This window comes from Colletes latitarsis, chromosome 1, assembly GCF_051014445.1.
Source record: "Colletes latitarsis isolate SP2378_abdomen chromosome 1, iyColLati1, whole genome shotgun sequence".
NCBI lineage: Eukaryota > Metazoa > Arthropoda > Insecta > Hymenoptera > Colletidae > Colletes > Colletes latitarsis.
This window is the reverse complement of record NC_135134.1, coordinates 48,569,327-48,780,134: the sequence shown is the minus strand read 5'-3', so window position 1 is coordinate 48,780,134 and position 210,808 is coordinate 48,569,327. Positions and strand designations below refer to the sequence as shown.

The window sequence follows — 210,808 nt, the reverse complement described above, 5'->3', positions numbered from 1 at the left end:
CAACGAACTTTTCCAGCATACAATTTTTTCGAATTTGTCGTTACTTAATCGTTAATTCGGGTCCAAACAACCATCGATACAGTGTTTATACGATAACCGTTCACCAAAAAGTATAATACGAATGAGAACGAGATAGCGTTCGAAACGTTTATTGAATGTATAATTTAGCGTCGCGTGTCGCTTGGCATCAATAATACGCGATAAAAAAATTCGCTAAGCGGAACTCTGTTGACAACGGAAGTCACAGTAATATTGTAAATTTTAATCGTAATATGTACAATTACGTTAGGAATATACAGGGTGTTCGGCCATCCCTGGATTCTAGAGGCCAAAATAAAACGAAAATCAAGAATACCAATTTGTTGATGAAGACTTCGTTAAAAAGTTATTAACAATTAAATTCAAAAATTTCAAATCATTCTGGAAAAATTATTTTCGGTTGCGGGGGACAATTACAATCATTTTTGGTGAATACATATACCCCCGAAATCCTACCCACTTTCGAGAAAAAAATTCGAGAAGATGTGAAATTTTTCGAGAAAATTAAAAAATTTCAAATCGTTCTGAAAAAATTATTTTCGGTTGCGGGGGTCAATTGCAATCATTTTTGGTGAATACGTATACCCCCGAAATCCTACCCACTTTCGAGAAAAAAATTCGAGAAGATGTGAAATTTTTCGAGAAAATTAAAAAATTTCAAATCGTTCTGAAAAAATTATTTTTGGTTGCGGGGGTCAATTGCAATCATTTTCGGTGAATAGATATACCCCCGAAATCTTGCGCATTTTCGAGAAAAAAATTCAGTACGGTCGGAACTTTAAACGTTAATAACTGTTTAACGAAGCCTTCATCAACAAATTGGTATTCTTGATTTTCGTCTTATTTTGGCCTCTAGAATCTCCCATTAAAATTTTTCCCAGGGGTGGCCGAACATCCTGTATATTCTACCAAAACAAATTTTTATTTCTCACATACTCTTCTTTTCCACTGCAGAAACCGTTTAATAACGAGCAGCAGTCGATTACCGGGAAAGAAGTAAAAACAGTGGCCTTATAACCTCTCGCAACTATTAAATAACAATAATATAAATCGATTGATATCGATTAATAGTTACGGCAGTATTTGTGCACGCGATTAATTTCGCCCTTTGTCCACTTGCATTATTCAAAGCGTAATGTTGCAACCCCGTTTCTATGCAGAATAATCGATACCACCGATTAGAGTTGTGGAACAATTTCAGTTAGGTTAAAAAACACTCGAGATTCCAAGGAGAACCGGGCATTTATCTCGTGGTTGAAACACAAAGAAATCGATTCATCGCGAAATTCGACGGAAATATTTTTTTACCATTTTTTATCATTCTTATGGCATTGTTCGCAGACTAAAGTCGTGATTTTTTAAATTATTGTGGCTCCTTTAATTAAGATTTCTAGAAGAAAATCTTTCTAAGCGAAGCTTATTTTCTAATAACCAAGCATTGAACAAAGTTAATATTTATAATCTATTATCTTTTCTGTTACAAAATAGAGCGTATTTACTGGAACTTTTATTCAACAAATTTTTATACAACCGAAGAACTATTATTTTTTCAAGGCAGAATAAAAATTCCAGTGAAACAGGAAGAAGCAAAAACTGATGGAGGTCAGAGGTCAAACCTATCACCGGAAAGAAAATCGAACACTTCTTATATCGGAATGATGTCACCGAGCATATTTATAGTTGATATAGTCGTATGTCACGTATCAGTATAATATTGAAACGAACATCGATAAAAAGTAATCTGCAAAGATTCCAGAAAAAAGATACTCGTTGCATTAAAATATTTTAATAAAACAGGAAATAAGACGGTGCTATTCGAGGCATGTTTATCGATATCTCTTCATCTGATATACTTCGCCATACGTGCAAGTAGTACGCACAAACATTTACATGCTCGAAACGATCAAAGGTTCTGTTTCTTTGGCGAAGTTTCTTAAATAATCTAAGCTTGCTGCACGGTGCATGCATTGCGAGATACGATCGAACACCTACGTCAAAAGCACCACAATTAACGAAACACATATTTATTAACGATAGAAATCTCGAATTTTATCAAACGATAAATATCATACGTGTCGTTAGTTTCGTATAACATTCGAAATCGAACAGTCGAGGTCGTCTTAAGAGACACTTTGCGCGAGTAACGACAAAAGTTTTACAGCGATCCCTGCAATTATTTCGAGTGGTACAATTTTTTATAAAACGACAGGATAAATAAATCATCGGACACCTGCGGAATATAATCTTACGAAAGCTGAAAGAGTTCGATGTAGGACGGTTGGGGTCCTCTTCTCGCGTGACGCTCCACGCGAGTAATAACGAAAGTTCCATAGCGATCCAGCAATTAGTTTGAGTGGTACATTTTTTATAAAATGACACGATGCTTGGCAGGGCTATTACTCAGCCGGCGAACGCTAAATTTCTAAACATAATTTCGGATTCTACGCTTTTATTTCCCCAGCGAGTGAGTCAACAACGTGGCCGCGTCATACATCGAGCGATCCACAAATCACGTGGCACGCGAGCTTTCCCAAGAAGTCACGGATTTATATTTGCAAAAATGTCGAGGCTGGTCGGCGTAAGTTATGCGCATACGTAATATCGAAGTTATATCTGCACGATTCTTTATTCCCGCGCGCGACCTGCCGGTTTACCTGTTTTACATGTCGCCCTGTTTAATCCTCACGCACGCGAATACATTACGCACACGCCCTCGTACGTACGTGTGTTTACGCGTCGTTCGCCGTCTGTAAACACGTTTGCATTTGTACACATTTATACGTAATACGTTGTACGTACGACGGGAAACACGTTAGGACGATGGAATTTCGCGACAAGCCGTAGATGAGACGAAACGGAATCGATACCGCGTTCGCGTTGCGAGGGACAAGCAAGTTAAGATGAATTGCAGACATTTTTGTCGAGTAAATTTTCCCTAGAAATCGATACGGGAAGCTCGCAACGCGCGACGCATTATTTTTCACCGTAAAAGAAAAATATACCGGAAATTTTAACGCGAGAACTTTCGCTTTTCGCGTTAATCGAATTCGAATGTAAGTGGAATACGTGGAAAACTTGACTGACAAACTAGATGGTGGCGACTCGTTAATTCATTAATGATATAGAAAAATCGAGGACACGCGATGTATATTGTCTATAAAGTCTTTCAAAGTGTATACTGATCGCTTTCAATGTTTAAACAGCCATTCGTTATCCCAATAAAACGACACGTAATCAGATAACACCGTGCACATTGTTTCTAAATGTAATGAAGTACACAATGCTTCGAGCAACGTTTCTGCACGAATAAATCGAAATTTATGAAGCAACTTTGTAAGCTTCCAAACCCGTTTAAATCAGGAAGTTTAACGATGCTCCATCATGGAACATGACTAACAAACATTATGCGCGGGGCATGCATAACGCGGTCGCAGCATACTGATCGTAAAATTTAGTATACACTAAATTTGGAACGATGTTTAGCATGAATTCTCTAATGTGCTAAAATTAAAGCGAAAATTCTCGATTCATCGTTTATAGCGAAGTCATTCGACCAGCGTCGAAAATTATGCAATCTACGAGTTTCCGTAAGTGATTGGTAATACAAATTTTAGTAACATTTTATATTCGTTGCTCGAAACCACGGGAATAAAAATTTTTACGAGGTCGAGGAGGTATAGGAGTTTCTAGTTAGTACCTTTGTGCAGTAAAACTTTTCATTTTTAAAAGAACTTGTAAACGAGGGTATATTCATTATTACAGTGTTTTAGTTCTCTACTGATGATCCTTTCATGCATAAACAACCTACAATTTATAATGAATAAGTACCGGGAAAAAAAGATTAGAACACAATTTATAAAAATGTAATACACCTAACTACCTCTCGATCCAAATTTAACTTTTACTTTCCAAAGTATTCGCAATCGAATTAAATAATGCAGTATCTCATTCACATCTATTGTATATATTTCATCGTTAATTTATACGGTCCAAACCGGACTGAATAACCGAGCTCCGAAACCTTGCTGTTTGTAATTTGACCCATTTTACCTCAGGTAGCCATAAAAAGACACTCCAAAATATTTTGATATTTTTATCCCAATAAAAGAGACATGAAAACGAGAATATCATTTTATTCGTCTTGACCGAAAAATGTATAAAAACAATGGTTCCGGTTCTCTTTTTCTCTTGGAGCAGAACGATCTTTGTTTGAAATATTTTTTCATAAAATTTAGTAAATCGTGCACGAAGGGAACTCGACCGAGGAGAGCTATAACGTTGTGCAATAAAGAATATTTACATACGTTGAGAAATTTTACTCGTCAAAGATATCAATGGAGAAAAACCTGATCCCTTCTTGATCCTTGAAAAAAAAAAATCTTTTTCACGACCTGATATAAATGTCGTTGAAGTCACCGAATAAATTTTGAATTCCGACTGCGTCTTCCTTTTTCGGCGTAGCTTGATTGCTAACTCGATTTCCGTTCCTCCTTTCGAAAATCGCGAACAGGAGCTTATTATTTGTTCGCGTTGGCAGAACTGTCACTGGATGACGTGCAACGATCGAAATAACGTTGTATCCGATTAAAATTTACGCACGGGCGTGCCCATTCAATATTCACACGGCTCCGTTCATTTGGACCTGACGACCTGTATTATATTTATCCTATTAGTTAGTCTCAATTTGCCGTTGAATGCGAAATAGCACAATAAAAGCGCATCCAGACGATTAAATTTGAAACGTCAGCGTGCGATTTCTCCGCTTCGGTCAAATCCCTAGAAATAATTTAATGAGAATCTGACAGTCGGGTTCAGAAAATCAGCGCAACGAACGTTTCAATTACTTCCGTTTATTCGAAACTGTTCTGAAATTTTTCGAAATGGCAAACCAGTCATCGACCGTTTATAATTATTTCCATTCTTGTAAAATTTCGTTGGATAAATAGGAGAAAATTATATATTGATACGAGTCAATGAAAGTTAATAATTTAAAGAATTTTAGTAGGCGCAGAAAGGAACAGGAAATGATCTTAATTAAATTTAGCTGGTAGAGTCGTGATTCGATCGGTTATTTCTACCAGCCATGGTGAGATTACAATATTATATCAATAAGATGTCGTAAAGTGTAATTTTCATCCCTTTGTTCGACGTTTGATTGGATCTACCAGTGTGAATTGATTCTGGTCGAACGGGAATCATTCGTTTCTATTTGGTTTTCAGCGCGTCAACGTAAATTTTGATGGGAGTAAACCGACGAGTAATTTCAACCCCAAAAAGAGAAAAGAACACAGAAAATAAATTTTAAACTCGGTTCTCAATTATATTTCTTTTTTAAGTTTCGACAAACGTTTGCGCGTTCGCAAATTGTCACGAATACGATTGTTCGTACTCGACGAAATTACGGTCGACAAACAATGACATAAATGAAATTGTTTCGAAGCTAAACAAAAAGATTGTTCCTTTATTAGCAGATAGAAAAATCGTAATCTAAATTCTGACTAAATTCCATTTTAATATTCTAATTTCCTCACGTGAATAATTACTAATTAAAAAATTACCTCACAAAGTCTACAATGTAATAATAAAAAATCTTTCGATACAAAGGTCTGGCCTCCCACGGTTCCACGTAAACAATTATTTCACTACGTTGGCGTTAAAGGATTAAGTAAAAAATGAATTTGTTTTCAACGTTAACACGTGTAACGCGACGTTCAAACAAATTTTAATTCCGGTAAATAAATTTTATCCGATCGCCCTATAAAGAGGACACTGGTACGTACCGGAATAATATTATATCGGTGATAATATTCAATGTACGAAGGTAGTTCGAAAACGGGACTTTTTTTTTGAAAATTTATTCAACGAATATTTTCCTACACAATGCCCATTAATTTACGCCTTTGATAATAAATCGGAGGTTCTTTAATTGTACAAGTTTAAAGGACTACCATTCAAAGTTTCTCAAACATTTTGACAAGTATTTTTAACCCCGTATTCCAACAGTCATCGCTCCAGAAAACGAAGCGAAAGGGTGGAAGGGCTCCGGTGAAAGATAGAACTAGTATTTGGTTCCCGAGATTTCTCGTAGATTTTCCAGGAAATTTTGTGACATTTAAAAATGTAAAATTCCGAGAATTCAGCATATTTCCCAAGATCCATCTACGTTTCAGTCGACTGAAAAACTCGAATTGAAAATTTGTATCATTCATGGACATTGATATTAACATATATAAAATTGTATGAAAGTTTCAGATTCATTCCGATTGCATTTGGCTTTTAATTTGGTAACGGGTTTGTTGAGTCGATAAAATTTTTATTCCTGAGTAAAATTAGCCCCACGCTGCCCTGTACTAAAACCTGTGGGAGTAATCGAACGAACAGGGGTATAGAACCCGGTAGCAAAGGACGAAACGACGAAGAGTATCTCTCTCGCGTTAACCAATATGGTCCTTCAGGATATTTTCTAAGGTCTAATCGAACATGCCACGATCTCCTGTGGTTTATCTCCCAGGACAAAGGCACGCAGCTTTCGCATCCAGTCATTCCTATCTCGCTCTCGTTTCTCACACGATCCGTTCTCGCCCAATTGCCAACCTTTCCTCCGAATCATCGGACGGTTTCTTATCTTCGCGGCACCGTAAGTTTGTGCCCTCTGCGAAATGCACCCGTTGTCCTAGTTCCGGCGTCAATCCGAGCAACCTACAATGCACACGAGAAACACCGAGATGGTGGTATACGGTCTCTCAAAGGGCTGGTCTGCCCTCGGGGAACGGGGCACACACACACGAACACACCCCCTAAGCGATTGGCGTCCGTTCTTTAATCGACTCGCAGACGCGTTGCATCCCCCAAACGTGGACGTTTCCGCGTCGCGACGCGCCGATTGATAAGCGTTAATGGGGCCAGAGGGTTGCTAGCTGGGAGTTCTTTTCCACAACGAAAGGGTAATTGGAAAACAGATCAAGCGATCCCCACCCCCACCCACTTCTTACCGGAACTGTAAAAATTAACGACGAAATTTTTGTACGAATTCTAGGGTTCTCCGAGCAACCAAAAATAAGGGAAACGTACTTTTGTTAGCTAAGGGTCCTCCAAAACGCGACATTTAAAAAACGTTACTGAATTCACGATTATTTTCTAGATACTGTCAGAGAGTAGTTTCAACCCTTAAAATACGCAGATGCGTGTCTTTTATTTTTAACCGCTCTATAAACCTGCAAAGTTCCTCGTAAAAAAGATCTATAAACTGTTAGCCATGAAATTGTCCAAGGATTCCGGGATTAATGGGTAGTTTTATTTTGTAGAATTAAAAGAATGTCGAGGCCGGGAAAATAACGAAACCGTTTTTCCGAAAGAATATGATTTGCATACGTTTGAATATCTTGAATAACAACGAGCGGGAAGATTGATCGGACTATCTGACGCCTTCGCGATCCTAGTTTTCGCAATTAATGTAGTTCAAGGCTCACGAATGTAAATTACGACGTTTCGCAAGATGCATTACCTCGACGAAAGATACTGGCGAAACCGTTGGAAATGATTTTCCAAAGGGCGCGCGTCCGATAGCCGCGAATAATAATGAGTGCGAAAGTTTCAACGCGAACGAAGTTCCCGATATCTACGCGGCCCGAGTTCTGGTAATTAATACTGTTCGAGGCTTTCGAACGTGGATCGTGACCTTTCAGAGGATGCATTATTTGGAAACTTCATTACTTTGGAAAAAGTGGATGGAAGCTGCGATGCTCGCGGAACGTAGCAATCACTTTCTAGCGGAACACAGCTCTTAGACCTAACTCGAGGATCTCGAACAATACGAATGCACGGAAACGCGAAAGCTCTAACGCAAATGAGCGTACCGTGCCCGCGAAAATTTGAAATTTTCCAATTATTCGATCGATACATTTTCTTTCGGAATAATACGATTTTAACCCGTTTTCTAACCTTACCGATCTCAGGGTGACTTAATAATAGTGTACGAACAATTCACAGACGAGCGTTCCGTTTCTCGAATGCGACTACTCTCAGTTATAACAAGCGTTACTTGGCACGATCGAAGGCGGAACGAATGCCAAGAAACCGTATCAACAAGCTCGCTCGACCTTCCGTCAAACTCTTTGGGGAGTCTCGATTACTACAAAATAATATAATAATTTATTCTGAGGTTTATTCTGATTTTTATCTGAACTCTGAATCAGTGAAAACGCGTATAAATGTTCAAGCATCGTTGCTAGATCACCCATATTACATAAGATGAAAGGTTCCACGTCGAAGACGCGTTTTACCGACATTTTTCGCAAGCCTGTGAAACTTATGCATCAACCCAAAGATACTGTTCGAAGCTTCCGCGTGTGAGCTGTATCATGCTGAGAAATGAATGACACAGCTTGCATCTAAAAGTCTCGAACAGTATCAGGCGCAGAATCTGCGACGCGTTTGGCCTTTCACAGTAAATATAGCACAGAGTGCCACGGTTTTGTTAACGCGTTCGTAACGCGCGTGAGCTACAAAACTGTCGCGATTTTTTATAAAAAAAAAAGACTGTTAGATATTCACGCAAGAAAACTTAATTCCCGAATCTCATAAAACTTTCTCGGTAAACTTTGCGGATACTGTTGTCGCAGAGTTTCGAATTAATCGCATTATGCAATGGAGAATTAAGAGGCTACGACGGTCCGACGGGATGGAAAAATAGGATGGTAATCGAAAATTTCGTTCGAAGACGAAACGATGCGGAAATTTTGAAAACGATCGAACGAAATTAGGAATTAAATGTTGAACTTCGACGAGCGTGGAACACCGGATGCAGAACGAGGGTACATCTCGGATTCTGAAACTATCGATCGGTCCATCCTCGAATTACCCTTTAATGCCTTTCATCTCGAAGCGACCGGATAAGCGATTACACCAGCAGAAGCGTAGCAATGGCTTACTTGTCGAGGGATAAATAAAAGAGAGGGAAGGAAGCGTCTGCGACCTGAGATAAAAATCGATCTCGCGGTAACGCAAAATGGAAATGCCATGGAGAATAAATCAAACTGGAAATCTATCCCGTTCGCGGTTACGCGGATCCGAAGGGGGGAGGGGGGGGGGGCTGAAAATTTAAACGGAATCGAGAGCCGTGCGAATTCGTTCCGATTATAACCGAAAAGTGTCTGATTTTCGTCGTATTTTTTTTTTTTCATTTTTTGCTCGCGAAATCTTCGAGATCGTATCCCGTTTTACGATTGAATCGAATCATCGCGTCATCGCCGATCAATATGCAAACGTTCCAGTAATCTCGCGCGATAACGAAAGAGAGATGAGAAACGTAGATACCATCGAACGAACTATTACAGTATTGGATCGTTCGGGAAATTCGTGCGGCTTTTTAAAGCAAGAAACTCCATATTCGATACGTATCATTTTACTCCGCAATTATTCGTTTCTAAAATAATTAAAAAATTTCTCCGAAAGGTGTCTAGCATACCAGTCGAAACGAGTGGATTTCCATGATTTTTCTCTGGCCGTTCGATCATTTAAACCAGTCTTTTGTACAACACGATCTATCACACGATTTCATTGGAATATTCTCGTGTTGCAGCGCGTAACACTCTTGCGCTACTTATTGGATTTCGCTGATATTAAAATATCTTCTCTTTCGATTATCATCTATCGTTAAACAGGAAACTTATGTTTGGAATAGTTTGTTTAATGTATTTTTCTCTTTTCGATAGTTTGCGTGTTTGAAGGAACAACGTAGAAAAATTTACTGATAGTAACGAATCTATTTTACAAAGACACGATAGCCTCTCAAAATATATGCTACCATCGCAAGTTTTCATTGGCATTCATTTGTTTCGACGTTTTTAAATAACTATTGGAATTCGGCACGAACTCCCCGAGCAAGCCAATACTTCGTTGCCAGGATAAAGAAATCTATGTTGTTTATTGGAATCGTTGCAAATCGAGCACACCTGATAGATTCTCAAGACTGTACTCTATAGAAAGAATCGATTATTATTAACAGATATTGGACCAAAAATTTCTATTACCAAGCATACTCATCAGTTGGTAAATTTATTATATTCTTAATTCGTGAAAAGACTTACATTTTCGCGGATGAAAATTTGGTGAAAAGCTCATTTCGCGTATATTCGTCAGGCGATTTTCGAAGTCGATTTAAGAACGTGTGCCCCCTTCCTCGAGGCACTTAAAACAGTGGAAAAAGCATCAACGGAACATACAAATTCTGTATACGATCTTGCAAGGGACGTGGGGAAATACAAAATACACATACTCTACAAAGATACACGTGAAATTCTACTCGATCCTAAAGAAACATGGTGAACCCTTCGCTTCTGATTCAGAGAATTCACCCATAAGGGGGTGTTCTACTTCCAAAATTATTTATTCACACTTTTCATATGAGTAGTGCATTTAATTTTAGTCAATCTAGTAAAAACAATGGACAATCTATATATAGTATATAAAGTCTACAATTTTTCTTGTTAATATTTCCCAGATAACGAATATTCTTTTTCAAGATTATCTTTCAGTGCTCAGAAACGAAGAGGGATTCGTTTGAATTGGCATCGTTAAATAGCAATTAAATAATTAGCAATTTTTCTATCGCTCGGAACACAACCCGTTAAAAACGTTTTCGTATGATAAATCGAACACGAGGACTTTTAAGCTGGCGAACGCGTGGCTCGTGTACATTGTACGGATGCGTTAATAAAATCGCGTCGTTGTGTATGCATCTGAGAATCAGGTCGCGCGTACGCGTGTAGCGCAATATTTCATCCCGGAAATTGACTTGGATTCATGTGTATGCAATAAAATCCGCTACCAATCTCCGCGTCGAAAAAGCCCCTGAAAAAGGAGTTTCATTAACCGATAACGGGCGACGCGGGATTTCGAGGATCCCAGAATACCGTGTTTTCCACGGGACTGCTTTTCGACCCTTGAATATTCATTTGAATTAACACGCACACCCGGAGACAACCGTCTTCTCTCCTATTCGACAAACACGTGTGAAATAAAACGATACAACGAACGGGATGAAATTTTTGTTCGCTTCGATTAACCCGTTCGCGCCAAAAATTGGAACAGTAGTGTCCGGATATATGGCAATCAATTTGTCCGCTTATACGGTCCATGAATCGATACCGGTATGTTTAAAATTTTGGAAATCCACGAATTCATTTCCATAAACCTAACGAAATACAATTACTGATATTACTCGTAACGAAAAGAATTATTTAATTACAAACGAATTTATAACTTATTCGGAAACGGTGAACAGAAAAATATTGGAACACAATATATGATAAAAAATTCGTACAATAGCGCGCGAAACACGCAGAATTTCTTTCGCTCGACAGTTTGTTTACGCTCTGGAATTACCCAATAATCCTGTTCCTTTAATCGTCGACGAGCAATACGTGTGCCATAAATACGAAACGCGGGAATTATCAAACAACGGGCGAACGTTCGTTAAAACATGCCGCGTCGGTGTATTTTGTTTCGATTAATTGCTAATTAAACACCGTGAAGCGTCGCAATTAAGATATTACCGCACGAATGGAACAAGTCACAAAAACACCGGTGCTCCGACCTCTGACCTTTCGAGGCGGGCCGGTGTATCCGCTGAAAAGAGTCGTTTTAATTCCATTATAAATGGAGGTCAAGGAAGACTCGTTTTGGCGAGAAAACGATGGGGGGGGGGGGAGAAAAAAAAGAATACGTATGTACGTACGTATACGGCGGCATTCTAATGGAATTTAATCCCGCGAGAAAGTCAAATGGAGGCACCGCGAAAGTCAAACACGAGGACAGACATCTGTCCGCGGGTTACAGGGAAACCCTCTTTCCTCTTCGTTTCCTTCAGTCAAGTTTCCACTTTCCGAGAAAATAATCCTCTAATGAGTGTACTGTTTGCGACGGAACCGCTGCGTTTCGATCCGTCATCTTCCTCCCTTTAACTCGAATTAATCGCTCCGAAATCGTTCCTCGCACGATTTCCCGTCGTTTTTAACTCGGAGGAACCCCGTTACGGATGACGTCGCGGATTTGTACGCAGTGGGCGTCCTCGTTATGGCTTTCAAACCCTTCGCGTTCCCGGATGAGATACCTCGCGACCCGCCATCGTTCGTTGAACACTCGAGAGGGGACCACACGTCATGCCACGCACTGATTTTAGAGAAATATTTAACTATCCGCAGCGAGGAACAAAACTGAACGCACGACATTTCAACAAAATTCACTTTAAATAATCGTTTAGCTTCTCGAAACAAATTTAACGTTCGTGATATCGTTATTATCTAGCTACGTACAATTTTAACTTGCTGAATTCGTTTTCAAATATGCCCGGGGCATCGAGTCGCTGTAAAATGTTGATTAAATTCGTGCAATAAGCGGGGTAACCGAATCAATGAGTAACACATCCCCGCCGCTACCCCCAATTTTACTTGTTGCTTCGCGACCATCCCCTCCACTTATCGATACCATGCAATAAACGAGACTCTAATGGAACGATCGGGATTAAAATAATCGTGAGATCAAACATATTTGTATACATTTCTTAAACTACAATCTAGGAACGAGAGTATTTACTAAAAGATATACTTCTACGGTCACTAAACTTCGATCGCGTTAATAGAAAGAGTTGGACCGTTTGGTATCCTCCGAGAGGGGTTGCGACCCCCGTTTTAAAAAACACTGGGTGGTCTGACATTTAACATCTGCGCGTTCTAAAGGCAAATTCGCCGTGAAAACGCGCAGGATTTAAGGGTGTAATTAAGTTTAAATTGAGAGCTCTCTTAAATTGAGACTGTAAATGATTCGAAATAGAAGCCGATCGAGGTAATAGAACCTCCCCTCACCAGATCCTCGCCCCTGAGAGGCGGATCTCAATGGGAGTAATTCGAAACGAAGGGTGAACTCGAATGAAAGAACGAAGAAGAAAGCATCTTCCGTTTGACTCTCATTGTAAAGGTCCGGCTAAGGAATCATTTTCACCCCCGGAGGGATCACAATGAAGAAGCGTGAAAGAAGGCTGAAAGATGAGTAAACCGAGCTGCTCCCGTCGACTGAAAGCTCGATCGAAAAGCTGCGACCCATTTAGGGATTCGTTGCCGCGCTTTTGTGCCGAGTCTCGCCGTTATTTCTGTACATTTGCCGAACTTCGTCTGGCACCTTCTTAGTTGCACAAAGTCGTCATGAAAAAAAGCTTCTGGCAAGGAACGAGCCCTTTCGAATGATCGAATATTTACTCTGTGTCGCGAGCCTTGGATGGAATTTCTGACAATGACAGAGATTCGAAGAAGCATATAAATTTCTGTTTGGCCGGCGTAACTTACGCCTGGGAAATGTTTAACAGTTGATTTACGCAATACGCGGGCAAAATGATTTATCGCGTTATTAGCAGCACTCTGCGCGTAGAATCCACAATTTACGTCGTTTAATACTGCAGAGTGCTTGTTAATTACATTCTACGATCCTCTTGTTATCGAACGGAGTTCGATGGTTCCCTAAATGTACATTTTACGGCCACGGAAACTTCGATTTTTGCAGTTCAAAAGTCCCGAAAACAGTTAATTAAAAACATCTCTCTCGTATTTATTTTATGGAAATATCATCGCGGGGCAAATTAAATATTGTCGTTAATAATTAACCTGACGATAAAGGGAATTGTTAAATACCACGCTCCAATGGTCAACAAAGGGCGACAGAATTTTATTGTTAATATCAGGAACAAATACGCATGGAGCGCTTCAAAGCGAATTCTTATTCCCGAATCGTACCTCGAAGTGGTCTCGACCGAGCCATAACCATTATCCAAAGTGTTCCTAATCGGAAAAAGCGAGTTAACATTGATGTGGGCCAGAATATTGGTGGAAAAAAGATATGCTCCCGTTGGGAGCATTTTCAAGGGATCCGAGCCAAGCGTTGCACGCTATCTTCGACGAACTCTGTACGTAAATAGAAGCCCGAAAAATATTACCGAATTATTAAGACGTCTATTTCTTCTTGAGTATCGTAGAAAGAAAAAACAAATAAAAATGAGTCTCATAATACTGGGAAATATTTGCTGGTTGAACTCGTCGGTTTATTTAACCGATGCTTTGACCCTCGGACTTTGGGTCTATTTTGAAAAGTACCATTGATCAACACGACACGCGTGCAATACAATACTGTTTGAAAATCAGATTCTTCAGAATCAAAGACTCTTTAGCGTACAAGTACGTCCCAACCCGTTCCAAATAATGGTTTCATCCCAGCTCTTTGACGTGTTACACAATCTCTACGTCATCCGAGCCCCAGTCTACTTCACTCAAATCATTCATCGAAGTATTTCCAAAACCTACCCTTGCCCAACGATCCTCGTTCCTACCTAAATGGAAATCTATTCGTGGTAAATTCAGCAAATACTAAAATTAAATACTATTCAGCAAATCCTGACATCCAGAAGAAGACACAAATTTCATTGTATTTTTATTTTATTTAAATTTCAAGTGGAACCGATCCGTAACCTTAACTACTATCTTCACCGATAGAAACTCGTGATATCAATACCAAACAATCGGTGGCTCCTCCGTGAAACGAGAAGAAGAATACAATAGGGGTATAGGAAATCGATCATTATCGGACACTCAGTGCTGAATTCACACTATCCGTTAGGCAATCGTCCGTCGACTGTCCGACGAAACATTCTACAGTAAATTTTGCATGGAACTATTCACAATGTTCGTCGCCGTTCCGGCACGGCGAACCCTTTGATGAATGTTTTGTGAACGGTCGACGGACGATTGCCCGACACATAGTGTGAATCAGCTTTAATTCCCGACGAAAGTGTTTCGAAAAACACGCGAAAAACATCCATGGAATAAATTCACGATCGGTCGTGAAATGGAATCCATCGGAAGCAAGAGAATAACAGTTGCATCCAGTCGAACCAATTTTACCACGTGACTGTCTTCAAAAAATCGACAGTTTTGGATAATTCTATGGAATTGAAATATCGTAAAACCATATGCTTGTATTATTAAAATGTCCTCATTTCTATTACAAGTTGACAAATAAATTAAGAACCTTTTCTTAATATTTTTATAAACGCTTATATGATACACATAAGTTTATATCTGATGATAAATAAGGGTAGATATCGCATTATCTATATGCGTGTATCTTCGCTCTTTTTTATGCGAAATTTTGACTCTTTTCGCTTGAAAAGTTGCCTCGAACGTCAGGTTTGAATAATACATACCCACTTAATGAAATTAAAATCGTGGCTCGTTTGTTTCGTTGCCTCGATCAAAAGTATAATAGTACCGCTTCGTCTAATACCTATTCAAAGACCACGAATATATTAAAACGTACAACGTTAGTTCCAGCGAAAACGATTCCACGAAATTTCATCAAATTATTGGAGGTGCTTTTAAAAATTACTTTACGCTCTTTTAATACGTCCGGGGACTAATTGCTCGTTACGTTAAGAAATTAATGCCTAACAGAAGGTAAATCCGCTTTAAAAACAGAAAATGGATCGTGCCTTCGACTAGCAGACACGTTTTTAGCGAGTCGTAATGGACTCTAGGAAATGAAGAAACGTGTTCAGAGTGAATTTTAAAACGCTTTGGATTCCGAGAATTTGCTAATACATTAGAAAAACTCGTACAACTCGTTTATACAGACGTAAATACGTGTTTCTCTGTGAAATCCTACTGCAAATGAGCACGATGTTTGTTGTTTAGAGTACGAGGAAAATTTTTGTGATGAACGATAGATAAATACTCGACACGATACTTATAAATCGTAGAGTTCCTTTTAGAAACTCTCGGCTCAAAATTAATCGTGTACTACACGAAACGAGTAAAATTGTTAACACGTTTTCGCGCAAGACTCGACACATTTGGTAATATTCAAATGGAACTGCCACCGATACGCTTTGTAAACTGACTCACGACGATTCATGTAAATTTATTCGAGTTTGCTCGCAGCATCTATACTTGCATCACACTCGTGGTAGTGTAAATTTTCGAGCTTTGAGAAATTGTACTGGTCGTGTAAAATACACCTGCCTGTTCAATATTCGCTAGTAAATCATTTGAGTCAATATCCGCGAAACTAAAACTCCGTTTCGTCAAATCAGATTCTACGTAACAAACGAAACAACAGTTGACATTTTTTTCCAACGTCGCAGAATTTCGTGAACATTAATTAACATATTAATTTGAGGATTAATTTTTCGTCTACGAAGCAAGCACGATAAACGAATCAAGATATTATTAATAAAACAAACTAAAAGTACTCCAATTGAATTTTGTCTAAAGTCTTAAAATAAGACTATTCTAAGGAACAACGATCTTATAAAATATGAAATAATTAAAATAAATTATGCATTTAAAATTTGAATGTGAATCTTTAGTTCGACTATAAATTGCACGAGTTCTATCGTTATCGTTAATGAGGTTCATGCAAAGACTCACTTGAAGCTCAATCCATAAACTTTTGAGGTTTCCGGAGAAGATGCATCACATGTGAGACAATTGAGCCACCTCATGCATTCGATGAACATTTTCGTAGAAAATCCAACCACTATCGGACGATACGATACGCGACTGCGATGATTGCAGATGCACTTTCCTTTTTCGATCTCCTTACTAGCTGCAGTTTCAACAACAGTTGTGCCGTCATTAAACACGTTCTTACTAAGGTATTATGTCATCGTGGCACTGTAAACTATACTTTTAAATTCTTCACGTTCGACTAAGCGCAAAGTCACGAGTTCTCTTGTGAATTTTTTTCACTGGATGTTCCACCGCACCGAACGAGAAACAATATTTGTATACTCGGTCAATACACTGTGGTAAAAGACACTTTTAAAATACAGTTTGTTAATTATTAGGGCTCATTTAGGTCGTTGGTGACTGAAATTTGCGTCAAATCGACTGAAAAGAAAATGTTGAAATTGTAATTTGAACACTTGATGGTAATTGCAAAGTAACGACGAATACGTACGTAAATTTGCAGGCAACGATAACGCGAGAGATAAGGTCAAATAATGTAAACTTTTATTTTTCCGACCGAGAACGAAAGTAGAAAAAGTCACGTGTTCCACGATGCTCGAAAGTCGACAATCGTGTGAATACTTTTTTTTGAACTGAACGTGTCAACAAATGTTCGATTGTCTTCCATTTATTTACCAATAACATTTAACTTTCAATAATTCCAGTGTATTAACCGTTTCGATTAATAGGTAATTGAATCAAATTATTGAACACCATTATTAATAGGCAATATTATATCTTATCGTGTAGTATTGTTTTACGTAAACAAAACTGGACGAACAACGAATTATTAAGTACTATTTGTATAATAATTGCAGCGACACACGTTCCATAAAAAAGTAATAATAATAAAGCCAGCGTAAAACACGAATGTGCCCTATAATATTTATGAATCCTAAACTGAAATTATAAACCGAGCTACCTAAATAACGTGAATTCAAACTGTATGAAACATTCACGAACACTTTTGCTACGCATGAATTAATACGTTGCGTAAACCACATCCCGGAATAACGCGAACAACAGTCTGCAATTATGCATTACAACACTTAACAACCTTATGGTGTCGTGCAGTTTCTAAACATCGATAACCGATAGTTTCAAACTATATAGAGTACTAATTTGTTCTTTCACAAGCACGGTTCGAGTATTTTTACAATTAACTTTATCCACGTGACACTTTCTTTTACAGTTTACTGTGTCTCAAGTTTGAAAGCAATTAGTTTGTTTTAAAAACGATAAAAGTATATATATCTAACAAACCGTTTGAAATTTAATTGTTTCAACGTGACTGGAGGATACAAAGCCAAATATAGGCAGCATTCAGAGTGAAAATAGACACTGGAATTGCAACAAATTGCGAGATTGAAAGGATCGAATTCAAACAATCTAGTGAAACGATAAAAACGTTCGACTATTTTACACGCCCCCGTTTGGACAACGAGCACAATGTACGTGTTAAAACGTCAATTTGGTCAACGTATATATACGTTCTTTATAAGCAAACAAAAATCTACAGTTCAATAATTGTTGTAATTTGATGGAAAAATAGTTAACAATGCACGTTCGACGATATCGCTAGGTGGAAGGTTCATTAAAATTTTTGAGAACGTATTTACGGTACAAACATCTGTTGTCACGCTAATTAAAATTCAATTACAATGCAGACCTGCGCATTATTCTCTTCAAACCGGTAGCCCCTTTTTGCGCAAAGAGCGCTTTTTGCACATCGCGGATATGGAAATGTCAGGCAACTTTTAAAACTATTTAAAAGCTTTGAAGCTAGTAAAAAAAATCAGCATACACGATCCAATAGGAAATTAGATAAATAAAATACCGAAAAAGTTCGAACGTTGGATCCATTCTCGCTTCCAAGTATTTTATTCACGATTCATTTCATGAAAAGGCTTTTTCGACAAGTATCGATTTTCGGTTTCTGTTGACTCTGCTTGGAAGTAATTTGAACAGAAGGGATTGTCGGATTAGGCTCATTTGACCCTTTGACCCAGTTGCGTCGTTTGCATGCAAAAATATGCACGTTTGTTGTTAAATTTAATTCGTTCGTTTTTAAAAATGATCCCAAACCCACGGACCTCTTCTGCGATGCGTATCGAACCTTTTTCAGAACCACGGGTGTTTCGATATTATTCCAAAACGTCAGAATAACACTCGGAAGATCAATATTTAATTAACGAACGTTAAATATTCGGTCGAAAGGAGTTTCGAGGACGAAGAACATGGTCTGCTCTGTAAGAGCCAATTTAATTTTACGCATACACTCCAGTATTACTCTCACTCGCGAACGATCGATAGATCACCACTGTACGTCTACAAAATGTTTTTCACTCGCAAAGGGTTTCGATCATCCACGAATCGGTACCGCGAAGCGTACTGCGTTTGAAGCCTTCAGGACGAACACTATAATGGTTTTCGTCTTTCTTTCTCATATGTTGTCTCTCACCGGTTCCCCTTCTCCTTCGCTGGGCGATACCGGTATGCGATCGAACGATTCGTTATGATCGCACGATTTCTGCGGTCGCCCGTGTGGAACTACAGTTCCACACTCGATCTAACAGGGTTAACTCGATTAATTCGCAAAATCGAAAGTGCTACTATCGACGAGTGGGTCCGCCAAAACATCGAAAATACAAATATGTTTCTACGCAAAGTAGAATTTATGAACTAGAACTATTGACAAAGATCTCAAACTCTCTCTTTTCTTCACAGAGATGTGTCGTTCCATGGACAACTTTATTTCGACATAAAATTCACACCTGCTCGAAGGTTAACAGGTGCGTCAAGTATTCTAATAACGCGGTTACGAATGATCGAGATCGATTGCCATAGATAGTCGTGACCACGTAATCTCTAGTTGCGACCTCGACGGTTCTAATACAAGACTCTTGTGTTTTTTTAAACATAATCATAGCAGTCGCGTGAGAATACGACAGATATACAACTAGAAGCTGAGAAATACCGAGATGGAGAAACAACGATGGTACTTGCTAATTGCTCGAGACATTTCATAATGCGCGTGGAATAACCGTTTTTAGAAATTCGAAGTAGATTTCAACGCGAGAAGAGGAATCTTTTTCGAAACGAAGCGTAGATAGAAGAGATTACCTTTAAAATGGAGCAGCGTTCTTAAGAATTTGTGCCTTCATCAAGGATAATCGATTCGCCGGGACCAGATCTCGCGCATAAACTAGATGAAGTCGCCTCCGAATACTTAGCGAGACTATTAAACAGAAAACGTTTCCTGAAAGTAAGTGTTGGCGAAGTATACATCGATAATCTTCGCTGATTGCCTTACGGGTGTCGTTCGAGGTTGTTTCGCGTAAAATACGAGAGATCTCGAGGTGGCACGAAAAAAAAAACGCGAAGAAATTACAGAAACGTCGATATTTTGTTGGATGTTCTATAAATTCAGAGGGAAACGCTTTTCCATTAATCGACTATTAGACTTTGATGGGAATGGAAATTTTTCTGAAAAATCACGCGGAAGATCGATCGCAAAAAACTGATCGCATTCGACTTTCGATTCGCGTGATTGCTCGTCAACGTATATAATTTTACACGCCAGGGACAAGAAAACGAATAAAAAACAACGAATAAAAACATTTCAAGCGTTAGTAAATTATTATCATTCGATTATCTCATCGAACGTTGGGTTTGCTATCGTCGATAATACATTTATTCCAAGGTAGCTCGTCGAGAGAAATTACCAGGATTATACGTTTTGTTAAACTGAACCATCGATCGCGATCGTTAATTAACTTGTAGGTCAATTGACTTTCAGTTGCAAATCAGATCATCCCGCCTTTTTTTTCCTAATTTCCTTAATTAACAGTCTGTATTCAACGACGTCACTATAAAATCAGCATTTTAAACAAGCGAGCCTCCCAAACTCCATTTAATTTCGGTCGAACGTATGAATATGCATACGCCTTAATACGCGATTCCTGCTCATCCGGTGTTTACCGTATTTGTTTGCAATTTTCCCATGTAATAACAAAAAAATCACGGTACGTAAACGCCGTCGTGAACAAACATTCCAACGCGAGCGCGGCTAGTTATGAAAATAAAACCGAGCGATTGCAGCCCTCTGTTAAATTAACGTGCTTTCGAGCGTACGGTAGATAACGGATCCGATGCCGTAAATTACGAACGAAGTAAGGCGAACGAGCGTTTTCCATACGGATCAACCAAAGTGCATTTTAAAACGTTGAATAATGAACGTCGCGATACTCCATCGTATTGGAACGCTTTTAATCAGACCGATCGTGTTATTTATTAACCGTGCAAGGGTGATCAACAGTCAAACCGATGCAACCGATGTAATCCGTCTAAAACGTTTTCACCGCGAACCGTAAATGCACAAACGGTATTTTTAACAGCGAACTCGACGATTTTTCGAATAATTTACGGATTAAATCTTTATCGAAATATAAAAGGACCATCTGAATTACGAATAACGCGATTATTATTAGAACGATCACGAAGCTTGAACGTAAATTCACGACGCGATCGTGGGCGGCGGAAAAACTAAATTTTTACGTACACCCCCGCATTTCGCTAGGCTCGGTGGCAACGCTTTGCATTTTACAACGTCAGCTCCAAGGACTTGCTGATACCACGTGGAGAAAGCAAGCAAATGGCGAGCTACCTATCTACGATCGAGAAACGAAACTGTGTTGTAAATGTGTAATGTGAACGCCTCAAAGGACTCGTAACGCCGTTTTCCAACCGAGCAGCGGCAATTTCGAGGATTATCGCGAGTGGAACCAAGGTACCGCTTCGACAAATTCGCGCGTTACGCTTTAAACGTTTCCACCGTGACCAAGAATTCGATATTTACCCGCACGACACGGAATTTTTAACATTTTACCAGAATTCAGTTCGTTCGAGGGCAAAACGATACCTGAAATTCGAGCATTAAAATGGACAAAATAAAATAAAATTTAATTTACGTAATACCACGAACAATTTCTGAAGCATCGATAAATATATGCGAATTATAATATAGAATCGTTATAAATATGTATCATCATACACTGTACAGTTAATTATTAGAACACTCGTGGATTATCGACGTACATTCTTGTTTATTTATAATACTGTTTCATTCTTCGTGTCCTGATCTACAGACTGAACCTAAATGGGAGTCGCAAAATTTACAGGTGTTTTCTGCTCGTTACACCTAAGGAAAAAGCCCTAATAAACATGACTACACGAACCATTTGTTTTTTTAGATACAACCACTTTAAGTTACAACATGAATTGCACGCTCGTGGCTGGTAATGGAGGCCACTTTGAATATTTACTGCAAAACGTGCTATAGTGCTTTCGCTATAGTCTTTTTTGCATTAAAATTTAACGAGCAATATTCTTCAAGGTAGTCCAGTAATTCAAGGCAAAGTAAAGTGTATGATCTTACAATATAAAAACTCGTTTCGCCGACGCATTTCCAAAATTATTCTCTTAAATTTACCTTCGCCAAATTAATACACATTATTACTATTACTGTAACATTTTTATACATTTTATTTTATATAGGCGACGCATAACTGAATTATGCTATTAAACTCAACCTCGAATCGTGCCAATCGTGTAAAGATAAAACGATACATCAATTTACAAGAGAGGGACTCGTCAATCTTTTGAACAAAGATTCAAGAAATAGGATGACATTTTTTATACCTGCGCGATGCATCGTTTTACTCTTTCACGTGTATGGGTGAACAATTCTTCATTCTGGTGTAGAGTAATAATTGAAAAGTAGGTTGATACAGTTTTCGAACGGTGCGCTTCTCAAAAGAATTAGAGGATCGCTGGAAAGCTCAGGACAACGAGTCGAATTTAAAGGACAAAGGGAATAAAGCAATACTCAAATTGAAAAAATCTATCTTACACAGCACGTTGGAGCTTTCAAAGCGTTGTAACATCATTTAGGTGGCTGATCCTCTAATTACTTCGAGCAAGTACATGTTCTGTGGCAATTTTATTTCGCGGCAAGCACTTTTTTCTCCGAAGAAAGTTTCTGCAACTTCAGCTTTTTGTCTTTGATTTAAACGACTCCCTTGCGTGCAGAATGGGTGAAAAAAGCTATCTTCTCCAGCAAGGAACTAAATTATAAATACGTAATACCATCGGAACGCCTAAGGAGCTTTGTGTTCGAGTTCGTTTAAACGCTCGTGAAAGGGTCGCGTTTTAATTCGGTTGGAGGAAGAACTTCGTTTGAAAAAAAAAAAAATGAAACAGAGAAGAAAATATAACAGGAGGAGGGGAGGGAATAAAAGAACCGAAAGAAACGCGGATAAATGAAAGAAGCGGCGAGAAAATAACCCTCGAAGCGAGGCCGAGAATACCTCGTTGGAATTGGAATCGAAATCGGAGCGAACCAGATCTGGGCGAAAACAAGTCGAATAAAATAACACGGTTTAACGCGCAAAACGGTAAAATGTCACTGGAAACTTTGTTTTGCATTCGTTATTTGGGCACAGATTCAGGTGCACGGAGTGAAATTTAATTGGCGATTCCGGTCCATCGGACTCCGAGAGTTTTCGCGTCTAACAATAAACATCGGTTACTACCGCAACGTTGGTACTTAACGTTCAGGCAAGCAACGGAAGAAAACTCCGTCGAATAAACAACGTTCTTTACCGAGAAACGAGAGGAAAGCAAAGATAAGAACATTCGTTGTGTGATTTTATGAAACGTTACAAACAATCGCTACCCAGGCTTGGAAATACAGTAGAACCTCTATCATTCGAAATACCAGAGACGTAACGGTTTGTGTTGGAAAACGTTCGAATAATAAAACGTACAATTTCTTCAAATTATCTTACGTTTCACAGAACGCAACGTTGTACGAAGAAACATTATTATTTGTTTCTAGGAGAACGTAACAGAATTCAAAAAATAATATATGGAAAGAACGCGAATAATAAAAACGATTTTACACGAAATCGAATTTCATTCGTATCACGTGTGCGCGCGATCTCTTCCGCACTATGACAATTGTCATTCGTACTCGACACACGAAAAGTTCGTTTACACCCATCGTTCGATGAAGTTGATTCGCCTTTGCGTTTCAATACGCGATTCGCAGAGCATAAATACGAGTATAAAATTGTTATTAGATTAAAGTTAGACCGCTGAAAGGATCCTGGAGAATAATGGAGGTTCTACTGTGCTTTTATTTTCCAGTTGATGATTTACATGGACCAGCGTAAACCGTGCAAAGAACGTATATCCAGAGATGTGGGAGTTCGAGAAGGATTTGAAGTACCGTCGGGCGGAAGGCTAACTCATCGCGGAGAAAGGTATTCTCGTGCTAATTTCACGCAACGAATTCCCTCCGAAAAAAACAGAAAAAAAAAATGAAAGAAAAATAGAAAAAGAAAAAGCTACACACGATCGACCAGGAAAGAAATATTCGTTCTCACCCTTCGTTATCCTCCTCTCGCTCCGTTTCTTCTTTATTTTCCTCGTCCGCCATACTTTCCCGATAGTTTCTTGTCTACCGATTGCGAAGAAAGGGCTACTCGCCCGAGGGGAGCATTACCATCCCAGGTAAACGACTATCCGTTCGTTTGCGATGGTTTTAACCGACTGTGAGCCACCGCCGATACAACAAATGAAGATGAATGCGCGATCGAGCGTTCTTTCCGGACTGGACTCACCATCAAATTTTGCTCGACTGGCTCGCACGAAGTAGCCCAAGGCATCGTTAACTGTTACGGCTTCTGAAATCCCGCAAGCACCCAATTCTATTTTGTATAATGCCATAATGCCATTAGAGGCATTCTATATCGCGGTGTTTTCCGCATGCGGTATGTTACAAACGGAAAAGCGTCGAAACGACGAGAAACGGTTGCAGGGGAAACGATCGTCCTCTCCCGAAAAGAGAAAAACGACGAGAGAAGAGGATCGGAAAAATAAAACGCAATATTTTTTGTATTTCTACTAAATAGATTATTACCTTTAACGGTAATTAATTGCTCTTTAACCGATTTGTACTTTATCGCAACGAGCAACGGACTTTTTTGATCCTCCGATCTTTGCAGTTGGGCTCTTTATTATTCGCAAAATGAAAAATCGTGGCTGTAAATGATTACTAGAACCGAAAATAAAGAATAGGATTCGTGACCCGCGAATAATGTGAACACACTGGAATGTAAATATACCGATAATGCGATTATACCGCGCTAAATACACTGAATACCTTCGAGTCGTGGCTGATGCAATGTTAAAGTAGGTACATAAGCACTCTTGCTTGCATATTTTTACGGAAGGAAAGAAATGATTACGTTTACCGCGACCGTTGAATACATTTCCCGAAATCGGCAAAGACGACGATTCGCGTACGAGTGTTATTAACGTTGATTTAAAGACGGGAAGTGAAATTGATAAAACGAAGAGGATTTCGTCGGAAGACGGGCTTCCTTTGAAACGGACTGACATTTTAATCCTGTACGTATAGGAACGCTAAAGGGATGCCTGGCGACATTTCAATATATGTCGTTCGTTATAGAATTATTGCACGGTAGAAGATTAAATTTCACGTTCGTCAAACTGTAAAAGAACTTCGTACTCGGTTATGTAACGTTCAGACACTGTAACTTAAACTGTAAAACACACCCAACGCGTTTGAATCTTTGTTTTTCTATTCAGCTATGTATTATTAGAATTTGTTGCTTGCAGATATAACAAATATATCGTTCTATGCTTCCTTTAAAAATGCTATGATACATATCCGCTAGTTGTTTCCGTAATGTTGCATCACAAGTTATTTTATAATCTATACTGCCTATGTCCCATCATTGATGCAGTTTAAATTTTTGCTTCTACCTTGTCTCGCCCTTTTCGTTTCATTTTTAGAAACAAAGCAACTAAAAATGCTACTTAATACTAACTAACGAGACGTCGATCCTGTAGTCCGATAATTTTTGATACAGAAAAAATTTTAATTAAGAAAATGACGGGATGATTAGACCGACTCTGTTACTAGAGGTAATTTCGTAGATGTAAGACGGTAATAACCACGTAATCTCGCTTTCATTTCCGTCCGGCATTAACCGTAAAGATTGTGTATTCCTGCATGATTACATCCAACTGCAAACCTAGCACGTACACGGCCGACTATGAAGAGAAGCGTACGAATAGTTCGTATTCCTCTCGTGGACGCATCGTGTTGTACATCAGGAATACTAAAAACCTTTATCATACAATTTACGATACAAAAAGTATTAATTCGAGCTAAATACAAGCAAAATAAATTAGGAAGTGGGTAGAACTACTTTTTGTGTTCCATTTCTCAAGCTTCGGGCCTCTTCGGGATGAAATTATTTCATTTGAAATAAACAGAAATTCAAACTGATATTGCCCGTGGGACTTATGAATCTCGCGGCGATGATGGTACACGCTGTATCATTGGAAAATTTAATTACGAATATGTATTCGCAATTTTACTCCCGTATTACAGTAATCCACATTTCACAATATTTAAAATGACGTAAGAATTAAACGCGCATACGTGAACCAATACGATCGAAGAAGTTAATTGAAAATTTAATAATAAATTCATATCATTATACGACTCGAACGGCGGGGCGATTATAATCCTGAAAGGATTAATGGACTGAAATTTCGAAAAGTTGAGCGAAATTTAATCGAAGCAGGATCATCATAAATCGTTGTGAACAGGTAACGATTAATTTAATCATCGATCCATGCTAATCATGATTAGTTAAGTCGATCGATACTCGCGTACGCGTGTGAAGACAACTGCTGCGATTTTAACATACAAATAAATAGACTTTGATTACGATTCCAGCGTATTCCAGCAAATGTTTTGGTTCCAATTTAATGGTCGGGCTATATAAAATTGGGGCAAAGAAATATTGACTGCGATAACATGCATTCTTCAGTGTCAGAGCCCGTCACGAGCATGCCAAACGCATTGTTCAAAATAAACGTGTTATGTCATGTGACGAGCAATAATTTAAATGTGCACCGATATATGCTATTTCATATCTCTATGTAGGCAAAATAATTCGATCAGTGTCGTGTCACTGTAATCTGCGCACTGAAGATTCTTATGTTACCACTTGAATCGCGCATGCTCCCATATGGGTTAATGGATGTTCGATCAGATCAATATGATTCATGGGGCTGTTAGCGCGAATTATGCAAGATCTGGTATTAGAGGATTGATTTCCAATGACTGAGTAAATCAATAGAGCTTTGACAAAGTTTACGAACGTTGTATTGGATTTCTGTAGAACTGAGCGAATTGCATTCGCGAACTATAACAAGTAGATCAACGGGTTACCGTCTCTGTTCAATTATACTGTTTCGTAAAACAAACACCCAAAGCTACACTGTCGTATAATTTCAGTAGAAGTGTTTTACAAAGGTACTGTTAATTGATACTATACGACCTAAGATTTTTGCACAGTATTGTGTAAACGTCAAAGAGAAAGGTATCTCGATATGCATGCATAAGAGCAGTATTCATTTCCCTATTTGCAGCATGCGTGACACTCTTACCTATGCGAATGCACTTCGCTGACTTCGGCTTTGTACATTCCCCTGGCACAGCCTGAATGGTGCCTATTGTGAAAACGTAACGAAGCATCGCCTAAGCGACTTCTGATGTTCCATAGACAACTGATCCATTCTTGTTTAATTTCCTGCGTGGAGAACAATACCGATGGCGTTGCGAGTCTAACTTTCAACTACCAATAATGTGAAAAGGCTGGCGTTAACGTAGGAAATATGTTTCTTATTCGAATAATAATTGTTCGGTGGGACTGCTACTTATCGAGATTTTATCTAAATATTGGTTCAAATAATGTACTCGTTGCTCATTAACGAATTAAATATGTTATAAAATTACTCCAAGATGACACTCGAGTTTCAAAAATAGAACTGAAAATAAAACTTGGAATATTTAAAAAAATTCTTTGCCAATGGTAATTGCTCTCCTTTGCAATATGTGAAAGAAATACTTGAAATAATCGTTCGTTGATTCCCAGCTTGAAATATAATAAAGGAAAATTCTCAGACAAAATATAACGTTGTAGTGACAGTATCGGAACGTCGAGATCTGATACTACAGCGAAAAATTTCATTATCGATTACCGTTTTATGTTTAATATAAATACTGCTGCGTAATCAAGTCGCGAATATCAACTTACTCGCTTTGTTAACTCGCAAACGCACAATAACAGGAAATACGTATTCGCGGCTGTTATGTATTATTACGCAACTATCTGCAACCTATATGGGCCATACTATGGACAATCTCGTTTCAATTGCACGATAGTACAACGCACCGTTAACGTTTAATCCGTCGCAAACAGACGAACGTATTTTATGATTGACCGATGGAGATTTTAAAGGGATGAGTCATGGAAAAAATAATGAGATTTAATTACGCGACTCCGTATGCTGAGAAACACTAATGGAGGCGAATCACATCGTGTCACTTTTCCGAGGTGACTTCATATTAGCCCCTCCATTTTACGCTTACATGCGTGTTGAACGTACAGTATAATTATACGCAAAATTTCAGGCTAATCGATTCTACTTATACGGATGTTGAATAATCAATTGCGCCTTAAAATTGTTATTTTACTAAAAATAGAAAACACGATGCAGTAAAACGCAGCATAATTTTCCAGTACGTTCTACGCATTTATTTCCAGGCAAGAAATTATTTTCGAAAACCATTGATTCGATCGGGAACTATGAAGTGTTTAATCTATTATCGTGTTAAAGTATCGTTTAAATATATTAAGTTGTACTCTTTACGAAATTAAAAATTCTGTGAATGAAACAGTATTGAATAACGAGGAATTGAAAGAAGAAGAGTATGAAACTTGAAAATGTAAGAGCATCCTAGGAAATAATCTATGATAAAAGCTTCCATCTGAACTTCAACTGAAATGCAGGGTAACTCGAGCGTCGATACAAATTCATATACTCTTTCTACATAGAAAGAGAATATGCTTTCATCTCAAATAAGAAAGGAGTATGATACGAGAACGATGAGAATGAAAAGAATGCTCAAAAGGGTACACAACCAAATTCGTGAAGAATGCAGCAAAGTGTATATGTATACGTTTAAAAATATACTTGAATCGGATATAAGAGTGCAATTGAAAATTTATGAACGTAATAACCCATTCCTTCAGAAAATGTTTATTCAAGATTCTATGTTAATAACGCGACGGTTACTTATGGTTGCACGAGGAAGACAACAAAGCCCGTAATAAATCAGCCTATGCAAGTGACTTTGCAGTCGCAATAATAGCTTGAAATGGAAACGTGGCCTTCTCGTTATTGCAGAGTAAATTCTCTGAATCATCTACTAAATACAATTACGACTGGACCTTCTGGAGATAATTACATACGATTAAAGTATTATCTGTGGTATGCAGAGCGTCAAGGAATAATTGCTGTTTTATAGTTAATGCAGTTATGCTGTAATAACTCCAATTTGAGAATAAACAATCCTTCCAGTCGACGAGTTTGGACGCATCTGTCGAATTTATAGAAATTAAATGGATGAATATTGTAGAAAGAAAATTCTGGAGTATCTTACCTATTTAATACTCTCAACAGTCCTGAAAATTCTACTAAAACTTGAGACTTTGATCTTATACATCGTTGTTTAAAAGTTATTTATAATACAGCTGTATATTAAAATACATAGTTTGCTACAACATATAAAGAGCTGTAAAATAAGAGTGTACAAAGTAAGTACTCCAATACGTCTGGCCTTGATTCAAATCCGAAAGGTGAACGTACAGACAGTGGCAAGGACACCGACGGTGAGCCTCGATTCAACTTTCAAGAAACCCAAAGGCATCGTATTTACACCAAATTTCGATTACCAAATTGAAACAAATAATTTTTAAGAACTCGAGATCCATAAGAATGATAAAAAGTCTTCGCTACTGAAAAATTCATACAAGAAAAACCGTAAAAAGAATCCCGCGTCTGTCCTTACGCTCCTGCTATCAATTACTCTCGCGTTTCTTTACGAGTGATTTCGTAATCGGTCTTATCGCGTGTTCCCCCCGTTATCAAGAAATCGCGAAGTAACACGAGCCATCGCGAAGTCGACTTCGGTCGTTCGTCGACAGAAATCGTCAATTTCCGTTGTGTTCCGTGTCGCGCGAGACGTCGGTCGCAGAATCCGCGTAAACGGATCCTCAAACGTACGTCAAACGTCGCGCGGACAATGCGGGGGCGTAAGAATCGCGTCGATCGTCGGTCGAACGACTCGTTTCGCGAATTATTCTAAACGTACCTCATCGAGCGTGGTTTCCTCGCGTTAAATCCGCCTCTCAGTCAGCTCCTCATTCTTCCTCTCTTTCTCTCCTTGGTAGTAGCCAGCATCGTAGCCATGCGTGCGCGAACGTGGCCGTTCCAAGCGACGATCACCGCCATGACACAGGGATCCCCGTTCCCGCGGCGATCTGCACCGAAACGATCATTTCACTAGCTCCGCCGACACGCGCGCGACATCCAGCGGGATCTTTTTCGGCGGCCGGCAACAGGTCGCGGCAGTCGTTGTGTCGCGACACGCGACGTCGTGTTATTGTTTATTGTTCGGCCACGGCTGCACAGACGTTCCACGGCGTCGCGACGCGTCGATAGCGTCGCTCTCCCGCGTTCTATTTCGGTCCCCTCAGGTAGGAGAGAAGGGACAGCACAGTCTGGCTCGGACGAACGCTTGGCGACACTATTAACGAATCTTCAGAACGACCACTCTGCGGACCGAAACAGAGACGGACGATCAGAAACGGAGTAAGAGTGAACGCGAAAGAGAGAAGAAATACGAGACTGAAGCCAGCGGCTACCCATTATAAATAGTTACGACCGACAGCGATGGGAGTGACACCCTCGCGTCTTCCGAGTAGCAGGTATCGATAGTTCGATTACTTTCGATAGAGAGTCGATTTTAATTTTAAAGTTAAATCAATACGAGCGATACATAGGATCAACTGAGTTCGAAGATCGATTTGAAACATTAGTACAGAGACGTGTACGCGAATTGTTTTGGTGCACGACGCGCGTAGTCGACGCTGTCACTAGCGGCTGTCAGTTAGAGAGAGTTGAGTTGGAAAGAGGGAGACAGAGAACGTCGGCGGAAGTATGCACGCGAGAAGGAGAAAGACAGTAATGGAAAATCGCCTCGCGTTCGCTCTAACTTTATGCTCGCGTCATTGTTCCGTCACTGAAGCCTGCCTTGAATTTTAACGGACTGCGGTCCTACGCGTAAATTTGCATGATTCCCTTTCGACGGACGGCAGTCGCCAATTTTACAGTTTCGTTGCACCCGACGAGTCGAAACAATGGAAATGTTCACCGATAAAATGGAATCGTGTGATACGATTAAAAACCATAGTGACAATCGATGCGCACGAAAACCAAAACCGTCGACGGATATTTATTTATAAACCCCAGTCCGTCGATCGTTCAATGAATTTAACGAAATGTCTCGCAGCGTGAATATTTGTTATCGAGAAACGTAAGAGAAGATAATTTACCTTAGAATAAATATCCACGACGGTCCATTCTCAGGATATTTGTGTAACTGTCCGGCGTCTAATAGTTTCAATCGATATAAAAAACAGTCTACGTAAACTGACACAAACACGATAAAAATTATATAATTTTTGAGCGTTATTTCTTCGACGAAAGCGACTAGTTGCTCGTTCCCTTATTTACATTTTCCAGTGGCGGAATATTTCTGTCGTGTACGAAATCTCCTAAGATACTAAAATTCGCGCGACAGCTATCATTAACCACCAAAATCCGATGCCGTGCTGCTTGTTTTAAAGAGGAACGTTCTTTGGCAACACTCGGACGTCTTGTACCTGTTTATAAGTTTTGGCGCGAATTCGAGGCGTCGTAGAAGGATCATAAATCGATCGATATATCGCGGTTTCCGCGTTCAGTCAATTCGTGCAGCGATGTTTCTTTACTTAGTAAAACGAAACGTTCGGGGAATCGTTAACAAAACTGACGTGATTCATCGGCAATGTACGTGCAACATAAATCATTTTCGTGCAGCACGTTGCACTCGTAACCGAAGAACGCCAAAAGGTTAAACAAACGTGTTAAAAATAGACCGAGAGGAAGGAAAAGTGCTAACAGAGTGTTTTTCACAAATACGTGTCACGTTTCGTGGGCAGTCTTCTAACGTAACCAAGGTCAAGATCGCCTTCAAAAGTTATTTGACCCCTGACAAAGCGGTAAATCGGAAAAGAAACTTTCTTTCGCTCTATAAAACTGAACGTCGTTCAGAGTTTCTCTAATCGATTGCTAATAAAATTGAAACAAATAAATAAAAACACGATTGAAATCTAATTCCACGATAGAACATTCTTATGCGGACATTCCCCTGCGGCGAGAAAAGTACTTCAAGGAATTTTTTATACGATAAACCGTTTTATTTTAATAATGTGTGTGCGTGTATTTTGTACAATATAATAATAATAATTATAGTAGCAATAGAAGTAGTAGAATAATAGTAGTAGAAGTAGTAGTAGTAGTAGTAGAACAGCTGAGAAGTAGTAACAGCCTGTTTTATCTCGCCGGAATCCTCGCCGTTATAGGCTAGGCTCTGTGGCGAAGCGACAGAGCGTCGTCCTCTCGGAACTATTCCGATGTCGCATAAGACTCGAAACGAAAAGCCACCTATAACGACGAGATTCTGGGACAATGGCGCGCCATTGTTGTCTCTACTGCCGCCACGACTATATTCGATGGTTCGAAGGATGTTTCGAGATTGTTTGATGATCGATCGATTGAATTTGCAATTTTCTGGAAGAGGCTTCTATTCCTCCTCTTCCTCCTCCTCCTCTTCCTCCTCTTCCTCCTCTTCTTCCTCCTCCTCTTCCTCCTCCTCCTCCTCTTCACCCTCACCCTCGCCCTCCTTTCCGTCGCCACCTTCTTCCTCCTCTTCCTCCTCCTCCTCCTCCTCTTCCTCTTCTTCCTCGAACTGTGGTTCCTCTAATTCCTCGTCCTCAGCCGCAGCCTTCACGTCTTCTTCGCCCTCTGGAGATTCGGGGTCTCCTGGTTTCTTGCCCGGCCTCTCGCCGAACCACTTCGGCAACTTCGCTGTTATATCGCAAAAAAAGATATCGCGTCATCGATGGTACTCTACTCGTAGCAAGGATCGTTTTCTTCGTGGGGCCAGCGAACGATGACAGCGAGAATTTCTTCGTAATTTTTGCTCAAGACCGTTAAGAACACCGGAATCAATTTATCTTTTACGGATGAAAACGAAGCGTGAAAGCGAGACTCCGGAACGTTGATCTCTCGATAGAAAAATAGAACCAAGGATTAAAGGTATCGACAGACGCCTCCGATTTCGCGGAATGGTTCTCTACTCCCTCGCTTTTCATCGAACGGGCCCCTTGAACGCTGACGAAATATACTTCTCTGCGGCCGTTGTAGTTTGACCCAGTTTCCAGAAAATACTCTGACCGGTCAGGCTTCAAGACTCGCGACTCGAGCAAACGCACACGCTGATACGCGAAATAATAAACGCGCGAGATACAGTGGAACGCTTTTTACGTCGACATACTTTAGTATCCTCGTCCTACAGCGATAAACAACTGTACTACTTTTTGAATGGCGCTCTAACCAATACGTTTTTAACCGTACGAACACAAATTATCCCGCGATATCAAACTTTTGCAAACTCTGAGTTCGCGAATAAATCGTCGAGGAATCACGATATCGCGAATACCAAACGCTCGTGCTTATGCGTTTGCTCGAAAATGATTCAAGAATACATACTCTTCTGGCGACCGAGGAATTGTTCCTTCTGTTGAGTCCATTGCTTCTCCAGGGTTTCCTTGAGCTGTTCGGTTAGACCCTGAAACACCAATGGACAAAATGGCATGCTAGGATACATCGTCACACGGGGCGCACTCATCTGGACCCATTCCACGGTTAACGAGATATCGCCGAGTCGACGTCTAACGGAACATTAATGGATCCTATTATACGTATTCCGTTGACGCCCACCTTGTGACTCGGCCTTTTCAGTTAACAAACCACTTTGGACGACGAGGGGACAACGTAGTCAAACACCCGTTGGCTTATCGCACGATTGTTAATGACCAACTCTTGGGGCACAAATCATTTTACTCTTTCCTTGCATAGACTTAACGTTAGTCACGTGACGAAAGTGTCGGAGTGTGACAAGTCTGAAACGAAAGTAAGTATCTTATCATGGTTTGAGAGTGTGTTGTGGTTCCTTTTTAGACGTAATTAAAATGTAACCGGTGCGTACGATTCCTTAAAAAAACTTTACGAATGAGTGTTCGTCGGGTCTAAGAACTTCCTCGTAGAGTATCTTGCACCTGCTAGTGGAATTGTAAATGTTTGCATGTGTTCAAGGGTTTGCAGTAAATTTTGTGTGGGTAATCGTGAGCGCTTGCATCATGGAGTGATTTAGATTTGGACTTTTAAAGAATTGGTAGTATATACACATACTCGGGATCGTAAATGTTCATCGGTTTCGGTGTCTTCGTGGATGTTTGTATCTGTTGTACAGAGGCTTGCAATAAATTTTGGTGATGCTATCCATGAGGACTGTATTCGCGTTCGTGTCGGTAATAAATTACGATAAATATCAGGGTAAGCGCAAGTGCTATACTGTGCGAATGAAATAGCACGAACATAGCAACACCTCCGACGGTCTTTGTGCTCCAGATCAACTACTTACTAAATGGATATCCAACACGAATTAGAAACACGATCGTCGGGACGATCTAGTGGGGCATAAGGGGGGACAAGGGGTTTTCAACGAGCAATGCAAGCAAAAAGGTGATACATTAACAGAGAGCTCGATAGGACTCACTTTTGTTGCGCTTCATGAACTGTTCTGTTTTCTGTTTCCACAGTTTCTCGTTGTACTCCGCTAAAAGCGTGTCATAGCCCTGCGATTCAATTGACATTGTTCACTAATCACTCTTTTTCTACAAGTACTACTTCCTAACGAGCTGTGTCGCTTATTCTTTGTGCTCTACGATCGTCTCACTTTCTACTTTTCATCCAATTATTTTTTTTTTTACTTCAGTCTTCGAATTAACTACCATTCGAACACGTTTTGTTTGAAAAATTGCAATAAACCGTTGCTAGGACGATACCGTGTCGCGACGTTTCGTTACTGGAGGAGCAAACGTATGAATTTTGAATCCATCTTTGGGCATTATTTTTAATCGTTCGGGTCAGATTCAGGGGCGTCGAATTGGCCAAATTGTTTCCGAGACGGACACATCCGAGTCAGCTGAATATTCGAAGAATCAGCGACTGATTTAATTGGTACAAAAGTATACTTACACCCTCGAACAGTTTCTTTTTATCGTCATAGGACCTGGTATCCACGCGACGTTCGTATTTGGAGGCGACTTGGATCTTGGGCTACGGGAAGAGAAACAGGACTTAATCGCACTGAAAGCGCCCGTTTCATTTCGATTGATTTTCTCGTTTGCTTACAGGGTACTTGCCGGTAAGGGCTTCGGGATCAAGACCTTTCTTCAAGGCTTTGTGCCTCAACTGCTGCTTCTGACGTTCCTTTAATTCTTTAAGCTGGAAAGGAACGCAAACGTTTTTTAAAATATTACAAGTACTATACATATAAATGTTACTGGTTGAAATTGCAAGCTGATCGTGGTACTCACGTCATAGTCCTGGCGTTTCTGTCGTTCTTCAAGATCGTATTTCTCGGTTTCGAGCTTAACTATGGTATCCCAGAGTTCGTTGGCCTTAGACCGGAGCTTCTCAATGGACAAACCATCCATTTCCAAAGGTTTGATACGGATGCTCAGCGAGATTTTCTTCTCCTCTTCGAGCTGTTCTTTCGTTTTGTTGCGCTCCAGTTGCGCCGACGTAAGGTTACCCTATATCGAACGGAACAACACATCGGTAACTGCATAGAACGGATCCGTTACGCGGCGTAACACGGTGCATCTATTTTGCGTATCGATACGAACTGCCAGATCTTTCCTGGTGATGGTGAAGTTGGGTCCCTTCTTGCTCTGATCCTTCATCGCTTGCATCATGGCTTGGCGTTTCTTTTCTGATTCCTCGAGACGCCTGGATAAATGACATTTAAAATTAATGCACGGTCTTTACGCGTCTATCAGAAATAGTCGGGGTAAACAGAAGGGAGCGTACTTTCTCTTTTCCTCCATATCACGTTGTTTCTTCTCCTCTGGAAATTTGAATAAGCGTCAAGAAATCTCCGGATAAAGGAACAAAATCGAATACACTTTGTGCAGAGCATCGAAACGAAAAGGAAATAAAATAAACGTACCAATTTCACGTTGGCGACGTTCTTCCTCCTCCTTCTTTTTCTGAGCCAATCTCTTCTCCTCGTCCGCGCGAGTGATCTTGCGCTTGGCTTGTTTCTCCTGCGTTCGACAAACAAAACGACGATGAAAAATACATGGGGAACACAACGGGGGCGCGGAATCTATGCATAAGAAGCATAACAGAGGTACGTGGAACGGACGTAAGCCGAGCTCGCTGATACGTACCTTCAATCTCTTCAGTTCCTCCTCCTCCTTGGCCCTTTGCTTTCGCCATTCTGCAATGTATTCCTTGAGTTGTTCGTCTAGGTCGCTTCTCTTCTGTTCCTGCCTCTGTGTGTTCCCGGAAACGACATGAATGTAAATACGTGTTGAGGCTAAATCTCTCCGATATCGCGTCTACGAGATCACGGGGATCTCTCCTCACCTTCATAAACTCGGGATTCTCCCCAGAGTCCCTGATGTAGGCCGGAGCGAAAACAAAAGTAACTCTCTTTAGTTCCTGCCGCTCGTCCTCTGAGAGATCTCGCAAGATCTTCCAGAACTCCGTACGCCACTCTTACGTTCCACTTTTTCCATTATTTATTACACTTCATCCATTCTCTCTCGTGGCGAACAATTCTTTCTGTATTCTGTTACTTTTTCTTTTGCTTTTAATATGTGTATATTGTTGTTTTTTTTTTTTTTACTTTTCGTCGCAGCCGCGCGTAACAACACGCGTACAGCCACAGACAAACAGACAGACGGCCACACAAACGGACGGACGCACGGACAGACAGAAAGTGTGTAAAGCGCTCGGAGAGAAGAAAATTAGGTGCGCAGTGTAAGAAAGAGAAAAATAAAATATACTTCGGAAAATGAAGGTAGAGCAGGAGGAGACATTAATGAGTTTACAGGAGCTTGGGAAACCGATGAGTTTGCGGCGAGGAGGAATCTATTAGGCTCTCGCGGACGGGATATTGGAAAATTGATGGAGGGTTTTACCGAGAATTACGCGGTCACTTGAATTTAAATTTTGTTTCGACTTTAGGGGTCTGCAGCATTGAAATATTAAAGTTCCTCGGCGTTCTTTGCTGATGCATTTCTGAGATTCTTAAATTTATCGAAACTGAATATCGCGAACGATGTATTTCAATTATAAAAGTTGTTCGAGGAAATATCGTAATATTTAATGGACAAAAACTTTGAATTGACACAATTAATTGCGAATGATCATATTAATTTGAAGCGATCGTCGAAAAGACAAAAAACGGTATTTGGACAGAAATTTGGAAACGCTTCAAAAGTGCATAGACTCTCGAACACGTGAGCGCGGTACCACAGATCAAATTACGTTACATGGATCGAATCCAGGATGGCTTAAAAATAAGGGAAGGATCTCTAATTTTAAAGATGATTTCGTGGTGACAAGAAATAGATTAAATGCTCGATTTTCTGGATCTCAGGGATTAGAGATACGGGACGTCGGACGTTCGTTTAGTGTTTAGCTGAGAAAAATAAAAAAAAAAAAAAAAGTAATACGAAGCCGCTCGAGAACAAGCGATTAAGCATTTTTTACAGAAGCAATTCAGCAGGTTCGAAGAGAAAACTTGAGAAATCTAAACAGCGCACAACGAGAACAAGAATAATCGTGTCTGAAACAGTATGTGGACAACGCTCGTCTAAAAACGTAACAGCGTATCGATAAACTTCGTATAGAAACGATAAGAGACAAACGAAACAAAAATACTCGATTTATTCGAGTAAAACGTACTTTTACGTAACAACATAGACGATGATAAAGGATAAACGGGATAGAAATGGAGCACAGAGATCTCTAGCACTCACTCTTCTTCTCGTCAGACATTTTCTGCTTCTTTCCCAACTCAAATGCAAGCAACACACAGTCGCCGCCGTTATCAGCGTCGTCGCTGTCGTCATTCTTATTGTCAATTATTATCCACAACGTAAAAATCCGTAAAAAGCCACAGTCGAAAGCCAAGGAGGCTGGCCAGTTTACATAAAAAATGAGGTATCGACAATCGTGTCATCGCGGAGGGTCACAGAATTCTCATGCGATTGTCAGCGATTCTGCTTCGACGCCTACGATGATCACAGACTCTGAGGAAAAATTAGAATTGTTTCATCTGCGGTCGCTTAAATTATCGAACGAAATTCGAAATCGCGAGACTGGACCAAATGGGACCGTCTCCAAATTCTTGTCTCGGTCGATTTAATCCGCAACGCGCCGATGAAATCATAAACAGCGTTTAACACCGTTGGCAACGCGACGCGCCATTATGTAACCGCATTATGAAACAATCCGTCGAAATACGCGTTAAAGGAGAGCTCGAAAAACTGACCTCACGATTCCACGAAACATTCAGTGACCCTCCCTAAACGCTTTTAGCCGATCTTTCTGCGACAAAGATACCGAGAACGAGAGGAGGTTTGGCGTGGTAATTATTGGCTGCGGATCGATTGATTATGGCGCAAGATCAACATAATAATTAACAGACGGAGACAAAGGGGGGCGAGGGTACGAAGTTGGCAGTAACAAAAAAAGAAAAACAACTCCTCGAAACGTAGAATACAAAAGAAAATGAAAAAAATAAAAAACGAAACACGACATCAAATCGTTGGCTTGAACGAGATCAACGAAAAACTGGTGGACTCGTCGATACGTGTGTGTACGCAACGTGTACGCGTACAGGGACACGAAGGATCTATGTACAAGAGCCTTTAGTTAATTCGTAATTAATCGGATGTAGAGAGACAAAAAGAAAAAAAACACGAGACGGGGTGAGAAGAGACAGAGAGAAACATCAGCTTGGGGGGCGTGGGGAGGGGAGTGTTGCTTCGAGCACTGATCACGAATTATTAGATTTCGCATTTTGGCAGGATCGAGACTTCGATTGTACCTTCTGTACGGGTAACGGTATTTACGGAACGTCGGACAAACGTAACACGAAAACTAATTTACGCATAACACGAGGAAATGTTTAGTATACACGGTTACGGTATTTACGGAACGTCGGACAAATGGTCGTAACTCAAACTGATTTACACGTAACGGGGGGGAATGTTTAGAATCCACGAACACTGTGAAAGAAAAGGGAATTTCGAGGTTCGAGATTTACAAAAAGAAGGTGGCGAACTATTCGATGGCGGTGAAAGCAAAGAATTTTTACTGGTCTGCCTAAGTTCGTCTCGCGTCTTGGCATCGAGACTTGGCATTAACTAAACAATGCGCCTGACAATGGTTGCGTTTTTCCACCGAACGGTTTATTCGCTAATTATATTGCACGCGGCGCGCTTCAACGGACACCACAGCTTCAGTATAAGAATAAACCGCATTACGTTATCGTACACATATTTATGAAACGTTTGGCAATCGTCCAGCCGACGCAAGTTATATTAGTTGCGTACACCCCTTATGCAACTGCCGCCGTATAATACGGTCAAAAGCCTTAAAACTTTTCGACTAAACAGCCTTGTTGTTTCGCAGAGCTTCGAATCGTCTGTAACGTTACACGGTCAAGAACCTCGAGTAAAAAGTGCAGTCGAATGGAATCAGAGTTTAAGAGAAGACGTTCCCACTTATCCATACGTTTATTTCGAACGAATTTGTCACCACGATGCTCAAACTGCTCAAAAATGCGAACCTGTTTTCGAACCGTGAACGCAGAGAAACGAGAAAATCGCTATCGATGAATAGATTACCGTTTCTGAACGATCGTTTCAGCGCTAGACAAATCGGAATTGCTATCCTCGATCACCGGGAGAGTCTCGTTCCCGCCAAAAATTCGAACAAAAGCGCGGACTTGTGGGGAGGGTTGTGAGAGCGGCCGAAGAACAAAGAAAGTATTATTGACGTGTAAACACCTCGATATTCAACTTACTTTTGGGACGCCCTACCCCTACAAAAAAAGAAAGGAAAGGTACATTAATAACAATGACAATTGTTTCGTCTTTTACGTGAGGACTGCACAAAGCCGCGAAAAAGTGCGTTTCGTTCGCCTTTTCGCTTTTATTCGTTCCGGTTCGAATTAAAATCCTGCCACGATCGGACAAAGAAAGCATCGTTAGAATCGACGACAGCCTGCCGCGTTCCATCCTGCTTTTATCCACTTCCGTTCCCCACCGTTTCTTTACTGCAGAGTCGTAGAAAAGTTTCGCGTTCGACGAAACGGGAACGGGTGCACTCGTACGCGCGCACGTTTTACGAGATTTTGATTGGCTTTTTATAGACGACGTAAAAGAGGAGAACAGGCAGCCTACCGTCTCTTTCATTTCGAGGACCTTGTCACACCTACACGTTATACACAAGGTGTATCCTAACACGTGGTACCCACTTCATTGGTGAATTTGGGACGCAAAAAATGATGAAAAAAGTTCAAACGTATACTCCTACGATTTTCATAGTGAACAGTATAATTAACTTTACCAAACTACGAGCAAACAATGTTCGGTAACCCATTGTTTTCCTTAATGGGAGATTAACAAGCCAATATTACGTCAATTTCTCGGCTAATTGATTGCATGAATTATTGGCAGAAATTCCATTACATGTACGATGCGTATGATTTATGCATGACGGTCCTATTTTAGCCAAACCGCCAGACAATTCTTCAAGGAACGATTTTGCAACAGATAATTAGTCCTGCACGACCCATTTTCTAATCTGATTTATGAAACGAAATGTAAAACTCTGTGACGTCTATGGACTTTTAAAAATAAAAATAACTCGAGAAGATCGAATGATACGTGTTCGCACGAATTTTCTTCGCTGTTTTTGTGCCTCGATCCACCATTGAAGTGAGCCCCATATATTAGCATGCACCATGCATATAGCTTTTCACAAAAACCTTTCCAATTGGACAGCTCAAAATGCGAGAACAGAACGATCATTATGCGACAGAAATAATGCGCAAAGAGACAAAGAAAGTTAGGTGTGGTGGGGTGTATTCGGTGGCTTTGCCTCGGGTCGATTGAAAAGTGAAACTGATTCGACAACGATCAAAAAGTAGAACCAAAAAAGAAAACAATTTCCTAAAAGCTAGTTTCCTAATGATTTACTCGTTATCGATGAACTCTCCAATAAACATACTCGTGGATGGAAAAAAAATATATTTTCGTTACTATGCAGGCTGTTTCGTAACTTCGACAACTTTGTTGGAGAGGTCAGGTTGAGGAAAAAATATCATACGAACGGAAGCCCTATTTTAAGTACTCGCGTGACTATAATAGATTACTATCACAATAGAACTGCAAGCTCGTAATCGATTTTTGCTACAATTATTTGTTACTTATTACATTTTACAAGCTAGAAGCTATTTATGATTTTTTATCACAAGCTTGAGCTCGAATGCACGCGAAACATTAAATTGCTATTGCAATGTTTAGTACAACGTTATTCCAACATTGGATAATCAATAACAAAGTGGGTACTTTGTATTAATCTTGTGATTTTATTATAACAGTAATCGAACTATGGTCAGTTACCGAGTACTTAAAATCAGATCTATGTCCCTACAATATTATTTCCTCAAAATTATCCAAGTCTCTTATACTCGCGATGAAACGTCCTGTGCATCGACATTACTTAATCGAGTGGGATTTAAGAAGTCTATTACCAACAAAAAGAAACAGAGTACTCGGTTTAAAAAATCAATTGCAACACGCATTTAGAATTCCCTGTCACTTTTCAATCGCGTGTATCTTGTTCAGAAACGTGTGAGTGTATGTAGATGGGTGTCTGTTCCATTCGTAACGACCAATGATGTGTACGTGGACGTGTATCAGACGGGACAAGGTGGCAGCGATAGACATATTTATTTAACCATCGACACAACAACAGCGACACAGCATCAAAAACAGAACGATGAAGACAGCGGACGGACCAAACAGAAAAATGACGGTCAAAGATGCAAAGAATCGCGTTGTACGAAATCAGCCATCGTTGCTTTCCCTGGTCTTTCGGCTGAGAAAACCTCACCGCGATTCGGTACAAAAAAAAAAACCACAATGACGACAGTACCAATAGCAGTAAACAAAAAAGAAAACTGAAGGGCGAAAACGATTCTTAAATAGGAAAAAAATATTTTGTAGAGCGAGAGGCCCTCACGGAAGTCTGAAAAATACAGCTCGCGATACGCGTACTCGGTGCTACGATTTACGAATGATTTTAAGTGCAACGAAAAAAAGGATGGGCGACACCAACGCGACTCGTTTCTCTACCAACGTCGAAACGGAAGAAGTGATTTTTCATCGTCACGGTGGACAAGATCGCTCCAACGCTTGGTTCAAAAATTCCGTTTTCTCGCGCATGTAAACGTCACGCGTACGAATCTTTCACAAAATTAAAAAAGCTCAGGGACACAACGCGACGTAAAAAAGTGACTGGTTGAACAATTTGCCATTTTACTTCGCGTTCTGTTCGCGAGACAAACAAAAAATAAGCAATAACGTAATGAATACAGCGTCGTAACAAAGGGTTAAAATTACTGCCTTAATATTTCGCGTATTCCCTTTAGAACTTTAAAAGAAATTGAAATAAACGTTGTCGGAGCATGTGTGACGCATAAACGAAGAAAATACGCAAAAGGGCCGTAGTTTCCCTATCCCTGAGAGAGCCTCTCACGCTCGCTTCGAAAACCCAGCGTTATCGTGTTAATAAACGGTCTTACTGCGCGTTAAACGCGACACGGCAATGGAAATCGCCCTTTTCTCGCGACTTATCAGAAACTAACGTTGCAAAAAAAGAAAAAACGGACACGTTGCTTCCAAAGAATAACCGTGGTACGCAAAGGTTCGCCGGTAATGGTGTCGACAAGGCGGAGAGACTCGACCGATTGCGCGATTTACGAGAAAAGATGTCTCGTTAGAGAAGAGAACGTGTATCGATAAGGCGAAAAGAGACGTGAATAGTAAAGGTGAGCAGAGAGAAAGAGAGAAACAGAACGAACGTCTCGCAATAAAAAGAGTCTCATACAAGAAAAACGAAAAAACGTAAAAAAGAAGAGAGAGAGAGAGAGAGAGAAAAAAAAAAGGAAAAACAAAATACAACATTGCGCGTACAGCGACCAAATGAGAGACAGAAACAGAAACGTAAGAGCCAAGTAGCAAACGAACAGATACTGTACCGGATACAAGACAATACAACGGTTAGACGATTAATAAAGAGAAAGTGATAGAGAAAGAAATAGAGAAACAAAGAAATGAACATAGCTGCCCGAACAAGATGGGCGATTTTTACAGCTTACGACGGGAAAAAAAACTTACTCGATCTTCCTCTCCGGGTGCCTTTGATTTTTCGATTTTTTCGATTCGCGCCGCGCGTTGGTCGTTTGGTCGATGGTGATTTTGATTGATTGGTTGGTTTTTTTTTTGTGTATTGTATGTGGAGATTCGGGCGAGGGGAGAGATGGAGAGATAGATAGAAAAAAAAAACAGAGAAACGTAGATCATAAACCAAAGTCAGAGATAATGGCTAACGGATCGTTGACGGAATCGATCGCGGTAATTATTGTTTCTCGATCCCGATCGTGCTCTCCGTTCGTCGCGTGGAATCGCCGTGAAATATCGCGCGTACGAACGAGATTCCAAAGATCATCGTCGTGCCGCGGAAATATTTCTCCGGAGGTTCGATATCTTTCTTCGACGTTCGCTAAATTGTTTCGCGGAACAATGTTTCAGAAAACTGACTGCGTAGGGGGAAATCGTGTTGAATCGTGGCCTGTATTCGTGCAAACGAATGACGGAGCTTGGACAAAATTTTACTCCATCCGAATGGCTGCGCGACGTCGTTGAATTAATAAGTAACCAGACGTTCCGAGACACAGACGCCATTCGTTTGCTCTATTTTCGCGAGAGAAGCACGACTGTTCTAACTTTAACGACTGTTCGAGAGAGATCGCTCTGGACCGACCACTAATCTAATATTTCGGAACTGCTCGCGTCGAAAATTATTCTACAATGTCGCGAGGTTAAATTCCGTATGTATTAATAGTACTGTATCTCTTTTAATATAATTCAACGATTTGCTAAACACGTAATCCAATATGTCTATCTGGTATTCGGACGCATTGATATCGCGACGAAATGTGTGTGTCAACAGCTGCCCGAAGGATCAGAAATATTGTTTTTCCTCTTTTAAAGTCGCGTAAACCGGGTGTCCAAGGCGACGCGAAGACAGCGCCAAGAGCACGTCCTATTTCTGTAAAAACGAGCATGTCCGTTCTAATTCTAACCGGGCTCGTACTTGGTGAACGAGTGCAGTGTTTGATGTCTCGGTGGCTGTGTGCCTATGATCACAAAGTTGCACAAGTTTGTAACACGACAGACAATTATTCGAGTCAATGACGCCGAGCGTATATCGATTGACGAATGTTGGACAAGAACGAATTGCTGTAATAGACGCGGTGTACCATTAGCCCCTGCGATTATATCATATTAATAACGAACGATGAATTCTTTGATCGTTGGAAACGTCTACGATCTAAATACTTCCCAAGACCGAACCGTTGGAAAAGTGCTAGTTGCGACTGGTTTATGTTTCGCTCGTAATAGTTAGAATTAATGGTACGCCGAATCTGTTAGCCCAATTTAATTTTACGCGTGTGTATTATTGTATGAATATGCAAATTGTCTGGCGTAACTGTGCCAGGCTGTATCTTTGAAACCGTTAGAGGCAGAGAAAACGGTGATGAGATTGAATCAAGTGGGTTTAAATGCTCCATATAATCAATATTTACTCCTATCGACGCCATTATGGCTAGATTTTATATCTTTTAAAATACTACTAAACACTCTCTTGCGAAATATGAATCGTCGTATCGATTGGCATAATAAAAGGAATAAGCTCCCATTAGACAAAAAGTGGACAGCACTTTGCGACTACACGCATGCACATAAATGTATAATAGTACTACAGAAATATGGGACATCTAAAACGATCTAATTCAGCCTTATCGTTCTTTTCTTGTATCTCCGACTGCTTCAAACGCTCGGTTTGGCCTAGTTTCGTGAAACGTGTATACTTTGAATTAGGGTAAAAACGTTTGAAAATTATTTAGAATTGCTTCTATTACTATCTCCGTTCGGTAGTAAATTTTCCAATGCGCAGGGATTTGCTAGAATCTCCTAAACTAAGATGTAGATTCATCCAAGAGAAAGAGCGATCTCTCTGGAAGTTCGGGAAAATACAGTCGAGATCCTGATTCGTAGAAGGGGTGCACCGATTGTTAAAGAGAGATCGAGCGATCGTTGCAATAAACGACTCGAGGAACGCTAACTTCGATCGCTAAACAAACTTTCACGCTGCTCGAAAGGAGCCTAAACGTCTAAGAGATCAGAACACGATCTGGATTCCGCGGTGACTCTGCGCAGTAGTAGCAGACATCTAAACGCAGACAAGCCTCTGGAACTTACTTCCTGGAATGAGAAAACGAGAGAACGTGGACGTTAGATATATTTCGGGAAATGTTCAACGAAGGATTCGGGAATTACAAGACACTTACGTTTCCTCGACCACCTCCTCCTCGCTGCTGCAAAAGAGAAAACGGGAAACGAAATTTGTTAGTGAACGGTTACAGGCAAACGTACGGGGCTATTAATCAAAGAAAAAAAAGAATCGAAAACAAGAATCAAGGGGTGGTTTTCGGGCAGCGGTGGGGGGGGGGCGGGCAAAAGGGCTCTTCTACTTGGTTGCACGTTAAAAACGTCCGTCTTGCAACAGTATCTGTAAAATTCATATTTTATCGCGATTAAGGAACGTTTCATTTGTCACGACATTTTTGGACCCGTCTGTTCACACCACTGAATATAGATCCAAGCCGATCCGACCGAATGATTCATCGTCTGATACATACAGTGTCCGCGTCCATCTGTTTGAATTCTCTGGTTACCAAAATAGACAGACGTTTTGCCTGTACCTGTCAGAATTCTTTTCACTGAAACGTACCGATTTTACAGAACAAAACGACGTTTTTAGCGAGCAATTCAATCGGAGTATCGTGCATTAACAACAATTCTTTCAAGACAAAAACACGTGGTCACGACAGGGTTGGGGGTGGGGGCGGGGGAGTATACTTTCACAGCAAAATTAAACGGGGTAAGGGTGTTTGAACGTTTCACCGATAACGACGTATAGAACAACGGGAGGTAATTTGTGGGGGGAGAAATATATACGATCGGGACCCAAAATACGGAGATATGTTTCATCTTACGTGGACGCAATCGATTATGTCGGATATTGTTCATAGTGTGAGAACGATCGACACAGGGATCTTGGTTATCCTCGACTTATGTAGCAATCTGATAGTGTCGCATCAAGAATGTAACTAGAAATCTGCAAATCACCGCTAACAATAAGAAAGACTGAACGTGATCTATCGACGACATATTTTTTTTACGACGCTTCGTTGGGCTACCGTACTATCTTTTGCTTAAAGTTACGCTTCTGTTGAAATGCCCCCGACATTCTCTGGCGCTCGAACGCTTTGTGAAACTCGATTTCATGGATATTTCAAACGACGGGTCTGATCATTTTTCAGGTACTGTCCGATGCACGTGCGCCCGTGTTACGTAACGGCTTGCGTTCGCTTCATCGGATTGTTCTTTTTACCAAAATCGTCTTTGAATAGTCTGGTTTTAACGAAACACGTTCGACGTAAAAACTAAAAAGACAATGTATCGATAGAATAGAATAAACGATAATTTAAGCGTCGGAGAATGTCGAGAATCGCGTCGATTACGTTTCGTAACGTCTCGTGGCGCCGGTTTCGATACTTACGAGTATTGGTCCTCGTCGTCAGACATGTTTGCGGGTGGTTAAGGTGCTGCAACACGTAAACAGACCACTGATTAACACAACCTGTTCACGATCGAATGTCTTCTAAATCGCTTCACACCGCATTGGATTTTTTTTACTTCTCGATTCACGGTATCGCATCAACGGAATGGACGACCGGAATCATCCGCTCTCGAGCCGGCTCTAACTCGTTCCTTTTCTTATACGAAATGGAAAAACGCCCTGTTGGCGAGCTCTCGATTCGTCGTCGTGCCGCCGTGACGACAAAATACGCGTCGCGTCCCCGCGAGAGAAAAATGTCGGCGCACTCGCGGCGATGAAATTTCGAAAAACCGATAAATCCGATCGTCCCCGTTCGCTCGTACGCGCAGGCGCCCGGGACGCGGTGGTGTACTTCTCGCGAAAAATGTTAAATAAACAAGTGGCCAAAAGAGTAGTTGGGAGAGAGAGAAAGAGAGAGAGACAGAGAGAGAGTGTGTCTGTGTATGTTAGAGAGAGAGAAATCGTGCGTGTGTGCACGCGATTACGGAGTCATAAATCGAACCTGGCGGGCGCGAGAAAGAAGAAGCTAGAAAAGAAAGGAAGTCGAAGGGGACGAGACGATGCACTGGTGCAAAGGTAATCCGATATTCTGAGACGAGAAAGAGAGTGCCAGTTTGCTAACCCTGGCCGCAAGCTCGACGTCGCAAGCTCTATAAGGAGCCATCCCCCTTCTCTTCCTCGTCGCTCTAATTTTAGAAAACCGACTCTCTACTCTTCTCTCTCTCCCTTTTTTCCTTTCGCCTCCCTCGCTCTCTATGGCAGTTCCTCCACCTCTTCGTTGATCTCGTCTTCGTTGCCGTTGTCGTCATCGAGCTTTCCGAGCATTTTCTGCCCTCAGCCGGCGAAATCAAACTTCGACTTCGGCATTTTACTTCGCCCGATACGATAATTTCCTTTGGAAAAGCACGGAACGTACTATCGTTTATTTCCAACGTAGCCGAACGACTATACAACTTGTCCACGGATCCTAGAGTCGATTGTCTCTAACGTCAATTTATGGGAAATCCAAAATTTCTTTTGGGGGCATCGTTGCCCTTTAAACGCAATTTATACGAATTACTTCGCGCATGCACTTACATGCAATTGTGTACCAAGGGGTGATCACCCTTTAAATAAATAAGATCACGAAATCGTTGACGCGGATCGATAACACCACGTTCTTTTAAAGTTATAGAATATAAGTCTAACCATGTTTTGTTGCTCTACTGAATACCGTTGATAGAGTGTTGAACATAATCTTTATTGCAACTTGAATGTTATTTTTCTGTGTTCATATAATGTCTAGGTACCACGATTGTCCAAAAATAATCATATACAACCAAATTGATAAAATGAAAAATTATGTCTGGTTTTATAAATTCGGATTTATTCCTTGTCTATCTTAATAAATATGATTATCACTGGATCAGTATTGTACCAAGACTTAAGAACCATCTTCTGGTCTAACCTGTAACATTAAAATGTCTTGAAGAGATTCCTAAATCGTAACGTCGAAAATAACATTCAAAGTGTAAAGATTACGTTCTGAATAGCTCGACAGATTCCACTCGTTTAAAATTACTCTGTAGCGAGGAGAAAGGCTGTCGTAGATCGAGTTCATCGAGGCACGAAAACGAAAGGAATTTCAGACATTCCGGGCGCTAATTTTGCGACTCGCTTCTTATTATGCCGTACAATATGACACGCGTTATGGAAGTAAAGAACAATATTACATAATTACGTACGTCAGACTTGAATGTCTTGAAATGGGATATCCGACGTGCGTTTATAGTTCTCACGGCGCCAACGCGATTCGTTTCTATATCGGTACCGCGAGACCCGCCATATTTAGAAAATGGAAGCAATTTCGTTCTGTGTAGCTCGACCGTCCAGCTCCGAGCGAATATTTCCATGCGAAAGGCAATATTTGAGCACGAAATTCGCGCTGTTATTTAAAAAACTCGATGCACGATATTATTACGGAAGAAAAGTGCATACGGGCACGAATACAACAAAATCACGACAATTTTAATTTATTTCGCATCGAAATCAAAGTGGAGTCTGTAAAGCAGACATTCGTAAAATAACTTGAATCGAGATTGCGTTTATTATTAATTACTACTACTCGTGTGCATGGTTTTAAAATTCTAGGCAAATAAATTGTGTTTAATATTTCTTTTTATCAAGTTATCGAGAATTTTAAAAAATAGGAGACACATTTAGGTCATCACTGATATAGGTAACTCGTTACAACCGAGTTCGACAGTACCACGAGAGTAATTTTCACCGGGAAATATTTAACTTGGTCGCTAGCCGGCTAAAACTTATGCAAACACTCGTTAAATTCTCACCGTCCTTCCGCGATACCATTAAAACGGGAACCGTTCGCGGTACAACAGAATCGTCGTCAACTTTCGGACCGTAAATTTCCGGAACGATTAACGCATCACGTGTCTTGGCGAGCGTAAGCTCGTCCTAAAAGGCGGTCGTAGACGAAACCGAGCTCCTTCAGAGTCTCGGAAAGTTCTCCGTGGATTGTTTAAGCATGTCCTGAAAACTTATCCGATCCCTCGCACGAACTTTCCCTCCCGAACCTCCGAAGTTTCACCTGGAGGGCTAGGCAACGTCGGGTCCGATCTCCAACAGTTTCAGTAGATAAAGTCGTGGCGTGATCAGGCGTCGGTTGCGCGAGACTTTTGATCGCGAACGCCCCGTCGATCCTAGTCGATTTTCACGACGTCTCCCGTGTACAGCTTCGATCTTTCGCCTCCTGGGTCCTCTCTTGGTCCCTCGATCCAAGCTAATCGGATTTTTCACTTTTCACACTTTCGTTGCTCTTCGGTCGCGATACCATCGGCAACGAAGACGAGGAGTTTGGTGATCCGTGAACGCACAAACCAAAAAAAAAAATCGCTCACTGGATCGAACCCATGGAAAAACGTGTATACGTGAACGGTACACCACCGAATAGTCACTGATCGACCGATTACGGTAATGCAAAACGAAATGAGCACAATGGAAAAATAGTTTAGGAACTTACACTCGAACGGTGTCAATGTGTGGCAATGTGTGTGGACGTGTGGGTGGGTGGGAGAGTGTGTATGTGGTGGTATGAGGGTTCGCCTCGGGGCACCAGCCGAGCAACAGATGCTTCCAACAGGCACGCACGAAGAGCTTTTGCTGGTGGAATGTGGAGTCCGCGACAGCTCGAGCGGCTCTGAAGTCCTGCGGGCAGAGTCTGGACAGCACCAAGACTCGGAACGATGCCTACACGGTTCGAACGACTCGATCGCTCCCTTTCGTTTCGCTATTAATAGATAGCAGATCCACGTCCGTGGGGCGCGAGCGTGATACGATCCTGGCACGCTACTATTTTCGTCCCTTCTACGATCCCGTGTGGATCGCTCGTTTTCCCGCGGACCCCTTTTCGCTCTGTTCCGCCCCCGCAACGCTGCTGTCCGCCGCGAATCATCGATGAGACCGACAGATTGGAAGGGATAGACGAATTTTGAATACCTTGATTAGGAGTTTACAACGCGCCGCTAAGACCTTCCCTGTCATTTATCCGAATCGGTTGCACTCCCGTCGGTCTCGGTGAGCGGTAAGAAATTCTTTTAAAGCGTTTTATTTCTCGATCGCGGGTTTTATCGATCGCCAGCATTCGAATTAACGTCGTCGCGCGAATTAATAAGCTTCGAACCGATCGCTATAGAATCTCGAGTGCGTTAACAGACGCATTCTTGACATTTCCAAGTGCCACATAACGAGCATCGTAGCCGACACACTTATATATATTTCTACTAAAATTAACTGGCGTTGCTCGGAATAAGCAAACTACAATCTGTATTCATACGAGACAACTTATTCATACGAATGTATTCGGACAAATTTTATTGTGTAATTTCGGTACGAGGTACAGTACGCGTTATATTAAACGTAAATAATGGGTATGTAATTTCGAGTAAAATGCAGGAAGAATATTCGTGCCACCGATAGTAATCAGAAATTTGAACAGCGTTCTTTAATTAACTCTAAACGAATACGAATACGACATAAATATAGCGGTATTCTCTAACGTCGAATACTGGGACGTCGCTGTTTTTCTACGTTTCACTGAATTCATCTTAATACCTGCATTGTTTAGCCGAGCAAAAGCCAAGCCTCGTTAAAATTTAATAAATGACGCGTCAACTCAACCGAGAATACGAAAACTGCGACGTAATCCTAAACCACAGCTTAACTGCAAAGTTCGGATTCGGGCGAAATGTGCCGCTAATTGGAACTTTTACCCATTTAAATAAACAAACAAAAGGTAGTCTCGAGTTTTACGATTTTAAATAAAAAATATACTACAATTATACAATCTTCCGTTGAACGTAACAGTTGTTTACGACACTTTAGTGATGTACCAAAGTAAAACCTCACAGTGCTTAAAATGTAAGAATTTAAAGTCATACTAAAACGTTAAAAAGTCCAGCGCGTTTCTGCAACTAATACACCGATCCGACGAAAGTTCTTACAATTTCAATATATTTTTATTCCAGAGTCTTAAAACAGACACATTCTAAAAAAACAATAACCAATTAGTATATTTCATTCCGAGTTTGCTAGTGGACTCTTCGGTAAGGATTTTCTGGCAGATCCTGCCTTACAATAGACGCGACTAAACGTTTGAACAGTCTCCTATTTGTGGAGTATTCAGGTCAAACTTAGCATCGAGAAGAATTTGTTCTCTGCACCAAAGCGATTGCTTCTTGTGTACTAATCTCTAAAATTAAGAACAGCGAGTAAACTAAAATTTTCATTAATTTTATTTAGTAAATATTAGACACATAAATATATAAATATCTATTCGTACAGCAAAATGTACCAGGTGATCTTTGCGTTCAAAAAGACTATGCGCGAAATTCGACTTAAGAGATTTTGTAACATACTACTATTTCGACAATTTATGTAAATGATCTAGTGTCGTAACTTGTTTACTTCTCGTGTAAGTGCCATTAATATGAAGTATACGTTCCTATAATGCCAACTGCATATCAAGATACTATGATTGACGATAAGCAGATGTTTCTTGCATTACTATCATATATTATCAATATGATAGTTTGCTTTTAACGTAAAGTTACTTTTCGCGAAGTAATTCTCAAAGCAATGTAGCATAACAGAGGGATGCTGAGGGATCATTCATGTTTTGAGTACTATTGTTAACTATTTTATGACATCGAAGAACCCACACGAACCTTTCGTCGCCTTTTAGATTACTGCTTATAAAGTTATTCTGAATCTTATACGTGTAGCAGTATGAAGGAGTACGTAGAAGTTCATGAATCTTTAGTAACTTCTTTGACACTTCAATTAGTTTCAGCAACTTTCGTTAGTGGGTGTTAATTGATCTACTTAAACTATATTGTCTAATTGAATCACTTTGGATCTCCCTCGAGATTATTAAATCTTGTGTAACACTGTGTTCGTGCTAGGATTGCGTCAAAGTTGATGCGTTGACATTTGAAAAGCACCGTTGCTAAAATGATTTTACACGTGACGCAAGGGTATCTACGCGAATTTTTAAACCTTTATTTACTTAAAATAAATTTTATATAAAAATATAAAATATAAAACGACTCCATTATTTTACCAACGAAAAATAAGTTCAGAATTGTATGCTTATAACCGGTTGAAGCTATAAATTCCCATACTAGATGATAAGAGCTTTAATTCGTGTAATTTAAAGTACGAGCGTAATTTTAGCTACTTAAAAATAGCAGTTTATTCGAAAGTGTGCCAGCCACTCGCAAACCTTTTCACATTTCCTTTTTACTTCCCTTCCGGCGTGCGTTCGCTACCGCCAAGGAATGGAGAAAATGGAAGTGTATTTTTAATGGTCGGACGGAAAATCTCGAGACTCGTAACTATGGCCACATTGAGAAACGAGAGCCGGAAATTGCAGCGAATTAAAAACCGTTTCACGAATGTCATTCGACGAATGGCTATTTATCGTGAAAGTCTAAAGCACTAAATTCCACCCTTCCCGGACGTCTTGCCTTTCATTTTCGGAAATACCCTCTCTCGTCCCTCTTAAGAGGGTGCAGTATGCTCTGGAAAAAGCTTCGCGAAATATCCCTCGGTCTTATCTGCGATAAGAGCTTGGATCTCTCGAGCAGACCGTAAAAATGAAATCCCCGTCATGTCGTACGTTTGCAATAAAGCTTTACAATAAAAAACAAACTTACCATCGCAATAAACTATTGTATTTTAGCTAATTTAATCCTGCCTGTGCTTGTATTTATTTTATTATTGTTCTTTCCAAATTATTACATTGATTGCTTTATTGTATTTCTTGTATCACTCCCTTTGCCCTTTCATTTTGTCATATTTACCATTTTCACTGTACTCAATATTACAGATGTAGGTTAATGCAATACCAGCCAAATGGAGTTTTATACCACCATTCACATCATTATAATTTGTTCGTGGTATAATTAAAACGGACATTACAAAGAATTGTAACTTAAAACATGTGTTGATTCTGATTACAAACACACAATTTTTAAATCTTATTCGTTGCATACTCGAGCCACGTTAATAACGTGCATCATAAATGTAACGATTAATATATTTATGAAAATATTGTTACTATTTATTCGTAAACAAATGCTGAGTAACATTTTTTTTTCTGTTTCTTTTCACGCTTAGAAATCGATATGCAGAAACGAAAGCAACAGCCGATGGAAAATTTTTCCATGGAGTAAGTTATTTTTGATGCTGATATAGTTACATTATATCTGTCTCGTAGCTATTCCGTATTTAAGACCGGCATAAAGCATTCTGCCCACCCGACTACGTGGACAGGGCACTAAATATATTTATCCTCCGACGATGACAACACGAGTTCCATCGATAGTGATTCCTTCAAACGCAGTCGCTCAAAACAGTCCGTCATACTCGATATAACTATTTCTCATACACATATTCTGTTTCATTGACCAAGAGAACAGAAATTAAATCATAAAATCGATTTATTTTGCGTACTCTTAAAAGTTTACTGCTTTAAGATAATAAGTTAGAATATTTCAAACGTTTATAACGAACGAACTCCAATACTTGTAAACTATCAAAAAATAAAAACAATACTAATCCCATTGAAAACGGGAAAATCGAATCGGAAAGGTTAAGTATTAAAGGCTAGGAACCTGAAACCCGTCGAATCGATCTAGTGTTAAAAAGGTGAGATTGGTTGAATTGTTATTCTAATTGTCTGAAGAGAAACGAGGTTGAGAATGTCCCTATAGAGGGAAATCCCTGTGCAATTGCGCCAAGTGGTCCCCGAGTAGCTTGGTACACGGCAGCAGCTGTGTCCGTGAATAAAAAAAGCACGACGGGCAGCGTTGTGTTTTGAAAACGGGAACACCGGCCGAGCCGACGAAATAGGAGCCGCGATAAACGAATGTGGGTTGGCCCTCTGAGAGACCTTGGCTAACGCGAGGGGGCAGAGAGACGTCGAGGAAGGAGGCTACCTTATCAGAGGTAACCTGGAAGCTCAAACTTCGTCCGCGTGGTCGACGTCGAACCACGAGGCGGCTCCTTATATGGAGGGGGCCACGCTAGGGAGAGGGCGCCGCGACGCTCGGGTATAAAGTTCCACGACGCTGACGACGTCGCTCACATCGCGCCAGAAAGCTCGCCTCCTTGGCTTACTTGCTCTCGCGTGATCGCAGATTAATTGCTCTTCTTGGGTTGCGTTGAGGACGTCATGTTTTTACATCCACATGCACCTGACCCTCTTTTTACATGAAATTAAAGTACTTTTTTTATAGTTCGCATCTTGTAAAACAAATATTACACGTTTCTGTTAATCAGTATTTGCACAACCGTTTCTACACGGTACAGTTTCACCGTGTAAAAAGAGGATTAAGTGTAATTCAAGCCCCCTTAAAAGTTTATTGGACAATTCTAATAATCCTGTATGAATTAATTGGCTCGAAATCGAAGTTGGATGATACTAGCACAGACGAGGTATACGAGTAAACCTTCCACCCAATGTATTTTTTCGGTCCATTTTTCTGGGGCTCTAGAGCCCCATTACCATTTTTATGTCACTCGCAACGTTACCAACAGATTTAGATTTAGAAATTACAGAAATTTTGGTATTTTTTAACGGAATGAGTGCTGTACGGTTCAGAATTGAGCATCAATCGATTAATTTCCTTGGAGTAACCAATCGATTAAGATTATTTAAAGATTTCATGGTTATTAAAAAATGTCTATTCGTATACCTCGTGTGTGTGTGTGTGTATTGAAAAGTTTTACATAAAAAAATAGTTTTGATAGTACGAAAACGAATACTATAAAATAATTCTATCAAACTTATATAATCTAATAAAGTCATAAATATAAAAACTTATAAATACTTATATTAAATTGGAAAAATATTTTCTGACATTACAATCATTTCATGGAAGAAACATTCGCTAATTGCTTTATTTCATCATGCCTATTACCGAAATTATTCCTAATGTCTGTAGGTGACAGACAAGAAATATGGATCTTACATGTTTATATTGGATCAAAGTCAAAATTAAAACATCCTACAGGTTATATTTTGACTAGACACAGATGCAACATAATAACATTGTCAGAAATTTCGAAATGTCTCATATTTCTTTCATTGTAAAATACCGAAAACATGCGGTTCCGTTCCCGGTAATAAATAGAGTAAGCGTAAAAAAGTACAAGAGATATAAAAATAAATTTTGCGAATAGAGAGTGAGGAATAATTTAAGGGAGAAGTGGCATGAGAGAAGAATAGACTTCCACCTAGTGAAGGAAAATACAAGTACAGAACAATAGAAGCCTAAGATCATAGGGAAAGATTGGTGGAAGCTGGGACTATGACAGGAAAGAATGAGCAAATAGATACAGCATCAAGAAGACACATCCCAACTTAAAAATTAAAATTTTTGTAAATATAAAATTATGTTAATTATGATGTCTTATAATATTAGGTACAATTGGTTTTTTGAAAGGTCTATCACTTCCACCAAATCTTAACTGGCCTGATTCTTTTTTTCCACCAAAACCACCCCCTGAAAAATTAAAACTTACAAATACTCTATATGCACAGAGTATAAGTAGTTGATATAGAGTTAATTAATCTTACCAAGTCTCCTTGGTTTCCAGCCTTTCATGGTACGACCACATTCCTGATCCACAAAAATTTTGTAACCTTTCAGTGTTGTGTCACTATAACGTCTAATTGCCCTCCTAGCTTCATCTTCATTTCTCATTTCTACAAATCCATATCCCTGGGATAGTCCAGTCACAACATCGACAATTACTTTTGCTGATACAACATCTCCATACCTAGAAAAGAACTAAATATATTAACATTTAAAATATATATAATTGTAGTGATGTTATGAAGACTATGAAATATACCTCTTTTAAATCGTATTTCGTAATTTTTGGACCAAATCTAGTTACAAATAATGTTCTCTCTGGTTTCGATTTTAATCCGTGAGGTGGTTCATAATGTGCTTGTATGGCACGACTAACAGCTTTATCGTGTGGCTCCGTATCTGTGCCATCAATACTGCCAGATTTTAGGGGATCATACTGTCTGGCATACGGACTCCAATTCTGTAGTATATCCACCTAAAATCCAAACATATGCCAGACTTAATCTTAGTTTATTTTTACACAACTTTCGGAATAATTTCGAAAACATAACCTTTAAAATTAAAAACTGTAATCAAATGATAGATCAAAAGAAAATGGTAACTTATTTATATATTTAAAAATGTTCTTAAATGAACGAAACATTACTTTTGTTTTCATTGGAAGACGTTGTTTAACGTCCATTCTCACGAAAACAACAGCTTCAAAACAACACTAGTAACACAGACGACATATACGAATAGACTTTCCACCTTATGGACTTTCGTGGCCCAATCTGACTGCCATACCGACCTGAAAATTCGAGGTGATTTTAACGTCCTCTTCTCATAGATGGCTGTCAGTTGAGAAGGCAACCCAGTATCATCAGACGGCAAACCAGGGACAGATATTTTCGGCGAAAAAAATTATTTTCAGTTGCAAGGGTCAATTACAATAATGTTTGGTCAATAGACATACTCCCGAAATCCTATTCATGTTCAAGAAAAAAATTCTGATGTAAAGTCACAGACGAGGTATACGAGTAGACCTTTCACCCAATGTATTTTTTCGTCCCATTTTTCTGAGGCTCTAGAGCCCCATTACCACTTTCGTGTCACTCGCAATGTTACCAACAGATTTAGAAATAAACGCAAGTGCAAGTGAGACAGAAATTGAAATTACAGAGATTTTAGTATTTTTTAACGAAATGAAAGCTGTACAGTCCAGAATTGAGCACCAATCGATTAATTTTATTGGAGTAACCAATCGATTAAGATCATTTAAAGATATCAAGATTATTAAAATACGTATGAATGTACTTCATTGATAAATACGCCGCAAATCCTCTATTTTTTTATTTTGAATTGTAATGTATCGTTTATTTAAAAAATAACTCGGTAAAAATGTATTTGCGACTCGAAATCGGTGTTATCAGACCGCAAACCGGGGCGAAGAAGGTATGTGAAACTATAAGATGAACGCAGCCATTAGCTCATATTATTTGCTATGTAATTAATAATTATATTAATTCATTTCTAAATCTGTTGGTAACGTTGCGAGTGACACGAAAATGGTAATGGGGTTTCGAGACCCCATAAAAATGAGCCGAAAAAATACATCGGGTGAAAGGTCTACTCGTATACATCGTTTGTGATAACAGTATCTTGACTTTAGAACCTTTAGAATACTATCATACAATGCGTAGATAATTTTTGATCGAAACTTTTGTCGATATTGTATCAGAAGCAAAATTCGTGAACTTGTCAACGTTACCGACGATCGGGTTAAATGTAATTCTCAGAATCATTGTTCTTAAACACAGAGTGTGCTATAATACTATTTACTTTTTACGGGATCAGTATTTCGATTAGTTAGGACGCAACCTCGTGTTCAATCGGCGGCGTGAACACCTAATTAGTCATTAAACTATTGTTTATAAGAGCTATATTAATTCGAAAACGTGTAATTTAGATTCAGTCAGTGCTACCAATTCCGAAGTGTCGACAGATTCGCGATATTCCAACGTCACAATCGATTATCGTTACAACGAATAAATTTCAATACATCACGTATCATATTACTTTCTGACAATTATTAAATAATCAGTTACCGAATTAAGCTTGCCTTGACTATCTTCGTGTGTATCCAGAAAGTAGAGAAATAAAATTTATTCGTTTTGTTAGAAAAATAGAAAGAAATTCGTCGATCGATAATCGAATAGGAACATTCGTCGTTTCACGTACGCACCCTATGGCTAAAAAGTGCAACTTTGTGCATCGTGATTTCGTGTAATCGCCGAAGTGAATAATGCGAATTTTTCGTCCATCAGTATTCTACAGTCAAGGTATTTATTTTCTATAGGCTTATTTTCGTTCTTTTTCTTTTGTATCCGCGGTTTTTATTTGAGACATAAGTCGTTTTGTGAATTAACGAATCTTCGAAAATGAGGTTTAACCATCCTCGAAATTCAAGCTTCGGGAATCATCGGATCCCCCCCACCCTCCCGCCTATTTCGCGACCGTTACTCGGTACAACGGTCGCCATTACTATTCTAAAAATCGGCGGGGTAAGACGTGTCTGATCGTGTCTGGACCTGTCGCCGTTTCGCGATCGAGGTGTGTATTTCTAACCTGCTATTTCCTCCTTATTATTCGCGTTTACTTTCTAACGATGCTTTCGTTTAAAATTAATACAATTCTACCATAAATCGAGTCGAAATTGTGAGAGAAGTTGAATCATATTCTCTTCGATATCCAACCGGCGTCGATTCTTTACAATTCTCGACGAAATTACGCGTCTTATATAGATTATTTCAAGTTTAATTATTCTTAAATCATGTTTCCTGTAATGCATTTGCTTTCAATTTGTATTTTATTTCTGTTAAAGTTGCTGAAATTCGAAGTCAGGGAATTTCGTTTCAAAATGGAAGCTTCGAGAATCTTCGGAGGCCCCCCCCCCTTCCGCCTATCTCGCGAGCGATGCTGGGTAACGAGGGGACGCCATTACCATTCTAAAAATTAGCGGGGTAAGACGTGCCTGATCGTGTCTGGACCTGTCGCCGTTTCGCGATCGAGGTGTGTATTTCTAACCTACTATTTCCTCGTTATTACTCGCGTTTACTTTCTAACGATGCTTTCGTTTAAAATTAATACAATTCTACCACAAATTGAATCGGAATTGTGAGGGAAGTTGAATCATATTTCCTTCGATATCCAACCGGCGTCGATTCTTTACAATTCTCTAAACGAAATTCCGTATCTTGTACATATTATTTCGAGATCAATTATTCTTTAATTATGTTTCCTGTAATGCATTTGCTTTCAATTTGTATTTTATTTCTGTTAAACTCTCTGAAATTCGAAGTCAAGGAATTTCGTTTCAAAATGGAAGCTTCGAGAAGCTTCGAGAAGCTTCGGAGGCGCCCCCTCCTTTCGCCTATCTCGCGAGCGATGCTGGGTAGAACGAGGGGTCGCCATTACCATTGTAAAAATTAGCGGGGTAAGACGTGTCTGATCGTGTCTGGACCTGTCGCCGTTTCGCGATCGAGGTGTGTATTTCTAACCTGTTATTTCCTCATTATTACTTGCGTTTACTTTCTAACGATGCTTTCGTTTAAAATTAATACATTTCTACCATGAATTGAGTCGAAATTCTGGATAAAAGTAAATCGTATTTCGCACGCTTTCTTCGATGTCTAACCGGCGTCGGTTCACAATACCTCTATAAAGGAAATTACATATCTTGTAGATATTATTTCAAGTTTAATTGTCATTAAATATGTTTATTGTGATGCATTTGACTTCAATTTCTATTTTATTTCTGTTACAGATTCTGATTGAAATTCGAAGTGGAAGGAATCCATCCATTTTGAAATAGAAGCTTCGGCAATCTTCGGATTCCTCCGTATTAATTCGCGAACGATCCTGCGTACCGCGAGTGGCCGCCATTTCCTTTGTAAAAATCTGCGTGGCGAGACGTGCCAAGACGTGTCGACTTCTCACGACCAAAAAAGTACGTTTTTCATTATTAATACTACTCGCGTTTACTCTCAAACGGTGCTTTTGTTTAATTATTTTGTTAATTAATACATTTCTAATATGAATTGAGACGGAATTCTGAGAAAAATTGAATCGCGTTTCGAACATTTTCTTCGAGATTTGACTGGCGTCGATTTATTATATCTTCGGCAATCTTCGGGTTCCTCCGTATTAATTCGCGAACGATGCTGCGTACCGCGAGTGGCCGCCATTTCCTTTGTAAAAATCGGTGTGGCAAGACGTGCCAAGACGTGTCGGCTTCTCGCGACCAAAAAAGTACGTTTTTCATCATTAATACTACTCGCGTCTACTCTCAAACGGTACTTTTGTTTAATTGTTTTGCTAATTAATACATTTCTAATATAAATTGAGACGGAATTCTGAGAAAAATTGAATCGCGTTTCGAACGTTTTCTTCGAGATTTAACTGGCATTGATTTATTATATCTCTTTAAAGGAAATTACGCATCTTGTACATTATTTCTAGTTTAATTATTGCTTAATTATGATTAGATGTGTTTACTGTGATACATTTGACTTTATTTCTGTCGCAGTCTTTCGAATTCAAATACAAGGCAAGCTACCGGTACGGAATGGCGTCCATTAGGAAACTTTAAAATGGCGTCATCTTGAAATGGTATAATTGGTAATATGTAATATACATATTTTATTAAAATAAATAATATTTGTACATTTTTTATATACTTTTATAATTTTATCGATTTGTTATTTGTCGAAAGTGTGATACATCAATGCAGAAATTAAATAATTGAATTTAAATAATAAATAATTTTTTAATTTGTATTACAATCGATTTCGATCAAGTGGCTAATTAAATAGGAATTAATAGGCGTATTTTATTGCATTTTGATCGCGATTATATATTCGTGGGCGTCAAATATTTACTATTTTTTCAAAATTCATCATTATGAATTGTTCCAATTGTTATTTGCATACAATTTTCTATGGAAGTTGAGTAAAACATAGAAAATACGTAATTATTGCTATTCAGATACAATTAAATATCAAACTTTAATTTTTGTACGTTTCAGAACGTTTATAAAAATCGAAATGTATATTAAAATTCAATTTAGTTAATATCATCACACTTACGACTCTAATAAATAAAAGCTGATAGACAATCGAACGATTGTTTTATAATTGATTTCATTGATAATATTTTAATATGATTGTTGAGATAATTTAAGTTTCACGTTTCTTATGTAATTTAATGTGAACAGCAGTATTTCCAATGATAGTTTCTAACCGAAGAAACAAACTTAAAATAGCACAGGTGTGCTTCTTGTGTTTTTCTTGTGTCCTTCTTATCTTTTCAGGGAATTTTGTTGGCCGCGCGCAATGCGGCCGGTAGCTTCAGTGTTCGCTGCGTAGCAACAGATGTTTTCCTGGGCAAAGTGACCCCAGTAGATTGTCGTAGATATCTCAGGGAAACGCGAGAACAGAGCCAGTGTTTATTTCGCAATTTTAAAGTATTTTCCAGAGCATCGTGGCTCTCCTTGTTTTCTGAATCGCGAGAATAGAGTCATTTGTTCGCCGATTTCAATCCTCGGTCGCGGTAATGTAATTTAATATTTGATAAACTTGATTATCCTTTTAATTTCAAATTAAAATTCCTCGTTACCGGGATTAGAGTCAGTGCATCACTGAAGAGGAGTATTTGACGGTGCTTCACGAGCAAACAATGTAAGTATAAATTTATGGTTTGAAATTTTCAAGTAAAAATCTCTGTAGTTTTAATAGTAGATTCTAATTGTTTTTTTTACAGTTTTCTTACAGAGTCTGAAAAGCAGCAGCAGTATCCGTAAGTATAAATTTACACTTAGAAATTTTTAATATTTCTATGATTTTAACAATAGATTCTAATTGTTTTCTTGCCTTTTTATAGTCTCATCCTGGAAACCAACAGGATCACGCTGACTCCGCTGATGACTTCCAGTGGCCAACATCGTCATCGTAGTATCTACATTCTGCGATTGAGTGAGTTGCATGCATATATGTTCCTCTGGTCCCCAACCATGTTGTAGGATGAAAGATCCTAACCAACACGGGTGACCAGTTGTATACTTGCTATTATTGACGAGTCAAGTGACCATGGGTATTTGCAATACCTATGAGTAGTAACACCAATTGCTATATTTCTTTAATGCAGGCTAGGGTCTTCTTGCACTCGCGTCTTTTAATGTTATAAATAAATATTATATAATTTGATTATTGTAAAATTTTTATAAAAACATATAAAAGAATTTTTATGAAATATACGAAATATTTTTATTGACTTGAATTATAGATTGAATACAATATAAATTGATCTAATGTGTAAACATTATATTGATCATATGACGGAGTAGAATATAAATATTAATTACTATAATATTATACAATTAATATAATTTTTAAATACTGATGTTATTTAATGTATTTTATGTGCAAGAAGACATTTCGCGACTGGTCGATTTTTGACTCAAAGCAACGTGTATTGCATACTAGTTTCAACTTTTTAAAACTTTACTTTGAAGATAGAATCGACCATGGATTGTTGAATTTTTTAAATAATGATTTATTAAACTTATTTCAATTTTCAAATAAATTAATTCAATTTTAAAGTAAATTATGATAAAATCTTAAAAAGTCTTTCATTTCATATAATTAAATTTCAATTAATAGTTTTAATAGTTTAATAGTTTTCTTGAATAATAATATTTTTCAATATTAATGTTTTTTGCTATTGATATATTTGATATAACAAGTCGAGCCTTTTTCACCAAGAATTAAATAAAAATTACCGTTTAGCCATATTTAATTAACTGTTTTTAGTCAGGATTTTCAGGTTAATCTTTCCGTGTTCGTTGCTCAAGTTCATGCACACGCCCAGGTGCTATTTGCATGAGCGAAGGTAACGGGCACGATGACTTAGTTTATAATAATTTCTAATAGTGTATTAGCGACTGACATTGGCTAGTGTATTGTGCACGGGGTACTTTCCACATGTGTGTTGTGGTTAGGTTGTGGGAAGTGCGCCGTTTCAGATGTTTTTATGATTATAATTTACATACAGAATTTTGTAACATTAGATTTGTATCAGTTACAATAACAATATTAAATTTCCATTTACTACAGTCCATGACCAATAATAACTTCTTTATCTTTAATAAATTTATTCATAAGAATTTTAAATTGATTTATATGAAATAATTTAATAAAATGCTTAATAAATTAGTTTTTCTATTGACTATATTACATAGATTACGTCCTATATAAATGTACATAATAGAAATACGCAATGGTCACTAGCCTTTATCAGTCGATTTCAGGAAATGGTACGTACATTTAGAGTGTGAATGTTTGCAATGTTCGGGTGTCGGGGGAACCCCGGGGAGTCCCCTCTAGTTTAGGCCGCGCCCGGACATTAAGAATGAGAACCGTGGAGTGTTTGTTTGAGAAAATGAGTTTTGCAATTTTTTAAATATAGGGTTAGGTAGGTAGGTAACATTTCTGATGTGTGTGTGCTTAATCTAAGTAGGTAGGGTCAGGTCAGGACTGTCCACATTAGCAATTCGGGTAGGCGCGTTTTCGCGTGGCAGTCCTGTTCCTGTAGTTACGATTTCGAGAGTAGAAATCTTGCTGATTCAAACAGTTTCAACTGTTCGTTTCGGCTTTAGTTTCGACTCCTCGAATCGCGCGACTCTTAAAGTTGCTCTCTCGCGGTCGTGCTCGTGGTTAGGTCCCCTACGAAACGCTCGTCCCGCTTGAGATTCAACCACGTGTGCTCGACCAACAATTCGTATATTGTTGGAAGACTGCGTATTGCACGTAATCTCGAGCCTAGTCTTACGTAAGTTTCAGGTATCGGCAGGACCGCCGAAGAAAGAAGAGACTCATGGAGTTGAAGAGACCCTGACAAACTGTCTCAAGAGTGGGTAGCAACAAATGGCTTTTCATCTTCATCCTCGGATGAGGATGGAAAGTCATTCCTGTTACTATTATGTCACTTAACTCGTCAGTAGTTTTGTAGTTTGTTTTTCTGGCTCACGTATGCATGTACTTTGTACATGATTGCACCATACATGCCAGCCATCAAGCCTACTCGCGATTTCAATATGAATATTAACATGTTTACTGCCACCTCAAACTTACATTTATTTTTTTACAATACTTTGAACGAACTCTAATATTTATAATAGAAAAATAAAATAACATATGCATCATTGAATATATTCAATTTATATTTTTCATGATATAATTTCTTCAAACATGGCAGTCAATATGTTAATAATTTTTCTTATTCAATATACATAGAGTTGCGTATATACAATAATCGCGTTGGTCTGTAGAGTTGCGAATTACTATTTTTCGCGTTTTCTTTTCAGGGTAGTGTTGCGAATTCTATACGCGATTGCTTTTATTGTTATTTAAAAATAGCGTTGCGATTGTCACTGATCGGTTTGGTCTTAGCGTTGCGAATTACTATTTTTCGCGTTTGCTTTTCAGGGTAGTGTTGCGAACAATCATGATTCGCGTTGCTTTTTTACTCTTTTATACGTAGAATGAATATGAACCGCGTTTGCTATTTTCATATTATAAATTAGCGTTGCGATTTCTATTTATCGTGCAATTTTTTTAGCATTGCGTTATTTTCAATGCCCAAATTCTTCCCCAATTGTAGTAATAGAAGTAGTTAGAATATTTTGTGGCCAGTACATGTGTATTTACATGTACAATTAACCCATCATTCAAGTTAGAGTTGCGAATAATAATAAAATGTTCGCGTTTGCACGTAGAGTTGCGAATATTTATCGCGTTGATATTTTAGTGTTGCGAATAAACACGATTCGCGATTTTTTTTTATGCAAACTTAGGAATCGGGAGTTTGCTTTAAAAATAGTGTTACGAATTATTAGTAAACGCGATTGCTATTAGAGTTGCGAATTACTATTTTTCGCGTTTGCTTTTCAGGGTAGTGTCGCGAACAATTATTATTCGCGATTGTTTTTATTATTGCAAGACGCGTTTTGTAATTTTTTTTATTATAAGCTAGCGTTGCGATTTTTATTTATCGCGTTGTGTGCCCCTTAGCGTTACGTCATTTGAAATGTCTAGCTTCATCCCTACATGCGCCACTATACTAGTTAATAGTAGTTTGAAGTAGCTAGTTTATTTCATGCATGTGTATTTATATGTATCTAGAACGGAAAACGCCAAGCAGCTGAGCCAGTTATTTTTGGGCAAAACGCGATTTTTTATTAGCGTTGCGAGACAAATATAATATTTTCAAAAATAGAGTTGCGAATATACAGAAATCGTGTTTGCTTATAGAGTTGCGAATTCCTATTTTTCGCGTTTCCTTTTCAGGGTAGTTTTGCGAATACGCGATTGTTTTATCATTGTTATTTAAAAATAGTGTCGCGAATGATCGGTTTGCACTTAGCGTTGCGAATTACTATTTTTCGCGTTTGCTTTTCAGGGTAGTGTTGCGAATAATCAGCATTCGCGGTTGCTTTTATTTTTATAAATCGCGTTTGGAATTTTTCTATTATAAATTAGAGTTGCGATCTTGATTTATCGCGTTTTTGAATAATTAGTGTTGCGATTCAGTGCCTAAGAAATGACGCTGGCCACTACTGCTGCAGGATCAAGATGCAACTATTATTCGACAAAGCCTCAAATGGCTCAACGAAATTATTAAAATTAGTGTTGCGTATTATTGAATATATAGGTGCACGCGATATAATTAATAAAACAACCCTTTGTGGTTTATTTTGCGAACAATAAGCACCACTCGCGTATACTTTTGTACTTAATAAATTAGCGTTGCGATAAAAAGAATGGTCCACTCACGTGTTGCTTTGAATTTATAAGTGGACAATTTATATATTTATCAATGGAAATACTGCTCGAAATTACTGTTTTATAGTATTCATACATTTTCATCACAGATTTTTGTGATGTATTTAAAAATGCTCATTTATGATTAACTCGATCATAGTTTGAATCTACGATTTCAGTATACAAGGTGTTCAGCCATCTCTAGGAAAAATTTTAATGGGGGATTCTGGGGGCCAAAATAAGATGAAAATCAAGAATACCAATTTGTTGATCGAGGCTTCGTTAAAAAGTTATTAACGTTCAAAGTTCCGCCTGTGGGAATAGCTGCGTGCGCGGGACTTTAAACGTTAATAACTTTTTAACGAAGCCTCGATCAACAAATTGGTATTCTTGATTTTCGTCTTATTTTGCCCTCTAGAATCTCCCATTAAAATTTTTCTTGGGTGTGGTCGAACACCCTGTATGTATCAGTAATTTATTATTAGAGTTATTAATTTTTATGGTTTATAGTAACTTTCCGGGCTGCAATATTTATTTATAAGTAGTGGATTTTTTTATAAATATTCCGAGTTCTTTGCAAAGATCAAGGTTTGTTCGCGATCATTGTTTTTAAGGATGAAAAATAAAATGCTTGCATTAAAAGGGTATGCAAATTGCAATTCGATGTTCCATTTTGAGATCTGTTTTTGTCATTGCTTTTTTCGCATGATCCTAACTTAGATTTCAATGCAATAAAATATAATTATTGCAATTTATGCGTTTACAAAATTTTTTCTATCGCTATATGTCAAGAATGAAATTTAATTCACGTATTTAATGAAAAGAAAGTTCTTTAATTGTTGAATTTTGTGATCATCAATTTTATTTAAAAAACGATACGATAAATAAGATCTATGATAACGAATCGATAAAATTTTCAATCTGTTCATTGTTTATGTTAACACTATGACGAATTTAACGTTTGTAATATGAATTTTAATTCATGGAATTTTACTATGATCGATGAAAAATAATTTTTTCCCGTGTGCACTAATCCATTTTCATTTCAGCTACTAATTATTTGAACAAGTTCTTTTTACAGAGTACAGAAGCACAGAAGAACGAAACTGAAAATGCTACACGGATTCGAACTTCACCTTTTTTTGGAAAATATCTATGTCGTACAATTTTATTTATTGTCTCAATTTATGTTTCAGGAAAACAGCGTGGGATTCATAAAAACTTCAAGAAGAAAGTATCGCGTCATATTTCTTTGTTTTGTATGAATTATATTTATTATATGTGAGTTATGTTTTAAAAAATCATCGTGGGATTTACAAAGATATCAATACAAAAGAAAGACATCATCAAGGAAGATCATGAAGAAAATATCTCCTGTTCCTTTGTTTTGTATGAATTATATTTATTATATGTGAGTTATGCTTTAGAAAAGCATCGGGGGTTTACAAAGACATCATCAGGAAGATCAAGAAGAAAATATCTCCTGTTTCTTTATTTTGTATGAATTATATTTGTTGCATGTGAGTTGTTTTAGAAAATCATCCTGGGATTGATAAAGACATCATCAGGAAGATTATTTCTGCAGATTGGGTTGTAATATAAGTATTAATTATAATTAGATTTTAAGATACGCGTGCGCACGATTATTGTAACTCATTGTAAGAAGCTGCGTTTTATTATGATTAATATTAAGGTGCATATTAGTATTCTAATATGCAAGGTTCATACGTGCAGTTGCACATTTCGTTCTGGTTCTTCAATGCCTTATTAGGCACCATCAAAGTGTAAAAACAAGTGTAAAACAGGTTTAAATAGGAGCAATTCATATAAAGCTACATATTGCTATTCTAATAATTAGAGTTAGTACGTGCAGAGTTGCACATTCCAATTTCGTTGCTAGAAAACATGTGGTGGATTTTTATCGCACATGTATAAATATTTTCTTAGGTTTTTGGTCTCTTTGTAAGGTGGTTCCTTTGAGAACTCTCCCTTTGTTATTTGTTTCTAATAATGATCTCATTTCGATAGCTTTTCTCTTAAGAGAAAATATCCATGGATAGTTAGGATTCTCGCCAAAGGAAGGGTGGTTGGGGCGAGGCTAGGGTGGGTCTCCATTCGCAGCAACCTCCTCGTGGTGAGACCTGGGTCATACTATTTAGTATGTAATTAATTGTATCACTTGAAACTGTTTAATATAATTGTTAGTTACTTGAAATCGTTTAATATAATAATTAATTACATAGCAAATAATATGAGCAAATGGCTGCGATCTTCCTCGTGTGGTCTAGTATGAATATAGCTTCTTCGTTAGATCCAAAGCGATTAATATTTTGATCCTTTATCAAATAGTAACTCTCGTCATATTTCGTTTTAATTAATAGATTGGATAATTGGTAAATTCAATTTTAATTCATGGTGTTCTGTTACCTATAGAGTTTTATTCTTGTCTAGATTGGTAAAATCGCATGTGATGTGATCATATGGGGGAACTACGTTATCACTCGAGCCATATGGCACGAAAGTCCTTAGTTTATGGTGGTACAGACGAAATCTTTGATTCTACCGCTGATAACTTTCGTCATATTTTGTTTTAATTAATAGATTGGATAATTAGTAAATTCAATTTTAATTCATGGTGTTCTGTTGCCTATGGAGTTTTATTCTTGTCTTGATTGGTAAAGTCGCATGTAACGTGATCATATGGGGAACTACGTTACCACCCGAGCCATATGGCACGGAAATTCCTAGTTTATGGTGGTACCACAGACAAGGTATACGAGTAGACCTTTCACCACAGACTAGGTATACTCGTATACCTTGTCTGTGATATAATTAAAATGTTTTTTTATTAAATGTTGTTCATGTCATTTCCAACATTATCGGTTCAGACTAGAATTTGGATTTAGCGTTCGTAGTGTTTGGAATTAAAACTAAATATTGGAAGAATTTAATTATTTCGGAAGCAATCAAAATTAGATCTTAGGAACGGTACGTTCAATTTAGTGACCAGTAGATTCGAAGAAAGTATTGGACAACATTTACAACAATGCTTAATAATACGCATCATGTAAATATCATTTATAACTAACACATTATCAATAGATAGCTTCGAATGCAATCTTCTTCTCAATGGAAGTTCGTGCTCTAGCGTTTTGTCACGTGATCACATGGAAGGAGCCAATCAGAATCAACCTTCCATACCATGTGATCGGAAAAATCGAAATGGTGGACGTATTGGGACGCAGGATCCCGAGAGGAGACGAAGGACGATAAACTGGGCAAGGGCCCATCATTCGTGTCATCGGTATTATCAATTCAGGAATACGATTAACCGTGAATATCCGTGTGATTTGAAGCAGGACCGGTGACGACAGAGCCGGCGCAGAAGTATCGGTGACAGTGTCTCTTGTTTACTGAAGTGTCAATCCGCCCGTATTGTACGTGTGTTCTCTAGTTGCGAGAAAACAGAAGGGCAGTGTGTATCGAGTGCACAAGAACCACAGTTGTGTGTATCGTTTTCTCAGTAGTGCATTTCCTTAACAGTGTATGAAAAAGGGAAAATAGTTTCTAAGTAAATGAATAGGAGGGAAGAAAACTGGCGATCGCGAACAGACGGCAGTGCGTTTACAGTGAAATTTTAAGCCCGCGGAAGCATGTCCAAGTATGCGAGTGCTTTGATGAACCGCAAGAATGTGTCACATCGAGCATCTTGTTATCAGCGAAGAAGGTAATAGAGAAATCGTATAGTTCGAATAGGCCTACCTAGATGTTTTCATTACATTCTTTGGTGATGATACGTAACGACTAGTAAGTGTCATGCCTGGACGAGAAATTCCTGATGACTTTAAGCCCGGTTTACTCTGTTGACGTTCACACTCGCAGATCGCCGCTGATTGGTGGTATGGTCCATGACCCACCAATCGGCGTCAGAAGACGGTTTTCCTGCGAATGTCAGTCGTCAGGTCCGAGGTAATCGGTATCTGGGGAACGTATGTCGTTTTTCGCAATCCTTTGTGTATCCAACGAATGATCGATGTGTTACGATTACTGTTCACAAGACATTATTCAGAATATTATTTTGCATTGTTTCTTATTCTTCTGATACGATAAATTCGGGATTCTTTTATAGAAAAAATTACCGGTAAAAACGTAGGGACATCGAAAGATATTTTTAAATTCGACCATTGTATATTAGTCGAAAAAAAGTCAGAAAAAGAAAGAAAGAGTTTTTAAAGTAACAAAGACACGTGTAAATCGTGAATTTTTTCATATTAAGGTTAGAACAATTTCTTAGTGTAAGTTGTTATCAAGTTCGATTTATATCGATTATTTTAACAAATAATTTGTGCTTATGTGATGTTTAAATGTAAAGTTGAATTTTTGTGAAAGCAAATAATATGCAGTGTTTAAAATATTAACATAAGTGATAAAGAAGTTTTTAATAAAGAAGAAAGTGTATTCTTGTATTATGTGGAAGACAAAAATTTAACATGTACATGTAGCAAGTAGGTTCATGTAACAAAGTATCAAATTGATATTACCAATGTAACAACAAATAGTTGACATGAAATAATGATGTGTCATATACCTTTTTTTTTTCAGATAAGATACTTCCTTACGCACAAAAGTTTTATAATACGTACAAATGCAAATACATCTGTAATCTTTTGCAATAATTGTACTGAAATACTCAAGAGGCATGGGAATATTCATGAAGCATTGAAAACTTTGGATTATTGTCTCAGTGAGGAAACTGAGTTACTGCCTGCCAACAATAGCACACCTACAGTCTTTTCAAATATATAGTGAATCTCATGATAAAATAATAATGCCTGTCAGAAAGATTTTGCTGGATGTCCAATGTTAAATACGTGATACCTGAATTAAACGTATTGTTTTATAAATCTGAAATACTCTAACAACTGAAGAACAAAATCAACAAGGATCTGCAAAGTTGACTGAATACATAAATTTAAAGAAGTGTAAAATAACTTTAATGACTCTATTTTATTATACAACAAAAAAATATATATATTAACTGATGATCACAATACTCTGTGGTATTCTGTCCTATTCATTGAATTAAAAAGGATGAATTTAAAAGGATGCTTTAAAGATTTGGAAATACTTTACTATTCCTGTATACTATGTATTGTGATGAAAGAAAATTAATATTCACAAATTTTTATTTTGTTGAACCAATTTATATGTAAGATTTAACGTGGTATATATATATATAAATATGGTCTTTTAGTTTATGAGTATTGGGTACATTTTTGAGTATATTTGACAAAATTAAATTAAATAAATTAATGTAAACAACACCTGTAAATAAGTCCAGTAATCAGTAAGACTGTAACAGTGAACATTTTTAAACAAAATGTATAAAAGTTATTTTAAACATTTGCATCAGTGGTTGTACATAATTGAGAAACAGAAAGAAGGAGAAACAATACATTTGAAATTCTGTATGGATGACAGAGGACAAATTTGTTAACCCTATTAAAACCAAGGTAAGTAATGTATGAAAATGTATGAAAATAATATACTAAATATATTATAAATATATTAACCTTTTGCGGACGATGGTCGGGATGAGTCGGGAAGAGGTCAGTCAGTCGGGTCGGGTCGGATTCCCGAAAATATTCGGGATTCCCGATATGTGGGGTTCTCGCACACCTCTAGTAAAAAGGCTTGGGCGGCTATTTGCCGACAGTCGTCCGCAAAGGGTTAAAATTATATGTATATATATGAATAAAAATTGTAACTATATGTGCCTTTATACCTCCAAAAATTTGATTTTATGTACTTTTAATTTCATAGGGTTAAAAAAATGGATAGCTGTTGCTCAGGAGTAGTGCAAGTATTTGTGGGTGAATGGAGCCCAGAATATGAAGCACTTTCAATTAAAGCTACGAAACAGACTTCATCGGCTGAAATAGTAAAATGCATCATTGAAAGACTTGGGTTAGTCGATGCTTCTGTTTCGAATGGTTATGAATTAGCAGAAGTGGTAGGAAATTCTGTTGGACAAGAATGTAAAGAAAGAAGACTTGGCCCAACCGAGTGCCCTGTAGCACTTATGTTACTATGGCCAAAAAATGCAGTACAGCAAGAATATTACAGGTAAGTTAAAATTATTATAAATAAGAGACAAGATTTGTAAAATCAACAAAGGTATTGATATTGGAAAAAAGCACACTAACATTATTTTACATATATTTTCTAGGTTTTACTTGCGAAAGAAGCAACCCGATTTATGGTCAGATAGTAGATTTCCAATGGACCCACAACTCCTGAAGGACTATTTTAATAGATTCCTGTATCAACCGCGCGATAAGGAATATCCAGATTTGTGTCAACTCCCAGACCTCAATGAACAAACTTTGTTGGATAACCTTCGAGCTAGGTTTCTAGCTGGGAACATATATACCTATGTTGGCAGCATATTAATTGCACTCAATCCATTCAAATTTTATCCTATCTATAATCCAAAATATGTAAAACTCTATCAAAATAGAAGATTGGGGCCAGATATACCTCCACACATATTTGCCATAGCTGATGCAGCTTATCATTGTATGCTTAAAGAAAAAAGAAATCAGTGTATTGTGATTAGTGGTGAAAGTGGATCGGGTAAAACGGAATCAACAAATTTTCTACTGCATCATTTGACAGCGCTTAGTCAGAAAGGTTCGCACGGTAGCGGTGTTGAACAGACAATACTTAGTGCTGGTCCAGTGTTGGAAGCGTTTGGAAATGCAAAAACGGCACACAACAACAATAGTAGTCGTTTCGGCAAGTTCATACAAGTGAATTACAAAGAAAATGGAATGGTGCATGGGTAAGAATTTTTATATACAAGCATGAAAATGATTATATAATTTCATGACGAATTACGAGAATCTATCGTAAAATTACTAGGGCCGTCGTACAAAAGTATCTTTTGGAAAAATCAAGAATAGTTTCCCAAGGAAGAAATGAAAGAAATTACCATGTATTTTATTATCTCTTGGCTGGAGCAAATGAACAAGAAAAACAAGTTCTACATTTAGAAAATTGTGATCGTTATAATTATTTAAATAAAAGTGGCTGTTACGGACTTGAAAATATCGACGAACGACACGAATTTTCAAGACTAAAACAATCTATGGAAATGGTTGGATTTACACCAGAAAAACAAAGGCGCTTGTTTGCAGTTTTGTCAGCCGTTCTTCTACTTGGTAATTAGCAAATTTTCTTAATAATAGGTTAAATTAACTAACTGTTGAGAGCTCGGTGATGCAATCTGCGGCACCGCGGTAGCTCTTCCTGCATGTCTGGTGACATGCAAGTTGTTGAGTTTGTTGTGGACTGTAGCTCCGTGGACTCTCTCTCTCTTTCGTTGTACGTTGCGACGTGTAGTGTTGTTCGTACAACTTTTTGTGTTTGTCTATCTTTGAATGTCAAGTATCGCGCCTTATATGCTAGTGCAAGAAGCCAGCCGCGGCCATTCAGAACCTTTTTCGTTCAGGATTGGTGCGCTGGTACTTCTTGCATTTTGCGCTCGCGAGGGTGGGCCCTTTATGACGGCTATTATGATATTTCGTTTACACTAACACTAAAGCCATTTACGCTAATGGCTTGTAGCGTTAATGTAAATGCCGATTTGCTGTAAACGGAACGGCATGTTTCGCGACGCAACACTACCCATATTTAATTACTTCAGGTAATGTAGAATTTCAACCTAGAAAGTCTTATCATCATCACGATGAAGCAGTAGGAGTGAAAAATCCTGATGTGGTTGCTCTGATATCTGAACTTCTTAGAGTAAAACAAGAGACTCTTTTGGCTGCTCTCACTGCCAAACGTGCGAGAGCTTCTGGAGAAACTTTAGTCATTAACTATAGGCTTCCAGAAGCAATTGCGGCAAGAGATGCCATGGCCAAATGTTTGTATGGAGCATTATTTGATTGGATTGTGCTTCAGGTAAAATGCCGTTTCTTTTGTTCCAAAACGCGCATTATGAAGTTACATGAAAATAAGTTTGAGTATGTTTTTTTTTTAGGTTAATCATGCTTTACTTTCAAAGAAAGATACGCTTAGAGATCATCAAGGCAATAGTATAGGTGTATTAGATATTTTTGGTTTTGAAGACTTCAAAACGTGCAATAGTTTTGAACAGCTGTGTATAAATTATGCAAACGAACAATTACAACACTATTTTAACCAGCATGTTTTTCAATATGAACAACGAGAGTATCGGAAACAGGGAATTAGATGGACGGACATTGGGTACAGTGACAATTCGGGCTGCTTAAATTTAATAGAAGGAAAACCAAGTGGCCTTCTCTGTCTCTTAGATGATCAGTGCAAGTTAGTATCAAACCTTATTTTAAGTAGATTGATCTTTGTATTATGTTTCATTAAATATTGAAAATGTTTGCAATAGTTTTCCAGGTGCAACCAACGAGACGCTGCTACAAAAATTCAATTCGGTACACAAAGACAATCCATTTTACGAAGCACCACAACGACGAGAAGCAGCCTTCGTTGTACGTCATTATGCAGGGGCTGTTAAATATCAAGCTTCTAATATGAGAGAAAAGAACCTGGATTTAATGCGACCAGATGGCGTAGTTGGTGTTTTGAAAAATTCTTCCCTCGCTTTTGTCCGAGAATTAGTGGGTGCTGATCCAGTTGCAGTATTTAGGTGGGCGATTCTTCGAGCATTTTTTCGAGCTCATTTCGCTTTTCAAGAAGCAGGTCGAGTTCACAGACATGGACGAGGTATGTATGATATATTTTTTATATTACGACAAAGTATAATTTTCATTGTGTTTGTTTAATTTTCTATGAATAACCGTTCACAAATGTTTTCTGTTTCAGCCGACGGTACGAAAACGTCTGTACAAAACAGGTATAGGACACCGAACGAGAATTTGATAAGGTATTTATTACATTGCTATTTGATCTCGTATTATTTTTGCTCCCGTAAAAGGGTGACCAAAAAAGAAGTCAAGTGCTAGTTTACACATAATAAAGCAACATTTGTTAATTAAATAATAATGATCGTGATAAACAAATGCCAATGTTGTTGCGCTTCTTTTCGAGTATGTTTGATCTGCATATTTTCTCACTCCACAAAGTATAAATCTACGTTGTGCGTTAATAATATTTGCATCAAGCTGAGGAAGTTCGTATGTGTTTACAATTAAAGCAAACGTTAATTATATTTACATTGGCCAAATGTCTTTTGTTCTTGTAGCCATCTTGTGACGTTGTCGAGCGTCAATCTAACTATTAACCGAATTGCGTAAGTGGTCTTTTGGATCCACTGTATGTGTCATTTTGGCAAACGTTACATTCTTTTAGGTTAAGGTGTTTTATGGATTTACAATATTTATTCGTAATATCGTAACAGAATTAAATTAACATTTACAATCTTAATTTAAATGATTCATAATTGTACAAGTAGCTACAGTAACTTGTAAATCCATATAATGTTTTCCAGTCTTGTGTGTTCAAGATATTGTTTAGAATTGTATGTATGCACCTTTTGTATTAAGTGTGATTAGAGTGCAATCTTCATGACTTTCGCTATACAATTCCATTCTGTCGTTTGATGATACACAGGGTGTGTCGGCTAGGGTAATACGCCGAGTATGCGTGGATTTTTTATGAGAAAATAAATCATAAATATAGAATAACGATTTTTTGTTTGTCGCACTTGCTACGCTTTCGATCTAATAGATCGTATTATAATAGCGTTAGATTAATTTGGTATTGTATATTTTCGATTCATTTTTTGATAGGAAATCGACCCATAGATGATCGTACAATCCGATCCGAGGCGCCCTGTATTACTACTTTACTTGCTATTATTCTGGAGCATGATTAACAGTTCAACAATAACTTTTTATTTGTAAAATTCATACCAATCATTGAAGTTCACATTATTCCATTGGAGCCACTCATGAGATATCTGTTTTCCACAGTCGCAAATAAAATTCTAGGTTATTCAAACTAAGAATTCATCTTTAACAATGTAATTACTATGTAGTTACATAAGAATTATCTTAAAACTAAGCATGAGAGACTTTTTCAGTTCGCACAAACATAATCGTCCACCAAGTTATCAGAAGCAGCGCAGTGTCTGTATACCATCAACTATACCCACTACCACATTATCTTCTATACAACTCGAAAACAACGACAATGTAAACAACAACCGATTGTCGTGGCCACAATTTCGAAACATTAATCAAACGCAACACCCGTCCAATGTAACGATGATGAAGGGTTACTTAATAAGGGGCAGGGAAGACCAGCCTCATAGTAATAATAAACTCAGACGAGATACTCATACACCACTAGAGAGGGTGCTTCCAAAAGACGAAGCAAACGTCATGGAACGCGCTAATCAAATAGTCATGTATGTAAACAGCAGCTACTTAATATACAATAACATTGTACTTTAAGCTACAAAAACTCACTGCTCTACAATAAAGGTAGTGTGTGCTCTATAGTGATTCTGGGTGAAGGATTTCTTTTCATAGGTAACGGCCTCTTTAGTAGGATATTAATGGTCTTCCCATGCAAAATCATATCACTGCTTTCCACAAATATTCATTACTTTCGAAATTTTTCTCGTGTTTTTCAGAAGTACGCCATAGTGATCATTTTCTTTGAATATATCATAATATTCATGATCATTGTCCCGTAATTGTAATGTTTTAGTCGTGAAGTTTTAATGATTTTCTGTAATAATTGTAGCTATAACTGGTGCATGCTGATTTCACAATAGTAGTTCTCTCGTTCGTTAAATTCGGAATATACAAATTAGCCCATTCACAACTTACATAAATCTAAGATTGAGCTTCGTTTAAAGATTAATAATAATCATATGCAATTACGTACTAATGTTTGATTAATGTATACAATCGGTAATGGGTTTGTTTGTATTATATGCTGTCCAATGCAGTAAATAAATTCTTAAAAAAAATCGTATGTTACCGAACTCCTCGTGTTATAAATGCGTGCCCTTTTTGCTAGCAACTAACTGCGATTACTTGCACGGTATAAAATTTTCTCTAGAAAGAAAAAAAATTTAATAAAATTTTCTATTTATTTATCAATAAAGATATTAACTTTTTATATTAGTAGTTCAGAAAGTATGCAAAATGCTTGTTATTAATATTAATACTTTGTATTAATCGTTTATCTAGTGCAATAAGCAAATTGAATTTCTCTCATACTAAGGATTTCTTTGAATTTGCTAATGACTATCTCTATACACAGTTAATTCTATTATCACATGCTTCTTATATTTGCTACCATAATCAAATCATATGGTTGACACGACCATAATATGGTTCTGCTAAATGTTTGCTATTTATATTTTATAGTACGTTTGTTAAACATATATTAGCAATGTCATACATGTCATTGTAAGAATTGTGTATTCTCCTTTTCCTGTTTTCCTATTGCATAAAATAATAATACTAGCAACATTGAATTGGTCAATAAAAATCCTAATGAAACATGTAAGTAATTACAAGACGACATACATAATTTTCTTTGCGATTTTTAATTGCAATTTATATATCCTTTTAGTAAGAGTTTATGAAATAGGAAAAGGAGTCTGTACACCATTGCCCAACGTTAACACGTTGAATTTTACTGCTTTTACAGGAAAAACAAATCATTTCGACCAAGAGAACGTGGTAAGAAGGGTTTAAAAAATCTTCAAACTGTAAAAACACTTGCTGGTAGAACACAGAGTTATGGTACGGGACCCGGGAAAGCAAGAAAGCAGCCCATGACAGTGTCAGCGCAATTTCAACAAAGTTTACACAGTCTTATGGATACCTTAAACCAGGCAAATCCTTTCTTCATTAGATGCATTAAAAGCAATGCCAATAAGGTACCAAATGAGTTTGACGAAGAAACTGTACAACGGCAATTACGATACACAGGAATGTTAGAAACAGTTAGAATTAGGCAAGCCGGATTTAACGTTAGATTAACGTACGAAGAATTTATTCAACTGTATAGAATGTTACTACCCAAGGGTTTGTTGAGTTCGCAATCAGACGTTAGAGACTTCTTGTTGACGTTGAATCTTAATAGAGACAACTATCAACTTGGGACGACAAAAGTGTTTCTCAGAGAATCAGAGAAAATCAAATTGGACCGAGAATTGCATCAACAGATCATCACTAGTATTACGACTATACAGAAATGGTTCCGCGCATGTCTGGAGAGAAGGAAGTTCCTTAGATTGAAAAATGCGGTTGTGCAAATACAGTCATTTTGGAGAATGATAATTGCCCAACGGCTGGCACAGTCTTTACGCGCTAGAATTGACGCTGCTGTTCACATCCAGTCTGCCTGGAGAGCTCATAAGCAGCACAGTTGGTTCAAGAAATTCAAGATGTGTATGATTACCTTTCAAGCTCACGTTAGAGGTAATAACGCACGAAAGGCTTTCGCGGAATTGAAGAAACGAAAGAAGTTGCTCGCCGATAAAATTGGGGAATATAAAGAAACTCAAGATCATCGGGATCTTGCGTACGATAACAGCAAGATATTCTCCAGGCTCAGAGATAGCGAAGAGTAAGAATCGTGGTATCTGCATGACCTTTTAACGTAGTCGTAAATTCATTACTAATATTTTTTTGTTCAATACTTAGATCCCTCACGGAAGATCATGCGTTGCTGGACTACAGTACGAGTCGTAAAATGGAATCTCAGAATCGACTTACACCTGCAAGGTAAGTAAATATTTATTTACTCGTGCTTGATCAGTTACTATCGCGTCGTATTGATTTACAGAGCGGATAATGTACTTCGGGATAGCACGATCGACACAAACATGACATATTCTAAACGTAAACTTGCTCCAAATACGAGAACCTTGCACGAACCCAACACGATTTTGAAAAATATAGAATCTTATTCGTCCGAAGAATTTAACGAACGTAAAAGCAGTTTAGAAAGCTTGACTAGTTTACGGAGCTACGAATCTCAAGTTAGCGTTAACAGCTCCGAGTCGCAAGAAAATTCTTGCTGCAAACCTATACCGAGCACCAGAACGAAACGTGGCGATAATTTCCCCGTAGTCACGGTAAACACAAACTTAGCAAACGCTTCCAGTCGACATTCGTCCGTTAATAAACGCGCGGACAGTTCGTCGACAGGGTACAGCGACGGAGAAACTGATACAGAAATTCCAAGCGCTGTACAGAGCGCACCTCCCATCTTCAACGCTGCTCCGCCATTCCCGTGCCCACGAGACATTAAATACCATCAGTCTAACATAAATTTGACCCACAGTCCAAATTCCGACATCTGGCGACGTCGGGGAGATTTCACGTCTATTAACTACAGTGATTATTTAATGTCTGGTCCTCACAAAACAACGTTAACTCGCTCCCCAAATGTCTCCCAGTATAAGAATATAGCGGACAATATATTCGAACAAACGCAGCATGAAAAGCCGAACGAAGCATCGAATTTTAACGTGAAACTGGATCAAAACGAACGGTTCGTTCATATAGAGAGTTCTTCGGGTAGGGAACAACGTAGATTGAGCGACAATAGCGTACCTAGCGAGCGAATGGAAAACGTTCCAGCCTCGTCGATTAGACGCGATCAGACTTACGGCCACAAAGAAACGAAAGATTTCAGTTACTTAAGAAGACAAAACTCGGAAGGAGATACGTCCATGAAGTTAGACGCCGTGAACGACGAGAACGCTCTGAAGAGTCCTTTGCTGATGGGATCGTCGCCCAAGGAGAAGAATTTAAGAGCAAAGGAAAAATCTGAACCCGATGTGCCTGTCAGGAGCGCAAGACGAAATCGTCCGTCTCGAGAATTTCATTGTAGATCGATGGGCGAGAGCGTATCTGACACGGGCGGCTCAGAAACGAAGAGTCTCTTTCTTGGCACGATCAAGGAGAGCGACTTGAACAAATCCACGAACGTGTGGACCCGCAAAGACGGTCCGCACGAAACTCCTTCGAGGTCCGTCACGGACTGGCCCGTGAACAAAACCGAATCCGCGTCCAAGACCCAGCAACCGGGCAAACGCATGAGATCCAATGCTATAACGACTCTCGACCTGAGGAGAAGGAACTCTGATCCGGCTACTAAAATATCGGGACTCAGCGAGGACAAGCCTGGTACCGACACGAGCCCCAACGATCTGAAACTCGCTCCTGGAATGAACCTGTTGGAATGGAAAGGAAATCTTTTCACGTTGGCCGGTCATCGTTTCAGAAAGGTAGCGAGGTTCGCCAAAGACGACGTGTGCGTTTGCTGCCACGAGAAAATGGACGCATTCGTGACGCAGGGATACAAGTGCGTCGATTGCAAACAACTGTACCACGTGAAGTGCATCCAGAATGGCGGAGTACTTAAGATGCCGTGTATATTGGCGAACACGCCGGGCAGACGAAAGAACAGAAAGCCGCCGCGGACGCCGTACGACGCCGCCAAGCAAACCGTCGCGTCCAAGTTCAGCTTGACCGGCACTTCCGCTTTCTCTGACAGCACGGACAAAATCATATCCGACGCCAAGGAGTTGGCGCTGATGCAGGACTTCATCACCAAGAAGATATACATAATGGAGGGACAAGAGGAGGGCAGGAAACCCAGCGAGGTGGACCGCGTGTTCAAGCAGGCTTTGCGTAAATTCAAAGACGACCTGGTGATCACTTACAGCGTCGCCATTCAACAGGGCGTCGAAGGTAACATCAAGTACACCGATTTGATAGCCAATTTCTTGCACGTGATAGAAACAGTCTGCAAACAAGAGAACACACGCGAGGATTTTCCCGTGACAATGGGAGTGAACGCGTTCAGAGGGTTCATGAACGAATTCATGACGCTAGTCAAAACCGAAGCGCCGGAGAAACAGAGTAAAAGCAAACGCAAGAAGGAGAAGAAACGGAAACAAGAGGAGCCGACACGTCACGGGAATCACATGTTCCAGTTGACTATCATAAACATACCCACGGTCTGCGAGGTGTGCTCGTCGTTCTTTATGTGGCCTATCGAGCGAGGACTCGTTTGTCAGAGTAAGTATTGCTTTCACGTTTACCTTTATTATTCTCTGTTACATAAAAAAAGGGCGTTTAAAATGTTCTTATCACGTTTCTCGTGACGAAAGTTGAGAACTAAAGGAAGTTACGTTAACGTATTTCGACGTTTAATACAAGCGATTCAAACGCTAACTTTCAGTCTCAAATTTCCTGTCCAGGATAGGTCAAATATTGGAGTTTATTGAACATGTCTGTACTTATCTTGAAAGTTCAAACAAATATGGCCCCAAGGGCATAGAATTGGGCGCTGACGAGGGCGAATCTATATCACCACATTGGCTACAGACTGCTAATACGATACCGGGTTGCAAGCCTTTAAGCATCCATACTGGTTGGTGCAGGGCTTATATCTGTACTGTTTCTGCTGCAATAGTACATGAGAGTTGACATAGTCACACCGCAACTCCCATGGCGAGTCCCTCTGTCCTGCGATATAGGACTATTCACTGCCACTATGATGGTCCAACCCATTGATGGAATAGGGCCATCGTCCTCCCTTGCTTATTGAAACTAAAAAAATTTGATTTTTATACTTCCGAACAGTAGTGAAATTTGAAAATCAATATTGAGGAGCACTTCTTCGGGGAAGTAGGAGATTGAAGTTTTATTAACTTTATGGTAGATTTGCCCCTGGACCAACCTTTGCATTTCAATTTTATTATTTTTTGCAAATCCTTGTTCGAACTTACAGGGTCGAAATTGAAACTTATATCTGATAATGTTGAAAATAATCGATTCGTAACTAACAAAATTTGACGTTTATTCGATAAACTAGTTAAATTGTGGAATAAATTATTAAATAAATTATTTACTCGTTAGAAATTTATATCTAGAGAGCGATTTTGCCTCTTTGATTTCAAGGAATTTCTTTCACGGAGCGCTCGGGATTTCGTCGAATACGGCAACAAACCGCGTTGATGTTCTCAGGGCTTAGTGTGGTTTTTGGTCGACCTTTTCTCGAGCAGTCCTAACTATGGCCAAGCTCCTCCGGTTTTATAGCATGGTAAACCGTAGAACGGGGCACATTAAGCTCCTTAATAACGAACAATGAAGATTTCCTCTCTCGTACAAAACAATTACAGACAATCTGTTCTTATTTGATTCTATCTTGATTTAAATTGATATTAAACAGACACACGTATTATACAGAGTTTCATAGAGAACAAAATGGAATTACTTTTAGTCTGAAGTCCAGATTAAATAAAATTTAATTGTGTCGGGGTATTTGCGTAACATAGATGTTACGATACAAATAGTTATAACTCGGAAACAAGCTAATTTACAGAGTTCGTTTGTCTATAAATTTTTACTTCACTGGTCCTGATTTATTATACAACAAGAATCAGTAGTGTATAGATACAGCGAAACAAAAGTAGTAACAGGCGTGTCAACGCTCTTTTATTAGGAACGTTATTATTTGTTCGGCGCGCTAAACTTTTAATGATACCCGAGTGCAAGAAATATTGAATCAGCACGGTTCGACAAATAATCACGAACAGGAATAAAAGTTACGTATATTTCAAATATGCGACATTAATAAACAACATTTTATGAAAAGAAACTTTATTAGGAAAATGTCTAAAGAGTCAATTTTAATTAACAGATATCACCGTTGATCGAGTCCTTATATAACTAAAAAATCATTAAAAAATATATTTTTTACGCGTATCTATTATCAAATATATCTTACTATCATTAGACGAAATAATATTTTCGAGTATTCCGTTACATTTGCCGCGGGTCAAAGTGGACCCAGCCATCACCAGCCGGTGGGTGAAACACATTGACACGTTCGCGTTTCTCTGTCTAGATTGCAAGCTAACGTGTCATAAGAAATGCTACATGAAAGCGTCGTCGGAGTGCGGGAAAGAAGCGTCGCTGCACGAAACGAACTCTCGTAATGTCTTCGGTGTCCCGTTGTACAAATTGGACTGCGGCGACGGGAAGGTGCCGTTGGTGGTGGATCGATTGATCACGACCATAGAGATGCACGGTCTCTACACGGAGGGTATATACAGGAAAAGCGGCGTCAGTTCGAAAGTGAAGGAATTGAAACTGAAGATGGACGAGGGCGACTTGGAGAAGGTGGACTTCGAGAATTACCAGGTACACGTACTCGCTGCCGTGTTGAAGAGCTTCTTTCGCGACATGCCCGAGCCTCTGTTGACCTTCGAGTATTACGACGACTTTCTGCACGCTGCCAACCTGACGGACCCACGAGATCGTATCAGCACGCTGTTCGCGATCCTGAAGAAGCTGCCGAAACCGAACTTCGACCTGATGGAACGTCTGATCGTCCATCTGGCCAGGGTGGCGCTTCACGAGGTCGACAATCGAATGTCACCGTCTGCCTTGGCGATAGTCTTCGCGCCGTGCATACTCAGGACGAACAGGACGCTGCCCGCTCAGGATTCCTTGCAGGACGTAGGCAGGCAGACCTGTTGCGTCGAGACGATCGTACAGGAGAAACTGAGGGTCGTGCGGGCAACATTGGCCGACATAAATACTCTCGAGTCCGCCTGCCACACGGCCACTCATCGGCTGTCCAGTTTGCGATCCTCCAAGATCTTCAGCCCGGAGGAATTGAACGCCGCAGCCTCGAACGTGGCCGCCAGAGGCAACACCTCGGATCGCGACAGAGATCGGGGCGACGAGGAGGCGCTTCTCGTCGATCATATACAGGAAATCCAGAAGGAAAAGGCACTGCTAACTTCCACCCTTCCCAGCCTGACGAGAGCTTCCTCGGACGACGACCTACTTCTGTCTGCCACGGACCTGGACGATGGCTCTCTCGATGATCTTCTTCCATCCTCTGCCGGTAAATCGTTTGGTAAATTAATCAAATAATAACGCTAATGCATGTTCAATATATTTGTAAAGGCTCTGGTTACCATTAGCAAAATTACAAACACTTTCGTTCGCGTGTTTGTTACGTGATCTAGATTACTGAAATAATTTGAAACGCTGTCCGGTTATACGTATCTGTTCGATGAACCAGTTATATCATAACGCTTTCATGCATTTATTTCTTCGCTGTCGTTCGGTAGATAATTAGTTATTGGATATATATCGAATTTGTCTAAATCCACTGAATTCACCGATGGTTTCTTCAACTACTGTTTCTGATTAAAATAGGACACATTTATAATTTAGAGAAAGGGATCGATCGGATTGCTGGATATTTAAATTAAAATCTGTCCGTCAACCGTTTCGACAGAACTGGGCTCTATTGAAATAATGTTATTTAAATTGATATTTCAAATAGAATTTTCTTATGCTTCGAAATCTTTTAATAGATGGAATTAGATCTTTTTGCATTGATGAATAATAAGACGATAATTAGGAAAAAGGTCGTTCGTGTATTAAACATACTTCGTTGATATTTTGCAAATCCATTGGAACATAATGCACTAGGTTTCTTTTAAAGAGAAGAATCGTGGTCATGCGAGATTCATTGTTTCAAGAAACGTAAGATGTTGTCTGAAAACAAATAATTGTAACGTCACAATGTATAGCGAGCCCGAGGAGGCCAATATTCGAAGATGGCTGCCACCGGTGATAACGATAGAAAATAAATACACAACGTAACGTAAGTATCGGGCGATTTATGAAGTGTTTCGTTTCGCGTTTGTTCGCAGACGGGCTCGTGAGAAAGAAACCGATTCAGAGACAAAGTTCCGCGGACAATGCATTTCCTACGATCATCAGCGTCGACGAGGACATGGTAATGGTATGACCATAGAGGGAAAACGTTATCCCGACGAATGATCGATATGTGTAGCAACATGACACGCGCTGTGAAGCGTCGACTGACGGCAGCGAATCGACGAGTCTTACTTCTGGTCTCATCGGCAAGCCGCTAGTAATTTAAATAAGTAGTAAAACACGACATTAGGTAGGTCTAGTAATTTGTTCCACGCGAAGTTAAGCTGATCAAACGTACATACATATACATATACATATTATATATATATACATACATATATATATATATATATACACATATATATATATTTTTTTCACTCTGTCGCAAAGCTTTCAGAGGTTTCTAAAGAACGATTGACAAATTACGCGAGCATACAGCTTCACGTGAAAATGTACTAAATATTCATTTTATAATCTATTTTTCTCCCGGAATGCATTCCTCTTTATCGAAGACTGTCAATCAGGCTAGGTGTTTAGGTGAGAGACGAATCTATCGATGCAGACGTTTATTCGCGTCGCAGGTATTTCAACGGTACAGAATATCGCGCGTTTCGGTCTGTCACGATTCATTCTTTTCCGCACGATCGACGCGAAGGGTGGAAAGTACGTACGGATCATGGTTAGATCTTTTACGCGAAAGAAAGAACAAACGTTACTGTTGCGTATCTCTACTTTTTGTTTCTTTTTTTTTTTTTCAAGTCGCATTTCGATACTTGTTCTAATCGTGTTTCTTTTCTCTATTACCATCGATTCCTTTACGAACGATAAATTCCCCCTTCTTCCCTTGTTCAGATTCCACTCCGCTCTTTTACAGATTTTATAGACTGTTGCGTGAATCATACAAACACACACACACATGCACACACACACATATACGGACGAAAGTAACTCTTTTCCTTAATTGTAACGGAAGCGTAAATTTGCAGCTTTGTTTCGACAATCACAGAGTCTAGAAGTGAAAGCGTTTTCAGTATTCTTCGTTAACGGGACACGAGGATGTGGGCGCTTCGATCGAGCACGATGATCGAAGGCCGCGTAAGATAACGAAGGCACTCTGGTCGGGTATCGTTTTTTTTCTTTTTTTTTTTTTTGCCAGGCATATTTCGTTGATCCTTTTATGGAATACTCGCGCGCGACTCTATGGACGGTTATCGAATCACTGGGGGATTCGTGTCACGCGAAAAGAGAGGGAAAAGAGGAAACCAAAATAGTAGCTTTGTACATATTATATGATATATTAATGAGCATCTCGTAATAGATCTGTTATTATTGTTAACTTTACGAGAGACGTTACCAAGATTATATTTCTACTGTCGATGTTCGTCGCGTAGGGCTTACACACAACACGCCTATTTGTCGATAATGTGTACACACATACACGAACACGTACACACAGGGCCTGCCAATTCTTTTCATTCTCAAATTAGTTTTTTTTTTTTTTTACTTAATGTAACTTCCGTTCATGCAGAGACACCTTTATACATACTATATATATATATATATATACACACATACAAAAACACGTCCGCGTACACGCAGGAGGACGTTTATATACGAGTACTTATGTATATACAGAGATTTTGTGCGCACAGGACTGAGCAGACGGTTTTTTTTTACTTGAGATTTATTACAATTTCGTTTTAGTTTCCCCCTGTCGTCCAGTGCCTCTTTTTTTTTTTTAATTTCCGCTTTCTTTTATGTTCGCATACCCCCCCCCCATTCCCGCCCCTTTTTTAATACACCCAGCCAGCGTACAGTTCTCTTTTTTCTTTCGCGCCAGCCCACACAGAACAACTTAACAATTGCAGAGGTCGGGAATGATTCGAGCGAAACATCGGGATCAGAAATTTTCGCGGACTCACGCGACTCGCGAGGTAAATGTTTTTCGCGCGACAAAGAAAGGAAAAAAAAACCACGCCCGGGGATTTTTAACTGTATTTTTATCTCGCGGCCACAGTTACGTTTAATATAATTACCCGGGGGTGCACGAGAACGAAAAATCCCTTTCGCCATTTTATTCGAATCGTTTTCGACTTTAATTTTGACACGGCTCGTAGATGATTTCAATTTACCCGGTAATTTCATAACTCGCGAACGAGTAATTCGAAATAGCTTTACACGCTTTTATTTCTTCAATGCCGCCCCGGAAGTTGCCTCTTCCGGGTAAATAATTTTCAATGTACGTTCGTTTCGTCGTTATTGACCTTTGCGCCGCGGAAAAGCGCTTAATTAAGTCTCGCGAGCGAGCTTTTCGATCGAAATTTCTCTCACTCTCTTTTCGCCTCTTTTTTTTCTTTTTTTTTTTTGTATTTTATTTCACCGCGTTGGTCGCTCGATTTCGTCCCGTCGGCGCGAGAGGCTTCGAGTTTCATCGAACGCGACGGACCGCGAAGGGTGGATCTGTCCGCGAAGCGGAAAAAAGGAGAATCTTCACGCCACGCTTCCTTCCCAAGCTGTACAAATTTCTTTTAGCAGCGTGTAATCGAACAATTCGAGCGGTCGAATCGAATTCCTTTCGCGTTGAATTTACGTGACTGGGTCGCGCGTGACTTTTACCCAAGTAACTTAGCTTTAAGTCGGGAAAAATTCGGAAAAAGGCGCGCGGCACGTTCTTCCAAAGCGTTCTATTCTTCTTCTATCGACTCGCGAAGTCTGCGTACAGGGTGTCCCGTTTTCGATCGTTCCGCGGGTATACAGTCTGGAATTGCAAATGTAAGAAAATATTTGAACGAAATTCGAAGGATCTCGAAATTGAAGTATGCAGATATGTTGTGCAGTTACAATTTTATATAATTTTAGATGCACGAAGGATCGTTCTGTTAAATAATATCGTACATTTCTTACGCAGAATTATGGAGGGAAAGACGAAGGAAATTAATGTTAAAGTAGTACAAGGAAGTTTACATAAATTCTTGTCTCCGAGTTAAAGTCGTTTTTAATTTTCTGAACTCGACGAAATTTTCTAATTTCATTGCATGTAAAGACCGATGTTCGGCTGCAATATCAAAATGGTAACTTGGAAATGAGTTTATGTAGGTCAAACAAGGTTACATGGTCCACTATATTACTTCTGTCTACCCGAATTCACCCTCTGAAATTATTCCAACGTTTCACCAACTACTTTATGTATTAAATGAGTTGTTAACAGAAATTGGTCTTCCCAATGTATTCATCAGTTTGTAAAATGATCTCAGCCAATATTAATAATTTGTCTTTCTACTTCGTGGAGTCAAAAGAATGAATCAAACTCTTGATACATGATTTGGAATAAACACTTATCTTTCCTTCGTTAGTAACGTATGCATCTGTACATTATTCTATTAAAAAATCGGATTGAATACAATTGCAGATACCGTATTAAAAGAAAATAATCCATAAAAGGCAAACGCTATAGGTAATATAAAATAAATTGTCTAAAACTGGTACGGTATCGAATATAGTCTATCTTTCGACTCTCGTTTGGAATTTCGACGATATTCTCGTGATTCGACTAAAATAGGACACCCTGTGCTCGTGTTACGTTCGTTTTAGAATGATCGATTAACGACTGTTTTAAATGTCCGTTCTCGTGTTTCGTGTGTCGTTTTTTCTTTTTAAGCTCGTCGACTTCAGTCATACGGGATAACCTTCGAAGCGCGAAGCGAGTTGAGATTCTTCATTTTACGGTTGATCGATTTTTACAGAGATTAGGGTAGTTTAGGTAGTTGTGACGTTCTGTTCGAAGCTACGCCGGCCCGGATCGTAGCGGTGTTTTTAAACGTTGAATTGTTACTCCGTTTTGTCGAGTTCGAAACCCACGTCATCGCTCACAAACGATGTCGAAACGGTTCTTCGTTCACTATACATTATTATACTCTTCATCACGAGAGTTTCGATGCGAGGGAAACATACACGCGCATACAATTACCGTTTTGAAAGTTTGGGTACCTTTGTTGATCGAGAAGATTTCGTTAATTCTTATACGTCTGTTAATACGAAAGAAATCCATTAATTCACAGGGTTAAAGCGAAGACGATGGTAATACTGGTTGCATGCAATTTACTATTAAACGTTCTTTACTCCCATATCCTTCCATTTTGTATACTGTATTCCGTAGCTTTGTTAAGTTCCATTTTTTGCAATTTTTTAATTACGGATGTGTGTCCATTCTTCCAACGGCACGGTCTTCCATCAATTTTTTTTAACAACTTTCTCGATAATTAATCTGACTTCAAACAATGTTTTTCAACGACTCCATTCGTTTACGAACATCTGAATTTTAACGTTTCAAGATTCTATATTTAGGAGCGTACAAACATTGATTTAAGTCAAATTAAGCGTCGATTGGTCGCAGAAGCTCTTCTAATGTTCTACGTAATTAATTTTAAAACGAATCTGAAACAAAGCTGGATATAATTTAGATTAGATATGTTTAAAATACTACAGTAAATACAGTGAATGCCAAAATAAATACGTCGAACGATATTTTCGATACAAGTAACGAGTTAAGAAAATAGTTTTATTTAAAAGTGAAATGGAACTTGGATGATGTGCTTTACGTTTCACAGAGGGACGTAGTACATTGGAAATAGTACTTTGTTTGCATTTACTTGACCGTTTACTGTTTATATTAATATTCTGTCTGAATGTTTTTTATTTAAAAGTTCTATTCGAACGAAAATCAAATATTTTCTAACTCTTTCATACAATCAAGATGATTAAAAAATAGAACTATTTAATGCAAAGAATGTAATTTGCTCACATACGTGTCAGTCATGAAAATCTATATAGATAAATGTGTAATATTATACAAAATACGAGAGTTTCAATAGTCCAGCAGGTAGTCAATTACTTGTCAATTAAATTCAGAGGTATTTTGAAAGAGTAACGATATTTACTAAAGTCGCATACAAATAAACACCAATAAATACATAAATACACTGTCGCGGGAATGTACATACAAATACAACAGCTATGTTAAACTTTACAAAAGATGTTTTCCATCGTTATATTAATATTTTATTAGATCTTCGTTGTAAATGTGTAGCGTTATTAGTCTGTTCTAATTTTTTTTCACACCGTTACGTGGCTGTGACTTGTCCGACTAATTGGAAATCAAAATTACGTTAACGATCCCCAGACTATACATCGCGGGGTGTACCCAAACTTTCGATTTTTCAGCGTGCGCGTGGACGAAGATGCATCATTGATTAGCGTTAAACGTTCTTTATACTGAAAGTGTTAACTGTTGATTTTTCAGTGTACAAAGTGTCTTGCAAAGGTTTCGGACGAGTCCGTTTGTTGTTTCGTCTAGCGTTCTTTTAGACGATAAAGGTTGACTAAAAAAAGGTTGATTTTCGTTTCGGCTAGTTTATTGTCGTTTTTATCGAAATATCGGTTGTTGAATCGTGGACGCCCATTCACGTTGCCCCATGACGCACCCGCGTTTCTGTTTGTTCACCTGAAAGAAATTTATTAGAGCGAGGCCGCCCGCGATCGGTAGTCCTTGAAATCGTTTAGAGACTCACCTGCGGCGCAGTTGTGGGGAGAATAGTTTTACCTTCCCGCGTAACGAATAAGACCGCTAATCGTTAATCTGTAAATTATCCTTTTACGCAAACGCATTACGCTTCTATCGTGCAAGGTGCTTCGCGCGGGTATCGAGCGCGCAACAATTAACAAAAAACTGTACACGCGTCTATCTCGATCGTGAAGAGGAGAACACAACTATCGTAGATTTCGCGCGGCGACGAGCACGGAACAGAGGAACAAGAGAGATCGTCGCCGAGTCGTTCGAGATTCTTTGAACGAGGTCTGTAAATAGCGCGATCGAAAAACAGAAACAAAATGAAAGAAAGGAAGAAGACGAAGAAAGGGAAAACTCTTCATGACAATATCGCCCACATTCTATATTTGCATTCTATATTTTTCTCATCGAGATCTAAGGATCGAAAGCGACCGGGGAACCTGCGTCGACCTAGTTCCCTGGCGCGTCCACTGCCACGATCCTTCACCGAGGAGCTAAAAAAATTGTTCCTCAAAATACACGCGACAATTTTAGGTGTTTGGTGTGACAGTCGACGCGTCAGAGATTCCACTTTGGCCGAATTCTAGAAATACGCTTATTACAGTTAATAGGTCCACGATTTGCGCGATGTATCGCACGGGGGAAAAAGAAACGCGGTCGTCGTGGAATCTTTCTTCGCCCCTGCGATACTCGCGGCTCCTTTCTTTTCGTTGCAACGGGATCACGATGTCTCCTTCGTCGCAGGATCCTTGAGATTCCGGGAGTCGAGGTGTCCGTCGAGCCGAGGAAGAAACGAGGAAACGGAGTTGTCACCAACCGATCGTCCAAAACGTAGCGACATTGTTCTGTCCGTTCGCGTTCTCGTGACATAAAATCTAAGCACGATCGTGACCGGGGTATCCCCGGGCTCCGTTGGCGTTCGCTTCTTCCTGGGTTCGAGGCGAGCGTTCGCCCGTGGGAATTCGTTTTTCGATCGCACAGAGATTCGTTCCTCCGAGGAGATCGTTGCCCCGTCGGATAGCAAAAACACGGAACGGTGTGTTTTCGTAGGAAGGAAAAGTTTGCCTAACGCGCGGTTTCGACGGTCGATACGACTAGCATGGACTCCTCCGGGTTCCTCGTATTTATACCTGTTATTTTTCTTCCAACAATATGCGAGCGTATGCGTGCAGATAATATAGAACGTGTCTGGGAAATGGCATTTGCTATGCGTCGCGCGAAGGACAAGACGCGGTACGGACGACACTAAACGTACAGGGTGTCGCACAGTACGCTTGTGCAACTCGAACGGTGGAAATTGCATTCAATATATATTTAGAAATGAAGTTTGTTCGTACGACGCTTCGTTTTCGAGACTGTCTTCAAAGATCTCATTACGTACAGAGTTTTCTAATTAGGAAATGTGCTCCTGTTAGAACCTTCAAGTATTTTTCGTCGCGCGAAAAGAATCATACATTATTTATATTGCGACAAATTTTCTTCAACGCGTTATTATAAAAGAAGTTCTAATTTGTTTTCGAGGTACGGTTGCGTTTAGTCGAATGTCCCAAGATGGTCGCCAGAGTTAGCCACGGTAATTCTGGACCCGTTTTCCGGCCTGTATGAAAATTCTGCGTCGCCTATGGTCCCTATATAGCCACGACAGAGGTGTCTATAACGAAAGTTCTAGTTGGAGTCTTCATCTTGAAAACGAAGGTTCGTAGAAAAAATTCTATTATACTTTTCCAACCTTTGTTCGAACCGGGAACCCTCCCTTTGGTTGTACTTGGACCTATGGGACACCTTGTACGCATGCATGTACATATACACAGACACATACACACGCGCGCGCGCGCGCGCGGATGTGAGTACGTAGATATACGTTGCGCAGAAGTCGCGCGTGACAGAGAATCTCGAACAGGCGGTTCGTTCCTTCGTGGTGTTCGATCGAGACAGCGCGAGGATACAAAAAGCTCGATCCTCGCAGCCAGAGGTATACATAACGCGTATATATATAAAACACACATTGGCACGCGAAGGGACGAAAAAGAAACGGGGAAGCTTCCCGTCTGCGAGTCGGGGCGTAGCATCCACCGAGTTTTTGGACCACTCGCCCTCCATTCTCTTCGACTTCTCGACAATTCCCGCGGGACGACGATTTTCTCAACGATTTCTGCGATCCTGGCCACGCTCGCTCTCTTCTATCCTCCTCTTTCGAGACCCCCGCGATTTTTCATGCCCGTACAGGACGTTTCATAAAGTTCGGACGAATCGAAACGTGCAAACTCCTCGCGCACGGACGAAGTCGAAAAGTCCCTGTACCGTTTTGTAATTTCAAACTTTGCTTCGAGTTACAAACGGTTCAAGTTTGCCGACGCGACTCCCGGCACGCGCTGTTTACGTTGCTCGAAGTTCAGAGCATTTTTGAAATAAATATATCCATACGCCGTGAATCGGGTGTTACTTAATTTGAAATGGAAATTACGAATGTGTTTTTCCGCGGAAACTCACGGAATGAAATGTTCAGTTTATACGTATAATACCTAAGCAACGTTTTTTTTTTAAATATAAAAGTAAAATTTTCAACGAAATATATGTAAAAAGAAAATAAGTTTTTATATTTCTGAGCGCTAGCGAATATTTTATGAAGTATTAAAATATTTGAAACTGCGAACGTAGTGGTTAAATTAAAATTTATCGGGACCAGCACGGTTCAGAAAAATAAGCTAGATCCCATTCTTGAGGAACATACTTGTAGATCTCCCTCCGCTTCTAAAAAATGGAATTCAGTTTATTTTTCTCCGGCTACCGGTTGATTAGGACAGCAGTTATCCGCTTACAACCACGTATCGGATTCCAAAATAAAGTTTATCGACGTTGCACGTAGGAGTTAGCACGTTTCGACGAATCGCCCGTATCCTTTGTGTGTACCCCGTACGCTCGTTTCGGTTTAACTCCGTCGTCCGAGCGTGTATGGCGGCTGTAAAAAATCCAGGATTCACGGAAACGGACGATGTCGCCGTAGGATCTGCCCGGGTCTGGTTGTTGGAAGTTTCGCGAACGCGAAAGAACCGCGCGCAACTTCGGGGAAGCAACGAAAGAATCGCACCGGAGATCGTGCATCTTATCGTTACGACGCCATTACGTCGTAACTGGCTCGGTACAACTCCCGCTTCGGTTTCTCCCGCGTAACTCGAAACAGACAATGCAGTTTAACTTTGGAACCGAAAACTTCCGGGCCCGTAATGGTCGTTTCGAGCACGTGGAACTACGGGACCAGCCCGGTGGAGGGGAGGGGTTGGGGGGGATGGTACTCGGCGCTGTTTCGGCAAATTCGATGGAAATCTTCTTGGGGGACGCGTATTAAGAGCAGACGTTTCCTCTGGTCGCGCGTGCACGTAATTGCAACTGGCCGGGGAACCCTTCCTCGGTCACGCGACTTTTTGCTTTTTGCCGTTTCGTTTTTCTCCTCGTTTCGGTCACCGCCGGATAATCTCGACTCTCCTCGCGACTCGACCGCACGGTGGTGGCTTTTTGTACGTTGCCCGTTTCATCCCCCGTCGTTCGCCTCGCCCATCCTGGGCTGTTCACGCTCGACCGCGTGTTCGCGTGGGCTCTAATCGCCCCCGTGGATCCAGAGCGAGCAAAAGCACCGTGAAACGAGCCAGGCTCCGGTCGTTTAACCGCGGGCACACGGGCTACGACGAACGATCAGCAACACGGTGACGCGTAACGCACGGCACCCTGTTTACTATTTCGCACCGACGTATTTCTCCCTGCTCGTAAACCGAGACGCTACCGCGATGTACGCGAGAGCTACCACGCTCCAAAAGTTTCCGAGCTTTAATCGAAACGGTACCTTTTTCCAGAGATAATTAATAATTCGTTCTTAAAATACAATCGTCGTCCAAAACGAGCGATTTTTAGTAATTGTACATGGAAAGCTAAGAGTGGATTATTTTTGTCCGACGTATTTCGAAACCGTTGAAATTGATATTTTAAGTGTCACGCTCGATAAAACGCCGTCGATACTTTTGGAGATGACGTGGAAAGTATCTGAATTAACTTTGTGTAACCCGAATTATATTTAGCTTCAGAAAACTATTATATTGATGAGATACGAATAGAAAGTTAAACTTTAACGAGAACAAACTTCCAGCTGTGCCCGTCCTGGTGTGAGAAATTGCAAAATAGTCGTAAACAGATATTTTGTATGTCGTAGTATTGTTTCAAAACCACAATCGATACATTTATAATAGGATTATACCAAACTTGAAGACTGTAGGTGTGGAGTTATAGAGGGTTGAGAATGGTTACAAGTATTCATCCTGTTTCAGCAAATGATACCACCGATATCGTATGTGAGAAAAGTTCGGATACTTTTGGGACAAATCCTGCGCAGTGAAACTTCCATTATCCGACCTAACGATCTTCATACATTTTATTATACTGTGTATAGAACCTGTCGGACCAACTTGAAATTTTGGGGTTGACAATCCCTCTATATTATAGTCTTTCCGTGGGTTGGTGCGACGGTCCCAGCGATTCTATCATTATTGTAACGTCTTTTGAACGTCCTCTTTCTTCAGGCTGTGTTCCGTGTGCCCATTGAAGCTCCGCCCTTTGAGTTTCGTCTTCATTCCAAAGACGATGAAAAAGTTACAGATGGCCAAATCAGGAGAATGGTAGAGGGTTTTTATCTTGCCTAGAATGTAGACGAGGTTCAAAGGGCGGAGATTTGGCACAGTTGAGGAGATTAGGGAGAGACGGGGACTGTGCTGAACAGCATGAAGAAAGAGGATTTCCAGAAGGCGTTCCGACGTCGGAATCGCTGGAACCATTGCATCAACTCCCACGGGGGAAGACTACTTTGAGGGACATGGTGGTCGCTGGAATCTCAGGTCTGCCACTTTTTGTAAGGCTAGCTCAGAACGTTCCTGATACTCTTGCAACACTTATCTTCCTGACATCGATCATACTCGTGATACGATAAATAAAATAATAGGGTCGTCTCGCCACTAGTTGATCGTAGAAACTACAATTGCAACCTTCTGATTCAACTATCAATTTTCTAAGCGACACTACAATAACAACAAAAGGAATTCCTCATCTCGGTTGCCAGGTTTCACAATTTTTTCCAACACACGCACGTGCAATCGCATTCCTCTCGAGCCACGAATCACCTACTTCTTCCAATACCACGCTTGCATAATTCCTATCAAGGACAATTTAAATGCTAGCAATCGTAGCCTTTCCATTATCACGCGACGTCTATTTTTCAACGTACGAATCGTCGTTGTATAACGTTGACGTCGCTATTATTCGTATTAAATTCTTGCTGTTACGGACATGCTCCGTACAGGTAGTAAAACGTTTCAATAGTGGAGTCATAGAACGGTTGAATGTTCGCATAAGGAAGTTTCGTAGAATGGAGGTTCTGCTGCACACGGGATACTTTACTTTTGACTGTGTGCAACGTCCAGACAGTCGTGGCTAAACGACGCAAATGCATTCCCAGTTTTCTCTCTCTTCCTCTGACACTCTCGGTTCACCTTTTTTCCGTAATTTTCCTGCGCGGAATTACGAGATGATGGAACGGACCGTGAACAACGCGCCCCTGTGCGAATACGGTGCGGTTGTCCTTTTTACGTAGTTGACGTGGCCGTAAAGCGACGCTCGGAATGAGAAAATAAGTTAACCCTTTGGGCGTTGGAGGTGCTCGTAAACGTTCAGTGAACCAGCGACAACGGGTGCGGTGATGGTTAACAAACGCAAATACGGGACTTCCGCGCCAAAGCGTTCCAATCGTGGCATCAATGGGCTTAAGAAGTGGAAAAGAATTTTCTTCCGCGTCGGGGGTCTCGGCACCATTAATCTCCTTGTTATTACACTCCGATTTTTCCGTGTAATCTTGTTCCAGCAATGTACAGGTTGATTCATCATCGAACGCATTCCGAAATTTATTGCTCAGAAACTAGGTTACGGTACGAAACGCGTCGAATTGCAATTATTTACATTTCTCGCTTTCTGGTTCCTGATTGTTCTTTGTCGCGTATTCGTGGACGAGTTGCTCGTCCATTGACTGGGTTTTTTCTTTTTTTTTTAGAAAGTGTTCAATTATTTGTTAACCGTAGTCCCCGCGTCTTGCTCAAACTTCTTTGGGACGCGAATAGATCGTGTTGTTCGTTTTCAATGTTCGTTACTCCATCCTTAGAGACGATAATAGCTCGTAATCATCCAGAAACCGAAGTAAACTCGATAGGCTAATGTAAATTAAAGGCTTTCTATTTTTCTTGTTGGTTCCGCCGTTATAACGGAAGTACTTATAGCATGTACCTTTAAAAATTTGCAATATTATATTGAATTTTACCGTCGGTTAAAGTTGAAAATATTTTGATAACGAAATTACAACATTACATACATTTAATAATACGATATCTAACTAAAGTACTCGAACGTCGGATATATTAAGGCTTTCAAACACTGTTCCTATCGTTGTATTAATATTTTATCGGGTCCTAGATCGTGAATCTAAACGAAAAACGTAGCAGTTTTAGTTTAGCGTGGTCTGTTCCGTGCCACGGATAGGGTGTACAGATGTTTGTTACTGATAGGAACTTAATTAACTCAACCTCAATCAGTCGTGCGTTACGCGTGACTCGGCGCTAGCCTGGAATCGTCTGCTTCTAATTGGGTTATTTTCGTTTTATTACGACGTGGAACGGTAATACAGAAGGAAACGAGAAATTTATCCGTCTTGCCAGTCCTTAATCGAATCGAAGGAGATTCGATGAAAGAGGAGGTTAGCGCGAACCGAACAGACGACCGAGAGAAAGGAAGAGATCGAGGACAACGTGGAAAACACGCGCGTTCGCTATAACTGAGCATCGCTAACTGTAATGTCTACGTATCCGTGTGTTTGAGTTTAGGAGCAGGTTTACCGATTTCATCCGCGAATTCTGTAATAACGTTTACTGGTGTGAACGAGCGAGTTTCGCGTGTGTATGCGTGCCGTGCGCGTGTGTGCGCTTGCCTGCGTGGATTATCAGTGCGTTCGCGAGACGGTGTGCGTGGTTACTCTCCGTGATCGACTGTAATTTTATATAATATTTGTAAGGCAAAAGAAATATTATGTACAGCATACCTGACAGTAAATAATAAGTATCTACCTTATACCTAAAATATCGCTGTCTTCCGTGATCCCTCACGTTTCCTCGTTCATTCACACTTCAAAATGTTTCAGAATCGAAAAGTGCCATAAACGTAGTCGAATAAATGCTCAAACGGTTAAAATATGAACTTTATAACATAAGAATACGTCGATGATATTTATGTCGTGAGTTTATTTGAGATTTTTGAAAATGATCTATGTTGTTTCTATTAGCATTGGTAGCTATCAATTAATTGTAGAATTTCGTATCGAAACGATTATTTCTCCAAATATGGATAGGTCGAAGATGGTCGTTTCTCTGATTTAAAACTAACTGAAAAACTTTTCTAACCCTCGGGCGTGATTTTGTTTGTCTTCTTGCAGTGACCACTCCAAGAATCCAGGGGCCGTGTTACAGGTTTGGTAATGGGAAAGTACTTCTACAATTATGTTTTAAACCTATTAAAAGTTAACTTTCTTCAACCCTAAAACTTCCTCGTCTAAACTAAAAATTTTCCCCATTTTTTGACTCGTTAATTTTTCATCAGGTATACGATTAGTCACGATGATTTCGTCACGATAACGATGATAAAATGTTTCTCCGCTTTGCCACGTTCGATTTTTAAATTGTTTCCATAAATCATACTTTTTAGTCCAATGATCATACATCATCTTTATCCAGCGTAATATTTCTCTAAAATTCATTTCGAGTAATTCCAGCATTGATTTGAATCACACTTGCGTTCTGCTTTTGAGCTATTGTGCTGATTAAAATTTTCGCTAGATTGTCATGAATTCCATAAGTTTCGTACAATAATTTCACCGTCGAAATCAGTACACGATTTCGCGCTTTTTTCGTCGAACAATTATGCATTAAATCGTCTGACAGCTACGATGACACAATTCTCTGTTAGTTACTGGTTGTATTCTCCATTTTTCATAGGAATCTACTCGATCGAAACCGATTTATCAATTCCGCTTTATCTAATTTTGCTAAAGCAAATTCTAATATCAAATATTTGGTTTATTCTCTCGTTGGGAAACACGATGAAATATAATCAATCACGAAGCGTATAAGAAATATTAACATGATAAACAATAGTAGAAAATAATGAATGAAAAATGTTCTCAAGTTCTTTCTATTTAAAAATATTCTATTGTTTTAAATTTATTTTAACGTAAGGGATTATCGTCCGTACAATCGCAGATTGTTACGTCTTTATTACTGGATGCAGACACAGGTTAATATTTACATTTCCCTATTCTGTTTGAATATATAGTGCATTAAAGTTCGATTTGTGCTTAGCGTGTAACTGCAATGTAAAGGGCAAGACTCAGCGATAGGTTGCTATTTCATCGCTTGTCTTACGGCTTTGCGAGAACTTGCAGTACGTTTGCCTTGCCATTATCATTTTACATAAGTATCCTACGTACTGTCTTCTTACGCAACAATAAGTAAAACAAGAATCAAACTCGTGTACCATTCTGTTTTTTCCCTCCAGTATATTTCAATATCTCCGACCCTCGTTTTTATCCGATAACAGCCTGTCCATCCTTTCTTTTCACATTTATATACTTGTACCTTTGTGCATCGAGTATGCACTTCGATATTTTCCAGTTCTTTTCCCTTTAAACCTTTATCGCTCAAACATTTGCAAACTCCAATCGATGAAAATTATCTCGGTATTCTAATTTATTTTTGAGAAGGGCCTCTGGCTCAGTCGAAACATCAATTTTTTACTTGATCATTAGCTAGGAAACTCCTTGTCAAATTTTACGATTTCGTAGCTTATTTCGAAACGTTGAAGAATCGATACGAGAAAAATCAGTATTCTGTTATTTGAACGGTTTCTCCATTCATTTAAATAATGGAGGTTCTCTCGTATAAAATATACCGTCCAAGAAAAGCATACTATTGACTGTCTTGTCCACCGTGATATACAGGGTGTTCGACCATCCCTGGGAAAAATTTTAATGGGGGATTCTAGAGGTCAAAATAAGACGAAAGTCAAGAATACTAATTTGTTAATGAATTTTGTTACTGAATTTTTTTCTCGAAAATGCGCAAGATTTCGGAGGTATGTTTATTGACCAAAAATGCTTGTAATTGACCCCTGCTATCGAAAATAATTTTTCCAAAACGATTTGAAATTTTTTTTTTCCGTCGAAAAATTTCAGGGAAACATGTCAATGTATGGTCAGACATTTTCGATAAGGAATTTTTTTCTCGAAAATGCGTAGGATTTCGGTGGTATGTCTATTCACCAAAAATGATTGTAATTGACCCCTGCAACCAAAAATAATTTTTTTAGAACGATTTGAAATTTTTTTTTTCCGTTGAAAAATTTCACACATTCCCGAATTTTTTTCTAGAAACTGCGTAGGATTTCGGGGGTATGTCTGTTGACCAAAAATGATTGTAATTGACCCCCGCAGTCGAAAATAATTTTTCTAGAACGATTTGAAATTTTTAAATTTAATTGTTCATAACTTTTTAACGAAGCCTCCATGAACAAATTGGTATTCTTGATTTTCGTCTTATTTTGGCCTCTAGAATCCTCTATTAAAATTTTTCCCAGGGGTGGCCGAACACCCTGTATAGAGTGCTCGAACCTTTGTCGACCTGCGGTATCTTCTGTGTCCACGTCAGATTCGAGCGTGCACGAATCTTTAGGTCAGGACTTAAAGCGTTAGAGGATAATAACAACGGGCAAAGATATAGCAACGACCTTGTTCGAATGCAAATGTGGGATATCAGCGGAGCTTCGGTGAATATTTAAATATATATGTACAGGGAACAGAGAATCGGTAGGATTTGCTGGTCCAGGATTAGACCCCTGATCATTCGTTTACTGGTCAATTGTTCTACCAGTTCGGCAAGCCTGGCTATCAACAGACTGCATTGGCCTAATTTTCGAAAATGGCCACAGTCTGCATACGCCGATGACTATACAGGATGAATCACGTAACTGGAACGCATCGTTTCCCTTTTGTGGTTGCAGATAGAAAAGAAAAGAAAACCGCTGAATGGCACAAGGTCCAACTTCGTGCATACCCCACTTTTAATATCTGAATGTTTATCGAAGGTTAATTACCATTTTATAATCTCTGAAATATTTTACGTATAATATTTTTCTGAAAAAAGAGAATAAAGTTGGTTTAGATCGCACAGACGAACAGATAAAGATACCAAAAACATGCAATTCGAGGTCCGCCAAAAAGTTTACAGCTACAAAGTTACAACTGTAGTTTCTACAGATTTAATGTCTTCGTCGCGCAAGTGTACAGTTGTTAAACGCATAAATATAAAATATAGACGCGACTACGCGAGTATAAAATAAACAAAACAAGAAGTACGTAAACGCGAAGGTGGCGAGTTGCAGGTAAAATGCTTTTATTAAAACCTAACCTCGCGTATGCTCTTTCATTTTCTCGGAAACGCACACATATTCCGAGAAAATTAAAAATTAAAAAGTAGGTCAAGGAACACGCATAAAATTACCAGCTACAAACGCTACCGTGCAGACCAAAATGTTCGATGGACGTATTTCCAATTTGATAAAACTGTCGCGAAGTTCAAGATCGAAATATTAAGCGCCGCGAATAAAATGCATAATTATTAAGTTCGTCTATTAAGACGGTCTTTAATAACTCCTGTTTCATTCGACGCTATAACATTTCGAAAGTTCGCAAAGTCCTATTTTCCATGGATCCGTAATTTGTTCGGTTACTAAGTTTCCGCGAGTCTAGAATCGGTGTAATCTTAACGCTAATTGTAATTTCTAAAGTAAACCGTCGTGTTCTCCGTTCAAGACGTTCGCGGGGGATTGTGGATATAGCTGAGATGCAATCGGAGCTAATGGAGATTTTTGGGCGGTTTCCTAAATTTTGCATACGCTCGGTAAACGTTCGCTGCATTTGGCAGCATCACCTTAATTTTGGAGAAACCAGCCCGCAAATTCCAGATATTCGCGTAGGATTACCATGAAGTCGATATTGGGCAGCGGGAGTAAAATTTTAGTTTGAATAAGAATTTTTAATTTTTCTCTGCACAGTTTTAAAAATAATTCTAGAATGTAGAAGTTGTTTTCTGGAAAATTTCATTCGAGTAAAGTGACTGTAAATCGTTAGGAGAGCCAGCTGATTAAAATTTCATTAATTTTTATAGTGTATTAATTGGAAACAACCGACTTTTTCTATGGAACGAACGTTATTTTTATTTATTTTAGTTAGTTATTCGCGTATGCAGGAAATGTTATTTTTCGTTTTAGATTGATTAATGAAACCTGATTAATTAAAACACTGAAAGCAGCTATAACTCGGAATTTCGTATGAATTTTAAAAGTATTTGTTGGAATCTGAATTCAATCGCGAAGCTTACAGCAAACCACGTATTCATTTATACAAATGAAAAACATCAGCGTAAAACAAAATATTTACAAACGGGAAAAACTGAAGGCCGTGCAGAACTCTTTGACGACCACGCGATTTTTTCATACGTAAAGTGTACACTGGTATTTATAACAAACCTCAACAAAAAGTGTCATTAGTCGAGAGTCTTTTTGAACAAATATCGATACGAATCCCCAAAGCAAAATAATATTAGAAATATCGTTTAGTTAGTTCTGTGTCTAAGGGCTGTTCCAAGTATTTTATCGTATTCGTTATCAGTCTTTTCGCGTACGTTGTCGGCGTATTTCAACACTGACAGCGGATGTTGAATAAAGAAATGTTTTTAAGTGACCCGGAAAATAAAAATTCGGCGAATTTAAATCTAGGCCACGAGTAGGCCAGGCAGTAAGTCCTGCACGGCCCATTCATCTGTTACAAAACCGTTTGTTCAAGAACTGTCTGGCTACTTGGCTGAATTGGGTCGGTGCTCCGTCATACATAAATCACATGCGACGTACAACACTTAATGGAACTTCTTCTGATGATCGCAAAATTGACTTGTTAATATCCCATTAACGAAAACAAGGAGTTATCGAACAAACAGTTACTAATTAATTTAGTAGACCAATCTTGTTCCGGATGTTCTGTAAATTTCTTCTTCATCCATCCACTTAAACGAAACGTATTCGCTCTTACATCCTCGATTCATCTTTTCCCTTAACGTCGTTTGTATTATTTGCATTAGTAGGAAACAATTTAATAGTACCTCCCTCGAAACGTTTCGTTTAGACGATTTTAACTTTCTAAGAAAATCTATCGGTCGAAACGTCGCATTTAAATAAAGCGTGCTAGTTTACGCATTGCCCACCGCTGTTTAATCAGAGTACATAAAACTCGCTTAACGATGCATCGAGTAAACAAAAATCCCAAAGCTATATCCGTTCGATGCGCGTTTATTAAAATTTGAATTGTAGAATCGAATATTTCACACCGAATGGATAAAAATTGTTCCGTCGAACGAACGTTACGTATTATTCGACCGGAATTTTTCTCCGTTCCGGTTCGTGTAAAGTAAAACGTGGCTGCAGGGGCCATATGGTTCTCGTCGGTGGATTGCTTGTATAAAAGTTAATTTGGAAAATGACGAAGTGTCCCGGGGCCGCGAGCACCGATCCACGGGTTCGTGACAATTTTCGTTGACGTTAGTGAAAGAAAACAGAGGAGAAATTGAAAACGATTCCTCGAAGTCGCGTTATCCTTTACGATTCTGGTCGAAGTGGTACTCGGATACGGAGCACGCGTTACAGGCACGTCGCGTTTCCTCCAGCACTGGTTCCTCTCTGCTCTATATCGTCGCTGTAATCCAGATCGTCATAGACTGCAATGTTATTACTGTTACGTGCGTTCGACGTTGACCTACCGTGGAAACGGTGCACGTCGTGCGCACACACGCGATAATTGGAGCGTACCTGTTAACGAAGAACTCGTCCGGAACAAAGCGACGGTTATCGTCGTGTTAACGTAATAATATTTCCCGAAAATATTTGGCTGAGCTGGTTTTACACAACGTCCACAAACGCGACCGTCGTGTGATCTGCCCACGCTCGCCTCGATTACGCGTTGATCGTTAATTAACGCGAACGCATTGGCAGGTCGCGATTGGCGTCCGATCTCCTGAATTAATTAGTCACTATGATAAGCCGGCACACTAGGCAATATATCGGTCATTCGAAGCGATGTGTATGTGACAGACCAGGATCAAAAGTAACGCACCTGCTATTCGCGGAGCGTACGCGCGGAGCTTGGAATTTCATTTTAACGATGCACGCAAAATTCTGCTATACGTTTTCACAATTATGCGCGCACCAGCGAAGAATACGAACGAAATTCTGTGACATTACGCGTAATTATTTTATACGTTTATTTAATTACCGTTTCCACGTTGTACGTTTGCCCGTGCAGTGCCAAATGTTTGCAAAGTTAAATTACAATCGATACTTCTATCGTGAAATGATATTGGATCTCATCGTCGAGAAAGCACGTTCGAAACAAATATACGGTTTGCAACGTCTACGGAAATTCTTGAAACATTTCTCGCGAGCTTCGTTCAAGATAACGCGAAAAGAAACTAGAAGCTTTTTAAACGTCTTGCTTTTCTTGCAATTTAGGAAATAGAAAATAAACGCGGAGGAACCAAATGGGGCGGATACTTTGACGACATAACATTACGATACTTTTCGAAAAGTAGCGCGCACCGACGGCTTAATCTTTTGTTCCATAGTAATTTCTCGACGAGCGATAAAAAGCTCCTGTCACTTACAGCGCCCACGCTTATTCTATCTGCGTTTACGTGTGTTAGCGTAACAGTGGGAAATTAGTAAACGTGCACACTTTCTAATTTAACTAGTACGTTTTAACGTTTTACAGTGTGTGTAAAATGGTTCGGTTTAATGTCGTGCTAGGATAAAATAAAAGAAGATCGTAAACACACCAGGTTTAATGCTACATGCTCGCCTAACGCAGACTGGGTTGCTCCGGTTCTGAAATCTAATGCTATTCCTTCATCAAAGTGTTATAACTCGTTAACAAGTCCCAATTAATAAAAACTTAAGTACCACGTAAGGTAGATATTCCACGCTCGTTTCATGCAAAGAGGTACTTTATGTTTGTTTTATTTTTTTAGTAAACAGAACCTCAGACGGTTGTGTACAAAAAGCACCCGAAGTAGCGATTCAAAATGTACTTTCGCCGCCTGTCGATAAAATTATTTGAATTGAATTGGGTAGGTTGTGTAAAGGAAACGGATGGATTAATTGCAGTAAACGTATTTTGAAACTCGCCACTTACTCGCATTTTAAAGTCAAATACGATCGTCAAAGTCAAATATCATCGCTTTAACTTCAGAACTGGTTTAATTTACATTTCAAAGTCCAGATATCGTTCGGGTACATGATTCGTTTAACGGTAAAACGTAGTTTTAATTAAGCGATTTCTATTTCCGCTTCATATTCACAAAATAGAGCCAATAGTCGCCGATTCACAAAGGACTATTTACAGGCAATTCATTAGAAAGAAGTTTAGGCGGTTATTCCAGAATTTCCACGAAAGTTTTAAACGTAACCGTTTGTCGCCCGATTCTGCAACACCCATACTGCTGCTCAAAAGCTGTCGAAAGTGCTTCTTAATTGGACGTTGCAATATTCAACAAAAGCCATTATCCTACGTTAAAGATAATGGAAACGACGGGCATCGCGATTGGAGAACAATGTAGAAAAGCAGTGATTTATTGGGCTGTCCAGAACATGAGGGATCGTGGATTTTCGTCAAGTCATCGAATCAGCGTTCGACCTCTTTGTTTTGAACGCTCATTAGGAACTAAAATCGATGTAAAGTGTAGAAATACGCATTAAGATATAATGAGAGAACGGAAAGACAGTTTTATATTGTAAAATAACGATTCGATGATTTTATCGGGATCTCTTGTATTCCGAACAGTCATTTTTTTATATTTTTCGAACGTTTACTTGGAAATAAATCGTAAGGCAAGGGGTCGAAATAAAATTAATCAGAGCAAAGATTCATGCGATACGGTCGATCCCATCGCTGTTTTCATTGAACGTTGCCAAACTCCAAACAGCGAAACCATTGGCCTGAGCCACTGAGAAGGGGAACAGTTTCCCTCAGTAAAACAAACGGCAGAAGGTCTTCGTAGCTGACTCTTTCGTTGATTCAACTATTGTTTTCTTCTACCTTCTTCGCGGAAACTTCTTGGAAACCTGTACGAACCGCTCGCTGTGCTTTTCATTCTAGGAACTCGTTCTGTCACCTTTAAATCGAACAATTCTACGAGTTGGACGATACTTTCCCGCAGCTAAGGGCCACCTGTAACCGCCGCTACACTGTCGGATGTCTTGTCGCTTCCTTCTTGCGAATGGAAAATGGCCAGTCGAGACAAGAGGTAAGATTTCGTAACGTTTCGTATGATCAGGTAGTTTGCATGGTAGATAAAATATATTCTCGCTTGTCGTTCGGGAGAAAATTGCAAAGACACTGGTCGCGAGAGAGGAGAAACATTTTGAATTTACCTAGCACAAGTTCTTGGAAATTCTTAAGAGTTTCGCGAAGAAATTAATAAACGCGAACAACCGAATTAATTATTTTAAGAAATCGTTTGTCGCGAGAAACGCGTAATTATTCGCAGACCGTGATATTGAATAAAACATGATAATTCCAGCGGTTTGAATTTTCACATTTAAATCGGGATTATCACTATATTAATCTTTTCTCCGACGCGGGCTTTCTTGCAATTCTTTCTCGATTCACAATGTTTTAAACTGCGTAGAAACAATGCATGAGTAATGGTATAATCTTGAGGGTCGATATACAATATTTTGTTTTATTTAAATTTATATTCTCCATTGAATCAGGTTATATATGTTTTGAAAATTTTTTAAATGGAAAGAAGATTCGTTTAATAGGATCAGTATTAAAAAATTTATGAAACCGATTAGTAAAAATAATAAACGTGCGTCATAACGTTGTAAAACATTGTCGAAAACACGCAGACTTTCGTACTGACCCGATAATAGAATGAAATTAGTTGCGTCGAAAGTTACTATTCGCGGGGAACATCGGTGAAGTGTCCCACGCTGATTTTGATGAAGCTTCGCGTGTTTGTGGCGTAGACGAAATTAAGGGACTCCAAGAGTTTCCAAAATAGCATTAGATGGATGAAACTTTAGAAGGTGTTTTCAGCACTCAAACTCGAGCTTTCGTAGCCATTATAAATGCGCATCAATTTTACCTCCTCCACTTGTATGCAAAGTTTCATTAAAATCGATGTAGAACACCACGAACATGTTACTCGCTGTGCCCTGAATACGTTGAAACGTTGCAAAAATTATACGGTGAGAACAATCGCGTCTAGCGCGTTACAAACTTTAGCGTTCTGACCTTAGAAAATCGTCCTATTAAAATTAACTGTCTGCTCAAGGATGTTCTGTGGAAATCCCTACCATTTCCTAACTCAATATTGCAAGCTTGTTCGTAGAATGGCTACCACGCGCGATTCCCAGTGGGAGAAGGGTCTTTGAGTGGTCAGTTGATTCCGTTCCGGCACTTGACGCTCACAGATGTTTGACTATTGTGAAACCCGAACAAGGAACCCGTTCTACAACCGTCTATTTCTAGTAGGACCATTCTCAGTTTACTCGCAGAAGGTCACTGGATATAACAGAGACTCGGATTAAGTAAAGGAAGTTATTAAAAACGGCGCGTGCAACTCGTGGTAGAGGAAAAACGTTTTCTGGCGTATTAATGTTACAACAACTGGAGTCTTCTTCCCATTTAACGTTATTTCGCATTTAACTTTACATATGTGTTGTTTTCATTTCGAAACATTAAAATCCTCCAATCCGTTCAGGAGTTATGATTCTTTACATATAAGCATGCAATTTTCAGTAAGGAATTTTTTTCTGGAAAGTTCGTAGGATTTCGGGAGTATGTATATTGACCAAAAATGATTATAATCGACCCCTGCAACCAAAAATAATTTTTTTGGAATGATTCGAAATTTTTTTTTTGCCGAAAAATTTAGGCACCTATCCCTTTCGATTTTTCTTAAAAATTTGTTTTTCATTTTTAATAACTTTGTTTGGCGCTGTACGGAAATGTTGTCTAATACTTTTTTGAGTCCGCGAGAGGTTGGGTAGCGGGGGGAACACTTGGCTTGCTTAGTTCATCCCCACTCTGATCGTTTCTGCTAATAGTAACAACAGAGTGGAGACCTAGGTACCAGTCGGACCCTTATTCCTTTCGCCAGTCAACTTCTCGCGGACGCTCAGCAGGTAATTTGTCGTCATAGTCTGTGACCTTATTTACATTGCAGTTTCTACGAGTCGGTCCTTCTCGTTAGTGTATCGTAGGTTTGATAAACGAGCAAAAATTATTACTCCCCAAGACCAAACGTCCCACGAAGGTGGTTTTCTCGGTCCGTCGAGAAAGGTTAGCGCAACAGGGACACGGAAAAGTTTCTTGTTTCTTGCCCTTGCGGAGAGACGCGAGGATTATGGCCGCGAAAACAGTCGGTTCTTCTCGCGCGTTCGGTATTTTCGACAAATATACGGGTGGTCTTTTGCTGGCTATTGAGTACGTCGTTCTCGGGGAATTCGCGGCGGTCCATGAAGGAGGGGGGGAATTATGAGGGCGGCGGTGAGCCGGGCAGGAAAATCTCTCACAACTCGTGCGACAGAACGAACGGACGGTAATGTTCCGCGGTCGGACAGAAATGAAATTCCGGTGATATAACCGTTCGAATTCACGGACAGTGGTATATGGAAGAGGGATAGAACGGGGGGAGGGGGAGGGCCGCGAAGGGATGGGAAGACAGTAAATCGTCCCGATAAATGGGCAACGCCACTTCTTCTCCACGAGTACGTGCACCGTTTCTTTTCTTTTGGCTCCGACGGAGTCACCGGGCCACGTCTGCTGCTCTGGAAGCCACGTACCAAGACGATGGTCCTTTTTGCCGGCGGCGTTGACAACGTTTTCAGTTTTCCCTCCCGCGGTGCTTTTTGCTTTTATCGTTAGCGCCCGCCGAACCCGAGCGTCACGGGATCGATCGTCGTTAATGAAAATATGTATTTAGATCAACCGGGCGAAACGGCTCGGGCGATTCCGTCGCGGAGATAACAATGAATTTCGGCTGATTACTGAAGTTGAACTGGATCGACCGAATGCCGAGGATTAGACGGGCGACTATTTGGAAACTCCGTGCAGTGTCGGTGGTTCGTGGTACATCCGAAACTGCGAGTCTATACCTGACCATAGAGTACCACTCTCCTCTGAAATGTACTCCGGTCTATCCTCGACCACAAGTGCTACTTTAAATCGTAAAATACAAATTTGAAAACGATCGCGCGAAGGGAATCGCAAGATTATTAATTCGCGCACGAGTCGCGTAAAAATTGAGCAGATATTGCAGATTACTAATCATCTACCTTAGCACCACCTTAAATATTCAAACGTATGATTTTTAATACCGACGAGCGACAGTGTGTTCCATTCCCATGTTAACGTTTCATTCGCCACACGGTTTCTCTACTCGAGATGCTAATGTCACCGGGGTCAACCGAGTCCGTAAAATTGCAAAGAAAGGAAAATTTTCTTTCTCATTTGAAATTCCGCAAATTACCGATCGACCTACGAGATGGTTTCCGACACGTTCGCGACCAGCCACTACCACCAACGACAACGATATTTGGTCGAACGGAAAGCTCCACGAAATCCTTTCTTGGTCGAACAAGGATTTTATTCTCACAGAATTAAATAAGAGAGTAGGCGTGAAACTAAATATTTACGTGCACCTTGACCAATGTTTTATTTTATAAAATATTGTAAGCAGCTTTTGTAAGAACACTGTTTTCTTATTAATTTCAATCTCTCCCTCGCGAAATATTCCACAAGCTTGTATATTCTCTCGCTTAAACGTAATACCCTGTATTTGTTTTATAATTCATTAATTGCCAGTAGTAAGAAGATCTACCGCGTCGAGTTGCTAGTTACCTACAATGAAAAAGCTTCCGAGTACAAAAGGTTAAGCTTTCCCGACGAGGACCATGTATAATATGAACAAAGCCAATAGGAACGTTCTCGTTAATAAATTAGAATTCTACCCTACTTCTACCCTGTGGTATTCTATGGTTAAGTAGCTCGAGTAAAGATTTAGCTTTAATCGGAAGGAGGGAAATAAAATGTTTCAAAGGCAGTTGATAACACGTAGATCTATTAATCCTGACAGCTACGATCAAGCTGACTGTCCGTTGATTGAAATCTTTGGTTATTGGTGTTGAGCGTGTCGTTAGAGTGACAAGTCGTAAATTTGTTCGACGTTATAGCGCATCGTGAGTGTAGCATGAATGTACTACCTGTAGTCTAGTTTAATACTAAACCCACCGACACTTCACGTATACCAGGAAATTTTCATATTTTCCACTTATGTTCGATTTAACTGATTATAACATCAAGTGTCGCGAGAATCGAATAATGCGTAGGCGTTATCGATTTTTATTTTGTCTCGACGACACAATTTTTTGATGTTCGAAAGTAAGACGTTGCGGATTCCAAGCATTTGCGGATGAAAAATTCCAAAGATCATAACTGCCGCCTGTGTGTCGTCTCAGAGTGGCAGTTTATAATATTGCCTGCGCCAAAAGGCAAAGGGAACGTGTCTTGCACGAATATTCGTGTTGAAATTGTAGATTCTTAAAGTCTGTATGGACTCGCAATGGATTACTTGGTATCCCATGAATGTGTGTCTTTCACGTGGTAGAATTAGAAATACCTGAATTTACTTCGAGATTATAAACTTTGAAAGACCTTATTTGTACCTATTCGCTAAGGTTTTACAATAGTAGGGTCCATAAACAACGTTACGCGAATATTCGGTTTTAAATTCACCGTAAAGTTAATTAACAGGTTTTTCATTTTATGATACTCTCTGACGAAAAACATATTACACCTATAACGTTTTATGTACTTAACAAGAGCACGAAAGCCCTAAACTAAAGACGTCAGTATCGCTGGTAGATAATTTTTAAAACATCGTTGATCGGATGAATTCGATTTAAACGAATATTATAAGAAAATAATCCCGCGAAAGCATTTATAGTTCCTTAAAGGAAGTAGAAGAAAATTCGTTTCATTGAAAAATTGCGATTCGAGATGAAGCATCACGTATTATACTGTTCTCGGGAAAAAGCAATTGCTCTCTTGAAATGAAGCATCAATTTGGACATAAAACTTGGTCTGAAAAAGGTGTCGTTAAGCTGGATGGGACACGGGAATAAACCACATCGAATTACTCAATTCTAACCAGACGATTACGATTGAGCTCCATTGCAGACAATAGATCATCTGTGGCGAACTTTAATTGAAAAGAGACGCGCACTTACGAGCTGAAGAGGCGTTATTCTCCATTAGGGCGACGCAAGTGTCTTTAAAACCAATACTAAAGATCCGACGTAGAACGTACATATATCGCGATCTCTTCATTTTCTCTTCCATTTTGTTCCGTACGATTTTCACGTACTGGAAATCTCTGAAACACTCCTGTCGCCGATAAAATGTTGGAGATCAAAAGGTAAGGAGTGTTAAGAAACACTTGGTTACAAAACCAATTGTTCCGGCTCTGTACCGTGCTATGACTCTCGTTTGCAATCACTGAATATGGAAAGGCAAGAGATTCCGCAATTATGCAAAAGGATATGGAAGAGTTACAAGCGATAGTACCCAAGGTACCATCGAACAGATTTTCTAGAGTTCATCGGGGACGAACTAGAAGGGAATTAATTGTTAAAAATTCTGAAAAACGCAGACAACGACAGTGTAACGAGCAAGTTTCTATTTTCGACATTTCGACCCAACGTTTTATTTCCTCGAGAATTTTAATCGTACGAAATTCTGACTAACAGCGAAATTATTTTTCTCGAAAAATTCTTTCAGTCACATTCAGTCGCTTATCACTCGTTAGCGTTTTTGCTTCGTTCGTTTCGTATTTATGGATCTGTGTCGTACGTCGTTCCTAGTAAAGAATAAAAATAAATAAATATTTCTGAACGGGGACGAGATTCGGTCGGAAAAATATTTGCGGCGCGGCGTCGTACGCTACAGAAAAACGATTTTTCATGCTCATAAAAAAATCATTACGTCACTCATGGACACGCCTAATAATTTTTCATATCCCACCATTCATCTTTCCTTTTCCGTTTCAGCCGGACACGCTCCGCTCCCATTCATTCTCGGTTCCTCCCTTTGTCCCTTTCTTTCGAAGCTACCCCCGAAGGGGGCTTGTGTGCGCGTGGATAATCGATGGCGAGTGCCCGCGGGGAAACGAGACCACCAAGATTCAGATTTAACCTAATTTGCCGAACGAATTGCTCTGTCCCCCGTGATTGGTCGTATTGCGCTATCGGTCGTAGGAAAGGGAGAGAAAGCCCATTCGACTCTGGGGGATGGTCGACGCAGAAGGGTGGGAGTACGCGTGGAATCAGACACGGATCAAAGTAAATTTATGCTTTACAAATTGAACCGGGCCGACGTGCGAACACACCAGAGTCTAACGCAAAAATGTTAACATCTAACGCTTTGTTCGCGCACAATTATCTAAATATTTTATTAATTCATAACCCCGTCCATCTTAGATATTTTCCTGGATAAATCAGGACTTTGTTTCGCTTAATAAAGGCGTTTGTCGTTAAGATTGATATTATCTATCGATCGTGTCGGTCGATAGAAAGATTATATTATATAGCTGGACACGTGAAACGCTCGAAAATGAAATATGGAACAATGGTTGCGTGGAGTCCCAAATCCGAAACAGGACTTTGTCGGGGGAAGGAAAAAGATTTAATAAGAACGTTCTTCCGCGTTGACGATACCGGTGAAATAATGCAATAGAAAACGTTGCTCTCCGAAAGATGGAAAACAAATCGCGATTTAAAAACGTTTAGCTTTAGGAAATTTAAAAGAACCTTTACGAATGCTTCAAAGAATGGGAAAGATAGCGGATCTAACGGTTCCGGAGATAAAAATTTATTGGCGAAGTCGGTGTTCGTACAAATCGATGAAAATCGTTGACTTTGCGGTTGTCTGTGTTTTTGTTAAGCAATTTCGAACACGGCGGAACGACAACTTAAACCCGACTATTGTCCCCCCCCAGCCGACTGCAACGTATTTCAGTTTCAATAAAGTCTCTAACGTCGAGCACAAAAGTGATCGATTTGGCGTGGAATGGCCTGTACGCGCCGAATCAGCCGCGGATTAAAGTAAATTTATTCTTTAGAAACTGTGCCTATTCGACGCGCAAATACACACACTGGCGAACGTCATGCAGGAGTATTGACAATGGGACCCGAGCAAATAGTTCATGCACACAGAGCAAGCCAATGCAGCGGTCGTACCATGTAAATAATTATTTAAATATACGGGCAAGTACTTTGTGTTTCCTATGTTTGCGACGCTCGGAGTATTTTCCGTAGAAACAGAACACCGGAATACGTCTGAAGCTTAATTGGGTCGTTGCCTCTAAGATTTTCGAGAACTTTGTTCTATATTTGAGAATAATTTTCAATGAGAGTCTCTGGTTCTAAATACATACGTAGCACCTTTGTTTCGCCGTTTTATTTTACAAATATAAGTTTGAGAAGCGTAATGTCAAATATTTATAAATCCAAAAATTAGCTTTTCGATAACGTTTCAATATTTTAAAGTATTCCCAACTTAGAGAAACAATTCGATAATATTTCTTAAAATACAAGGAAGAAGGGTGACCTGTTTCCAATTAAATTTCGAAGATTACTATTGAAACTTAGCCCCTCCATAAAGTAACGAGTCTTGAGGTGAATTTTTCAGGGACACGGTTTCGCATATTCGCGGATAGTTTCGAGCGATGGTCGGGCGTAGGCGTCGAATCGGCCATTGATCAAAGTAAATTTATGCTTTACAAATTGTACCAAGCCGACGCGCGAATACACAGCGTCGAACGTAATGCAGAAGTATCGACAGTGGGCCCGGACAATGGAGATTTAATACCGCCCCAGCATCGCTGGCCGTGATCGGAGATATCGGGAGCTTTGCCTATCGCGGACTCGTCAAAACGGGAACGCGTAATATGCGCGCTCCATAGCGCTCTCGAATGTGATTTGCGATCGACGTTTCATTTAATCCGGCCGATTGATGGAAACTGATCGAGCCGCGTGGAAAAGAAACGACGATTAATACGCGCCAAGCGCGTTCGATTTCCGGAAACAGAGGCTCCCGCGGTTTTCGCGGCGGGGTCAATTAATCCTTTCTGGTTGCCGTTCAACGTTCGTAGATACCCTTTCTGACCGAACGTGCAAACAGGAAGAACCGCGTGCTCGGGTTTCGTTGAAAAAATGAAGTTTAATTAAACGAAACTGATACTTTTCTCGCACTGTTCGCGAATAACGTTCCGTGCACGCTCGTTGCAAGACGGTCTATTTATATGGATGGCGCGAGGCGCAGGAATTGGGGCGGATGCTGGGTTGCGCCGAGCTGCTTTTCAAAAGGTTATGAAAACGTTATTAAACAAAGTATGTGCGCAAGTATACGTTTGGGGTCGAATTTGTACAGGGAACCCGAACAGCTCGAGTGGGTGGCGAAACTTTGTACGAACACGCGTAGCAAATACTTTTATTGAGAATTTTTCTTTAATAACCCGAGAGAAACGTCTTCGACGACTGTTCCACGCGTATTTTTCCATCGTCTTCGAGCGTGCGGGTTGTTTAAACGGTGGAGTTAATTTCACTGTCCAAATAGAATTGAGGAAACTTTTTATTCGACAGGTACACATATTTGTATTTTAGCATTTTATTACCTACGATAATTATACATATTTGGATTACTAAGGGTAACCGAGCGACGGTTGAACACGTTTTTACTATTCACAGGACTCGGTTATTTAAAAATGCAATCGTAAACGCACGCATGAATAATCAACGAAAATGTTTTCGTTGTTATTAAATTTTTCTATATATTTTCGCATAAAAATAATACCGTTTTGAAATTTTGTTATTCAAGGAAACGTGTATTTGTATTCATAAAAAAGTAATAAATAATTGAGTAGATACGTTGTCCGAAGTCCCACGAATGAAAAGACGCTATTTTAATATCTGTTTATTTAAAAATTCCATCGACTCTAAAACAATAAAATTGCGTGCTTTCCTGGTTCAGCGCGAGTATATTCATGACAGTGCAAACAGAACGAATTATTGTTAATTGTTGAAACGAAAACGCTTCGAAGGAAAATAGGTAAATTTCACCGGGAAGTAAAAACACTTCTAAAAATAGTAATAGAATGATTAGAGATACGCGGATTGCATGTGCGAAATTTCGCGAAGATTGGTTAATTGGTATTGAAGTTTTTATGGCCGCCAGTTAGGGAAAAGTAGTTTCCAGAAAAACGACGTTAAAGTTGAACATCGCGACACGCGATGGCTTTATCTGCGGAAGCAATTGTCTATAGTATAACGTGGTTCGCGATATAAAATTTAATGATTACTTTAACTGCATCACGTCCTTTGCAAAATGCAAATAAGGATATTAATGAATAAACTGAGTTACCTTTGTGTTGAACCTTTAAACATGCACTTTACGTGCGCTGCGCGCTTCAAGTTGCCTGCACGTTGTTATATTATAATTCCCATAACATCGACAATTTCTGAATTTTAAAAACGCGTTTTCGATACGCGAAACATCGTTAAAATCAAAATAACGAGAAACGGATAATCAACGATTCGTCGTAAATATTTTAAATTTCTATCGAATAATTTCAAAGCGTATTATCGATGGTTCAAATTCGAAGAATATTAAAATAAACATCGATCTGTTTAAACGTTTTAAGTAAAAAGCTCCCTGGCGATTTATAATAGATTTTCGTTTATGACCAAAATTGTTATCAGTTTCATAACTACTTGAACGAGTCGTTGGCACGGAAACAAATGAGAATGAGCTTTCAGAGCGTGTTCAAAGTAGATTCACGACAATTTGTAACACGCCAGAACTGTTTGAAACAAATCGACAGGCTGGTTTCAGCTGGAAGCGTACGTATCCTCGGAGAATAGAGAATTTTGGAATACCTGTTGTAACTTACGCAACCGTAACTGACAATAATTTGTTTCTGTGTCGATAACTCGTCAAACCCTTCCAGACAAGAGTGTGATTTTTCGTATTAAATTGTTTAACGTCGAACCTAAAGCAAATTAAGAATGACCCAATATTTTAGAAAGATTACTGCGACGAACGTTACCGATTTAAGTTCTGTAATTATTAAACAAGAAACATTGTTTTACGCTCATGGATAACGACGGTAAGGATTTGGTAGATTCAGATCTGGCAAAATTTAATTTTTTACCCGCCCCGACCTCCTTACGTAAGCTGTATAAATTTAGCTCCAGTCTCTTGGGACACCCTTTACACGGTCGTGAAACTTTCGCGCAAAAGATAAGCCTTTACAAGGCCGAAGGAGATGAACCCCGCGTATTATATTTACTTGGCCGCGTACAAACGAGATAACATCTTTACTGTAATTAGTAACCCTTTTGAATTAGGTCGGTCCAATTATTCAGCCGGAAAGCATTTGTTTCCAGCAAATAAGCGCGGCGCGAAATATTTAGTGGCCTCGTTTCCGTCTGATCTGATATTTTCCTTGATCTGGGTACTCCGCCAGTGTCTGACAGGTCCCAGACAATAAATATCGTTTTACAAATCCGATGGACGATCGTCGAATTCAATATAATACAACGTATTAAAGTTCGTTCTCGTTTTATACAAAAAAATTAAGTGTCTCTTTTATTGCATTAGTGTCGTGTTGGAGTTTGTTTGCGTATAACTTTCTAAGATTTATTCGGTATTTCAAGGGAGCATCCTAGCGTGAAGTATGTTTTTTAAAACTTTCTCGAGGAGGTTTTTTTGCAAATAAACTATAACACGTTAACTGCTACGAAGAGTATGGTCGGCGTGTTATACATGGGCGATTATTATTAAAAGGATACACTCCGCGGCCCGGTAATGGCGGGGCGGACGTACTCGCCGGTTTTAATAGATTTTAAACAGAAACTCACGAACGCTCGTCTTTATGCTCAAAGTAAGCACTAATTTAATAAAATTGAACGTTGCCGAAGGGCAGCACGCGGAAACTCCGCGCGAGACGAATATCAGGCGTTCTTTAGAGAAACAATTTTAATTGGCTTTGTCAAAGTAATGTCGCGTCGTTCGAAACTTCATCGTTTACCCGATAGCTGGCTAACAGAATTAAAATTATTTTTGGTTCAATAAATCCGTTTCCCGCGTCAGAATATTATAGAATCTTGCGACATTGTCGATAGACGTTGCTTCGAACGAAAGCGTACTCACGTAATAACGTTGTTACGGTGTACGATCGCATCGACAACCTTCTTTTATGTGGATTATATCGCGTACAAGGTACTATTTTCCCGATAAAATTTCCATGCTTTCGTTTCTATCCGCGAAAAATTTTCGACCATTTTTCGTCATGTGATTTTTGCGTTGTTATTTTTTTTTTCGGTACATACGAAGATTAATTTTTTTTTAATGGAAATGTATCATCCATTCGCGTATAGGTTTTTTTTTCGTAATTTGAGAGGATCCTGCCCGCGCGTACATAAAGAATACAAATACGTAAATATGGATATAGAAGAGCGTAACATCAAATGGTGATGCAAGTGGAATGTATGAAGCTACAAACTCGTCGCTTAACGTTTATAAACGAACAAATATGGAAAATTTTGTATCAGATGTTCGATTGCGATACTAATAATAAAGCTCTGATATTATATATTTTTGGTATTTTATATCGCACGTTCTACTTTTTATCGATAAACTGAATTTAACGTAAAATTCAGCGTGTATGAAAGATCAAAATGTGTTTGAAATTATCGATAATATTACTAGCACAAAAGTCAGATACTTTTAATATTGTCATAAAATTAAAAGCATCGTTTAGAGATGTTACAAACACGTAAATGTGAAAATTAATAATCGAATAGAAGGTAGTATTTTATATCGAGTACTAGACAAAATATTTTTTATTGTAAATGGGACACATAGTATTCTACATTTATAAATGTTTCACTAAACATAGGGAATTAATGGTATCAAGAATCGAGTCATATATTTTATACGTAAGTGAAAATATAGCACTACTTTGCTAACTGATTGCGAAGAGGGTTCGCTTCTGTTCAATTACCGGGAAGGTAGCGTTCTTTTCCCATGAATCGATCTTGCTTATCTTGCATGTACCGCCTGACGAGAAGACCGAGCAAAATAGAGTAATAGTGCTGAGAATGACTTTGATTCAGTTATCGAAGGAAAGCTTCGAACAGTCAGCGAGTAACGTGAACTTTGTAACGTTATCTGTGAGAATTATAATAAATTCGTATTAAGAAACTCCAGTAGTCGTTCTAGGATTAAGTATCACCGAAACGACATTTAAAATTCTAAACAAATATTCATAATAAAATACCTCAACGACGCAACACACCGTCGTTGCAAGATTAATGGATCCCGCGTGTCAATATCTCGTGTGTTTATTTATTTCAAACCAAGTAATAATTCGTTTCTGGAGGATGCATTATGCATTGCATTGTATTTCACTTATTCCTGCCTTGCATAATCGATATCTCAACGATATAATCGGCAATTCATAGGTATTCGAGAAACACGATCGAACGTGAAATATGTACAACTCGTTCGGTGATATAGATGCTTATAAGTATTCGGTGGATCAATGCAACGCGCGTGGCGAACGCCGATTTCGCGAACATGCTTAATAAATACGATTACGAGATTTCTGCGCGCGACGCATGCCGAGCAAATCTCAGTATTCAAAGGTTTAATGTCAAATAACGAAACGAAAAATTAGTATTTCTGGCACGGTGGACCCTCGATTATCCGAACACTTTTCTATTCGAGCGTCTCGATATTTCTTTTTCTGATACACGAATTTTTCCCCCGATTTCTGCGACCGTGGAAATTAAAGAATAATAATAATATCGACGTCAAATCGATCGCTGGGCAGCGTCTCTGGTTGTTTCCTACGGACAGAAAATTTTCACCGGAAATCGCGATTCTCTCTCGGCATCTGTCAGGAGGACACCCCTGTCTCTCTCTGCAAGGCCAGTATCAAATGACTGTCGAAATCTCGGTCCGTGATCATCGAGGCGACTAGGTCACTCGAGAATTCGTGACACGGCCGCAATTGTTTTCCCCTCTCCTTCTCTGGTTCCCCGCTAATCGAATCAAATTGAATTTCCATCCTCCCTTCGTACAGCACGAACACCCCCGACGGCGACGACGCCTCCGGGGAGTCAATAAAAATTAACGGGGCTGATTTGGAAAAATAGGATTCGACCCACGGGGGGTCCTCTCGACGATGATCAAACTGTATCCATAAACACGGAAACGGCGTAAGAATTCGAGTAACGATCGAAACGGTTCGATATACGACGGTTGGAAACGCGCATACGTACTTTCCTTTCCGTGGTTGCTTTCCGGGCCGTAAACAATGACGAAAGTACAAAAGGAGGTCACAGACGCGTTTGGCGAACGTCAGCTTTATTGTTCCTCCGGGCGAAGATCTGAAGCAGCAAAAGCTGATTGATCGCAATCAGAAGTTCCCGTGCGCCCAGGGACGGGAGTAATCGCATACGAGGCGGGGGAATTGTAAGCCTTGGGAGTCGCGGCTCGGATGCAAATAAAAAAATGCATAAACATGCGCGACGATACGAAATCGACGACGTCGGAGGGACACGGGGCCCGGGCGCATCGGAAATTCCGGGGCAATATTGAAAATTAAAATTCTAGCGCGATATTTGTTACGCTCGACTTGAAGTGCTTTAATATTTACGCGACGCTTACGAGCCTTTGAGGATGTGCACGCGGTCGTACACGGTGTACATACTCGTGTTCGGTTTCCCGCACGATCAACGACGAGAAATTGAAAAAAACACGTGGATCGTTCGAGAACCCTTAAACGGGGCGGTGAGCGATCCGTTTGGTCGTTGTGGAATCTCCTCTTCCGCGTTTACTATCGATTGTCTTTTGCCACAAATTCCTAGAGATTTATTAACCGAATTTATAGCTAAGAAAAATGGCATCTTGGAAAATGCAAATCAAGGTAGAATTTTAACTCGCACAAATTCGAAATGAATGTAATTGCTCCGGTTTTTCCGCCAACGATATTGTCCCTGTAGCAGCGGCATTATTGCCAGCGTCGGAAAATAATCTTTCGCTGGATGTTTGTGTCGTAGGAACGGCGAGGCATTACCTTGCTGTAGCGTCTAGTATTGGAAATCTTGCAGTTTCAGAGACAGTATGCCACAAAAACAATCAACAAGCGACTCGAACACTTGGAAACTGTACTTCAACTTCCAGGAAAATAAAGACGGGACAGTGTGTACAAATAGTCCTTGGGTAGCAAATCGATGAAATACTCTGAAAGACATTGTAGACTGTAGACGGATAGCGTTACGTAAAGTGTCATAGAGTTTGCGCCCTGTAAACGTATTTAAATGTATAAATACGATATTAATCGTGTCGAATATTAAGTTTTTTGGGATCCTGAAATTATTATGTCCACATTTGGAATCTACGTAAATCTACGGCGTCTGTTATTGATTCGCGTTTCAAATTTGCCTCTAAGTCTATGAGGTAAGAATAATTAGCGCGCTCTGCTTTTTCCTAGGTAATATTTTTTCTTCCGCGAGCTTCTCTATATGCCGTTACTCGTTAGCATCGTTAGAGTCTTTGGAAGGTCGGCGAAGTCCCTAATAATTTCTAAAGAATGTTCGATACGTCGGCGCGTACTCGGCGAACGCAAAAAATAGCATCACAACCGGGGGATACTAATTTATTTAGAATTCAACGGGTATCGCGTTGCAACTGAAAAGGGGGTGATTTTTCGTGTACACGCGAGTCAAAAATTTGGAACAAAATTTTTTCGTCGAGGTCGCGTGTACTTAGCTACGGCACAGTTTGTCGAATGACACTTCAAACCAGTGTTTCTCAAAGTAGGGTGCGCGAAAGAATGTTTTTAATCTTCGTTCAGATTATAATGGCTGTCGCGGTCCTACGCATGTTTGAATCAATAATGGTTAAACACGCACCGAGATAATTATTTTACTTTATTATCTTCTCAAGTTTTTAATGCACCAAACAAATTTATTTACGTTTAATCGGGTTGTCGAATTTCTTTTACAGTAATATAACATAAACTGAACACGTAACCCAGTAAAGTAAATTTATCTTGAAACCTCGTCCTGTGTTCCGACTACGTTTTAACTCCTGTACGCTTTAATCTTTAATTCGTTTCATACTTTTGGTCGGTAGTGTATATCATCGAGAATGTTTCATAAGAACCCACTTATACAGCGAGAGTCGTTGATAAGAATTATAGAGTGGAAGTTCCAAGAGGACTGATAAGTGAAGTTCACGAACTCGGAAATTCAGACGATTCTGTAACATTGAGTGCGAGGAGAGTGGTTAATCCATAACTCGAAACCATTTTACATTGGTGCTATAATGTGGTTTCAGACGACGAAATCGTGCCTCGAAAGAAGATACAGATTTTTGTGTCTCGGTGGAAAAAAGTGACTATATCTTGAGAAAGAAGAATTTGTTATATTTATGAGCTTTTTTTTATATCGTTAGGCAGAGTAGAATACGATATCGGCGACCTATTTTTGAAGCCTCTTGTATAATAAAATGGTAATGGACAGAAACGAAATCCGTTCGCATTAGATACATCGAAAACTTCAACAAGATTATCGACATCAACGCGGTCCTGCGTCATTTAATATTAAAATATAGCTTTATGCAATATCGTATTTATTGCGCGATTTGCAATGTTATTTAATAAGATAACGCTATAAGCGGTGCATGTATTTTGTTATTACTTTCAGACACGCCATTCATTGGTATTAAATAGTTTATATTTTTCATGCAGCAGCAAATATATACCTTGTCGCTTAAGTAATTGAAATCTGCTTGGGATTTTGTTAATTAAAATGACTAAAACGTTCTTTAAATTGGATAACAGAGGCTCTCTTTATTTGAACAAAGAGCAGAACACGTACATTTATCGTACGCATGAAAAAGGTAGAAAACTATCGCTCAAAGGTTTTTTATTTAATTAACTTTAATGTTGGATCGTTGGTGGAAACAACTCGAAGCATTCGAATTTTTCGACAACTATTTCAACGTAGTTTAGTAAACGCGTAAGAAGGTTGCAACTTTTGTTTTAATTTTTTTCCAATACCTTTCACCGTTCCAAAGGTATTCCGCGCGAAAGAAAAATCTAAATTTTTCTCAAAGGGTGATTTTATCCTCTCCGACCGTATTATGGCACCGACGAAAATGGTTTTGTGTTACGCGTGCACTCTACTCGCCAGAGTTTCCACGAGATTGTTGAAATTTTCAATTAGTTATGGGATAACAATAATATTTTGACTGTCTTTTTTTTTGTTTTCGCTGGAATTTTTATTTAAATGAGATACTTGTATTTCTCCAAGGTAGAATAAAAGTTCCGGTCAAACGGAAAAATTGATGCAAACGATGCAATTGGTTTTGTGGTATTAGTCTGTCGACCAAAAGAAAATCGAGTGCTGTTTATATCGTAATAATCTCATCAGACCTCAGATCTCATCAGTAATACCGAAATAATACCTGCATAATGTCAATATAACACTGGTATTATTCCTAATTTCGAATGAATCATATGTTATTCTCAAGAATTCCTGTCCATCGACTTAATCTACTGACAGGTGTTCCAAAGTCTCGATACTCGATAGATCATGCATGTTATTTTCTCGTAAAAAATTAAATAATTTCTATTTATAGAATCGCTACTTCGGCACAAAATTTCGAAAAATGCATTTCGACATTTAAACAGAAATCAATACTGTTCTCCTTCATTGTCGCGTTCCTCTCGTTCCCAGCCATTTAAATAGCTATTTTATTTCCCGTAGTTAAAAACCTTTCATCGTTCGATCCGACACTTTCAGCTTTAAAATTCCTGCGGGTAAATTGTACATTTTCGCGCGGAAGTTGACTGGAAAACACGATGGTTCCCGTCATTCTCGAAAAATCTATTTCGCGTTTGAGGTTAGGATTTAAAAACAGCATCGAGCTGCACCTTTTCTCTCAGGGTACGGGTGTACCGGAAGTCTTAAGCGAGAGGACGTATGTACATTCGAAAATCAGACAGAACCGTCGCGTTCGAGGCGCGATCGCGTCTATGGTTGACTCGTCGAGAGACCTCACTCTCTCTCCTCCTCTCTCTCTCAGTCACTCGACTATCGATTGCCTTGTATTACAAATTCAGCCGAGTCCCGTAGTTTCCGGGGAAAATCCCGTGGCACTTTTCAGACATATATCGCCTCTGTACTGATACCGGCAGGGTCGAACGTGTCAGGATCATGATAGAGGTAAAAGAGAAACGATAGCGATCACTTTACTGCTGAAAGATGTGGGAATATATGCGGGACACGTCTGACCATAATCGGGACGTTTCTACTATCTTCTCGAAACATGAAACGGGGTACCGGGGTCGGAGTGCCGCGAAGGGACAACCGGAAAGAACGAAAAAGGGGCAGAGAGTGAAAGAGAGAGACGGATTTTCCTGATTCTCGAAACCGACCGACACTGTTTGCTTTTTATTTCGTTCCTCGTTCCGGCTCGCATCGGATATCGATATAATTCCGCCGATTGGTCGAAAGTCTCCGCGTTGTTACGTCGAATGCCCCGCGGCATTGCGCTTCCGGATTCCGAAAATGAAAATATGAAATGTTTGTTGAACCTTCGGATTCGCGGGAATTCGATCCCGCCTCGACTCTTTCGAGCAGAATTATTCTAATCGACGTATTTAGAAACTCCACGCGTCGATAATCCGCGACGATTTAAAATAATACGAAAGTTTTCGTAAAAAGCGAGTTCCAGCGTATTATAACGATTTTCATAAACGTAACTTTCGGAGTTAATATCCGCGGTCAGTGTTAAATATAATTTTCGGAGAGGTGATTATTAGGGATACTAGGCTCTTTGATACCATTGTGCAAATGATACAGTGTCCTCTTCTGCATGATTATATAACTCTCTCGTTAATACCTTCGTTCTTGAAGCGTACACCGGTGGAAAGTTAAATTTTTCTATTTGATTCCCAGCATAAATTAATCTTTTGCACGGAGCGAGGAAAAGCTTCATCTTCCGACTACGTAATTTTCTCGCATTTACACGAAGGTTGCGAGCTATTATCTAACGAGTGGTACGTTAGGTACGTTTTGTCCATTGCGGCTAAAATTCTGAACAACATTAATGCCTTTTGGTATTTCGTTAACGCTGTGGTGGACATTTTTTCGTAACGAGTTTCGCTAAATGGGTTCGTCGATCGTTGCAAAACCTTTTGCTAACTTCTTCGCGTCGAGCTTTGCGAATGATAAATCTGTTCACTTTGAATTTGAGCATAGCAACCCTCTGGGTATTGCGAATTTCAATATTAGCGTCGAAGAAATTGTTGACACAATCAACACGAGTTTTATCGACGTCTTTGGTCGATTTTTAACAAATATCTTGCAACAGGTACGTTTCTCAAACCGATATACATAATTATCAAACGATATTTATGCAAAAGGTTTAATCGAAGATATTCGAGAGAATTATTAGAAGAATAACGTGGATTTCATTCGCTTCGTTTCATCATTTCAAATCTTTCGCATTTCCAATGTACCAGAAATTGATTTTAAAACCATTGTTTATACTTCAAGAAAATCTTTTATACTGTCCATCACGATATTTACGTTCTTTCCTATCCTGAATTCCCTATTGCTTGCTTATCTTAATCTATATGTGTTTGTGTAATAATTTTATACGTTGGAAAGCAGCCATTGTGCCTGAACATTATGCATATTATTTTGATATAACAATATGTGTATAATCTTATGTGCACAGTAAATTTAATCAGTAAAAGATTGGAGAACTGTAGAACAATATGACCTCCTTTACCGAGTTTAGTTTCTCTATATATGTATTCTCCGTAAGAATCTACGCAGGACATAAATCTTTGCCCTTCCCTTCCATACTCCAACTATGCCTGTAATGAATCCATCTCCAGAATGCGCTCACACGCAAACATTGTCTGCTCCTCTGCAGATTTCTTAACTGGCTCGCTATGTATGTTCTAGTTACTCCGTGATATTATTCCGTTACGTTTTTTCGTTCTTAAATAAATATTATAGGACTTTCTCGTGCATCGATAAAACACTTAAACCCCGTCGAAACCTTAGACTCTAACACTATGCACATTTCGTATTTTTCTGTAAAAATTTAGTTGCAATCCTTATCAGAAACAATCAAATCAATTACAGCTGTGAAAATTATAAGTGGATAAAAGTCATCGTCGTTCTTTGTTCGTTTATTATATTTTATATTATACGTGTGTCTCAAATAGACACTCGTTTCTATTCCTTTCGTAACGTTCGATTATACTCGAATAAAATGTTTTTAACGTATCGACGTACGTTGTTCCGCGTTCGACATCCACAATTTCCTTGAAAGTAAGAAATACTGGAGAATTATCGATGAATACGAGCGAACATTTTACCTAATTACCGATAATTGAAAATGTCGGTAAATTTGCAAACCCTAGTCAAAATACATACTCCTAGTACACTGGATAATCGAGCCCCGGAGAACCAATACCGTGGATAATCAAAACTCCGGTAATTGAACCCCAGTTAATGGATGTACTGTACGCCTACAAAATATGTATAAGAACGCAAGTAGGAGTATAATTGTGCATCTGTGAATCACCGTAAGTCGAGGGTCGATTGTACTTTATGGCAATGTACTTAAACATTCTCAACATTTCGATCCACATGTTGTATCTTTCCCTTCTTCAGGAACGTAACTAAAATAATGTACATCGAATTAGTAAGTAGGTTTCGTATTCGTTTTTTAAATAATTCCTTCGTTGCTTAGTTAAAAATATTGAATACCACGAAACGAGTTATAAGTCATTCTTCCTGATCGTTCAACGATTCCCCGACACATATATTTTAATAAACACAGTATTACTATAACAGATGCGTGAAACGGGCGAAAGAGCATTATCCGAAGCTGGCGTTAAAACCGTATAAATGTAAATTGAAAGCATCTCGAGGCGGCGAGAGAGGGTACCGAAAGACAAATCGCAGGGAAGATATTCCCGCGGGTATCCCTTATCACGGTTTTAAATTAGATCTCTCGCTTTGTAAAGCGGTAAGTACAAAACAAGTACATCCGGTTCCATGAATCGCATTACTCCCGCGGAAATTTCTTTCGCGTGCCCGATAAAGGATCCGTCGGATTACGCGCGAACGTTCCTCCGGGGGCAGCGTCGCGCGGAAACAAAAAGCCGGATCCGTGGGAGGAGGAGGCGGGGGAGATGGGGGGTGGCGCGAGAACGAAAATTTTCAATGGCGGAGCGCGCCGCCGGATACCCCAATTATCTGTATCGACAATCGATTGCGGGGGCCACTTTGGTCCGCCAGAAAACCCGTGAAGGGAAACGGAAAAGAGCAAGAAAGGGGGCGTGTGAGACAGAGAGGGCGGAAAAAGGGTTGACAGCCGCCCCCGCGTCGAAGAAGGGACAGAGAGGGAAGGTGCGCGCGGAGGAATTTTTGGGCAGCAGTCGGCCTCGTTATGCTGGAAAATCTGAAATCGATTGGAGAACCACCCGGCCCGTGTCGGGGCGTCTGCGCGACGCAGACATCGACGCAGACGCCGGGGTTGCTCGGCTAGGTCGATAGCGAGCCCTGGTTAAACTCTGCGAACGAACTTCGCCCGATGGTCCGTGAGGAAAAGAGGCGTATGGCGGCGCGATGAAGACGCCAGCGGATCCCCGTCGGACGAGAAAGACAAAAGCGGTCGGGAGCGGCGAAGGCGGCGGCGTCGGAGGCGTCGGATCCTTCGGACTTCCTCTCGGGAGGACCTAACCACCGTCGCGTCCGGACGAATTAATTACGAGCAATCCTTAGGCCCGCTTAATGGCACCTTCCGTCAGCCAAATTAGGTCGTCGAGCGTCCATCTCGGGGGATCTTCTTATCTCGCGTTCGCCACCGATCGTATGGAAAATTCAATTTTTAGATCCGTCCTGCCCGTGGATCGTCACCGGGTTTTTCCACCCTTAGCAACTGTTGATCTTTCGTGCTTGCGTACGGTGTTGTTCGTTTAAACCGTGTTTAACTTATGTCCCGGCAGCAGTTTTGACCTCGTGGCTCCTCGGGGCGGTTTAATTAAATTATTTATTTTATTTATTTACGAGGGGAAACCCTTTGCGTTGCACGCTTCGCGAGCTACCGTAAAATAAGAAATGGAATTGATAATGTTTCTTTTTATTCTGCGCGCTTCTTTAATAATCTCGGTGCTTTGTTAATGGTTTGAAAATTCAGTCGAGAAGTTTTGATTTAAAAAATGGTTCGGTACTTGCAATTACAGAGAAAGAAGGACGAAGTTAAATCTTTCGACTTACGGACAGGTCCATAAATGTCTCGTATTTCGTTCGGTCCGAATTTATACTTCGTTGAACTTTCGTTGCACGCTGAAGAGATATACTTGTAATTTGCTTGCCTGCCTGTATCAAAATTTGCACAGTATAATTGAAAAATTTCAGTTCCCGGTCCCCCACACACTATCAGACATCAAAATCAAATATAACTGAAATCTGTTGAAAAATCAGAGCGACGGACGTAGGTAAATAAATGGTATTTTTCTTGTAGGTTTCATAGATATTTTACCGAAAATATTATCCTTATATGTTAATTAAAAATCGCTATATAACTAGACAATTCATCGACGAGAGATATATTTCTATATTTAGCAAAACGATTTCGAAACATTTCATATTTTATAAAACACATTTACGATGTGCAATGTTTATTTTAAATCGGGTGCAAGGAATGTCCTTTCAGCAGAAAATAGTAAAACGTTTGATGAATATGTGTGTACGGAAAGGCTTGATTTCTATAAAGATCAAAGAGTGCTCCAAATATTTGAGCGGCAGTGTATACGAAAGCTGTCACTTAACATTGGAATATATAATATCTCCGGCATTCTTTATGATACGCGTAAATGTCTATAGCAGTGTTTTCGAAAGTAGGGGATGCGATCCCCAGGCGAAGCGCCTTGCGATCCATAGAAGGGTTGGAACTGCGGAGAATTTTTCTCGTAGAAGAATGTGAATAACAACTAAAAGGATAAATGAAAGATTGTCGACTTATTTCAAGAATTCAGTAAAAATTTTAATGCGACGAAAAACAGTGATTTCAGAATTGTATTTTTCGAGGTTTCGTAATTATCGATATCTTTCTGAACCGAACGGTGTATTTTCGTCAACGTCGTGTTATAGCCCACGAAAAAAGAAATTCAGTTATATACATTCTGACCTTTAGACGAGCTTCTGATGAGCTATTCTTATAATCCTAGCGACCGAAATATCCAGTGTTATTCACGACAGGAAATATCGTTTTGTTACCAAAATTATTTAAGCTTTTCCTGATATACGTTCCTCCTTTTTTGTTCTGCGGCACAAATAAACGAGGCTTTAGCTGCTATTCATCCTCGTAGCGTATTAAAAACAGGAAGGTTTGGGGTGATATCACGGTTACTATCGATTCTATCGAAAACTTGTATATTAATCTTGAATAATCTTCGTTATTTGTGTGCTGTATAAGCAACGATAAGAAACGTATCATATATTTGATGGTTGGCACCTCAAATAATTTCCCTTCCAAACAGACAGGGCTGCATTTTATTTGTGCAGATCACTGCAAAATTTATTGCACGTAGGCGACATAAACTGTTTTTAAGTCGTGGCGAGTTAATCGAATAATTATTTAAAATTGAGAGAAGCGTTGGTTAAATTTTGTTAGCTTTTTGCATATATTTTTCGTAAATTTTTAAAGGCACAAATACAGATTTGTACATGGTGTAAAAGTGTCAGTGTTACTATTAATAAAGAACGGGAGGTGGATGGATATTTTTATCGTAACATAGTCGAATATAAACACAATCCAATATTTTCAAACTCCGTTTTCTCGAAAACAAAGCATCGCGCGGAAAAACTTTATTCGACGTTTCCAACCTATTTTTCCTTTTTACGAAGAGCAAAAAGTTATACCGTGAATAACGTCCCACTTTGTATAAAAGTTCAACGGTAATAATCTTTCTATCCTCGGTGTATTATTTGATCAATAAAAAGGAAACAATCGCCTCATGGTTAATTTTTAGTTCTTCAAACGTTTCATTAAAAATTTTTTGTTGCTGGTAAATAAAACAAAATGAAATCCGTATGAAAAGCAACGGCGATCGAATTAATCGTAATTCACGTTACAATAATTTGGATTTCTTTTCCGGTACAAACTCTCATTACTGATTTCATTCAATATTGAGCTTCCAGTTAATTATCGAAATAATTAAATAAATCGCCCTCTGTTTGGACGCGCGATACGAATATTACGGTGTTATTACACAGTAGTTTTTCAGATGGATAAAACTTTTTTGCTCGTGCTTCCGAATCGTCCAAGAATGCGTTCTTGCAGTTATTTCGGATAGCGTAGTTGGTAAGGTACCAAATAAATGTCACGCGAACTGTTTCGGGATGTTTTGCGAGAACGGTTTACGATGTAACGCGAATGAAAGAAACGCGAACAACGAGATAACGGGGATGCTGGTGTTTGAAGGTTTTCCTCGGGGAGCATTGTAATTGATAACGTAAGGGAGGCGATCAGTGTTTGAAATGTTATCCGGCTCCGAAGCCCACGAAAGGTAATTGAAAAAAGGGGAGCCCGTACGTTGATGGCGAAGCCGAAGGGAGACGGTATCCGCATCGGTATTCGACCGAGATAGTATTTGTCCAATTAAACGAGAGGTCGTAAGGAAATATAAGTTGGACATGAAAGGAGGTCAATCCGGGAATCCATTCCGAGTCGCTCGGGAACGATTGATTACAAAACGAATCACGTTTATTGACTGATGCTTTCTCGTCGAATCAGATCATAATTGATGCAGCAATTTTTTTCTTGTTAATACGTTCGATTCGTTTTAACGATCTCGCCCTCTGCACTTAGGATAACATTGTTAATTTTATTTACTATATGTATTATTCCACTTCTTTTCTTCGTATTTTTTGGGTAAACTTTGCTCGGAGTTAATTTACTATACGGACCGTTAAGAAGAAAGGATTTTAATATTTTTCAATAGAAAAATATATGCACGAGCGCTAAGAAAATATCGAACAAAATCAACAGTCCGTTTTAAACGAACATAGTTTGAAATCGGGTGAGTGTTTTCCATCTTGGACGTCGAGATGAATTATTAAAAATTCTAAACCTGCAGACTGATACGTTGAAGTTAAAAAAATATTTATTCCGAATTCATTTATTCAACGTCGAAGCATTGTTTGCTTCTATTTCGGAAACGTTGCCTCTTTCTGTTATAGATATCTCTTGTTTTACTCTTTTTCGTGATTTTTTTCGTTCAATTGTTCTGTCCAGTCTACCGGAACACCATCCATACAACACATGTCTGAATGCATGCTTTTTCAGCAGACATGTCTTTTGTAACATACATCATTTCATACGGCAACGGACATTTTTATTTTCATTTTATTAAGTTCAAACAACTCACGGTACTATGCGTTATTGAAACACAGACTTACGATGCGCTTACGGAAAAGGTCCACGCGTACGTGTATCCTGCAAAACGTAAATGTATGTTTAAAATTCATATAACTTCTGTTTTTGAAATTTAGCAAGAGATATTCGACGTACCTTACTCCCATTTCAATTCAAGACCGATATAAATCGACGTTGCTTCAAATATTCCTTCAGTGTCTCGTATTGCAACGCGTACATTTTCTGTTAGTTGTAAGTCCCACCGCATTGGTTATTCTTAGTGAGTCGTCTAAAGTCTCTAAATGTCCTCGTGAAAAAAAAGTCTCGAGGATTCGAGTCAGGTGATCTACCTTACAATCTTGGATCAATGCACTTTCAAATCAATTAAGCATTGTGAACAAATTCAATTGCTATAGCTTGTAAATACGTTTCTTTAAAATTTAAAGAGTACGTAATCGAAAGCAAATTTGGAAAAGCAAAAAATTTCGAAAGCAGAGTATCAACCAAAAATATTTCCTGGAAAATTCGTGTCAGGGCTCGCTTGGGTCAAATTTCACTTTTAGGTGACAGCTCTTTGATTTTGAATTCACGAGAGTAGCCTGCTTCGATAGCAGTACTCGTTCGTTTTTATAAAGATTAAATAATCCATCGAAATTTAACCGGAACGAACGTCAACCAGTTTCTCAATCCTCATTTAATACAGCGGTTAATAAATGTTCCATCGTCATAAAAAATGTAGTTAGCTGGGAGAACTTTGATCGTGGATTCAAACACGTTTAATCCAATAACTTCCAAGTTAGACGTCGCTTTATTATATATTCAAAATGGTGTACGCGTACTTGTAAACATTTATGAATTCTCGTAATGAAATTCTGTCGAACGTCTGACAAGCACCGTTTGACATATTTATGCGCAAGAGTCGCGAATTCTTGTTTTCGCGTCTTCCTTTAAGTTTAATGATTTAACAAAGTCATATAATACGTTCGAAACGGGCCAGAAAATTGATTTGAGATTATTTTTCTAATTTAACAAATTTCTCAAGCACAATTTAAAACTTTCGTCGGTCCAACGATTCCCACGTAAATAGATTTTAACAGTTCATCTGGATCGTTCTAATATATAGTGTTCTCGTACGATTCCTCAAGGAAAAATTAGTCGAAAAGAGAATAAGATTTGTTCGTATGAAACTTCGTTTTTGAAGATATCGAGCTGGAAAATTTATCGAGTACGCGTGCAATAGAATTTTTCTTGGATATCAGGTTAAGTAGAAAGACTCGTTTATGGTCAGACGCGCCAGCCAAATCGTATTCTATTCTACTCGTATCCGACAAATTTTCACATATAATTAAAATCGAAGATCATTCAGTGTCGATTATTTTCACTTGAAAAAAACTGTGAACATTGCAAGATATGCAATTATTTGCATATTTAAAATATTTGCAAGATATTTATAAGTGTCCTGCTTGTTGCGCATATTTATTAGAAGTTACGAGGAGGCAAAAGAAGAAAAATAGGCACTCGATTCGTCCCTAAACGTTCCTTTAGAAAAGTTTCCGATTTTTGAACGAAGAATACGGCAATAGCCACGGTCGGTTTAAAATGGCCCCGCATTTCTGTGGGTGAGGAGGTTAAGAGATAAGCTGGACACGGGGCAAGTATGTTTTCAAACCGAAAGGATTAACCGAGGAAAAGAGCGTCAATATTTACCGCGGTGCTGCGGACAGCAAAAAGCTACGGGCAAACCGAGACCGGAAAAAGCAAAAAGAAAGTATCGAAAATCTTATTGGACGCTGCGGATCAAATAGAAAATTTATAGATATTTCGTTGGACGATACGAGAAATGAAATCGATTACGCGATACGGCGAGATTGGGAATCGTTAATCGGTCCTTGGCGTCGTCTCGAGCGTATTATAATACGTAGGCGAGCTGTTCGCGCGCAAGTAAAATTTCACTGTGCCTCGAAACGCGACGACGGTGCACAAAGAAGGGGGGGGTGTGGATCTCGTTTTGTATCGACACAAATGCAAAATCAAGCAGGCCGAAGTTTCGTGTAACAAAGCCCCGAGCGTGATTTATCTCGAGCCCACGAAATAGTTTGTTCCGCACGTCTTGGGAATCATGAACTCGACGTGGCTGGGCAAAGTTTACTGCGACCCGCTTGCTGACATGCTTAGTCCGACTCTCAGTCAAGAATTTATTTATACTTTACGATCCGATTCCCGCCAAAGGCGGCTCCTTTCTTGCGAGCATCCGCTAGAATGCTAATTTCGTGTTTACTTTGCAGTAATTGGAAATGTTCGAAACAGTTGTTAATCAGAGATGAAATATTTAAAGTTTCAGCGAACGTTTATCGAATTAAGAACAATTAGCCTGATAATTATTCGAGATTTTTCGATTTTACCATAAACTATCAGAGAGAAACTCGTATCGACATACGACGGAAACGTTATTGGAAAAATTCTTTTGGAAAAATTACTCGAAACAATTGTGCGTTGTTTTGATAAATATGTAGTAGACCGTGTTCCGTTGTGAAGAAACGTGAATATTATTTTTAAAGCCGTCTTTTAGAACGTAGAGGAAAATTGTTGCTATGTTTTGTGTATGGTAGAAACGTGTTACCACGTACATATTAGCGAAACAAAGCAGAGTGAAAAAATTTTCTCTGCGTACTAGAGGATAATCTAACTTTCATTAGTGTAATTTTATAGTGAATTAAGCATCGTCTAAAACAGGAACATAAAACAGTGGTTGGAACGTTATTAAAAGAATACATCACGGTGTACAAAGCCATTGGATTGTTCTTTATTTACTTTAATCTGCACGGTGACTATAAACATTTCTGCTTTTTTATTTATTTTAGAATACGTCGCATAGAATACGTAGTGTCCAGTGAAATTTATTCTAATTTATTCTAATTTATTCTACAAATAAATATATCTAAATTTATTCTACAAACAGTGAAAGTTATTCTATAAAATATTCAAAAGTAAATCACACTTCCGTTATACGAATGGAGAATCCATTGTAATTAGCATTTTGAAATTGCCTGAACAAGTGTTTACACGAACAGTGATAAATAACGATATATAATACAATATCGTGTATGTAAATTTGTCCCACAGATTGTACGATAAAATTAAAATTGAAATGCGTTATTAAATTGAAGCTAAATACGATTACATATCATTGTGCGTACGTACATATTATCGTACCGACAGAGACATCGTACTGAATGCGAATTTTATTACTTGTACAATTGTAATTATATTTACCTTGCAGTTTAAACGTCGAGATAAACTGTTTATTTACCAGCGATCAATTTGTAAAAAATTAATTTACAAGAATTCATAACCGATACACGGGCTAAAATCATTTAAAATAAGAATATAATATCGCTTTTTGGTTCCTTCATGCATAACTCCATTTGTATATTGAATATTTAATGGTTTATTTAGCATTTCCAGACAGATACACAGGCTACTGTATTTTCGATGCTTCGAGCCATTCACGCGATGAAAATATTTATAAAATTTCAAGTCATTCTATTCGATACTGACGATAAACGCTTCAAAATTTGATAACGCTTGAATTAAAAATTGAACTATAGACACTTCGGAGAGCAACAAAAGAGTAGCAACTGTAACAATTAATAAGTTAAATTATTATTCCAACGTGCTCACAGTGGCCATTCGATTAAATATATACAGGATCCATATTGGAGTCGAAACGTTGAGTTTTTATACAAATTTTATACAAATTACAGTATATTAATTGCTGTATAATAAGTAACTGTCAATATTCAAAGGATTGCTTAAAACCTTTCGACCTTTGATAGTAGGTCATCGTCGGTATAAAATATCGAAATTGACTAAATCAACGAATTGAAATGTTAACGACGATGACGTAAAACCAAAACTCAGTAATGTTTTAAACAGATTGGAATATGTACATTGTTTTCTTCGAACATTTAAAATAATTATTGCATACCATTACGAGAAATTCGTGTCCCGTTTATCGTCGAAATAAAAACCGAACTTTTCGATCCAGTACCCAATAGAGACTCCCAGATCCGTAAGAAACAGCGAAGAAGTCGCTGTATCGTAAACCCCAGTCGTTGTCCCGGTACGCGTTCGCTTCCAAGAACAAGGAATCGAGATAAGGAAGGTGGGAAGTACTCTTTTTTAAAAGGAGATTCAAGGACTCGCGGTGCACCCGGTCCTCGAGTATCAGTTTTACCGGACCCTTATAAGAAAATCGATGTCGACGTCGAATCGAGGCGACGCGTCACGATGACGAGCGCAGTCAGGTAAAGTGGGATATAAGAAGAATCAGGATAAGGCACCGCTCGAGCGGCACAGCCGGATCGATGTCTTAGGAGAGTTCGAAACCCGTGAAACCTCTGCTCGATAACGCCATAAATCTCGAGGAGCACAAGCGATGCTCTCGCCTGGCTGTAAGGTTTTAACCGTAAGCCGCTATCGATCGAGCCCAGTGACAAACGTCGCTGAATAAATTCGTCGTAAGGTAAGAGTACTAGGAGTTGACCATGTACCAATGGTGGATATTTCCACGGAAAAAGAACGAAAACGAAAGTCTCGATGCTCGTATTAGCAATAGAAAACGAGTAGCTATGGACGATCGTGGGCATTTACAGTACTTACGCCACTGGATCTTCGTAAAAAGAGCTCAACGCGAGACATTGTTCCTTAAAAGACGAGATACGAAACACTTTTTTCGCCGCTAGCTACTATCGAAGGATTAACGCAGAGATCGAAGAGCTCTGTATTTTCTGAGCGCTATCAATGGCGGGTTGAAAGCAATTTTTCGATTTCTCGTATCTCACAATGTCAATATTTTATACATTTTAAATCGTAATGTGGAAATACCCGAGGGATACGAGCAATTTCACGAGTTGTTTGTCTTGGATCGGACTCAATTTGTATTTTTAACATTTCATCCTCAAGAATTTTTTTGGCAACATACTTCTTGGTCAGATCGAGATTCAGATTCCCAGGACGAAATCTTTTAAACCGTCCGCGTGTATGTTTCACCGCGAATTCAAGAAACCGTTGAATTTAATCAAGACTTTTTGCACTTTAGTTTTTATGGGGGGAAATGATTTTTTATTTGCTTCAAAAATGCCCAGTTTCTTTGTTCTTTCCTCTAGCAACGCTGGTAAACAGTTGAATCAAAAATAGGTCGAGCGCTAGAAATAGACTACCGAAACGTTTTCGTAGAAAATTCGACATAGCTCTAATCGCGGTTCGACAAATTCGACGCGATCGTTGGACGCAAAAAAAGATACATAATTTTCTCCGAAGCCATCGACCGTTGCGTTTACCTCGTTTCTAGGTCCCGGATATCGCATAAAAATTTTACATCCGCTCGGAAAACTAGTTTTTGCACGCGGCTTCGCCAGGATTTGCCGGACGAAACGTAAACGGATTAAGTTAGAGTAAAAGTGTACGGACGAATGTGAAATTTTTAACGAATTAAGTTCGCTGTAAATATTTACGAACGAATGTAACATTTTTGTCTTTTTGTTTGTTAGTCGCTGATAAAATTTGTCGGAATTTTGTCGAGTTCAAAAAGCTGCGCTGGTCGGGGACGTTCGAAATGATTTCCGCGCGTGTTGTGGCTCGGCCAAGCGATGTTTACTGTGACCGACGCGAACACCGGTTCGGGGGTTGAGGGGGGTTGAAATGCATCGGGAAGTATGTCCCACTTCGGAGATGCACGCCATATTGATTCGCGTTCGAAAATTCGGTCCGCTCGCACGCCGAGCGAATAGAAGATGCGGAAGAACGTTAACCAACGAAGAAGCTTCTGTTCGGGGCACGCGATCGAATGATTTTAATCGACTGTTTCGCTCGATGTTGCCCGTGTATCGCTCCCGACGGTGTTTCGCTTGGAATTATTCGAGTCTATCCAATTGTGAGAGTGGATATCGTCGAGATTCAGGATCGTAACGCGCGCGTGGGCGTTCGTTTCTTTAGATTGGAATGGACCGATAGAGCGAAATATTGATTTTTACAACGGGGCGTGCGGAATCTAGTAATTGCGTTGAACGAAAGTCGTAAAGTTACCGGGCGGAATTGCGAAAAAAAGAGAGGAAATGTTTGCAACGAAAGGACCAGTTTCGGTAGAAATGATCGTGCAATTTGTTACGACCGTAATCGGTTCGGGTATATTGGTGATCTATTCTATTTCGCGTAATTGCATTCGTTTTCCTTCGTTGAATTATTTTAAGGAGATTAAATGTTTTAATTTGTTGGGTAGAAAATTGTTGCTCGTAAAACGTTACGATTTTTTCACGTTCCTCGGTGAAAGACTGGTCGAAAGGCAGACGAGCTTCCAATTTATCCGCTCTTAGGAATACCTCGTGAAAATGGCGGCTCTTAAAGGTTCATGCGCCTTCGTATCAGCGATAGCTGACTTGTCAAGATACCCTTTCCCAAAGATAAACGTAACAAATCGATCCTCGCTGGGTGTAACCGAGGTGATAAGAAACAAACGTTTTCGATACTAACCGTCGATATTACCATTTCGTCCCCGAAGGCGATTTCTTCGCGTTCTCGGTCGGGAACGAGTCGAATCTTTTAGTTATTTAATTCCACGTTTCTTTATATTAACGTAAGAAATCAAAACATCGTTGAAATCGACGTTTCCCTTTCCCCATCGTGGGTCCTTCGATTCGTTGCAATTATCTCGTCTTACACGCGTCATGAAATATACGCTCGAAGATAAGATACCATTAAATAAATCGTCCCTATCGACGGATAAAGTAAATGAGTAGCCCCGTATCAGTCACGAGCACGCACAAATCTGTAGGCGAGGCGTGTTCGTATCAGTCACGGCCGTGAGCGCTAAGGGCTTAAATCAAGGTATTTTCGTCAACGAGTTAGAGGGCTTTAAACTTGATTTACACAGCGTCCCGATATCCTACGTTCTATGAATTCTAATCGTGTCGCGTTTAATCGGGCCGAATAGACACCGGGCGCGAAATTATTTGATCGCCGACGAGGCGCGATCAAGTTTTCTATTCGTTATCCATTTCGAAAATTAAATCAAGCCCGGTGGTCGTCGTCGACCTGTACCGCGGTACAGTCGATGAAAAATTGTTTGTCGGTTGTCGTTGCCCGTGGACAGCTTCTGTCGATGACAGCAATCGTCCATCGAACCAAAGATTCGAAATCGAATCCCGGTCTGGCGACTCGATTGGTTGATTCTTTCGCCCTGTGATTTTTAGAATCGTGTTTCAGCGTGTTATTTAGAAGATGCGTGACCCAAGAACGGTCGCGTTTGTCAGGCCCCGGGGGCCATAGACGACGACCATTCTGAATGTCGAGGGAGAAAGAATTCGTCGACGGCCTGAATAGCTCAGTCGGGTTAGAACAGTTGTCCGGCAAACAAAAGACCCGAGTCTGAATCCCGGCTCAGCGATCCAATCGACCGATTCTTTCTCTCTCTACAATTTCGTACCATGGGTCGTTCGGTTATTGTACTGTCAAACATGAGATACGCGATCGACCATTGAACGCGAAGGAGCGCGGAATCGTCTACGTTAAGTAATAACCGGGGTTCCCTCTGCGCCGAGAAAGGTATTATTAATATATTGACGTTTCGAATGTGAAGTATTCATGATTCTTCGGAAATTAATTCGAAAAAATCTGGGCCACCCTCTGAATAAAATCTCAGGAGCCATCTTACCGACGAGCACCTTGTAACTCTCGTTGTTATTTTAATATCTGGCTAAGGAACGTCTGAGACGATCGTCCTTACTTAAATTTTTATGTGCAGTATGAAGAGCTTCCGCGTGGATCTAAAGTGCTGGTACTGAGAGAGTGTGTATGTCGCTTGCCTTAAATTTTCTCTATTTACGTCGTTCAGACGGAGAGCTTTGTCTCTTTATCAATTGAATATTTGCGTACGTGTGTTTTCTGTATTGTTTCTAAGTCAGAGTAATCCTTTTCAAGATCCATAATTGTCCAGAAAGGGAAACACTGTTACAGTATTGGATTTACTGCTCGACAGTGATGTAAGAGACTTTCCATACGCTAACGTAAGTACACACGTTGGCAAGATTCAATAGATTACTTACAAAGTAGCTGGAAAGAGACGATGGTTGTTCCTCCCATAGCAGCTGCAGCGCTATATTTTTGCGGATACCTCCGACTGACATTTCTTGAAGTCGTATATCTCTAAGAAACTTAAGCGGATTAGCTTGACACGTTCAGGGAATATTTCTAACATTATGTGCTTCATGAAATTCTGAATATCGAACACTTGAAAATTTCTACCTAGGCATAAAATCTTTGGCAATATTTTCTTCTGCTACAGATTGACAAACCTTTCTCTATACGAGTTAAATACTCAGAATTCGGATTTATTATTCGAAAAGGTTTAGCTTCGGGTCGTGGATGTTCAATTTTTGCGATGTTTCACCCTTTCCAACTGTATTTTATCTTTGCTTGAAAAAAGTAATAATTTCCTGACAGCTATACGACCGTTTAAACCAGCAGCTTTTAGTCGCCTTTCCGCCGTGGTCAGAGATACTGAATTCAGTCTATTATTATTAAATTCCGTAGGAACTTCCAAGGCCGCTGGTCGTCCGTTCTGTTTGAAAATTATATTTATTGTCGTATGCTGGCTTCCGACTCAGTTCTGAGCTTTCCTGACCCGTGGTTTGCCTCCTAAACTGCTCATCCTTGCAACATTCCGCAAAAGAATGTCTTTTTGAACGTCATCATACCTTTGGTTTGGTTTTACGATCGCTCCAATTGTAATAGAAATCAACAAGCGGTTTTAAACCTTTAACCGGTTCATTGTTGGTCCGTAGAAACCAGTAAATTTCCCCAACAATTTACCAGTTGATAAATAAATTGAAAGGAGCTCAAGATGGGATTGTTGTGTGACCTCGTAACGAGCTCTAATACTTCTGGAGTAAATGTTATGAAACTTTACTGTAATTTGTTGGTAAAGCTAGACAGCCGAGAAAGTTAACTACCAGTGATTTTAAGATCTTGTAGTTTGTGTAATAAATTAGAGCGGTTAATGGAGTCGAAACCGTTTCGAAAATTCGTATACATTAGAGAGGAAATTTCGTCTCTAACGTCGCGACGCGTCGGGGGATGGTTTTACCCCCTGGGTATGGAGCATTTCAGGTGGAAAAAAAATATTTTCGTAAGAATAATCTGAGCTCGATATTTATGTTATGTAACGAGCTCTGCGTCGACATTTTTATCATCCTAATATTCGCGTCCTTTACAATACGACTATTTCATTTCCAGGTAAATAAACCTCCCTTTACAGTATCTAATTAGAGAAACTAAATCCTACCGAGATGAAAATCCTCTTTCTCTGGCAACATGTGCCCCGCGGCACGTTAACATATTATTATACGGTTCCAACGTCACTTGACTCTCGCTTCTGACCAGCAAATCAGCGCGCCAGTGCGTCAAATCATGTTAAATATTATTATAAAATTTGACACTGATACTCAGAGTAAACGAAAGCATTCCTAATTAAAAATTATCGAGCATTAAATTAAAAAATAATTCTATTTTACCAACAGGTTGATAAATATTCATAAATATGTATACTTTGAACTATTTAACAATTAAATTCAGTGTTAAATAATTATAAATATTATCGATGTTTAACAACGTTCTTCAAAATATTACTAACATTTTTTTATTATCCAGTTTAACAATGTCTCTGTATTTTGAAGAGAATTTTGTATGAAGGGCTGGAAATAAGCAATAGCGATTCTTTGTACGTTGAAAAAGGTATTAATACGTTGATGTTACTTGTCAACTTGCGTTAGCCTCGGGCAAAGGCAAAGGCATTGTATACGCAAGCGTTTTTGTTCGCAAATGAAAACGTTAGATGACTGTCTACAAGGGAACATTTCCGTAATGGGCGGTTGTCTCGCGAAAGTTTAACGCCCACGGACAGTTATGAGAGAACAGACTTTTATTTGCGACTAACAAAGGCCGCGAATACAGAGTTTTAGAATAGAAGCGGCACCGAGTGCCAACTGGAAACTTGAATACTCTATGCACGAGAGTTCTTCCGGTATTCGAGTGTTTTTCGAGTAGAGGTACGTGAGATAGGATAGGGTGTTCCCACCCGACTCGAGTATTCCGGATAGACCATGGCATCCAACGAGACACTCCGTTCGCGATAACCTCGTAAACTGTGATTTTTTGATCGTCGATCTCCCAGAAATCTCGGAACAACGTCTCGATAGATCTTCACTGTAAAATAATTACGATTAACAGTCGTGGAATCGGATCACTTCCGACCCAGGTTCTCTAGCTCGCTAGACATAAAAAAACGAACCTTATTTATTCACAAAATTATAAAATTTCCTTCTGAAAAGTGTCCTGTACTAATACAGCTTTGTATTGTATATCTTCAGGATACGTAATCTTAATTGCATTTAACGCTGGATTCGGCGGGTGTTAGATTCCATACTCGAAGTTGCAGAACGTTGAATTCGATCGATGCAAAGACACGAAAAACAGAATTTTGATGTCAACACGAGTTTCAATGAAAATATGAAAAATATAACGGTCGTCGATCGCTGTATTTGTACTTCGCGGAGTATCGAAATGATATTTTTTGAACGCTCGACGGTCGAAAAGTTCCGTGGCGAAAGAGTCGAGAGTAAACCGACGAAATCTTGTCGCCAGGTGGGAGAAATTGCGGCACGAGCAATTTGCGAACATTATCCGGGTGGAGGGGCGGAGGTACGAAGACGTTTGGCAGCGGAAGGAAGGACATTCTTTCGAATTACGTCGTTGTTGTCTGCCAGGGACGAAATTGCATTATCACACAATTGCCCGCCTCGCGGGACGAGGGCCCCGGAGCGTCGTACCGATTCATTTGCGTGCGTTTTGTCGCGGAAAACAATTACCGTGCATCAAAAGGAAGGAAGCAAGGAGTAGAACGCTTTACAGCCGCAGACCACGGTCGCTGTCTATTGAAACACGACTATTAAAAAATTTATTCAGACCCAGAATGAGCTCGTCGGACTCTCGTCCGTTCTACGGGGCACGGACGGTTCTGTCTTCGACAGCTGTCGTGTAAATGTCGACATTGAAATAGTAGCGGCCTTAGTCAACGGGCGAAGACTTTCGTGCCGGGGCGAAATTCTTGAAGTTCGACTTTAATGGCGGTGACCCCATTTCGAAATAGACCGTCTATTAGCGAGGCCTTAATATTTCAAGGGTTTTACGGAATTTTTAAAGGAGTATTTCACCCTCGCCTGGCATCGACACCTACGTAACACGTATCTGAAAGGTGACTTAACGTGACGTACGTTCCGCTCGAACTAAATAAATTTCGTTCCCTCTGTTCCAGTCGCGATTTCTTACAGGGGCACGCGTAATGATTTTTCTTGTAACAATCCGCGCAATTATCACTCGCGCGACCCTTTCAACGATAATTGTACGGAATGTCGGCTTCCGCAATTAGTTTTGTGACGTCGACGCGTTTAATTATCCCGCGTTGTTGCACCGCCGTGTAATTCGAGAATGCGTATCGAAATTAAGTCCGAGCCTTTGTTGCAGGGGTTTTGAAAATTTTTTATCACGTCATGTACATGCAAACTTTTGTATAATGATAATAGAGTCGTCTGTGCTTTGTTTAGTGCGTTTTAAAATTGGTACGTTGGTCGTCCAAGGGGCGAATGTCGCTCGAAAAAGAATTTGCGAAGAGGCGTTTGGCTGAAAAAGGTTGCAAAACGTTTGTGTAGAGGGACTAAGGGACCCGTTGGCGACGCTAGTGACACATTGTAACGGCAGATAACGCGGATGGACGAATCGCGTCACGCCTAGAAGCAACTCTGTGTAATCTCATTGGCTAAAACTTTGACAAACTTTTGTCTGGAAACGATTCGTTTACGACTTATAAGCCCCTTTAAACTTTCCGTCCTCGTGTCGTACATGATACGTGAAAACAATAACAAAATTCCATCTCGAATTTTAATAATTCACACTGTACAAAATCGTTTGAATTATTTCTATTAACACGTATACAGTGAAATTGTCATTCTTCGAACTGGAGAGTCAGATCCGTTTGAAAAGATATTTCTACCTCGAATTTAAAAAATTCACACTGTACAAAATAATTGGAATTTTCTGTATTAACTCGTACTCAGTGGAATTTTCATTATTCAAATTGGATAGGCAGATCCGTTTGAAAAGGCATTTCGCCTCGAATTTTAAAAATTCACGCGTATTGTTCGTAAATGGACTAACCTCGCGTAACAGTCCATCGATAACCGAGCCCACAACTTCGTAATTTACGAAAGTAATTAATTTTTGTTAGCGAACGACCCATAGATCCAAATGTCGTTTCACGTAATCCCATAGATGCTCCATGGGATTTACATCGGTCGACTGGGCCGACCACGTCGGAACATTAATTTCCTCGCCGCATGAAAATTCCCCAACCAACTTGCCCATATTCTTCGGATCATTATCTCCCGCGTGACAAACGCCACTGTGTGGTTTTTCAAAATGTCTTCGCTTACGTACCGACTCATGTTTTATTCAATAACGAGAGGTACGATTCCGTTCCCGGAAAAATACTTTCGGATCGCGACGCTTCTCAATTTCACTGGATCTCAATTTCTCATTTACTGGATGTAACGTAACGATCGCAATAAATTTTTGTTGGCGAGATACTCGTTTAAATCTAACGCTAATGAAAAAAGATAATAATATTTCGAGGCGAATACGATGATTTACGGTTCAAGACCATTGAATTTCGTCTATGAAAGAAATCGGATCGCTTTCTCGCAAAACGGTGTGAAACGGTTCGATGAGGTACGTGTTTCGAAGTGGTTTGATGCGGGGAAACAGTCTCTCGACGCTCCTGCACTTTTATTCGTGATGAAACCTTAAAACAACAAGTGTACGGCGATACGACGACGTACAAAAGAAGACGAGAAGACGCGACGGAAGAGGAGCCTGTGCGGCTCTAGATAAAAATGAAATCCGGGAGTGCAATATTTTCCGTACGTGTGCGACTCCGGTTGCACACACGATCGCGTACCGTGGAACACGCGTCGACAGAAGTTTATACAATTTAGCGAACGTAGCCTCGTGCTGGTACATATCGTTTCTACAGTCGAGAAAATTTAATATTTTTATGGAAATTGGAGAACAATAATCCGACGGTGTACAACGATGCCTTTCCTAAAATTAAACATACCGTCGATACACTGGGAGAAGAGCAACAAATATGATTCCCGACTATTCCTGCTTCGAGTAAATAAAAATATTTTCCACCCGCGTATTTCGGTACGAACAGTTATTACATCCTAAAAGGTTTCCCGTATCGAATTCAACGCGGTCAAGCGTAGAGAAACCGGACGTATAAAAACCATTGCTGCATGAGCTTGTAAGCAAACATGCTGTTCCAAGGCAGGTATGAAATAACACCTGAAATAACATCCGTCCGTACGCGAGTAGGGCGCTCTGTGTGCGATTAAAATCCGTTGAAAGCTCTGTTTGTACGTCAAAGTAAACTCAATCCTATTTCCCTTCCGTGAAAACACTGAACACGTATTAACAATTACGGGTACAGTGGCTGTAAAGTAATTCCGTCTCCGTGCGGTTGCCCGTTGAAAAGATGCTTTTGTTTCTTCTGGTCACAGCCAGCTTTATATTGTCACTGTTTGAACGGCGAACGAGATTTCCCTTAACGATTACCGCGCTAGAGATACATTTATATAATTTATTTATTTATAATTTATACGCGAAACATCCCTGATTCGAACCGACTAACTCTGTTAAAAACGATTCGTTGTCAGAATTTTTCAAATTTTGCTTACGAGACTTCTAAATACGAACGTTTCTTAATCCGTCACGTGACTTTAGATCGTGTATAATTGCAGGTTCCCTTTCTTTCGTTGGATCTTGTCCAAATTGTTACGTTCCCCACACCGTTCCATACATTCGTCACTGAAAACGACTTTACTCCACTTTTTCACTGTCCAGTGTACGAGTTCCTCGCACCATTGTAAATGCTCCTTCTTGTGCCCTTTTGTAAGAGTTTCGTTTATAAGTTTATAAAATGAAGAACCCGTTTCATTCAATCGATCTCTAACAATACGATCAGAAACATTCTGCCCCTCCCTGTTCCGTTTATCTCTTCGGAAATAGGTCGTCCCATGTTTTTTGCTATTGAACATAATCTTCTGTCATCTCTTTTTGTCGTTGCATAGGAAGACCCGCGTCATTCGCGGTTCGTTGTACTTACAGTTTCTTCGAGCTTCTTTTTTGCATAATTAGCTCCTCGGCCTGGAGTCTTTCGTGACACCAGCAAAAATTTTAACATTTTCTGAATGTTGTACGTGCTCGTTATGTGCAGAAAATCACGTCAAACCTGGAAGATCTCGGTTCGACGCGTGGTAGTGTGAAAATACAGAGAGTTAACGAGTCTATTGTAGCAAAGTGCCGTGAAATTGTAATTGTAGAAATTCCTAAGTCTGCAACACTTCGGGTTGCCTTTTGTGGATCAGCTTCTACCTCGCTGAAAAGCGAGTGTTTTGTTATCCGAAAAGTCTCGTATTCACAGTCTTGTCTCTCCATTAACCTTTAAACCCTACACCATTCTACATTCTCCATTGACGAGACAGTCTCGTTCCTTAAACGTACATCGTTTATTTACAAAAATCGAAGCCATCGATCTCTCCCGTTGTTCGTACCAGTTTTCTATCAGCTATTTTTATTTATTTAGAAACGTTAGAACCCATAACGTCCGTATCTTATCCGTTGTTTATTATTAGAAAATTTTACGAACTAGAAATATTTATATTAGAAGCGAATTGACGAAATATTTTATACTTTCTCCTGTGATAGCTGGATTCTTAACTCGATGCACTATCTGTTCTGCGTATTGAGTCGTTTCTTATTTTTAATTAAAACTTTTGTTGTAGAGTTTTCCCGTAGTAGGAAATCAAGGCGCGTAAGATCTGATAATCTCGGGGACCACTGATCTACTGTGACCAATTCAACTTTGCGCATAATTTTCGTCCAACCAGTTTGAAACTTGTCTTGTATAGTACGATGGTCAACAATCTAACTGTAGTTAACCGTATTTGTCATGTTTGATAAATTCTATTCGTTATGTTATAATATTATTCTATGTTTCGAGACTTCTTGAGATTATATAGTACATAGATTAACATTTATATATAAAGTAATTGGCGTTGAAACAGCTGTTTATCGCGACAAGAAAAGCGTGTTTATTGGACATTGCAACAACAGCGAAGAATTAAACGTTGTGGCGTCCGCAACGTACCAGGAAAGTTCTTCTTGTTGTTGCGTCGATGATCCTTTCTTGAAGTTGAGACCAAGCGGTTAATAATTTAACCGAATGGCCGTAATATAGTTTCAAAGACTTATAAAAGAAGTTGGGAACTTTCATCTTCCACCGATGGTTCGCGTTAAATAACCGGAAATAATATCAGTTTTTATTCAAACGAATTATCAGATGATATGTTATTAAATTATACGTATTTATTGGACATCTTCGCCGTTGCACTGTTGCCCAATAAGCACGTTTGTCTTGTTGACATATCAGCTCATAGTTCATTTGAGCGTATGATGAAGTATAATTCCGGTTATTGACCATTGCGGAAAGTGACGCATATTGAACTGTTTCCGCAGGTATAGCATTACTACATGTCATAACAACGTGTAATTCTCTGTAATCGTAGGAACAATTTAATACCTGTATAATAATTTTGTATCGTGCGATTCGAATATGAACCGTGCTTTGATATTGATTTCAGACCCAAACAAAGTTTCAAACAACGAATCGGTGATAGATAACTGTTTATCCGTTACTCGTTAAACAGAAATTAAAATTTCGGCCGTCGAACGAAATATTTCACGACGAACAGATAAAAGTTTAACTGTTCGATCGAATAAACGTCACGAATAAATTCATATACGTTAGGTTTATCGGTTAGCCATTAATCGAATAATATTTTACTCGTCTCTGCTTTCGAATTCCAGTGCGACATTTTGGAATTTTTATTTAAAATACTCAAGGTTGATGGTTATATTTTTGCATAAAAAAAACCCACGAAATAACTAAGTTAATGACGTATATAAATCCTTTGATGCCATGAGACTTCTGTTTATGACATTTTTTTGTATAACACAGTCATCTGCAATTCCACTGTATGCATGTAAAAATTATTTTTGCTCGAGAGTCAATTTATATTTTGGCAACACGTCACCGGATTGCATATGAAAATTTGAAAAAAAAAACAATTTTGTTTTGTAAAACGTACTTGGCATCGTCTTTCAGACAACAATACTTAAAAATTTAATATAAAATCTTAGACCGACGTAGACTCTGTCATCTTTTGGGTAACTCAAATACGTCTTTAAAATAAACCTCGTCTTTGTTTATTAAAAAAATCCAGACTCGTGTACGTTTATTTCTTCGATGTTTTCGAACGATTTTTTATGAAGAGACTTTCCTATTGTACGAAATAAGTAAAAACCAGACGAGATAGGACCTTGCGAATATCAATCTTGCGATGGTTGGGGTAGAACATCCCAACCAAGCTGCAATAATTTTTGTCCTGTCGTTAAAAATGTATGGGGTCGTACATTATCGTGGTGGAGAACAACTCCTTTTCTGAATATGAGCGATGGCTATTTCTTTCGTACAGTTGCTATTAATTTATCCAATTCTGAATAGTATCTTTCGCCTATAATAAAGTATCAAAGTAAATTTAAAAATTTAATTCTAATTTAAAAACAGGATTGGGTTACGTTTGAGTTAGTTTTTCCGTGAGGGGGTTGATGTAGGAGAAACAGAGAGGGTAGATATCGCCATACGATGGAAAAATTCCCTAATAGACTCAATAGATTTACCTTAGTAGCCTAATTATTACTTTCTTATTACGCCGCCATGTTATTATCGACGAACAGCTCGGATTTATTGTTGATCGTTCCATAAATATTAACCTTTGCGCTTACTGCGACTTTATAACAAGCTGCTTTGAGTTTGGCACACAGGTTGACGCTATTTATACTGATTTCCGCAAAGCTTTCAATACTGTCAGTCACTCTTTTCTTGTTTACCAAACTTTACGTTGGGAATTAGTGGCAGCCTCCTTGCCTGTTTTGCAAGTTTCCTGACTGACAGGTTACAAATAATTCGATGTTTCTTTGAACTTGCGTTAACTTAGGCATTCAGCAATGCGTTAAACATGAGTTTGTACATGGTTTCGGTTTTACAATTTTAAAATCGTAGTAGCTTTTGAGAAAATATTGATTTAATCCTCATAAAAATGTTAGTATGTAAAATAAAAGTGCATTGTCACATTTTCAGTAGTTACATAGATATAGTAAAAATTATATTAATCGTACCTGATTGTTCAAATTGTCCATAGTACAATATAATGCATCACCTGTCAGTTTTCTTTCTACAATTTTCATTACTCGTTAATGTCATATATTCACCACTAGATTGTGTTTATAGAAGGGTGGATCAATAACTTTGATCACCTTGATTATCTCTGTTATTTTTAGAGACGGGAAAAAATTTATTCACAAAAGTTGTATGACATCGAGGAGATCGGGTCAGTAATAATCTTGTGGACAGAAAGTTTTCGGCGATTCGAAGATCGTTTGTATATTTTTAAATGATACACAATTAAAAAATACCACGTATCAACAGAAATATATCAAATTTATAACGAATGTACGAAAAAGTTTTACAAATTTTGTAACTCTATAACGAATGCATGGAAATGTTTCATAAATTTTCAAAGTTGATAACAAACGAATGAAAAAAATCGTATAAATTTGAAAATTTTATTATTCATGATTCTATAACAAATAGAAGACAATGTCGATCCAATTTGGAGGTTCATAAATTTTATATAAAAATTATAAAATTCTACTTGGAAATAATTTATCCGAAAGCGTAATTCGAGTTTTGCAAAAAATACCTATCCTCGATTCTAAAGAATATTTAGTTAAATAATACATATTTCGAGTAGAATTCTATCCCGATAAATTTTGTATTACGAACGGCTGTTTATTATTCATGGATCAAATTTATTTCTTGGTTCGCTGAGGTTATTGGAATCAAATTTTATTCATATAAATTCTCACGGGAATAACATTCCCCTCAATAAATAACAAACGTCCGAGTCTGCTGGAACGCAGAGAACTTGCTCGCCAGTAAGTAGCGCCGATGAGCTATCGTTTGTTTTCTTCGCGCGAATTCATGCTGGTTGCAGGAAAGCAGGTAATCTGCGTCCACCGTGTTCGCGGCCTTATGTTCCGAATGGCCCAATAAATCAGTGTGTTCTTACACGTATTTACAGATTCGAAACTCTGGACGACCGTGATAGCGAACAAACAGACATGGAAATTAGGAAAATTTAGAAATTATCTCTCAGAGATTAAAATCGCCAAAAAATTGTACAACCATAGAAGAAATTCAACTTTATTCCTATATATTTACATTCGATTTGGGGCCCGAATCGCTATCAATCGGGTCTACCCAGCAGTTAGAATAGAAAAGCGTCGAAAATCGGACGTGTCAATAGCTTCGCAGACGCGTTCCGCCGCGAGCACGGTAAGAAAATTCTTTTCCCATTCGTATCAATAGTCGCAACAAGATTCCGTATGTATTTTCTCCCGACCATTTTATCGCACGTAGCGTCGGAACTGCCGTCGAACTTCCCCGAACGTATTTGAATTCAGCGCGTCGCAATAATTCGGTAAATAAATTTCCATGATTTATTTACCGTGGAATACGGCGTCGGCGCTCGGAGCCCCGGGAAAACGTCAGAGCGAAACGAACGCGATCGAGAATAGAGAGAAAGGGAAACCGGGTAGGGAAAGTAGCCGTTTGCGAAAAACGCTTCTCCCTTGCTTTCCTTCTCTCTTTCTTTTCCTCCCGGCGATCGTCACCGGCGTCGATCCTCTCCTTCGTGTGTTCGTGCGGTCTGTCCGGCTTGTTTACGACACGGGCATCGAAGCGAAGTTCGCCCGGAGGTGGTGGAAACCCGATATAACTCCCCAGCCTTTGCCACCCCTCTCGACACGTTTTCCCGAACAGGGTGGGTCGCACCACCACCAACACACGCCACTTCCTCCCAGCCAGCAGCACCCTCGAGCTTCTGTGGTTCGTGAAAGCTAACTATCTTCCTGTTCTTCTTCTTCTTCTTCTTCTTTCTTGTTCCACCGTCGTCTGGCTTCTACCCCTTGGCCGCGAGCTGCGGGAACAGAGTTTTTGGATTAGGCAAATTTAACAAATTGATCCCTCGTTTTTCCCACGCTCGTCGAACGCTCGCGAAATTCGCGAAACCCCTATAGACTGTCAACATTTTCAATAAACAATACTTACGATACGATATTTGGGGTTGAATTGTCATTTTTGGAGACGATTTTATTCGATCGTTTTAGGCGGAGAATAATTATTTTTTCTGATTTATACGGTGTTGTAATCGACAGAAAATAGATTAGCGTATAGAAGGTGGCCATTTTTGGCGAGTTGGGCGATAAAATTTATTCAATAATTAACGAAGATGCACGGAAGACGGTAATACGTGTAACCGTTTCGAAGTTTTAAGAGCAACTCTCGAACAACGCCGTTGTTCGCCAGAACGACGACCAACAGCTGTCGACCTCTGTTTATGCATGTATAACATGTTACGAGTCGTATATTAATAAATGCAAATATTATTAAATTCCATTCATGATAGCGTGACGAAACAGGAGGAAATTTATGTACTCTTAACAAGTTGGTACTTGACGTTCTGTTGGGCTTCTTTTGTAACGGTACGCATTTTGCCAACGATTTAAATAAATCTTTGATCTTATTCTTCTTCGATTCTGCCTTTTGCATCGTGTCTTCCAACGTCATTCGTTTTTCAATTTATCTAGGTCACGTACACTATAGTAATATGTTAGATTGCAGATCGAATTGAAATTCGTTTTGTAAGTAACAATAATAGGATAACGTTTCCCGATATCATCACCGAGCTTATATCATAGCTTTGATATCGCGAGAAATTAATTCTGCATGGATTTTACACTGCAGAATTAAAATTTTTTCCCGCGGTGAGTTACTGCAATATGTACCGTGTAAATAAACGGTAATATTTATTTTCGTGTAAATATTTTGTTGAAATAAAATTTACATTTTACGTTTTATTCCTTTCACGCGTGTATAGCGGTATTCACATAAAACATTGTTACAAAGGTATTAAACTGGATATACGATTTCAGTTTTTAGAAAATAATTTGACTTAGTCTTGAATACTTTTTTCGCATATTTATGCTTATACTATCTATAAACTCTCTTATGCGATGGGTTGTTATTAAATGTTGCATTTCGAATTATTGACGGTCACTATTTATAACTACAGTATATACAGAGCCCGAAGCAGAACCAAAAGAGGTGTTAGGGGTAGTCACCCCTCGTAACGTAACCAGTCAGTCAATGCACCCTACGCCGATACTCTAGTTTTACACATTTAATACTGGGTAAGACCTTTCGATAATCTAAATTTTTTAAAGAATTTTTCTGCGATACAAAATATTATAAAACACTTCTGAAAAGTGCCCTGCATATTTTTATCGAAACTTTGTTTAATTTAAACACATTTTGTACGCATGCATGGAAGATTATTTTACCCAGTGTTTCGTGAAAATTCATTTGAAGTCGCGAGGATTAGGCATTGAATGCGTCTCGTACTCAGAAGTTTCTAATTACGCAAGTAACTTCAAGTATCTGTTTTACAGGAAGTCGAAGCGACTTCTTTTACACACTTCAAACGTTTCGTTGGAATTTGAAATTTATCGATCGGCATTACTTTGCCTATATTTTGCCCGCGTATGGAAGCGAAGTTCAGTCATGTTAAAGTTTTGCGTAATACCTGTGTCAGAACTGCAAGCATCTGTTGCGCGAAGTTCTTCGTCAATATTTGTAGAAAAACCGTAAAACGTTGTCTCTACTCTGCGTTTCTCGAAGTTACATTTTGGTTAGCGAAGCAATAAAAGCAAGAACACGGGACCATGATGGAAAAACTTCCCTCCATGGATTCTAAAATTGCCAATTTTAAGGTAACGCAGATTTATAGCGATAGGCAAAACTGAAACACGCTATGCATTTTTCTAAAAATAATGGTACGTATTAGACTCGTGACAATATATTACGAACAATCTTGTTTTATAATCGAGGGACTTTTGTTTTCAATACGGAATTTATTCGCCGAGTCTCTATTAATCTTCCGCGATAATTGGAGCTGATTTTATGCCATTCTTCTTGGACTAAAGGTTATCGATGGATGACGGTGAAGTATGATATTCACAAGAGAACTTTTTTCCTCGAGCAAGACCCAACGTTTTCAATGGGGTTTAAATCGAGGTTTTGTGCTGGCAAATTCCTCCAGTTTTTAACCGATTTTCCAGTATGCGTGGTATCTCTGTCTCGTTGAAAAATTATTCCATCTTCGACCCACGGTGTATCCTTCACTCTTGTTAGCAAATAGCACGGTAGAATGTCTTTATGCTTATTCGTAATACCATTAATATGACAACTCGCACCTGTTCCGTGAAATGTCATACGTCTCCATAGCATGATGGATCCTCCGTCACGTTTTAATGTTTCTTTCGCGCGCTGAAAGTTGAGACTTCCGTATTTCTTTTCAAAAATATCGCGCTCGATCGAATAATTCAAACAAGAAATCTAAATATTTAAAGAGTTGCGTAAAAACTGATTTTTTTAACACATTATTTTACACCTTAAAGAGTCAGAGCAACGTTTGTCAACGATAAATAATAGATCAACGTGGTTTTACGCGTTTGCAAACCGCTAATTGTAAGTGAGAGAGATTTACGATGTAGGAATACATTAAAAGCGTAAATAAACATCGACCAATCTTGACGGACGAATCTTTTTATCCGTAATCTTAGAAACGAAAACAACGCGACTTGAACAAATTTAACGAAACGCGATCATTTCTCGTTCAACGGAGACGAAAGAAGGGTAGAGTCACATTTCCCATTGAACCTTTGAACCGTATTTTCCTTTGATTTCCGCCGGAACGATATTAATAATGTCAGAACGAATATTATATATTCAGCGTTCGCTTCCAATTACACGAATCTCGCTAATTATTGGCTGCAACGTGCCTTCTCCGCGGAAAACATTAATTGAATGCCATGGAATGGGGAAGCTCGTTTTCCCTCTTACTTTTTCCATTACTTTTCGCCGCGTTCCATTACTTTTCTCTCGTCTCTCTCTTTCTGCTCTCTTCCGTGGATCTAAACAATTTTTAGACTACCGACCTCTCTCGCTCGACGAAGACGGGTAGATAAGAGTTAATCAAGCTGGAAGACTTATACGGTCGTGATCGTTACGTTTAGAAGTACTAACTCGGCTGAGCTTATACGGTCCACGGAAGCTAAACTTTCAGCACGCCCGCGAAACCTGCTCGTTATCCTTCTACGCCCACGTGCTCTACGTAGTGCCAAATTTAGTTTTGGTAATAACTTTTCCGAATACAAACTAACACCGTCTCGATAACACGTGTTGGACGGTCTGATTAATGAATGTTTGCGGCGGCACTCTGCACGCGATAAAATTCCAGCACGCGTGCAATTATACCACGCTCCAAATTCATTGCGATTATGTAATAAATAATACCTTGTCGTGTTTGAAATGGAAACGAAAAAAAGCCACTAGCATAATTGAATTTAATTAATACGCGTCGATCGGTTTGCTTGATAACTTGAAACTTAAGTCGAGAAAAGTTAAAAAAATATAAAAAATCCAATTACATTCATTGATCTATCAAAAGCATTCTTTGCATTTTCTATTTATAAATCATACTGAAGTGAACTCAAACGTAATGTTACGTTTTCCATTTAATTCTTTTCATTGATCGCAGTTTGCTCTCCATTTTTCTAATCCCCGATATTCATATGTGTTCCATTCGCTACAGGATATCGAGTTTCCGCCGAATAGATTCGGGTGAAACGCGAACGAAATAATTATTAGTAATTGGGTGATAGGTAATCGTTACGATAATTATAGCCACGACGAATGGGAAAAGAAGCAATCACGAAAACCAATCGCCAAATGCATCGAATTTATTAGTCGTTAAACGCGAAATGCTCCCACATTTGATTAAAAATTGGCGAAACGGCATAGTAACGGCAAAAATACTACAGATTTTTCGAAACATCAATATTTATTTATTATTCAAACGAAATAAACGTACCGTTAATTATAAAATGCATCATTGAACATATAAATCAAATTTGTTTTCGATTTACTTCATTTCTAATCCTCCGGTTCGTTTGTTTATCAATTTATATGACAAGCTTTAATAAAAACTGTGGTAATCTCTCATTTTGAAAGAACGATTATTTTTATATACCACAGATTGAAAGAGTAGTGATCAGATATTAAAGAAAATGTAAAACATTCTACTGGAAGGACTTACGAAAAATACTTGTATAAGTTATCTCTAGGTAAGCGGCTCATAAAATAGTTGCCAAACGGTTGGAGATACGAGAAAATGTAAAGTGTGCCCTCATAATTTTTTATGAAGAATCTGATGGTACCAAAAGAGAAATGTTTCTCTCCGTTCTTCAAGTTATTGTTAAAGTCATCTTGTGTGTTTTAAATGGAACACGACATTATTATTTCACTGCCGTGTAAGCACAAACATAAAACAGAAATAACAAACTGCTTGGGCGAGCTAACCTTTTTAAAGTTACCTTAAAAATAATTTCAGGTCACACGGAGGAGCAAAATTTTAAGCCAGCGTTAATATTTAGTTCAATTTTATTTCAGATCACTCTTACTATAGTTACGAAATTATTCTGAATATAATATTTTGAGCCAAAATGTAAAATAAATATGTTATTTGCGGCTATAAAATAATGTCAGTCAATTCGTAAATTGCAATTCTACGCGTTGGCAAGAACGAGCCAACAAATTTGAGCTTAAAATTTGTTAATAACCCTTGGCACCTTTCTACGTTTTCTCGGTTGGTCAAGTATGCAAAGCAGGGTCGTACCAGAAAACTCTAATTAAAGGAAACCAGTTCGCTAATGCTGGAATCCTTTACAGTCGTCCTTATACACGTCTATCCGTGAGTTTCAAATATGAGATTATGATACGTCTACCGCTATTAAGCAGGAGATGGTAAATTCCAGAAAATCCTGCTTAAAGTTTGAACTTCTCTCGACCATAAAGTAATAACCCCCTTAATTGAGTATGCAGAAAACCTGCCACGCGGAGAGATACGTACCTATGTATGACTAGCTATGTCAACATCCTTTCTAGAAAAACTCTATAATCAGCTTTCCGAGCAACTAAGCAATAAACGTCAACGAGAAAACTCCTTTTAAGAATGATTCGAAATGCGATTTATAGAAATTATATTTTAAGTAATTCTTTATTTGTTAAAAATATTGGTCAAGAATTTCATTTAAAAGAAAATTTGTTTTTCTATTTTCACTGTTGAGAGGATGAAATCCTGAGTAGATATCTTGATTGACATTTTACACTGGTAGAAAGTAGCTGTAACATAAAACAAGTTTATCTACATGACACAATAAACTGAGTGCTCAAAGTAGTAAGAAAAAAGAACATCGAGAGAGTTATCGCAAGATAGGTACACATTGGACAGTTACTTACAATTCTCGAGGGACCACGTCTCTAACTATGCTCATCGAGAGTTTATGAGATACCATGTCTGCGCAGAAAGTTGTACATTGGAGAAACTCGGGGGAGCGTGAGAACACGACTCAAAGAACATGAGAGGTGCACCAGATTGAGCTACATATAATCAGTCGTGGCACCAGAAGTCTACGGGGCAGAAGGTCTCATTAGATCGAGTTAATATCATAGCAAAGACAAAGGGATTCCTTAAACAATACAAAATCCTAACAATATATAGTTGGAATTTACTGTTGGTCTCCTGGACTAGGTTCATCAACAAATTGTGTTTGGAATAAACAGCACCAACGAAACGTTAATCAACACTTCAACAATCACACAATCAAAAAAAAGTAATATTATAAACTTCAAATTAGATATTCGACGATCGAGTTACATTTATTTTCGTTTTATCAGTACTTCTGGTGTTGTCTGTATCGTACGTTGATTTCTTTTACGTGCAAGCTCATATTTTCCTTTAATGACTTTTTACTCGAAAAATTAAACGTGAAATTCCCACCGGGAACGCTCGAATCGCTGGATTTGACGTAATGGAACTTTAGCATGGCCGCCTCGCTTACCTAACTGGGACCCCACGCTAATGGACTTCTTCTTGCGGAGAAAACTAAAGCAAGACGTTTGTGTCGAACAACTTACAATTTTAGAGTACATGAAAGGTAGAATAATTACAGTTTGCGCCGTTATTAATCATCGAACGATCCAAAAAAGATTGCAATCTATGTGATAACTATGAGAGTTGTCTGACAAATTTCGCAACGATCATATAGATATTTGTAGTGCAACAGTAAACGAGTTGTTTCAAAAAATAATTATTTAGAAGCTGCCTGGATCTCGCGAGCAATAATGAATTAGCGACAAAAATGAATAAGAATTGCAGTACCCCATTCTAGTATTCCAAAGGTAACGTTCATCGATATTCCTATTTAATTGATTCTCAGGATTAACGTCGTTCCGTGCTCGTATCGCGAAACCTCGAGCCACGGAGGTTAATTTACGAAATAAATTTCGTAAAAAGTCGAGTCGCGTCTACGTGGCTGTTTTGTAATAGATAACACGAGCAGAAGATTAAACAGATTCAAGAGATCACGACGAAAGTTAAATTCCCTGGCGCTGGGGATGCTCCGGTACTTTCGTTCCTCTGAAACTTATCGCCGTTGGTGGGCCGAGAAGTTGTGCTCTTTTACGAAAAATTTGTTCGTCCCTCCCCACCGAACCATACCGCCCCGTCTGTAATTTATCGCGCCGCAATAACACAATTTAAACGACTTCCCCGAGCACGGAAGACTTGTTCTCGGAACCCTGCGAGCGATTCATCGTCCGCATATACTTATGATATCACGAACGCGATGCAGGCTACGCCGTCGAGCACTTAGTTTTAATATATGCAAAGCAATGCGTGTTTCCTGAATTTTCTGTGCGCCAGAACTAGACGTTGAATAGGTGGGAACTGAATTTTCTATACGAGGAGTCATTATACCGACTATTCCCGAAGTTGTCCGAAACTTCGGTACGCGTAAAACGACGCATTACCATATTCGCGCCGTTTATGCCAATTATTGCGTGAAATTGAAATCGTTTCGCGGAAAACTCTGCTCGCCGTGACAACGATAACGCAAGGAGATACGGTGTATTTATTGCTTATTCGTTAATATCGACGCGGCAACGATTTCCGGCGCGATAGATTAATGGTACCGCCATGGAAAATTTGTCCCCGGATATCTTGTTTCGATAAATAAAGTAGTATCCTTACCTACGACGACCCATCGCGATAATAATTCACTCGGGAAGACGATTTATTATTTATTATTTAAACGTTCGAAGAAAATTTATACACCGACTCGGTCTCCCGTTGAATTTCTCATACGGCGTTCCCAATCTTGACGTTAAAATTAAGTTTTCCTTGATCCGCCGTTTCCAATTGGGAGAATAATTTGGATAATAATAAGAAGACTACTTTAATATTAAAAATAAAAATAGCAACGGGGAATATAAAATAAGAATATAAAACGAGACTAACGAAACAGTACGAAAGAAGGATATCGTACAAGAAGTTCGAGCCAGATTATTTACGGTTCTTGTTGAATTCGAATAAAATTGATGTCACAGAAGCAAGGTTAGGTCGATTCAAAACGAGGCCTTGATGGTCCCGGGCAGGACTTTATCTGGTTCCAGAAAAATGGCTAGAACATCATTTGGGATGTGGATGAGGGTATATTAAGACCCTACATACAGCTGCGTGTGATTGATTATTAGACAGGCCGGAGTTAGGGGAAATACGTGTAGGAAGATGCTGACTAGAGTGTTCCCTAAATAGGATGACTGGATAGAATTCATGGAGGAACGTGAGTAATTACAAAAAATATTGTGGTAATTTCTGTGCTCGTTTTTTCCCCTTGTAAATAATCGCTTAGCCATCGATTTCTCCCTGTAGGCCATCTGCTCTAAGACGTCGTCTTACCATTAGATACTCGATCGTCCCTCTTCTAGATTATTTCCAATTCATTTTGGAAATATCATCTTTTGCATCGTGTATATAGGAAACTCCCTTTTTAATCGTGCGTACGTTATAAACGATAATGTCTCGGTTCTCGAAGAGCTCGTGTAACCCACGCAGACGGCATCCTACAGATAAGCTACGAATCTGCTTACTACCCTTGTCCGTAAACCCACTATAGTCGGGTTAAATTCAACTGGCCAATCAAGGCCACTAAGTGGTTAGCCCACCGTTCGTATACACCTGAGTCTCTGAAACTGTTCTCCGCGAACTCGAAATTATTTCAATAATATCGCTCCCTGGTAGGAAAGTGACACGACTGAAACACGGCCTGTTATTGGATTATGCAGCCACTGTAGTTGGAAATACGCTAAATTGCAAGATGGCAACATTTATAAATTACACGAAATAAGAAAATAAAAATATATTATCACACTAGATAGAAATAATGGGTAACTCTAATAATATTTGAAACAGTGCAAAATAGATATACAGTAAAATAGTAATACCGACTATAGCGAGCACAAGACAATGTATGCAGTTTTCTATCCTTCTTCGTTTATCGCCTTTTTCATTCTCTCTATCAAAAGAACTATAAATTATAGGGTAGGAGCATGCAATGGTTGGCGTCCTGGGCTTACAAGGGTTGTGCAGGGTAGCAGAATTCGTATTAATCCCTTCTTCAAAGTTGTTTCAGATTTTACATATTACCGTAGTCATCTAAATAATAATTCAGGTCGAAATAGGTTCTAAGACATCCTCCCTACAGAGTTTACAAATTATACGGTCTGTCGATCATACGATCCCGTTGAGTTAACGTTCGTCAGATATTCAAATATATTAAATTGACTGCGTTCAATAAAATATTATGCTGAATTTTACTTTTCGCGGAAAACGGCGATATGGTGTCAGCGAAATAATCGCGAACGCTGTTTTTGTATCAATCTAAACTGGGACAAAGTGCAACCGAGGCAGATGGAAACGTTTTCCCCTCCGCTATAATGGTATTAAAAGTTGCGATTGTTGTTGGCCGTAGGAGGTAATTGAACTACAAATTTTTTAAAATTCGTAAATTATACGATACGTGGAAAAGATCAAAAGGTAACGGTGCAAATTTGTTAAGATTCGAAACTATAATTACGGTCAAACACGGTTCCACAAATTGTCCAGCGTATAATCAATCATTTGTTTTTAATTTCAAGTTAAACAATAATAGCAGTGTCGTATCGTCAACGAATTGGAGGCTCGTATGGGAAATTGATCCAAAACCAAACCACATTGATTAACAGACACGGATTCATATTTCTGCGCAACAACGCTCGACCGCGCGTATCACAATAACAAAGTTAACTGCATTGTGCTATGTAATTTCGTCACATCTAGCATAGTCATCAAACCTTTCTCCAACGGACTTTCATCTTCCTGCATGGTTGGCCAACAGTAACCGCGTAGGGTAATTCGAGAGGAGGCCAATCGTTTATATTTTTCGTTTTACTATACACTCAATTTCCTCTTTATACGGGACACGTTTCAACGAACACGGTGTAAAAAACCAATAAATCGTGTGAAAACAATTTTTATGGAGAAACAAACGTGTAAGTTTTTAACATATGCGTGCACTTTACCGTCGAACTTTTCGAAAAATAAAAAATGTCACCCGGTATCAGACGTGAGAAAAATTAACGTTTGTCAAAATTTCATCTTTAGAAGTTAGAGTTTATTTTCGTCTTATTTTGGCTTATAGAATCTCCCATTAAAATTTTTCCCAGAGGTGGCCGAATACCCTGTATATTGGCAAAACGAAATACGTTCGCATAACTTTTGCGCAGTTTTGTTACACGTTGTACACATTCATTAATTAGTTTTTGAAATAACTAAGAATTTTTGAGCGTTCGTTTTTCCTTCGAAAGAATACTAAATCCGTTTCCCTTTTGTAGTCTCCTTGTTTTTACAATTTCTTCTCTCAGCGAACCCACCTGAGTCGTCCAAATTAAATATTTTCTCGTCCGTAAATAGAACTTGTTTCCATTTCTTTGCTCGATATCTTGGAAACGTTGCTTCTTACGCTGTTTGGTTAATAAAAACTTCCGTTCCATTTTCAATCGCTTAATATTTTTACATGGACGGAGAACACTCTTATACTACGAGTATTTGATGTGACACGCTCGTAAACGATTCTTTAGAACTAACTACCGAACAATCTCGAAATGAATCTTAAACGTGTTATCGTTCCGTTCTAAAAATTCATTTCTTTGAAAACACTATTTCGGACCAAATTCCTTCCTTACGTGTCCAGAAATTTATGTACTTATTTTCCGGGAATAAAGAAACTAAGCCACCGCTAAAAAATTAAAGACAGTACACGACGTGCTTTTGTTCAGGATTTTACGCGAGGGTCGATGGCGTCGCGTTCTAAGACCGCAGTCTTTGCCGTTTCATTTGCCGTAAATTTTCTACGCAGAAGTTCGTTTGTGCGTGTAACTGTTCGTTTCCTCCGACATTCCCGAGAAACGTTGAAAAGTATTACGCCGCTGGAACTGGACAAGCAGGAAAATTTCCTTGCAGAAGCGAGCTTGCACGTGTACGGCATTTTCCAGTCGCTCGCCGTAAGCCACCACTATGTCAACTTTCGTCGCGTTTGTATATTGCATTTTCTCGCCATACGTACCTCTCCCGTAGCATTAACTCGGAAATACCAAAGTGATGGATCGCTGTGATTTCAAATGAACTTAATATTTACGTCGCAAACACGAATGCTTGGAAACATAACAAGCCAGTCGCTACTCAATGTTTACACGTTCGAGTTCCTTGCTCGTTACGCATCAATTTTCACAGAACGTTTTCAGCAAGATTGATTCAGAGACGCAGGGTTAAATCGAGGCTATCTTATCGCGACTCGAAATTACCGCGATATCCCAGAAAACAAATTAATTTCGCATCCATCCAAAGAGTCCCTTCGAACAACACGAAATACGTTTAAAACATTTTTATGGAATCGATGGACAACGGGTTATATTAGATAATTTCTTTCTGTTTAATATGAAGGGGGAAAAATATATCAGGGACGAAGGTGGCAAAGCTGTATTATATTTTAGTAGATTCGGCGACTGTTTGAAACGAGGGTTCGAAATTTCCTTCTGCGATTTCCCTGTTAGGGGCGCATGGTGGCCTTAAAGCGTGTTGCGGGCTGAAGAAGGGAAGGAAAAGAAAAAAGACACGAACGAGGTCTGCTAGTTGGACTCATCAGTAAGACTTACCCAGCAGATTGCCTTCGATGCGGGTACATTCGGACGTAGGATTTCTTATTTGTAGGAATTTGGTGCTGGTCGAGAACTTGCTGGGATCGGTTACCGTTCGCAGCACTCTGATGCCGTGTGCAACTAAATCCGAAAGTACAATGTTGAGTCGAGCCAAGTTAAACGATTGTACAGACATTGTCAAAAGTGAATCGAAATTTTGGAATTAAAAATTGCTAGGAACATTTTACATTTTGTCCTATTTGGTGCTGCAAGGAAAATAAATATTTTGATACATCGACGTCTTTGATCTACGATACGCTTAAAAAACGATCAAACTCGATAGTGCGTGTTTTCTCGAGAAAGAGCAGCTCGTAAACGTTTCGTGTTTTTCCAAGGGATATTTACGGTATGCAATTTTTATCTTATATCATACCCAAATAATGTTCCTACCCATGAGGATCGAAGGTTGCCCCAAGCTTTTAAGCGGCAGTGTAAATATGATTTTCGTCTGCGAAATTTCGTCGTGATAGGAATCTTGATGTGTCTACAGACCTAACCTACAAAGTCTGCAAACATTATTACCAATTTCTAACGGACTCCATCGAAAGGAAATCTGACATCGCCCGATCTCGTTAAAATTTGTCTAAGGGGAAGCAATTCGTATTTAAAAATTACTTTAGCCGACGCATCGATTCGATTTTAATTTGTCTAGGGTGAAATAAATAAAACAGAGTACACTTTAAACTTAAAATATATTAAATACGGATAAACACTTAATTTCTGTTTTAATGACTGTTGAAATACTTCTCTGCTGTCGGTACAACTTAATTTTTATTTTTACGAGACTTTATTTGCTTTATTTTGCAGCGGACGTTAATTTTTCGTCGAAGGTACGGCCTTAATTTTGGGTAAACACTTCGCTCGAGGCCGTATCCTCCGCGCAGCTAGTAAATATATATTTTTCTTCTCAGCTTTCGCGTATTGACCGATCATTCAAACGTCTCGTTCGATCCAGTATATCTGCGGTTGTAGCTTGTAATAACGAAGAAAATTTCTGAAGGGGCCCCTTACCTGGCTCGAAACGTAAAAATCGACGTCGATGTAACGCGTTTCTCTTCTATCAAGTTCGTGAAGAACATTGGAAAAAGTCGAGGAAGCGGGCATAGTATAAAACTAGAAAAATAAAGTGCTCGCGGAACAGTCGTTTCGTCCAATATGGCACGCAGCTTAACGACCGTCGTTTCCCCGACGTAAGAAATTACTGTAACTCGTTGGGAAATAATCATTTAACTTTCGTTCGAAATTTAACACGGATAATAATATTTGGAGACGAGAGAAATAAATTGTCTCGCATCGGCGTCGCGACGCGTACGTCTCAAAAGAATAATCACCGGCACGGAGAGTTCGCGGTGTAAGTCACGCGCGTGCCCATTCTGCTAATTCGCCGGCTGCTTGTAAATTCTAATTCGATTGCATGCGCACACACCCCTCCCCACCGGCCGGGAACGAGTTTCAAATGAAAAGAAAATAATTCCGCCTTTCGCGTCATTTCCAAGGGCGTTAATTTGCATCGCTTGATGCATTGTTGCGCGATGCTCGTGCGCTGGGCGAGAATGCCGCGACGGGAATAGAGAGCAGATTTCTGACCGAGCGAGATTTGAATGCAAAACGAAGGACGTCTATTAGTTCATCTTATTCGGGAAAATTTATTAAGCCCGCTTTCGCCTGTGAGCAACGCTCGAAAAACGTAATTCACTCCACTTTCACAAAGTATAAATATTACATTCAAATACCGAAGTATAGGAATATTCCAACAGTGGGAAAGTCATGAGAAAATCAGAATATTCAATAATATATATTCTGATATTTTATAGTAAAACGACACGGTGGGGTTGGTAGTTATAAATTTATTAATAGATCTTAACAATTACTAGAAGAACTCGTGTTCGATAAAACGTACCAGTTCGGCTTGTTACGCTGTAACGAAGCACACGGGAACCGTCCAACAAGAAAAACGAATTAGTTAGGCCAGAAGTAAGCGCAACAGCGAGATTAGATTATAGACTCTCAGTTCATTATATTGTTATTGTGAAACATTCAACGAACTTTTGAGCGTTACAAAACACTAAAGAACACGTTTGTGTATGCGTGTAAATTACAAATAAAGTCAATACTTTTTTGACCCACTGTATATTCGACTCGCGTGCTAGCAGGGTTATCGATGGAAAGAAACTTCTGGAATTGTTGTCTGGCAAGAAGACAAATGCGTGCATAAAAACAAATTATCGCGCAGAAGCCATTACGAGTTGAAATATTGTAATGTTCGGACGTGCAAGATCCAAGTTTACGTGTTAAATATTTTAAAAGAGTACCGTTTCGTTTAATCGAGCCGTTTACCATTTCTTTGTTTCCCATTCCATCTCTTCTAGAAATTAAAAATAAAGATATAACAAAGATTTACTGGAATCACAGAATCGTGCTCGTAGAATGACAAACCTTTGTTGCTATCGTTTGACATATTGTAAGTAAGCAACAGCAATTTTCAGCGAATGCTTCTGCTTAATTAAGGCTATGGAAGTATCGGGACTTACTATTGGACTAAAAGCGCAAAATTTCGCAAAGTATGAACGTCAAAGGCTTCAATGTTGCGTAGCGACGTCGCTCGAACGCTTCAAAGGAGGCAATAACTTCTCGTCCTGAAATTATATCGCGACAAAAAAACTTTTTTCACGAAATGGAAGCTTTATCGCGTGGCTTTGGGGGTACCTGAACAGGGTAAACACAAAGAAAAATGTTTATCCATAAAAAGAATCGCGTAGAAACATTTCGAATTTCTCGAAAATCCATTCGATCGATTTACTTGAAATTTTGAACGTATCTTCGGTGTATAAAAGAATTAAGAAGAATGGTTTTAACAGAAGCATTATTTATCGGTTACACGGCTATGCTTCCAGAGTTTCTACTTCGAGAGCGTAATCATGTTCCCGATAAATTTAATAATGAGTTCCAGGGGTTGGAACTTTATCATGGAACAAAATTTTCATCCATTCTAAAACTATTCTTCTCGATCCTCTGATTTCTTCTAGATAGCGAAATTTATTCGATCTTCACTTTTGTACTGTGAAATTATTGTGATCAGCGCCGATATACAGTTTCCATTGTAACACGGCTATTGGCAAAATTATGGTCAAATTTACGTGCTAACAAAATAATGTAACTGGTGTATCGGCAATGTCGGTTGCACTGCAAGAAATATACATAAATTGGCAACGAGACGTATCGAACAGAATATTATATTTGAAATAATATTCAGTAACGAGTATTAACATTATCGACGATAAATAATTCCCGACGAGGACGCGATATAAAAAGATCGAGATCTATAATCTCTCTTGTTCCGGGTGGTTTAAGTAGATTGTTATATACATACATATTTTTATTAATAGAATCACCGAAATGGGAGCTTCTGCACTTAATATTTTTGCATATTAAGTGCATTCTGTAGTTTTTTCAGAATTAAAATTCGTATCGACAAACTTTCAAATTTGATATTTTGACCTTTGAGCATGGAATGCTCGGTGGTGGTGTCGTTTGAAAGCCACAATGGCGCACACAGTGGTAGAATAACGAAATCAGTCCTTTGAGCATAGAGATATACGTGTGTGTGTATGACTTTAGAGTCAGCTTGGGTTATAGAGGGTTAAGTGCAGAATGTCGCGTGGGGCGCACGGCGTGAAGAAAGATAAAGTGGGTTAAAAGTGAATCGTGACACAATGCGTCATACTGCACCTGTACATTCAGCGCCTCGACTGAAAACTTCTTGCGAGCTTCGAGCGTCGGATACAAACCCCCGATGTCAACCTCTCCTACCCGTAGTTCTGTCGAATATTCGCGAATCGGGCTATCGATCGATTCGTTTAGTACGGTACACTCTGTACCCACTCCATGAAATGTATATGAAGACGTCAACGAGACAATTTTGCGGATTTGTACGATCTCGCGAGAAGTCGATACCCGAGGCGTCCTTTCTACGGTGAATACGCAAAAATTTACATCGTTCGTTGTTTGTTTGGACAGAATTTTAGCACCTTTGGACTTTCCTAGGTGGCTAAAATTTTAGCAATGGGCGATTCTACCTAGACCTTTAACTCCACAAGCATAGAAACCGTTATCACCATCTGACGACACCTTTAGTATGCAAGTTTTGTTCCACAAATTTTCCAACTATTATAGTTCCCAAAACAATTAAGGAGTCTGTCTAGTTTGGCGATAAAAGAAAATTGATTGCTTTCTTTTAGATAAAACCTAGATTATTTCGATTTCATTCATTCCCATAACTTTGCAGGTACATATGTCTCGAAGGAAACGTTTCTTAGCATGCTTTCAAAGGGGAAATTTGTTTGTTTTACGATTCTGCAGCGACCGATAAGTAAAAAAGTGAACAAGGTCTGTTCAAAAAAAATTCACGGCAGTCCACATAAATCAGAACAGATCGTAAACCACTGACCGCGCTGATTTGTCCCGGCGTTTACTTCGTTTCTCCGGGGGAGGAGCAGAGAAGTGGCGTAATAAATTCCACCTCCCCCAACGAAAACTTCCAACGACGGGCCCCTCTCAGGTATCGAAGTTCAGGAAGCGTCGGTCGAGAAGTCTTTTCCGCGTAATTCGTTTGTCTAACCGTGTAGCAAACGAGGACGAAAGGCAACAGGAGAAACCGACCGAGTACTGGAAAATTCGCAACGATCCTCGTTAAACGCGCGTCGATAAATCCGACAATAACAATGGGAAATTGCAACGCGACCGCAGGGTCTTTAAAAGCGTTTCCATAAAACTATTTTCCCGTGAATCAACGACCGTCGAGTCGACGCTAGCATCACCCGCACGGAACGACGTTTTATTGCGCCAGAAATCTGTACGGCGATTCGGAATCGTTCTCGCGAACATTCGTAGAAACCCAGGAGAAATAATACCGATTTTCTCTGTTGCGTGATTTTTTTTTTTTTTTACCTCTATTTTTTCTCTCTTTTTTTATTTTTTTTTCGCATATGGAAACGCATTGTGAAATATCGACCGACGCGTGCAAACCTTCGTTCGACCACCTCGTCGTTCGAAATGGAAAAAAAAAGAGAGAGAAATCCGATAGAGAAAACCAGAACCGGAGGAACCCAATTCGCGATAACACTCGCGGCAAAAATAAATGCGCATCCCAATAGATTCGATTGCATAACAGCAAAACCGTTCATAGAATTATTATTGCGTTCGCGGCAATTTCTGTCCCTGATGGAACGGGTTTGAAAACGAGATTGAATCCACCGACGGAAATAAATCTGCGACGGAATAATGCCGATCAAGCGGCCGCGGTCAATTACATTCGAGCACGATTTATAATACGGGACGATAACACGGACGGTACGCGGAACCGTATTCTTTCGCGGCGAACGCCGATAAGGATAAACGCATAATAGTTGGAAATAAGATCTGTTCCTCGTCGCATTTACGATATCGTGAAATTATTTGAACGATTTAAAATATAGACTCTCTTAAAAGGGAAACACAACGTGCCAATTATATGAAACTTGAATAGAAATTCTAAATATTAACGGTGATTTTGATGAGAACATGAATTTCAAATTGTTACGAGCCACAAAATACTGTTTACTAAAACAAAATTAATAACCAAAACGAAAGAGTGGTTTCTTGGGAAATAATAATTGTTTTAGTCGATAATACGATAGTTAAACGTTTAAAAATAATGTAAAACTGGGCACGTTGAAAAAGTTGTAACGACAAAAAAACGACATTTAAAATATCGACAATTATCGACGCGACTGGTTGGAATTTCCAGCATGCATTCTTAACAATATCTCCATTCGCTTTGTAACTATGGAAAATCTGAACAGGGGCGGGTTGAATGGTTCGACAAGTAGAGATTGTTTCGCAACGTCTGAAATTTCATAATCGCTTAATATTCACTGAATATTATTCAGTACAGTCGAAGCGTTCGTAGTAGTTACAGAGTCGCGTTGTAATTTTCGTTACAGTTGCGTTGATATTTCAATACGAGGCGTTTAAGTACAGATGGAAAGTATATAAAGTATATTATAGAAACTGGAGTCTATATTTTAAATATGAGACTCGAATTAGACAATGCAGGAATAAACAAAATGATTTAAATATTAAGTTACTACCTCTAATGTTAGGGTTTTAATAGATGCAGCTTATTATTTTCTATGGAAAAATCTTCTAATCCGAATTATATTTTATACAACGAATAATATTCATTTATAGATTATATTCGTACTCGATTTATAAATATATAAATATTTTGTTCAACACTTGAACAAACGCAAACGTCGGTGTTCCTTTGCGACTCCTAAATCTCACATCAGTTTATTCTCCAAAACAGTACCGTTCAAGAGACACTCTGTATTCAAGAATTGTACGTTCTCCCAGTGGATCCTGTGCAGGACTGCGAGGCAACAATTGTCATCGTAAATCTGCTAAAATCGTAGAGAAGGCACCTGACTGTTCCGGCGCTGAAACGCAGCGATATCTTGTTTCGAAACGGTGGAATATTTAAACCACGGTCGAACGTTATCGAGGCTCCAAACGTTAAACGAAAAGAATACTAAAAGGAAATTTCAACCGACCGCAAAATACATGGACGGAGATCGCTAAAACGTTCGGTGCTTCTCAATAAGGTCTGACTCGATAAAGTATATCCACTTTAAAACGTCACTTTAACCGTAGTTAATAATCACCTGGGTGCAGTCGAAGCGACGTCAAATATATAGAAAAAGTTTAGTTTTAATATCGTGGACTTTGAAAACTTGGAAACTTTCGAAAGTTCTTCATATTTTTCAAGCGCGTATTTTGCAGGATGAAGATGAAACATCGATCGATATCCTTTGCAACACAGTATGGGGTCTGGGGGATGGTTACAATACAACCGACAATTTCAAGATGAAAGATTTAACGTCCATCGTTATCGTTTACATCGGTCGTACACAACTTTCTTTGCTACTGGACGAGATAGAACGAAACAATATTTTCTGCTGATCAAGTATCGGATCGAAACGAGTATAACGCGATGGAGAAAATTATTCGATGTATAAAGTATAGCTCGTACTAAAATCAAAAATAACAAGCTGCATCTACCAAAACGCTAACGTTTAACATCTTTAAGAGGTTGCAACTTAATATTTAAATAATTTAGGTTGTTTCAACATCGTGTTTCGAAATTGTCAGGAATAATAGAGCATCTCAGTGACGCAGACTACAGTTTAAACTCCATCTGGAATTTGATTGGTGACCTGTGACACAGGGTATAAGCTCGGTGATTGGTAAGCAGTGATCCACGACATGGACAGAGGCGCCATAAATGGCCTTAAACCATACGATACACACCAATGTCAGTGTTTCATTTGACTCCTGACGCTCAACCAGAATCAACTGTCAGAATCCGGGACTGTGACGCCCCAAATAGCTTAATCTTTCCATTAACTAATCTGATTGTGCATAGGTTGGACAATGTACCAAGGATAGTATTCTCTTCAAATGGTTTCTTATTTTACCGCAATCGTATAGCAACTTCGGGCCGTTAGGCACAGGAAAGATTGCCAAGGCTTATTATCCCGCAAGACTTTTATACCTTGCGAATCCCTTTTATACTTTTCAAGAACCCTGGACGGGGACGCCTTCCCGCGGGCTAAGATCTCTTGCTTCGTCCCTCGGGAGGGTCCCTGCTTTCAAAAAATAGCTCCTGAAGAGGAAATAAAATAAAAACTACTCTCTAATAAAGTTTAACATTTTAGAACGGAATATTCTACCACTTGATTTTCCTTCGACTCCGTGACTTCTCGTTAAAAAAATCTAGAAACTCTAGCCAAAAAGTTAGACTGTACAGCATCAGAATCGTTGAGAATCACTGCTCCATTAACCGACGACTACGGTGTTAATCCTGCCATTCGTAGGTGAACTGCCGGTGCGCGGATACATTCGGGATCGGTCAGTCACTTTGCCCGTGAAATCAGTGCAAAAAGTCGAGGCGAACATCGAAGAATTCGGGCCGACGTCGCCACGGCGGCACGGAAGGTACGTGCCAGCACGTACGTTCGGCAAGGAGCGAGTAACGTGTCCGAGGCACAATAAATATCCCCTTGGAAGCAGCGGGACGTTCAGCGTCCAGGCGCCGTTACTGCACATCTGGCGCTGTCGCCATGAATATAACCCCGTACCAACCAACTCCACCTCTGCCTCTGCCACCTACTAAACTCCCTTCCGCTCGTTTCCTCGATCCTCTCGCCTCCCGTCTCCCTGTTCTCTGTGTCGCGAGAAAGTTTCATCCTGTTTTGCACGACGAACGACCCGGGCTACTTCGTCCCCATCCACCTACGACGTCTCCCTCGCCCGTGTCGAGCCTGTTCCTCCCCAGCAGCAGCGAGGTAACGGTCCAAACAGAAAATCTACCGTACGTACGCGAGAAGTTGGCCAGCGAGAGGAATGCGGACCCCATTGACCATCGTACGACGAGAGTGGGGATGGGCGGAGCGAGCGAGACACTCCCACGCTTGCCAGTTTCTCGCGTACGCGCAATAGGAGAAACCCTGTCGCGGAAAGAAAAGGGTTCGAGAACGAAGGGGTTGCGAAAGTGGTCGGTTAACAGACGCTGCATTTCGGGAACAATTTACCCCTGAGGTCCCCCGTCGGGGGTATTCCTAGTCGTCGCGTCGATACTTTTGTTCGATCCTCACGCTTCCAGCCGAGAAATTCCCCCGGGCTCGCGGTATATTTTTCTTCCTCCTTGATTACGGGAACTCCGGCTAGAGGTTATTGTTATGCCCGGGGTTTATGGAGACGCGGCGTTGCATTGATTGGGAGATGATATCACGTTGCGTCGTATATAATGCGCGTATCGCGGCCGCAGCGACCCAGGCAGAAATTGCGCGACGTGCGAATATATAGTATGAGCCGTCTAAAAGGGTAGAAGAGCAACCAGTTGTGTTTGAAGATGCGAAAATATTGTTCGGGATGCGGCTAAACGACTCGAGGGGATGGATATCGTAGCAAGGGATGAAATTTTTTATCGTGCTTATTCCTTTCCGGGGTCTCTTGGTTGGATCCTCTCAAAATTGAATTTTCGTCGATCTGAGAAAATACACAGTATTTCGCGACGAGTTGCAAAACTAATCACTACTACTATCGTAAATGCAATCAAAGTATTTTAAATCCTGTGTATTTTTTAATATGCAAATTTCGCTATACAAAAATGACCAGCGAATGGAGGGCTGATTTATCCTATATAAACAAGTTATTATTTTTATATGCCCACGTAGTAATTTCATTCTTTTCAACGTGCACGATATAAAAAATTTGTTAAATGAACTATTGAAGAGAACCCTATACGCGGGATTAAAAACATTATTGTTACGAAGCTTGTGCCGACTAATTTATAAACACATATTTTCAAACAAACAGCGTGGGATCACGCCGCGAACAAAAGCTGTTTGAACTCGTATTTCAGTATTCCATGGCTCGCAGTGTTATTTGGAAATAATTGACGCACCGGCTTATTCGTAATAATACATGTTTTTTAAATAATTAAATTATTTCATTATTTAAAATCGCGGATGTTTGAATTTAACTTTGAAATAATATGTGTTATCGTTTGCTATTTACAGATAGAAAGTTAACACATTATAACGAAACATTATAATTTTGTTTTGTTTTAATTTGTAGAATATCTTGTGTGTGTACCAAAACCCCGTTGGATTTCTTGTATAATTGTGGTTTATATATATAAATCATTATCATGTCGTGTATTTGAGTTTATAAATGATGAACAACGGGCATGCAAAATATTAGTAAAATATTATACATTTGTTATACATTAGTTTAATGGAGCAAATAAATTTGTGATTTCGTGCATTGAAATATTTTGAAAGATTACATTTTCGGAATGTGTCGGTTTCAAACATAGGATTACTGTTATAAAAGTTATTTTACGAAATACGATAACGAAATCGTATTTCAAGTAACTCTATTTTAAAAATGCCCTGGTCTGACCTATTATTGCTGATTCTACTGTATATAATGCTCGATGACTCCTTGATATTTCCTAACCTTGTTGTCCCCGTTCTATAAATCAAACTTGTTTGTCCCCTTGCTATTTTATTAACTCTTTCTGTGTTAGTATAATTTCTATAATAATTTTTTACAGTTTTACGAAGAAGACTCGAAATTCGAGTAAAACTGTTTTAAATTGGCCACGAAAACCAAGACGTTCTCGACTTTGTTAATTAACTAAGATGGTCGGACAGCTTAAGATTCTACTGTCGGCAGAGTCGAATCGGTTGTGATTGTAATGGAAGATAAATTACGTGGAAGAGAGGTAAGACCACCAACAACGAAGATTTGCGAGGGATTAAGTTGCACCGGTACGAAGCGTACGATCATATTCAATCTCACACTTAGCAGATTCTACGTGGTGTGGGATCAGGAACCTAAATCAACCGTGTGTCAGAGTACATATATACCAGGCAGTAATTACATGCACGAGGCAAATTGCTCACATAGATGCTAAATAAAAGACGGTCAAGATCGTATCTTTGAGGAACATGGCGAGTAACCGAGCTGAATGTGAAACGAGAGGGTCTGGCGCGATTAAGCGAAATCCGTTGGATCCTTTGAGGAAAGTAAAATTGAAGGAATATAGTGCCGCTCGATGAAAATGCAAAGCTGTATAGCAAAGAAACAGATCGTGATTAATCACGTCAAAGGCAGTCGAGAAGTCGTATAAACGTTTAGCGAAACACTCCTGGACGGCGGATTATTCGTACCGCGAATTCGATTACTGAAAATTAGGGGATATCGAGAATTTATTTTTACGAAAACTATCGAACACGTGGCTTTCAATCGTCTTGGTATATCTTTATTAGATATTTCGTCGATCGTTATTTTCTATCCGTTGTTTTATTAAATTTTTAATACTCGTCGTTGTACCGAGGCAAATCCATTGTTCTTCGATCGAATCGCCGACAACAAACTCGGTGGAAACGCGCGGACAGGGATAATTGACGATAATGTAATCCGGACCAGTTTCCTTTGATGGTAGAAGAAGAAGTCAATCTTGTGTCAATTTCTCGAGTAACCAATTGGTCGAGTTATTGGAAGAAGTTTCGCTCTCACCGCCACGTTTCGAACGAATAGTCGAACGGTTTTTAAAACGAACGATCTTCCAACAAACGTATAGGTTGTAGGGGAGTTATCCGCTATCTGGTTTGCACGTTTCGCAGATTTAAGCCCGTCGGTATTTTTACTTGCGACGTCTCTCGAAACATTTAAATATTTAAATATTTAATTCGTTTTCAGAACTTACTTCGGTAAGAAGACTGTCAACGAGTCCGACATTTACCGAAAACATTTAAAAAATTAAAAAACCCCGTGACATGATGACCGCTGACTTGCATTCTAACCGGAAATGGACATTTGTGCATTTTGTTTAGAGGCAAGCTAAAATAGCCATTATCTGGGGTAAAAGGTCGAACGTTAATATTTGCTGATTCGTGTAGAAATATCAAATGTTTAAGATTTTGCAGGTAACTCGAAATATTATTTAAATTATGTAGAAAGTCGAGAATCCATTTTTCAATGGGCACTATATTTCAATACTGGTGCTCAATTTAGAAATTGCAATTTTTAGTTTCCTTTTTAGCTTCGACCCGATGTGCAATTTTTTAATTCTTTTATTTTCGCTACATAGGGTCAGTTGCCCTAATATGTAATACTTTTCTTTATGCATATGTTCCTCTTGCTTGCAGAACTTTGATAAAAACTTAAATATTACGAATTTATAGGAAATTTTATGCTCTTTTGACTGGTAACAGTCAAATATAACATATAATAACGATTTAAGAAATGTTTACTTTGTTTACTGAGGTCCCCATTTTCCATATTAGACTCATAGTGACTCATAGTAATCAAAGCTGATTATGTATAATATTAGGTCAACGATCACCTTGCAAAAACTCAAACTACGATATTTTCTTCAATATTCTTTTACCAAAACATCGTGTAAAAGGGAAATTATTTATATCCAACAGTTTTTTTAAAATGAGTCCTTACAAAAAGGTCCAATCTGACTGTCTGGCCTCCTTAATATTGCGGTGTTCCGAATTAGGGACGTATTCCATATTACTTGTGATCTGGGACTACCGGTATCGAGAATCCAGCATAAATAAAAATTCTTTCAGGTTGCACGTACAGTAGAATTTGGCAAACCTAATACACCCGGGCAGCCTAATTCGCGGAGCACAGTAGTCGTTGATAACCCCGCGACCCCGTCTCCGCGGAAGGGTTCTCGTAGGGTTGTCTCTTCATTTATTAATTTCCAGAGGCGCACGGCTCCCTTTCGCGCTATTCTCGAGCCTCCTCTCGTTCCTCCGGCTGCTTCTTCGCGACGTCGAACGCGCACGGTCGCGTGGTCGTTGTCGTTTCGCTCACCCGTTTCTTTTCTAGGTGGCCGTGGCACCGTCGTCGTAGATTGGCCCAGCCAGGCAAAACCAGCCAGTCGCACACAGCCAGTCGTCGAGCGAGCGAGAGAGTCGGTCCGGCCATCGTTTCTCTCTCGTCGCGGTGCTAAGGTAGGGGGATGACGGACTCTGGCGAAGCCACAAACTAATTACGACCCGGGGCGACGTCGAGAGTAGAGGCGCCGGTGGCTCACTAGGGATTGTCCGGGTTCTGAAGAGGGAAAAGGAGAGAACCGGGCACAGAGGGAAGAGAGAGACACAGGAGGTTGCGCGTCGGTGGCGGAAGTAACTGAAAGAGGATGCTGAACCGAGAAGGATAAGGATTCAGTGGGTATCGTCTGCACCCGCTTCGAGTCTAGGTAACTGTATCTACCCACTAGCCGTACGTAGCTCGCCTACTACTTGTGTTAACTATACTTAAGTGACTGAGTTCCGACGCCTTTCGCGCGGAGGTTACCCCGGGACACGAGGAGACACGCAGCCAGCGCGGATAAGCGCCCACAGGGTGGCTGCGCGGGGGGAGGCTTCTCGTGTGCCGGTTGAGAAATTCAAAGTGGTAGAAATTTATAAGGGATTTGCGAGAAAACACGGCCCGGCAGACCTCGGCTGTGTTCTCGTATATTCTTGCGCGAAACGCGTGTAAACCGTGCGCTTTTCGGCGAAGAAAAGACGGTCGAGTATTAATTAAGGGGCCTTCCGGCTTTCAAAACGGTCAACGGATCGTTTTTCGTACCGAGGTTTTCGTTTTCGCAGATGAAGAGTTCGTATGAATAAAAAGTGGGGGAACGGAGGAAAATTTTTACTACGAAAGACTACATCGTAAATTTTTACAAAATTTTTATCTCAATGATAGATAATTTTATCTCAAACCCCTTCGTATACATAGATACACTGAGACAGGACACTACTACAAATTTTAGAATTTTATTTTATTGCTATACATTCGCATACATTGAATATTTATGAATTCTATTAGAGTATTGATAGTGTGAACGTATGAATTAATGAAAATTATTAAATATTGTGTTTGCCTCTTTGAGCGATGCAATAATGAGTCTTTAGATGAACATCGTTCTGAATTTGAGAAATGCTACCCTTCCTACGTATACAGAATGTTCGGCCACCCCTAGGAAAAATTTTAATGGGAGATTCTAGAGGCCAAACTAAGCCGAAAATCAAAAATATCAATTTCTTGATTGGGGCTTCGTTAAAAAGTTATTAAAAAATTAAATTAAAAAATTTCAAATCATTCTGGAAAAATTATTTTCGGTTGCGGGGGTCAATTACAATAATTTTTGGTGAATAGATACATCTCCGAAATCCTACGTACTTTCGAGAAAAAAATTCCTTACCGAAAATCTAATGTCTGACCATATATGGCATTTTCCCCTGAAATTTCATACGTATGTTTAAAAAATCATAACTTCTGGGCCCTCTTATAATTCTGTCCATCACTGTAATCAGGTTATTAGGAACTTTTGATTAAATGCTAGAAAATCGAGTATGTTTCCTTGGTTACTTCTAGATGCATTGTCGATTCAAGCAATTTCAGGATTACGACGAGAAGTATAACGCGTTTCTTCTTATTAGTACATTAATCATCGAAGCTTAGCGGCCCGTCGAAGTATATTTTTCCTCGGTTCCGTTTTCAAACTATCGCTCATCCTGATAGTCGTCCTTTTCTTTCGGCGAGTCAGTTCTCAAAAGTTTGGAAACCACCTGATGTAAAGGATCGGGGAACACGTTCCCGAGAATATCACGCCGGAAATATCGAAAATTGGGGGTTCCGTAATGGCGAGAAGGTTTTGATATGCGCGCATATCATTGACAGCTGAGAGGAATGCCTCTGAGGTATACTCGGTTCAAGCGACTCTTTGAAGGCGCGTGGCCTCCGTCTCTGATATCGTATCACCAACAGAATCGTTCGAACCAAGTGTACTCCTCAAAGGCATTTTTCTCACCTGCCAATGATGGATTCGACGCGTATCGATCTATCAGTAATCAGCCTTTACCAAATTTTTTCCATCACGAAACACATTTCCTTTATCCGATTTTTAACCATTCGACTTGATTTCAAATTGAATTTAGGAAATATATGAATGAAAAGAGAATATTTTTTCATGTTTAGGAATCACGTCACGAAAATTGCGTGCAATCATTGTTCGAATGTATTTTGCATCGTACGTACGGCTAGTATTGGAGAACGTTCTTTTAACAAAGGTCTCTTTTAAGGAACGCTTAATGTTTCTGTTTGGCAAATCGTGCCCGAAGCACTTATAACCGTCGAAGTAGCTCTCAGTGCGAGAATAGCTATTTCTAACGAAGCTTTCTTACTTCTTATTGGACCTGCGGCAAAAAGTTTCGCAAAGTATGAAGATCAGCGCCCCGGCGTAGCGAGTAGACGTCGCTCGAACGCTTCGAACGTGGCAAAAAAGCTCTCGCCGTGAAGCCAGATCGCAACAAAAAAGCGTTTTGACGTGACCGAGGGGTTCACTAACACGTTTACTGTCCACGCTTACGAGCTCGAATGCCACTCGAATACACAGGAAGTCGGTAAGACTTTTATAGCAATAAATATTCCTTTTTCTCTAATCGATACGCTATCCATCTCCTTTCGACGTTTTGAAAAAGCTTTCAGCTTAATTGCACAAGCGATATTTGTCGAACCGTGGGTCAGTGAACAGCAAACGTGTTAAATAGCTCTGAAATATCTGAAACCCTTAACCCTTTGAGTGAATACGTGCACAAAGAGTATCCCTATAAAAGTTCAACTTGCAAATAGGAAAAGCATCTTTTAAAATAAAGAGAAAATAATTTTTAGTCCCAGACTCGACGGATTTTTGTTCATAAAAATCCTTGAAAGCTCTCTTAAGTGACCCTGGACATTGAATAGGAATAATTGCACTTCGTTCGCTTTTATTATAATAATTCGTTTTCTCGCGTAACGGCGCGAATGCTTCATTTGACTGGCGCTGGGGCTAAGCGAGTCCGGTATTTAGCAATATTGCGTAACCAGAGAATGATTGTAGCAATAAGTCCGACTGCCATTCCCGCATGGGAAACCATACTGTACTAATTGTACTTTAACCGTGTTCGCTTCAAGTTCTTTCTACCGCGTTGTTTCCTTCCTTCCTTCCTTTCCGCTGCCTCTGGTCGCCTCGCGCGCAGATTTCCGCCGCGGCTTTGCGTTCTAATGAATACGGGATTGTGCGTTCGCGAGAACATTAGCGTTCGTTTCGTTTTATTTTTCCCGCGTACGCGCGCGCCGTCGCTTTGTGTGTACACGAGCGGTTTAATTAAAACAGAATATTTATACGCAACTGCATTTAGAACGTTACGCGAGCAACGAAAGGAACGAGAAAGAAAAAAGAAAAGCGGAGAATAAGTAGCCCAAACGGAAGGAAAGCAGCTATCTCGCAAATGGAGCGCGGGGATGCGAGATACAACGCAACCGGTTTACCTTAAATCATCGTTATTTACGATTCATAAAAAAGAGCAGGTTTATCGGGAGGGATCGCCGTTTATCCTGAACGAACGCTTGCTTATCACGGCAGTGACGGCGACTCGGCGAAAAATTAGATGCGAAAAGAGCGCTGAAGTACGTTAAACCGATCGATTTAAGGGGGCGAAACGTCGATATTCTTTTCATTTTCAAATCGTGTTAACCAGAAGGTCAGTGACGAGGTAAAATCGGAAATAATACTTAAAATGCATCACTTGTCTCGAGAGGGAAGAAATTTATATTTTTTAAATTAATTTTTCTTGCTTGGAAATGAGTTTGAAATATCATTTTCTTCCTCGGTTGTTTACTGTCGATTGTTGGAACATTGGCGATGATTTTCTTGTGTGCAAACGAGGCAAGTGGTTTTGTCAGGCAGAGTAGTAAATTCCATAGGTAGTATCGTCGTAAGGAATCGATTCAGGGATATTGTTAACATCGTAGAAGTTACTTTAAGCCTGTCTGCGGGAACTCATAATGTGCGAGAAACCCGGCTTATTCGTGCTCGCTCGTAGAAACGATGTTTTCGTCGTCGCGCGTAGCGTTTCGTTTAATTAGTTCTGCTTCGATAATTTCGTGTGAAATTACGGGACAAACATTCGCAATAATTACGTGTTTCTGTATATTAATTAAAGATATTTCGCTGGAATATCGTTAATTTGCGCGACTTAACGATTCGATGATGAATTTCCTGCAATCCCTTTGCTAGTCGAGAACGTGTCGCAAAGGAAGGGGAACTTGACTTCTTCGTCGTGTGCAGTATTGTACGAAGATTCGAATAATGAATACGAGTCTTTGAAGTAAGGTGCGCGAAGTTAGAGAAATATTCTACGAGGAACGTATTATAGTTACTCTTCGTAAAGTAAAATTACACGACGGTGTCTGCGTTCTACGCACTCGGAGCAATTTTGTCATTTTATTAAGAAAATGTCTCACTGCGAGCGGCACCAATTTCCTTTATGGCGTAGTATTTTAGGAGTGGAGCTTCTTAAATAAATTATCCACAATGATTTTCTTCTGCAACGATGTACGTTCAGAAGTTCCTAATATATTCTAAATTTTGTAATAATTCAATTTCCAGGGTGTTTTCAGACTATATATTATTATCTTGAATTTAACTCTTTACATGTCTCGATAAATAAATTTAAAATATTCTAAATTTTGTAATAATTCAATTTCCAGGGTGTTTGGCCACCCCTGGGAAAAATTTTAATGGGGGATTCTAGAGGCCAAAGTAAGACAAAAATCAAGAATAGCAATTTGTTGATGGAGGCTTCGTTAACAAATTATTAACGTTTAAAGTTCCGCCCATACTGAATTTTTTTCTCGAAAATGCGGAGGATTTCGGAGGTATGTCTATTGACCAAAAATGCTTGTAATTGACCTCCGCAACCGAAAATAATTTTTCCAGAATGATTTGAAACTTTTCATTTTCGCCGAAAAATTTAGGCACCTACCTCCTGTCGATTTTTCTTAAAAACTCGTTTTTCATTTTTAATCAATTTGTTTGACGCTCTACAGAAAAATTGTCTAATACTTTTTTGTAGGTACCTATGATCTCTACTTCAGAAAAAAGTTTCATTGAAATACATTTACAATTGTTGGAGTTATGGCTGTTTGAAAATTGGACCATTTTTATGGGGTTTTTCTTATTTGACGAGGTCAAGGAACAACTTTTCCAATATTGTTACAATTTCTACATATTCTTGACCAAAATACGCGTCGTTTGCTTTTTTAAATATTAAAATCGTCCAATCCGTTCAGAAGTTATGACGTTTTAAAGATTCGCATGAAAATTCAGTGAAACATATCGATGGTATGGTCAGACATTATATTTTCGGAAAAGAATTTTTTTCTCGAAAGTGCGTAGGATTTCGGGGGTATGTGTAATGACCAAAAATGCTTGCAATTGACCCTTGCAACCGAAAATAATTTTTCCAGAATGATTTAAAATTTTTGAATTTAATTGTTAATAACTTTTTAACGAAACTTTCATCAACAAATTGGTATTCTTGATTTTCGTCTTATTTTGGCCTCTAGAATCCCCCATTAAAATTTTTCCCAGGGGTGGCCGAACACTCTATATATTATTATCTTGAATTTAACTCTTTATATGTCTCGATAAATAAATATTCGAAAAAGTTAGTAACCGTTTTTAAAATGCTTTCGAGACCAGAGTTCCCTTCGTTCATTAATCATATTCGTGAATTACCAACGATACTCCGATACCTCCGATAGCATCGAAAGTTCAGAATTCGAATATTATGTGTAATTTCTACCCTTGAGTGTAGACAGGGGGAAAAAACTGGTCCAATAGCAAACAAGATCTCCGATAATTCGAGCCCACATGTTGCACGAAAACTGATATTGGTGTTGAAGTTGATTAATGACACCGGATTTTTGTACGTCCACGAATGTTGGTCGAGAGTATTTACAGTAGAAACTTTCCTTTTCAAAATCCTTAGTAACTATAATTATAAATAACAGTATTTTTACAGAGTTGATTGCCTCGACCAGTTATAATTCACATTGCAATAAATAATAAAGTAATTTTTCTAAATTTGAAGCAGTCATTCGTTAACACTAATTTGTACGTCGAATTACGAATATTCTACGCCATTGGATGCGTTGGGTGCTTCAATAGCATTTGAATATTCTATTCAACCGTACTATTCGCGATTACTGAATATTATTAGAGATAAATACGTTACATATCGACGAAATATGCAATGTAAAGTCTCTTAATGATGTCAAAATTATTAAAATGTATACGATTTTTCGTGAAGTTCTTCCTACAGTTTAGCGAGAAATATAGTACATTTGCGATGCAATCTGTTCCCCTCTAAGTTCTGGACTTCCATCGACGTATCTAAGTATCTGTTCTTCGACTCTAGGGGTTCGAACACGTTTCTTTCGTCCCTCCCTGCACTAGGTGAGAAAGATCCAATTTCTCTAAGCCGACGATGCATCGAAGAAAATGTGCTTTTAACAGGACATCGTCTCCGAGGAAAAGTCCCTGAATAGAGGCATCGAGTTTCTGTTCGACTTGTTAGCTCGCCCATACGCGAAGCAAATATCTGCCCAATCGACATCAGAATAAGCTAAACACGTTTAGACAACTACTACGCTATTCGTTTCCAATAGAGAAAAATATCGACAGTGATACGTGATGATACCAGAGAACAAAACGACCTAATTTTTACCAAGTAACAACGAATATTCATCGTTTTCCCAATTAGACATGCTCCAAAAATTTGTTGCACCCCAAAACCATTCGATTAAAAAAAAAAAAAACGAATTCTTCTATAATTCTCGTCGATTATTTAAATCCGCGCGACGCTTAATTTCCCCCCCTAAGCATTTTATCGGTCCGGTGTCACGTTGACGGCGATAATTCTATGTTTCTCTGCAATTTGTATCAACGTCGCGTCCCGTGCATCAATTCTACGCGGTGAAACTCTGCGCCACGAGAGAGTCGGTTAGCCATCGGTATGGCGGCGTTCGATGATAACTTCCGGCGCGAGCCGCGGACGAAAATGCCTCCGACGCGGAGGCGGTGTCCCCGCCACCCCCGCGCGCCACGGTGGCGGTTGCGCGTCGACGCAATTAAATCCTCGAGCCGCCTAATTGGCCGACTCGTCTGGACTAGGCTTAATTGAACAGTATGGACCTAACGATGTAATTGCCGCGACGATTTAGAAATACGCAAACTGGAACATGCGAGCGGAATGGGGTTGAGTAGCGGCTGTCGCGGGGGAGGGGAGGGGAGACGCGAAGGGTGGAAACCGGATAAGAAGAACCGGGGGAACCGCGTTAAGGTTTTGCGACATCCACCCGGGAGTTTCATGGGGTTGAGTGGTATACGGGATTCCTGGATTGAATGGAACTTTTGTGTGTATTCGTTACGCTTCCATCGAGAAACTAACGGCTACGAGGGGCAGGATTGAGAGGGATACGAAACGAAATTAGGAGGATACCGGTTGTTCTCCGTACGGGGGGATGGGCAATAGAATGGTCTGTAACTCTAGACGGTCGAAATTTGTTTGCAAATCGCGTTCAATACGTAAACAGATCTTTCGAGTCGCATCAACTGAGAAAATATTGTTTTCGATAACGCGCGATGCCCAAAAGAGCTCGTTCCTCTTTATCGCCAATTGTTCTTTCGGAAAGTACGGATACCAGTAGCGTGACACACGCTGTGTATTAGATTAAAAGCTTCCTCCAATCAACCTAAAAGTTACGAAGAATAGCGAATTCTGTAAGTTGTTACGACGTTGAGTTACGAAAGCTGACAGGGTGATTAACCGAGATGTATTTGCAGAGATCGAGTAGGGTTCGCTGATTAGTTCTTTACAAATTTGGTTCTCCTATAGACGTCGCGTGGGCGGAACGAAGTTAGCGTGTTCATTTATTTTTACCTGATTGGCCGACTCCTCGGGTTACCTTTTTTTTAGGGCTTTCATTACGCCTTGTTAGAAAAGGCAACGAGGGTGGCGGGACGCCTAATACACGAGACGTCCCGGGACTTCGTTGTCCTGTAAATACACACGTGTTGTCGCTATTTTGATACGTGATCCGCACAACAAAAATTTATATTAGCCACTTACAGAAGGATAATTTTATGCAATGAATATTTTTTGCAATGAATCGATTTCCTTTTTTCCATTCTCTTGAAGAATATAATTTGAACTCCTGAAATTAATTTTGACTGTGTTTGGGTATACGCAGTGCCACCAATTTTAACTTCCAACGTGTACAAACGAATGTTTTTTAGGAAGCTTCTAATTCTAACGAGAAGTCTCGTTTCTTTTCTCGTTTTTGAGCAACGATTAACGTGTAGCAAAGCCACGAGAAAGTCAGACCTTAGGATAGAATCTGCGGTACTGCAGGCCCTTTTCTAAAATTGAAAGCGCGTGCAATGGCTCTGCATTGTACGACTACGTGGCTCGCAAAGTATGCTTCTGCCGGGCGCATGCAAAATTCAGGAAACTGCCCAAAGAATCTTCATTAGCGTTCTCGGGCTCCCCTCGCCTCCGACCGCGAACATCTTCATCAGAGAAATTAGAATCAAGAGTAAACTTAACATCAATCTCTTCGATAAAATGCGGTTCGAACCCACGGGGAATGGAGCATTCGCGCTTTGTAATTCAACTCATCGAACTACTAAAACTCTATTGAATACAACGGAATCGGGGTCATGAAAACGAAAGCGAGCCAACCAACTTTTCCATGCGCGAATTAATGAAACGAAATCAACGCGAGTTTAACGTGATTTCCACTACTTGCATATTTTTACAGTTAAAATACGGAAGCAATTTTTAATCGAAAGGTCCGTCTTGGAACTTTGTACCAAAGAAATTTCGATAAACTATTCCCTTTTATTCTTTGTTCACTGTGTGGTTAACTCCTTTGAAGCTCGAAGTCACGAAGAATCAAATATTTTTGTGAACTTCTGGCCAGTTAAAAAATCGATAGTCGATAAAAAAATAATGCGCCGGATACGCAGCGAGACGAACGAGAACAGATTGTCGACGCGCAAGAAGACGAAATCAAGGAGTCGGATGCGAAAGCACTGAAAAATTAAGCAATGCTCTTACCGGGGAATTAACGGTGCATTACGTTCCATCAGTAAGAGGAAATAAGGATTTAACCGGGGATATCCAAAGAGGAATTTTTCCTATATATTTCCAGAAATTGTCTACGCATGAAAGATGTCAAGAAGAACGTTGCCCCTCCGGGCGAAACGAGTTGGTACAAATATTAGACGGTTGAAACTGCTGGAACGCTTTGGAAATTTCAAACATAATCCCCTCTCAATAGGACAAGAAGCCATTAAATCTATTTTACGAGGATCCAGCGGATTATTTGTTCAAATGGCATTCCGTGGTATTCGTTCAAAATAGAAAGCGTAGATCCGATGATCTGATAATTTGTTCCGCTACGTACCATTCAATGTCGTTTTAGCATAATTGAAATTGCAACCTTCTTGGCTTCCTGAATTTTCAATGTACGCTTCGAAAAGACTGATTGCAATGAGATCCGCGAACGATCGACGGCGCAGCGTAAAATTATTCGCGTCACGACGAACGCTTATTATACCGCCACCGAAGGACGCAGCCATCTTATAAAAAATACAAGAAGAGCACCGAGCCTGGAAAAATAGACTGATAATGACTTTTTGCGGGTTAAAATAAAATCCAATAATAAGCTGTTTTTCTTTCGAAAAACCTGTGCATTTTTCGTGGACGCTATTAACTCTCGCGCGGCCATCGGTTTTTTTTAGACCCATATCTTACATTTTGCACTTGTTAGAATACGCAGCGATCCTAATTTTCTCCTAAACATTATTTGGAATATTTTATTAGACCCTCTTAAAACACCAATGAAATATAAACAGTCACATAGTGCATAACGAATGCCAGAAACATTAACGTTTTAGAAAATAGGGGAAAGGTATTACCAAAGAGAATATTTTTTCTCGTCGCGTTTCCAGTTATTAATGCCAACTAGGAGTTCTGGAATATTTTTACCAATTTTCATAGAAAAAATAATAACGTTTGACAAATGCGTCCACGAAACAAGTATAAAAATTCTATAACCTGGAGTGGAAGAGAGGAAGGAAGAAGTGGTAGAAAAAAATATACGAGAAACACATAGCACGGAAAAATAGTGGAACAAATGAGAGACAAGGCGAAATGGTGTAGGGAATGGGGGTTGAAAAAGAATGATGGAGGACGGGTGGATGCAACGGATGGCATACAAAGGAAGCCTTGTTTTTTCCACGATCATGCAAAGCGTCTGGATACTCGGAGCCGAAGTGAAACGACCAACGTTGCCCCGCTGAAACGTACTTGATCGATTATGTAAATTTCGAGTTAAGGAAGAGCTCTCCTCAGACTTCGAGAACCAGCCCGGTCACGCACCAGTCTAGGCGGCTTCGAGCTGAATATTATCGGATCGAACGTCCGACCATAGTGTTTTTGTTCCGTGGAACGCAGAGCGATATATTTGGAATTGCTCGGTACGGCCAATATTAGGAAAACTGCTTTGCAAACACGTGTTCCCAGGAAGCGATTTGCATTATCGAGCAATATTGCGATAAACGATCGCGTACGCCGATACTACGCGGTATAATCCGATTACGCGTTATCGCTGGGTAATCACATGTATAACGAATCGATCTTTATTGAAAAAAAAAAGAAAAATACGCCACGCGCAAATTGCGTTACAACGTACGGTATCGCGGACGTTAAATCGACGGGAAGAACTTTTTACGCGGGTCGCGTTCGAATCGCGCGACAATAATTGGAACGCGATGGTCGCGATAATATGAAATTAAATTGTGAACAGTCTGCGGTTGGTATTAATTATGTAAAGCCGCGGCGACACCCGCGGTTAAATTAAACTGATATTTTACATTGGGTACAATCTTCGAGCGATCGTAATTTCGTTGATCTTCCCGGCAACAATGTCCCACGTAATATCGCTTTGGTTAATTTTAAACAGCTTTAAATTTATAATTATCCTCCCCTTTCTTACAATTATCTTCCCCGCCGTTTCACTCTGCCTCTCGTTCGTACATTTGCAGAGAATTTTTTCGTTTAAACGTTCGCGTTATTTCTTCTTTCTCCTTGTAAATTTTGCACCTCGTCGTGTTTATTTAATTTATTTTCGTACACCCTCGACGAGGACCGTATGAATGCCAACGAAATTACGATCGATGACAGATTTCTTACGAGGCAACGATACGGCAAAAACGGGAGGAAGAAGCGTTTGTTGATTGATTGTTTAAGCAGATATTAATTGTTCGGGGTGGCTGAGGGCAAAAGAAGCGACGGGGGGAGGGGGATCGCGGGTTACGGCTCGTTCCTGTCCGGAAATTCGTTGAAGGATTGACTGCCGTAACTAACGGGAACGCAGTGACATGAACGACGACAGAGAACAGACGGCCGGAGAGAAAAAGACGAAGCGAAACGGGGGTGTGGGGGGAGGGGGGAGGGCGGTGAACGCGGAAGGGCGGAAGAAAAATGGGTTTTGGAGGATCAAGAGGTCACGTGCTACGCTGTCAGAGGGTAAATGCAGCCTCGGTCGAACCTTGTCAAGGGATTATCGATACACCTTTGCAATAAGTGTGTTAGCCGTTCGAGGCGATGGACAGCTCGTAATCGCTCGACGATGAACTCTTCCTGGAAACCTGTCTTCTCTATCTATTCGCCAGGAACCTCGTATGGTTGCCTCTCCGACGGAACTTTCGTAAGTGAGCGGTTCCTCCAACTAGTTTCTGTTGTTTCCGTGTCCCTAACCGACTATACGCCGAGGGTGCAATTCTCGGCTCTTGAACGTGTTTATTATGTAACTTGACGTGGCGAGACTATGAATATTTATTCGCGGGACAGACGGATGAACGTAATACGTGCAGCAATAACGATAACGACTGTATTAATAACGATAATAGGCTTTAAATTAATCGGTAATGATGAATTTTAACGAGGCGGTATAGTAATGTCATTTTAATGCTATCGCGTTATCGGTGTACGCAAACGAACCTGAATAATGTAAACTGCGTGTACAGTAATTATTTGAATATAGTTATTGCCGGTCAGGGCTGGATCGACCAAAGACGCGCGTGCTTAGACCACCGCGAAGGTTTCTCCCAAACTGTGCACAGAATATTACACGTTAAATCGTTCCATGAGTAATATTTTAGTATATCCGGTGAATGTATTTTCAACTTTAATACCTCGTTAGTCGAGCAATTAAAGGGCCGTTGGATCGTGATTCGGACATCGGTTCAGATTGATCCAGTCCTGCTGCTCGACACTGTTTACGGGCGCGGTTGTATCTATCGAAAGAGTGTTTTCAGCTTTATAGCCGGCTATATCGAGCGTCTGAGGACGTAGTAACGCGATATGTGTGATGAAAATTTTATCGAACATAGCCCATTGATTATAGATGAAGTTATAGAGAGACACGGAAAACCGGTTTCTTTCCGCAGCGGCAATAATATCGAAATTATTGCCGCAGGTCGTGCTTAAAGACTAGAAATATTTTATATTCGTACCGTTCTTTCTCTAGCCCCATCGTTCGAGCATCGATAAGGACAATTTATTTCATTTAAATTGTGTTTTCGATCCAGGGAACAACGAGACTCGACACAGATGCATCGAATTGCATTGGAAGGTGTTGACGCGAGATATTGCACAAGTTGCTCATGGGATTATCTATCTACGATACATTCCATGGAGAATATAGATGTTCTCGAACTAATATTGCCAAAATCTCGGTGTAAGAGCGAAATCCATAACTATCAAGTTCGTTTAACTATTGCCTCGATGGTCGCGTCCCTTGTTTAGGAAAGGAAACTAATTGTCGACGATCAGTAATCAAATTATCTATTAGGCATTTACGAGAGAAAATGTGTTTGTCAAATAGACAAAAACAAAAGTATCCGTGGACAATTTGAGTTTGATCTGTTTTGCATCGTCAAACAAGGAGGAATTAATTACTCACGGTTACCTATAACCGTACTAGTAATAATTATAACCTTTATTTTTCACTGTTCTCTAGCATTTCTAGCGATAAATTCACACGAAAACTCGAGGTTGTCGATTCATTTATACGTAAAGCGTGCCATGGCTTTCCGGAAACAATTCCCAAATAGCCGGTTTTTCGTACGTGTATGACGAGGAGGCCCCCACGGCCCGTTCCTCCGCTATTCACCCTTAACCTGTCAAACGCACGAGCGCGTTCACTTATGCGACGCGTTTTCTTACGTCCAAAACTCCCCGCGTACATTCTGAGACTTCACTCAGCCACTCGATGTCTTTCGCACGCTTCCGGACGCTTCGCGCTCTTATCGCACGCGCGCACAATCGGGGGCGTTCGAAAGGAATCTACATTATTGCTTAATATTTTTTCTAAGCAAAAGGCAAAAGGAAGCGCGGCGCATAGGGTTGTGCCGCTTGTACCTACACGGAATCACGTGTGATATCACGTCGATGTCGTTTCCCGCAAAGACATCGTTACCTTTCGCTTCCGTGTCGAGAATACTCGCGACCTCGCTTCCGTGACAGGAATACAAGTCCTGGCCGCGGTTGCGAGGAGGGTAGTTGGGCACGTCGGTGGTAGGACTAGCAAGTTGCTTCGATTCCTTCTTTGCCGCAACGAGGACGTCGACAAATAGCTAAGCTGCGGATCGTCCGCGTCACCCTTTTGATACCCCCTCTCTCTTATTCCTCCATCGTCAGTCCAGGGCCGTGTAACGATTTACGCACGTGTGTCGCGGAGAGAAGAGAGTAACGAGCACGCGTCACGTATTCGTTGCACGGGATTTCCAGCGATAAATTTACGGTGGAACGTCGTGAAAGTTGGTACATTTACGTTTTCCAGTTGTAATTTGAAGATTTTTATTGTTGCACTTTGTTCTTCTCCGGGTACTCGTTGACTTTTATTGGAAACATTTTTTTTGCCAAATTTGTATAAGTGCCTCGAAAATCGAGCGTTAAGATGAACACCCTGTGAAACGTCCAAGTAAATGATAAAATAAACATGGAAGACAGCGTAAATAATAATAGTTGTTACGCTCATTGGATAGGGGATGAAATGCCCTTTAAAATGAGCGTTTGTACGAGTCGATAGCTATATTAGTTCCGGAGATATAGCGATTTTAGTTTCAAGTTGATGCGACGGCTAGTTCCGGAAATATGAGTCCGAAGCGTTTGTTTACTACGGCCTTGTCAAGGCCGTTGACCGCACGTGACTCGTAGTAACTAGGTCACTCGGCCACTCGGTCACGAGTCACGTACGAGAAAGAGAGGTGCGGCGCGACGCGTCAGACGGAGACAGAGATAATTGAATCAGAAAAATTACTTCTTTACATAAATTACGATATCTCGAAAACGAAAAGTCGGATCGACAAAAACCAAAAACCATTTCAAAGAGGAAGCTTTACCGCTTCTAACAGTTGCTTAATAATGGTTAAAGCTCCAATAGTTTTGGAACTGCACGCATCTAAAGTTTCAGTACTTTTAAGTACTGTAAAGTGTCAAAATAAAGAGAGATTCGTTGTTATCATCGATATATAGTGGAAATTGCTTAGTCATGGTATCCGATATAAGCGATTACTAGACCCAATACAGGCGATGACAACAATACTAGGCACATGGGACCGGATACAAATATCAATAGACCCCGTAGGTGTCAAAATATTCGACACTGAATTACTTTGTCACGATATAGACAAGGTTGTGCACAAGGGACCAGATACACGCGATTTTGGACCTGACAGATTCAATACAGGCAACTTCGGACCCGCGGGACACCTATACAGGCGACCTCGGTCACGTAGAGTTGAATACTACTCGTTCAGAGCACGTACGACTCGCTACAGATGACACCGGACTCGTGAGGTACCAATATAGTTATTCCCATAATCGTAAGGCCCGGTACATTCTCCAAAACATCATTTCATCTTCCTTTTGAAAATGTAAAGAAATAAGCACTTCGTATATACGCTTTTTGGGCTCAGCACGTTAGTTCTAGCACCGAGAGATTTCTAATGTTTCAAGTATACTGGAAGTTCCAGTGAATCTCTGGTCTCGAAAGTCAGTTGGGATTCTTGTCTACCTCTGCACCCACCGATCCCAATAAAAACCATCGATACCCCTAGGATTTCTGTATCTTCGTAAAATTTCCGATACTTCTGAGACACGGTAAATATTTCTTCCTTCTTAATTATAACGAAATCGCAGTTGTCCGCGTCTTGTCTCCTGAGAATTCTTCTAAACCAAACAGTCGTATCTCAAATGTTTGTTTCTTTATATTTTAATTTGAAGAAAAATTCTCCAAACTATTAATTTGACACAATCATTTAACGTGACGTAATTGTGTGCTTTCATTGAGATCCCTTCTTTACGCGTTGTTACGTAAAAAGTCGACCTCCAGAATCGCGACTATTTGTCGACATTTGTCGCCAAGCCGAAAAATACCGAAGAAAGAAAGGGGGCTCATATTTTCCTCTCCCTTTTGCTTTATTTCAGCGCTGACAAACATAAAATAGGGTAGTAGACAGTGGTCCTAGAACGTTCGAAGTCGCACGCTACTTTACTGCAGAGTGGAACAACTTCGATATCGATCGCTTTTCGTTATTCATGGCCCGTATATCCAGGTCCTAAACTATTTTGATGTAAAATAAGGATAATATCAACCCCGTTACTGCTTGAAATATCATTTCGTTGCGTCTATTTGCTACCAGATAAGCAATTTCATTAAAACGATACGCGAAAATATCTTCCGAGATATCGTATGAAGAATAAATTATACGAAGAGACGTATTCGATTAAAAATTAAAATTAAAAATTAATTCCCCATTTACTATCATTCAACGGTATCAATTTGAAATTTCGTTTTAAATCAATCTAGTCGCAGTAAATTTATAATCGATAACTTAATAACAGGGAATAGTAACTTTAAACTTCGATAAAACGTAATTGCGTTACGGGGAATAGATTACTATACTTCTCGCTAATTTGCCAAACAATCTATGTAGATGCTATTAGAATTTGCACGCTATTAACACAAACATTGTTCGAATTTTCATCCCTAGTTTCTACATACAAAATTTGTATTGCTTCAACCTACCCCTAAATTAATCGACCCTTGCAATAAAGGGTTAACAAATCCAATTTCGTTCGGAAACGGAGCTAGAACTAAATTGCTCGGACATTTCTGATTTCGGACACGTTTCGTTATTGCGCAAACCCCGGGAACCCTAACTGTTATAGCCAAAATAAAGAAAAGTTACAGGAGTAACCATTGTTTTTTCAATCAAAATCTTTTTCACTCACTTTAATTATTATTACACGTTTTACTTTTCCCTACTGTGATTCATAATTATATATATTTTAATTTGAAGTTGTAAATAATAATATATAAAAATTAGCTTCGAACATTACGATCGTTGCCCTCGACTTAAGCAACGAATGATCGTTAGTCGACGATCCTTTTCCTACGAACTTTCATTCTGTTATTTTCGAAAACAACCGGAAAAATTGATAAAATACAACGCTCGCTAAAAACCAATCTCCCATTTCCATCCAATCGAGAACAACAACAATATAAGCCCGCCATTCTTTCACGGGGCGTAAAATTCTGACGTATCTCTTTCCATCCCTTCTCCTCTCTCATCAGCGAATCTTTTAGAGCATCTTCGTGCACTCGGTAAAATAAATTCCGGCTATTCAAGTGCGAGGTAAATGAAGAAATCGTGAGCGTAGTTATCCTACCGGCGACCAGGTCGAAATTTACGATGATCGTCCGCGTCGAAAATTGCCGATAACGCGAGAGGATGACCGCGCTAACTGCGATTAAATAACCCTTCGTCTCTATATCACGAACGTTCTTCGGTTAATCTTCGCTCTAGTCGGCCGGAATATTCACGAACAATGCCTCTTCCCGTGTCTTTTTTTTCCGCGCGGGGGAGGACAGGAATCTCACGTTGTAACGAGTTTTCAAAGTGGTCGCCTCCGCGTTATGAACGAACAGGGCGCGGGAAAGGTGGTCGTTCCGAGAAAAAGTTTCCGCGAAAGGCTTTTCCACGTGCATGAAGCGTTCCTGTCTGCGACGTTAGAATCCCTGCTCCGAATATACGGGGTGTTCGACCACTAATCGCCATTTTTAAATACCCTTTCCGCGTTTGACATAATGTCAAACGCCGTTATATTTGATTTTATTTCACTTCTTTGCTGCACGGTCGCGCGAGTATGTACACGTTAGACGAACGCGTTAAATCTTACGATAATTGTACAAAGGGGCGAGATTGAGCCATGGTGCTGTTTTTAACCTAACCTCGATATTCCAAGCAGACGCGCGATTTTGAGGAAAATAGGGGCACGCGTGTATTTATAAAAATGCGTAGGTGCCACTAAGTGTCTATAAGTACCATTTTTTCCTTATCCTTATTGCGATGGTAATTTAATTTCTATCTTATAAAAAATAATCGATCCATAAGGTATTAAAGAAAGGGTCACAGATAAATTCACTTTTATTATTTAGAAATATTCGATGTCGTACATATGTTTCTCGAACGTAGACATTTAGTTTTGTTCAACCTATGCGATCCTTGGAGTACCTTAGCTCAATGAGTTACACCTCCTTCAGACGAATTGACACAACTCGGCTTGTACACATTTTCTACCCCCTGACTCCGCCATGCCAAAAGGCAGAGCTCGGAATTAACAGCCTTCTCTCTTCGTTTCCGAGTCATCAAAGGAACGGGTTTGGAACAGACCCTCTCGATTCCAAGCCATATTTGGCACTAAGGAATTTGCTCTTGGTTTACTCTTACTGACAGAGTCTACAAATACACCCTCAAGGGCTGTAACCTTTATTCCATGCAAACAGTGGAATTGATTAAGAAACACGTTAGCTCGAGATTCTCAACGCAAGATTGCAAGTATTGATATTAACAAACATCACTTCGTAAACACAAATGTGTCACATCCGTTGTAAAACATTTTATGTACATTGGGTTGATCAATATTGTCATATTTATACAAACCTTGTCGACACTCGTCTTTAGATATCATAACTATTTTCAATCACTGTTCTTCCCTATAAAAATACGCAGTCTACTCGAAGCAATCGCGATGTTCGATTTTCCCCACAAAAAATCAACCCCTTCCGTGGTTGTACGATTAAAAGGACACCCTGTATCGTGCTTCCCCAATTTTTTCCGTTGCTTTTTACGGGAAAGTCTCTCGTGACGAAACTGACTGGAAGATGGCTCACGTCAAAGGGTATGGACGTTGATTTTACGCACGGTAGCGTCCAACGGTCCTTGGACGCGTCGTGCAGAAGGGTCGTCCCGGTTTATGGCAAATAATTTCAAACATTTACGTAAGCTCCATCGTATCGGGTAACCGATACGTTTCCGTGCTGCGTCTGTTTAGCCAAGTGCGTGACAGACGATGACAGAAACCGTGGTAACAGTTTACTTGCGTATGTACAAAGTGATTTCCCGAAATTGGGACAAACTGTAGCTATTTGCTAAACCAAGATACGAACAGTCGAAAATATAAATTTCAAAATCTGGATACGTATATTCGTATAGGAACAAAATACAAAATCTGAATCTTCGTATAAGTTTGTTGGATGGAATATTTTTCTCTTCGCCTCTCGTTGGTGGTTAAATGAAACTTAAAATTTCAGTCGTACGAATAGATAAGATACGTAATAGAATAATCTGTAAAGTACACATCTCTGTCATCGTTTTATGCAAAAGGTGCTAAAACCGTGGACCTTTGACTTGTCAGGAAGATAAATCTCTAAAATTATTTCATTCCATATTTGGGATCTTGAATGACCTCGTATAATAGATCGTTGAATTCGCCTCCAAAGCGACCGTCATCCCCGTGGGATAAAAATTGTAGCACATCAATTTAAGAAATGACGTTGATCTTAAGATTTCCCTCAACTCTTAGAAGAACTATCGTTTCCACAGAGATATCACTCAAAACTTATCTTTCTACTACACATAATCGCGTCTATATATAAATTTAATTTCGATACGTCTTTTCCAAGAGTGTCTAACAATTTAACGCGCCAGTAAAATATGCTAACACCAATTTGTAAAATTTCAATTCTCCACAAACGATTTCCTATATCTGACTGTTTTTTTTATTATAATTTTCTGTCCAATATCATTGAACGACACGCCACGTATACGCGTCACGTTCATAAAAGAGGCAAAGGCGATGCTGGAAATATGCCGGAAGTACATTTTTCTATTACTTGGTTACGAGCATTTGCCCCTGCCATTGGGTGTATTTCATGATATCGAAAGGTTCGAACTAAATTTCGAATGGATTTCCGCACTAAACTCTGGATTTCGAGCAAGTCCTTTTCCGGGGGCGCGATTCTTTCTATTTTTACTATCGAGTCGCTGCTAGCCCTAAAGCCTCCGTCCCTTCCCACATTGGAATTTCACCGTGGAAAGAGTTTCTACTTTTTTCATCCCCTCCTTCTTTGAAGGGATACTTCACCTTGATCCAAGCAGTTCCAGCGAAAAGCGCCTGATCGATGAATTCGAGTTCTCGGCTACGTCGAGCCAGGGACCTCGTCTTCCTTAGCTCTGGGGAAAACTTAAGGCAAGACGACATCGGCCAAAATTTACGACCCTGCGAATCGTGCAACCGAGAAGACTTATCCCGGTCTCTCGTCCACGCCAGAACCGCCGAATGGATGGCTGAAGGTGGAACGAAACTTTTATGATTTTCTATGGATTCTGATTAAATTTCATCGGGGCGTGCCAGCTTAATTTTATGCACGGAGGATACGTAGACGGGCACGACTTTTTGCGGTCGCGTCTAATGGGAACATTTGTAACGAATTCCGTCCAATCTGCATGGCTACAATTCCTTCCCATCGCCGGGATGAATAAAGATGTGTTATGACTGGATTTTAACTCGGTTAAATAAGTACGACGACGACAACGGCGGCGGTAATAATTTTTAAAACGCGATGCTATCCGTACTGCTCGTCGTTTCGCTCTTAAACGAGGCGTAAACAGAAATTGGGGTAAACGTTACAATAATGGTCGAGTGGCATACAATCTTTAAATTGCAATTTACTCAAATTAAAAATAAAATAAAAAAATAAAGTCTGTACTGCGAGGACTCTGATATAAATTTATCAGAAAATACGATCGTACGTTTTTTACATTTCCAAATACAAAAAACTTTCCTGGAAAAAAATTATTGGTCATCTATTTTAAGTGTTGTGTACTTGACTGAACTGAAACTCGATTGACAGTTGACACTGAGAAACGATCAGAACGCGTAGGAAATTGTGAGAACCAATGACATAAAAGTTTTACTTGTCTGATTCGGATAACACGTTAATAACCTGACACCGTTGGCCGCGCATAGAAACCGCACATGATCAATAATATCGATTCCAATTTAACAATAATATCGTCAATTCGCTTCAATACGTTTTACGACCGCACACGACAAATATTATTGACAATGTTTCGAGTCCAGTTTACTTCAAAACGCTGCGGAGAACCTATAATTTTTTCAATTCGTGAAATGCTTGATCGAAGAATGCACGTTATAATATCTTGACGATAACTTTCAAGATTTTCTTTCGAAGAGAAGGAAGAAGAGCAAAGAAAAAGGTCAAGCCAAATAGATTACTCGCCTTGAATATTAATCGCGACCTGTCCGGAAGCTCGGTGCATTTTTCAACGCAAATTTGTATTAGAATATCGAACTCTGACCCCGTAGGATCAATATTGTTATTAATAACTCCATTCTTCGCTGTTAAAGATCGGATTTCAAAGTCTCTAGAAATTCGTCGATCCTAGGGTCTTAAGATAAATCCTTCCTTAAATATCGTCTGCACACAGGCAATAACATTGTCAATATTTGTCGGTATTGACAGCATTATTGACCAAGGGCGGATTGATTATCGGATATAAGGCCGGGGCTCTCATCGAGCGAACAGTTTCGAGGACTGGTGGGCTACGCGAAAGTTATGGAACAGATTTCTGCGACACTTATAGACGATTCGATGTATAACCTCGCAACAGTTATTGGCCTTACGGTCAACAAACATTATTTACACGAATTTTAGCAACAAAAGTATTCCTTTCTCATCAATTTTCATCGGAATAGTTCCAGTCGATTCTTATCATTTTCTTTACCAGGGTATCTTTTCAAAATCTCTAACGCTCTTAAATTTTTCTCATTAAACACGTTAGAAACGATTTGTTTGGATACCGGTAGCTACACAACGTGTCAAATTTATCGCCAAGTACATGATAATTCACCAACGCGTGCACACCAAGCAGAAATTTATGTATTTATTTAATTTCCGACGCCAGGTGTTATTATAAACTGTTAACACAGTTTACTCGCTTAATCCCCGCGTGTTCGCTAGGATTATGCGAGCATATTTCCTACCAGCGCGCAACGCGTACCTCTGAAATTGCAACCGAACGATCGCAATAATTCCCGTGCAATTCGTCGACGAGAAACTTTCGAAAGCGTTTCGAATTATTTTCTTTTTTTTTTTTCATTCCTACGATCTGTACGACTCGGTTTGAAAATTTATTATCTCGTAGGTTAACGGCGGGAAGGAAGTTCCGCTAGTTTTTCATTTATGCAAATACGTAGCAGGTGTTCAAAGACTCTTTTATTTCCTGCGTGCCGAGGATTTCCCGCGTTTCGCGAATTTTCGTGTAAATTTGTTTTCGCATCGTTGCACGCGGCTTTTTTACAAACTCCGCCCCCCGAAACGAGACTCGGACGCTCCGCGATTTTTGTTTCGCTCGGTTGCATTCCTTTTAAGACGCGCTTTTTCTTTTTAGCGACGCGCAACTAGTATCAACCCCCGCGATAAACATCACTTGCGAGCGTTTAACTCTTTCCGTTTTACGGGTAAAAGGGGCGCCGTTTTGTTCTTTTCGTTTTTTTTTTCATATTCCTTGTACCCCGGGGCTCGCGAGGTCGCCGTATCAAAAAGAAATCAAACACGCGCCGGTAACTCGCGTAAAATTTTAGAAAAACACGTTCGTGCGATAAGCCAACAAAGTTCATTGTGTAAATTTATTTTTAAAAAAGTTTAGTTTCCCTCTGAGAATCGTAAAATTATACTAGGTATGCTTGATTCGGAGGGCAACGATTAGGGGTGTTTCTCTTGAATCTGTTAATTGATCGTGATTCTATGTATCCTTCGGATCGAATTCAATGAGGGATTTTGATGAAGTACAATTTAAAACTTCGGAGAATTTAAAATACGAAACATTAACCGGGAAAGAACGACGATGTTTTTGATATTTATTATTATTATTTGTATCGTCGTGTAATAATAATTAGACACTAATAGTGGAAGGAAGTGAGTGAAAAGCGAGAAGTATCCAAAAGAAAATATCCAAGACTCGGTCAAATTGAACTTGAAGCTAAAGAAGAAGTCCAGGCCACAGAAGTTGATTTATTGGCAAAGGTCTTAGACATTTCTGTAGAACGTAGGAACAAGTCTTACTCGGTTGTCGTCGATAAGGATTGGCGTTCTATAGTATAACTCAACGTATGGCACGTGCAGTCAATGTTCCTAGCCAGGTCACAACCCTTGGGTCAAGGTTTCCTGCAACGTTTCCGCATACAAAACCTGCAAGTCATATCAGAAATACGGGAAGAGTTGTTCGGTCGGAAATAATTCGATTACGATTTCGCCAACCACGTCAGCGCTTATTAAACACTATTTTACACCTATACAAATAAAATTGTAACTGTCAAACGTTTAATTGGAAAATCATAACGGACGTCGAGGTACAAAATTATTTTCTCTTACGTAGCGTGCAATGTTTGCACCAGTATTTTCTGTACGAACAATTTAGAAAATTTAGAATAATTCTAGAAGCTCGTTTTATTTTTAATTTTAATTAAACAGAATTTTTATGATCCGTTATACCAAAAATTTGAAATTTATTACACAGATTGTACTAATAAGCAAATTTCATACTATCATTGTTATCATTATTCACACTGTGTGTATAGTGTTTACATGTATTAAAGCCACGTGACCGAGTTAACGTTGTGGTCGAAGAGAACAATGCGGTTTTTGAGACCGTCATTAGCGCTTCCATGGCATGCATACAGGGTGAACTACGTAAATAGAAACGTCTAAACATATTCATTGCTTATTAGATGTACGAAAGTACTATTCAGGACCCATGTTAAATTGCCCGTTAGTTCGAGCATTGCAACAGAAAATAAATATTCCCCAAATTCTTGAGCCCAATGTAATTTTTTCTACGATGGAACCATGTATTTATTTAATTTTTCTTTCGTTCAATTTCGTTCGTCTTATTCCAAGTTTATATTTTAACGGTTCGACTTTATTTCTATTTATAAAAGCGCGAGGGGAAACGCTCGAAATATTTCAAACGAAAAATACGACGAAATTATTCAGAAAATGCACACGAAATTGTGAAACGTTCGAATATCATAAATAATGCATATGCCTCATTAAAAAAAAATTGAAATTGTTCATTTCCATGCAAATTGAAAAGAATCGATCCTTCTGATGTTCAGTTTCTTAAAAAGAAACACCGATGATATATAAAATATCTTTTTCATCGCTGTCTCGAGCAACGGGCAGCTACGGCTGTTTCTATTGAAACGGTTCACTCTGTATGTTTCTTGGAGACTTGGGTAAGGTTGGAAAATGTCGGGCAACTTCCTCAAGAAAATATCTCAGCCGTAACGCTCTCAATGGCAACTAACGCATCGTAAGCCTACGCAAGACGAAAGGTGACACAAGATTTACGGGCCAGTTTCCATGGACAACAGACTTATTGTACAACGTCCCTGCAAGAACATGCATGCAAGCACACGCATCAGCCTCGTAGGCATCGCATAATTAAGAAAGACTTTTATACACATATGCTCACGTATATAGTTCAACATATGTTTAGAAAAGACGTTTAAAAATAATAGTCACCGTAATAATGGGCGAAAATAATACATAAAAAAAATAGGAAAAATACTAAAATGGAAGAAAATTAATAATACTTCAAATACATGTTTAAAACGATACTGGAAAACGAAGATTACAAACTGGGACCGTACAGTACACAGAAATAAATTATAGTCGATAGAAACGACATATAAATAGAAGTTAAAATATTATGTACATAGTCGGTATTTCTTATGACAGTAATATTATTCCCACTATTTGAATACTCAAATATGAACTCTGTTCGTTCCTCCTCTGACTGGTTAAACACGAAGTAACGATAACTCCTTCGACCTTACATTATTATTTATCACATTTTATCATCTCCTACGCCGTCATAACTTCAAGGATTATTCCATTTAAACTCTCGGTTACGCTATAATTATTCTACATTTCGCGACGTAGGTGTGCTTTCAAAGTGTGCCCTTTCGTCGTTTGTCAAAATTTCGTAGCTCGTTCTCCTATTACTACATCGCGCTACATTTTGAACATTATAACCAGCTCGTCGTTCGTAATCTTTACTCGCAGAGACAGATCCAGAAGTCATTCTTATAAAATGAAATGTTAAATCGAACACAAAATAGTTACCAATGTTATTAAATATATTAATGAAGATCAGATAATTTGCTATCCATCGATAGAAGTGTTTGGAGGACCTTTTGTATCCTGGTTCACTAGTGACCTAATAAAAGAAATACGTTTTCGCAATGGACTGCATAAAAGGATCCTGCGTGGCAGAGAGCCATCAGTATATGTTGAATACAAAATTCTGCAGAGGCAAAGTACGGAGCAAGATCCGTTCCGTAAAAATGAACTACCATTCTTTAAAATTTGATTAACGTAAAGACTCGAAACTTATATGACGAAGAATTAAGAAGATTGAGTGTATCAGCGTCCGACAGACCCACTCCATTCTCTTCCAATTTTCTACGGGAGTTGAATAAATTTGTCACAACCCCTTCAAGCGGTATTTCATTTTTCCAAACTAATACAAATTTTTATTTTGATAATGTCACCATAATTAATACGATATATTTGCAACGATAAAACTAATTTCACAGACGTGGGTAATATTCTACATTATTTTCTACAATTGTTATGCCTTGGCATCTTACCAACTATAATAGATTTGCTCTCATAGATATTTTCCCATTGAAAGAATCTACATAAATCGTCTGGTCTCTTTTCTAAATAAAAGTAATTTATTTTGCACAAATTAAGCTTGCTTTAAAATCATAGTACACTGCTCTTTTAAACTATTAAGGGAGACATCAGGGAATTGACCATAGAAAATATACGATCGGAGTACTTTTCGAAATTTGAGAATCGTTGGATCGAATGTATTGATCCCAAAGGGGACTATACGGAAGAAATGAAAATGACTTTTCCCGAAAAAATATTTTCTTCGTTAGATTTGCATAGAATAGCCTTGTTTTCTCGATGATCGTTATCGAGCTGTTCAATATGTAAACGGAACCAAACCTTCGAGATTCCCTGTCAAGTCAGGTGTTCCTCAAGGAAGTATCCTCGGTCCTCTATTATTTTCTATCTACATATAAATGACCTGCCTCCCCCTCCCGACCATATTTCGAGCACACACTGCCACGTTGACGATCTAAACTCACATTGTCATCCCCAATCATTTAAACGAGCGTTTACTACCAAATCCCAATATACATGCAGTATCAGATTTGTACTATTTTTATTATTCGACTATTCAATTTCTTTGAAAGATCCTCGTTCATAAACAGAATCAACGAACTCCCACATACGTTAACTTTCCAAAAAAACTTTCGCAACAGCCTTTATCTACTTTTGGAATCCCACTACTCGGTCCCACCGAATCCAATCCTCAACTTATAAGCCATTTACACGCGAGCCAGAGAGGTACTCTGGTCAGCGGTAAAATCAGGATCCCAACAACAATAATACGAATTATAGTAGAACCTTCCTTATCCGTATCACGGTTATGCAAATGCCTCGCCATCGGAACACTCTATTATTATTCAAATACAGTCCCGGGAGAAAATGATTATATGTGAAAAGATTCGGAACGTATCCGATCATATTTGAATTGATATGAATCAGATTCACGTTAGATATGAATATATATGATTGAAAACGGATCATATGTGAGTCATAAGAGGCCATATTTGATACCATATATGTAACGGTATAATACTTATCCGAACGTGTATGGTCGCTCACATCATGTATAATGTCTTATAATATATTTTATAACGAATTTGTTTTTGATTAGTATGTTACAAAAAATGTCTGGGATTCATACTAGATACGACAGTATTATGAAACTAAAAATCACTCAACCATCTTTCTCAATCCCAGTTAAAAATTTTTAGCATAAAATTACAACAAACTGCTGCTTAAATTAATTAATAAACAAAAAAATAGATTCATCGAGACAAATAAAACGTTACTCCTGATATTTATCCGAATAAAATTTTGCTCGACTCTGGTCTCTCGCGAAAATTTGTCCAGTCACGGTTTAGATCAGGTATAATCAGCGTACCCCGAGGGCTCCGCGAGTTTTCCCCACTCCTATTCTGTTACTATGCGGGCTCTGAAGCTGGCTCAGTTGCCTCAGTTTACGATGTGGGTCTCTTTCGACTACGACGCGTTCAAGGTGACGGATGTTACGCGACGAATACCAAACCACGGCCATCTTGGATGCTCCGCAACGTAGACAACTCGAAACAGTCGTATCTTCCATACCAAAAGCTCGATAACGAAATCGTTCGGACACGTGTCGACTTATTTTTAATGTAGATTCATCGTGTGAAAATTCGATGGCATTCACGAGGGGTCAATCGTGCCTTCTTACGAGAAACACTGTTCTATGTCACATCCAATAGTAAGTCTTTCAAGCATCATTCATTCTTCCTGTTGATTTTTCATTGTTACGTTATTCTTACTATTTCTCCTGTTAACCCTTAAGTAGATTATTGGGATCCTCTGCAAGTGTAAACTAATACTTGTGTCAGAGTAATTATTTGAAGAATTTATGTTCATTATTTTTTAAATGCTTTAAAGGAAAGTTGTTTTCCTTTAAGTAAAATAATTCAGTTGAGATTGAGAGTCCACTTAAGGGTTAAAGTCACTTATATCCAAATTAACAAAATTTCATTTAAGTGGGTATCCAGTATGATAGGCCCCAAAAAACGTGCACAAATAAATCTGGAGAATTTAGCTAGGAAAGGTGTTACGGATTAATTGTAAAAAATTCCTCGAGTTTGAGAAAATGCAGTTGACGCTAGAATACCCTCTTCAATGTATTTTAAAATAATTAAGCAGATATTTTACAAATCGCGTACACGATGATCCGAACACTTGGCTGTCGCGTCGAGTGTTCTGCAATTAAAGTCTCGTTCTGGTGCAATTATTTCATCGGCCCGGTCAGGGATCATCGAAATCGGGTTACGGAAAAACATTGTTCGCTCGAACGGAAACAAAGGCGCGGCTGTAAGGACGAAACGTTTCCAGAGGCACGTCGCCCCGGCGTCTTGGTAGCGCAATAAAGCATCGGGGAGCCTCGAACCGGGCCAAACAGTAATTGTTCCTCGCGCTAAAAGAGGCCACGGAGAGAACGAAGCTTTTTACCGAAGCATTTCCATCGCATTTGCATCGCGGACGAAGTTGTTACGGAATCTTAGCTGAATATCGTTAGAAAGGACACGATTTCCGGGGAACGAACGCGACGAAGCGCCCAGCGATCCCTGTTTTCGAAACGTCGAGAAACATCGGCTAAGGTCAACGTTTTCATTTGCCGTTTCGAGTTTCTCCGTTTCGTCCACGCGTTCGTTGTAAGTTTGTTACGCGGCTGGCTCTGTTTCAGGGCCTTCAAATCCACTTTGCAGACGGTCGAGGCACGAACCGACAGGTATTCGAGCATCGACCACTCGGAAGCAACGAGAAACCGCAACGGTCGAAGGGTGAAATATTGAATTCCCTCGAAATCGTTTTTTCGTTCGGTCAGATTACACGCGTCACTCGTTGCACGCTTCAAAAAATTCGATCCAGGGGGGAGGGGGAAAGAAAAAAAAGATACTCCAAGGCGATTTTCGCTCCGGCTCTGATTTCCGCCACTCGTCGCGCCCTCTCACCCTCTATCATCTCAATTTACAAATTATACCGTTACGAGCGACCTTTTCCATTCGATTCTACGGGGTGATTTCTCGCGGAACGAATAAATCCCGAACTCGGAGAACAAAGTTTTTGGTTCTCTTTTCGAAAGGAACGATTTTGATTTAATGCAATTACATGGTCCAGTTTGAAACTGTTTAAAATTTAATTTAGAATATAAAAGTGACTAACAATTGCGAATGTCTGTAGGATTGACTACGATCTCTCTCTGTACAGATGCAGTTGCATGCTCCGGAAACAAAGGATCGTGTCCACGTATTCTCGGAGCAGCGTATCTGGAAACGAAAGGGACTAATGGCAGAGACGGACAGTAAGTAAGTAGCAGCAATGAGAAAAAGCAAACAATGACGTTTTTAAATACAAACACGGGCAGAAACGGTGATCAGACTGAATACTTGCAATTAGTGCACGCAAATCCTATCGTAGCACGATTGACATGTATAAATGCTGAACTAATTGAAGAGTATTTTAGTATCTGACACACTTGGCGATATCCTTCCAGTCCTTAAAATAGACAAACCAAGTTCGTTTGGTTCTTTCGATGTTAACTCATTCTTTCTTTATCCTCTCTTCTGGTCGTTCCTTTATTTCGGTAACATTCTGGTGCTTAACCTACACACAAAAGAACCATCCGCCACTTAAATCTCTCCGTCCCATTTTTGTTCCTCCATTCCTCCGGACAGAATTTGTTTTCAACGAAACTCGAACAGATTTACAACAGTTTTCGACGAGCGTAAACGTTTACGAATTTTATTATTAACTCGAATACGAATATTATTTTAATCCTGAACTTGCCGGGATGTTACTCCGGATTACACGGCAAATTTTAGTAACTGCAGAGTTTTATAATTTAATAACGTACAAAATATCATTAGAGTATAAATTTACGTGTCTACAGTTATTTATACTTGACACGTGACGCAAAGTCACACCCCACTAGAATTAGAATTAAACTTGTTTCGTGCAACAAGTTATGATAGTAAATCCGTTCCCGATATTTTCTGGAAAAGTTCAGTGCACGATCCATGCTCGTTGTTAAAATAATACAACGTGTATAATAAGTTCGTACGCGCAACGAAAACGTGTCGACGTGCATTTCTAATTGGATGCGTCTGTTTGTGCATCTTCAATTAGCACGTTAATGTTATTATATTATTTCTATTATCGTACGATGTTCATCCGGCGATCTTAATGCTTCGCTGTTTAATTCCTTCGTGTCCGTTCGTTATCTTTGCCCCGTCCTGAATTCAATTTATTTCGTTGTGTCTGGGTTCTCGGGGCAATCGAACCCGTCTCCGGAATCTTCGTCCATTTAACAGAATCTTCGCGAAAGTGTAGCTACGTTAACTAGATGGACAATGGGAAACGCCTGTGACCTATATACTCCTTGCTTGAGTAATGAGAAAGATACAGACGAGCACTTTCATCGAACTGAAACGTTCGTCGTAAATACTACGGGCGCAACGAATCAATAGAGACTGTTCTTAATTTCACTGTAATTGGTGAGTCAAGTGTTGACGTACTCCTGTTTCATTAGAATCGATTCTCTTAGGGATCGAACGGTTCGTAAACTCGAAATAGGTTTTTTCGTTCGGGCAGCAGCAATTGACCTGGCTTCGTGTATAAACCGACTGTTCTAATTAAAACTGGTAATTTGTTTCACCTTTCTTTTATCTATAAACAACTATAGGATTCGGTTGAATATATCATATATTGGAAAAAGGAAATATTTCAATAGTTACCTATTTTTAAATTTAATTTTAATTTAGTTATATTTTATCGTGTTATTATTGTTTAGGAATATTTATGGCGACTTTCTGTAGTTGAAAATGTCCTGACCCGAGTCCATTATCCGATGTTCTTTCCGAAATATTTTTACTTTCGAATGTAATTATGGAATAGCCCCATAGAGGCGAGAAATCTTACATTGTCACGTTCGCGTTCCGTTAACGAATTAAAAAAGTAAAAGAAAGTAGTAGTTAGCGCGAAATTGCTCAAGTTATTAAAGTTTCTCAGACTTATTATTTCGTCGACGTGACAATTTCACGGTTCGGTTGCACTCGTCGCGTTTCCAGTCGCTTACACGTACTGTAGCGATGTCGAGTGCCACTTGTGGATTTTGTATTAATAATTCACTGTTCATAAACATAGTATAATATTGCCTTTACGGGAATTAAAGTATAATCCAATACGACTGACGATAAAGTAAATCTGAACGTATCGTTCCAAAGTATGTTACGATAGATTAACGTTAAATTTACCCCGAAAGATATTGAATAGAATTAAACATTTAATGCTGTCATCGATCAAATTTACCATCGTTTTCGTTATATGCTAAATTCGTATTATTTAAATATTCAATTCTATTCAGTATAACTACTATAATTGACCATATTTTATACTAGGATTAAAACTCGATGTCGCAACAGTCCAGGAATAACATTGAATTCGAATTTTATTTAATATTAATCGAAGTAAATTTATAGGTATATTAATATTCCATCTGATATGATTGTCGATTCTCCGAAGATCACAATCCTCGTTTACATGAGCCACGAAAATAGAATTTCACTAAATAAACCATGAGTTCGACGTAAAACGCGGTGACGTTTCAAGAAGTTTCTCATCGTTTACTGATGGTTCTATTTTAGTAAATGTCTTAGTAAAAATTAACGTTTTCAAAGATACTATTTTTGGGTTCCACGCGACTTCTCTGGGAACAGTTTGACAGAATTTATAACCAAGATATAGACGCGATTCTAGATTTGGGCCAAACGATACGAACTACGCCAGGAACATTGCATTTATCAATAGATAACGGCTTGGTATCGGTTTCATCTTTCCGTTAAACAGAGAGGAATAAGTAAGGTAATATCGTAAGACGCGCAACACGATGTAATATCAATCTATCGCTACGTACAAATGATCATTTCGTATTGAAAGATGATTTGAGAGATCATTGATACTATTTATCAAAAAACCTGTCGTTATCAATTTTCTAGTTCGCTAGTAAACGCATAAAGTTTAAGTATGATCTTTTTAAACACGGATATTGGCTATCGATTAAGTCCACTTCGTAGTTTGACAACCTTGTTTGTGTCACGTGTCTCCTCAAATTTCCACTTGGATGTTCAGGATGCTTGTTTATTGTCGAGCGTAACGCAGTCTCGTTTACGTAATTGACCTGTTAATCGCCGCATTGATCACAGACTGGTTAATGCATGCTTTCAGCTTCAATATACCGTTACGCGTAGAGAACACTACCGAATTCTAAGTATCTGGAACAGTTTGATCGCTAATCCCCAAACAACGTATATTATTTAATGGTATCCCGTTTAATTAATTATTTGTATTTCAAACTCGTCCAGTCCCTGTGTCGTGTGACTTTCAAAGGATTATTGAGAAACCTGTTCGAAAGGGTCATGGCGTTCACGGTGTCACGGCTTTATGCCACAACAAACGCTTCCGGGGATGAAACCGCCTGAAAGAAGCTCGCATTGTCGATAGAAACATGGAAGAGCTATGACAATGAAGCAACATCTAGCACCTTAAATCCTTGCTTAGCCAGTCGATCGATCTACAAAGCTTTCCGCCAGTTGTTCCTAAAAAGTAACGTGCTCCCAGCGTCCGTGCAATAAGCTCAGCTTACCAGAAGTCCTAAATTGTGATGGAGTACCCAAACTTTGATCAATAGTGTGTCTCGAGTCCTCGAAACTTGACACGTTAAGTCACGAACGTACACGACGCGCGTTATTTTAAATAAATTTTACAGAATCGCGAAAGTTTCTAAGGATCGTAAACGTTGGGTTTCGTAATTAATCTGCAACATTCGATATAAAAAAATTTTGATCGTTCCAAACCGTTCCATTCTGATAAAGTTTGCTATCGAACGCTGCTATATATCAAAGTTTCTGTCAAAAATTACACGAGGAGAAAATAGATTCTTTTTACAGCGCGCTTGATGTGTGCACGAGAGCTTAAGGGCGTAGCATGATCGAGGTTACAGTATTACTCGGTTTGTAGCAACAATTTCTACACCGGATTCCAGTGATAGAATCGCCTCCCCATTGTTTATATTTATTTAGCGCGAATGACCTGTTGACTCGCGCGGCTGACGTTTCAGAGAGCGGCAGAGAGCGATAAGACACGCACGTGGAATCGAATTTCCAGCCACCCACGCGTCCTTTCTTCCGTAAGACAAAAGTAATAACTGCATTATCGCGTCGAGGTCGTACTCGCGAAACAAAAATCGAGTATCGAACGAAGGGGAAAAGTGACCAGAGAAAAGTTGACACGTTACAGTTGTTAACAAATGGCTTTTGCTTCGAACAGCTTCGTTTCCGCCATAGAAATTTTCCTTCACAGAAACACCACGAACCACTCGAATAACCTTTTCTCGAAAACAGCGAAAATTCAAGATTGTCTCCTTTCATTTTTACTGTACACTTACATGAAAACCTACAGAATTCGATACCAAATTTTGAAATCGTTCAACCGGACAGGTTTAATGTTAAAACAATCACAATTCTTTCAATTAAAGAGTAGCTGTTGATGTCTAGTTGACTCTCTGAGCGTCTCGAGGTAGTCTCGTATTATTTATAGAAACGATTCGACGGAAACGCGTTAACGATCGTCGTTAATTTCTTTTTGTCCGGTTAATTTTTCTTTCCTCCGTTCCCCCCGTGGTGGCCCATGGGTAAATGAGACACGAACGAGCGCGAGGAGAGCGCCGTTTGACCCATATCCGCCAAAATTGCCGGATAATGAGTTTCGGGTAGCGCGACGACGTCAACTTGCCGCGCGCCCTCGGCCGTGCCACTTTTTATTATCGCATCGAGCATGACGTCGATATGAATTTCAGTTATTCATGACGTCGCGTTGGCGGCTCCTCTCGATATCGTTTGAAATTCACGCCGGCAAATGGACAGAAAAGTTTTGATAAACGCGACCCGTGCTAGGAATCGCGCGGGGGCCGCGAAAGAGACGTCTCGCTTTAACGTCGACGCTCCAGCCGTCCTCCGAATCAAATCGAGGGAAAGGGACGAAGGTACAGAAGGAACGAGAAAAGTATGGAAACAGTGGAGATATATCGGGCACGCGGAGAATTATTTATCCGACGATAAACTCGTCGGGCGGGACGCGTGCCTCGAATTTAATTTCTGACCGAGTCACCGTTTGCTTGGAATAAATTCGAGCGTATTGAGTGTCCTGGCCGGTGAACAGGAAGGCAAATAGCGCCGCGCGATAGCATCTGTACCGGAAGTTACCGCGGTTGACACATATCGGGCCAGACTTCGCGCCGTCTCGCCAATTTTTCCAGTATCGGATAATGGCTGGAAGCACGAAGAGGTGAAAAATGAAACGCACGTCGCCCCGCTTGTTCGTTTAGGAATACGACGATTATTTTTTTTTTTTTAGGGCTGTCAAAATCAGAAAATGTCTTGTAAAGAACTTTAAGGTTAATTTAGGAAAAAGGATTCGATTGTACGTCGAAATTTTATTTCTCGTCGAGTAAAATATCTATTTTTTTAACGAAGTATCCAGAGAATCACCGACGTATGAAAAAGGTGGTTTAATTACTCAGAAACTGGAAATAATTAAATAGATGGAAACGTTAAAGCGTAGCCAGACGGAGTAAACAATACGAATGTACATCAGAAGTATTTGCGTTATAATTACGGCTTCGTTACATTTCATAAGTTACCTCCACTCTCAGATTTCAACAGACTTTGCAGGAAATATCCATTGCTCGCTCGTCTCTGTGCAAATGTTATTTTTCACGCACAGCTCGACTGTTTCCCCGAACGGAACGTGAAATTAATAAAAGCGACGAATGGCTTAGCCACACCCGTAGGATGCTCGGAATAAAATTTATTCTCGTTAAAATAAAACGGTGAAATGTCTTTCTTCTATTGGAATTGTAGGGCTATGGGTTGTACGATTGAATTAAACAACAATATTTAACTGTAGAATATTTAGTCTTCGTTATATCTTGGACATCCGTTCAGTCTGAGATCGGTTTCCAAATTGTGCAGTTCAAAATAGGAAAGAAAATTTAGACATATATGTCGTCACTGGAGATGGGTTTTATAACATCGTGAGACGGTTAGGAAATTCAACATTTTCCCCCCAAAGAAAATTAAACGAAATCTGGTCCAGCCAAAACTATCGGTATACTAATGATCGAGGTTAACACTGGGTTAGGTTCGCATTAAGACGGTAAATGGTACGGGTTAGGTCTGGGCTACCGTACTGATGGTACGGGTTAGTGCATTAATGGTCCTAGCTGGACCAGGCTAATCGGAAATGTTAAGATACTGCGTTTCTACGTAAATTGCACGGTGTTTTTCGCCCGTGAGACCAGCCATTTTGACACGATAAATTTCTCCGCAATAATTGCGCGAAGGCTCGTACATAAAAGTTGGTATTTACTCGGTATTTTACGTGTTAGCGCTTCCGGCGCTTTTACCGTGGCCATTTGTATCGACTTGAATTTTGACGCCAAAACCGCTAGAACTTTGTCTTCCCTGGGTAACCGACGATCCTTATCCGCACGAGACTGGATTATTACCATCGTTTTCATTGTGCGACTCGGCGATAAGGTTCGCCCCGCTATCACGTGACGTTTATCAAAGCATTACGACATGCTTTATTTCATCTCCACGGTCAACCGTGATTTTTATCGGCGGCTTCTATTTTCTCTGTTCATGGTATGCAAATGAAGCTGACCGTTAATATCGTCGCGATGAAATTGTTAGATAATGTCCCGTCGCGATTTACCTCCCTCCACTTGGACGAGAGGAGAAGAAGAAAAAAAACGAGCTACACGGCCACTTTCGTTCTATTCCCTGACGCTTATTACGCTTTTAAAGAATAATTTACGTTGCATCGTTGTCAGACGCAATACATCATCGCGTGGGTGACTGTTTTTCTTTTTTTTTTTACACGGTTAGATCGTTACACGCAACGGGTCAGCGGAGATGGCGAATAATTTGTCAATCGCGAGCACGTGCACCGCCTTACGTAAGTTTCCGGGCACCTGCTCGTTCCGTTTAGAAAATGCAAATTAAGATGCAGGTGCGATTTTCCGTAGACGTCGTATCGCTTTATTCGAAACATTATACTCTTAAGTCGAATACATTTGTTAAATTGAGGTACGTTGCAATTTATTCGAAAACGAAGAGGATTTAAGTTTTCGAAATTGGTGGTTTTTACTGATTTTTATGAAAATTGCCCTTGAAAGAAAGTTATTTGGATCGTCTATGTTTTTCCTGTATTATTTGCATAACAATGTTCTGTTTCATTAATGTACAATAGGAAGTATATTTATGACAGACTATCTGTATCGAGAGAAAAAGGAAAACTAAATATGGATATATTATTATATCGAGAAACTACTTTCACGAATGGAACGAAAAATTAGTTACAATGGATAATTTTTTTAAGGATAAATTAAAAAGAATTAATGGTCGTATATTAAACATTTGAGATAAAAAATTCTTTCCATGAAAATTTGTAGTAAAAGCTGTCAGCGTCGAGGACACGTATTTAAAAAAGGAAATTACGAAACTACGGAAATAATAACTTACGTCGATATATTTTATAATAAACCCCGACGTCGAAACGCATGATTTGGAATATAGTCCATTTGCCACTGACCAAAATGCGGTTTTGTAATATTCGAACTTCCAAAATGCGTTATGCGAAAGCTACACGAATTTTCTCATAATTTGCGATATTCGCCGTGAATGAAAACCATATCAACTTTTTACGCTTTGGTGTAACGCAGTTTGGAAGTTTGAATATTACAAAACCACCCTTTGGTCGGTAGCACGCCGCAGGCAAATAGTAGCATTCGCGAATACACATAAATATCAAGCTCATACAACGTGATTCATTATTAACATCCTACGATCCATAAAAGTATTCTTCGGTATGTTGCTTCAAATTTGCATTCAATGGGTAACATTTAGAAAAAATAAAAAATGATATCGTTTAAAAAACGAATAAGATTGTGTCCTCCTTGAAAGCAAACAAGATTGGTCAGATGCATCTTTTCCTAGCGCCAAAAATAGGCAAGTTATATTCAGGTGACCTGTTTTAAACGCCTCACCTTGCATACTGGGTGTGGCGCTGCTTCGCTGCGACGGGGGGGCTGCTCGACTAATCTCTAGGAAGGACGGAAAAGGAAAGGAGGGGGCGCGTTTCGTCCGGGCCTGCTAGTGGACTCATCAGTAAGGCTTTCTAGCAGGCCCTGCCTTAGACGACGGGATATTGGGAAGTCGTTCGAGGAGTGTATATATAGGAACTGAGGGGTCGGTCGAGCGCTTGCGAGAGCGCGACCCCTCTGGTGGCGAGCATGGGAGGTGACGCCACATTACCCCCCTGCCAGTGCCTAACGATACCGGATTAAGCCTACTATATACAGGACTTATCGAATACTATTTACATTCTTCTATTTACAATGGTTCCGTTCCTCTTGGACTTGTCGTCGTCGTGTCTTCGTCTAGCGCCTCTATCTCGATTGACGATCTCTGGAGTTTTTCGATCCTGGCCTAGAACTTCGGTTCTATTTCGCCGTAGGATATGCTGCGTTGTCGTTCTATGATCGTCTGGCGTTATTTAGCCGCGGCGAGTCTTTTTCCTCGAGCCTTGCGTTGCTGTAGCCATCGAGCGTATATGCTGCTGTCCTACCTGTGGCCCCACTATGCGGTTGCTTTTGCTGCTGCTCCGAATCCTGCGGAATCTATGCTCTCCTGGAGACGACGGCCTCGACAGGTAGATTTTTGTCAGGACGAGCGATTGAGTGATCGAAAGGCCACCTTAGGAGAGGGATTACGAAAGAGCTATTTTACTAGTACGATTAGTAGACACGTTTCCTGGCGCTGCCTCCTTCGTCCTACGCTGCGTGCGGTCTGCGTTTCCTGAAAAGTTCTCGAGAGCTGCCATCCTAGTTGCGTGTCCTTATCCACCGTCGGGTGTCACCAATTGTAGCGCTGCTTCGCTGCGACGGGGGGGCTGCTCGACTAATCTCTAGGAAGGACGGAAAAGGAAAGGAGGGGGCGCGTTTCGTCCGGGCCTGCTAGTGGACTCATCAGTAAGGCTTTCTAGCAGGCCCTGCCTTAGACGACGGGATATTGGGAAGTCGTTCGAGGAGTGTATATATAGGAACTGAGGGGTCGGTCGAGCGCTTGCGAGAGCGCGACCCCTCTGGTGGCGAGCATGGGAGGTGACGCCACATGGGTATTCCATTTTAATCTTTAAACGCACGTATTTCGAAAACTATTGAAATTTTACAAACTACGGAAAATTAAATTGATAAGAGAATTTAATCGGATTTAATCGATAGATTATTGCCAACATTTTGCTGATTATTGTTGATTAAAAGGTTCGCCAGTTTATTCTTTGATACGTTTTCTAAAGTTAACCGAAGTTACTTGAACGGCTATAAAAATTTCCAGGGATGCCCTTTTTTTTCGTATCTTCAAGATTTATTGGCCGACTGTTAAAAACTTTTGTCTTTAATATTTCCCCATAAAAGAAATCCAACGAAGGCGGGTTTGGAATCTACGCGGCTGCGATACAACGACGGGAAAAAGTGTGTCAAGGGAATTCCGTTCCTAGCGATCATTATGTACCACTGCATCATTACGATTATACTAGAACCGTTGTCGTTGCCAAATCTACACTTTCAACAAGTACCGGTAAGAAATTTTCGAGAAAATTGGAGTGCTTGTTTCTTGTTACCGTTCGTTCGAAGAAAC

The 210,808-nt window shown here is 39.5% G+C and overlaps 3 protein-coding genes and 1 long non-coding RNA gene across 16 annotated transcripts; 1 reads left to right on the top strand and 3 right to left on the bottom strand.

Annotated features, from left to right (window-relative positions):
- Nucleotides 1-21,674: 21,674 nt before the first annotated feature.
- LOC143350562 (uncharacterized) lies at nt 21,675-24,276 on the bottom strand. Its single transcript, XR_013081173.1, has 2 exons — nt 24,038-24,276; nt 21,675-22,714 (listed from the first exon to the last, which is right to left on the bottom strand). It is a non-coding gene; the product is annotated as an uncharacterized LOC143350562 (long non-coding RNA).
- Nucleotides 24,277-32,040: 7,764 nt separating this feature from the next.
- On the bottom strand, nt 32,041-159,584 carry Tpnt (troponin T, skeletal muscle). 11 transcript variants are annotated; one of them, XM_076782323.1, is made up of 13 exons: nt 159,580-159,584; nt 43,202-43,222; nt 39,820-39,837; nt 36,366-36,396; nt 36,167-36,271; nt 35,944-36,040; nt 35,805-35,841; nt 35,621-35,723; nt 35,309-35,527; nt 35,124-35,216; nt 34,968-35,048; nt 33,417-33,495; nt 32,041-32,732 (listed from the first exon to the last, which is right to left on the bottom strand). In XM_076782323.1, the coding sequence occupies exons 4-13, from the start codon at nt 36,369-36,371 to the stop codon at nt 32,449-32,451; spliced, it is 1,104 nt and encodes a 367-aa protein (XP_076638438.1). In that variant the 5' UTR covers nt 36,372-36,396; nt 39,820-39,837; nt 43,202-43,222; nt 159,580-159,584; the 3' UTR covers nt 32,041-32,448. The 11 variants fall into 11 exon arrangements, with proteins under 11 accessions (XP_076638438.1, XP_076638052.1, XP_076637794.1 ...); XM_076781937.1 differs by lacking the exons at nt 33,417-33,495; nt 43,202-43,222; nt 159,580-159,584 and adding exons at nt 34,486-34,564; nt 46,713-46,758; nt 49,792-49,981; XM_076781679.1 differs by lacking the exons at nt 43,202-43,222; nt 159,580-159,584 and adding exons at nt 46,713-46,758; nt 49,792-49,976.
- Nucleotides 55,292-56,668, bottom strand: LOC143350429 (U11/U12 small nuclear ribonucleoprotein 35 kDa protein). Its single transcript, XM_076782622.1, has 4 exons — nt 56,577-56,668; nt 56,190-56,405; nt 55,912-56,125; nt 55,292-55,837 (listed from the first exon to the last, which is right to left on the bottom strand). The coding sequence occupies exons 1-4, from the start codon at nt 56,610-56,612 to the stop codon at nt 55,731-55,733; spliced, it is 573 nt and encodes a 190-aa protein (XP_076638737.1). The 5' UTR covers nt 56,613-56,668; the 3' UTR covers nt 55,292-55,730.
- LOC143349689 (unconventional myosin-IXa) lies at nt 71,088-86,088 on the top strand. Of its 3 annotated transcripts, none has more exons than XM_076781150.1 (14): nt 71,088-71,300; nt 71,611-71,913; nt 72,017-72,631; nt 72,712-73,010; nt 73,496-73,755; nt 73,835-74,142; nt 74,219-74,556; nt 74,656-74,716; nt 75,875-76,201; nt 77,461-78,384; nt 78,462-78,542; nt 78,604-80,849; nt 82,684-83,691; nt 84,512-86,088. In XM_076781150.1, the coding sequence occupies exons 2-14, from the start codon at nt 71,621-71,623 to the stop codon at nt 84,607-84,609; spliced, it is 6,858 nt and encodes a 2,285-aa protein (XP_076637265.1). In that variant the 5' UTR covers nt 71,088-71,300; nt 71,611-71,620; the 3' UTR covers nt 84,610-86,088. The 3 variants fall into 3 exon arrangements, with proteins under 3 accessions (XP_076637265.1, XP_076637347.1, XP_076637433.1); XM_076781232.1 differs by lacking the exon at nt 75,875-76,201 and adding an exon at nt 75,035-75,082; XM_076781318.1 differs by lacking the exon at nt 75,875-76,201.
- Nucleotides 159,585-210,808: the final 51,224 nt, after the last annotated feature.

Excerpts from the sequence above, each read along its gene's own strand:
- Tpnt (XM_076781937.1), bottom strand. The coding sequence starts at position 46,738 with ATGTCTGACGACGAGGACCAATACTC. Across the intron at positions 35,724-35,804 it reads GATATGGAGGAAAAGAGAAA|GCGTCTCGAGGAATCAGAAA; the intron begins GTACGCTCCCTT and ends TCATTTATCCAG. Across the intron at positions 35,528-35,620 it reads TCACCAGGAAAGATCTGGCA|GGTAACCTTACGTCGGCGCA; the intron begins GTTCGTATCGAT and ends CGTTCGATATAG.
- LOC143350429 (XM_076782622.1), bottom strand. The coding sequence starts at position 56,612 with ATGGACGTTAAACAACGTCTTCCAATGAAAACAAAA. Across the intron at positions 56,406-56,576 it reads GTCTTCCAATGAAAACAAAA|GTGGATATACTACAGAATTG; the intron begins GTAATGTTTCGT and ends TTTGGATTTTAG. Across the intron at positions 55,838-55,911 it reads CTGGAAACCAAGGAGACTTG|GGGGTGGTTTTGGTGGAAAA; the intron begins GTAAGATTAATT and ends TTAATTTTTCAG.
- LOC143349689 (XM_076781150.1), top strand. The coding sequence starts at position 71,621 with ATGGATAGCTGTTGCTCAGGAGTAGTGCAAGTATTTGTGGGTGAATGG. Across the intron at positions 73,756-73,834 it reads TTGATTGGATTGTGCTTCAG|GTTAATCATGCTTTACTTTC; the intron begins GTAAAATGCCGT and ends TTTTTTTTTTAG. Across the intron at positions 78,543-78,603 it reads AATCGACTTACACCTGCAAG|AGCGGATAATGTACTTCGGG; the intron begins GTAAGTAAATAT and ends ATTGATTTACAG.